General features: G+C 45.6%; 6 protein-coding genes across 10 annotated transcripts; 3 read left to right on the top strand and 3 right to left on the bottom strand.

Moving 5' to 3' along the window:
* Positions 1–41707: 41707 nt before the first annotated feature.
* Positions 41708–53097, bottom strand: CCN5 (cellular communication network factor 5). Its single transcript, XM_077832559.1, has 5 exons — positions 53038–53097; positions 49833–50049; positions 45890–46141; positions 45098–45300; positions 41708–41731 (listed from the first exon to the last, which is right to left on the bottom strand). The coding sequence occupies exons 1-5, from the start codon at positions 53095–53097 to the stop codon at positions 41708–41710; spliced, it is 756 nt and encodes a 251-aa protein (XP_077688685.1).
* Positions 53098–112343: 59246 nt separating this feature from the next.
* Positions 112344–151495, top strand: LOC144273562 (adenosine deaminase-like). The gene is made up of 11 exons (XM_077832203.1): positions 112344–112414; positions 129581–129642; positions 133178–133300; positions 133812–133955; positions 137160–137275; positions 139383–139504; positions 143697–143768; positions 144162–144263; positions 146021–146088; positions 146608–146737; positions 148389–151495. Exons 1-11 carry the CDS (start codon positions 112367–112369, stop codon positions 148491–148493), a joined length of 1092 nt encoding a protein of 363 aa, XP_077688329.1. The 5' UTR covers positions 112344–112366; the 3' UTR covers positions 148494–151495.
* A 10438-nt stretch (positions 151496–161933) lies between these two features.
* On the top strand, positions 161934–197766 carry LOC144273376 (adenosine deaminase-like). Its single transcript, XM_077831898.1, has 11 exons — positions 161934–162011; positions 171521–171582; positions 175727–175849; positions 176365–176508; positions 177722–177837; positions 182238–182362; positions 191668–191739; positions 192133–192234; positions 194367–194434; positions 194951–195080; positions 196289–197766. The coding sequence occupies exons 1-11, from the start codon at positions 161964–161966 to the stop codon at positions 196391–196393; spliced, it is 1095 nt and encodes a 364-aa protein (XP_077688024.1). The 5' UTR covers positions 161934–161963; the 3' UTR covers positions 196394–197766.
* Positions 197767–200474: 2708 nt separating this feature from the next.
* Positions 200475–230788, bottom strand: PKIG (cAMP-dependent protein kinase inhibitor gamma). 4 transcript variants are annotated; one of them, XM_077832062.1, is made up of 4 exons: positions 230739–230788; positions 223833–223903; positions 203837–204018; positions 200475–201425 (listed from the first exon to the last, which is right to left on the bottom strand). In XM_077832062.1, the coding sequence occupies exons 3-4, from the start codon at positions 203982–203984 to the stop codon at positions 201346–201348; spliced, it is 228 nt and encodes a 75-aa protein (XP_077688188.1). In that variant the 5' UTR covers positions 203985–204018; positions 223833–223903; positions 230739–230788; the 3' UTR covers positions 200475–201345. The 4 variants fall into 4 exon arrangements, with proteins under 4 accessions (XP_077688188.1, XP_077688189.1, XP_077688187.1 ...); XM_077832063.1 differs by having other exon boundaries at positions 230680–230745; XM_077832061.1 differs by lacking the exon at positions 230739–230788 and adding an exon at positions 230571–230630.
* A 17876-nt stretch (positions 230789–248664) lies between these two features.
* On the top strand, positions 248665–260595 carry SERINC3 (serine incorporator 3). Its single transcript, XM_077831978.1, has 10 exons — positions 248665–248799; positions 251512–251673; positions 252656–252849; positions 253640–253719; positions 254550–254687; positions 255403–255572; positions 256882–256972; positions 257569–257746; positions 258273–258500; positions 259507–260595. The coding sequence occupies exons 1-10, from the start codon at positions 248761–248763 to the stop codon at positions 259553–259555; spliced, it is 1329 nt and encodes a 442-aa protein (XP_077688104.1). The 5' UTR covers positions 248665–248760; the 3' UTR covers positions 259556–260595.
* Positions 260596–261797: 1202 nt separating this feature from the next.
* Positions 261798–273124, bottom strand: TTPAL (alpha tocopherol transfer protein like). 2 transcript variants are annotated; one of them, XM_077832057.1, is made up of 5 exons: positions 273033–273124; positions 270794–271247; positions 269874–270067; positions 267017–267127; positions 261798–266073 (listed from the first exon to the last, which is right to left on the bottom strand). In XM_077832057.1, the coding sequence occupies exons 2-5, from the start codon at positions 271230–271232 to the stop codon at positions 265798–265800; spliced, it is 1020 nt and encodes a 339-aa protein (XP_077688183.1). In that variant the 5' UTR covers positions 271233–271247; positions 273033–273124; the 3' UTR covers positions 261798–265797. The 2 variants fall into 2 exon arrangements, with proteins under 2 accessions (XP_077688183.1, XP_077688184.1); XM_077832058.1 differs by lacking the exon at positions 261798–266073 and adding an exon at positions 266083–266561.
* Positions 273125–288358: the final 15234 nt, after the last annotated feature.

Below are 288358 nucleotides of genomic sequence, written 5' to 3'. Positions count from 1 at the left end.
AGGACTGGCATGCTGGAGTCCTGAATTTTAGTCCCAATCCGTTCTGCCACTAACACATTATGCAGCCCTAGTCAAATCACACAGGGCCAAATTTTCTAAAGCGACCTCTAATTTTGGCTGCCTCTGTTTTTGGATGTCTAACATGAAACACCTAGGGCTTAATCTTCAGAAGGGCTGAGTGTCTGCAACTCCATTTGAAGTCAATGGGAGAGGTTACAATGGGCTGAAGACCAGGCATTGATATTTGAATTATACTATGAAGACTAGATCCTCATCTGGAGTAAGTTAGCATAGCTCCATTGAGTTCCATGAAAGTCTACTCCTGAATGTCTTTCTAAAGCAAGCTAAAGACCTGTCTCAGTATGGTTTGATTTTTGTGCACAAATGCCTGCTTTTTTTAATTTTAGCAAAAGCACCAGCAGTTCCGAATTAAATACCGAGATTCTATACTCACAATGCCGGAGGATATTATTAAAGCAAAGGGTTAGTAAATTTCAAAAAAGGATTAGACCATCATATGAATAACAATTGCATCTGCAGTTACACTGTCTCCAATCAAATTCCAAGAGCTGTCAGTCCTTGTGCAACATGACATGAGATGATCACTAGCCGGGAGCACAGGATGTAATTCCTGCTTCCCCCCCAGTGGGTAGTATTGCATACTGAAGTGTATTGTGTACTATACTGGGTTTTCACCTTCTTCTGAAGCAGCCAGACACAGGGTACTGGACTAGATAGGCCACTTGTAGAGGTAGGACACCAGACTAGATGGATCAATGGTTTGATCCTGCCTAGCAGTTCTTGTCTTTAGATCAGGAATCTGACATCCCAACCTCCCATTTGTCCTAGGCTTACATGTCTATTCGCAGCTCAGACTCTGGGTGTGGCTCACAGTCTGCCCTAGGGGCCATGTTCCAGGTCACTTGAGGCTCCCACTATACTGGTCTTCAACTAGTGCAGAGATGCACTTGCTTCTGCAATAACTCATCATAGAGTTTTTCTTGGCATCCAAGCCACTGCAGTGGCCTCCTCCTCAAGGGACCTCTTAACTTACTGTCACCTCTGGGTTTTTCCTGCTGTCTCTTCATGAGCTTTTGTCCAGATAGGGGCAGGCATTTTGCTCAGCGTAGTATTCGGAAAGACCAACTAGTTAATAAAGAGGGTGCTGTGTATAAACATATTATGAATGCAGATTACAGTAGAATTATCAACCTGGAAATTGCTTCCAGGCATAAAACACAACCTCATCTCCACATATTATGAATTCACCCAGCTTCCTTTTCTTCCTGTTGATGTCATCCTCAGTGCTTTCACAAGGCTCCATATAGACCAAACTTGGCAGACCTTTGGTGCCCATCTCAATCGCATCTCCTTCTTTGGTTTCCTTAAGGTGACTAAGATCCAAACAAGGGGTTTAGATGGTCTTTTCCAATTACCTTGGGGATGTTAGTTGTGACTTGTCCACAGCTCTCAGCAGCACCGCAAGAGTTGCAGTAACAGGAGTGTTAGTATTTTATGATTCTCAGTGGTTAGGAGGAGGGGAAAAAAGAAGCAGAAACGGGGAAGGGGAGGTAGAAACAGCGAGGTGGGAGGGTGGAAGTAAGTAGAGAGAAAAGCAGAAGGGGAGTAACTCGTGAGGGGGGTGTCTCTGAGTCATGACAACAAAACCCTTAAACACTCCTCCACTAGCGGTTACTTTAAACTTAGAAATTCCAGAGCAGGTTGAGATTTGATCCATGTATCTGAAATCCCTGTGTCATCACTGGAGAGGGAATGGGACGAGTTTATCTCCTGACAGCTGACCAGTTACAGTCTGGTTAGACTGGAGCAGCACACTGTGTGGAGGCAAAAAAGTTATGTTCTTCCCAGCCCTTCCCTCAACATCAGAACGGCTATACTGGGTCAGAACAATGGTCCATCTAGCCCAGTATCCTGTCTTCAGACAGGGACCAATGCCAGATGTTTCAGAGGGAATGAACAGAACTGGGCAATTTCAAGTGATCTATCCCTTGTCGTCCACTCTCAGCTTCTGGCAGTTGGAGGTTTAGGGTCATCTAGAATATGGGGTTTCATCCCAGGCTTTACTGGCCACATGCCATGGCTAACTTTATCTTCTCTTTTCAGTCTGTGTGTAAAGACTCCTTAATCCCATGACCAGCCCTCATGCTGAGACAGCAGGAGCAGCCCTATTTGGTTTCCTCTCCAGGCACCTACCAATGAGCATACCTGATCTCTGTCTGTGTTGGTTTGACTGGTTTTGAGTTGTCTGCCTTGTAACATTTCCCTTATGGACTGAAAATAAGTACTGCAAGTTGTCACACAACCCTTTCAATGCAGCTGCATCCCGTATGTTGCTTGCAGTGTTTTCCCCAGGAATTGAAATTAGGGGGGGGTGTTCAAATTTATGGGGGGGGGGTGTCAAGGCCAATGGGAGGTGAGACCGTGAGGGTGAAGGTGGGCTGTATGGCACCATAGTAAAAACTGAAAAAATGTTCCATGACCATTTTATTAGATTTAACTCATGTTTTAAAACCATCACACAAATTAAAGTTGGCTACTCAAGCCTTCTATGAAGCACTATAGCTACATCCTTCTAGGTTTCTTGTTATAATTTTGCACAACTCTGTTAATGAACTTACTGAATGCAGTGTGTTCATCTTTGGTGGCCTCTCGTGTGTCCGCTACTTCCATTCCTTCAATTGATATGCTCATTAGTTCATTCACATGATCAGGCAGAAGGTGACTTCTTTCAGAACACCCAATTCTAGTCAATGAGGCAAAAGAACACTCAACTGACTGGGAGTAGCAAGAGATGAATTCCTACTTCTTTCATCCTAGGAAACCACAAAGATCGGGTCGAGCCACTGGGGAAGATAAAAAAGAAGTTGAAGACAAATCTTCATTCATTCGTTGTATGATATTCCACTCTGTGTTAAAATTCTCTATTCTGTCCTGATCCCACGGCAGCCCCATTGCTTGTAGTGCCTCATTCCACTCAAGTGTCAGTGTTTTGTAGGACAGGGATCTGTAAAAGCTACGTAGAGGTTGAGTAGAATCTAGAAGTCGCTGTTGTAGATTTTTTAAGAATCAAGTCTGTGTACTTTTTCAGTTGTCTTAACAAACACTTCTTGTCCTCTTCACATAAGGATTCAATATAAATGCCTTCATTTAATATAAATGCCTTCAACTTCTGGACTGAAGTCTTTGCTTCTTCCAGTACTTTTTCAATGGATAGCTCTCTGATTGATCCAAATGTAGCTTCTGTTGCTGGACAAAGATCTACTCCTGTTGTAGCAGATGCCTGGATGGCATTGTTTAATGACCCAATGGTTTCAACAGTAGACTTACAAGAGAGAGAACTGCAATAGTCTTCTCTGAACGTAGTAGCAAAAGTAATCCACCAGCCTCACTACTTAGATCCATCCCATCTTGGTAGATACTTTCCAAAGCCAGTAATAACTCCTGGAGTAATTTTAAGACAACAGCCAAGGATCGCTCATGAGAAAACCAGAGGGTTTTCCTAGGTTGGACTAATTTGAACTTGAGTCCCAGTGTATCTTCTATATTTTCCAAGATATTCGGTCTTTTTGGACTCTTGCTGAAAAAAGAATATAATGAGGACATTAAATTGATAGTTTTTTAAATGTCTTTTGAAGAGTCTGCAGCTCGTACTAGCACTAGTTGGAGTAGATGGCCTCTGCAGTGTGTAGGAGAGATTAGGGGTACACTTTTCTCTGAGCAAAGCTTATACTCCACCATGTCTTCCAGAGAAGTTTGCAGCTCCATCAAATGCACAAGCAGCCATCTGTTTGGGGTCCAGCTGACAAGCATTTAACTCTTCTGTGACAACCCACATCTTAGATGCAGCCGATGTGTCTTCTATAACTTGAACATCTAGAAATGCATCTACTGGCCTACCACTGACATCAAGATAACGTACACAATGATTTAATACTTTGCCCATTTGCATCGGTGCATTCATCAGCCATGTATGCAAATTTTTTTAATGTGGTGAGAAAGTTCTTCACTTTTTCAACTGCTGAACTTTTTCACTGTTGCACCGCATGCTTCTAGCCAGTCAGTTGAGTTTCTTGCAGAAAGACAGCGAGCATTTACTAGTCTCGTTCGGAACCAGTGTTCAACTTCAGGATGAATAAGTGACAATGCACTTAATATTGGCCTCCAGTTTGTACTGTGCAGTATCTCTTGCTTAAACAGAAAGTATGATGCCACAGCCATGTTTGTTCGCATGAACTGTGTTGTGTCTCCAGCATTCGTAACAGCCTCATTAACACTGACAGGTGTTGTCTTTAGTCAGTGGAGACTCAGAGTTCAGAGGTGCTTTCACATGAGTTCACCTCCCACATGTGTGGCAAGAAGGCTCCTCCAGCTGCTCACTGTTCACTCTGGCCACTGTTGTTCATTATGCCACCGTTCACTCCATCGCTCTGTTGCCAATGGCCCTGCGCCATCACCTTCTGCCACTGTGACCTGTGCGAGTTGGTCTCTTGAGATTCCACCAGCTCTCAGTGGGGGAACCTTGCTGCTAGTGCAGACTGAGCCATGTCTTCCACAGAAACACTGTCCCACAGCAGGTCTAAGCACTTAGACCTGATTATCAGTGATTTCAGCTGTAGTGGTCACTTAACAAAACAAAAGACTATCTATGGAGCCTAATCAGCTCTGTCTTTAAACAGTGGAGAGGGGCAAGTCAAATAGTACTTCTGACTCAGGCAGACCATCAAGCAAAACACCTGTCCCCACCCTCTCTCTTGATGCCCTCAATCAGCACGGGCTAAGTACAGTTCTACTGCCCTTTACTCGTACAATAAGAATAACAACATTTCATTACCCCCCCTCCCCCATGCATTCAAGTGATTTGTAACCCAACCCCAGCCAAAATCTATCACTTTGGCAATGCAGCTCTGTTTGCTGGATACCTAGGTAGATCACGAGTGAATGTAAATACAATCTGGTCCTGAAGCTTTCCCCCCAGCCCTTTGCTCATCACTAGCTGTCAGGGAGAGCTCATTTAGACTTTGCTTACAAATCATAATTTGAAATTATTAGGTTGGCCAACATCACTGAAATGAATGCACTGACATTGTCCTAAAAACAACAGCTGTATAAGGAAGCTAGTCTATGTTCAACTTTTCAACTCTATTATACTTTTTCAGATACATGTATTTTATCATACACTGTATATGCTTTTAAAGTGTGTATTAATGTTTCAATTTCAATTCAAATGTCCAAATAATCACTAAATTGGCAACACTGCATGTAACTAGTTCACAAAACCGGGGTGGGCGGGGGGGGAGTGTTGGGGAAATTCAGGGGGGGTGTAGGGAAATCCCATGTTCCATGAATCTGTGGTGGTGATATGTGAAGGAGACTTGGACTGGAAATGCTGACAGCACGTCTTTGTCTTTGCCTGTTCTTGGCATTTAATGCTGACAAATTCTATTTTCAGCTTAATACAGTTTTTTTTTATATGCTCTGGATCTGGAAGCTTGTCAGTTTGACATCAGCCAGATTCAAAGTGCCTGCAGTAAACTGGATGGGTTGCATTCCTAACCAAGTTGGAATAATTATTGATCTGCTTTACCAAGTTTCACATCTGAGTGACTTTAATTAATTTTTTTGTTTGAGCATCTTTTAAATATTTACGTATTTATTTATATTTGGAAACATGCTGAGAACCTCAGGCTTTCCGATTCGTGCCTGAAAACAAATCCAGAACAATATTTTCTCACTTCATTGTCCCTATTGTCGTTGTTTGTGTTGTGAGAAACAACGGAAGGCCATTGTGAACAACGGAAAACTGAGCCCCATTGTGCCAGGTGCTGTACGAACATATAATAAATGGCAGTCTCTGCCCCAAGGAATTTACAATGTAGAAAATAGACAGCAATCCTGTGGAAACTCCATCCTGAACTGTGACATCAAATTCACCTTAGAAATATGGTACGTGTCAAACTCCTGTACAAGCGCAGAGTAGCAGCCCAAACCAGCAAGTTGCTGAGTGCCCTCAATTCCCATTCTGGTCAGCATGGTGCACTCCATCACTCATCACTTTGTGATGTTTTAACTCACTCTCCAGCCAGTGGGAAGTGTTGACTTCAGACTGAAGGGCTGCCTGAAAAGGTCCAGGGGCTTTGGATTATTTCAGACAGAAAGAGGTAGGAATGAATTCCAAATATGAGAGGTCGCTCTGAGAGTTGCAGCAGGTCCCTCTCCTGTATAGTAAGGGAGTTCCAACCTGAGCACATTGAGTGATCTCAGCTGCAGCAGTACAGAATGGGAACAGAGGCATCTTTCAAGTGGAAAAGTCTCAAGACACTTAGGGCTTTGTCGGTCAGAAGTGACACTTTAAACTCCACCTGGAAGTCACCAGGCAGATCCCAGGGCATGAGCTTCCAGCAGGTTATCCCATGCAACAAGCAGGCCACCACCTTCTTCACCAGCTTCAGCTTCTGAATTCCATAGCCAGGAGAAAATCATTAACTAATGCAACAGGTACAGGCTCTGGGCCATACCAAAGCTGACATCCTAATGACCCAAGGTCAAGATGGAGGCTTCCAGATGCTCAAAGAGTTGTCCTGCTTCAAGCTTTTCCATAATCTGAGCGGAGAATGGAGGATTACATGCTGGTTCTGTGAAAGTAGAATCAGTTCCCATCTGGATATGGTGTTAGCATCAAGAGATGGTTTTCTGAGCAGAGGCAAAACACAGCCTTCTTCTAAAGCAATCAGCACCCTGGTCACACCTCAAGGGAGGTGTTGACAGTGTCTCCCAGCAAAGGCCTGTAACTGGCCTTAACCAGTCAGGAGGGACAAGTGTTCAAACCACAGGTCATGGCTCAAAGTTCTCCTAACAGATCCAGAACCTCCAGCTGTGGTATTGATAACAATTCAAGCAGAAATGAGCTATGGTACCATTTATCCCTCAGGATATTGATTGCCCTGCCACCGCAGCCTGGTCAGTACCGGATCAATTTCACCCACAAAGGAACCAGAAAATGTTGTCATGATCACATTGCATCCTGGATAGTTATTGATTCCACTCACTGCCGCAGTGTTCTGTGGTTCCCAGGGCTTCCTGTGTATGTGTATATTGCATCCTGCTCTGAAAACATTTTTAGACTAATAGTATTGGCATATGTAAGCAATTTACATTCTTGAGCCAGGCTAGGCCACTTACTGACATTCTCCTTGTGGGTTATAATAGGCTAAATAGCTGAAGAAAGGATTTGAGTTTTTATGATTTCACTTGGATTAATTTTTGTTTTGTGCAGAACAAAGAGCATCTCATACAGTATAAATATGTGCTTATGTCTGTGTAGCCTTTCTGCTGTTTAGATTGCAGCTGCTTCCCTTGACACTCATTGTAATAAAGAATAAACAAATCATGGAATGGGGGGGGGGAAGTTTGCCATATTCTAAGTAGACTCATCTCTTTACATTCCTACTATGTTCCCACTCCTTATTTGGAGTCCTTATATTAAAGCCGGATTGTTTTCAAAAACATGGGTATCCAGTTGAATGCTTAGTTTGTGCCTCTGATGCACACATGAATAGCTAGTTAGGCACATCAGACTGACTACACAGTTACTGACTTGAATATATATTCACGGTGATTGCGCGTACACATTGGGTGTGCAGCTGCACTTTCATTTTGCATAGGCAATTGGGTGTCTGGATATTTTGAAAATCTGGTCTTTAATCATTAATTTATAGTGTCCTCCTCAGTACACAGGTATGAAATGTTAGAGTGCCAAGGGCTATGCATTCTTCAGCTGACATCTTCTCTTATAGCTGTCCTGTAGTAGTCACGTTATCCCATAATAACGAGTCCAGTTAGGGAAAGAATCACTCCATTCATGCAAATGAAAAACCAGTTATATTTTGTTTTATACGTATTTGTTTTGAATGAAGATTGCAGAGTAACTTTCTTCACTCCAGAGGAGCTGGTGTGCACACCAACCCACCTTTTCCTTCGAGCCACGAGAATCGTTTGAAGTCATTACGGCTTTCTGCTCAGCTACAGTACAGCTCGCCAGGTCTTGACTCTTTTTGTTATGCTTTCCTTCTCACTGAAACTTTAACGCACAGTCTTCTAGACATGGCTGCGTTGTCTCAGAGGGTCACACAGCCTACAATCAGACCAGTTCTCTGCCGGTGTAAATGGTTTGAGCTCTGGCAGTGTGATCTAGTAGATAAGGGATTGAGAGTCAAGAGGCCTGCCTTCTAATCCTGCCATTATCCTGCTGTGTGCCCTTGGGCAAGTCACTTCACCTTTCTGTGCTTCTGTTTCCCCTCCCACTCACTGTCCATTTTGTCTAATTAGACTATATGCTCTTCAGGGAAGAGACCCCCTCTCACTATGTGTCCGTCCAGGGCCTAGCACAATGGGACTCCAGTCATGGGTGCAACTGTAATACAAATAATAATATTTTTGCAATAATGAAATCAAAGGATCTACGCCTATTTATACAAGCAGAGAACATGGCCATATTTCTCTTCTCCTTGTACCATATTTTAGCTGCATTGGAGCAACACTGTTTCCTTCACTAATGGCACAAACATTCTAGAGATGATTTCTTTTCTTTTACAGTGATGAGGAGAGGGGGAAGGTTTTCTTTGGCAGCTTAATGCTGGTGTTATTTTAATTGCTGCCCTCTTCATTTGGTGTAGCATCATTGGAAAAGGGTCTCTTCCCTCTTGTAATGACCGTACACCCTCACTGCCTTTGTCAGTATGGCCTGTTAGCAACTTGGGAGGCAAAGAAGCTCTTACTCAGCTTTTTTCTGACATTTCCTCACCAGATATTGATATATGGCCCTTGTTAGCAGAATTAGAAGTGATGAAACTATGAAATTAACTCCCGTCCCACCCCTGAGTTAATGGAATGGAACTGGAAGCTCAGTGAAGCAGAAAGCCAGTGTCATCAATTAGCTTTCCACTTACTCTCCGGGAACACAGTGGTATCAGGATTTCAGCCATTGCGATCTCTCTGAAGTGCGGACACAATGGAATAACTGGTTTCTGCCTCGGGTCAACAGCAGCTTCACATTCCCTCCGTATAATCTGGTGTGCAAGGTCAGTAAAAACTCAGTCATGGTTTCTGGGTTGAGGCTGAATATTGCATATAGTTCTGTGTGCTGCTGGTGATTTAATGGGTATAATTCCCTGGGCGCCCAATAGAGACATTCTTGTGTGCATAGCTTTGGTTTCCAAAGCTCACCGTTTTCAGTGTCAGACACCGTTGGGGCTGAAAATAGCTAGATACAAAGGAAATCACCTCAAGAACATCTAATGGGGTATCAGCAGAGCCTTGCTACTCGTCTGTTCTCTGATGCTATCTGAAGCCGCAGACTAAGGCATATAAATATTGTCACATTAAGGAGGTAACTACTTTTACTCGGGCAGATCCCTCATGGAATCTCTTCAGTTTTATCTTATTTCAGTGTTGACTGTCTTCTAGTATTATTACCAACATAGCAGCAAGGAGCCCTAAGTAGGGACCAGTTCCCCTTTGATAATACCTGTTTTTCTCCTCTGCTTCTATTATTGATGCTGTGAAGCCCAATCTGAATATTCAGTTTCCAACGTCACATACGAAGTTCCTCTGATCACAATTTAATTTCCTAGATAAGTTTCAGCTATAAAACTTACCCACAGGAATACTCTCCCGTTAGCACTGTGCATGATAAGAATGTGGTTTTTGCTTAGGATAAAAGAGAATAAGAACAAATTAGCAAAACCATATGCAACTTTTTCTACCTATTGGTAAAAGCAGCTCCCCACCCACGCACTTTCCCTCCCATAATATAGCAAAATCTTTTGGTCTTGTTTTGCATGAAAATATTTTCCCAACTCTTTCACTGCAGGCTCTTCTCCTGAAAGATGAATTGAGAGGAATCAGACACAGCCTCTCTGCTTTGTAAATTAAAGGTGTTTAAAGGAGTGTTCATATTTTTATAGGCCAGATCCTTTGTGCTGTTGTACACGTAAGACTATGCCACATTCCAGTCCTGATCCTTTCCTTTCAGCAGTGTTCCTCTGGAACAGCAAATGTCAGCCCAGGCTGCAGCTGAATCAATCTTAGGGGATAAAACAAGTTGAGGCCTAATTAGGGACAGGCAAAGCAGCTCAGCCAAATAAGAACTGAAGCCTGAAGCTAATTTGAGGTTTGTGAACACTTAGTTAACTTTAATTTTCTCCATGATTTTTCATTTCCATGAGGTTCTGTCCCTCCTGCAGTAAAAAGGAAATGGCAGTAAGTGAAGAGAGGATGCTCTTTTGGGCAACTCCAGCAAGAATGCAGGGAATCTCATGACAGAACCTATTTTTGTAAGATTACCAGGCTGATTCTGCAGACCCATGAGATTCAGAGAAGATTCTGATATGAATTGAAACCTTTTTGATGCCTCCCTCTGAACCTTTGAGTGTTTCCCCTTCAGTAGAAGTCTTAATAATTAATAATTGCTCTCTTTTGTATTGTAATAGCACCTACAAGCCCCAGTTATGGACCAAGAAACCATTGTATTCGATGCTGTACAAACATGGAACAAAAAGATTATCCCTGCCCCTGACATGGTGCTAATGAAACAAACGCGCAAACCCAGAATGATGGGTTTTTTCCTTTTTCTTCTAAATAACATTCGTAACTAAAGCAAACTATTTTTACCTAGTAACAGATGGCAGTAGTGTTGTACTGGCTTTTGTGTTTATTTAGCTCTGCCTTTTATATACTAAATTTTTGAGTGCTCAGCATCAGCAATAAATACAGCCACCATTCAAAGCGTATGTTGGGGAAATGCAATTAATTTTAAGGATTTAAGTTTTCTAAACCAACCAGCCTGTGCAGAAAATACTAATTAGGCTGTGCACCAATTTGCTGTCTTGTTGGCAGCAGTAGTAGCTAAGAATTGAATAGTTTTGGAGGGGCAGAAGTCTCACAGAAAGAGGGGCACAGAGGGAGTACAAGGTTCCCTGCAAGCCATCGCTGTATGTCTGATTCTTTGGAGGCTGGCCCGTCACTAAGACTCACTACAGTATCACTCTGCAAACGGACTCCTTTGGCTTCAGAAGCACTCGCCTAAAGGGGCATTTCCACTCGCTCAGCTAAAAGCGAGAACTGTTAGGCATGTGCAGATCCAGCCTCCACCCAAAGCACACTGGTCAATGGGAGACTTCAAGGGGTTTGGATCAGGCCTTAGAGGGCAGGGATATACAAGCCTCTGCAACATAATTCTCATGTATCATTAGGTGAAAATAATTTGGTTTCATTAAGAACTTTATTTTTTAAAAACCTTGTGCCAATATTTGGTCATATTGCACCTTTAAAAATTAGAATTAATAGAATAATAATTATAGTGACTTAGCTCTATTATAGAGACAAGGTGGGTGAGGTAATATCTTTTATTTGGTCAACTTCTATTGGGGAAAGAAACACACTTTTGAGATACACAGAGCTCTTCTTCAGGATAGTGTATCAAACTTCTGGGCCAGAAACAACAGGTAATGACAGTTGCTGGCCCTTTGTCCAGCATAACATAGAAGGACACCATCAGGGGCTCATTCACCTGCACATCTACTAACGTGATATATGCCATCATGTGCCAGCAATGCCCCTCTGCCATGTACATTGGCCAAACCAGGCAGTCTCTATGTAAAAGAATAAATGGACACAAATCAGACATCAGGAGTGGTAATATACAAAAGCCAGTAGAAGAGTTCAATTTCCGTGGACTTTTAATAACAGATTTAAAAGTAGCCATCCTGCAACAAAAAAACTCCAAAAACAGACTTCAAAGAGAAACTGCAGAGCTACAATTCATTTGCAAACTTAATACCATTAATTTGGACTTGAACAGGGACTGGGAGTGGCTGGCTCACTACAAAAGCAATTTTTCCTCTCTTGGTATTGACACCTCCTCATCAATTACGGGGAGTGGACCACATCCACCCTGACTGAATTGGCCTTGTTCTCCACTTGTAAGGTAACTCCCTTCTCTTCATGTGCCAGTATATTTATGCTTGTATCTGTAATTTTCACTCCATGCATCTGAAGAAGTGGTTTTTTACCCATGAAAGCTTATGCCCAAATAAATCTGTTCATCTTTAAGGTGTCACCGGACTCCTCGTTGGTTTCATAGAAGACTGAATCTTCTTGATCTTCACTCGTATTCTAAAAGGCGTGTGCTAAATAAATTAGATTTTAATGCCTCCAGCATAATTTCTGCTTTCACTTTGTACAGTGCCTGCCCTGTCTATACTAGTTCTCATTGGTCTGACCTAACCCCTTTTCTTAGCTAGTAAATTTGAGCAAAAGTGTACTGTCACTGCAAACTTTGCTTATTGCAATACCACATTTCACCAGTAGGAGGACATTTTTCCATATTATCCTGTTGACTCCATGATTCATGCTCATCAGTAAACAACCATATGTTCACTATTAAAGTCCTACCAAGCCTGCAATCTCAGGGCACTGCCCTGACCATACAGTGTTTAGGATTGCCTTGCCAGGACTTCACCCTTGATGTTGGTGTTGTCAGTGATTCAACCCATCTGTTGGTGCTGCCAAGAATTAAGCAAACGTATTTTCCTGGAATTAGACGCATTCGTCAGGAAGCCTTGTCTGTACTCCAGGGAGTGCTCGGATGTGTGTAACCTGCTCAGAAACCCGTGAAAAGGCTTTATTTTGGCGTGGAGTGGGGAGGGTGTTAAAACCGTTTTACGTTTAGCTGTAAGTAAAAGAAGTACTGCTCAGGTTACAATGTGTGAGTCTCTTGGATGGATGTGTTGAGGTCCTTTCTATGCCACTTGAACATTAATTATTCCATAGGGCACTTTTAAAAAACCTGTTGTTTTGGGATCCCTGGCCACAGTTTCCATTCTCCCTGTTGGTATGTAGTTTGCTTTGCCCCCTCCCCAATTAGTTTCCAACCTCTGTATCACTAGCCGCTGGAGACAGTGAGGGCTGATGCCTGCCATGTGACCAGGGTATTAAACATTTGTAACCCTCACCTGTGTCATATAACAGGGACCAAAAAAGAATATCTCCTGATTTCACAAGCCACCCCAGAGTTGGCTGCATTTTGGGTTGTGTACATTCTGTAAAGTTAGTTTGGGTTCTTCAGGAGGAAGGATGCTGTGAAGAGGTAAAAGTGATGATGCTTGATTACTAATCATTAAATTAAGGCATGTCTGTGGTAATAATGCACCGCTGAGGTATCGAAATACCACGATATTGGCTCCTATAATTAATGTAATAACAATGGAATACATACTTGCTACCTATGGTTTGAGCTTCCCCACCACCTATTCTAGCTGCTTTAAACATAGGTTTCCCCACAAGAAATACTTTTGCCCCCTAAAACATTTTCCTTTACTTCATAATCTGTAGTGATGTAATTGACATTCCTGCTTTGTGTGAGTAATGATGTACTAACCCAGGAGTTTCCAAAAGATGAATAGGTATTTGATACTCCAGGTATATTCCAGTGAAACATGCTGCTGTGCTTATGAATGCTCTTGGCCCCACTACACAAAAGCTGAAGGCACCAGCTTTGCAGGTGAATGTTCCAGGAACATCCCAGTAGGATGCACCTGTTGTGCTAATTTGTAGTGGGTCTGTCCCCTTTTCTTATCTAGTCTTTTTGCAGAAGCATTACACTTGCGCACACATTTTGCTTGATGCAATATCACATTACACCAGTAGAGAGATATTGCCAGTTGGGTCTCTTAATCATGCTCATCAGTTATTTGTTAAAGTAAGTTTGCCTAATTCTTTTGAGCACCAACAACAAACCTGCTATAGGCACCCAATCTGTGCTAACTGAAATCAGTGGCAAAGCTCCTTGACCCGGATCCTTAAAGGTACTGAGGTATTTGAAATCAATAGGAGCAAGGCCCCTAAATATCTTCGAGGATCTGGGCCCTCCTGACTTCAGTGGTGCAGGAGCAGGGCCCTCAATGAGGCGACAGATATCAATGTCCAGGCTCAACACATCTGCTATGGTGCTTATCATTCCATGTACATCCAAGCAGAAGGCATCTGATCTGCTGAAGGTGCAGGTATAGCTAGGGGGAATGCAGCTGCTGCTGCCTGTTCGAGGCATGTCCTGAAAGAATGCAGCTGCCGTGGTGTTGGATTTACCAGGCAGGTGCCAACATTCCATTGATTGCAGCACACAGCGGCATAGCGGATACATCGGAAGCTCAGCAGTGGCAGCGTTAATCTGCATCCAGCTCCTGGCTCCACAACAGCGCTATAGTCAGAGGAAGCTGTGCCTAGCGCGTGCTGCAGCTTTTCAGCAATGCACTCCTTGCATCACATGTAGTCTTCTGCCCGAGCTTCACAATTAGGGTTTGATCTCTGCCAATACCCACCCAAAGAATTCCACATTGTATCAAGAGCAGAAAAGGAACAAGGAGGTCTCTGGCCTGCGCTGTTTCACACGAAGTTCCCTTTCTAGTGCTGGAAATGACTCAGCCATTTCCTGGGTAGGGGTGCAAGGCACACTTTTCTCACTGGCTTCAGAAAAGCCAGTAAAGAATTTTGCATGGAAACCTGCTCTAAAGTATCAGGAATTATTTGTCATTCCTGTATTTTCCATGCTAGCACATCTGCTTTGACAAAAGAATGAATCGAGACCTTTATAGGAACAGGCCCAAAGTCTTACACAGAAGGAGAGCCTAACACCCAGACACTGCATCTGTAGATTCCTTTGTGCATGAGAAATGGGTACTTGCACTCTTCGGCGCATGCATTACCCACGGTGGGTATGCAATTTTCTTGCAGTATCAATGGAGACATGCACTTCTTTGCAACCACCTTGGAAAACCTGACCTTGGTATTTCATTTCCCATGTCATAAATAACATGCCTGCTGTAACAATTCAGATTCCCCAATGTGCTTTTGCTGTCAGCTCCCAATATCTGGCCATTTGGGACGCAGTCTGTGCAACATTGCTCCCTTTGAAGATCCACCAGAGTGAGAGTCCAGCAGCCTTCAGGAGACAGCGTGAAGTGGTTTTGTTCTTAATGGGTCCTCAAAGAGCCTGTTTCATTTTCAGCTATTGGTTAGCTTGGAAGCCTCCTTCCATAAACTCCTCAAGCCCCATCTATTCCAGCGAGCATCCTGGCTCTGTGGGTTATGCCCCATTCTTCCTTTGCTCTGTATTATGATGAAAAGTTCGTGCTCTTGGGATTAGGGCCTTGTTGTAGTGAATCCATATTTGCAAACAACAGGCATAATTACAGTGTAAATCTCGCTGTTTGTACTATCTCCGTGAGTTCAGCAAAGGGCCACCTCACTCACTCACTCCTACACACTCCATTATACGCTATCACATATGTACAGCTCAGTGGCTTATAGATGCGAATAATAACAAAAGCACAATGGGTGGGGATGGGGTGTCCTGGATCTGAGTTAAATGAGATTTGACTTGCCTTAAATGAGTGGCTGTTTTTTTTAGCAAACTTGTTGGGTTCCTAGATGCCTAGGCATTTGGCATCACATAAACAAAGAGACAGATTTTCAAAAACTTTAGACCTAAAATATTCACCTATGCTGCCCACTCTCCATGTATATTAACTACATTTGCCCATGCAAATTGTTGTAATTGCTTATGCACCAAATATTTTATAACAAACTGTCCTACATTTTTATAAATAAGGTAACAGCCTGTTGGCTCTATCCTGCCATGTACATATGTCAAAGGTACTTTGAAGGATGAAATAATAGTGATGAAAAAATAAATGCCTCTCTAATTTAAGTGATAGGATGTTGTGATCTTTAATTACTGACTGGAGTGGATCATATACTGTCAAGGTTCCTTCCCCACTCTAAACTCTAGGGTACAGATGTGGGGACCTGCATGAAAACCCCCTAAGCTTATTTTTACCAGCTTAGGTTAAAACTTCCCCAAGGTACAAACTATTTTACCTTTTGCCCTTGGACTTTATTGCTGCCACCACCAAGCTTCTAACAAATATATAACAGGGAAAGAGCCCGCTTGGAAACGTCTTTCCCCCCCAAATCCTCCCCTAACCCTACACCCCCTTTCCTGGGGAAGGCTTGATAAAAATCCTCATCAATTTGCATAGGTGAACACAGACCCAAACCCTTGGATCTTAAGAACAGTGAGAAGCAATCAGATTCTTAAAAGAAGAATTTTAATTGAAGAAAAAACTAAAGGAATCACCTCTGTAAAATCAGGATGGTAAATACCTTACAGGGTAATCAGATTCAAAACATAGAGAATCCCTCTAGGCAAAACCTTAAGTTACAAAAAGACACAAAAACAGGAATATACATCCCATTCAGCACAGCTTATTTTATCAGCCATTTAAACAAAACAGAATCTAACGCATATCTAACTAGATTGCTTTCTAAGTTCTAAGACGCCATTCCTTTTTTGTTCCCAGCAAAAGCATCACACTGACAGAGAAAACCTTTGTTTCTCCCCACTCCAGCTTTGAAAGTATCTTTTCTCCTCATTGGTCATTTTGGTCAGGTGCCAGCGAGGTTATCCTAGCTTCTTAACCCTTTACAGGTGAAAGGGTTTTTCCTCTGGCCAGGAGGGATTTTAAAGGTGTTTACCCTTCCCTTTATATTCATGACATATATTAATCATGTTTTTTAATGCAATCTCTCAAATGGCATGTTAGGAAAGACACAACATAAAACCAAACTCTCTTGAGTCTTGTATAGCTGTGAGCTGACATCTGCAGGAATCCCAGCAGCTTGGCCCCATGTTCTGCCCGCCAGGGTCTTACACCGTTGTGATAAGATCACTGGTAGGTGCATGTCAATGACACTTAGCCTCAGAATGTCAAAGAACCTTACGAGGTTTGGAAGAGAGACCAGAGAATCACATAAGAGAGGATATTGCTCAACTGCCTCCCTTCTTTCCCAGAATCTGAGAAACAGGCACCTGGACAACTCCAGGTGAAGAGTTAGCTGGATGCAGCATTAACAATACACTCGCTAGTCTTCATTTCTCCAGGTGTTGGTTTACTCTATAGAGAGACGGCCTCTGCACCTTTACACCAACAAGGGCAGGGGCGGCAGGTTTGTATAATTTTTGGTGTTGCCCAGAAAGGGTCCAAGTCCCTCCCTCCCCCCATCTGCCTAAGGCTCTGGGAGAGAGTTTGGGCACCGGAGAAGTGCGGGCTCCAGGAGGGAGTTTGGGTGCTGGGTGCGGGCTTTGGGCTGGGGCAGGGGGTTGGGGTGCAGGCTCTGGGAGGGAGTTTGGGTGCAGGAGGGGTGAGGGCTCTGGGAGGGAGTCTGGGTGCAGGGTGTGGGCTTTGGGCTAGGGCAGGAGGTTGGGGTGCAGGAGAGGGTGAGGGGTGCAGTGCTCAGGTGGCTCAGGTGGCTCCCGAAAGTGACCTGCACACCCCTCTGGCAGTGGCTCCTAGGTGGGGGGCCCCGGGGGTCTCTCCATGCCGCTGTCCACAGGCACCACCCCCGCAGCTCCTATTGGCCACAGTTCCTGGTCAATGGGAGCTATGGAGTTGGCACTTGGGGCAAGGGCAGCGTGAGAAGAGAGACACATCCCAGAGCCACAGGGACGTGCCGGCCGCTTACGGGAGTGGGGCGGAGCGAGGGTGGGCAGGAAGCCGCCTTAGCCCCACTGTGCTGCTGGCAGTGGCAGCAACAGCCGGGACCCCTAGGCCCTTTTAAATCACCCGGGGGTGGCAGGCGGGGTCAGGGGATGCTCTGGGAGAGGCATGCCGGGCGCGGCAGACAGGGCCGGGGGAAAAACCCAGCCCTGAACATTGGTGCAGCTGGGCCTCTGACCCTGAATATTCCTGGAGCACGGGCACCACGGGCCTATATAACTCGCCACCCCTGAACAAGGGTTTACTCTCCAGGCTTTCCAGACCAGTGGGTGCAACAGATGCTTTTGCAAAACTACACACACAGACATTGTGTCAGTAAACACGGCTCTCTGTGGGTACCCAGGAGTTTTTGTAAATTCATCTGTTCCTTTCAAATTTGGCCTTTTTTTTGCAGGGGTGGGGGGGGGCCACACTTGGGTGATCTAATGCCTCTGCCTGCACAAGAGACGCAACAGTAATTCCTCAGACAAAGCCCGAGAACAAGGGCTTTCCTTGTGGTAAATCTTGTGGTAAACCTAACAGAACAGGACTCCTCAACCCCCAAACTGACGGCAAAGTCCAAGGCATCTGGTCAGCAGGGTGCAGCCCAGCTGTGCGTAGGCAGCAATGGGCACTGCAGTATAGTTGTGCCCATGTGGAACCACTGGCCAACCCATTGTCATGGACATGGCGAATGGAGAAGGCCCGGTGTGGAGCTCCTCTCCATGGTGCAGACGAAGTGCACAGCCCCTCTGCATGGCATCTCCTCTGCTCTCATCCCAGTGTGCAGCTCTTAAACTGCTTTTGGCCCTTACACCTCCACGTAAAAATGTCCTAGGGTTGGGCCAAAGGCTGACTGCTCTGGGGTCATATCCAGATCCTAACAGCTTTAGTGATGGAGGCTCTATGACTTCCCATTACATGAGGGGGTTCTGCAGCTGCCACATTGACCTCACCACTCAGAATCGTTGCCTGATAATCAGCTTGAAGCTTCCCTTTCTGGCTTGTGCTCCTGCTCTCGCAACCTCCAAGCCGCGGAGTAATTCCTCCCCCTCAGAACAGCCTCATTTCCTATGTCAGCCGTCACTTCCCCCCAGACTGTATCTGCGTGGTGCCATCCTCATATTGTGTTCATCTGCTTTTACCTCAGAACACGTAGGTGATTTTTACAGCCCTCGTCACCCCCACAATATGGACCACAGCTCACATGTCACATGACGGCAGTTAACAGTCAGTAACAATAGGTGAATCATGTAATTTTCTACGTGTAGTCATCTTCCTTTACCGCATGGATTTTCCTTCGACTCTGTCTTCTTCTATCTTAGTCAGAATTTGGGCCTCCTCTTATCTAAATGACAGCTCTCTACAGTGGGTGACTGACTAAAGTGGAAGACACTATTTTACCATGTAAGGGAGTCTATCTACCATTACACTCACACAGGGAATCTTTGGCTAGATGGGATATTTTGACCCTTAGCACCATTTAAGTCCTACAGGAATGTCTCCATCAGCACGAGCACTTGTTTAAAAATCACATCCAACTCTCTCCCAGAGCACTGGAAGTCTCTGATATGGAGACATTTATAAGGCCTGCTAGTACAGTCCAGGGCAGCCAGCCCGCTTTTGTTTAACGAATGAGGATTTACTGGACACATTTTGTAGCCAAACTTTCTGAAGTGGGGTGGGGAACATTGTCAGCATTAGATTTCAGCTGAAGACCATGTGTTCTATGCCATGGACTCTGTCTGCCTTTTGGGTCCAGATCTTTCCTACTCCCACTGTTCAATAAACTCCCATCTATGTAGCTAACAACTATTAAATGCACTTTGGTGAGAGTTCAGTTGAAAGGCGAGGAGTCTCGGTAGTTCATGCTGCATTTACTGTTCCACCCTTTCATTCAGTGTTTGCATTTTTTGACCCTCTGTGGTAATCACAGTGCCTTGTTTTGACATCTAAACGTGTCATGCTTTAAAGGACTTAGTGTTTCCATAGCCACCCTGCTGTCTGTTTTTATAAATTTGTGCTGTTTGTACAAAAAAACCCACAGAATTTGTTTGAGTTGTGTGTATTTAGCCTGTTGCTAATATTCTGGAATTAGTGATAGTTGATTCTTGTAGGTTGTTTTGCATGCCAACCAAAACGCTGGGGTTTTGGGGGGGGGGTGCTTTCTTTTAAAGCCAGTTTTCATTTCAAGGAGAACAAACTGTGCGTGCATGCGTCTGTGTGCATCCACATTAATTTTGTAGGACTGGCTTTACTAGCCTGTCAGTTTAGAATTTCTGAGCAGATGCAATGAGTTTTAATTACACTTGCAACAAATCGTTGATTGAGAGATGTTTATTTAAATGAGCCAGGAAAGTAATGCCACAAAATTCCAGGCCTGCTCTTGCTTCCAATAAAACTCTCATTGACTTCACTGAAACATGGTTTGGTCCCTTCACATGTAATTTAGGGCTCATCTATACAGGGGGGTTAATCCACATTAATTTGCGATAGTCCCATATGAAGATGCCTGTGTACACATGACACAATTCATCAGATCACAGTAACTCCACATTTACTGCAAACTCTGGAGTCCACTTTCAAAGTGTACTAAGTTTGCTGCAAATTGAGTTAGTGTGATGTACTGAGTTTGTGTGCGTGCAATGCTGCTGCGTTACTTTGGCAGTTGTCCCAATGCTATTGTTGGGGACACTGGGGCATGGCCACTAGGTAACTCGAAGGGATGGAAGACCACGAGTGTCGATGAAGCCTCCTCGCACTAGGCCCAGGTGTCCTTGGCCCCCCCTCCCACCTGGAGGCACTCGCAGCAGCTCTGCGTACTAGGCCCAAGTGTCCTTGGCCCCCCCGCCTGGAGGCACTCACAGCAGTTATGCTGAGAATCTGCAACAATATGTTGCAGAGTCAGACTGCCTGAACAAGGCCAAACAGGGCAGATATGGAAGAAAAATGCTGAATAAAGCAGTTTTATGTATAGTTTAATAAATGATACAGAGAACCAGGGAACTAGCTGGGAACTGGATTGGCTGGCTATATGGATACTTGGGGCAGCTTGCTATTGGATAAGTATGCTGGGGAAAAGGATGTATAAAAGCCTGTGTAACTTCCTGCTCTGTGTACAGGATTTGAGATTCAAATCTCCCTGTACCTATTTGAAGCTTCAAATAAACTTTTCTGCTTCTCCACCCTGTTGTGATTATTGGGTGTAGCACACCGGGTAACGAACCAACTTCAGCTGTTGTTTAGTCTCTTGGCACTGGGTGCTGGCAACACTATCCTACATTGCTTTGCAGGTGTCTGTTACTGACTTGTCTACCTGTGTTCCCTCTGCTCTAGGATCAAGTTGACCAGATGTCCCCTCCCCCATTTAAAAACTGGCATGGGGTCAGAGTTTGTCCATTTGCTCCTCGGTTAGAATATATCAGCACTGCTGCGATATTACTCTAGAAGCCTTACAACATGTCTTGAGCAGCTGCCGGAGCCATGCAGAGACCCCAGATCTCCTCACCATCTGCAGAGAAGCATCAGTGCAGCAAGCTCTTGGGGCCAGGCACCGCACTAAAGATCTTTTTGTGGGCGTTGATAAGCAGCTGTCTGCGTGCGAGGGGCTAGAACCGCAATGTCGACCAGTTCCAGATAAAGACCAGACAGCTCAGAAGGATTTACATTAAAACCAGGGATGCCAGGAAACAGTCCAGTTCATGCACCTATAATCTGTCCATTTTTGGAGGAGCTGCATAGGATTTTGATTAATGACATTGTTACCGACACCCATCCCTCCCACATGAGTGATCGGTGGCAGAACACAAGGAGGCCAGTGAAGAGCTTTCCCCAGAAAGCCAGGATCTCTTTGGGACTCAGGACCCCAATTCTAGCCATGAAGGAAGCAAGGCCGATTCCCAGCCAGAAACCCAGGCCAGGACTGAGGAGGCAAATCCTATGGAAGGAAGCTGGCATGTAAGCATCTTTCTTTACAATTTATTATTATTATAGCTTCTGTTCCAAGTGCCCCACAGCCATTTTGGGGGGGATGTGAACTATTAGCCTGTGTGAGTCTCCAGCCCTGCCTTCCTTCCGTGGCCCATACTGTCCGTTTTCAAAATAGTGTCTGCTCTAGCCAGGCAACTGGCTTCTGTCTCCTGCTCAAGCCCTGACCATTGTCTGTTTCCAGCCCATGTCCCTGAGGGCACATTCCCAGCTACCTATTTTCCTTTCCCCTCCCCGCCTCTGTCTTGCCCAGTGAATGCCCCCATCCCCATCAATCCTCTTTGCTAGCTCAAAATGGCATCTGCAGTCTCCATTTTGCCTCCCCTCCTGCCAGTGGTAAAGTGGTAATAAAAGAAGTGGGGAAACTAATCTAAACTAACCTCCATGTTCCCCAAATGAGAAATGGGTAAATTCTGTTTTTCCCTGATGACACTGCTGCCCCCCACAGCATTCCTGAACAACAGCAACATTCAACTGGGCAAAATGTCGCACTTCATTGAGACACTGGGTATGTGGAAAGAAGCTTGGATACTTGTAAAAGAGTCTTTCCGGGATACCTCTCTAGCAGGGGCAGGGCCCATTGCCATGCCCAGTTACCACCACAGGGACAGCCCTGTCCAGGCCCCCGCCTCTTAGTCCTTGCCGTGGGCCCAGTCTCTGGGTGCCTTCTTACTTCGTTTATGCATGGGGAAAAGTAAAAGTTCAAACTCAGCAGAGAATAAGCCCCACACAGGGTCAGCCAAAAGATAAAAGGTCAGTGGCATCACCTTCCTGCAGGGATGCCCGGGTAGCCAAATCAGTCTCTCCCTGTCCAGCTTGCTCTTGGGGTTCGCTGGACTCTTTACGGAGCTGAGGGGTCTGAGGCGTGGGGATTCCTTCTGCTGCTGCAGGAGCCACTCCCTCTCAGGGAATCCCCCACACTGATTGCAGCTTCCTCCTTTTAGAGCCTTCCTCCCCACCATGCATCACTGGCAGGGTTGGAGGGCCAGGGCTACCTTAGCCGTGCAGGCAGTGTGGCTGGCTCCGGCCAGGCGGCAGGCTGTGAGCTCCTGCCGCTCTGAGCGGCATGGTAAGGGGGCAGGAAGTGGGGGGGTTGGATAAGGGGCAGAAGGTCCTGGGGGGCAGTCAGGGGGCAGGGGGCGGTTGGATGGGGCGGAGGTTTGGAGGTGATCAGGGGACAAGGAGCAGGGGGGGTTGGATGAGGCGGAGGTTCTGGGTGGGGCGGTCAGGGGACAGGGAGCGGGGGGGTTGGATAGCTGTGGGAGTCCTGGGGGGCCTGTCAGGGGTGAGGGTGTGGATAGGGGGCGAGGGAGGCAGTCAGGGGACAGGGAGCAGGGGGAGTTGGTTCGGGGCAGGGGGTCCCGGGAGGGGCGGTGAGTGGACAAGGAGTAGGGAGGGTTGGATGGGTCGGGTATTCTGAGGGGGGCAGTCAGGGGGCGGGAAGTGGGAGGGGCCGGATAGGGGGCAGGGGCCAGGCTGATTGGGGAGGCACAGCCTTCCATTCCCGGCCCTCCATACAGTTGCGCAACCCCAATGTGGCCCTTGGGCCAAAAAGTTTGCCCACCCCTGCTCTAACCTATTCCAAAAACAGCACCACCTTCCTTTCAGACGGCCGAGCACACACTCCACTGTCATTCTGCAACTACAGAAGTGATAGTTAAACAGTTCCTCCCTTCTGTCCGAGTAGCCTGTGACTGACTTCATTAACCAGACAAGTTTAGGTTCTCCTGGGCTAACCAACGCAATTGCCCTAGCATCGTGGACCTTCCCAGACTACCCTGCATTTATGTTTGTAAACCTGCCATGGTGGTCAAACAGCCCTTTGAGCATCATTGAGAAACACCTCTTTTCTGGTTATAAACCCTGAGCCCTGGTGCAGGAGGCAAACGATAGGCACATAGGTCCCACCAATTGCCCCAATACCGTTTGGGAACCTCATGCATACAAAGCCATCAGTAATCTCCTGATTGTTACCAGGCTTTATAATCTGAGGCAACAATACCTTATGCATGGTGGCACACCTCTGCATGACCAACAGAGTCAATCTCCCTATACCAATCTGGTTGGCTATGGATTGGTAACCTTTGGGAGTGGCCAACTTTCCGATGGAAATGACGAGTGCTTCTCAACAGATATGGGGCACCAGATGTTGGTAAGCTGCCACTGAATCTCTGGGGTGAGTTCAGCGCAGATCTCAAAAAAGGTCACCTTCGTCATCTTGAAATTCTACAGCAATGGGAAGGAAAGTTAATCCACCTCCCTGAGAGGCGGTAAGAATTCTTCCATCGCCCTAGCACTGTCTCCAGCAGGGGCTTGCTCAGCTTAACTACATCTCTCAGGGGTGTGGGTTTTTCACACCCAGGGGAGTTGTAGCTATGCCAGTGTAACTTTTCAGTGTAGACCAGCCCTGTGTAGACCAGCCTACTCCGTGAATAGCTCCTGTAGTAGCAGTTCCTCAGTGTCACCCTCCTCTTCCGAGCCCTCCTTCCTCCGCTACCACCGCTGCTGCTGGAGGAACTACTCCTGCAGCCACGTCATCGGCTCGGCGATGTGGCTGGTGAAGTCCAAACCTGAGGCCACCTGGCTTCAAGAGCGGAAATACAGCTCAAGCAGCCTCTGTGTGTGCACAGTTGCCAGCACAGCGGCACGGAGCATTGTTGGGTCCATGGCGGCTGACAGCAATTTGAAAATGGCACTAGCCCACCCAGAAAGAGAGGAAGCATAGGACAGAGACAGTGAAATCATGGAGTGTTTTGGAATTTGACCCTGTATCCCAGAATTCCACAGGCTTCTCTCTGGCTCCACTAAGCACCCCATAATGGGCAGCGAGAGACATCCCAGAGTACTCTCCACAAGGATCACAGGATCCCAGCCTGTATACACAACAATGTGAACTGAAAGAGTGCACAGCTGTCCTGTGTGTATGCCATTAGTAGGGCTGGCATGTTGTGCATTAACTAATGCACGTCAACTCACTGTGGATTAAAACCCCTTCATAGACAAGTCAATCAAAAGCCACAATCAGTGCCTGATTTCCAGAAAGTCTGAGTGTCCCTCACTCCCATTAGCTTTCACTGGCGTTGTGGGTTCTCAGCACTTCTGCACAGCAGACCCTTAGTTGCTGCCCACAAAGCAATTTCACATCATGCCAAATGGTGAGGTTATGTAAAGGGAAACCAAGAATTAAAAGGCACCTTCAGCAGAAAGGAAGGGACTTGGGTCAAAGTGGATTCATTCTGAATTTAGGGCCCCATCCAAACACCACTGAAGTCAAAGCCCATTCTAACCTGCACTCAGGACTAGGACTGGTAGGAAATCAGGGAGCTGACCCCTTCTGTTGCAACCTGCCTAAAGAAACTGGCCCTAGATCTTTAGGGCATTCTGGGGATAAAGACTGCATGGAAGACACAACATATTAAAGATTAACTGCAATGGCTGTTGAGCTATTCAGGAAAGAGCAAACAATGCAACAACTATTGCACTTACAAAGGATTATCCTGCACTTTTGCCTTTTCACTTTATAATAAGTTCTGGAGAAAGTGGTGCAGGCTTTACAATAGGTTTTACTGCTTGTTTACTCAGCAAATGAACGTTAGCAACAAAGGCATGTGTATAGTCAACAGAGAGTGTTTGGCTATATGCATGGAGGGGACTTTCTTATGCAGTTCAGAGGAAACAAACTCACTGAGGATTAACTCAAGAATCGCACAAAGTGATAAATGTCAAGAAATGCAGCATTAAACCTGACACACTCATAGCCTTAATCCTCTTTAAAAGGGTTGAAACAGTAGGAGTCGGGCTCAGCAAATGCAGTCGTTTTGAATTTCCTGAATTTTTGCTGGTTTCTTACAAAATCCTCATTTTATTCTCAGATTCTTTTTCTATTACTTCTGTTTTATTTTGCTCTCCATTGTTTGTATGGGCTTTAAATATACAGTGGCTAGTGAGAATGCATTTTGCGCCCAGGATGAAATTGTTCCTGTGCAGCACAAGGTCTGTGCACCACTTATGTCCATAGGCCTGTGTGGGCCTTCTGCACAGTGGTGAATTTCCATTGCATGAATATACACAAGCAGCTCCAAAATCACACACTTCGGAGTGAAATTCACCCATGATCAAGGCCAGCATTATGCCCAATGCATCACTTAAAACCTTTATAAGGACTTGATCCAAAAGCCATTGAAGTCTCCGGGAGTCTTTGGGTATGTCTACACTGCAAAGAAAAACCCACAGCTCCAAGTCTCAGAGCCCAGATCAATTGACTCGGGCTCATGGGGCTCAAGCTGCATAGCTAAAGATAGCAATGTAGACATTCAGGCACAGCCTGGACTTTGAGACCCTCCCCCATTGCATGGTTTCAGACCCTGGGCTCCAGCCCAAGTGGGACTGTCTACACAGCTATTTTTAGCCCCACAGCCTGAGTGTCAGAGCCTGAGTAAATTGACCTGGGCTCTGAGACTCACTGCTCAGGGTCTTTTATTGCAGTGTAGACATACCCTGAGAGGCCTCAAGTTCTTAACATGGGGCTTACGTGTACTTAAGTGGTGCATGAGACTTTGTGTGGATCATCCACACTGGAATGAATTTCTTCCGTGGGATATAGAAGTCTCTTTATGGCCCTGCAAATATAATCCAGTTTCAGAGCAATACGTTAACACTATGCAAATCTCATGAGCACGGCCTGCCAAACCACAAGAGAAAGTTTGGATGCTTAGTTCACTAAAACTTTTGCTTATGATGCAGATCTAGTGACAGATGCACTATACGTATGTAAAAAGAAAAGGAGTACTTGTGGCACCTTAGAGACTAACCAATTTATTTGAGCATAAGCTTTCGTGAGCTACAGCTTACTTCATCGGATGCGTATGTAAATACCTTTGCCATTCTTCCAGTTACCCAATAACAAGCAGTGGTAGAGATCTAGTGGGTTTCTTGTCTCCATAGCTGAGGAAAACGTGCTATAAACTAACTTTGGACTCAGGTCAGTTAATTATTCATTAAAAATGACTGAGGCGTTATCACTGGGCTGTACTGGAAAAGGGTAGGTTGTGGAGTGGTGTCGAGAAAGGCTTTTCAAAGGGATGGAGGCTGAGTTTCACTGTTACTTCCTATGCAAGTCTCCCTGTCTCAGAAGAACACGATTCATCTAGCAAGAATGTACAAAGCAAAATCAACCTATTACCAAGCAGAACTGCAAGCAGGGAGTCAGCTGGGATGTGGAAGTAACAACATAATTATTTTTTTTAAACAAGAGTGCGGTTGGGGGTGACACAGCTGTACAAAAACCAAGCATTATTCTGAAGTGCAGCTGCAAGCTGAGATGAAATATGTGCATGGAAAGGGTAGCACTGGGACCTGTTTGGCTGACAAGTGGTTGGACAAGTTGACCCAGAGGATCCCTACCAACTGGATTGCCTTTGAATCTAGGATCTGAAACCTGTGCTGGAGAGTTATGCCAACTGAGAACTCTCACAGGCCAGGGCACTGTTGGGTACTTACTCTGTGAAATCAGCATTAGAGGGAAACAGTGTAATGCCATGAAGATATGCACCTCCGAGGACTCTGCAGCTGACAAAAGGCCAGGGCAGGACCAGCAATCCCCTGGGCCTTCCCACTTCACTGACATTAGAGGTGGAAAAGACATATTAGGTCATCCAAGGCTCACAAATCGGGATGATCTAATATGACTTTTGCCTTCAATGGGACTACTTATTTTAAAATATAGCACATGCCTAAATGCTTTGCTGGATTAGGGACAGAGTGCTAAGCATCTTGTGGGATCATGCCTCTAGTCCATCCACCAGCAAGAGTATCATTGCTCCCCAAGTGGAGTCTTGCCACTCTTGATCTTGCCAGGTAGCTGGGTAAGCAGCAGCTCCTGCATCAATGCCAATCCCACAGCCAAAACCTGTCACTTCTCCTGTGCAAGGCAGGCCTCCAACTCTATCCCTCAGGCCATCTGGCTTGTGTTCTTGTAAGTTTTAAAGAAACCAGACAGTGCTTCCAGTGATGAGTTAAGTATTTATTTGCTCTTTAACGTGATATATTAACTCAGTATAAACTACCCATGGTTTCTTTGGTGTATATCAAAGGAGGACCTGGACACTGCAGCAGCTGAATGTGATAAATATCAGGCATTTTTCCAAATAGCAAAGTTTCTCACACTTTGGCAGCTCCACAAATCTGGATCATTCTTATTGTTTAAAGCTCTCTTCAGAATTGCAAAAACCTACTGCTGAATGTCATTTAATGTTCTAACAATTGCTGAAAAATTCAAGCCATCTGAACTGGAAAAGACAGAGACGAGAAGAAGGTAAAATACCAGTTTGTGGCTATAGCTTCTGCACTATGTATGCAGAGGACAACTGCTGCCAGCAATAACAATCTATCTACTTTGGAAACAATGAAAATATGATCTTTGCTATCAGCTCTTTGGCCTTTTCCTGCTTGCATTTCACTGCAGTGGGCTTAAGTCTTCTCTTCCTAAATATTAGCATCATCGGCATGTAACATTTAATGCCCACCTATTTCATGCAATATTGGGACAGGTCTTCATCAAGTTTGAGCATGTGACAGTACCAACAAAATATGTGGCTAATTTGCAAACACACAGTTTTAAGATTGTGCACACATATTGGGCATGTAACTGTGCTTATTTTGCATGTGTATTTATATGTCTACGTTTTTTTTTAATCTCTTCCACATTTTCAAATCTTTGAGGGCCAAAATTTCCAAAAAATTTCTGTGTGCAAGCACCATGATTGAACGTGCTAGTGTGGAAATTGCTATTGCAAATTACCACTTGCACACATAATGGATCGTTTTCATGTACAATTACTAGGACGTTGAATGCAGTCACATCACATGCACACTCAAATTAGGCATGCAATTGCACACCTACTTTTTTGAAAATTTAGGTCTAGGTGCACAAGAGTAACTGTAAAATGCAATTGCATGCCTACAGGTTGTGAAAAATTCTCTGTAGGATTCCCCACTATAATCAGCTTCTGCATCATCCCAGGCATCATTCAGAATTCTGCAGCCATTATCCTAATAGAGCACCAGCCTCCTAAAACTTTAAAAGGCAAGTTTGCTGTCAGCAGCTGCATGGTCTTGAAGGAGATGGAAAAGACCTAAGGCATGTCTGCCCAGTAAGATATATAACCTACTGTGACTGAGCCTGCAGCATGCTGCCACCCATATAGCCATCACCAACGAACCCGGGAGCTCTTGTATTACTTAATAAAAGATATAACTGTACTGCTCAGAGCTCCTATAGACCTTGTCATCCTCAAAACCCTTTACAAGCCACAATCAGTCTGGCACTGGGTTCTCCTCTCCCAGAAAGACCCCAGAGACTGGCCAGCCCTTTGACTGATGGTCCTCATACGTGACACGCAGTCCTCACTAATCATTAGGTACAGCAGGGGTTCAGGGCACTGTTGAAGCTGGCCAGGCCCCAGGTCACCTGATAGGAGACATAGATGTTTTTTGAAGTCTGGGTGCAGGACCCCTAGAGTTGCCAGCTTTGGGATAGCAAGTTAAGATTCCTGAAGACGTGATATGGGAGGAAACAGACAGAGAACAGGACCATCAGTAACACCACCAGTTTGATGCTCCTTCTCTTGAGGTTTGGGTCCACATTTTTATTCCTCCAGAGGACCACCACCACATGGCAGTAGCAGCCAATGATTATGAGGAAGGGGACGACAAAGCCAGTCATAGTTACAGCCAGGACGTAGGGCAGATAGGTGCCCAGGTTCTCATGTTCTGTTGTATCATGACACCGTGTACCATTGCTATCCATTTTGCTGAAGCCAAAATCAGGAGACACCTAGATGATGACCCATGCCCAGACCAACGCACTGATGAAGAAGGGGGGGCCCAGGGTCTGGCACCTACCCAGCATCTTCAGTGGGTACACGATGCCCAGGTAGCGGTGGATGCTGATGCAGGTCAGGAAGCCAATGCTGGCATAGAGACTGAGGTGGAAGATGGCCCGCGTCAACCTGCAGCAGCCTTTCCCAAAGAGCCACACGCCCCCCTGGAGATAGTAGGTCACCAGGAAGGGCAACGTGATCATATAGAGTAGGTCTGCCACCCCTAGTTTGCACACCAGCACACTGAGGGTGCTCCAGCTGCTCCTCTGGGACCCGGCACACATATTCCACAGGCCCAGTCCATTCCCCAGCAGCCCCAGCAGGGACACGATGAGGTACACAGCCAGCAGGAAGTGATGGGTGAAAATCTGGTTCACCGGATACAGGACTGAAGGTGAAGTTGATGATGTCAGAAATCGAAACGACTTCCTCCACGGGTGCCATTTACTGCAGAGGGTTCTACAGGAAGCAGATGGGGGGTTGTTGCAGCAAGGGAACAAGTGAGTCCTTAGGGAAAATGCATGAGGGGTCGGTGCAAGGTGGAATCTCCCACGTCCTAAGGGTGGTGCAGAAGGGAATCCTTGAGTCCTTAAGAGGGAAATATCCTCTTGCAATTGGGGCTGTGGGAGGGATCCACAGACTCCTATGGTGGAGGGGGAGGTTGGGATGCCAGGTCCTTAAGGGAGGCAGGGAAGGAGAGGCTCCCCAGAACCCTACGGGGAAGGGCAGGAGCGGGTACCTCGGTCCCTACCCTACGGGGGAAACTCCGGGTCCCTGGGGGGATCCCCCCCCCCCCCGATCTCCGCTCGGCTCCCCGCAGACTTTATCCAGCCTCAGGTGCAGAAACTCGGCCACCGCCGCGTGTCGGTGCCGGGAGACTCAGCCCGAAGCTGCCGCGCAGCTCCGCAGTGCCGGCGAGTGGAGCGAGGCGCGGGCTCCGCCAGGGGCAGCCGGTGGGGTGGGGCCCGCAATGGGAACCGGGAGCCGGCGTCGGGAGGTGACCCGGGGAGAGGGGTCGGTGCTGCAGGGGGGAGCTGGGAGTGGGAGCAGTCCAGGAGGGACGGGAGTGGGGCGCTGCACCGGGCACTGGCAGATAGGGGCTAACCCAGGATGAACCCGCCCCCCCAACCCGTTAGCCAGGGGCAGGAGCCGGAACTGCTGCACCCCGCCCCCCCGCCATCCCAAAGAGCTTTGCAAGCTGCAGAGAGGTGTTACTCCTCTCCCCCTGCCCATTTCCTTCCACCCCCGAGTCCTGCTCTTCTCTCGCTCGGACTCTTGCCAGAGGCGGTGCTAGCCCATTGGGGGTTGTAAGAAGAAATATTTTGCCCTCTCCCGAATACTAAAAAAGTGAATACTGCCCCCATCCCCAGCTGCCCAGGGCCCTAAACAATTGCTTAGTCTGCTTATGGCTAGCGCCTGCTCTGTTCTGAGCAATGATTGGCACCAAAAATGATCAATACTAGTGACGTGCAGGCCGCAGTCTCCATTTGAGCTACGCTGCTTGTGGTGGGGGTGGGTCATAGCCCGCTAAATGCTGCCCACTGGCAACCATGGCACCCAAGGATTGCCCAGCGTGGGACGGGTTTGGGGATGCTAAGCAGCTCCAGTTCATTTTTGGGTTTGAATTAATTCAAGGAGGCGGAGGGAGCTCACAGTAACTGAATATAAATTGTCTCTGTTATGCAGCACCAGCCCCCGCCTCCACCCCACTGAGATATTTTTGATCAGAGCCCTGGGGAGCTATACAGCATGTGGCTATTTCTGGTGTGAACGCTCACCTGGCAGTGCGGAGGGGGCAGGAGTTGGAGTCTGACAAAAGAGTTATTCTAAATTAGACCCTCATATCAGCATCTCATATAACCAGACACCTTAGAGATGGAGATGCCTCATTAGGTCCCAACCAGTCCATCCCCTCTACGGGCCAGGGTTGTTCCCTACAGTCTATTCCCCATTGTTTTGTCCAGTCCAGTTTTAAATGACTTGAGTCACCACGTCGCCTGGTAGTCTATGCCACCAGCCAGTAAGATTTCCCCATCAGGGAATGTTTCCCAGTGTTCAGCCTCAAGTGTCCTTGTCTCAAAACAATGCCGAGACTGCACTATCGTAGTGTGACATAGGCCAGAAATGTTTAAAGCTTTCTGGAGTACTGACCAGGGACAGGTGGCGGGGAAGACAAAAGATCAGTTACCCCTCAAACTGCTATTCCCCACAACCCTGGCTACACTACAATAATTACCTATTGCCAATAGTGGGTGTCAATGACAGGTGCAGTGGAACAAGTGTTGAACACAGTTTAGCTTCAGGTGTATACAAGGACAAACCATGTTTAGAACCAGTTTAGCTGCACCTGTTGACACTATTGGTGACAATGGATGACAAGAATGACAACCCCTTTATCTCCAAACTCCTACCCTAAACCATAAACAACCCAAAAAACCCACCCTACCCCAACAGTTTTTGACCCCAGAAAGGGAGAAATGCCAGAAACTACATACAGTCCCCTAGGGACTTCACTATCACTAATGATTTTACATGGAAGGTGCTGAAATACTAGGGTGATGGGCAGCAGTATAAATATGAGAGAGAGAGGCTGGCTGGCTGGCCAGAGCTGCACACCCATTGTCATCAATATGTAATTTCTGTATCATAGAATCATAGAATATCAGGGTTGGAAGAGACCTCAGGAGGTCATCTAGTCCAACCACCTGCTCAAAGCAGGACCAACACCAACTAAATCATCCCAGCCAAGGCTTTGTCAAGCCGGGCCTTAAAAACCTCTAAGGATGGAGATTCCACCACCTCTCTAAGTAACCCATTCCAGTTCTTCACCACCCTCCTAGTGAAATAGTGTTTCCTAATATCCAACCTAGACTCCCCCCCACCCCCCCCCCCCGCAACTTGAGACCATTGCTTCTTGTTCTGTCATTTTCCAACACTGAGAACAGCCTAGCTCCATCCTCTTTGAACCCCCTTCAGGTAGTTGAAGGCTTCTATCAAATCCCCCCTCACTCTTCTCTTCTGCAGACTAAATAAGCCCAGTTCCCTCAGCCTCTCCTCGTAAGTCATGTGCCCCAGCCCCCTAATCATTTTTGTTGCCCTTCCCTGGACTCTCTCCAATTTTTCCACATCCCTTCTGTAGTGGGGGGACCAAAACTGGACACAATTCTCCAGGTGTGGCCTCACCAGTGCCGAATAGAGGGGAATAATCACTTCCCTCGATCTGCTGGCAATGCTCCTACTAATACAGCCTAATATGCCATTGGCCTTGTTGGCAACAAGGGGCACACTGCTGAATCATATCCAGCTTCTCATCTACTGTAATCCCCAGGTCCTTTTCTGCAGAACTGCTGCTTAGCCAGTCGGTCCCCAGCCTATAGTGATGTATGGGATTCTTCCTACATACGTGCAGAACTTTGCACCTGTCCTTGTTGAACCTCATCAGATTTCTTTTGGCCCAAACCTCCAATTTGTCTAGGTCACTCTGGACCCTAGGTCACCCTGGACCCTCCAGCATATCTACCTCTCCGCCTATCTTAGTGTCATCTGCAACTAATCCCATCATCCAGATCATTAATAAAGATGTTGAACAAAACCAGCCCCAGGACCGACCCCTGGGGCACTCTGCTTGATACCGCCTGCCAACTAGACATCGAGCCGTTGATCACTACCCGTTGAGCCTGACAATCTAGCCAGCTTTCTATCCACCGTGTAGTCCATTCATCCAATCCATACTTTTTTAACTTGCTGGCAAGAATAGTGTGGGAGACCGTATCAAAAACTTTGCTAAAGTCAAGATATATCACATCCACCATTTTCCCCGTATCTACAGAGCCAGTTATCTCATCATAGAAGGCAATCAGGTTGATCAGGCATAACTTGCCCTTGGTGAATCCATGTTGACTGTTCCTGATCACCTTCCTCTCCTCCAAGTGCTTCAAAATGGATTCCTTGAGGATCTGCTCTATGGTTTTGCCGGGGACTGAAGTGAGGCTGACTGGTCTGTAGTTCCTCAGGTTCTCTTTCTTCCCTTTTTAAAATATGGGCATTATATTTGCCTTTTTCCAATCATCCGGGACCTTCCCCGATTGACATGAATTTTCTGAGATAATGGCCAATGGCTCTGCAATCACATCAGCCAACTCCCTCAGCGCCCTTGGATGCATTAGATCTGGACCCATGGACTTATGCATGTCCAGCTTTTCTAAATAGTCCTTAACCTGTTCTTTCACCACTGAGGGCTGCTCACCTCCTCCCCTTACTGTGCTGCCCAGTGCAGCAGTCTGGGAGCTGACCTTGTCTGTGAAGACCGAGGCAAAAAAAGCATCGAGTATTTCAGCTTCTTCCACATCATCTGTCACTATGTTGTCTCCCCTAATCAGTAAGGGTCCCACACTTTCCCTGACCTTCTTCTTATTGCTAACATACCTGTAGAAACCCTTCTTGTTACCCTTCATATCCCTTGCTAGCTGCAACTCCAATTGTGCCTTGGCCTTCCTGATTACATCCCTGCATGCTCTAGAAATATTTTTATACTCCTCACTAGTCATCTGTCCAAATTTCCACTTCTTGTAAGCTTCCTTTTTGAGTTTAAGATCACCGAAGATTTCACTGTTAAGCCAAGCTGGTCGCCTGCCATATTTGCTATTCTTTCTGCACATTGGGATGGTTTGTTCCTGCACCCTCAATAAGGCTTCTTTAAAATACAGCCAGCTCTCCTGGACTCCTTGCCCCCTCATATTCACCTCCCAGGGGATCCTGCCCATCAGTTCCCTAAGGGAGTCTAAGTCTGCTTTTCTGAAGTCCAAGGTCCGTAACAGTTACACATTGGTAGGGCAGGGAGAAGGGATCTCATCAAATCCAATTTAGTTACCAAATGAAGGCCAGAGTAAGGAAGGAAATAGTGAAAAACAGACAGGGCTTCAGAGCCCAGCAGAACACACTGGTAGTGGTCATGCCACATCTCACAGCATCCCCCCAGTTTGGGATATGAACTCTCTGCATGTATCTTTATCACACTGCAAACTCCATTTTGATTGTCAGGCTTGCCTGCCTCTCTGCTGTCTTCCTACCTCCATCTAAGGGTGAAAAATCCACAGCATAGTGACACAATGCTAACAATGAGCTAGAAATGAAGGGTCGTTAAACCTTGGTAGTATTCTATTCAAATGGAAGCCTCCTTAAACAAAGAAGGCAGCATACCAAGAAAACCCGTCCACCCAGATAGGCTGGTAACTAATCTATGGATTTCCTCCTGGGGACTTTGATCACCTGATGAGGCTGATTTTGGGTCACCTGACAAAAGGGACTGCAACTTCATAAAAGGAGTACTCTTGTCATTGTTTGTCTACACTACCGCGGGGTTGATCTAAGTTACACAACTTCAGTTCTTAGATCTACTTACTGTGGTGTCTTCACTGCAGTAAGTTGACAGCTGGCGCTCTCCTGTCGACTCTGCTTGCGCTTCTGGCCAGGTTCCAGCTTCCCAGAGATCGAACCACTAGGCGACGAGAGTCCCCGAAGCCCCTCCGGGTCTCGGAAGGGCTCCACTGCTTCTGGTCCGGTCCTGAGTTTCTGCTGTCGTAGGTTACATCCCCCCCAGCCACTACTGCCTTAGGTTTATATGCAGTCCCGTATACACCTTGATTATCCTTACACGGTAATATTTCGATTCAAGCCTTGCAACTGGTTTCTTACACTCACACTGTCTCACTCACTTCTTACGTATTGATTGATTACATATTCATACGCGTAGAATTGGTAATATAGATTTAAGCAAGCCTGTCACATCAGCGAGGACTTCTGTTGCAGCTTGTGGTTCAGACAAGAACTGTGCAAACTGCAAGGTACAGGAAGCTTACAGAGACACATAGACAGCTTGAAAGGCCGGGGGGGGGGGGGCATGGGCAGCTCTTCCTCCCCATGGAGCAGAAGCTGCTCCTACCTGGCAAAGGCCAAGCCATGGATGGGGCCACGTCCAGCTACACTGGTCTGTGAGGTTCCCACTTCCATGAAGAGGCGAACATCAGATTCTGTGCCCAGGAAGCATGCCAGAGAGACCAGAGAAAGAGTCAATGCTGAGCCTACCCAAACAGAGGGACACTTAAGAGCGCACAGGTCCAACATGCTGGGACCCAAACACAGTAGCCTGGTGAGTGTCCTAAGAAGAAGCGGAGGTAACTTTACCAGGTCTGTGACATGTAGAAATTAGAGATAGAGAAGATAAGCCGGCTGGTTCCCTGCGACATGTACTAGCAATTTGCGTAAGTTTGGGAAATGTCACCTAAGTACTGGCAGAAGTTGGACTCCCCTAGATAAGAGGGTTTGCCAAAGTGGTACTAATTATAGGTATCTATCTTGGATTCAGAGAGACAACAGATGCTTCACAGAGCTGAAATTGTTCTGCAGGAGGATATGGATTATTAAATGACTATGTGGTAAAGTCAAGTTACTAGGAGCAACCCCCAACTAAGTTTCTATGGCTTACCTTTGATAGGAGGGAATGTGAAGTGGTTACCATATAAATAAAATTTATTCTTTCCATTATTGTGGGCCAAAGTTTGCCTGATAGTAGAGGTACAGATGGCTGGGACTTTGGCACAAGAATCCTGGAACAGTGCAGATAGGAGGTATCAACCAGGAAAACAACCTTCTGTCCTACACAGTCTCTCCTGCCTTCCTTCACCACAAGGAGTTTCGGGTAGTGATCCTTAGGGCAGTGGTTTTCAAACCGCGGGTTGCGATGCAGTACTGGGTCGCGGAATGGAAGGCACTGAGTTGCGACGCCTCTGGTCAGCACTGCCGACTGCTCTGCAAAAAGTCCCATCAGTGGTGCTGCCTGGCCAAGGCAGGCTAGTTCCTACCTGCTCTGACACCACCCTGTGCCCCGGAAGTGGCCAGCAGCAGGTCTGGCTCCACTGGGTTGCAGGTGTTAACAATATTCTTCAAACTGGGTCACCAGAAAAAAAGTTTGAAAATCACTGCCTTAGGGTACCTTACAGTTACAGGTGACAGGGGTTATATCAGGATTATCACCATCCTCATCTCATTGCTTTGATGAATAATATGTTTATTACTAATGTTAGCAAATTTGGTGCAATCCCAGACTATTCAGGTAATAGATTCAAGGCCATTTACTTACCAGCTCAAGGTATTAAAGAAGGTGACTGCAAATACTCAGCTGTAATGAGCATGTCAGTGCCAGCCCATTCCCAGTCCTGCCAAACCGTGGCAGGGTGTGCTACCTCTTTAAGAAACTGTCTGAAGCTTACAGCCAACATAGCGTGAGTGCACTCAAGGAGCACCCTGCCACACCCTGGGGGCTGGGCTATATAAACAGGAAGAGGAAGCTGAGTGAGAGAGGGGGTATGGTTGTTATTACAAGGTGTAGACAGTCAGATCATAAGCCTGCCTCCTAGGTGCTTTGTTTCTCTGACTGTAAGTTTGGTGGCTTTGAGCTAAGGGTCTTATGAAGAGGGTTAAGTGGTTCCTTCTTTGACCCAGCACCCAAAGGAAAGGGAGAAAGCCTATCTCAGTCCCAAAACAATAAAAGAACTAGGCACTCTGGTAGCTGGGTTGGTTTGGATGCATTCTTAAAGGGGACTTTTTGTTAGTTTGGTTTGGCTTCCCCCTTCTAGGATTCTGTGAACAACCCCAACCATTCAAAAATCAGAAGCCAGGCCCTATTCTGAGACTTGCACAAAAATCAGGAAATTTTTAAAAACAATACATTAGAGTTTTGATTTGCCTTCTGGCTTTGAGCATTAAGGGTGACCTTTTCAAGCTTTTCTCCACAACTATGAGGACGAGAAACTTACTCTTCTTTAAAAAATGAGACCTGAGGTTCTCACCTAATCACGTGTGCAGTGAGCAAGGGGTCTTCTTAAAAACACCAAATATTGTGAACCTCACAATTAAATTACAAGAGTTGGTTACACTGCATTCTATGGAAAGAACAATCTTTCCAGTTCATTTGCATGTATTCATTTATTATATAGATATTTCCTGCTTAGCTAATCAGTTAGAAATGGCATCTTGCCGAAAAAATAAAGGATAGCAAAGAGGTATATTGAGTCAGTAGTAGTTGAGATAAGAATTTCAGGTTTCCTTGCAAAAACTGTGAGCCGTGGATTTTTTTATCAGTGTAAGAGATGAATTTGAGCAACATTTGAAAAGTATTTAATAAAGGTACCAAAGAGAATTAATTATAAGTTCTTATTGCATGTGCAGCCTGAGCTATGCTCCATTTTTCTGTACAGCTGACTGAAAAATATCAGACATTTTTTTCACCAGTTATCTATATACAGGGACATGGATCAAAATTGTCAACATATTTTATCAAAAGGGGTCACCTTAATGAACAAAGAGTACCCACATTTCATAGAGACATAATGTGTTTAAAGAAAGCATTCCAAAGAGATTTACTCCATGGCTTGAAATGCAGTGTACTCTGCTGGTTAACAAAGAGTATGACTAGAGTTACGCATATTTTTCAGTGAGCATTGCACACTTCTCAGCCAACCACAGGTCAGTTTCACCTTTGGCAGCTGTGCTCTGTCTGCAGGAGAGACAAGTACCATCTGTTGTTCAGACTTTTGTTTCTGCACTCCCAGGGGTGTATTTTGGTGCTGTGTTCACGTGTGTGTGTGTGTGTGTGTGTGGTAGGGAGGGGGATCAACTCTGATGATGACATTTAGGGAACGCAGCCCAAAATGTGGAAAAATATTGGTCCAGATCGTGTAGTCAGGGAGTCAGTGGAGATTTAGCTTGAGTAAGCGCTGAGTGAAGGATGGAGAATTCCGCCCGTAATTTCTCAGGAAGATGAAGAGTGGTTAAAGTAATGTGTATTAATGTTAACTTGACACAATGAGGGAGAGTGAAATGATATTGTAATTTAAATCATCTACACCCTCCTCCCCCCCGTGCCCAAGTGGTACGCATCCTCATGTACAGAGGCACAAACTAATGCATATACACACAACTCAATCATTTGTGTGCCTGCCTAAAGATATAGCCACAGTCCAACAGGTACAATACATACAGTTACATGCACACATCATCTTTTTTCTGTTTGTCCAGTGCCTAACTCAATGGCGTCTGGTCCATGGCTGGGACTCCTAAGTGACACGGTAATACAAATAATAATCATACTATTCATCCATGTACACCCCAGCTGGTACAGATGTATGTATACAGAAATATAGCAAATTAAAATAGAAACCAATGTCATGGAAAGATTTAACAGTGTTTAAGAAACATTGAGAGGCGGCAAACAGCTGACAAAATGTTATGACATTTTAAATGTTTTTATTTTGCCTGCGTTTCTCTTATCAAAATTTAAGCTTCCTGAACTGCAGACATATCCAAGCTGTTTGGGCCTGATTCTGATCTCATTTACACTAGTGTAAATCAGGTATAACTCCACTGATGTTAGTGAAGATTCACCAGCGTAAAACTAGTGTGAGATGAGAACAGGGCCCACTCTCTTTAAGAGATGCACTAATACAATCTATGCAGCTAGGTGAGCACATTTTTATTTTCAGATTCACAAAAACAAAACTGAAATTGCCAGATCTTGTCTGGATTCATAGTCTTAAACACAGCTCTGTTCTAGTTGCAATTCACATTTGTCCATGGGATGAGAAGTGTGTTGCCTCTGCAGATTTAAATCAAGGCCATTAGAGGGCATTTAAACTTCAGTTTTGAATAACCCTAAAAGATTATCACTGAGAAAATAAAGCTCGGGCTGCCTGCAGAATAACTCTCCTCAGCTGCTCCTGCTGGAACAGCCCCTCCGTGTTTGAAGATGGCCCTTTCCCAGCTTTGTGGTTCGTTTGCTGTTTTGCTGCCTTTCTTTTGGCCATGGACTTTAGGTTTTTGTGCTTGGATATTAGGTGGCATGTCTGGAGCTTTGGAATGGGATCACCAGTGTGTGAATTCCTTGTTTGCCTGGTTGAAAGACATGCCAAGCCACTGGTATTGTAGACGGAATGCAGCGATGCTAAAGAGAATGTTTTCTGCTGGATAGGAACCTCATTGTTACTTTCAGAGGGAAGTATTTTCAGAGAAGAAAGGTGAATTAAAACTATCATAAGGAAGACTCCTGTTCTGATGACAATTTGAATATGTGCTATTTATTTGTGTTAGTAGCTGGATATAATGAGCTGATTGTATGTGAATCATAGAACTGTACAAATCAGAGATAAGAACTTATGGTATTAGGTGCCATCTAGTCCTTTCCCTGAAGGTCCGTACAGAATTGTTCCCTACAGTGTTTTTTCTAATGTTTGAGACAATCAATGTCTTGGCATTAGCTGGCAAATTAAAACAAAGCAGAGCAGTATGTGTGACATTTGGGTGAAGGAGCAGCATTGTTGATGCACCCCTCACTTGTGTGTGCACAAACCCTAATGTATATGTGTATCAGGAGTTGGCTGCAGGCATGTTGGGCCTTTGAAAATCTGGCCAGTAAGAAATATATCAAGAAATCATCCCCAGACCTTGGAAAGAAGCATTCCCCTCCTTGCAGGCTACATCTGGAGAAGTAGAAGGATTTAGGGTGGCCATACCTATTTCTTATTCTAAACGTTTTGGTTTTTTATTCATACTTCAATATAGAAGTTCCCAAACTTTTTCTGGGCAACTGTGCCAAGTTAATGGACTCTGAGTCATGCTCTACCAGCAGGTAATGATTGCTTCCATTTGACAGTATCTACCCTGTGGCGCTTGGCCTGCTTCATGCTCCTGTCTCACAGTGGTGAGCAGCCGAAGCTCTATGGAAGGCGCACAATCAAATGGAAGCTAGGCCCAGCATAGAGACTCATCCCAAGATAGAGAGGGGATCCTAGAGTACCAATTGCAAAGGCCGCTGCAGCATAGGCTCCGACTTCTCTGGTGCTGGTGGGTGCTCGACGCCCCCCTGCCCCGACTCCACCCCATCCCACCCCCATTCCAACCCCTTCCCCAAAGTCACCAGCCCAACTCCGACCCCTCCCTGTCCCTATTCCAACCCCTTCCCCAAATCCCCGCCCCAGGCCCACCTCTTCCCCTGAGCGCGCCGCATTCCCGCTCCTTCCCCTCCCTCCTAGAGCTTGTTATGCTGCGAAACAAGCTGTTTCGCAGCGGCAAGCACTGGGAGGAGAAGCGGGGACCCGGCGCGCTCAGGGGAGGAGACAGAGGTGGAGATGAGGTGAGCTGGGGCGGGGTGGGGAGCTTGACTGCCAGTGGGTGCAGAACACCCACCAATTTTTCCCCATGGGTGCTCCAGCCCCAGAGCACCCAGGGAGTTGGTGCTTATGCGCTGAAGCACCCGTGATGCTGTGGATACTGCCCCAGAGCTTGGGAAGGCATTCACTGCTTTAGAGGCACGCATTGGGATAGTCCGAGCCAGACGTTCCCATAGGCAGTGCTGATAGCCGAGCGTTCCATACGGGACCCTAATACAGACAGAGGAGAGGCAGAGATCTGCTAACCTTTAATAATGCTTTTAAATCCATGTACAGGGAATTGCGCTCTTCAGCACTCTCAGGGCCTGAGCCAAAGCCCACTGACATCAATGGGAGTCTGTCCATCGACTTCAGTGAGCCTTGGAGCCAGCCCGGAACGCCGAGCACATTTGTGTCTGAAGATCCAGCCTTACTGTACCCTCCTTGCCTCCCCTACTGCAGTGACTGCTGCATTTGAGCATTTCCTGGGGGATCCCGGCACTCCTAAGAGATCCCTTCACGCGGGTAGCCAGAACCTGCCTGAGAGTGACAGCTCCAGGCTCCACATACAAAGCTAACTCCAGACTAACCCCATTGCTTAATTCTGAATGATAAAAACCTACTTGGAAAAGCAGTGACAGCCTGGCCTGCTGGGGCATTATAATTACTCTCCCACAGAGGGGATCATGCATGATCCCATGAGTGACTGTACCCACACAGCATCATTTCCAAGGGACATACTACAACAGCGGTCACAAGCTGGCAATAAGCTTACGTTGCCACTGCACGGTTTAAAATACACCTCGCAGGATTTCCCCCCATTGTCTAGAGAAACCATAAAGGGCACGAGCAAGAGGCCAGGGATCTTGTTCCAGATTCTTCATCCTCCTTTGCAGCTGAAGTCAGTCAGTTCTTCCCTAGCTTCATTGGGGGTAGAACACCCATTTCTGCTGCAACCGTAGCAACCTGGGCTTGGGTCAGTCTGAGATGAAGTCTTGACACCAAAATCTGAACTGTGTGGGCGGGGCTACAAACCACCTCCTCTTGCCCTCTGGAAAGACAGAGCAGACAGTGTAACTTTTCTCTTACCCACTGACAACGTACAGACAACCCGGAGACTAAAGCATCTTAGAATTGTTTCTCTACTGTCTCTATCAGTGACATGTCTCTTAAACCTGAGTGAGAATGACCTGTTCATTGGAGAGGAATCTCTCATGGCCTTCTAACCGGATGTCACTGCTGTGCTTTAACTTCAGGGACATCACAGATCACCTGAGTTTATTATCCTGCAATCATCCTGGGAGTCGGAATACTATTTTCTTCAAAGGCAGATGATGTCTGGGATAGCATCTGCCCTCTGGCCCATTGATACTGCTTAGTAATTATGTCTAGAGTCATGCTTCACCATCCCCACCACATGTGTGCCAGAACTAACTCCATTTAACACAAGCAGATAGACCAACATTTTCTCCAGGCTGCTGCCTGCCTTCTCTTTCTGTACCCACCAAATATGTATTTATATGCAGTACAACTTTTGTGTTTAGAAGAGCCCTTACACAGACAATGATGTGTAACTCTACCTCCTGTTGACTTCTCTTTACATTCTGTGGGCCAGATTTCCGAAAGGACTTTCTCCCTTTATGGGAGGAATTTGCACCCCCACTTCTATGTCTGCAATTGCATTGCAGACACAAATCAAGTAGTTAGAGGGGCAAATGCTCAGACTTGTGCCTGCAATTCATTTTGCAGGCGTAAGATTGGTGCCACATAGAATCATAAAATCATAGAGTTTAAGGGCAGAAGGGACGATTATGATCATCTAGTCTGACCTCCTGCACATCGTAGGCCACAGAATCTCACCCACCCACTCCTGTAACAAACCCCTAACCTATGTCTGAGCTATTGAAGTCCTCAAATCATGGTTTAAAGACTTCAAGGTGCAAAGAATCCTCTAGCAAGTGACCCGTGCCCCACGCTGCAGAGGAAGGCGAAAAACTCCCAGGGCCTCTGCCAATCTGCCGTGGAGGAAAAATCCTTCCCGACCCCAAATATGGCGATCAGCTAAACCCTGAGCATGTGGGCAAGACTCACTGACCAGACACCCAGGAAAGAATTCTCTGTAGTAACTCAGATCCCACCCCATCTAACATCCCATCACAGGCCATTTGGCTTATTTACCGCTAATAGTCAAAGATCAATTCATTGCCAAAATTAGGCTACCCATCATACATCCCCTCCATAAACTTATCAAGCTTAGTCTTGAAGCCAGATATGTCTTTTGCCCTCACTGCTCCCCTTGGAAGGCAGTTCCAGAACTTCACTCCTCTGATGGTTAGAAACCTTCATCTAATTTCAAGTCTAAACTTCCTGAAGGCCAGTTTATATCCATTTGTTCTTGTGTCCACATTGGTACTGAGCTTAAATAATTCCTCTCCCTCCCTGGAATTTATCCCTCTGACATATTTTTAGAGAGCAATCATATCTCCCCTCAACCTTCTTTTGGTTAGGCTAAACAAGCCAAGCTCTTTGAGTCTCCTTTCAAAAGACAGGTTTTCCATTCCTCGGATCATCCTAGTAGCCCTTCTCTGTACCTGTTCCAGTTTGAATTCATCCTTCTTAAACATGGGAGACCAGAACTGCACACAGTGTTCCAGGTGAGGTCTCACCAGTGCCTTGTATAATGGTACTAACACTTCCTTATCTCGACTGGAAATACCTCTCCTGATGCATCTCAAGACTGTATTAGCTTTTTTGACAGCCATATCACATTGGCGGCTCATAGTCATCCTGTGATCAACCAATACTCTGAGGTCCTTCTCCTCCTCTGTTACTTCCAACTGATGCATTTCCAGCTTATAACAAAAATTCTTGTTATTAATCCCTAAATGTATGACCTTGCACTTTTCACTATTAAATTTCATACTATTACTATTACTCCAGTTACAAGGTCATCCAGATCTTCTTGTATGATATCCCGGTTCTTCTCTGTATTGGCAATACCTCCCAGCTTTGTGTCATCCACAAACTTCATTAGCACATTCCCACTTTTTGTGCCAACGTCAGTAATAAAAAGATTAAATAAGATTGTTCTCCTCTTCCTCATCACAGTCCTAGCCAGGGTTGTCTCTGGTGTATTATCTATACCTCTGCATTATCCAAATCCCTTCCTGGTTCCACACCAAGCAGAGGGCATGTATGTCAGTGGTTCTCAACCTGGGGTACATGTACCACTGGGGGTACACAGAGGTCTTCCAGGGGGCACATCAACGTATCTAGATATTTGCCTAGTTTTACAACATACATAAAAAGCACTAGCAAAGTACAAACAAACTAAAATTTCATACCATGACTTGTTTATACTGCTCTATATACCATACACTGAAATGTAAGTACAATATTTATATTCCAATTGATTTATTTTATAATTATATGGTAAAAATGAGAAAGTGAGCAATTTTTCAGTAATAGTGTGCTGTGACACATTTGTATTTTTACGTCTGATTTTGTAAGCAAATAGTTTTTAAATGAGGTGAAACTTGGGGATACGTGAGACAAATCAGACCCCTGAAAGGGGTACAGTACTCTGGAAAGGTTGAGAGCCACTGATGTATGTCATGCTGGGGGATAAGGAAGGAATTCAAATAATGCAGAGGTTTGGATAATATGATTTTGGATAAACAGCAGTATACTGTATATTGATTTAAGAAAAATCACACCCCCAACTGACTTAGTTAGACCAGTATAAAAGTCATTGGGTAGGCCAGTCCTCAGTGTGAGCATAACTTACCCTGTAGGATGGTGACAGCTAACGCTACTCACAGGAGATATTAAAAGGTAGCCGATAAAGGAGGGAAGGCCCACAATGGCACATTAGTTTGCCACTTCAAATTTACAAGGGAATGTCACAGACATTCTTTTGAGGGGTTCATAGCTTAATAAAAAGCTCTATTATTCCTGGGATCAAACTGGCTTCAGCTCAGTCCCGATTTGATGTAGATGACACTGATAATAAGGAGAAAACATCAGGGGACCAGAGGAGTTGTGAATGCACCTTCTGTCAGAGGGTATGTCCAGGCTTTGCCAATTCCATTAGCAGTCTCTGGGTAATGTTGGACCCTTCACTGCTCTTGGAGTCACATAGTTCGTGGGCAAAAACTCAGGTTTGCACCACTCAGTTTAGTTTCAGGTTTGGATTTTCTAGCTGCAGTTTGTGCTTGCAAAAAGGAGACAGCCTTTCTGAGAAGCTTACCCTGGCACACAGCTAGCTTGTGACTGGTCCATGTGTGTGCACAGGCGGCTAAGAGGGTTACAGTGGTTCTTACGCCAGAGTGGTGGTTGGGATTTCCTTTTTCTATAAAATCTGTTGCCAACTACAGACCTGCTAGCAGCGTTTTACTGGCTGAAGCCCAGCACTTACTGTATTAGATGTTCCTGGGAGAGCCTGGCAGGGTCTAAGCATGCACAGACGTTGGTGAGTTTCGAGCCTGCAGTACCGATTCTGGTTTGACACCCGTGTAGAAATCCCCATGCCACAGGTTGCAGAGCAGGCACCCCACTCTGTGCTCCATGCGTCACAGAGGTAGGAAAAGCTTGCTGATGCTGTCCCAGGCGGCCTAAGCACTGGACATGGAAAGAGACTTTTAAGCCACGCACAAATGTACTTTGCTCTGGGTCAGTGGTACGAATCCAGCTCAGGCTGGTAGTGACCAAGGAGCACCTGCAGTCTGGGAAAGGAGTTGGGGGTGGGGTTTCTCCTTTTGCTGTCCGAGGTTGATGAGTGAATGGGCCATGGAGACCAGGGGTTCTCAAACTGGGGGTCGTGAGGTTATTATCTCAGGGGTCGTGAGCTGTCAGCCTCCACCCCAAACCCCGCTTTGCCTCCAGCATTTATAATGGTGGTAAATATATTAAAAAGTGTTTTTAATTTATTAGGGGGGTTGCACTCAGAGACTTGCTATGTGAAAGGGGTCACCAGTACAAAGTTTGAGAACCACTGATATAGATTGATCTGTCATCCCACCCTTAGAGGGCTCCCTCCAGAACAAAGATAAGGCATTTTTAGGTACTGTTGCTTAGTTGCTCACTGTTGCAGGTTACACAATGTAAGGAACCCAATTGCAAGAACAGGTTTCATTTGGTTTAACCCTTTCAGTGTTGAATGTACCTTCCAGGGATGTTACTTTACCTATAGGGGCACTCAGGACTTTACCTGGCTTGGCATCCTGAAGGAAGTGACTGTTTTGCTTCTCACAGATCCATTCCTGACAGCACTTCCCTGGGACCGCCACACGCCTCGGATGGGGACAGTCCGGAGTGGGCAGGCGGACATCCTCACTGCAGAGGGGAACGCAGGTAAAACCTCCGTCTGAGCAGCGGCACTGGATCTTACAGCTGGGCTGGAACACCTCACCGTCTTGATAGACCTTTCCATTCACCTCGCAGCTGTCGTCTCCTTCCTCAACTGCAACCAACACCCAAAGTAACCCAATAGTAACAAAGCGACCAATCAAACGCAGAGAGAAGGACTCAGGTTCCACTGAGGGCAAACATACAATAATTACAAAGGGGACTCCGTTATTTGTGGGCTCAGCTTAGGGTCTGATCCAAAGCCCACTGAAATCAGAGTGTCTTTCCATTAACTCCAAAGGGCTTTGCATCTGACCCAGAATGGCTAGGTGAAGGAGGTAACCGACCAGATTAGCCAGGTGGTTGGCTTTGCTGGGGCTGTGATAAACTACAGTGTCTATCTGGTGAGCTCCTCATGCCAGGTATTGCGTTTTTCTCCTGGCTCAGGGGGTGGTGATCACAATGTAAGTGCCTGGGCAAAGAGAAGTAGCTGAATTTTCTCTGTTGACCACCATGCATGCTTGTGGTACCGGATATAAATATTAAATAAGAATAGAGCTGGTCTAATAGTGATGTAATTTATTTTCAAATAAACCTTTTAGTGCAAAGAACTCTTGGATTAATTCTTTAAAGAATATATTTTGTCCCTCTGCGGAGCTGGTGAGAGAATGAAAACAATGATGTGTGCTTAGTTCTGAGACAAATGCCAAAATGCGTCGGATAATCTATTCACGATGAATCATTGGACCAGCACTAACTAATAAATAAATAATAACCATCAGTGTGTAGCACGTTCTGCGGGGACACTCAAAGTCCAGACTTCTTAGTATTCTCTGCTGCCAGATGGTAGCAGCCAGCCACTGCGGCAGCTCACCAGAATCCCTCATCAGAGGCTGAGCTCATTCTGTGTGCATCCAGCCCATTTCCTCAGCTGAGCCTGGAACCTGGACCGTCACTGGCCACAGGCAGCAGCTCTTGTAGGGGATTCCTCACTGGAGGAAGGAACAAGACAACTGGAGTTTTGCTGCGTTTCTCTTGAGAGGGAGTCGCTCACAATATGATTGACACACTGAATGTAAAGCTCTCAGGCTGCTGCCTCCCTGTTCTGGGTGGAGTCAGAACCCCAAAGACTTCCTCTTGGGGCAAGTCTGCAGTACAAAATTAAGTCAACCTAAGTTACATTGATGTGCAACCAACTGCAGTAATTGAATCGCTTTTACATGTCATAGAATCATAGAATATCAGGGTTGGAAGGGACATCAGGAGGTCATCTAGTCCAACCCCCTGCTCAAAGCAGGACCAATCCCCAATTAAATCATCCCAGCCAGGGCTTTGTCAAGCCTGACCTTAAAAACTTCTAAGGAAGGAGATTCTGCCACCTCCCTAGGTAACGCATTCCAGTGTTTCACCACCCTCCTAGTGAAAAAGTTTTTCCTAATATCCAACCTAAACCGCCCCCACTGCAACTTGAGACCATTACTCCTTTTCCTGTCCACTTCTACCACTGAGAATAATCTAGAACCGTCCTCTCTGGAACCACCTCTCAGGTAGTTGAAAGCAGCTATCAAATCCCCCCTCATTCTTCTCTTCTGCAGACTAAACAATCCCAGTTCCCTCAGCCTCTCCTCATAAGTCATGTGTTCCAGACCCCTAATCATTTTTGTTGCCCTTCGCTGGACTCTCTCCAATTTATCCTCATCCTTCTTGTAGTGTGGGGCCCAAAACTGGACACAGTACTCCAGATGAGGCCTCACCAATGTCGAATAGAGGGGGACGATCACGTCCCTCGATCTGCTTGCTATGCCCCTACTTATACATCCCAAAATGCCATTGGCCTTCTTGGCAACAAGGGCATACTGCTGACTCATATCCAGCTTCTCGTCCACTGTCACCCCTAGGTCCTTTTCCGCAGAACTGCTGCCTAGCCATTCGGTCCCTAGTCTGTAGCTGTCCATTGGGTTCTTCCGTCCTAAGTGCAGGACCCTGCACTTATCCTTATTGAACCTCATCAGATTTCTTTTGGCCCAATCCTCCAATTTGTCTAGGTCCCTCTGTATCCTATCCCTGCCCTCCAGCGTATCTACCACTCCTCCCAGTTTAGTATCATCCGCAAATTTGCTGAGAGTGCAATCCACACCATCCTCCAGATCATTTATGAAGATATTGAACAAACTTCACTCCTTGTGTTGGCAGTATGTCCCCTCACCAGGAGCGTTTGTGCCCATTTAACTGTCAGTGTGGGGAATTGTGGGATGGCTTGTGAAGGCCACAACAGTTGATGTAAGGAACACAGTGTTACACTGACACCGTGTCAACCTAACTACATTGACCTAAGTGCTACTCCTCTTGCAGGGGTGGAGTTAGTGAGTTGGTGTCATGGGCGAGTTACATCAGTGGGAGAGACATTTTAGTGTAGACACTTACAGAGTTAGGTTGATATAAGCTGCCTTACATCGACCTAACTCTGTAGTGTAGTGTAAACTAAGCCTTAAAAGTGGTACAGGCTGTGCCAGCTTCCCCTGGATGGAAAGTACTTTTGAGGAGCAGCAGCCACATGGTCCCATGGCCCATGTGCTTTGAAGGTCTCATTTGAGAAGATAGAAGGGGAGCAGGTATAGGACAGAACCCTATTCTCATTGCCTGTGTCATCGGCAGGAGAAATGTGTCATCAGCAGGAGAAATGTACCCTGGCAGAGACGTACCCTGTGTGGGATTGTAGGAAGCTGTGTTCTTGCCTGAGAGGGTCCTGAAGGGATAAACTAAGATTGAATTGGACTGAAGAGTGTCAGGCCACTGAGAGAGTGATTGAAGAGTGTGTGTCTGTGTCTGTGTGTGAGAGCAACAGACAGAAAGAGAGAGAGAGAAGAGCTTCTCAATACAGTCTATTGCTTCTCCTCCAAAGGGGTCCCATCCTCCTTCCCAACCTTCTCGCCTGCTTCCTTGTGAATTGCTCAGAGAAGAGGTTCATCAGCCTACGAGAGAACCATGGACACTTTACTTTGCAAATGTCCTTCATGTCTGCAAAGTTTTAGGACTGTGACAGCCCTACTGCCCCCTAGCACAGCACAAAGCCCAGTGGTATGGGAGCTTAGGTACTATGGTATTGAGCATCCCAGAAATACCTAAAAAAGACAGGTAAGTCCTCCAAACTAGCAGCAACTGCCATTTCTTGGGAACCCCCCAAAGGAAGTGATTCTGTTGCCCATTAGCTCTTGTAACCGGGGAAGGTTTGATGTTTGCTCAGCTCACATCCCTGTCAGCTGACTTGAGCTCTCGGAGGAGGACAGGAACTCAAGGAGTGTTTGTTGAGTTTGTTTACGCTCCTGTGAGAACTCCAGATAGAACAGAAGTTGATGATGTGGCATAAAACTGTGTCTGTTCCCTGCGCTGAGGTCAGAGCCTTTGTTTAACAGGCATGTTTTGGGGGTTAAATGTCGGATCTGGGGTTCCATATAAGCATGTTCCAGATAAATTTCAGCCCTCTCTACCCTGGGACAGTTGTTTCCTTTGCTATCTCTGTGGGTTGGTTGATACTGGGGACATTTCCCTCAAAATTCTAACTGGCTTTGAAACCGGGTCAGCAAAACCATCTTGCAAACCGGTTTGAGCTACAGCGCAGAGCAGACACCAGGGGTCCAGAACCACTTTTTATTAACCACTCCCCTGACAGCGGGTCAGGCTACCTGGTCTGGCTGCAGCTCCCAACCGTTTTAGGATGGGGTTAGCTGAACAGGCTGGGATTTGGGGGAGATGTTCCCCCGGTGTCAGCCAGGCTTTAATGAAAAGAGTGAGAGGAATGTGCTCACAGTTGCAGGTTCCTCCTCTCTCCAGGCGGGCATCACTGTAATCACAGATGAGGCCCTGGCTCCGATCACACACATTGAGGTGATTGCAGGGCTCTCCCAGCCGTCGCGCGCATATCCTGCAGCAGCCGCATCCGTCCAGAACCAGAGGGGAGCCGGGAGGGCAGCGGGGCGGGATCCAGGGGCAGTAACATGGTGTCCGGCAGAGCTGAGTACAGACCTGCGGAAGCAAAACCATAAGTGTTCACAAAGGGTTTTTCCTTAGCTTGATGCTGCAACCTTACAGTGAATCCCACTGAGTTCACCTCAGGCTTGCTAGGGGTTTAATTTCATGGGGGTCAGGGTTTTGTTCCCAGCATGACTCAGGAGACTCTGCATTCCACAGAGAGGCTTCAAGATAGATCTGAAAACAACTGTTCCTATAGGGCTTGATACCACAAGATTCTGAGCATCTTCAGCCCCCACAGAAACCAATGAGATTCAAGGATGCTCAGCACTGCACAGCATTAAGCCCCAGATTAGAAATTACTCAGAATGAATTGCAGGGGGCATCCTATGTACTGGTCCAGTTTTGATTTAACAAACCAATGAGAATTGGTCTTACTGCATTGTCTCTTTATTTCCTCCAGTACCTGAGTCTCCCTCTCTTTCCCCCTAACCTTAATGACCATGTTTTGCAGTGAGGCCTTGGGAATGTCACATAATGGCTTTGTGCCTCAGTTTCCCCATTGGTAAAATGAGGCTGATAATACTGACCTGCCCTGGAACAGGGGTTTGAGTTAATTATTTTTTACACAGTACTTTGAAAATGTAAAGTACTAGGTAAGCATTAAGCATTGTTACCATTTTGGTACTTTAATGGGAGTTTAGCCTGAGAACAGGCAGTAAGGACTGAATAGAAACTGAGTCACAGCCTCAGGACTTGGCCCAACAACAACTCTACACACCAACACAGTGTGGCTGTGCAAAAAAGATGCAGGTGTTAGACAACAGCTCCTAAGTGTGTTACATTGTTAATAAGCTGTGCCGGTCTGTACTGTTGTGGAGCGGTTAAAATGTGAGTTATTGACATACAGTAGTACATTGGAACAGCTTCCCTGCAGGCATTACATCGTATCAGACCAGTGGGACATCTTACCATCTTCTATGGGTACCCAAAATTAGGCTTGCTTAATCAAATGAGTGAAACTAAACGAGTGTCACTACTTCTTGCTTTGGCCCCTAGTGTGCCCTTAGTGATGTTCTGAGCCCCAGCTGCTGCAGCCTCTGCACCAATTTGGCCAGTTGTGCAAGTGGCACACTTGGCTGAAATTTTCAAACAATGGAAACTTAGTTGTGCTTGGAAAATATAGCTGCTCAGATAGAATGGATAATTGCTTAGGAAAGTTTTTGCACAAATGCCTGTTTGCACGGACAGTCAGCTGATTTGCAGTGCAGTGACCTGCTGGAGTTTAGGTAGGTAGATAGATATAAATATCGATTATCCATTCTGCATGCACAATTACCTGTGTGCAAATATATTTCACAGACACAGGAAGGTCCCTGTTTGCAAATCTGGCTGTGAACATTAATATGTTATCACAGAAAAAATATCAGGAGCTATTCATTTGTATTTTTCAAGTGAATTCATTGCTGGTGAAAAATGCTGGATTGATAGCCCCCTTGTGTACAACATGAACAGCAGCAGAGTAAATTTCCTGACAACGCACACTACCCCTACCAATGTGCCATGCATTCCTGCCTACTAAATGAAGCCAGAGCAGAGTTCAGTCTCCATGCTGATTCAGACCTTGGCTTCTCTGCTGTGACTGACAATGAGGGAAGCAATCCGTGGATTTCACTGGAATGTTCATATTAATTACCATCTTCCTTTCCCTCTTTCATTAGCAGCATGTCTCATAGCAACACCCTCCCATTCTGCAGCCTACACCTGGACAGAGTGGATCTTGGTGCTGCTGTTTATTTTCCTCATCAGCAGCAGTGCCACTCACATGATGACCCTTTATCTCCCTGTAGTAACTTCAGTGGCAGGCGCGAGAGTCAAATGTATCCAAGATAGCTAGCACAGTCCCCTCTTTAATACACTTCTATTATTTAATTATGTTTTTACTGAGACAAAAAGCGTAGTGAGATTTACAGGAATAACAATAGGTACAACAGCTACAGTTACACTGGCTAGGATGAAATAACAAGAGCTAACAATCATCATTCTTCAGGAAATAAGTTGAGAGCTATAAGGATCAGGAAGAAATTTTTCTTCATGTATAGCTTTGTCCAGATGTATCTTTATAATGGATTTTCATTTTCCTATGAAATATCTATTATAGGCCACTATTGGGGAAAGATTATCCAGATGATTGATCTGATCTGGTTCCATTAATCCTGTTTTCCTCTGTTCCTTTGTAGTTAGCTTGTCCTTAGATGACAATTTGTCCTAATGATTAAAGGCCAAAAGTATGCGGGTTAAAATTCAAACAGGCATCACATTGCAATGATCTCAATGCTTGTGGTGTGTCCAACTTGAGGAATTCAAGCAGCATTTCAAGAAATTTGCAACTGAAAAATTCAAAAGTTTTAAATTTTCCTGCTCTTTGCAAAGGGAATTGTTTCTCACAGCACTTCAGATTCAGGAAAAAATTTGGTTTTAGAGCAACCAAAATCCTGTAGGAGGCATCAGCCGTACATGTGCTTCACTACATCTTGGGAGTGAAAACTGGATAATGACTGAGTAATCCTGAAAAAGCCGTGCGGGTTACTTGGCTCTGTGTCCCCAGAGGCTTCAGTGCAGGACAATGAATCTGGAGAAGTAGGTCTATAAACCATTACATACAATTGTCTGCAGGTAGCAGGTATGCATGCTGGAGCCTTGGACACAATTAATAATGGAGATGGGTCATGCATATAGGTCCAAACTTACCTTTGTTGTCATTCCTCTGTCTTTAGTGGAATTGCACTAGAGATACACGTGGCTCATTAATTTTAAATCATTGCTACTTAATTCAACATTTTCCTGATAGTCATGAACTCCCTGCCTCTACCTTCAAGGGGTTGCATGAATATGATGCATTCTGCAGCATGCATACTAATAAACTTGGTAAGATCTTTGAATTGTTGCAGTTACAAAGCTAGTTTCTATTGGTTACAGGTTGCTTTGTAAGTAAGAACCAAAAGCTTCCTTGACTAAGAATAAAGCCCCCAGCTTCCTTACCTTGGAAAGGACGCAGAGAAGAGAGAAGAAGAGAAGCTGCTTTTCCAGTTGGCTTCTCATGCTGCCTTACTCTCTGGCACTTCAGCACATCAGTCCCCAGGCACTTTGGAGGCAGCAATGTGTTTGCAGTTTTAAAAGTCTCGGAGTAAGGTCCTGCTGGTGTTTATACTCTTCCCTGCTCTGATGTCACTCACAGGCTCCAATATAAACATGAGTAGGTTTGGACAAGCATCAAGATTCTTTTTTTCCCCCCAAACCCACATTCCAGCTGACATTTCCACTCACTTCAAGGTGAGAATGTGCAGCCCACTGAGAAAGCAAAAAGAAGGGAGAGTCTCCCATGGGCTTGAAGGAGCAGGAGAAGCAGCAGAAGAGGGGAGAATGGGCTGTACTAGAATGCAGGAAAGTGTGCACAGCACAGAGAGACTGCAGTAGGGAATGGCAAACTGGCCATAGCTGAGGTTGGTATGAAAGCTCCATGCTTAGTTACCATTTCCTGCTGTTTCAAACTCAAAATGAATAGAACCTATTTGTTTACTGAACTATTTCCTTGCTGATTTTGAATTTCTAGCCTGCAGGACCTATTCATCCCTGGATTTGTACGTTAAAGTGATTCCACTTTTTATAAACCTTTTTCTGGAATATCTGCCCCATTCTCACATTTCCTGCCAGTGGAAAATCAACATACACAGATAATCTGGCATCCCCCCAAACTCGTGACCAGGACATTGGAACAACCAGAGAGAAGCCTGCCCCAGGGAATCCATCCTAGGTTTTACACTGAGCCCACATGTTGGGATAGGACTTTGAAAGTGGAGAGGGTCAGGATGCTGTGTTGTTACTCAGGCAGTGTGGCTATCTCAGGGTTATGTACCTCACTCACTATGGAAGTTCAGTGAGTTGCTTTAGGCTCCCAGAAACTGAGGACACGAAGTTTGCAAGGTGAGCTTCTCTCACTAATTTCAGGTTTATCTCCTCTAAGTCGAGGTGTTGCATTAACACTGAAGAACTGATTTGTTGCAGTGGCTCACCAGCCTGTTGCACAGAGCTTCTGTTGCTGAGAGCGATTATTTAAAGGGTGTGTTCAGTTTTTACTACATGCAGGGGTGTTGGTGTCTGCAAAGGGCAGGTACAAGGGGCATCTGAGGGCCTAAAATCTGGCCCTTACAGCACAGTTGCCAATCCCTAGTGTTGAAAAATGATGAGGCAGGCCCTAAAAAATCATGAGATTTTTAAGCCAAAATTTTGGGTGCTTTTTATTTGCCTTCTGGTGTTAAACCATTTGGGCGGTGGGGGTCACAGTCTCCAAGTTTTCTCCAAAACCAAAACAGCTAGAAACTTACTTTAAAAAAAAGAAAAGAAAAGAAAGCAGAAATTCATGAGTGCAGGAGGTGGGGCTTTAAGAAAAATACCAACTATCTCGAGACTTGGGATAAAATCATGAGAGTTGGTAACACTGGGGCGGGGGGACTATGTTGCCATTTGCCACTTCTAACAGGACCTTGCATAGAGGGATGGGCATGATCTCCACAATCCAAAGGGGAGGGCACGGTACCACGGCTGGATTAAGGCAATCTGCAATAGATATACCATGACACTGAGTCCCTTGTAGCTCTAACCCCATGGTTCCACTCCCGCCCCATTGACCCCACTGAGGACCATCCAGGGGTCACATATTGCGCTCAGTCTGGTACTACTGCTGGTAGGGGACATCTCCTAAGGTCTGTATCCTACCTTTGAGGAACACTGGTACAGCAGGGGTCAAGAAAGGATTCTCCCCCGTTGTATTCTGGGGTTTTGTTTTGTTATCTCCCTCCTCTGAAGCACCACAGATGGCCACAGCTGGAGATGAGACACTGGATGGGGTTGGCCGGTGCTCTGAAGTGGTACAGAGAATTCTCTCTCTCAGGTGCTGGCTGGCTGGTTCTTGCTCATGTGCTCAGAGTCTAACTGACTACCGTATGTGGGGCAGGGAAGGAATTTTCCACCCAGGTCAGACTGGCAGTGAGCTTGGAGGGGTTTCAGTTTCTTCTGCAGTATGGGGTGCGGGTCAATTGCCAGAATTATCTGGGTGCATTTGATCTAATAAATTCCCTGCCATTGCACAGGCTTTGGACACTAGTGCACCTTGGTCCCTCCTATTCTTCTGCGGTCTGTGATATTTTGGTCTAATTTTGGTTGTTGGGTTTAGTGGGCAGGTGCTGGGTGGTGTTGGGGTCCTGTAATACTGGATGATCTGGTCGTCCCTTCTGGCCTCAAGATCTGTGACTCTAATTCCAGTGTGGGCTGCATGTGTTAACTACTTCTAGCGATGACCTATATGCCAGTCATGGTATGGAGCTGGTGAGATTTCCCCTAGCTCTGTGCCTGATGGAAACCACTGGAACCTTTATTTGTATGTCTTTGTATCAGTGTTTACTCTAAAGTGAAGTAAAGGGCTAAAATGACAATTAGCAGGAAAAGACATTTTTCTCTTTTTTCCTGGGTGCAAACTGTCAAAGCCCTCGTGTCACTGAGATTGCCTGAAAGGGAAGAAAAAAATAAAAGAAACTTTTGTCACTGTAACATCAGTCTTAGATCTCTGCTCCTGTCTTTTTGCTGTACAAGCCTTCTGCATTGCTTGGTACTTGAAAGCAGATGCTACAAAGAATACGCAAAGAAAGAAAGAAAGCAGATGCTACAAAGAATACGCTACCAGGAACATATCTGTTCTTAAAACTTAGAGCAGGAATGGAAAGAGTGGATCAAGAAAATACTTGGACATTTTCAGTTACCAACTTGATTCTCCACCTCCTTATTACCCAGCTGTCTGTGGGAGTTCAATGTTCTAGCTCAGCAAAGCATTAATTGTAAGGAATGTGTTAATGAGACCTTGTCCTCTGTGCAGCTATAATCCCACCTTCCAAAGGCTGCTGTAAAATCGTACAGAACAGAGGGCAGGAATTCCCATTATTCTGGGCAAAACCGATAGTCTCCCCACTTCAGGAGAGGCTGTGTCAGACAATCAGGGTCTCTTTCTCAAATCTGTTATCACTCAGAGACGCGTTTTTCATGTGGACTGGGCAGGCTGGGTTGAAGACCGTGTAGTGTCCAGTAGAGGCTTGGGCTGCACTTGTTCCAGTTATTCTTTATCTCCTTACAAGCAGCCATGTTCCTTGGTGGAGCAAGGATGCTGCTCGACAAGCACCCTTCAGTCGAAACCTGCAGTAAAAAGGCTTTAGCCAAGTTGAGCGTTCCACCTTGTCTTCTGTTTCTAGCTGTCTGGAGGGAGCAGTTCTGGTGAAGCCTCAAAAGCTTCCAGGAAAACAATATGCTGTGTTGGAAGCTACGCTGCACTGAGCGTCACAAGGCCCCAGGCAGGCCGCTGGAAATGGCAGCAGAAGACGAACCCCACGTCAATTACTCCTTGAGAGTTGCCGAAAGGTTGGTCTGCGCCTGGCTCAGGTGCAGTGAGTTAATTAATTATTCCCGTCTCTCTGTTCGTTGTTAGGGGAGGCTGATAACTGGCAACACGTCCAGCTGCAATGTAGAAATTATGCTGGCATTGCGTTCATGGAAATGCGATCTCTGCAGTACGCGCTCTGCTCTCTTCAATTAGCAGCTTCAAGAGCAACTCCTTACAATGAATCAATTAGCAATCTGCCCAAGGCCTCTGGGTTTCTGACAGGGCTAAAGAGTGCTCCAGCCACTGTATGCTGGAGTAGAGGCGCATGGAAAAGGCTGGGGCGCCAGTGAAGCCCCCCTCCACCCATCTTCACCATGCCATAGTGTGTAGCCTCGCTATGAGGAGGAGCCTTCCCTTATCTGTGGTAGATTTACGATCCTTTCCTGGATCAAGCATGTCCCACCTCATAAAAGTCAGCCCACATTCCGTGTATTGCTGTTAATGAGGAAATAGCTGCACTGGGCACAGGTGAGCTGCTGCCAGGAATACAGCCCTGCGAGCCAAGCACCTCCAAGCACATGCTGGACGTTAGTGATCATTGCTGCCTGCCTGGGGTAGGGCGTTGTTGCTACAAAGCGGGGAAGGGAGGCACAGACAAGCAAGGGGGCTTGTCCGAGTGAGTGGGAGACCTGGCAACATGGTATGGGCTTGTGGTTCGGGCAAAGGACTGGGGCTCCTGAGAGCTAGGTTCAGTTCCTGGCTCTGCACCAGACTCTTGGTGTTATTGCAGGCAAGTCACTTAATCTCAGGTATCCATCAGTTAAATGAGGAGACGGAAGCTTAATTTCTCAATTCTTTGTCTGGCTTCCCTAGTAAGCCTGGGGGGATCAGGTCTATTCCCTGCTACATGTGTGCATAGCGCTTAGCACAGTAGGTCTGTAGGTGCTACAGCAGGGGTGGCCAACCTGTGGCTCCGGAGCCATATGCATCTCCTTGTATAGGCAGTGACTCCAGGGCTGGAGCTACAGGTGCCAGCTTTCCAATGTGCCGGGGTGCTCACTGCTCAACCCCTGGCTCTGCCCCAGGCCCTGCCCTCACTCCACCCCTTCCCACCCCCCTCCCCTAAGCCTGCCGTGCCCTCCCCCCCGCCCTCCCAAGCCTCCTGCACTCCACGAAACAGCTGATCGGGAGGTGTGGGGAGGAAGGGGGAGGCACTGATCGGCAGGGATACCAGTGGGCGGGAGGCTCTGGGAGCTGGGGGTGGGGAGCTGGTAGGGGGCTGCTGATGTATTATTGCGGCTCTTTGGCAATGTAAATTCGCAAATTCTGGCTCCTTCTCAAGCTCAGGCTGGCCACCCCTGTGCTACAGCAATACAAATCATTGATACTAGCAGAACCTGGAATAAGAGTCCTGGCTCCCAGGCCCCCTGCTCTAGCCACGTGACCACGCCTCACCATGCCTGGCACTCAAGATCAGGACATGTTCACTAGTGAATGCCTGACTCCAAGACACAGTGGCTTCTGTTCTCTTTATGATCATCTCCCTCTCAAGACTAATGACATATACAGTGAACTGAACTGCAAACCCTGCTTGTGAGGCTCCTGGGTCATCTGTCGCTGGTGGATATAGGGAAATAATGCCCAGTGGATGGCAGTTTCCCCTGCAGGCTGGGCTTTCTTTCTGAGCTGGTTCGCAAAGTAACTTGTGAAGAGAGCCCTTCAAGGAGGAGGGAGAGTTTGAAATTGCCATAACAAGTGATGTCACTAGGAACCCAGCTGAGCTCAGGCAGCGAGAGGAAGCTGCAGCGTTAAAGAAAATAGCAAGGGATGAAGGAGGCCAAAACCACAAATCCGAGCACAGCCAACTGCCCATACTTAGGATTTTATCATGGCTGTTTACTGAACAAGTATCCGCAGAGGGATCCACTCCAACCTCATTAGATTTCCTGGCTGCTCGGAGGGAACCAGTCCAGGGACTGGGCTTCTTACCCACAATCCCACTGGCTCCGGTCCTTAAGGAGGCTGCCACACTGGCTGGGATGCTTATGAGCTGACAGAGGAGTGGGATACATGCTGTTAACTTCCACCCAAGGTGTCTGTGAGGAGGAAGGTGAGCTGGTGGAGACAAGGTGCCGGATTGGTTACCGGTGAAATGCCACTAGAGGAGGCCTTGCCGCTCCATGCTCAGCTCTGCAGAAGGGACCCTGCAGGCACACAGGTGGTACAGAGGCTGCCATCTGCCTGGTGCCATTCTGCCAGGGGGAGGAGGGGTGAGCGAGCATGCAGCCTGCCTTCCTCTCCTCAGGCCCATGTGGGAGTGTGGAGTGGACGGAGTTAGTGTAAAAGGTGCACGTCTCTCTGAGAGAGAGCAATGTGACGAAGCAGCTCCCATCACCTTCTGCTCTATGGGCCTGGTCAGATCAGATCAGATCAGCACATAACAGGGTGGGTGCATCTGGCTTTGAAGTTCCTTGTATCTCCCCCTCGACGATGATGCCATTTTCCCTTTGACCCAGTTTGCTTCAACCCTCCTCTCCTGTCACCTTCCCACTCCTCCACCCCAGCACCTGGATGAACTCCTGGCCTCGCCGCCATCCCCCATCAGTAGCCTCAGTACTTTTCCCTTTGACAACTCTGCAAACCCCCGGGCATGCCATTCTCTCTCCTGCCCCCTGCCCCACCTTTAGCATCTGCTGGAGTTTTCTCCCACATGCACCCTAGTGACAGGCACAGGCCGCACTTGCCCATGCTTTGCAGGACTGTCCGACATTCCCCACAGAAGATGTTTTGTGCTACCAGAGGACGACGATGAGAAAACACCACATCTACTGGCGTGGCAGGTTTCTGCTCGTCTGGCCCTGATCTGTGGTGGGTTCCTGCCACAGGTGCTGACTTTCTTCTTCCGGGTGCTCCACCCCGAGGTCCTACCCCCTGCTCTGCCCCTTCCCCCAAGGCCCAACCCTCGCTCCACCTCTTTCCACTCTGCCCCGTCCCCGAGGCCCATCCCGCCTCTTCGCGCACCTGTCCCCTCCCCCAGTACCTCCTGCCTTCCATTGAGCAGCTGATCGGTGGGTGGCTGGTGGGTGCTGAGCACCCACTATTTTTTTCCCATGGGTGCTGCAAGGCCGAGAGCACCCATGGGGTCGATGCCTATGGTTCCTGCTCAGAAGAGCATTAGAGCGGATTGTCATTGAGAACGAAAGGCTCAGATGAAAGGAAGTGACATTCCTGCAGTGTGTACAATGGCGTGGCCTGGGAGCCTCATCACGGGCTCCCAAGGAGCACATGCTAAGGACCAACTCCAGCCCTGCTATAGCACCGGGAGAGCCACCCACTCCTGTGATTACCTAGGAGGCCATGATGAATGATCCTCCAAAACACTGTGCCCCCTTGCCACATGCACTGAAAAGTAGGAGAGATATACTGGTAGCCGAGGATTAGCCCTTGGTGTCCTGTTTCCTCGCTTGGAGGCGATCCCCCTGTAATCAGGGTGGAGTGTGAAGGGCAGGAATGTAGTGGTCCAGCTGATCATAGCTGAGTCATTTCCTCCCAAAAATGAAAATGATTTTTAAAAATCCAGAATCTTCTACAGAGAGAGTGCCAATGCAACAAATGTCCCTTCACCTTTGGCGCTCACTTACTGGCAGCCTCACAGAGAGGCCAAGCAAGGACTGATCCATGGAAATTGAACTCCCCTCCTGCATGCACAGGAGGCTTCTCCAGGGCTGGGCTGAGAGACACTGGGCAGGTAGGAAAAGCCTGCACTGCCATTACCCTCAGCTGCGTGTTGCAACTGTTCTGCGTCTAACTCAGAGTCCAGCACCAGCAGCCTGGCACCACTCATTAACACAGGAATTACCTAACAAAACTGAAAAATGAAGGGAGGCAGCATTTTATTAATATCCATAAAGGCGTATGCCTCCGTATCTGGGTCTGGGGATCTTACCCACATGCTGCAGCACCCACTCATGGAGAGTCCTGCCAACTAGAGAAGTGCCTGAAGCAATAAGGCCTGCAAAGGAATGGCGATTGGCACATGGGATGGGGAGTTAGGCAGTTGGAGACACACTTACATTAGTCTAGCTTTTAGTTTACTACACTGGCTCAGAAACCTCTTGAGCTGATCCAAAGCCCACTGAAGTCGAGAGTCTTTGCTTTGACTTCAGTGGGATATGCATCTGTCCCTGAGTAAGATGGAATGAGAAACTCAAAACACCAAGAGAACATTGGCAGGCAGAGAAGTTCGACTGAGGTTCTTCGTAGAGTCACTAATGTCTGATTATTTCACTGTTTTAGGCTGCAGTGGTTGCTGGGTACTGAATAACTGAATCACACCTGCTTCTGCGCTAAAGATGTCAGGGAAGCTAAGTACTGGGGAAGGAGAAGATTTGGGTAGTAAGCAGCTAGGTGATCAGACACTTTAATAAGATATGTGCCCATCGCTGCTGACCATATTACGCAACTCGGCCAGTTACTGGATGCTATATAGCGCACTGGAGCAACTACCTAATGTACACAGTCAAAGGGAAAACAGGCTACATCATGAATCTGGGTGTTAGCTGCAAACTTGGCTAAAATGCCTACGTCACCCATGCTAACACCAGGTGGCTTTCTGTTGTCTTTCAGAGGCTACACCACTTACAGAGGTTTATGACTTTGCTACTGCCTCTGTGCTAATGGACTAGGCCCTTTAGCTCAAACAGCAGTGACGTATGCTTACAGCTTCAGAGGTCCTGGCTTCAATCCCTACAGGTGATCCAAGCAGGGCTCTTGTTACAACTGAACTGACTGATACCGGCCTGTGCATGGAAGGAGGAAGTCCAACTGGCTGGTAATGCTTGTTGGAGATGGGGCTAGGACTAGTTGTTTAGCGGCTCCAGGGAGGTGCACCAGCCTCTAGACTAGAAGATAGTACTGTTCCTGGCTCTGCAAAGGGCAATCAGTTTTTTCTAAGCACTAAATGAGTGTCTTGAGTTGCAGAAGTGGAATCCTAGTGTGTGAACGGGACAAGCCTGCATTCCAGCCCAGCCCCCCCCCCCTTCACTTCCAGTGGGACACGCAGCTGCAGACTTAGGAAGGAAAAATTTGTTTTTCATGGGTAAAAATATTTTCTACTGATGGCTAAACTGCCCCAAGCTGAACTGCTTCCAGTACCTGTAAAGTCCACGCTGACTCTGTGCCTGCCGATTGGGGGTAGCCTTGAGATGTCAGGCATTTCTCATGAGTGACACACTCAGGTCTCTGCTGTCTGATTCCTAGACTGTCAGTCATGGTAGCCTTGGGCGAAGCTGGGTGTTCTTTTGCTGCCTGCAACTGGAGCTTGGACCACCAGCGGCATCTGAGTAAAGGGTCTAAGAGAGAGAATGAGGGGGATCTTCATCCCCATGACAATGACATGGGCCATGCTCAGACGCTGATACACAAAGGGACCTCCAGCAGCACAAGACAAGGAGATTGGTGGTTTGGTTTAAAAGTCCTTGTAACATTTCCCCATTGGAGCATGTGCCCCATATGTGTTCTGTACCATGCGTGTGATTTCATCATTTGTAATGAAATCCATATGTTATGCTCTGCACTTTCCGTGGTATTAAACAGTTGGCGCCTCTTCTTGTGGTCAGTTGTGCAAGAAAATAGTTGATACACAGATCTGAATAAAACTCCTTTGAAACACATTGGCAGGTTTTGCTGTTGCTATAGAAATAAAGAAACGGACACAATGAATTTACATTTTATGCAGCTATTCTTCACGTCAAAGCCATTTAACATACCATCGTTGATAACATCACATATATTTTCAGTGCATTGTACTCCACTGAAATCACATACATCTGTGATTAATATAGCACATTTTCCCCTAATACCTTTCATTTGTTTAAAGCTGTTATGTCCTGTAGCTCGAACAGGGCATCCTGTTCTATTTTGCATTGCAAAGGCTAGCCATGATAACAGGAATCTCCATCCAGGGCTGGAAACTTTACTCTGCTTCTTCCAGTTCTTTCGCCATCACTTAAAAAATAAAGTCTGGGGTTGGAGCACTGGCTAGTCCAGGGGCTTGGGAATGGGATGTGGAGTCTTTTACCTTTGGTTCACTGGTTCCAATCCAGGCCCAAACTAGTAGAGGCTGAAAGTATTTACCATCTGGTGACTGTTCAAATGACTTGTGAGAAAAGAATGTAGGCCTTAGTCCAGTTTCTAATGGTCAGGTGACCACATCATAAAACCACAAGCTCATCTGGGACCAATTGACCCCCTCTATGTTAGCAGAGGCCCAGGAGTGAGTGCGCAATGACAGTGAATTATCCCCGCCTACCCAAAGATGGTCCCTGCAAGTCAGGTTTGAGGCATGTAGGTGGGACAGTGGGAGGGTTAGCTTGCCCTGCCAGTGCTCATACTCTCCCTATTCTGTGGAGAGGGGTTTTCTTCTCAGTGCTGTCTGTTCATCATCTGTCAGGGGCACTAGACTAACACCATTAAAAAAATATTAAAAATGGCTCTCTGTACTCATGCTCCAATTGTCTGTTGTCAAATTCTAAAATGTCCAGGGAGAAGAAGCCAAGAGATTGTACCGGGGAAAAAAATTCAATAATGCAAACTGAAAAAATAGTTCGCTTAGCCAAATACATGGAGAAATTTCATAATTCAAACCCAGGGGGGGTTATTGTTATTATTGCTACAGTGTAGCCAACCATAGATCAACCATTGTGAAAGGATAATAAAAATGTTTTGAGTAGACATTTCATCCTGGCAGGAATTCTGTGTGATTTTCGCTAGAAGCCAGACAAAAATAATTTATAATTGTCACCATAAATTCAATATTCAGATAATCCAAAGAATAGGAATTTGTATTACAAAGCTTTTGTGCCCATAGACTTCACTCAGAGGAGCCTTTTTCACTATTGTTTGGTAAGCAATGTCAGGAATCTTCAAATCTCAAACACTACAGTTTTCTGAGAGTTTATTTTTGTTACCAAACATCATCAAACATAAGTGCCTTTAAAAAAATCTTAATATATGTTTGTTTTGTCTTTCAGCTGAGATGTAAAACCAAGGTCCTGGCCTTGTGTGGTGACAGAAGAGTCCATGGTAACCTTCGCAGGAGTTGCATTGTTAACTCAGGTCTCCTGATCAAATTGCTGTTCCTTCTGCCTGCTGTGATTCTCCCTACAGTTTCAACTACGTAGGGTATTTTTCTTCACTTCCTGTCATAATCTAGCATGTTGCGTTACTGTGGACTGTTAAACAGCTGCAGTGTCCCATCCCAGAGGTAGGTGCACTCCAGATGACTACATGGTAAAGAGCTTTGGGGTGAGAGGTAGGTACATGGCGTATGTCTATTAACGTAAGACTTTTTTCTCTCTTTTTTTGGGCTGTTTGCCTTATGTTCAGGAGCTAGCCTAACATTCTCAATGTACGTAATTCAGAGCTAAACCAGCACATAGGGCTTGTTTAGCCTCCATCAGCAGGGCCTGGAACACAAACAAGTAATCAAAGAGGTCTTAGTTGACAAAGGTGAATCAATCCAGTTACCTCCTTGCAGTTTGCGGTCCTAGCTTCTGGTGTGGTATGCCGCCTAGTGAAGATGTTAAAAAGAAAATGACGTGTAAAGTCAGGTCTGGATTGCACAGTGGCATTGGTGGATTCTGGCGAGAGCGCAGGCAGCTCTCCCTGGCAGGACCCTGTGACAGGAGGCTTTTCAGAGTAGGGGTGGGAAAGGGAAAGAGGAGAACAAGAGATATGCATGGGGTGGTGTTGGAAAGTCAGCCACTTGTAGAAGAGGTTTTATTTTCCTGTCCTTGGCTCCAGCTGCAGAAGCTTTATTGTTCTTGGGCCAGCTCAGGAGAATGAGGCTCTCCAAGCTCACGCGATGGCTGCTCTCCGCCCCCTGAGCTCGCTGCAAGTTCCCACTTGTCTTTTTATCCATCCAGTGCAAGCCTGAAGGGAAGATTGCAGAGTGGTCCCTCTGAGTGCTACTGTTTTTCTCAGAGGGACCAGACCCCAAAGGCAGGACAGACCCCAAAGAGAAAAGGGATTTGGCGGGATGGGGGAGTGACATTTTACTGCAAAACCCTTAGGAGAATGGGGACCACATGGTATTTCTGCTGCTTGTTCTCTTCTTCAGCAAATAGCCACTGAGCTGAGTGTGGCTTTCCACAAACCTGTATTTCAAAGGAGAACCCAGCTATGTGGGGGCTGTGTGGCCTAAGGGAGAGCGAACAGGAGGTGAAGCATCTTCCTCTGTGAGGCAGTGGCAAAAATCTAACCTAGCTTCCTAGGGAGTGAGAGCTATGTTATCTGATGGCTGTTTGGTGGCTTCCATGTAAATGAATTAGTGGGTCTTAGAGCTGGTCTACACTAACGCTGTAGGTCGATCTAAGTTATGCTAGTTCAGTTATGTAAGTTATGTAACTGAAGTCGACATAACTTAAGATGACTTAGTGCAGTGTAGACACGGCTGTATGTCAATGGGAGAGTGCTTCCGCCTCTCGGGGAGGTGGAGTACAGACGTTGACTGGAGGGCGCTGTCCCATTGACTTAGCGCATCTTCACCAGACCTGCTAAATTGACACCACTGCATCGATCGCAGCAGTGGCTATTTAGCCTGTAGTGTAGACATGGCCTTAGTCTGTTTCCCAGGACAAGATTAGCCATCGGGGTACTTGTAGCTGAACCCAGCAACCGCCTTCATCAGCAATGGTCTAGTTTCACCAGGTTGCTTGGTATATGTCACGCTGTCTGGAGTGGCTCATGACCGTGAGTGCCTACCTCAGGGCAGACACCCCAACTGGGGGTACATTCTGTAATTAGATTTCACTAACCCACTACCACAGGTGAACTCTCAACGTTCTACAATAGTCTCATAACGAAGTCCTAGACAGTCCCCTTAGACACTGCAGTCTATCTTGCCACCCAGGCAAGCTGGACTATGTAATAAATGTCACTTGCACACACACACAAAAAAAATCACAAAATATTCAGGTTACACCCAGTCCCAAGAGACCATTCGCTCACCCAGGTCAATTAGCATCCTAGATGTCACACTATGACCAAAGATAAAGCAGGTAGCCAATTCTAAAGTAAACTAACTAAAGGTTTATTAGCTAAGAAAAAGGAAAGAGAGTTATTGAGAGGCTAAAGCAGGTCATGCATTTAGGGATTAATAACAAGAATTTTTGTTATAAACTGGGAACGCATCAGTTGGAAGTAACAGAGGAGGAGAAGGACCTCGGAGTATTGGTTGATCACAGGATGACTATGAGCTGCCAATGTGATATGGCTGTCAAAAAAGCTAATGCGGTCTTGGGATGGATCAGGCGAGGTATTTCCAGTAGAGATAAGGAGGTGTTAGTACCGTTATACAAGGCACTGGTGAGACCTCATCTGGAATACTGTGTGCAGTTCTGGTCTCCCATGTTTAAGAAGGATGAATTCAAACTGGAACAGGTACAGAGAAGGGCTACCAGGATGATCCGAGGAATGGAAAACCTGTCTTATGAAAGGAGACTCAATGAGCTTGGCTTGTTTAGCCTAACCAAAAGAAGGCTGAGAGGAGATATGATTGCTCTCTAAAAATATATCAGAGGGATAAATATTGTGGAGGGAGAAGAATTATTTAAGCTCAGTACCAATGTGGACACAAGAATAAATGGATATAAACTGGCCATCAGGAAGTTTAGACTTGAAATTAGATGAAGGTTCCTAACCATCAGATGAGTGAAGTTCTGGAACAGCCTTCCAAGGGAAGCAGTGGGGGCAAATGACATATCTGGCTTCTAGACAAAGCTTGATAAGTTTATGGAGGAGATGATATGATGGGATAGCCTAATTTTGGCAATGAATTGATCTTTGACAATTAGCGGTAGATATGCCCAGTGGCCTGTGATGGATGTTGGATGGGGTGGGATCTGAGTTACTACAGAGAATTCTTTCCTGGATGTCTGGTCAGTGAGTCTTGCCCACATGCTCAGGGTTTAGCTGATTGCCATATTTGGGATCGGGAAGGAATTTTTCCCCAGGGCAGATTGGCAGAGGCCCTGGGGTTTTTTCGCCGTCCTCTGCAGCGTGGGGCACGGGTCACTTGCTGGAGGATTCTCTGCACCTTGAAGTCTTTAAACCACGAGTTGAGGACTTCAATAGCTCAGACATGAGTTAGGGGTTTGTTACAGGAGTTGGTGGGTGAGATTCCATGACCTGAGTTGTGCAGGAGGTCAGACTAGATGATCATAATGGTCCCTTCTGACCTTAAAGTCTCTGAGTCTATGATTCTACAGGTGAGTCTGCAGCAGTGCTCTGTTAGAATCCAAACTGTCCAGAGATGAAGAATTTTTCCTTGTGTCCATATTTATAGCTTCTTCTCACAGAAACCAAGCTGACTGCAAGAGTTCCCACGTAGGGCCCTTCTTCATGAAGGGGAGGGCAATGCACTTAACAAAGTCTTTGATGTTTGCTCTCACACACAACGACCAGCTGCTTGCCATGCCCAGGAATTAGCACTTTCCTGTTAGAGTTTTCATTTTCATTCTACGAGGCTTCTTTCTTGTTTGATGGGTTACTTAGTTACAGGGGTATGCACAATGCAAATGTTTGTTATTCCGTTATAACAGGGTACAGATAAGTGGCAACAATGCATGTAACATCCTCCAAGTCTTCATGAAATTTACTAAACACTAAACACATTCTTATACATTTTAACTTTGAATTATACTACCACACAAGTGAGCTGGTCTGGCTTCCAGCCGTGAGTTTGTCAGATCTCAGCTGACACCTAGGCCTTTGCCAGAGCTGGCACTTGGGTTACCAGCATCACGGTAAGGACAGTCTATTCGGATGGAAGACCAATGAAGCACAAAGCATGTTTCATGGCAGCGAGTGCACCACTGGTGACCATGTGTTTAGCGGTCAGGATAAGATTGGCAACGATAGACAAAGAACATCCAGCCATGCCATCTTAAAGACCTAGACGGAGACCCATCTAACCAGTGCTCCATCTGCACGGAGGCCACGGCCCTTTGAGATTGGCCTGGATGATGATGAGAAGGAGTCCATTTCCCAGCAGAAGGTGTCCCTGTCCCAAATAAAGACCATTACAGCTAGCACTTGTTGGCATCCTTGTTTGGTGAGACTGAATTCTCTTCTCATCCATAGAGAGGGGCCCTGCTGGGTCAGACATGCGGCAAATTAGCAGGGCTACGTGGGTAAGCCCTAGGGCCTGTTCTGGGGGAGAGTGGAGGACTTCAGTCTCCAGAGTTGTCAATTCAGCATCTTTCACTAGCACTTGATTCACACCCAATATTTAAAGAGAACAAACTGCAGCCAAACAGGAGCTCAGCTGTGACACCTGCTTCTGTTCAACAGCCACAGCCCTCAGTTCGCTGCAGTGCTTTGGGTGGGAGTTCAGCTTCCTGCCTGAACGCGGGGACGAGCTCCTTACACCGGAGCTGCTGGCAAAGCCAGAGCCAGGCTTTCTCTACAAACTCCCCATCTGCTGAGCAATTTCCAGTGGCAACCTACAGGATTAGAATCCTGCTGCTGGGGATGTTGCAGCCATGGCTCCATCCACATCTGTCCACCCACCCTCCGGTGCTGGAGACATCTGGAGGCGTCTCTCTCACACACAGAGATCATATAAACCAGCGTAAGCTGCTCCTCTTGTCAGCATCCCAAGCCAAGTCAATAAAAAGGCGACTGAAACCTTGGTGTGTGTGTGTGGGATCCAGTTGAGAAAAACAAACCTCTCCGTCTCCATACGGTTATGAAAGCAACGATGTCGCCTGGAAAATATGTACCGGAGAGCAAAGAGAACTCCCTGTATCAGGGGGCGTTAGGGGAGGAGGTGGGCACCCGCTCAAATATGACTAATCCGTGGAAATTATTTCTGATTAACGTAATTACTTCGGCTCCAGCCCTGATCAATATGAGGAGCTGAAATGCCCTTAAAATGGCCTGGAATGCAAACTATGCACAATGATTTGTGAAAGGTGTTTGCCTTGGAATTCTAGCTCAGTTGTAATGCTAACTGTGGGGCAGGGAGACCCACTCTTGTGGAGGGGGGACGGAGGCGGCTTGAGAGCTAAAAACTGCTCTCTGCCCTCCCATCCCTTAGGGAAAATCCACAGCGCCTTCAGGCACATGAGGATAGGCAGCTGCTTTGCTCGGGTCTAGGACCTAATTAAAAGCAAACGGATTGTTTGGCTAGGATTATTTTGTATTCCAGCACAACTCAGCTGGCACCAGAGTGCCCTCTACAACAGGGCCAGACTCTGCTCTCGCTCACCAAGTTGGGGAGGTTTCAGGGAGCCTGCACCGTCCATGCCGCAGTGTAGAGACCAGGCACAACTGCAGTCTGTTCCCCAGCTTGCAGGGCCTGCTGCTGATCAGCGCCCCTAGAAATGCTGGCCACCACAAAGAGCGCAGGAAAAGAAAGTGCCTCGGCCCCGCAGGCCCTCCAGCTGGCCAGCATTGCCAGCCCGGCTCAGGGTGATGGACACTCCACGGCCCTGGAAGGGTGAGCCGTAGTTTTACTCTCTAACAGCTGCTGCAATCACATGCCTGATTCAGGGGCTCAGGTGTGAACTTTCTGTTCTCTGACTGTTCCAAAAAAGAAACAGGAATCGATTTGGGTTGACGCGGAAACAATGTTGTTGTTTTTTGACGTTTTGGAGATTCAAAAAGGGGAAAAAAAAGTTTGGGGTCAAATGAAATGTTTTGTTTTGATGGGAGGGAGGGGTTAATGTTTTGGCACTTTAAAAAAATTAAATAGAAGAAAATTACAAAATAAAGTAATTTTGACTGAAAAAGTCAAAATGATGGAAACCAAATATTTTGACTATGTCAGAATTGTTTTTTCCTGGCTGACACAATTTGGCAAAGCCCTCACAAATTTGCATAACGTTTCAGTGTCACCAAATCTGCATTTTTCGTCCAAGAATTTCACCCAGCTCTACTGCACGCTGTTCCTGGGCTGTCAAGACAACATTGAGCCCTTCGAGATATTGTCCTATCACTGATCTCCGGGGATCACAGTGAAGTGGGACCAGAGGAAAAACCTGCCGTGGGAAATCCTCAGGTGTTGCAGGCTGTGATGGGGTCAGTCCCTGGCAATGCCTTGGGGATGCAGGAGATTTCCTCATGAATTGTGCAGCTGAAGTTTCCAAGGCCTGGATCTTAAAATATAAAATATGAAGAGATCCCAACAGGGATGAACTGAACCTCAAACTGAGGAACTTCCCTGATACAGTGAGGAACAGGAAAATGAGTGGGTGTACCTTTTTCTCAGTTTGTGTAGATGGAGTCCCCTGTTATTCCTTTCTCTGTGTTTCAGTTAATCAGCTGGCAGAGACTGGCTCCGAGTTAGCTAATAATATTTGTACTGGCTTAATAGAAACCTGATAAAACAGAGAGAATGGAAAAACCCAACATTGAGGCAAAATATGAACACCTCCCTCTGCCTGGTTTTTTCTCAGGATGGAGCCCCTGAGCCCCAGAATGGGAGAGGTCTAGAAATATAAAATCTGGATTGGTTGGCTGCTGGGCTGGAATTTATCCCCATCCACCCATATTGACTGAGCATGGAACAGGGATGAGTGTTTGCAGCAAAGGTGCCACAAGTACTCCTTTTCTTTTCACAATACCATCACTCTCCCTGCCACACTGCAAGGAAAGGGGCTGTGTAGTAGATGCTGATTTAGCTTTCCAGGGTATGTCAGCAAAATTATCCGGCACTCATTTAATTGAAACCCGTAGGCTTTCCGCCATGCTTGTCCTGCTCCCTTTCAAGGGAATCTCATTGGCTACAAAGTGGAAATATGCCCAGCCAAATCCCCAAGCCTTTCACTGCATAAACCTGCCCTGCTGAATCCCTGCTGCAGAAGCACACGGCTTTGTGAGCTGTTAGAACTTGCTGGGACTTCTAGATTTTCTGCTGATGATTTCTGAAGCATTTTATAATTATTTATTTAAAACAAAGCAAAAAAAAAAAAAAAAAAAGCCCATGCCTGGCTCAGTGAGATGTGTCGTGGTCTGAATTAGTGCCTGCTAATTCTGGTTTGTGTCCCGTATGCCATGAATTTATGGCTTGTCATTTCTCTTTGCTTAATTCAGCCTGTTCTGTTGGTAGTGTTGCACTCTGGAATTCCCTCACTCGAACCACCTGGGCAAACTGGTCACCAGTAAAGAGGTTGCTTTTGACTCTCCCTTTAAAAAGCTTAAGCAGATAAAGTCTCCTGCCCAGCCTAAAATGTGAGAGGTGGCCTGTGGAGAGCTGCAGGCCTGTGGATTGAGAGGAGGCCTTGAGGGCCACTTTAACATTAATCTCTGAGTGGGAATCTGGCCTGTATGGTGAAATCTGTTACTATACTGAAGACAGCCCAGATTCCTGTGACACAGAGCAAAAATAGCAGGAGCCCCTGCTGGGGATCAACAGAGCAACACTTCCTTCTGTAACAATTTCCTTCAAACCTGGGAACAGGACCAGCAACTTGGCTCACAGTGGAGATGGAATGGAACTGCAGCAAGTAGCTTCTTCACTAAGCACACTGGCCCTAGTATCACATAAACACAGCCTGGGCTTTATTTAGGGATTGGAATGCACTCTCACCCCACTACCCCTCAGGAGAAGGGGCAGCAAGACCCTGAGGAGTTTGCTTCTGCCTGCCGGGTGATGCCAGAAAAAGATGCGAGTGGCTAGATTATGGGACTGGCCCAAATCCAAATCACCCTGCACTCACCCAGTTCAGAGGATGTTACATTCTGTCCTTCCACAACCCCTTTTAAGAAACAGTGTGAAATGCCAATCCTGGAAATGGAGGAGAGGACTGAGGCATGACGGTGAAGGGAGCATGGACACTAGACTTCTCTAGAGGTGAGCTTTCCAGATCAGGGACAAAGCACACTAGCAGGGTGTTGTAGAGAGTTTTGCCTTGTTGCTACCTGTGCTATACCTGATCTGGGGATAAGCAGAGGCACTTATCACCAGCTGGACTAAAAGGTGCAAGTTATCCTAGTGAAGCAGCTGCTTGAAATGAAGAAGGATGCACCCTTCTTTCCCCCCTCTCACTAGGAAAGCGCATCAAAGGGTCTTCTCACAAGGCTGCTCCTCTCACATCCCAGACTCCAGATTGTGATTTGAGCACCCAAAGGATTTGCACAGGCAATACACTGGCAAAGTATGTATCGCATTCCCCATTACAGGCTGGCCCAGTAAAGGGTAACAGCCTACTACATACAGATCTGTGCTGTGGATATGAAGGTCCTAAGTACAAACCCTGCTGATGACCAATGCTTGATGTTACACATGCCACAAAAGATAAGGTGCTTGTAGTTGCAGTATTAACCTCTTCTTCTTCCTGCCGGTGTGTGTCTCAGTCACAGTTTGAAAAGAAGATCCATTCAAATGAAAGAGCTGTAAAAACCTACCTCACAGCCTTGGCCACACTAGAGCATTTCCTGGGACATGCCCGACGCTTTGGAGCAACCCAGAATTGCTCTGGCCAGGTGTAAACCATGGTTTCCCCATGATATGGCTTTGCTGGAAACCACACTTAGGCCATGTCATAAATATAAAGGGAAGGGTAAACATCTTTAAAATCCCTCCTGGCCAGAGGAAAAATCCTTTCACCTGTAAAGGGTTAAGAAGCTAGGATAACCTTGCTGGCACCTGACCAAAATGACCAGTGAGGAGACAAGATACTTTCAAAAGCTGGGAGGAGGGACAAAAACAAAGGGTCTGAGTCTGTCTGTGTGATGCTTTTGCTGGGGACAGAACAGGAATGGAGTCTTAGAACTTAGTAAGTAATCTAGCTAGATATGCGTTAGATTATGATTTCTTTAAATGGCTGAGAAATTAAGCTGTGCTGAATAGAATGGATATTCCTGTCTGTGTGTCTTTTTGTAACTTAAGGTTTTGCCTAGAGGGATACTCTATGTTTTGAATCTAATTACCCTGTAAGGTATTTATCATCCTGATTTTACAGAGGTGATTCTTTTTGACTTTTTACTTCTATTAAAATCCTTCTTTTCAGAAACTGAATGCTTTTTCATTGCTCTTAAATCCAAGGGTTTGGGTCTGTGGTCACCTATACAAATTGGTGAGGATTTTTACCAAACCTTCCCCAGGAAGTGGGGTGCAAGGGTTGGGAAGATTTTGGGGGGAAAGACGTTTCCAAACAACGCTTTCCTAATAAAAATAAACCCAGATAAATGTTTGGTGCTGGCAGTGGAAGTCCAAGGGCAAAGGGTAAAATAGTTTGTACCTTGGGGAAGTTTTAACCTAACCTGGTAAAAGTAAGCTTAGGCGGTTTTCATGCAGGTCCCCACATCTGTACCCTAGAGTACAGAGTCGGGAAGGAACCTTGACAGGCCACGTCTACACTACCCGCTGGATCGGCGGGTAGTGATCGATCTATCGGAGACCGATTTATCTTTTACAGTATTCTCGTAGCTGAAGTTGTGTATCTTAGATCGATCCCCCCTAGTGTAGACCAGGCCTTAGAAGGTGTGGACTGGGCCTGCTGGCAAAGAGAAACAGTGGCACAGGTTACCAGTGACCACTATAATCATCAGCTGACCCTAGTCAAACCACTGGCATTCTTCACTTCTCCCAGTCCTGTTGAGATACAGCAGCTCTTTCTACGGCCTGTGCTAATGCAGTACTCCATTGATCTGGTGTCCAGGAAAACATGCTGTCAGAGCCCAAGGTCCTGAGCCTGTATCCTGTCGATGAAGCCTGTCTGCATGTGCACACAGCCTTGAGCCTTTGTATGTTTCAGGGCTAGGAATCAATATTTGTGAAGTAACCTTATAAGCAGAGGAAGGGATTTTTCACCATTGTGCATGCAAACCCCCACAGTCTTGGTAGTTGCACATGCAGATGGTTAGAAGTGCAATGGGTCAGTTCTCTGCACAATTGCTACAATTGCAAGCATAAGCTTGGTAATTACATGTACGTACACAAAGGTAGGTACACAAATGCAAGCACATTTTTGTGTGTGTAATTGAACATTCCTGAGAATCTGGTCACATCCATATTTATCATTTTTATAACATTTTTGCAGTTCTGTTTTAGCTGTGTTGATCCCAGGATATGAGAGAGACAAGTAGGTGTGGTAACATCTTTTACTGGACCAACTCAAGTGGAGGTAGTCACTTGAAATGAAGTGGGCATTTGGGGGTTAGATTGTTATGCACAAAAAGGTTTGAAGTGGACAATTAAGGGTAGCAGGAAGTGTGATGTGGTACAAATTGTTGTAATGAGCCATAAAACCAGTGTCCCTGTTAAGTCCATGGTTCTAGGTGTCTAGCAGACTTAAGTTCCTAGGCTTGGCTTTTGAAGATGTTGTGCTGGGTTTCCTTTGAGGACAAGTATTGAAAGATCAGATATGGAGTGATCACTGTGAGAAAAGTGTTCGCCCATGGGTGATAGTGTGGTTTTGTCTTTTATCATTTTTCTGTGGGAGTTCATTCAAGAGCACCATGTTTTGTGTGATTTCACCCACACAGGTATCCAGGCCACCTCCACCATGCCTTACATATTCTGCTTAACTATCTGTCCCAATTTGTATTTAGCTCAGACACCCTGCTTCCTTACCTAGAGCTGAAGAAGAGCTCAGTGTAGCTCAAAAGCTTTTACTTTACAGCAACAGAAGTTGGTCCAATAAAAGATCTTCACCTACCTTGTCTCATTCACATAACTGTCAGCCATCATCTTTACATTTCGAGTCCAAATTTGTTGCTATCCTACCTCCATTTTGGGGGTTCTCGGTTCCATTTCTGCATATTATCAACACCAGGAAAAGCAAAATCTGGAGCTGGAAGTTATAGACAATGTTATTTAGGCTGATGAAATGTAGCCCATGCCCTACATATTTGTTGTCATCACTAATGAAGGCTGTGGTGCTAGCCACACTGCTCCCCCGGTCTCCTTCTCCTGTGCTCAGCTTTGTGCCTTCTTTGATGCTATCTGCCGCGCTTAGACCAACCTCCTACTCTGCCTGCGCCAACCATCCTCTGCCTCACTGCAGCTGTGGATCCCCTGACACTGATGGCTTAGGCAGCATTGTCTTCACGGACTTGGGAAATGCCTGCTGTTGCCCCAGTTGTTGAACATGTGTTTGACTGCAAGCTGCAGGGGTCAGGGGTCTGTTCTGTAATGGGCCATGTACATTTGGTATTGCCATAGGACTATGGTCAGGAATAGGAGCCTCTGGTTGCCCCACCTGATGAACAGGTATTGGAATCCTGGAAGGAGAGGCAGGTTCATTACTACGGATTCCCTGGGGCAGATGTGGCTCATTAGACCCCACCTTGAATATAGGAGAGGAAACTAGGATCACAGGCAGATAACCAACCCACATGCCCCTCCGCAGAGCAGCCAAGCCTAGGCTGAGATTCAGGGAGTGTTTGAACTACCTTTGTGTTAATATAACCATGCCTAAGGAGGGGGTGACTCTCTACAGCAGTGTGTGGCTTTTGCCTGGCGCAGCGGGGTGCCTCACCAGCTGATAGTCATTATCATCAGAGTGCTGGGCTGGTAGGCCCCTGCTCTTGGGCCACGTTCTCTTTGACACCCTGGTGAGAGATATGCCCTTTCCAGGGACGTGCCTGTCTAGAAGGAGAAAGCACAGGTTCCCTTCCTTTGCCCACAGTCTCGCCTCCTGCCTCCAAGCACAGTACCCTGGCAACATCTGCCAGGAAATAGCTGACAGTGTTGAACAGGAAGGCAGGAAACGCTGGGTTTTTATTTCTAAACATTGTGACACTAAAGCTGTTTGAGTAGTTAAAAATAGCAGTCCAGGGAACCTGCCTTTTTCCTGTTTGCTTCAAGCTCACACTTTCCTGCCTGTCCCTGCATTCAAACCTGGCCCTATTCCTGACCTCCTGAAACAGGACTTTGGCACAAGAGGGCTTGCACTAGTGAAAACTATATCACATTTGCAGCACAAGTGAAAGAGGGTACGAGGGGGGGGAGGCAAAGCTTAGACACAGCCTCAGCTCGCAGCCCTGGGATGGGGTACCATAGAGAAGACCTGGGGGTGGGGACTCATGGGGCAGGGGGAACATGTGAAAAGCAGAAAGTCCTCAGCTACAAAATTACCTCCCCCTTGCTCTGTGTGTCTCTGCCCGTAGCTGCACAAGCCTGGGTCTCCCCTGCCTGTCTCCATGCCTTATGTCTGTGTACTTCTAGCGCTCCATGGTTCTGTGCCTGTCTCTGTCTAACTACGTTAGGGGCTTCTGCTGCATCCATCACTGTCGTATCTAAATGCTTCCCAGGGAAATGAGATCTGCATTACTAAGTCCCTAGTGGATTTCATGGGGTCTCTGCTTTTCTCCCTTGTCTCGCTCTCGGAAGCTCTACTTGAGGTATTCTTCATTTCCTAAATCTCTACCTGTCTCTAGCTTTTCCTATCTCTGCATGTCTCTACGACTTTGTGTCTTGGCGGCTGTCTCTGCATGTCTGTCTCTGCATGTCTTTGTGGCCCTGTATGTGTCTGTGGATGTTACGTCCTGTCTCTGGGTGACTGCACTGGCTTCCCCTGACCCCGCAGCACAGCACATCAGCTCCTGGCAGTAGTGCTGGCCTTTTCTAGTGCGTCTCCACAGCTAACTGGGCAGCACGGACTGCTCCAGTGTCGTTCTGCTGAGCTGAACCATCAGTTGTGAAGCTCCAGCTTGAAACCGTGAAATCCCCAAATTCCCGTTGCTCATGCCGAAGGCACAGGTTCCTTTCTGGCTCACTGCTCCAGCCAGGAGCTCCTAGGCCATGTGGGACAGCTGCCTGGCAGATGCTGAATACTTACCAGAGGTATGAAAGAACAGGGTCAGTGTTAGCAAAGGTGGTTCTTTCTGCACACCCCTCTTCCTCCTGGAGGACAATGCCTTCGCCTTGTAATTTTGGGGCATCTGCATTCCCACTGCCCACCCCAGCTCCACCAGGTGGCTCACCTGGCACTGCACTTTCAGTCCATGCTTCTACATTAAAAGGAGAAGGTTTGTTTTGTTTCATCTGCTGCTGATCTCATGAGCTGCTTTGTGTTAAGTGCAGTTACAAAGAGTAGACAATACCCAGACCAGGGAGACCAAGCTGGTCCAGGGAACTGGGTGCCAGTTCAAATCCAGGCCAAGTTAATAGTCAGAGGCGTTTCCAGCTGATGGCTGCTTGGTGCTCCCTTGTGCGAAATGAGTTCGGTCATTTCACTCAGTCCAGTTCCTATGGTCAGGTGTCTGGGTCACACAAACCATCCTCACAGCTGGCACGAATGGGCCCCCTTGTCGGGAATCTCAGCAGAAGCCAAGAACAGAATGGATCATGGAGACAGAACTCCCAACTCCCTCTAGGTTGGGGCTGAGACCCATTGGCTAAGCAGTCCTGTTGCTGCCCTGGGATACAGCACCAGAACACAAGAGGCAGTTCAGCGAATCCTCCCCTACCGCTTCTCAAGGACATTCCCAGCATCCTGCTTTCCCCCTTCTGCTTCAGCCCCATTCTCTTGGGTTTGTCATGAGCTGAGACCAGGAGTCAGGTGGGTACTTTGGATGAATGGAGGGAGAGGCTGGAGTGTCAGACGCAGCTGACTTGGAAGACCATGCACCATGGAGTTGGTTTTATTCTGGGTCAAGCTGTTCACGATGTTCCTTGGCTGAAGCAAGCTTCCGTGCAGGTGAAATAACAATCAGGCCAGCGTAGGAACGAGGTAGGGATGGGAAGATTAAATGAAGGGTTTACATTCTGAGTGGAGACGGTCCCATCGTGGTCTCTGTGTTTGTGCAAATGATCCTGCACTGTTGCATACACGTGGAGGCAGAGTCCAGATTTCCAAACTGCGTGCACACTTCTGACACGCCTGTATGCAAATACCCCAGTGCACCTGGCGAGCTGTGCCACGCAGGTGCAGAGAACCAACTCATGCATTGAGGGGAGGGGCTGTTCACAAAACACCAGGGCCCTGCTGCTGCTGCAAGTAATCTCTGCGATTAAGGAAGTCTTTCCTGAGTGGAGAGGCTCTGTTGCCCACATATCCATGGGGATGGTGGGCATTAAAGGAAGACGTGAACACATATCACCACCCTCTTCTCCACATTTGGTGCACTGGTGTGGGGAAGAGATTCTGCAGGTCACTGGGAGCAAAGACCTCACACTGGCTATTTGGAGAGGCGGGGCCATATTCAATGCTGACAGAAATGGGTGCAAATACACTGACGCCAATGGACCTGGGTGTATTTTGTTAGCCAGTGAATTTGGGCTCAAATATACACAGAGCTTGAGAGAACAGGGCACATGAGTCTGCTCTTCCCCCACTCTCCAGAGCAGGTGAAAGATTAATGAGGGGCTGCAGAGAAATGCCTAAGGAAATGATGTGGAAATAGCAGCATACCTTTCATTTGCGAGACAACACCCTGTCCCTGATCCATGTGGTTTTCTTGCATACTGCAGGTGTACAGATTAAAAGCTCCATGCTCATTTCTCAGAAGAATATGCCGGCTGAACGTGTCTTGGATGGAGGCTGGTGCCTGATTTATTATGTACTTGGCTCTGGGTACTTCCAAAGATTAAGTCCTGGCACATGATGAGACGCAAGTGTGTGTACGTATGGATTGCATTAAACAAAACCCTGTCCTGTAGTAATGTTATAGGCGCGACTCAACCGCTCCGATGCTGGGGAATTCAGAGTATGGCAGAACAATCCATCCTGATTTGCATTCCTCTCCCCTCCCAGTTCTTTTTAAAGTGATTTTCACACTGATGAATGGGGCTGGCTGGCAGCGCTGCATAGTCAAGTTCTCTCTAAAGCCACAAAGCAGAAGATCAAGCTTTCCCCACAGTGACCTAGAAGGACCCCACCTAAGCATAAGGCAGAGCTGCTCCCGCAAAGACATTTGGCCCGCATTGCAATGACATTGAACAAGTGTCCATATCACACGGGGACTGGACTCCTTTCCCACCATAGTCACTAGTTTTCAGACAGCAGTGGCTCTTGGTCACTATTAACCCCAGCTGAAGTGGAACCAGTTACCTACAGATGAAAAGCTCTCACAGGGTCAGAGAGTTTAAGGCCACAAGGGGTCACCAGATCTATTCTAGTCTGACCTCCTGTGTATCACAGCCCACCACCAACGCCACCCAGGACCTGCACACTAAATCCAACAATGGAAATGAGACCAAAGTATTACAGCCCTCTGGAGACTAAACTGTTATGTGCAACAGGCAGAGGATAGGAGGGACCGAGCTGCACCAGTGCCCGAGACCCCTGAAATGGCAGGGAAATGATTAAATGAGACATAACCAGATAATCCTGACAAGTGACCTGTGCCCACATGCTACAGAGGAAGGTGAAAAACTCCCAAGGTCACTGCCAGTCTGATCTGGAGGAAAATTCCTTCCCGACCCCAAATATGATGATCAGTTAGACCCTGAGCATGTGAACAAGAACCAGCCAGCCAAGCACCTGAGAAAAAGAATACTCGATGCCTCAGAGCCCTGGTCCGCCCTGTCCAATGTCCCATCTCCAGCTGTAGCCATCCCTGATGCTTCAGAGGAAGGAGTTAAAAAAATCCAAAACTGATGGGGGTGGAGGGGAGTCTCTTTCTGACCCCTGCACGAGGCCGGCTGAAATGCTGAAAGCAAGAGTTTTTAGGAACATAAAACATAAACCAGAAGTGAGCCCCAGGCCTGTTAAGCCCTGTTCCTCCCATCACAAGCAGCCCTGTCATACAATCACAGTCATACATTTGTCCATCTCTCTCTTAAAAACAATTCAGTTGTTTGCCCCTGTCATGGGGTGTCCATACCCACAAGGCAGAGCAGGTTAAATTAGGTCAGCTAACCTAGTAGGCTGCACCTGGGAGAAGATTTAGGCTTGAAGGACCATCCTGAAGGAAGATGGAGCCCAGCGGGGAAGGAACAGGTTGGGTCTGTATAAAGGGAGCTGAGAACAGAAGAGGGCTGCCAGGGGAGCAGTCTGCAGTCACTCCCTCTGAGAAGGGAGAGGTATTTGGGGCTGCAGAGTTTGGCAAAAAGCCAAAGAAAGGAGTAGTCTACAGCTGCTTCTTGGGAGGATGGCATTAGGGCCCGTAAACCCAGGGGGCAGAGGATAGAGCAGGGAAATGGGAAGCAATGCAGTGAGTTAGTGACCAGGTCTGGGAGCAAGCAGACCAGAGTTGCTAGACAAAGGGTCCCTGGTCTGGAACCCGGAGTAGTGGGTAGTCCTATGTTCTCCTACCTGGGGAAGTGGCACAGGACTTGGCCTGGACTGGAAGATTGTCTGGAATAGCAGTTGGACAGCTGACCCAGTGAGACTTTGATAGCCCATAAGGGGAGGACTATAGTGACCTGGCTGGAGGGCTGATTCATGAGGAGGGAGCTCCCCAGTCCTGGAGAGAGAGAGGCCATAGTGCAAAAAGGGGGCATCAGACCTGAGTGAAGCTAATCCCCAGACCTAGCCGCATGGAAGTGCTCCAACAGTGTGTGAACTCCATCACAGCTCCCACAACTCCTATTCCCTCTTAGCTGCTTTTGTGCTAGACTAAACAAGCCAAGCTGTTCCCGCATCCTGTCATAAGACAGGCCCTCCATTTCCCTGCTCATTCTTCTTTGCCCCAGTTCTGATTTAAATTCCTCTTTCTTGAACATGAATGAGGAGAACTGTACACAGTATTCCCACTGAGTTCTTACCAGTGCCTGGTACAACGTCATTAATACTTCTCTGTCTCAACTGAAAGTGCCTCACTTGATACATCCTAGGATTGCATTTGCCTTTTTTCACATTACGTTGGTGGCTCATAGTCATCCTTTGATCAACCCCCCACACCCATTTCCTCTGTAGCAGAAATTCCTATTATTAGACCCTAAGTGCATGTCCTTGCACTCTGTACTATTGAGTTTCATCCCATTTCTCTTACTCCAGTCTTCAAGGTCATCCAGATCTCCCTGTATAATATTCTGATTCTCCTCTGTGTTGGCAATGCCTCCCACCTTTGTTTCATCAGCAAATGTTACTAGCACCCTGCTGTTTTGTGTCAAGGTCATTAAGAAAAATATTGAATAAGATTGGTCCCAAGATCAATCCCTGAGGAAATCTACTAGTAACTTCCCTCCAGTTCAATAATCCACCTTTCAGCACAACCTGTTGCTTCTCCATTTTAGCCAGTTCCTTATCCATCTTACAATTCTTGTACTGATCCCCATCTTCTCTAATGTAACTAATAATTTCCCATGTGGTAACATCTCACTTGCTTTACTGAACTCCAAGTACTGCACTTCCCTTATATAAAAAAATGGTTATTTTCTCAAAGAAGGAAATCAGGTTAGTCTGGCATGATCTACTTTTGGTAAACCTTTGGTGCATTGCAGCCCCTTTACCATTTACTCCATGAATTTAATGATTCTTTCCTTCACAATTTGTTCTAAAGCCTTGTATACTACTCAGGTCAGACTAACAGGTCTAATTTCCTGGATCACTTTTCCCCCTCTTTCTTAAATGTAGGTTATAACCTTCGCTCATCTCCAATCATATGCTGCTACCCCCGAAAAAACAGATTTATTAAAAATCTTTGCTACCAGACTAGCAATCTCATGTGCCAGTTCTTTCAGTACTCTGGGATGGAAGTCATTGGGTCCTCCCATCCCCCTGATTTGAGTGTGTTAAGATCTTTCAGTTTTTCTTTCACCTCAGATGTGGTCATTTCCATTTCTAGACACTCATTTCCATCAGCCACACTGCCTTCACTCACATGTTCCATATTATTGAAAACTGAGGCAAAGTACTTATTTAGGTTTGGGGCCATACCTAGATTATGTTTAATCTTCTTCCCATCCACACTGCATAGCAGCCCAACCTCATCCTTCCTTATTCTCTTTTTATTTATATAACTAAGAAACCTCTTATTTGAATTTCCTTGGCAAGAGCTAATCCAGCTTGGCTTTTCGCAATTCTCAGTTTATTCCTTCATTTTCTAACCTCCATGATGTAGCTTTATTTGCATGATGTAGCTTTCCTTTTCCATTTCCTAGAGGCTCTCTGCTTACTGCCTTTTTGAAATAAAAAATCATAGTTGATTATCTGGTTTTGATTATTCTTCCATGCAATTTAAACTGAATCACTCGATCCAGTGACCACTCGGTCCAAATTTACTTCCTATGACCAGCTGTTCTAAGACGTCCTTATTACTTACCAAAACCAGGTGTAACACTGCATCACCTCTCGTTAGTTTGGTCACAGTTTGATTAAGAAAACTGCCATATATGTCATCTATCACATCCAGGAATAAGTGGGCCCTATCAGCATTAGGAGCATTTCTGTGTGCAGGAATTGGTCTTCTGTTATGACACAATTCCAAAAGTATTTGTCTGTAATAGTATTAAAGAGATTTCTATCCATACCTGAGTCTGACCGTGGGGGTTTATAGCAGACCCCTCACAATATCCCAGTAGAACTCTTTTATGATCCTTCCCCAAAGGAAGGATTATATTATCATTTCTGGACCACTGCTGACTCCACAAGACATCCAGTCTCCCAGCCATTCACTTCTGATGAATTTGTGAATGGGAAACACAAGCCAGCCTCTTGCATGTCTCACGCAAACTGCAGCTGAAGGAGAAAATAGCCATTCAGAAAGAGTGTTAGACCTAATTAGCATAATCCATTCCACCCTTCCTTTCTCCAAGAGGCTAGCTGGGCCAGGAAGGAGGGTCGAATGAAAGTACGCCAAAGTAGAGTGAAGTGAATAAACTACAATAAATAACTGCTCTGGTGAATTTTTCTGTTTGTGGAACATTAAGTGGATTGCAGTTTCCTCCAATTTTATTTATCATGAGAACTATCCAGATGCGTATCTTCTCATATTTTTAGCTCTATAGACTGATCAATGAGAAGGAACAACTGAAATTCAGGCAGTGCTACTTCTAAGATTGAGGCTGGTCAGTTAAACCACTTGGGGTTGTTTCCTGTTCCTTGGCTGGATGAGCACCTAACCACTAGAGTGTGTGGGCCTCTGTCTTCCTCTAGTGGTTGGTGCATGCAAGAGGAGTCCGAGTCTTGTACAGGACTTAGGGTATGTCTGCACTGCAGTCGGAGATGTGACTGCAGTGTGGGTAGGAACACCCTGCTAGCTTTAACTGAGCTAGCACAGCTGAAATAGCAATGAAGACCTGGTGGCACACGCATCAGCACAAGTCAGCACAGTCCCCTGGGCACCCTTCAACATTGCTAGCCCACACCGATGCCCATGCAGCTGCTGCTTCACTGCAATTTTTAGCTGTGCTATCTAGATAAAAGCTAGTGTAGATATGCCTACCTGAGCTGCAATCACCTCTGAATGCAGTATAGACAGACTCTTATTTTAAGTGGTAGAGACTCGTGCTTTTAGCTCTTAAGGTCCTGGGCTTAAGTCCTGTTCTCAGCCCAAACATAGTCAATTATCCAGGCAAATTTAGCATCCAGTTCCCATGCATCCATATGCGGGTGACTGCAATTCACCTTCTGTGACGAGGTTTGCCAGTAAAATTCTCGCCCTTGGATGTGCCTGGGAGTGTGAACACGACGAATGTGGATTCACGTACAGATTCCAATGAATATTTGCATTATTTGCCCAGCATTGTTCCCAGATATTTACCCTTTTTTAAAGCAGAACCATCCAGTTGCCACTGGGGAAGAGCTTATTATAGCCCAGACTTGCATCATAGCTGGGGAATGGTCAGGAATGGAGCCAGCTGCGTAAGAGACAGTTGTCTAAAAATTGAAGTAGTTTTCTCCCCAATAATCTGTTTTCAATTTCTTTACCAGTCTACCTTGCCAAGAACAAAACAAAACAAAAGCTAGAAGAGTTTCTATAGAATATGAGTTGGTGGGCCAGAGCCCTGAATTATACAAGTCAAATGGAGTCTCCAGAGAATTCAAGCTCTGAACAGCAAGAATCAGTTCCTTTTTAAAACATTGTCATTACTTTTAGATATTTAAGAACTAGAGAAGGCTTGTGCCCAGGCTGCCCTGGGGCCTGGAGTCTTCTGTGAATCTGCAGAAGATCCAGGGCAGCAGCAGTGCTTTGAGCTTCCTCATCCAGACCTGGGAGAAGGGAGTTGAGTCCCTATGGCCTTGGAGGTGAGGGCTGTGCTGCTAGTTTGTGGGTGGTGGGACACCTCGCCACTAGAAGTCGAACTGCGAACATAAGCCACCAAACAGCCACTAGGGGATCGTGATTGTTCCAGCTAACTGGAGTTCGACATGCCAGCACAATGGGTTCCTGCTACCCCTGCATTCAGCGCTAAACAACTTGTTACTTTTGTTGCTCTCTCCTTTCTCCCTGTCTGCTTGTTTTGTCTCATTCACCGGCCCTGGCTTGTCTTTTACATTCTAAGCTCTGTGGGGGCAGGGACTGTTGTTTGTACAGCACTCCACGCTGGTTGAGGCCTCTAGGCAGTACTGCCATATTAATGGTAAGTAATAAACATGTAGGGCCAGATCCCCAGGTCTGGCTGAGCTGATGTCAGCACAGGACCCAGGGAGGGAGAAACTAAGTGAGCTGTCTGCTCCCCTGATCCTGCAGCTGTTCAGGGGCCAAAGCAGTCCCTGCATAATTCAGAGCAGCCTTGCTGGCTGCTCTAAATTATGCTGACACCTGCTAGGGATCATCCCCAATAGGCTCCGTACACCTGAAATGGGGAGTGGGTAGCATAGACATGGTTGTGCCTACACCAGAGCAATTCCTAGATATCTTCTTTGTGAAGCTCTGGAGCTGCAAAGGGGATGGAGTCAGGGCCAGCATCTGGTCTGAGGTGTAGGAGAAAGTGTGTCCTAATGAAGCGGGATTGGAGAAGGAGGATGGGGGCTAGTGATGCACAGGAGGTGGTGCCCCTGAAATCTGCACACGGCAGATTGCTTATGGCACAAACAGTATGGGACACCCCTCATCACTGCAAGCAATAGGGTGCCACACAGCAGGGCAACACTTCTGAGAGGAGCTTACTTGACACTGGAATCGACCAGTTGATTGTACAGTTACACTCTTACCGCATGGCTAAAAGGCTGGTCAAATAGGGGGCCCTCAGGGCAGGTTAGTTCACTGCTCTGTTTCTGGGTGAGTGCAGTTTAGGGGGAAGCATCCCTTTTCCCCTCAACCCCTGCAGCCCAGGATTCAGATGTAAGGCATAGAGCTCTCAAAGACCAGCCAATACCTTGCAGCAAACCAATGGTTAATTTTTGCCAGGGCTGAGCCCCGGCACCTCTAGGCTTGGCAGTTCATAGCCCCAGCACCTCTGGGTTTGCCACATCAGTTATGAAAGTAAAAAATTGCTTGAGCCCCAGCATCTCTTTCACTACAAATTAAGCACTGCAATGAACACACTACAGCGAACAGCGCCATCTAGTGACCATTAAATTACTTTTGGCACAAAACCGATCCATTACTTTCCTTGGTTTTCCTTTTCCGTCTCACTAGACTCGGAGAGGGAACGCTAGTGCCCCCGAGGAGAAGCAGCAGCTCTTTGGAACACGTTCAGCCAGAGCAAATGGGGAGCTGAAAGCTGTGACAGTGCAAGGGAGACTGGTGCTTGCACTAGAGGGGTCTAGAAGGGCGAAAGGAACGCTCTGAGGATTGAGTATAGAGGGAGTTCTGGTTCCATGCAGGGGCATAGAAACTAGATGATATGGGGTCTCAGTGGACTGAGCGGTGTGGGTTTCTGTGCACCATCAGGGGAATAACACTGTGCGTTTCATCTTCATGCAGTTTACAAGCCCTACTGAGAAATGCAGCAATCTCTGGGGTGGAGCATGGCAAGAAACGGGCCGTGTCACGCTGTCTGAAGTGGCTCACGACCATGAGTGCCAGCCTCACGGCAGACTGTCAAAAAGCAGGGCAGACACCCCAAACTGGTTGTATGTTCTAGAATTAGATTTCACCAACCCCAGCAAAAGGGTGAACTCCTAACACACTATAAAAATCTCACCTTGGAGTCACATACAGTCCCCTTGAGCATTTCAGTCTGTCTTGCCATCCAGGTAAGCTAGACTTGGTGATAGATGGTCCTTTACACTAAAAATTATGACAATATTCAGGTTACTCCCAGTCCCAGAGGACCAGTCACTTACCCCAGGTTAATTGTACTCCGATTTCAAACCAAAACAACACTTGTAGCCAATCCTGTAATAAACTAACTAAAGGTTTATTAACGAAGAAAAAGAAATGAGTGAGAATTATTAACAAAGTTGAAACAGGAAACATATACACACAAATGAGTTACAGTCTTAGATTTGAAAAGGTAATATAAGGTTCTGTAATAAGCAGCTCTATATGTCCTTTAGGGCTGACCCACACCAAGCAACATGGGAATTTTTGCCCCTCAGAGTCCATACAGCATAAAAAGACCCAGTTTCTCATTGTCAAGGATTTTTATTCCTGTCAACCCAGAATCCAAGATGATAGGATGAGTTTATGCATAGGTCTCCCCTTCATGGAGGGAATTAGGAATGCAACCAACAAGGTCTCTCTGTCCTTTGATGCTACACAATACCTCATTTGCCTTCAATTGTTACGAATTATACCTGATAGGACACGCACACAACTGCTGCGAATTATACCTGGTAGGACACGCACACAAATGCTACAAATTACACCTGGTAGGACACGCACACAAATGCTACGAATTACACCTGGTAGGACACGCACACAAGTGCTACGAATTACACCTGATAGGTTACGCACAGTTCAAATCTAGGCTGAGGCACATAAACAAAGTCCACAACTGCAGCGTTCCCAAAAAACACCAAGTTTATTACGCTCGAGCGTGGTGCCCCCCTGCTAGCCAGGAGGGGACCCCGAATACAGATTATACAAAGGTTATATACCTCTTAGCAAAGCATGTTGCCCTCATGCATCGGAAACCTTAGCCAATAAACAAACCCTTTTCTTATTTACCACCTATCCCTGCTTGGTGCATTCCTCGTGCTAAACTAGTATGTTAATTACACAGCATGGTCCTCAAGCGATGCATCAGTAACTTTTATTATCAGGATGGGAGGCCTCACATCGAAGGCCAGGAGATAGGGAGTTAGAGACAGACAAAGAACAGATACCGGGAATCAAGGCAGGCTGGAGACAAGGAGGAAGATTTTCACAGGAATGCAGTATCTAAGGAACACTCCTCCTGGTGCATGATGTGCTTGCTTTTAGACAATGGTGGGCCCCAAACCAAAATGGAGTCACATGTGCTAACTTTTCCTTAACACAATGGCTCATCATGTGTGTGAGTTATACAATTACAGAGGTTTACAATGCAAACACTCAATATAACTTTATACCAGTGGTTCTCAACCAGGGGTACATGTATCTCTGGGGGTACACAGAGGTCTTCTAGGAGGTACATCAACTCATCTTGATATTTGCGTAGTTTTACATGAAAAGCACTAGCGAATTCAGTACAAACTAAAATTTCATACGGACAGTGACTTGTGCATACTGCTCTATATATTATACACTGAAATGTAAGTACAATATTTATACTCCAATTATTTTTTAATTATATGGTAAAAATAAGACAGGCAGCAATTTTTCAGCAATAGTGTGCTGTGACACTTTTGTGGTTTTATGTCTGATTTTGTAAGCAAGTAGTTTTTAAATGAGGTGAAACTTGGGGGAATGAAAGACAAATCAGAATCCTGAAAGGGGTACAATAGTCTGGAAAGATTTGAAAGCCACTGCTTTATACCACGGGATACAGATATTGTAAGTAGGATTAATACATGCAGCATCCTACAAGCAGTCCATAAAGTCTAAACACATGCTTATAATGCTAATTATCTATTGTAACTGTACTAACCCACAGGTGAGCCAGACTGGTTCCAGCTATGCCTTTGTCAGTGTTCAGTGAGGCCCTGGCCCTTAGCCTGAGGTCTGCCAGTGTCACACAGGTACAGAGCAGTGGAATGAGGATAATTTTGACCACGAACCCCAGTGTAAACCTTGACTCTTTCAGGTGACATGGGATCTTTAACATCCAGGCCAACCAGACAGGACTCCATGGCTTTTTTTTTTAAGGACCCATTCCAAAGATCCAGACATAATGAAGTGCTTGGAATTCAATTCATCTGTCCGAGAGGGATGAAAGGCAGAACTGATCCTGCTGGGATTGGACTCTATAGTGCCAACAAAGTTAGGTATTTTCTGCTTGCCACATGGGCCACTAAACCATCCCACAGTGGCAGCACCGCAGTTGCCACAAGGGGGCGCAGTAGTGAAAAGGTTCAGTATCTGAAGAGCGAAGGGACCCATGCTGGAGCGTCAGCTTATGGTGAGAGCTGCCATCAGCCCACTGGGCAGTGCTTTGTCACTTTGACGCATTGTAACTAAACTGAACAGGGAGCTGCTGGCAGTAGCACTTTGTGATGGGAGTGGCGAGGCGCCAGAAAGGAAAGTATTTTGGAACATGATGAATGCAAACCTAGAAACAGAAGAGAGCTTGTGGGGCTGCTAGTGTCCTACAGAGGGCTTGTGCAGTCTGTACGGGACCCATGGCCCCCTTCGGAATGCATGGTGCCTCCACAGAACTGGACGCTGTCATTAATAATAAAGTACACACCATATTAGGCTATTGGTAAGCCTCTTTGTTTTCACCCCAAAATTCCCAGGTTTTACAAAAAGTATTATTCATTTTTTTTCTGATTTTCACCCTACTTTTGTGTCATTCAAATATATAAAAATAACGTGTTTTATGAGGAAAATACAATACATTACATGAGCTATAGGTATTACAATAATACATTAGTCTCTGTGAATATGCAAAGCTGCCTGTTGAAGTAAGGCTATATATTAGTCTATAACAGTGGTTCTCAGACTATTGTACTGGTGACCCCTTTCACATAGCAAGCCTCTGAGTGCGACCTCCCTTATAAATTAAAAACACTTGTTTATATATTTAACACCATTATAAATGTTGGAGGCAAAGCAGGGTTTGGGGTGGAGGCTGGCAGCTCGCGACCCCCCACGCAATAACCTCTTGACCCTCTGAGGGGTCCTGACCCCCAGTTTGAGAACCCTTGGTCTTCTAGAAGATACACACACTAAACAAACAGGCAGGCATGCAAGCTCTGAAGTGTGTGCACATCTGAACGTGCCGATGAATCTCACGCCCACCGCGTACACATTTCAAGCCGTTAGCAGATAACGGTTTTGACACACTAAAATGGGAAGAAAACGAAAATCTGCCTCAGACTACATTTCAGAACACAAGGAAGTATTCAAAAGTTTAAAAAAACAAAACCAGGAGAAAAGGATGAAGTTGAGTGTATGTGCTGCAAATGGTGAGGCCCAATTATTAAATGTAAATATTTATAGGCTAATAGTTCTAAGTCTACAACAGTAAACTGGTCATTCAAATGAAAAGTTTTATTTGGGGATTAGGGATATATTGTTTTCTTAAATGTTTTCTTAATGTTTCTTAAACAAAACAGAGGTGGCATTGTGTTTTGAGTTCTGTTTTAGTTCTGCAGCAAATCACAAAAATGAATGGAATTCAAAGCATTAATCTAGTCAATACTTTCCCCCGTCTTTCCATCCACCAAAACAAACCCTGATATTTACCCAGAAAAATTATTAATACTTTTACACTGATTTTCACCTGTTTATGTTGTTGTGGTAATAAACACTGATAAATTCCCCGGAAAAAATAAATAAAATAAAAACTGAAAACAAAGGGCCCTAGCTATTGGTTATTTACTGTAAAATTATAACAGAAGGCCTAATTCTCCACGAACTTGCCTGGTCACTTACACCTGTGCAGAAAGGGCCATATCCTCAGGTGATGTAAGTCACCATATCTCTGTTAAAGCAGTGATGGGTGGCAATATAAAACCCTATGATAGACTAAGGGCACATCTACACTGGCAAAGTTACAGTGCCGGCAGGTACAGCGCCGCTCAGAGAGCACCCAAGGAAAACTGCTGTTGTGTTCACACTGACAGCTGGCTGTGCAATAGCGTGTTCACACTTGCGGTGCTATTCGGAGCAGTGCACTCTGGGCAGCTATCCCACAGAGCATCTCTTCCTCTTCTGCCGCTAAGACTTGTGGGAAGGCGGAAGGGGTTGCAGGGCATCCTGGGTCCAGTCCCCATGCCCCGTGATGCATTGCTTCACATTCCAGCAATCCCTGTGCTCCCATCTGCATTTGGCACTATCTTTCAATGCTTTGTGTACTGCGCGTCCTGCCCTGCCTCTTCAGGCTGCAGGAATAGATCCCGAGCTGTTGACCAGTATGCTGCTCGCACTGACCAACACGTCACAAGTGGCAGTGGAGTTATTCCTTAAACTACGAAGTCAAGAGTAGTGCAACGTTGATCTCGCCACGTGTAGTAGCTACAACACGAGATTGACTGTGACATTCACAGAGGTGCTGACCACAGTGGAACGCTGCTTTTGGGCTCGGGAAACAAGCACTGAGGGGTGGGATCACATCATGTTGCACATCTGGGATGACGAGCAGTGGCTGCAGAACTTTTGCATGAGGAAAGCCACATTCATGGGACGATGTGATGAGCTCGCCTCAGCCCTGCGGCACAAGGACATGAGAATGAGAGCTGCCCTGCTGTTGGAGACGCGTGTGGCAATTGCACTGTGGAAGCTGGCTACTCCAGACTGCTACCTATCAGTCGCTAACCAGTTTGGAGTGGGAAAGTCGACCGCTGGAGTCGTGTTGATGCTAGTGTTCAGGGCCATTAATGGCATCCTGCTCCGAAAGACTGTGACTCTGGGCAACGTGCATGACATTGCGGATGCTTTCCACAAATGAGCTTCCCTAACTGCTGAGGGGCGATCAATGACACACACATTCCAATTCTGGCACCAGGCCACCTAGCCACCGAGTACATTAATTGCAAGAGGTATTTCTCAATGGTTCTCCAGGCGCTTGTGGATCACCGTGGGCTTTTCACAGACATTAACACAGGCTGGTCCGAAAAGGTGCATGAAGCACGCATCTTTCGGAACACTGGCCTGTTCAAGAAGCGGCAAGCAGGGACTTTCTTCCCAGAGCCAAAGATCACCGTAGGGGAAGTTGAAATGACCATTGTGATCCTGGGAGACCCCGCCTACCCTTTAAGTCCGTGGCTCATGAAGCCATACACGGGGCAACTTGACAGCAGCAAGGAGCGGTTCAACAACAGGCTGAGCAAGTGCAGAATGACTGTGGAGTGTGCATTTGGCCATTTAAAAGCCTGCTGGCGATGTCTATATGGGAAGCTGGACATGGCCGATGACAATATTCTTATGCTTATAGCCGTGTGCTGTACGCTCCATAATATTTGTGACGGGAAGGGTGAAAGCTTCATTCCGAGCTGGACCACAGAGGCTCAGTGCCTGGAGACTGAGTCTGAACAGCCAGAGACCAGGGCTATTAGAGGGGCACAGCACGGGGCCATAAGGATCAGGGATGCTTTGAGGCAGCAATTTGAATCTGAAAGCCACTAATATTTGTTGCTATGCTCAGGATTGCAGTGCTTGTTAATGCTAGGAGGTGATTGGTGCACATGGTGCAAGAAGGGACCTTAACATAATTGTATGTTGCTTTGCAGTGCTCTTTTTAGAATAAAGATTGCTTCCAAAGAAACACAATTCTTTTATTGAAAGACAACAACCAGAGGAGAGAGTCAAACGAAAAAAATCATCAGCAGGGAGGGGGATGGGGGATGGGGGATGGGGGAAGGGAAGGTCTCAAGGGGAGGAGGGGTCCTGGGACAGCTACAGATTTGTGTATGTCCAGGGATCGTACCCAACTTTCTCCTTTGGAGTACGATGCTGCAGGTGCTGGACTTCAGCAGGGCCAAACTGCAAAGGGACGGGTGTTGAATAGGGTGACCGGATGTCCCGATTTTATAGGGACAGTCCAGATATTTGGGGCTTTGTCTTATATAGACACCTATTACCCCCCACCCCCATCCCAATTTTTCACACTTGCTGTCTGGTCACCCTAGTGTTGAGTGCAGTGGGTAGTGGGCGTCCACACTGCTGGACTTTGAGGAGGGAGGAGTGGAATGCTGCAGGTAGAGAGTGGAGCCAGGAGGTTGATAACAGTGTGTTGGGGAGGGGAGGGGCATGGGAAAGAGTTTTGTGACAGAGGCTGCAGGGGAGGGCGGGCACAGAACTGCTCGGTTTGAAGAGCTAGTATCGCCTGGAGCGTGTCTCCTTGGCGCTCCATAACTGTTAGGAGCCACTCCGTGGCTTCTTTCTGGTGTGCCGTGTTCTCCTTTCAGTCCCTCTTCTTGCTGTCCCGCCACTCCTTCAATTCTTTTTTCTCAGTGGTGGAGTGCATCATAGCCTCATGCATAAAGTCCTCCTTAGTTCTTCTTGGATGCTTTCTAATTCTGCACAGCTGTTCTGCCGCCGATAAGGGAGGCTGGCCTCCCAAGGTTATCTCTGTGAAGTTTAAATGCAACATTTTACAGACGCAGTATTGTTCGCAACAGACAACACTGTTTCAGTGCTTTAAAACACAGCCAGTACTCACACACCTATCACTAACTGGCTGACCCCAAGCAAACACACATGAGCCACAAGACCCCCAAAATGGTGAATAGCTGCAGGGGCAGGGTAAATCACTGTTCCCGAACCCTGCTGTACACTGGGCACATGGCTCTTGGACACTTGGGGAGAGCCAGCACTGTGGGGTGGGCCTGATAATCATTCCTATCCCCACACTTTCCACACAAGGTGATCATTATACAAGATATCTTGCTGCTGAGGGTGAGCAGGGAATCAAGGGAGGGTCCTCTCCAAGTCTGCGGCTTCCGCCCTGGCCCCTATGCAGCTAGCCTGTGTGCAGCAATGGTCCCCCCACCCATCACAGCAAAGTGGCACGGAGAAGTTACCATTAATGGGGCAAGAAACAAAGCAGCTCTGCCGAGGAACCTGCAGCAGCAGATTGCCCAGTGTCTCCACGAGAGTTTCCTGGAGATATCTGAGGGAGATTCCCATGAAGTGAGGGAGTGTATCAACAGCCTGTTCTGCCACTCAGGCTAGGCATGAGGTGGGAGACAAGCCTGCTTTCTGCAACCCTCCTGCCCCCAACAACTCGCTTCAGCAATTCCCCAAATCAGATCCACTTACCGGGGGCCTGCTCTCCTGTTTGCGCTTCGCCAAGCTCCGACTGGCTAGGCTCCTCTGGGGTAGAATAGAGCTCCTGACTGCATGCATCTCTGGACACCGAGTCATCCTCTGCCACTGGGTCCCCCTCCCCCTGTTCATCCAAGATTGCCTCCTCCTGGCTTGGTCCACTCTCGACTGGCATGCAAGGCAATGAAGTATCCACAGGGTCCTTCTCGGCGGAGGTGGGGTCGCCACCGAGTATCGCGTCCAGCTCTTTGTAGAACTGGCAGCTCATGGGCACAGTACCAGAGCAGCAGTTTGCCTCCCGTGCCTTGTGGTAGGCGTTCTGCAGCTCCTTCACTTTGACCCTGCACGGCAGTGTGTCCCGGTCATGGCCCCTGTCTATCATGCATCTAGAAATCGGTCCGTAGGTATCACAATTCTGACAGCTGGAGCGCAGCTGGGACTGCACAGCCTCCTCTCCCCAAATGCCGATGAGGTCCAGAAGCTCGGCATTGCTCCAAGCAGGGGATCGCCTGGTGCGTGGAGCAGGCCTGGCCACCTGGAGAGATGCGCTGAGACCACTGCACGCAGCACCAAGCAAACAGGAAGGGGACTTTCAAATTTGCAAAGCAATGTCCGGGGTGGGGCTGACGGTTGGTCACCTGAGGGCAGGGCAGTAGAGTTCAAACCGATGGCCAGAGAGGCGAGAAGAGGCATTGTGGGACACCTCCCGGAGGCCAGTCGCAGCGCTGTAATCACCAGGGCGTCTACATGGCACCGCAGCATGGTCGCCCCGGCACAGAAAGCTGCACGCCTCTCGTCGGGGTGGGTTTTTTTAAAGTGCTGCATCTGCGCAGTGTCTATGCACTAAGTGGCTTGGCTGTGTGTGCACCTCGGGAGTCACAGCGCTCAAAGCTGCTTTACTGCACACAAACGTGCCCGTGTAGATGGGACCTAATAGCCAATGGTGCTCCCCGCATTTATCAGCTCAGGATCTGGCCCAGTGAGTGCAACGGGAGTACCCTCCGGCTTTGGCGGCAGTTCACACCGTCTTTGCGCTTACTTAGCACAGGTGTAAATTACTGCTCCCGGTGCAAAGCAATGGGATGACGCAGACCTTAAGACTCTTGCTGTTGGATGCCGTTGGTAAACGCTTCCCCTGGGAGTTTTGCCTGCTCAACAGCAGCAGAATCTGGTGCAGTTAAATTGATTCCAATGAGCTGATATTTGCTCCACTGCCCAGGGCAGTTTCTGCAATCAGCACTGTTCAGTGATCCCGCTGCCACCCACCTCACTGTCACAGGACACACCCAATATTCTTCAGTCTGCTTCATGCTAATTTGAAGAAGCCAAAAAATCCAGACAAACAGAGACAAACACCTACAAGATCTCTATCAAGCATTCTTACAACTACAATACCCACCTGTTGAAGTGAAGAAACAGATTGACAGAGCCAGAAGAGTACCCAGAAGTCACCTACTACAGGACAGGCCCAACAAAGAAAATAACAGAACACCATTAGCCGTCACCTTCAGCCCCCAACTAAAACCTCTCCAACGCATTATCAAGGATCTACAACCTATCCTGAAGGACGACCCATAACTCTCACAAATCTTGGGAGACAGGCCAGTCCTTGCCTACAGACAGCCCCCCAACCTGAAGCAAATACTCACCAGCAACCACGTACCACACAACAGAACCACTAACCCAGGAACCTATCCTTGCAACAAAGCCCGTTGCCAACTGTGCCCACATATTTATTTAGGGGACACCATCACAGGGCCTAATAACATCAGCCACACTATCAGAGGCTCGTTCTCCTACACATCTACCAATGTGATATATGCCATCATGTGCCAGCAATGCCCCTCTGCCATGTACATTGGTCAAACTGGACAGTCTCTACGTAAAAGAATAAATGGACACAAATCAGATGTCAAGAATTATAACATTCATAAACCAGTCGGAGAACACTTCAATCTCTCTGGTCACGCGATTACAGACATGAAAGTTGCGATATTACAACAGAAAAACTTCAAAACCAGAGTCCAGGGAGAGACTGCTGAATTGGAATTAATTTGCAAATTGGATGCAATTAACTTAGGCTTGAATAGAGACTGGGAGTGGCTAAGTCATAATGCAAGGTAACCTATTTCCCCTTGTTTTTTCCTCAGACGTTCTTGTTAAACCCTGGATTTGTGCTGGAAATGGCCCACCTTGATTATCATACACATTGTAAGGAGAGTGATCACTTTAGATAAGCTATTACCAGCAGGAGAGTGGGGTGGGGGGGGGAGAAAACCTTTTGAAGTGATAAACACCCATCCTTTTCTTTTTGCGAATACAGACTAACACAGCTGTTACTCTGAAACCTGTGTGTATAAAGACATCCTCACTGCATTTTCCACTTTTATGCATCTGATGAAGTGAGTTGTAGCTCACGAAAGCTTATGCTCAAATAAATTGGTTAGTCTCTAAGGTGCCACAAGTACTCCTTTTCTTTTTGCGAATACAGACTAACACGGCTGCTACTCTGAAAAGAATCCCAAGTGAGCTTTGAGTCATAGAAAGATCACTTGCGTGTGCCGGGGGTTGCCAAGTAATGGAGTGACTGTTGATTCTCCCTGTGTTTCTGACATCCAGGGTTTCTCCTAATCACAGGTTTGCAAACATTGCAGGGGATGGCTCAGTATAAACATTGGTTTCTATTGACATTTGTTCTAAACCAATGAAAATATTTCTGTTAGACTGGGTTTGAGGCTGAACTGTTTGGATTCCTTCCTGTCTGTTTTGCCTTTGCCTCTTAGTGTCTCTTAGTGTCTTAGTGTCTTTACTGATGACTCTGCCTTCCTGTTCCCCTGTGGATACCCAGGGGAAGACGTCTTGTGCTCAGATTCCCACCTGGTGCTGAATCATTTGAATTCTGCTGCAGCCTGCTGTGGCCTATTGCCTGAGCAGAGCATGTCAGGTATGCTGTACCTTGCGAAATATGCTGTTAGATTCCCCGTCACAGTTCTTGCCTCAGTGTCCTAGACCATCCACCTCCCAGAAATTGGAGTAAATAAACTACTGTGATTGTTTTCAGAGTAACAGCCGTGTTAGTCTGTATTCGCAAAAAGAAATGGAGTACTTGTGGCACCTTAGAGACTAACCAATTTATTTGAGCATGAGCTTTCGTGAGCTATAGCTCACTTCATCAGATGCATACTGTGGAAACTGCAGCAGACTTTATATATACACAGAGAATATGAAACAATACCTCCTCCCACCCCACTGTCCTGCTGGTAATAGCTTATCTAAAGTAATCGTCAGGTTAGGCCATTTCCAGCACAAATCCAGGTTTTCTCACCCTCCACCCCCCCACACAAATTCACTCTCCTGCTGGTGATAGCCCATCCAAAGTGACAACTCTTTACACAATGTGCATGATAATGAAGTTAGGCCATTTCCTGCACAAATCCAGGTTCTCTCACTCCCTCACCCCCCTCCAAAAACCCACCCCCATACACACACAGACTCACTCTCCTGCTGGTAATAGCTCGTCCAAACTGACCACTCTCCAAGTTTAAATCCAAGTTAAACCAGAACATCGGGGGGGGGGGGGGGGGGGTAGGAAAAAACAAGAGGAAATAGGCTACCTTGCATAATGACTTAGCCACTCCCAGTCTCTATTTAAGCCTAAATTAATAGTATCCAATTTGCAAATGAATTCCAATTCAGCAGCTTCTCGCTGGAGTCTGGATTTGAAGTTTTTTTGTTTTAAGATAGCGACCTTCATGTCTGTGATTGCGTGACCAGAGAGATTGAAGTGTTCTCCGACTGGTTTATGAATGTTATAATTCTTGACATCTGATTTGTGTCCATTTATTCTTTTACGTAGAGACTGTCCAGTTTGACCAATGTACATGGCAGAGGGGCATTGCTGGCACATGATGGCATAAATCACATTGGTGGATGTGCAGGTGAACGAGCCTCTGATAGTGAGGCTGATGTTATTAGGCCCTGTGATGGTGTCCCCTGAATAGATATGTGGGCACAATTGGCAACGGGCTTTGTTGCAAGGATAAGTTCCTGGGTTAGTGGTTCTGTTGTGTGGTATGTGGTTGTTGGTGAGTATTTGCTTCAGGTTGCGGGGCTGTCTGTAGGCAAGGACTGGCCTGTCTCCCAAGATTTGTGAGAGTGTTGGGTCATCCTTTAGGATAGGTAAACCGCATTTGCTCCAACCCCTCAGACAGAGACAAACACCTACAAGATCTCTGTCAAGCTTTCTTACAACTACAGTACCCACCTGCGGAAGTAAAGAAACAGATTGATAGAGCCAGAAGAGTTCCCAGAAGTTACCTACTACAGGACAGGCCTAACAAAGAAAATAACAGAACGCCACTAGCCGTCACCTTCAGCCCCCAACTAAAACCCCTCCAACGCATTATTAAGGATCTACAACCTATCCTAAAGGATGACCCAACACTCTCACAAATCTTGGGAGACAGGCCAGTCCTTGCCTACAGACAGCCCCGCAACCTGAAGCAAATACTCACCAACAACCACATACCACACAACAGAACCACTAACCCAGGAACTTATCCTTGCAACAAAGCCCGTTTTGTGCTGGATTTGTGCTGGAAATGGCCTAACCTGATGATTACTTTAGATAAGCTATTACCAGCAGGACAGTGGGGTGGGAGGAGGTATTGTTTCATATTCTCTGTGTATATATAAAGTCTGCTGCAGTTTCCACAGTATGCATCTGATGAAGTGAGCTATAGCTCACGAAAGCTCATGCTCAAATAAATTGGTTAGTCTCTAAGGTGCCACAAGTACTCCATTTCTTCTTACTGTGATTGTGTAGTTCCTGTCATTAAAAGTGAACAAGTCTATGGTCCCCTTTTCCCAGGACAAGATGGGATTTCATGAGGCTGTAGAGTCTCCTGTTGTTGATCACTCTACTGTTTGCACACCTCGCACTGTTCCACGTATGTTCCCATCTGGGCATTCAGGCCTGGCCAATAGCGACACTCCTTCTGGGTCACTGATTCCAATCCCCTGCTTCCACAGGCAACCCCATCAGAGAATCCTGTTCAGAAATGTATCAAGCAACATTTTAAAACTACTTAGATTAGCAGAAGCCAAGACTTACCTGGCAGGGAATTGAACCCCATATTCCATGTAACAGCTAGGGATACACCCCACCATACTAACAAGCACCTCTAATGTGGAAATTTAGTGTTTGTCATTGGGACTATGCATGAGAATAAAAGTCAAGAAGGACTTGGCTCCAAAAAGCCACTGTTGTTTCATTTTTAAAAAAATCTGCAGTGTGTTTCTCTTCCATTCAGATGAGGAGCTGGGAAATAAACAGTGTACACCCCTTTTGGCCTTTCCTATTTGCTTGATAGTTTACCCCCTTGTAATTGGAACAAGGCTGAAAGGCATATTGGAGTTCTCCACAACTTCAGCCTATGTGGCTCCTTATTTTACGAGGGTGGGTGTGCTGCACTGCCTGCATAAGGGTCGACACTGATCTGCACTCTGAGAAGCATGCATTAGTGACAGTGCTGTTTGAGAGCCAGCAAGCGGAGCTCCCAACGCTGATTTCAGGTATGCTAACTCTAGGGACAGCCTCCACACTGCTGCAGAGCTGGTGCAAATGGTTTGCTACTAGTCAGCATATGCTGAGGACATAGCATTTTACTTCTTTTCTTTGGCATCTGCCTTTGTACTTATTTTGGTTATTTGCCCTTGTTGGGATAAAGTTTAGATTTATTTGTTAAAGAGTCCAGAGGATTTTCTCAGTATTGAGTCCCAAGCACTCAAAAATCATTAGCCAGACCTCAAAATATCATGAGATTGCCTTAAAATTCATGAGATTTTTAAAAGTAATATATTTCGGGTTCTTTTTATATGCCTTGCAGTTTCTGAGCCTTCAGTGGGCACTTGCTTCACCTTTTCAAGCTTTTCTCCCCAACCACTAGGGCTATTTTTAAAATGAAAGTTGGGTTTCTCATGCAATCCAGTCATTCCAGCAGCTGGGGCTTTAGGAAAAATATTAGCTGTTGTGAGGCTCACGAAAAAAATCAAGGAGAGTTGGCAATGCTGCTTTCTGTGTGACTAAAATGTAATAAAATATGCAGAGCCTGCCTCTCAGTTCTGCTCCTTTATACCACTCTGGGACTTGACCCCTTTACATTCCCAGAGAATCTTAGCGTAACTGAGAATTCAGGCCATATTTGTGATTTAATCACAAATTAGTGTATTTCAAGCCATTTAAAAGGGGTGCTGACAGGTAGGGTAGGTTTAATTTACTCCCCTCCCCGCTACATTGATGCTGACAACTGTCAGAGACAGGTTGCTAGGCTAAGTGGACCATTGGTCTGGTTCAGTCTGGCAATTCCTCTGTTCCACAAATTGTTAGATCAACACAAATATTTTCAAGTTTTGTTTTGTTTTTTAAATTCAGTTTTAAAAGTTTTATTTTTGGTTTAAAGACTCCTCTGTAAGGCTTGGCATTTTTTTCTCAGTGAATAGTAAATTTGCTAAAATATGCATTTTTCAGGGCCCTGAAACTGTTCACAAATTTGAATTGAATTTGGCAAATAGTTTTGGCTGAAGAAAAATTTCATTTTTTTTTCAAACTAAACTAAGTAAAAAAAAAAAACTCCAAAATTTATTTTGATTCTTTTTTTTTTTTCCATTTCAGGTTGTAGATTTTTATCCAAAATTATTTTTGTTGTTTGTTTGGTTGGTTTGTTTTGTTTCAGCGAGGGGAAAAAACAAATTCAGCTTTAATTCAAAACAAATGGAAATTTTGTGTTGGATTTTTCAGTTAGGTCGCCAAACGAAAACCTCAAACCCAAAACCTTATTCTTTGGGCTCTCCTCCTCTGTCATGTCAGGAACCCAACAAGGCATGTGAGAAGGACCAAAACATAGTATTGACTAGTCCATATGAGCTGTCCAAGGTTGGGGAAATGGCCAAAAGTAAACCAAACAGCATCATGGGTGAAAAACAAACAAGGGTCACGATTTCGCATGGGATCTGCACGACTGGAGCCTTTGGGTATGCTTAGACCCAGTGACAGTGTGGGAGGTCTGCCCATGTGGGTCCGCTTGCAGGATCAGGGCTGTGGTATTTATAATCTCCTTCTGATTTAATATTCAGAGGTGGCACAGATCAGGAAGTTTGGTACAGTTTTCACCTGATGGTGTGCCACTGGCTGACAAGCCACCAAGGCTCCGAACTGCCACTGAAGTCACCTGGCCCTAAATCTTCCTCAGACACCTGTATTGGAAATCACCCCATGATGATTAAGGCAGCCACCTGGTCACAAAATCCATCATTCTGAAATTAAGTTTTCCGGGGTGGAGGGAGGGGAAATGATTGTGGACAATCAAATACAAAAGATTTCATTTCTCAGCCACTTTGGTTTCTTTGGCTCCTGCTCCCTGCCCCACAGCTGTGGGAGCAAACATGTCCTGCATCCCCTTCTTGCCCCCAACAGCCCAGGGTTGTGCCATTGCTTCAAGTTAGGGAAGGGTGACTATATTGCCACTAGTGGTACAATAAGTGGCACAATATCTGGCACAAATATTAGTTTGCTTCTTTTTAGCACCATCAGAAAACTCCACCTCTCTCCCTCGAGGCCTCCAGTGTTCAGTAGGGGATGTCCCAGATGTCCCTGTGAATCAGGGCAGAATTTGGCCCCAGTGGCTTTCCTGCTTTGTTAGCAGGAGAATAGCAGCATAGTAGACAGTCTCACTGTGATTAAATGAGCCTAGAGAATCCATTTGTTCCTGTCCGGGCCGTAAAGGATATTCAAACTATCTGGGGGAGGTGTGGTCTGAGCGCAGGCCTAGGACTTAGGAACTCCTCCATTCTGACACTGAGGCCTTGTCTATATTGGTGATTTTAGCTTTGTGGGTAGCTGCACCCATACAGCCTCGGTAGCTTAGTGGGGAGGGACACGGTGCACTAGGCGGAACTGAGGAAGCTGCACCAGTGTAAGTTGTAGCTTATGCTAGCACATGCTGTCTTTTGTAAGGGTTTGCCCCAGCGTAGCTACATCAATGTGCTGGTGGCTAAAACCCCAGTGCAGACAAGGTACTATCCCTCTCTGGCTTTGGTTGAGTCACTCAACTTCTCTGCCTCAGTTTCCCTATCCATAAAATGGAGATAATGATTCATCGCCTCTCCGGTTGGATTGGCTATTAATGAGTTGGAAGCGTGCTGGTAAGGATGACAGAAGTGCTGCTGTATGTTGCAGTTATATAACAGACAATATCATTAATAGTTGATGTACTCTCATTTTTTGTTAGTACAAAGAAACATCCACAAAGAAAGAAAATCCAATAATTAACCCTCCATACAACCACCCTGTAGCTGAGGTCCTGTTGGGAATCAGTCAGTCCATATTATCTGGACCCTGACACAGCTAAGAGTAAAAAAATCCACCTGGCTTACTTAACTGGTATCTTTTTCCTTATCCTGAGTGTTCCTGCTCTGAAGCCAGCTAGGCCCCCACCCTACAGACATCTCTTTGCTGATATGAATGGTCCCTGTGCTGGTAACAGCACCTTCCCACAATGCACAAAAACACGATAGCCTCGTGTAACTATGGGTGAGGAGGGAGTCGGGTTGAAAAAACATGGGGCACCTTCAGCTGGGGAGACTTGATACTTCCCTCCTCCCTTATCAACTTGACAGCTGCAGGCTGCAGCAGGTTGATAGACTGTTGACCTTGTGGCCTGAGAAGAGGCTTTCCACCTTGTGGTAGTGAGGCATCCATTGTTCATGGTTCCCACTGATGCAAACAGACTCCAACGAGAGACTGCTGAATTGGAATTAATTTGCAAACTGGATACAATTAAGTTAGGCTTGAATAGAGACTGGGAGTGGATGGGTCATTACACAAAGTAAAACTATTTCCCCATGTTTATTCCCCCCCCCCCCCTCCACTCCCCACTGTTCCTCAGACATTCTTTTCAACTGCTGGAAATGGCCCACCTTGATTAACACTACAAAAGGTCCTCTCCCCCGCCCCCCCCACCCCCGCTGGTAATAGCTCACCTTAAGTGACAGGTTTCAGAGTAACAGCCGTGTTAGTTATTCTTTCCACAGTATGCATCCGATGAAGTGAGCTGTAGCTCACTAAAGCTTATGCTCAAATAAATTGGTTAGTCTTTAAGGTGCCACAAGTACTCCTTCACCTTAAGTGATCGCTCTTGTTACAGTATGTATGGTAACACCCATTGTTTCATGTTCTCTATGTATATAAATCTCCCCACTGTATTTTCCACTGAATGCATCCTATGAAGTGAGCTGTAGCTCATAAAAGCTTATGCTCAAATAAATTTGTTAGTCTCTAAGGTGCCACAAGTACTCCTTTAGTTTACTCTTGGCTCTGTCTCTTGTGCTGTAATCTGCAGCAGGACAATAGGAGGCATGTTTTGCCTAAAGGAAGGAGCAGGTGCTTTCTCACACTTATACATAAGACAACTCAAGGAGTATTGTCAGAGCAGAGGGTCTACAGTAAGGAGCCACTCAGGTCTGCTAGCAAAGGACTATCTGCACGGAGGTGCTGGGCTTGGTGCCAGCAGCCATATGATACAGTGGGACACACCACATCTGTTCTCAATAGCTTGCCCTTTATGCCTAGTCTGAATTTTGCTATAACATTGTTTCTTACTATTAATCTCTATTCTGTGTATTTAAGATTTAAAAATGCCAAGGGGGCGGTGGGGAGAGAGATTCACAATAAATTACTTCTTCAAAAACTGTCCCTGGGACGTGCTGGGATTTTACCAAACAATCCAACGAATGGCTAAATACATTCTGTCGAGAACAAATACAAATTGCAAAGCTTGGCGTGGGCAGGGCTGAGAGCAAATGACTCCAGCTCTTCTCAGCTGTTCCTCATCCTTTGACCTCACAGTGGTGGGATATGGTCACATTGTGTGGCCTCACATTAACCACAAGCTTCATGACACAAAGAGGATGTCATGCAGCTGGAAAGTCAGTCAGTCAGAGTCCAGTTATCTGGCAGGTCACTCAGCCGCAGGAGTTTCTATATCAGCTGTCTGCATCTCTGCTTGATGCCCATCTCCTTCTGTCATGCTGAGTTAGCAGATAGGAAGTTAGCTGAGAACTGATGACATAAGAGTCAGAGCTTTGCATCTCAAGGGGGGAAATTGCAGAAACAACTGATGATTGTGGCTGAGGATTTTCACTCAGCAAAGTTTAAAGTAACACTGCAAGTGGCATCAACACTTATAAATATTTTAGTAATGGGTGTCACAGGGGATATTGGGCCCTTGAAGAGGTCCAGCCCACCTGTGCCTCATTTACTGCCTCTCAGTGAGGTCTGATAGAGGACAGCTGGTCTCTATTTAAGAGCCAGAGGGGAAACAGAAATAGGGAGACAAAGCTGGGGCAGAAGCTGTAGAGAACAGTAGGATCCTGCAGGAGATCTTTGACCCTGGAGGGCCACTTGGAATATGTCTACATTTTGAAGCCTATGGGAGTCAGCCTCCAAGCCCAGATGGATGGACTCAGGTTAGCGGGGCTCACGCTGTGTAGACAGCACTTTGAAGTTTCAGTCTGGGTTGGATCTCAGGCTGTGTCGCCCACCCCCAAGCACTTGGCTTCAGAACCTGAGCTCCGGCCCAAGCCTCTACTTCAAAGCACTGCTCACGCAGCAATTTTTTATAGCGCAAGCCCTGCTAGCCCAACTCTGTTGACCTGGGCTGACAGTCTCCAAAATGCTGTGTAGACGCACCCTGGGATTGTAGGCTGTGAGCCTGTGGAAGACGCCAGGTAAAAAGACCTGGCAGTGGCTGCTTAGAGCAGAGAGTGTTTAAAGGAGCACAGAGTGGGTTGAGGGGAGAGATTGAGCAGAGCCCAGGAAGGGCTGAAAAGCTATTCCACCTGGAGGTGATGTGCAGGGGGGCATGCAGGGTCATGTGCCCCTCAGAGTTGCTGCTTGGCTTGTAGTGAGCATGTTTGCGTAGACTGAGCATGCTCAGTAACATCTGCTGAAGCCGCTTCCCTCATTGTGCCCCTATTATCAGCAGATATGGGTTGTCTTTGACTCACTCCGTGACCAGAGGTGGAATTAGCAATCCTTAACCTTGCTCACTGGCAGATACCCCCCGACTCCTAGTCCCTATGAGTCTGTGTTGTCCTCCCACTTACACAGATGTAAATTAGGAGCAACTCTGCTGAAGTCAGTGGCGTGGCATGAATGTAAAACTGTGTGGGGAAGGTCAAACCAAAGGCCTGTACCGCCATGCTTTTCCTTAGCACGACTCTGATCTGTGTGTAATATACCTGATGTTGTTTAGATCAGATGGATTTCCAGCTCCTCAGCATCCCACAGATTTAGTCAGGGCCAAAATAAAATGCTTATTATTTGTTTTCGGTTTTTTGTTAACAGTGAAGTCTCATGTAGCATTTCTTATCCTAGAAGGGAAGGGGGCAGGCAGTTCTCTCACCAAGTATCACCGTTAGCATGAGAATACTTACAAATACCTATTCCCTTAAGCTCTACCAGGCCCTGAAATCTCTCTCTTTGGAAGCAGTAAAAATATGCATAAGTACAGATGAATTCCCTCATGATTTACAGAGTCAAAAGCTTTAGCTAAGTTGATGAACACCATATGAAGACCATGGTTTTGTTCCCAGCATTTTTCTTGAAGCTGATGAGGTGTGAAGATCATGTCTACCATGCCCCATGCAGACTGAAATCTACCCTGAGACTTGGAGAAAATGGTTTCCACAAGATAGGCATTAATTCTATTCAGTCTGGAAACTATTCAACTATGGAAATTTTGTTCATCCTTAGATGTCCTGAAAAGTTTATTTCTGTCCTTTCATGATGGGATGATGGCCAGAATGGTAGAAAATGGCAAGAGGTCAGACCCCCTTCCAGTCACCAATGGCACCAAACAAGGTTGTGTGCTGTTTCCTACACTCTTTTCCATCCTTCTTTGAGTTATGCTTGTGGATGCATTTCATGACACTGACAGAGAAGTAGTTATCCAGTTCTGCACTTATGGGAAGTTGCTCACAGGAAAGAGGCAGATTTAAGGACCTTTTACTCAGTTGATGACATACAATTTATAACTGATCACTTCCCTTGTGCAGTTATCAGAGTGGTAGCCATGTTAGTCTGTATCAGCAAAAACAACGAAGAGTCCTTGTGGCACCTTAGAGACTAACACATTTATTTGGGCATAAGCTTTCGTGGCTAAAACCCACTTCATCAGATGCATGGAGTGGAACATACAGTAGGGAGATATAAATACACAACATATGAAAAGATGGGAGTTGCCTTACCAAGTCGGGAGGGGGTCAGCGCTAACAATCCAATTCAATTAAGGTGGAAGTGGGCTATTCTCAACAGTTGACAAGAAGGGGTGGAAATCACTTTTGTAGTGCTAATGAGGCCAACGTAAACAAGGTGGCCCATTTCAAACAGTTGACAAGAAGGTGTGAGTATCAGCTGTGGGAAATTAGTTTTTGTAGTGAGTTTTTTGCAGTTAGTCGCTTTGGTTATACAATCAGCCTAAAGAAAACTGAAGCATTGTACTGGGAGATGCATGTGTCTACACAGTGATTAAGATCAATAACACTCCTCTCAGGTCCATAGAGAAGTTTTGCCCTGTAGGGCGTGTGCTGTCACAGAACGCCACAACTGATTATGAAATTATCCTTCTCATGGCCAAAGCCAGCTCTGTATTTGGAATGCTGTTTCAGCGCCTATGGAATGACAAGGGCATCAAATTAAGCACTAACCTAAATGTCTATTGGGCAATCATGCTCACAACATTTCTATATGGTTGTGGGACATTGACATCATATCACCATCATATTAGGAAAAAGAAAAGAAGTACTAGTTTTCTTTTTGCAAATACAGACTAACGCGGCTGTTACTCTGAAACCCATCATATTAGGAAATCTGATCAGCTCCATAAGCACTGAAGTCAAAGTTGAAAGCATGTCTGGTTGACCTCAGCAACTGGGAAGTAAGAACGCAGAACAGGGCAAGATGGGGGAAGATTTGTCATGTCGCTGTTAACTGTTTTGAAGCCAGGGGCTTTAATACCTTATGTGAAAAACGTGAACAGCACGAAGGATATAACAGCCTGCAATGGCCAGGGACATTCTTGTATGCCCCACATGTAGCTGTGTTTGTGGTTCTCGCATAGTTCTGACCTCACATATACATGTTCACCAAGAGTGTTTGCTGAATCCTCTCACATCAGCACCCTGAGATTCCATTATCACAGATGAATTAGGACATAAATACCCTGCTTAGTTACTGGTGTGTAGTCCCTTTGACCAATGTGGCTATCCAGGCTGATGACCAGAAAAGTGGGGGGGAGACATACAGTACTGGAACCTGTTACACATAAAAACTCCTTGTGAGACCAATGTTTATATGTGACTGGTGACTGGGCAAGAATTACTATTTGCCTGAGTGTTCCCCCATATTAGCTATGGAAATTAAGTGAGATAGGTACATTGTTTGCTTTGAGATACCTGGAAGATAGGGCTGTGTAAGTAGAAAGTATTATTGTTGTTTCTAGTTCATGTATTAATTGTCTTTAAGTCAAAGAGCAAAATTATGACTGCTCATTCCGACCCTCTGTGCATCCACTCACATATATAGTACCTGCTCTGCGGAGGAAGAGCCAGGTTTACACTGTTGTAGCATTAGGGTGCAAACTATCAATTTGTGCCAGATTATGCTAGTTAACTCAGACTCTTCTGCCTTTTGAGCCTTTCCTGCTGCTAAGAGATGCCAGCACTGAGCTTTGAATATAGCAGTAGGATTTCAGTGAGAAAACTCTGATTTAATATAAATAGCTCAGCAGTCATAGCAACCACCTGATTAAGTCAAGATGGTAAAGATAGATAGGCAGGATCAAGGTCAGGCCAATTAAAATCCACTTGATTTCCAGAGCGTTGCTCCAGTGAGTTGTGTGCTGTAAACAATGGCACCAATGTTTACATTCTCCTGCAAATGGCTGAATATGCAGCACATGCTTTATTTGCTCAGCAGAAAAAAATAAATTTAATCTTTGCAGCCATGGTGCCTGAGTCTAAATGTGTAATTCAGCCCACTTTGTATTGCTTTCCTCTGCATTTAGGACTTTCCTCTTGGCAGAAAGGTAACTCGATGCTATTTTTATACTTAGTTTGTGATGATTTTTTTTAACCCATGAAGTTAAATTTACAGGGGTGCCTATTGAAATCTCAAATAGAAGATTACTGACAGCGACATTCCTTCCATTATCAAGTGGCATCTCTTACAGGCATAGATGTCTATACAAGGCCGCTGTGTTGTAAGAGCTCTCAAGAGAGAATATTGTTTTCAGTAGAGATATTAGAGAATAAAGAAAAATAAATCTCAAAATGGCAACCAAATTGGGAGACTCACTATATATGCAAACAGAACTATATTTTTGAAGGGCCTTTAAAAATATCTATGTATAATTTGGAAGTGTAACTGTTTGCATATGTCAAAACCCAGCTGGTCACACAGATTGGGGAATTTTATACCCAGCTGCCCATTAGCACATTCAGATGTCCAATTTTTGCACAAGTTTGCATGCACAAATGTGGTATTTTCCATGTGTGAATGGAGGACCCGGAAAATCTTTTGGAGTTCTTTGCAAAATGTGGCCTCAAAAGTTTGGATGGTTCAGAGAATCACGGAAACTAGAGCCGGAAAAACCCATTACATCATCCCATGCATCTCCCATTGGCCAATGCAACATATTTCCTACTGTTTTGTCCACTCTGCTTCTAAAAGCCCCATGCAAGTGGCTTTCACTACTTCCGTTGAGAAACTGTCCCACAGTCTAATATATCTCATTCTGTTCTTTGCAGGTTCTCAACTAAATTACACTGTGTCCGAAATGATTTTATAAAGGTTATTGCTGTTCATTGGTTAAATGTCAATAATGCGCTCAGTGCTGTGCAAGATACAAAATCAAAGATCTCCACAAATCCTTGCCATGAGGTGTGGGGAAGGGAGTAGTTAATGAGAACATTTTGGTGAGACTTTTCCCCCCTCCCCCACCAACTACTGCATCCAAGAATTGCTTCAGAGGTTTGAATGTGGGTTTAAAACCCTATCTTTTCCTCATCTGACACTTTCTTCTTTTGATGTTTATGGTTACTATTTATTATTTGTATTATAAACCCCAATCAGGGATCAGGGCCCCACTATGCTAGGCACTATCAATGGGATTTCCAAAAGAGCCTAAGTAATTTAGGAGCACAAGTCTCATTGACTTTCAATGGGACTTGTGCACCTAACTCACTCAGGCACTTTTGAAAATCTCAATCTATACAAACAACTCCTTAAAAAGCTATGGGAAACTTCTATGCGGACACTCTTCAATCAGTGCAAACCTGGTTTATATCGATTTTAGCTAAAGTCTATTCCATACTGAAATAAGCTAAATTGATATAAATCAGGTTTAAACTGAGTTAAGAGTGCCTTCACAAGGGTCTGCACCAGATTAGTTAAATCAGTTTAAAACACACCCCTTTAGTTAAACTGCTGCAACTTTGTTTTTACACAACACCTGAGTCTCAGATGTGAAATACCTGCAACCCCAGATTCAAATCTCAGCAGAGCACTCAACAGTTTCTGCTTCTAAGGTATTACATTATAGGTGGGGCTGACAGCACTGCTAAGCTGCTCAACACTTCTCATTAGAAGATCCTTTTTTCAATTGTTTTTAAATTTATGAAACTTTAACCATTTGGGCTGAAATTTTGCATACCAGATGCCTGCCTTAGGCTGAATTTTTCTGGAAATTGTCAGCCAAAACATTTCAGCCATGGAAAAAACACTACATGATCATGTAATTAAAGACTATCAATGCATACACACAAGGGCGCCAAATTAAGGTTGCACAGGCAATCTTAATATTTGCATTTCTTAACTTTTGAATGCTTGACTTTGCAAACTTAATAAAGTTTTTTAACATAGGTTTTTGTGCGTAATATACATGCAGTTTCCTGTGTAGGGGTCTTTTGAATAAGATGTATAGATATTGTAGGTCCCCTGGTAATGGATGCCTTAGTTTGTAAAGAGCTTTGGGATACATAGGAAAGAAAGGTGCTATATACATGTAAAATATTATTCCTTGCTATGGTATGTAAGCAAAGAAAGAGGTTAACAGTGTACACATGTATGCTACCACAAATGTTTGGAAAAATAAAGCTTCCTTAAGTTAAACTATTCTCCCTGTCCTAGCTGGGTTTACAATGCATGTATAAACAGGCACAAATATGGTTTAAAAAAGCTTTTGGCATCTCTGTTGTAATTTCCAGCTCAGGGAGTTGTACTTGTGCCAGCTCTGATCGAGCTTGTGCACTAAAAATAGAAGTGTGGCCAAGGCAGGATGGGCTACCAACTGTGATCCCTTCTGAAACCTTAGGTAGATACTCGGCAAAGCTAGCCTCTCCAGCTGCTTGTGCAGCCTCAGCAATGCTGCTGTTTTTAGCACATTAGCTCTATCAGAGTTAGCGCGGATCTGTTTCCTCAAGATGTACCAAGAAAACCTTCCAGCTGAAGTAGATGTACCCACTGAAGGATTTCAATGTGTTAGGCCTGACACATGCTGTGGGTTTACTGTCCATTGTGAGGAAGCTCGCAGTACTGTTGCCATGTTATATCTGGCTTGCAGATAAACAGACTACTTCAGTATCCAGGGCTTTCAATCCAGCACCTTTCAGAAGGGCTAAAATCTACAAATGTATTATATTCATTTAAAATTTGTCACGTAAAGAAAGATAGTAAGAAATGAAACTCTTTCCTGTGATTGACTCGGGCCAAAGCAATAGTACTGATTCTGTGCCTGCGGTGTCTAAAAACTGTAATGCACAAATAAGGATTAGAGGCCTGTGAAAGGATTAATAAAGAGAAAGAAAGGAAAAGGGTCTGAGAACCTGTGTGTACTTACCTGTCATATATGTGGGCAGGTCAGTGTCTGTGTGTTTGGATATGCAGACTTATTAAATTAATAAAGCAGAATCAGAAGAAACTTCCTTGGTGTTTCTTCAATGCCAGTTTAAATGGTGTCCCAATATTGACAAAGAGAAACTCAGTCCTGCCCTCTAAATGGCTCCATTCAGTCTAATACCTGATCCTGTCACATGTGTGGGCAGGTCAATATCTGCTTTCTGAAGGGGGGAACCACATACCTGGGTGTTAGGTTTGTATAATTTTTGGTGGTGCCCAGAACGGGTCCAAGCAGAGCCATCCCATCCATAGGACTGACTGGGGCAACCCCCCCGGGCCCTGTGCTTTGGGGGGCTCCACACTTCAGGGGGATGGGGGTCCAGGGCAGCCTGGGGGGTTAGCAGGGTGCCTGGCGCCAGCAGCAGCAAGCAACCCAGCCCAGCCCAGTCCGCCCCACCGGCTCCTGGCGTCTCTCAGGGGAGGGGGGTGGAAGCACGAAAGAGGCAGGACAGGAGCGGGTGCTTGGGGGAAGGGGTGGAATGGGCCAGAGCAGGGGCAGGAAGAGGCAGGGTGAGGGTTTGGGGGAAGGGTTGGAGTGGGGGCGGGGCAGAGGGGGGCGGGCTGGGGCTGGGGCGCTTGCTGTTGCTGGTGCTAGGCCCCCTGTTAACCACCAGGCTGCCGTGGACCCTGCGTCCCCCTGAAGCATAGGGCCCCCCAAAGCGCAGGGCCCCGGGGCGGTTGCCCTGGTCCGTCCTATGGACAGGACAACTCTGATTAAATATAAGCCCAAACATTGGTGGAGCCAGGCCCACATTCCTGAATATTGGTGGAGCATGGGCACCATGGGCCCCTATAACTTGCTGCCTATGAGAGCACCTTTCAAAGCCTCACCATAGAAAACAGGAGTGATATGGTGACAAAGGTAGGCTGCCATGTTCCTGACCAGGTGCTGGGCTTCCTGGTGACTGTAAGGAAAGGGTTTGGGGAAAAATTATCCCCGCCCAGAGTTAGGAAAAAAGATAGCAAAAAGGAAGAGGGGACGTCTGAGCTATAATAATATTTGATGTTGCTGGTACAGTATTGGAGAGGGAAGGCCGAGGGTTAGCCATAAAGAGAAAACAGAGCTGAGACTAGAGGGTTCATTTTGAAGGGAGATGCAGAGTTTGATTATAGTTTGGCTTCAAGGGTTAGTGTTGTTATGAAGTGCCAGATCTTTAAAAATAGTTAGGCACCCATTGGGATTTTCAGAATTGCCTAGATCAGGGGTTCTCAAACTTAATTGCATCACGACCCCCTTCTGAGAACAGAAATTACTACATGACCCCAGGAGGGTGAAGCCAAAGCCTGAGCCTCCTCTCCCCCACGCCTCACCGCCCTGAGGTGTGGGAGCCAAAACCCAAGCCCCACCACCCTGGGTGGGGAGAGGAGGGCCAAAGCTGAAGCTCAACGGCTTCAGCCCCAAACAGGGTGCCTGTAACCTGAGTCCTGCCACCCAGAGCTGGAGCCCTCGGGCTTCGGCCCTGGGCGGTGGGGCTCTGGCTTTGGCTCCAGGCCCCAGCAAGTCTAAGCCAGCTCTCATGACCCCATTAAAACAGGGTTGTGATCCACTTTGGGGTCCTGACCCACAGTTTGAGAACCACTGGCCTAGATACCTAATACCCATTGATTCCAAATCCTCCTGGGTGCTTATTTTAGGTGCCTAAATATCTTTAAAAATCTGGCCTGAAGAGTCTAGAGTTATGTTTATTTAGCAGTAAAGCATGGCTGGCAGGGAACAAGATGCCAGGCCAATAGAGACCTCACCATCTTCCACTAAGAGACACACAGCAACTCCAGGACTGAAAAAACCCCTGTTCAGGCTGCATCCTCATTATTACTATTAATAGTAAGTGCCTGATAGAGTCCCTGACCTTGATGTTATGGGCTAAAAGGCAAAAACACACGAGGGGCAACCAGTTTGAGGTTTTCTGTAGCAACTGGAAAAACATCAATACCAGTTGATGATAACTGAGCCAGGCCACTCTATCGACTGAGGGACAAGGAACTTCAATTTTAAACATCGTCTCTGTAACTCAGAGTTAAATGAATGGTCACATGGCAGCAGATGGAGCTTCACCTTCAGCCCAAGTGGTAGATACCTTTGTTTTTAGAGCTGGATCCCATTAAGCAGATAGGAAAGACAAAGGGAGGGGAAAGGAGTTTAATACACAAACAGAGCAAATAACGTGTTGGCAGCAAATGTCACAACGCTCCCCCTCTCTTGTAACTGCAATGGTGCTGGTTCCTTCCGCACAGTGGTTTGGCACCTGCACACAGGTCTCCCAGGACCGGCTACCCTCCCCGGGCTGCTGTTGGAGGTGGGCTGCAATGGACCCCTGGTTTTCTCTCTCTTCCCTGCTTTGTGCCAGGGTGCGACGGGTCTGACAGGGTTGGCGATGGTGGCACCGTGGCCCCTAGCTGCAGGCGTCATCTCCTCTCCTTCAACCCAGCAGCAGCCCCCAGCCTCACTCGCTGCAGCCCACCTCAGGGCTTCTCCGGACAGCGGGCACCACCGCAAAGCCTCCAGTAGGGGGGGTGGGGGGGTTGCAAGGGAGTTGTAGGGGATCTGAGGGGCCCGGGTCTTTGGGGGAGAGAGGAGGAAGCTGCTTGCCAGCGAGATTCGTGCGCGAGCCCCGGGCTGCAGAGGGGAGCGGGGTCTGGGGCAGGGCCAGGCTGCAGAGAGCAGCCAGGGGGCGGCGGATCCCAAGCAGCTGGGAGCACCGAGGGCCGCGAGCTCTGTCCCGCGGAAAGGGCGCGGGCGGCTGTCCGCGAGGCGGGGCCGGCCCGAGCGCTGGGCGGGGCCGGGCTCCAAGCTCCCGGCAGCCCCGCTGTCCCGCCAGAGCCGGCTGGAGGGGAGCCGCGGCTGCAGCATGGAGCGCGGCGCGGGGCAGGGGGCGCCCGTCTTCGACCTGCCTAAGGTGAGCGAGCGGGTCAGCACCGCCGGGCCGGGCAGCGAGCTGCGGCTCTGAGCCGGGCGCCGGCTGCCTCCCCCGTGCTGGGTGCTCCTGGGTCCGAGCCGGGGGCTGCGTCCCTTCCGTGGGCGGGCGGCTCCGCGGTGGGGCAGCCCCCCGCACCCCGGCACGTGCCTGCCCCCCGGGGCAGTGGGGGGCCCTGCCTAGAGCCAGATTCGTGGCCACCACGCGAGCCGGGCCAGCCCCGAACCCCTGGGGCTGGTGGGCGGCGCGAGCCCACCTAGGTCTCCCGGGGACACGCGGAACGCGGGGAGACCCAGCTGTTCCTCTCCCGTCAGAGGCGCCTGCACCGCACGGGAAAGGCCATTGCCCGCAGCCGGGCTTGTATTTATCTTGAGTGGCTTTGCCAACCAGAATCTGTCGCCACCCATTTTGCTGGTAAGCGTTTGTGTTCTGCTGCTTCCACTTTCTGTTGCTCATCCTGCTGACTTATTATTTGTACTGCGGTTAGCAGCACCCACATTGGGCTAGGTGCTGTCTATGCACGCGGGAAGATGCTGTCCGGTTCTCGCCCTAAAGGGACTGTAGTAGGAAGCCTGGTCTGACAGCAGAACTGCAATACCTGTTGCTGCTGAGAGAGTCGCTGGCACAGCACTGACATCGTGTAACGGCAAGTGTTTGTAGTTTCCAACTACAGCTGCACCAGTTGTTGCTGCCTTTTGATAGCAGTGAGCAGGGGCGGCAGGTTTGTATAATTTTTGGTCCAAGTCCGGCCCCCAGGGCTTGTAAGCCAATATACTGTATATTTTTAAAAATAATGTAAAAATGTGAGGGCTCTGGGGTGGGGCTGGTGATGAGGGGTTTGGGGTGTGAGAGGGGGCTCAGGGCTCTGGCCAGGGGTGCGGGCTCTGAGGTGGGACAGGGCTCAGGATGAGGAGTTTGGGGTGCAGACAGGCTGCCCCGGGGCAGGGGCTTGCGAGGAGGATTCCCCCAAGCCCTCTCCCTGCAGGCAGCAGCGAGCTCCAGGGGAGAGATCTGGCCCTGAACATTGGTGGAGCTGGGCCTTTGGGCCCTGAATATTGCTGGAGCCTGGGCATCACGGGCCCATACAACTCACCACCCCTGAGTGATGATTGTGGGTAGCCAATGTTTAGGAAAATAAACAACATATAAAAAGATTGTTAATGCAAAAATAATTTAAACTAAGCACCAAGCATTAAATGAGCTAGAGATTGATGGAATCCTTTCACAACAGTCACCAGCAAATATATCCCAGCAGTACTGTCAATATATAGAGTTGATAACAGTACAAGTAGTGAAGTGAAAAGTATCTAGCAGCACAAGAAAGCCTATAAAGAAAATGGTGTAAGGGATAAGATGTTGAAGTTTAGCTCATGGTCTGTTATATCCGTGCATCCTGTCGTCTCCCCACCATCCAAGACTGGAGGGCAAAGGATGTTTTTTCAAAAAGAAAAGGAGGACTTGTGGCACCTTAGAGACTAATCAATTTATTTGAGCATGAGCTTTCGTGAGCTACAGCTCACTTCATCGGATGCATACCATGGAAACTGCAGTAGACATTATATACACACAGAGACCATGAAACAATACCCCATCCCACCCCACTGTCCTGCTGGTAATAGCTTATCTAAAGTGATCATCAAGTTGGGCCATTTCCAGCACAAATCCAGGTTTTCTCACCCTCAGCCGCCCCCCCCCCCCCAAACTCACTGTCCTGCTGGCAATAGCCCATCCAAAGTGACCACTCTCTTCACAAAGTTTTTTCAGACTCACTCCAGACAACTAAAAATCACAAAATATTGATTGTAAATTTTGCTATTTTAGAACTAATTTCCATATTGAAAAAAGGTCTAACACTGAGATTTAAACTTTCTGTTAATGTGAGCAAGCAGGAAAAGCAGGCAAGAGAGATGACCTTCTAGGAATGACCTGGAAGATTCTTTGTTGACTACCCATGCTTACGATATATCCATTAAGCCTCCTAGTGAAATTAGTGCTGGAAAAAGGGGTCAAATTTATGGTCATGGAGTGTAAGGGACTGCGGAAGACTCTGTGATGGCCTAGCTAGGGAAGAACGCTTTCTCGTGCAGATGGTTACTATCGGTCAGTGTTGGACATGAGGAACCGGTCGAAACCGGTCCACAACCGGCCCCTTGCCAGTAAAGGAGCACAACCCTGTAGTAATTATACATGAGCTGATAATGTTAAGTGTATATTAATTCCTGCTACCCGCCCCTTCATTGGACTCCGTCCCAGGCATTGCTCTAGTGCACTGGGCTCTCCGCCTCCGTGACAGCAACGCTTGGAGTCCCCGTTGCGGGTGTGTCAGTTACGTTCAGTAAAGCCAATAATTCGCCGCTTTGCCGCGTTTGAGCCTCGCTTTTTCGGAGCACCCCTGCCAGGCCTCCCGGGCTAGACCAGAACATGGAGTATGAAGTCCTGTTTATTGGCAGACCAGGGGCACAGCATGGGAAGCAGCAGTGAAAGATTCCTCCAAGCTATCCTGCTATTGTAGCTCAATGCTGACCCGGAATTCCCCCATTAGGATCAGAGGAGAGTTCAGTCTACATGATGCATGTGGTCCTTTGCCTCCTGGTTGCTACTGCCAACAAAGGGGGAAACTAGTGGTAGTATTTTTGGGTGGATACCTGTCTGCTTTGATCTGGATGGAGGCCACAAAATTACTGTTAGATGATCCCTTTCAGTCACTATCAGTATGAGTTCCATCAGAGCCATTGATCTGTAGGTGAAATGCTGTGTATATTCTCAATTCCCTGAGTCATCCAGCCTCCCATCACCTGTATAACCACCATTTAAAACAAAGGATATTTGAGAATGTTCTGCTTGCAGCACATTGAAAGAATAATTTACACTCTGTGTTAGATGAACATAGACCAAAAAGTTTTCTTGGTCTTATTGAATTTAGATAAATACATCTTTTGTGTAATGTGCAGTATGTTTGACATTAAATTGTTCAGAAATAAGCATAGGGTCTAAGCTGGTCTCAGTGTGTCTCATTTAATGAAAAATAAAGGTCACGACACACACCATTTTCCTTAATAGCTTATTATTTAAAACTTAGGCTTTCTGGAGAACCTCTAGTGGCTGAGGAGTCCATTGTTAGAAAAAATCAAACTCGGAGCTTACATTTTTTTTTATATATATATATATATATATAAAGCTTCAGTGACTGTGTGCTGATAATCACATGTTGATAGGATTTTGGGATATGTACTAAGGATGCTCTGGCTTTGGGTTATAGAGTGGTTTTTGTTCTCTTAGAACCTTCATTGTTGTAACAGGCTTTCTCTTTCAGATTTTTTTTTATTTTTGGGGGTATGTTTTGTTCAGTTCTTTGCTGGTGACAATTTCTGTCTGCCCAAAGACATCACACAGATCACAGCTGTAAAATGTACTCTGATATTTCACTTAGCCATTTGCAGTACAAATACATCTGAAGCAAGGTCATAGGTTACACTTTATGTACACTAATCATGGTGTTCATTGTGTTTATACTTGGACAGAAAACATAAAGAAGGAGAGAGGGAAGAATAGAAAATAGATGCTTAGTTTCATATCCTTGGTCTCTTGCAGAGAACATCACCAAAGAAGCCACCTCTTAGCTAGCTTCTGATCTCAGTTACTGTGGTACAAAATCTGGCATAAATGATATCAGAATCTGGCTCTCTTTTTGAATCTTTGACTCGCTTCAATCTTTGGTTTACTTTGGTTGCTGCTGGTAGGACAGAATTCAGCTTTCAATAGGCACTTCATCCAAATGGGTGGCAGCTAATTCTCAATCTGTGGTTAGTTATCCTCAACTGAAAGGGGGAAGAAAGAGAGTGGATGTGAGACATCACATTGTTGAGCCATCTTCCTGGTTTTTCTGCAGGGTGAGAGGTTAAGTAAAAGATAAACATCTGCACAGCTCATTAAAATTTCAAACAGCTGAAAATGCCTCTATTCTTTCAGTTCCTCAGAAGTCAGAAATCACAGAAATGTAGGACTGGAAGGGAGCTCAAGAGGTCTAGTGCAGTCCCTTACCCTGAGGCAGGACCGAGTATACGCACCCATTGCAGAGGTTTATCAACATGTTCTTAAAAACCACCAGTGATGGCGATTCAACAACCTCCCTTGGAAGCCTATTCCAGTATTTAATTATCCGTATAGTTAGAAAGCCTTTCCTAATATCTACCCTAAATCTCCCTTGGTTCAGGTTAAACTGATTACTTCTTGTCCTACTTTCAGAGGACATGGAGGACAATGGATCACTGATCTCTTTATAACGGCCCTTAACAGGTTTGAAGACTTATCAGGTGTGTCACCCCCCCCTTCTTCTTTTCTCAAGACTAAACATGCCCAGTTTTTTTAACCTTTCCTCATAAGTCAGGCTTTCTAAATCTTTTGTCATTTTTGTTGCTCTCCTGTCGACGCTCTCCGATTTGTCCATGTCTTTCTTAAAATTAGTGTCCAAAACTGGACACGCTACTCAACTGAGGCCTCACCAGTGCCGAATAGAGCGGGCCAATTATCTCCGATATTTTACATGCTACACTCCTGGTAATACACCCCAGAATTCTATTAGCCGTTTTTGCAACTGCATCACATATCTCATATTCAATTTGCGATCCATTATAATCTCCAGATCCTTTTCAGCACTTGGTCAGTTGTTGTTCTCCATTTGATTTTTTCCTCCCTAAGTGTGGTGCTTTGCGCTTGCCTTTATCGAATTTCATCTTTTTGATTTCAGATCAGTTCTCCAATTTTTCAAGGTCATTTTGAATTCGAAACCTGCCTTCCAGTTTCCTAGCAACCCCTGCCATCTTGGTGTCATCTGCAAATTTTATAAGGCTACTCTTCACTCTGTTATCCAAGTCATTAATAAAAATGTTGAATAGTACCAGACCTAATACAGACCCCTGCAGGAACTACTTTTTGAGTACTGTTTTTCAATCAGTTGTGCACCCATATTATAGTAATTTCATCTAGACCACATTTCCCTAGTTTGTTGATGAGAGTAACATGTGGAACTATATCAAAAGCCTCACTAAAATCAAGATCTATCATATCTTCTGCTTCCTCCCATCCACTAGGCCTGTAATCCTGTGAAAGAAGGTGTCAAGGTTCCTTCCCCACTCTGAACTCGAGTACAGATGTGGGGACCTGCATGAAAGACCCCCTAAGCTTATTCTTACCAGCTTAGGTTAAACGCTGCCACCACCAAAGTGTTACACAAAGAACAGGGGAAGTGCCCACTTGGAAACATCTCCCCCCCCCCAAAAAATATCCCCCCAAGCATTACACCCCCTTTCCTGGGGAAGGTTTGATAAAAATCCTCACCAATTTGCATAGGTGAACACAGACCCAAACCCTTGGATCTTAAGAACAATGAGAAGCAATCAGATTCTTAAAAGAAGAATTTTAATTAAAGAAAAAGTAAAAGAAACACCTCTGTAAAATCAGGATGGAAAATACCTTACAGGGTAATCAGATTCAAAACATAGAGAATCCCTCTAGGCAAAACCTTAAGTTACAAAAAGGTACAAAAACAGGAATATACATTCCATTCAGCACAACTTATTTTATCAGCCATTTAAACAAAACAGAATCTAATGCATATCTAGCTAGATTACTTACTGACTTTTTACAGGAGTTCTGACCTGCATTCCTGCTCTGATCCCAGCAAAAGCATCACACAGACAGAGAGAACCCTTTGTCTGCCCCCCCCCCCTCCGGCTTTGAAAGTATCTTGTCTCCTCATTGGTCATTTTGGTCAGGTGCCAGTGAGGTTATCTTAGCTTCTTAATCCTTTACAAGTGAAAGGAGTTTTCCTCTGGCCAGGAGGGATTTAAAGGTGTTTACCCTTCCCTTTATATTTATGACAGAAGGAAATTAGTTTGGTCTGGCATGATTTGTTTTTGATGGTGGTCATTATTTATCATCCCATTATCCTCTAGATGCTTGTAAGGTTCATGTTCTTTCATTCTGAGTTTTTTCTCCTCTGAGCTTGGGCTGACATCAGAAAAATACAGCTACTTAGAAAAGTCTGTACACAGGTATTCTTACGCATGTTTTATTCCAGTAATGTGTGTGCCATCTCCGGTGGGAGATGCCTCTTTACAGTCATGCCATCAAACCCCAGCCATCTTTAGACGTTAGACACCAAATCCTACTTGGAGTTACAATGATGGAACTCCAGAGAATCAGTACATTTCGTCAGTGCCATTAAGAGCAGAAATTGACCCACAGTGATTACTTTAATTTTTTGCCATCTGAAGCATAAATGACTGCTTCTCTCATTTATGCATCTCACTGACTGTTAAAATAGTGGAGTAGCAGGAGCCAGTAAAGACAAGATATGATCCAGGGGGAAAAAATGCTGTGTAATTTGGAATCTGATAGGTAGCCAAGTCATGCTTTGCATAACTTTTCCAGATCCTGAATCCGTTAGTGAACCCAGATTGCCTCTTCTCAGTTGTAGCACCGTTTGGTGCCAAGAACTATCATCTTATTTCATCGAGACATTCACTGATCACTTGACTGGCTTCATGGGCCACCAAGAACAAGCTAAGCACACGTCAGGACCAGAAACATAATGCCCTTTTTCCAGGAATTCAGCCTGTTCACGTAAGACATCATAAGAAGCATAGAAAGCACCTGTGCTCTGACCCCTTCTCTTTCTGGATTCTAAAAGAGTACAGAACATCTGAGACTCCTCTGAGCAGATATGGTCAACCCCTGTTTTGACAAGAAGGATCTGTCACTCGCTCTGAAACATGCAATAGACAATACCGAAGAAACTATCTTTTGACATTGAGACTGTACTAACAACTGCTTGGATGTCTAACCTGTTTTTCCTAAGCAAGCTAATTGAGAAGCTAGAAAAAAGCAGTCTGTAAAACTAGTAGTATTCTGGATTCCTCTGTCAGGCTACAGTCTAGAATGTGGTATGGATACAGCCCTTGTTGCTTTAGTGGATGACTTTCTCCTGTTACTCAGAGTCCTTGGGAGGGGACAGATACTACCTATAGTAGAAAATTAGAATTTCTGGCCCAGTGTCTTAGTAGAAACATGTTGTCCCTTGCTGTCAACCTTATGACCAGCATAAGGACAAGGACCTCATTTCATGAGTTGTCTCTAATTAGCGTCAAGGTGCCTGCTTTTCATCATAGCTCTTATAACTTCCCTGAGACATAAGGCGTGACTAGTTCCTAATTGACAGCATGCATCAGAACCAGCTGAGCAAGGTGCTTCTGAGAGCAGGAATCTCTGCACTTTCAGTACTTTGTCCATTCAAAAGAACAGCGGTAGCAGACAGAACAGTGGGATGAGAACACAGGCCGGCGTGCGACATGCATATGCTGTCCAACAGACTGTGTAGCATTGCTGTTGAGTTATCAAACCCTAATAAATCCCAGGAACTTCTAATGTAGGGCAGGTGTTACTCCGAACCCTCCAAGGTTCAATGTGTGTGATGGGCCTTTTTTTAATGGTGACAAACGCCCAACACGAAGTAACAGAGGAGAGATGAGAAAGCAATATGTGGCGTCTGTCTAATCAACAGCATTTTCTGTAACCTTGCTGTAAAGATCTCACATTTCTAATACCGATGACTTACATTAAAAATCCCTAACAGGAAGCTTTCTTCTAGAGACTACATATAGATGCCATTTCCACAACCATTTCACCACTGTCTTAGTATTAGCGAGTTTTGGATGAGCTTCCATTTATAAATAGTAGTATCCAAACAAGATGACTGTTTTCTCCCTGTGTGTGTGTGTGTGTGTGTGTGATATGCTAAAGAGTGGAATTGCTTTTTGGGAATGGAATTGACAGTTTAATGCTAGATATTGCACATGCTCAGTCACTGCCCAGGAAGCAACAGGCTGCAAGCTGGACGCGTATTTTCTATGACAGAAAGATTTTTGTGACTTCCTAGAATTTTCTCATTTGCTGAAAGCCTTTTGACATAGGGACAAAGTACAGTTTACTGGGAAAAAAACAAGAATGGGTGGATGATGCTATCATGCAGCGTCAAAGTTTGATTTCGCTTTTCAGATCACTACCTTGGCTTCAGACAGTGGATATTCACGTGTACAGGTCATCCTTCCTCCTACCACATGCTGAGTTTTGACCTTTCTTAATTTTTTCTGCTTGAAGTTTTCAAAGTTATTCAATAACTGAATGAGTCAATGGATACAGCATGCAATGACTGTAGTGTCCAGTTATTGTTCATGTTAATATATGGTGGTTTAGAAAATGCTGATGATGTGCTGATACATACACCTGAGCAAAGTGACTGATGATTAAAGGCCTTTTTAATTATTAAACAGTCATTGACTGGGTTATCCATTAATACCCGCTTCAGTTGATCAGCATAATGGGTAGAGTTGTGTGCTCATTAATATAAATTATTTGGATCCTTAGGTTTTGATCAAATCAACCACTGATTGAATTTAGGAAACCCTGAAAGTCAAATTGTTAGGGGAAAGGTTGACAGTGCCTCATTCCCATTTCATTTACACAGTTAGTAAAAATCAGTATTAGAGTAATAGATCTTAAGGCTAGAAGGGACCACTAGATCATTTACTCCAGCCTCCTTCATAGATATCACAGGCCACCAACACCACCCAGCACCTGCACACCAAACCCAACAACCAACGTTAGATCAAAGCATTGTAGCCCGGAAGAGAGACTACTATTATGTGCCACAGGCATGGGTGGCAGGTGAACCCCACTTTGGGGAGGCTAGCCTGCCAGCCCTGCCCCTTCCACCCAAGGCCCTGCACACTGGAGCCCCAAAACCCCCATCCCACCCCATAAAAGGAGAAGCCCTGACTCTGAGGGGGCCCCCATGACTGGAGGAGCCACGGCCGACCTGCCCGACCCAGCCACATTGGGCTAAGCTGCCACACCCCCCCCCCGCCATCTCCCCTCCAGCCACCGGGCACCCCCTGCCAGAGTCAGGCCTGCCCTAGCTCCGGGCCAAGCTGCTGGTCTCCCTGAGCACTGGCCTGAGCTGCTGGCCCCCAAGTGCCTGCCGGGCCGAGCTGCCCCCACGCGCCCCCCAGAGTTGGGCCAAGGCCAAGTTGCTGGCCCCTTAGTGCCAGCTCCTTGGGTCCCTGAAGTGCACCCCAACCAAGCTGCTGACCCCAGCACCTGACTGAGCCTCCTCAGTCTGCCGGCTCTCCACATCCCTCCTCGCTCCCCTGTCTGGAGGACGAGGGACATGGTGAGCGGTGGGGACCTGTGTGGGGGTGGGGTGTAGAGTGGAGGAGGCGGTGGGGGTCTTGAGGAAGGGCCGCGGCCACCGCAGCCCAGGTGTCCAGCGGCGGGTCAGCGGCAGCCTTGCCTTCCCTGGCCTGTTATACCTGCCACCCATGGCCACAGGCAGACAAGAGGAGGGGCTGAGGCCTCTGCAGTGGCAGGGAAATTAAGTGAGATATACCAAGATAATCCTGACAAGTGACCTGCACCCATATGATACAGAGGAAGGCAAACCCCCGCACCACAGTCAGTGCCTGTTGGACGTGGGGGGGAAACTCCTTCCAGACTACACATGTGGTGATCAGTTAAACCCTGAGCGTGTGAGCAAGATCCAAGCAGCTAAGCATCTCTGAGAGAGACTGCTTGGTGCCACCTCAAAGCCCTGGCCCACTCTGTCCAATGTCCCATTCCAGTTGTGGCCATCCTTGACGCTTCTAAGGAAGGAGATTTGAACCCCACCCACTACCCCAGAATACACTTGGAATCCTTTCCTGACCCCTGCAGCTGGCCAGCTGAAACCCTGGAGCATGAGCATTTAGCGATATAAACTGGAAGTGAGCCCCAGGGCTGTTAAGCCCTGCTTCCTACCATCACAAGCAATCCCGTCATACAGTCACACTCATAAATTTGTCCAGCTCTCTCTCAAAACTAATTAAGTTGTTTGCCCCCACCATTCCTACTGGGACATTGTTCCAGAACCTCATCCCTCTGATTAGAAACCATCCTCTACTTTCCAGCCTGACTTTGTTCATGGCCAGTTCATATCCATTTGTTCTTGTGCCGACGCTATTCTTTAGCTTAAATAGCTCTTCACCCTCCCAGGTATTTACCCCCCTACATATTAACTTCCATGGACCTTTCCCTAACTTTGGTGTAAGTGAAAAGGAAAATCAGGCCTTAAAACAGAATGAGTAAACACTCTATATGTCACCTGGCTCAAAGGCTACCTTTCTGGGTCACCGTATCTGATGGCCTTTTTTTAAAAGCCATCTGTGAATTTACTGATTATGTAAGTGAAGGGCAAATGGCCCTGTTGAGAGCCAGGTATGCTGGGTACCTGCACTTTCTGTGCACGCTTACCCCTCTTGACCTTCAGTATTGCCTCAGCTAGTCCAGTCTTGGATCTCTCTTCTCAACAAGGCTTGAATATTGTGACAGTTTGCAAAGTGGATTTTTGACATGGACCAACCAGCTGATGATCAACAAGCTCACTCTCTGTTAGGGCACAAATAGGATTTGAAGCCAGATCTCCAGAAGGGAAGCAAGTGCACATCATGTCCCATCTACCCAGCCATCTTTAAAGATGGCTTGAAGAACATGTTGCTGGTTGCAATACTGATGAAGACCCATGGACTGAGCAATAGGTCATCATTTGTCAAGCAGCCCTGAAAGAGTTAACACTCAAAGGAATTCAAGAGACGGCTTTATCTGATTTGGCCCACTGTGGAGTTAGTTTTATAAACCAACAAGCACAGTCATCCCTTCCATTGTCCTCTGCCAGTACAGATGTAGCCTGCTTCTAGCCAAGGGAGGCTTAGTCTGTTTGGCAGTACTATGTGAGGGCACCAGCTGGAGGGGATCTTTCAGGGGGAACATTGCGCAACAGGCAAAACCCTGACCGAGAATTAGTTGATCTGCAGCACATTTATAACTTAGTCCAAACTGCAAGGCCTTACTAGTACTATATCATTTTGTATATACTATAGCTGTTTCCTCTGTCCCGTCATGCAGGGCAATGTATTTGAGAGCATAGCCTCTTCCATCTCTCACTGTTCTGGCCCCTCTAAGGGTATAATATAAATGTTCCTTAGTTCTCTGCTTGCTTTAGCTTATTTGCACTTCTCTGTGTAGAGATGTGGTTCAGTGAAAGCTGATTTATCTAAGTCCTAAGTTGTTGGAGAACTCATTGATCTAAAATAAGGTCATGTCCCTTGCATACGTTGATGATTTTCCCAAACATACCTAGTCTACTGAGGACCAGTGTGCCAGCCAGAATGACCATTGTTGATCGTGTCACACCAGGCATCGTGTAGCAAAGTTCTCAGATCTGGCTCAATCCTGTGAATCCACCAATCTCTGGAGTGGCCCTGCAGGTGGTGCCAGGTGTGGTCAGTGTGCACCCCTTTGCCCTTCAATGGAAAATTTGAAGTAGTACCTGATAAGGGCACCGCTCAGAGTAATGAGCGAGAGCCAACAATGGACCAGTGGATGCGGGCCAAGTTCCCCAGCAGTGGTGAACCTGGATGAGACATCACTGGATGTTTGGACTGCATAGGGTGGAAGAAGAGCTAGATCTTTGTAACGGTCATCCCCGTCCTCAAGAACCAATAGCACCTGGCAGAAGAGTTTCTGGGAAAGGGAATGGTGTTCCCCAGTCCCAAGGAGGCAGAGTGAAACAAAGAGTCGATCAGCCATGATAAACAACGCAAAAAGTTCTGTGCTTATCCAGTTCCCTACTTGTCCATTTCATTTGGATAGACAAGGCTTTTGTCAGATTTTGCTAGTTCCTTGTAGCCCAGGTAATCTGAGGGTGCTGGGCATTTTCCTTGCAAGCTGCACGCTACTTTGCTCAGATGCGCCTCACCCAACTTTATTATTCCTGTTTTATTGCAAGCTATTTGAGGGGGAGAGAACCCTCTCCCGGAGACATGGAGTGGAACCTTGTTACTTTCCTGCTGCAGTTTACCAGTGTCTTGTTTACAGTAGCAACAGAGGGGAGAGGCAGATGGCCCACAATTGAAAGGAAGCTACTTAATGTTGCTGTCACTTGTGGGTCGCTTTTGCAGGAAATGTTTGAGATGAGCTAGGAACTTGTAGATGCATGTTGCTAGGATTTTGTACATGGCACAATGTGGAATAAAGATGCATAGTGAGCCTCAAGCCTGTAATTCCATCAAAGGGTTGTGTGGCCACCAAAACCCCCAAGGAGTGACACCTCTGTGAAGACTCAATAATTGAATGGAATTGGAGCCCAATAATTCAAAATTTGCCAGGTTTTTACATTTCTGAGGAGGATGGATCCAGGACCTGTATCACTTTGTGCTCTGCATGATCTACAGCTCCCTCCTGCTGCTGCACTTTCTTCCATCCACATCCTTCACTCCTGTCCCTCTTGCTAACTTCTTCCACCTTGACTCCCATCCCTCCTTCCCTGCTGCTACCTCTCTCCTTCTATTGCTTCCCTTGTCCTCTGCGCCCCATCTTCCCCCACAGTTGATTCCATTCTGGGTCCCACTCTGGTAGCCTTGTCCTAGTTACTAGAACCGTATAATTCATGTATGGGTAAAAATCTCATGCCTGTGAAAGACAAGGTCAAAACCTGGTCAGTCTGGGTTCTTGTGTTTGCATCCATCTCCACAAGAAATGAATGCCGCCCTAGAATAAAAAACAGGTAACTAGATCCAGTCCCATTCAGGGATTTGCAAATCGGGGCAGAGAGAAAAGCATTGCCTGTAATCCTGAGGCCACTGCTAAAGATGAGTAGTTCCACCCTTCCCTTACATAGGGTCATAATTAAGGCTGCGAGTCTGTCACAGAGGTCATGGAATTCACGGATTCCATGACTTTCCGTGACTTCTGCACGGCTGGCTCTGGGACTCCCCAAGCACTCGGGCAGCCCCTGGGCCAGCAGCAGCACCAGTTTGGGTGTGGGAGGGGGCTTGGCCCAAGGCTGGGGCAGGAGGTTGGGGTGTGGGGTGGCGCTTACCTCGGGGGGGGCTCCCTGTAAGTGGCTGGCATGTCCCTGCAGCTCCTAAGTGGAAGGGCCTAGGGGCTGTGCATGCTTCCCCTGCCTGCAGGCACTGTCCCCATACCTCCCATTGGCTGCGGTTCCTGGCCAATGGGAGCTATGGAACCAGTGCTCATGGTGGGAGCAGCACACGGAGCCCCCCTGACCTTCCCTCCCACTAGGAGCTGCAGGGGCATGCTGGCTGCTTCGGGGAAGCTGCGCAGAGCTGGGTAGGGAGCCCACCTCCCCCTACACTCCCCAGCACCATCGGGGTCCTAGGCTGTGCACCACCCCCCTTCCTCCTGAGCACCAGCAGGGGTCATGGGCCACCGCCGCCCTGGAGCACCCCCGGCCCAAGTTTTAGTTAGGGGTATATAGTACAATTCATGGACTGGTCACAGGCCATGAATTTTTGTTTACTGCTTGCGACCTGTCCATGACTTTCACTAAAAATACTTGTGACTAAAATGTAGCCTTAATCATGATGTAGAATGCTTTGTACTTAGCCACAGAATCCATGACATCTAGGCTTGATGATTATAACTGAAAGCTGCAGTTGATTTTGAATGGAGCAGTCTGTTTGTCCAGCAACTCAGGCCGTCAAGAGTCTATCATTCCACTGTTTTTGCTGTCTGCCCTGGCTCCTGATGTAAGACTGGCTCAGATTTCAGGTTTTAGTCTCTCAAAGCTCTCCATGTGACCGTGGCTTGCTGCAATGGCATGTTCCAATGGGACTGTGGACCTTGCATCAGACTCATGTGCAGGTAGGGTAGCCACCTTTGAGGTTGGAAAAAAATGGGACATCCGGGATGCTCCTTAGCCCACAAAACTGGACAGCTGGCAGTGTGTACCGAGCACTCTTAGAGATTTCCCAGGACAGCTACCTCGAAAAAGGGACGATCTTGGGAAAACCTGGACGGGGTGGCAACCCCTATATGCAGGAGACAGCTTTCTCAGTGACTGGCCCAAAAGTCTGGAACTCCTGAAAGACAGCAGGATGGGCATGAGCAGAGCAAACTCGAAAACCCACTACTTCGACACAGAGTAGCAGGAATTACCAAATCAGACCAGTAGTCCAGCTAGTTCAGTTCTTGTTTTTTACTTTGCTCAGTAGCAACTGTGTCAGAGGTAAACCCTGAAGGGGACCGTTAAGGAATGATTAAGGAATAACGTGTCAGAAGGGGTAGTTTCTTTCTAACCCCTATCAGTTATTGGTTGGCGTATGCTCTGATGCCAAGAGGATTTATACCTCTTCCTTTTTTTTAAATAGTAGTTAATGTAACTGTGGGTATTCTCATTATCAACATAAATGTCCAGTCTTTTACTGAATCCTATTAAGTTCCTGAGTTAAATATCTTGTAGCAGTGAGTTCGACAGGTTAAATTTGCATTGTATTACATTTTTTTTTATTCTCAGTCTTACATTTATTGCCTTTAAAATTTCTTTGAATGTCCTCATCTCTCCTATTAATAACAAGCAAACAGGTGTGCCTCATTTACCTCCTCTGTCCCATTCATTACTTTGTCTTTCTTAATTCATACTTATTCATCTTTTCTCTAAACTGAACAGTCCAGATCTCTTAAGTGTCTATTCATAGGATAGTCTCTTTGTTTCAAGGTAGGTACATTGCAATCCATGCAGTTGTCAGAAAGACTTGGACACAATAGACATGTAATAACCAAGGTCTTGTGCTCCTCATACTATGACTGTCCTCATTCATCTCTCCGCTGAATGCCTGTTGTGATTTTAAAAAATGTTTCATTTGGTCTGGATAACATTTTAAAAACAACTGAGGGGCGTTTTCTCCTTGAGATTGCAGAGAATTATGTGCACAGCTCCCCTTAGTGCAAGTCAACAAGACGAGAAATTTCCCTTAACGGCTTAGTAATGTGGCAAAAACTTCAATAAAATGAATCTGTTCAATGCTTTTCGCTTTCCAAAAAGTCAGTTTTGGTGAACATGATCCCAGGAGATATCAGAAACAGCCTCTGTGGGAGGCCCATGGTACAGAAGAGCATTTGTTTACATGTGCTTCCAAGCACTGGTAAGTTGACACTGAACATTTATTATAAAGAAAGATGTAAGCCATGCCCCTCTCCTCTCCACATGCCTGGAATTAATTACAATATCACATCCCATTCTTCCTCTGTAATTGTGATGGACTTGAGAACTTCTTCACATTTTCCTTTGCAAGTCTCATTCTCTCCCAGTGTTCCCAGAACAATTGTATTTGCACACACAAAATATTGCTTAAACATCTTATCATCAAGGTTTTTTCCCCTTAATTTTGTGCTTTCCAAATCATTTTTATCAACTTTCTCCTAAATAATTTGCAACATCCACCAAATGTTGAAAAGGTACCAGTCTTCCATCTTCCAAGAGGTCTTGCTCCTAGCAGAAATTATTTATCTTTGAAAGTGTGTGATAGCAGGGGTTTAGAATTAAAGGTGATTAGGCCCATTACACATGAGACAATAGCGCAAAACTAAAGCGCCATTTTGAAACATGATCAAAGCAGGAGTAGCTTTTGGTTGAGAAATTGACGTGCTTGTGGAATGGCATTCTCGGCAAGCAGAAATCAGGATTAGTCAGCCTTTAAGACCGTGGTTCTCAAGCAGGGGTACATGTACCCCTGGGGGTACACAGAGGTCTGATGGGGGTGTGACGAAGTGGGACTGTTCTTAATATTTTCTCTGAATATTGTGGGGGTGCCTCAGTTTCCCCTAATCAGTTCTTAAGTATCTAGGTGGTGGGATAAGGGCGTATGATCGTTGCAGAGCCCTAGAGGGCAGGTGTCTGGACACAGAGAATGGCCGACACCCTGTTTCCTGGCAACTGATGGCCTGGCCCTTCCCCCCTGCAAGGTGATAGCTAAAGGGTTGAAGACTAAGAGATCAGGTGACCTCCTGGCCCGGGAAAGAGACAAAGCCCAGAGGAGGAGGGGCTGTAGAGAGTTTCAGTTTGGGACTGGCTGGGGAGGAGGAGTGAAGTGCAGACGTGGTTGTCTGGCTCACTGCCCCCCAAAATGGACCCGGCTGAGGGGTCCTGTTCTCTGTACCTACAAGCTCTGTTTTAGACCATGTTCGTGTCATCTAATAAACCTCTGTTTTACTGGCTGGCTAAGAGTCATGTCTGACTGCGAAGTTGGGGTGCAGGACCCTCTGGCTTCCCCAGGACCCCGCCTGGGCGGACTCGCTGTGGGAAGCGCACGGAGGGGCAGAGGATGCTGAATCCTCGAAGGTCAGACCCAGGAAGGTGGAAGCTGTGTGAGCTTTTTGCCCTGCAGAGTCTTCTCACAGATAGGAGACTTCACCAGAGTCTTGCCTGGCTTCGTAGGGAGCAGTCCCAAAGCATCGCCCAGGGGACTCCGTGACAGGGGGTACATCAACTCATCTAGAGATTTGCTTAGTTTTCCACAGGCTACATAAAAAGCACTGGCAAAGTCAGTACAAAATAAAATTTCATACAGAGAATGACTTGTTTATACCACTCTCTATACACTGTACACTGAAATGTAAGTACAATATTTATATTCCATTTGATTTATTTTGTAATTATGTGGTAAAAATGAGAGTCAGCAATTTTTCAGTATTAGTGTGCTGTGACACTTATATTTTTATATCTGATTTTGTAAGCAAGTAGTTTTTTAACTGAGGTGAAACTTGAGGGTACACAAGACCAATCCAACTCCTGAAAGGGGTACAGTGGTCTGGAACGGATGAGGGCTACTGGTTTAAGAGATTATGTATATCAAGATGGAGCAGGATAGAAGCAAATGTCGCTCCCCCGCCCCTACTTATTGGGGGACCAAATATGAGTAGGACAACTTCCTGAGCAGTGTAAACATTCCTGGAAACAGAGTTTGCTTGTAAAGGAATGTTAAAAATGTGACCTCCAGGAAGAACAGTGAATCCAATTCTGTCAATTTTCAGACATTCAATAAATAACTTACACTTATCAAGTATCTTTTCTATATTCTGTAGCTTTCTATGTTCTCTCTCTTAGCTCCCATCTTGTGACTCCACCACACTGGTTGTATTTGTAGCGTCTTCTGATCCAGAGATTACTTTCACAGTTATATGAATGTGTCATTGTTCTTTGTCTTTTTTTTAAAAAAATATTTATTTATTTATTTTATTTACTCATTTTTATTACAGGTAGAACTTCATGTCCACCTGGATGGAGCCATAAAGCCAGAAACAATATTATACTTTGGCAAGTGAGTTGTTTAAAAATAACAATTTGCTTCAGTGTGTTTAGCTGGGTGCTTTGATTTTTAAAGATTTCCTGAACAGAGGCGCCTCCATGTAAAAAGGAAAGCTCCTAGAATTTGGCCTTGTCCTTGCTGATTAGGCCCGTGTTAGCTAGAATTATGTTTATACATCCTTTCCATTAGCAAGATTCTAGCTGACAAAGACAAGGATTTTTTGTTTACTAAGCCCTGCCAACAGTCTATCCTATAGATCACTGTATATCCCCACCCCTGATTCTGACATCCCAATTCTCAGACAAAAAGTTCTCTGTCCATGCCCATCAGGGAAACTCTGCTTGAAATGTGCAAACAACAAATGGCTGTCACTAGCATGTCCTAGTCGCAGTGTAGACCAGTGCTGTGACTGAGTGCATGATGCACAGAGCTGACCACTTTCTAATAGTGTGGTAGGGAACCTGGACTGAATTGGTGTCAAATATGTAACCAAACAGTGACCTAGTGCCCCTCTCCTTATGCTCACAAGCCACAGAGCTATAGGCAACAACATGAGCAGGTTAGATGAGGAAACAGATTTTGTGGTCAGGCTTCCAAACAAATTTAGAAAGAATGAGTTTTATTAGCCCATTTCTAAATATATCCGTTAAACAGCACAGTGTTCTGTCACATTAATAACTGCAAGAGTTCTGCAAAGTGCAAACAACCTTAGTGCACCAGCATTGCCACTGCCAGTTCCGGGTCTGCAGAAAGCAATTGGCTGGGTCAGTTGTACTTGCCACACTATTAATGCTAGTATTTGTGTTTTCAACAGGTTTTCTCTCTCAGCACTCAGTGTAAATTTTCTGTTTAATCCTGCCTTGCCATCTCAAAACCAGGCAGATGGTATAATTCAGGCTGTGTGGATAACCAGATATTTGGTTTAGGGGCACGTCTGGAAAAAAAATTGTTTTTTTGGTTGACCTGAAATGAAAATGCTGAAAGTTTTGCCAACCTGAAATGTTGGAAAAAATGGTTTGTCATGTCAACCATAATATTTGGTTTTGATTTTGAAATTTTTAAACTTCTTAAAATTGAGGGACATTCCAAAATGAAGAAAAGTTGAAACTTTTATTCCCAGCATGCCAAATTCAAACCAAATCTATGGGGTTGGGGTTTTTTTTTGCTTTTTGGAGGAGGGAAAAATTGGTTCTGCAGAAAAACAATTGTCTCATTCTAGTTGTAACACATTGCCAGGGAAAGTCTTCAGTGCTATGGCTTCATTGCTGGCTTAAGCAAGAAGGAGCAGATGTGCTGTCGGGGAGGCAAACTCTGGTTAATTGACGTATACACTTGATGAGTGGCTAGATAAATAATTAACAACTTCAGGACCTGGCTCTATAATTTTAAACAAGATAAACATGAATCTTCTTCCAGGAGTGAACATTTATTTAAACATAAAGGACATTGGCAAACAATGCCAGATTTCTTAAGTATGGCAGAAACCCCTCTGATCAAGAACGTCATGATTAGGTTGAATCTAACAACCAGCCTTTGCAGGTTCTTTCCCATGTCCCAACAAATAACACTTCAACATAGTTGAGGAGGCTTTAGCCAGGAAAGCAATTTCTGGTAAAAATGGAATAGAAGTGACATGATCTAAGATGGATGGATTTGAGGATTTGATAAAATATTTTTGTATGGGAAAAAAATTACTTCTCAGTAATTGGTTAAGGTGCCTTCAGAACATACAATAGTTTCTGCGATGCAGCCAAGATAAATATTCAGAAGGTGCATCAAGAAAATCCTTCTCATTAATTGCTGGATGCCCCTTTGGTATGTTGTGTAAGAAATTCCCCTTGATTTCACCCATCTATACATATCAAAGGAATGGGTTAAAGATTTCAGTGTATGGATAGGTATCCTGTGCATGTGAGGGATTCATTGACACATCTGACTCTCTGGAGCTCTTCTACTTCCTTATGGCAATGTGGGTGATTGGGTTTTATGGTTAGCTGGGGGATTCTCTTGACTCCTGTAGATTGGAGTGTCCATACTTCAACCACGAGAGGGAACTGTGCTGGCAACTTGGCAGGAGCTCAGGGCTGCCCCATGCTTGAATAAAACGGAGGTGACTGGAGCTATTTTCATGTCTACTATGAAGTTGGCACCTCCCAGCAGATAGTGCTCAGTTCAGGGTAGAGCAAAAATGCATGCTGGTTTTTGTGCAGGGACAGCATTTTGTGGGGGCAGTCTAGGAGTCTGCTTTGAAAATCTGGCCCCAAGCATAGAATGCTGCTTGTGATCATGACTTAGTGATCATGACACGAAAACTGCTTGGTACAGCTCAAACAGCAAATAAATAAAGTTGCTGGGTGGTGATTGACTCAATTTGACTACATCCAAATAATGCAACGTTGTAGTGACACATGAGAGAGACTCTGCATTGGTGCTCTAAGTCTTGTGTTTGCAATCCCTGCGTAGACTCCCTGAAAGCACAGGTTTGAATTCTGTCAGGCTTGACTGCACTCATCCACCTTTTATGGTGCATATGTTGACTTCCACACCGTCTAGTGTGTCTAAGCCTTATACCTTTATATGTGTAGACGATCCCAAATTACCCTGCATCCAGCCCACTGTAATTAAGTGTACCATAGACAGAGAAAGGCCTGCAGGAAGGATTTGAATGAGGATAGGATAAGGGCCTGTTCACGGGCTCAGGAAGGGCAGTGTTCAATGTAGGGCATGGCTTGGAGGTGTCAGTCATTTAAACTGGACAAATGATGTGTCATCAGAGTGGAAAGGGCAATGTGGAAAGAGTAATCCTTAACAGTAATGAATGATGTATGCTGAGTGCCAGGGTCTTAATCTGTGGTAACTGCCTTTGCCTTTGAACTCTGAATGTAGTGTAGATTTCCTACACCACAGAGCAATAAAACGTGTGTGTAGGAAATCTAGGTTGTGTAGTTGGCTGTTGGAACTGGAAAAGGCCAAGGCCTTGGTATTGAGATCTGGAGCCTTTCCCCTCCAGCTCACAAGCTCAGATACAGCCCACTTTTGGTAGCAATGGAAGGGCTTTCCTATCTGGATGCTCTTTGGTGGCTTCTCTGTGAAGGGGCTTGTGGGTGTCAGCTTTGGTTCGCAGTGTAAAGATTTCCACGTCAGAGAAACGACATCACAATTGTTCGCAGCCTCAGCAGAAAGGTCAGAAAGGCTCTTGGAGACTAGTAACAGGCAAACCTGAGAAGGTTCCGTGGCTCAGTTCAGATAAAAGCAATCCGATGTTTGGCAGCTCTTGAGCCTATATAAATGGGGCTGGAAATTTCTTTCTTGAAATAATTTGTCATTTTTGCTTCCAGGACTAGGAAGTACCAAGGCATGAGGAAAAGAGAGGTTCTGTTTGGCTCAGTTTCTTTGAATAGTTCTGGGTCTGTTGTTGTTGGGGATAGAGATCAGAGTCCTCTCTTATCTGGGTGGGGCTCCAGAGGCACATATGTGAGGTACCTTTTTTCTGTGCTGTATCTGTTCTGTGGAGAAATAGAAAAGTGAAATGTTTATCGATTTCCAGGAAAAGAGGAATTCCGCTCCCTGGTGACACTGTTGAAGACCTCTTGCAGCATGTCAGTTACACGGAGCCACTCACTCTCACCCAGTTTCTAGAAAAGTTTGCTCTCTACATGCCTGCCATTGCGTAAGTAACTTATTGCCTGGTAACCGCTGCAAGTTTCTTATCGATCTTAGGCATCTGCAAGCTAGAATTGCCGATTTGGGGCTTGAATGGTCCTGAGAATGCTTGCTTGGGAGACTCTAAGCTACAAAATGTATTAATTTCCCTTTACTATGATAATGATGATTGATAACATCATGGTATTTTATTTGCTTATCTGAAAAAAATCACTGGTTCCTGGGAAGTGGGGGAGTAGGCTTTTGCCCAGCTGGTTTAGAGATGATGCAGTCAGTCCTGGCACCATGCAGGGAGAGAAGCTAAATGACTCACTAGATAGGTCGCTTCCAAGCCAAAGGACTCTTGCAATCTAATTTCTCTAAGTGTGTGATGAATTTTCATGTGCTGGTGAGACGGGGATGCCTCTTGGGAAGCATTCAGACCCTCAGCAGGTCCACTCTCCCGTATCTTGTTGATCAGCAGCCCATAAGTTGCTGAGAACTCATAAATCAGACTAATCCTGTTCTTTTCCTTACAGGGGGGACCGCGATGCTGTGAGAAGAATAGCCTATGAGTTTGTAGAAATGAAAGCAAAAGAAGGTGTCATCTATGTTGAGGTCAGGTACAGCCCTCACCTCCTAGCCAACTGCAAAGTTCATCCTGTTCCGTGGGGCCAAGAAGAGTAAGTGAATCCATAAAGCGTAAGACTGTGCCAACACAGCATGCTGAGATCTGCGCGAAAGCCACTGACCAGCAAATGGAGAACAGAGTTTTGCTCCCGGCAGACAATAAGGAGGATCTATAACTTGAGAGCCAGATTTTCATGGTTTTATATGCATAATTTTGTGCTTAATTTACATTTGCAATTACAGTAGTTGTATAGGCATATAACTAATTGGACACACTTGCTGGTAATTACCCAGTGAGCAAGCACAATTTTGATAATTGTGCATAGAAATTAGTGTGTGCAGTTCTGCTCCTAAACAAAATGTAGAACTGAATCCATACAGGTGCATTGGAAAGCACAATTTAGGTTACATTAATATGCCTTAACAAAGATATACACTAGTAGCTGTTTCATCTGTGCTTTGGTAACTGCTCCTTCTCCTGTCTTCCCACTTCCTCAAAGGCTTAATAGCAGAGTGCTGTAGTGACATCTCGATTATCTTTTTCCAGAACATGCTTCTGCATGCTAACTATTGAGGGTTACAAGCAAAACTAAACTGCTGTTGTCGAAGTAGATGAACCAAGTAAATTTTGAGATGCCGTGTGTGTGTGTGTGTATATATATATATATTTTTTTTTTTAATTGTTCTTTCACCACTTGGTGATCACTGAGTTCACTGGTTTCAGAGTAACAGCCGTGTTAGTCTGTATTCGCAAAAAGAAAAGGAGTACTTGTGGAACCTTAGAGACTAACCAATTTATTTGAGCATAAGCTTTCGTGAGCTACAGCTCACTTCATCGGCTGCATACTGTGGAAAGTATAGAAGATCTTTTTATACACACAAAGCATGAAAAAGTGGGTGTTTACCACTACAAAAGGTTTTCTCTTCCCCCACCCCACTCTCCTGCTGCTAATAGCTTATCTAAAGTGATCACTCTCCTTACAATGTGTATATTAATCAAGGTGGGCCATTTCCAGCACAAATCCAGGGTTTAACAAGAACATGGGGGGGGGGGGGGGGTGTAGGAAAAAACAAGGGGAAATAGGTTACCTTGCATAATGACTTAGCTACTCCCAGTCTCTATTCAAGCCTAAGTTAATTGTATCCAATTTGCAAATGAATTCCAATTCAGCAGTCTCTCCCTGGACTCTGGTTTTGAAGTTTTTGTGTTGTAATATCGCAACTTTCATGTCTGTAATCGTGTGACCAGAGAGATTGAAGTGTTCTCCGACTGGTTTATGAATGTTATAATTCTTGACATCTGATTTGTGTCCATTTATTCTTTTACATAGAGACTGTTCAGTTTGACCAATGTACATGGCAGAGGGACATTGCTGGCACATGGTGGCATATATCACATTGGTGGATGTGCAGGTGAACGAGCCTCTGATAGTGTGGCTGATGTTATTAGGCCCTGTGATGGTGCCCCTGAATAGATATGTGGGCACAGTTGGCAACGGGCTTTGTTGCAAGGATAGGTTCCTGGGTTAGTGGTTCTGTTGTGTGGTATGTGGTTGTTGGTGAGTATTTGCTTCAGGTTGGGGGGCTGTCTGTAGGCAAGGACTGGCCTGTCTCCCAAGATTTGTGAGAGTGTTGGGTCATGCAAGGTAACCTATTTCCCCTTGTTTTTTCCTACCCTCCCCCCCCCCCCCCCCAGATGTTCTTGTTAAACCCTGGATTTGTGCTGGAAATGGCCCACCTTGATTATCATACACATTGTAAGGAGAGTGATCACTTTAGATAAGCTTTTACCAGCAGGAGAGTAGGGTGGGCGGAGAGAAAACCTTTTGTAGTGGTAAACACCCATTTTTTCATGCTTTGTGTATATAAAAAGATCTTCTGTACTTTCCACAGTATGCATCCGATGAAGTGAGCTGTAGCTCACGAAAGCTTATGCTCAAATAAATGGGTTAGTCTCTAAGGTGCCACAAGTACTCCTTTTCTTACTGAGTTCACTGAAATTTGCAGTGAATCTCCCCATCCGTACAAATCAGTGAGGTCCCATTGTTGTTTTCAGCTCAGACAAGGAGACGCCTAGCACGGACCTCAGTTAGTTAATGTATAATCCAATCCCTGTTTATATAGGACCAGAGGGGGGCAGCACACCTTTTATTTCTATCTGGAATGCAGTAATAGTCATGTATACGCTTTTCCTTCCCCCGCTCCCCCCCCCCTAAAAATGTTGTTCTTTTGGTAACCGCTCCATCTGCTGCCCTCTCCTGAGGACAGCTTGCCCCAGGGGCATTGTCTTGTCTTTGTGTGGGGAAATAGCTATTAGATTTTTGGCTTAAGCTGCTCCCCCTTACAGAAGTCACCAGAGTTCAGATACACATCCCCACCCCAACCCCCCATCCAAAATGTAACATTTTCTGCCAGCAAAGTTAGTGGGCTGAGCCTTTGGGAGCAGCCCTTGTAGCTCTCAGTCTGTCTTTCTATGTCATCTGTGCTCTTTAGAACAGCGTGTCACTAAGTAAACCAGCACTGAGCTTTGCAAGGAGACTTCTGGGATTTCTCACAAAACATGGTTTGAGGCTTCTGCTGCTTTTTGTGTCACACCACTCACTGCTGCCAGGATAGTGCAAAGCTCTGCATCTTAATCAGACTTTCTGGCCAAAAAAAAGAAAAGGGGAAAAAAAAGTTCCTCTTCCCCAGCTGGCAAACTGGTTCATTTACTCAAAGAAATACGGTGCTCTAGCACGGGGTTTTTGAAAGTGCATCTCTCAGACCAACATGCATCCCACGCAACCCTGCCGTGCCACCTCCCTCACCCTCCAAACAGATGTGGGTCACTGAGGACCTCAGTTACAAAGGAGGCTAGTGCTGCATATAGATGCAAAGGGAGATTCACAGATGCACCTAAGGGAGTCAGAGGCCTAACCTGCTTAGATACTTTTGTAAATGCTACTAAGGACCTAAATACCTTTGTAAATCTGGCCCTGAAACTACAGTTCCTGGCAGACCGTGCTTCCTTTTGCTCTGAGGGGGTGCAGTGTACTCCTTTTTTTAGATATAAATGTGGCCCTTAGCTTTCTGGCATTATGCCAGTGTGGTCACATTGGTTGGGCAGTGTTTGGATTCTCCTGTATTTTACAGAATACAGCAATAATACAGCCAGCTCAGTGATGTTACATTAGGGAAGCAGTTTCTCTTCCTCTGGGATTGCTGGGGTGTCGAACCTCACGAGTTTGCTAGCTAACTTCTAAGTTTTCTTCCCACAGGGGCGACCTCACTCCGGATGAAGTGGTTCACCTTGTTAATCAGGGATTACAGGATGGAGAAAGGCATTTCAACATCAAAGCCAGGTCTATTCTATGCTGCATGCGCCATATGCCAAGTAATGTATTACAGTTCACCTGCTGCTCTGCTCCCTCCTTTCCTGACCCTTTGAGGGGTGTGTGAAATGCCTTGAATTGCGAGCCTTTGGGGAAATGTTAGGGAAGCATCAGTTGCTCAGTTCTGGTTTGAATGTTGTCTCAGTGCCGTGGGAAAGTGATGGCTATTTCCCATGTAGGTGCTGGTGGAAGAGAGAGACGGAGGGAGGAGAAGACACTCTTCATACCCACTCAGTGATTTCCAGGTCTTTTCTCTCTGGGGGGGGTAAATCTGACATCTCCCCAGTCTCAAGATTGAAAGGTACTAGCTCAGTTTTCCCTATTTCTGCAGAAAGCAGTTTCTAACCAGCTTAGAGTTGTGCTCAGATTAGTCTAAGCCGCTTTATGGGGTAGGGTACATGCTCTGGCGTATCAGATGAATAGCAGCATCTCTTAGAGGTGCAAAATAGAGGTTAAGTGGAGTGTGTGTCGTTCATTTCCATTTCCTGCAGCTAGCTTTAAAATAATAACCAAGATCTGGGTAGACTGACACAGGACAGCTCCAGCTGGGGTTCGAGGAGAAGTGGTCTGGTTCAGAGATTGCTCTTTATAACTGGGATTCAGGGCAGGACAGGTTTCTTGTGAAGAGACTATTAGTTATGAATTGAAAGACCATGTATAATGTGTCTTCTTCTAATTCTGGTATTAAACAAACCAAACCCTTGAAATACACTGCTTCAATCCATACGAGAACCTCGTTCAGTATTATTCCCTTCCATGATAAAGATGGGGAAACTTGAACTCCTAGTTGAGAATAAAACTAATTTCTGGACTCCGTTGGAGGGTGGCGTTGGAAATGTTTATCCTCTAGTGCTGTTCCCAGCATCCCAAAGCACAGTGTAGAACAAAAATGATCAGCAGTTAAAAGCAGTAACAAAGGTACCTGCCAGTAATTCAGGTAAAGCTGCAGAGTAGATGCTCAAATTGGAAACATTCCATGGGCAAGCAGAACAATTATATAATGACTGCACTTCCATTGTCTGGTCATGATGAGGGCTAACTAAATAACCTGTTGTTTCCATACTCTATGCAGGACCAGGTCCAAAAAACAGGTGAAATACACTAAGCCACGTTCACTAAAGGCCAAAATTTTAAATGTATGTAGGTGCCTGAAAATGCAGCCTGGCGCCTAGTGGGATTTCGAAAGGTGCCTGAACATTTTTGAAAATCCCACTAGGTGCCTATCTGCATTTTATACTCCTGGGGGCATTCTGCACTAAAAAATTAAATTCTGTGCACAATATTTTAAAATTCTGCAAATTTTATTTGTCAAAATAACACTACATAATCACACCAGTTTCAATTATTTTGGTAACTTATTTCAAAATACCTGTCAGCAAGTATGTCTGTAACAATACAAACACAAAAATTCCCCCAGGATTAGAGAGTTAAAGAAAACCCTATGACACCCAGTTCCTGTTTCTCTGCTCCCTTCCCCCCGCCCCCAGAGCCCAATCAAGAGTACCAGACACCTACAATCCCTCCCACCATCCAGAGCCCAGCCATGCCCCCACCCTCCAGCCCGAACCCCCTCTTCCCCCAGCCCAGCTGTGGCCCCCTCTTGATTCCTGTTACTAGAAAAGCCCCTTCTGCTTTCAGCTCTGCACAAAGCATTGCCCTGCGAAGCGAAGCATTCTATGGGTACTGTGATAATGAGAAAGCAGGGGCTTGGAGCTGGGAGTTCTTCCCTTACCATGTAGTCAGGCACATACATTCTAAAGTGCAAAGTCACAATGTAATACAATCTACTGGGGCTGACTCATGGAGTTTTGCTCTTGTCAAGGGCTGTAATGGTAATGATGAAGGGCTCCCCCTTGGAAGGCCTAATAACCAGGGCTAAAACCTGTCATGCCTACCAACTTTACAGGCAGTGAGCTCACTTGTTAGTGGGGCTGTGACTCTGGTCTGTAAATCTGGTTCTAGGGTTTTGTTGCTTTTATAGGGCTTCAAACTCAGGGGAAAATCCCAGAAGGCAAATGAACTAAATTTTTGTATTCATATGAACAACCACATCTGTTCAGACAAGAGCTCAGGGATGTTTTTCTTAAATCCTGCTGCTCTTCGTTCCAGGCTGGTCACTGGAGGTGGTGGAGCTGTGTAAGAAATACCGGAACAATACGGTGGTTGCCATAGACCTTGCTGGGGATGAGTTGGTGTCTGAGACCTTCCCAGAGCATAGGAAGGCTTATGAGGTTTGTTCAATGAGCTTCTCGAAAAATCTTGTATCAATTTCTTTCTGGTTAGTGCAGAAACCGCACAGTACAAAGGGGATCTGGCAAGTAGTTCAGATCCAAAGTGGCGTGTAAGACTTATACATGTCTTAAAATTACTAGAAGTGTTTTATTGGCATAGTAGAAATATTACTTTTAATTTGGTTTTTAAATTACTAATAGAGCATATCCATAATTTAAGTATAAAGAGATGTTTTTATTTAAATGTGTCCCAGCTGCGTTCACAGCCTTGGTTCTGCAGCACTGAGCTAGTGCACAGAGCCACAAAGTGAAATGGATGGTAAAATGATCCTGCATTCAGATCTGCCTGGGCGCTCCAGTGAATCTGCATAGGGCTGCCTGCTTATGTTTTACAGGATCAGAACTCCATACCAGACATGAAACTGGCTAGTCCCTCTTCACTGTCTCCAGCTGAGTAAAATGCAAAAACTAAATCAATCAGATAAACAGTGTAAACATATGTTCAAATTTTTTTTCCATTGTAATAAACTAAGATGATGGTATTGGAGAAGATTTCTTTCCTGAAATTTATTCTTTTTAACTAGACAGTGTTACTTTACTGTAGCTTAAAAAGGAAGCCCCATGCAAATATCTCCCATCTGTATATAAGGATTTCAGGACTCTAGGGGTGTTTGTATTTTAAGAAGTTACGTGATTGGCATAGGTCAGTGGGAGCTGAGGGTGCTCAGGAACCCAGCCTGAGAGGACACTGGATTTAAAAATCGTGCTGGTTGTCAGGTGATTGGTTGAGGTAGAATCAGGGATATCTCAGGGGTTTACTGTTGTAGTTAACAGTCCGACTGCCATCTGTGGTTGTCATGGGAATCATTACAAATGTCCTAATGTGCAAGCAAAAACTTGAGGGTGAGGGGAAGAGTATGGAAGAAATATACTTTGTTTTGCATGGCCCTGAACTTCTGTACTTTCATTATCGGTGTCTCCTTGCATAAATGCCCAGGGCCATTTTTGAAATCCATGCAGTTTCTCACTTGCTATCATCTTTCCATTAAGCACTTATTGATAAGATATTACTTGCATAGCAGTTTCTTATCCTTTCTAACATGCTGAAGTTCCTTGTCATGAGCACTAATCAAGCAGCTGTACCTTCATCTTGTGCAACTGTTATACTTGCATTATACAAGACGAATCAATTAGTTGCTTATCACGTTATATCCAGGTAGTTTAAAGGCAAATAAAACAAGATGGAAAGTCAATTAATATCTAGCTTGCCTATGTGTGAGGTCTCAAAGTCCAAATTTCTCATCCCAAAGGATTTGAATTGTTCTTGTCTGAAAGCCAGCATCTCATTCAGACTCAGAGAAACACAGAAGGAACAAAAGCTCCAATTTGTCAGGCTTTCTCAGCTGGCATGAAAGTAGAATGCTCTCTTTCTAAATTGCCCTCACACACTGGAGCTTCACGCGTCAACAGTAACATGGATAATATGACTTATGAAATGAGAGGCTTATGATGAAGGGATCCGATGTCTGCCTTTGCACTGGCGTTCCCAGTTTTCAGTTGTGTTGCCATTTAAACTCTGGCTGGGAGAAGTCAATGACTCTCACTACAGTTGGGGATAGTTGGGAGAGTTCTGTTTGTGACTTGCCTGCAGTAGGTTGTGGGGAGATCATGGGAAGCCATGTAAAGATCTTGAAGCTGTGACTCTAGATAATTAGCTCATGCTAAAGTCCTAGGTAAGTGATGTTATAAACCAAAGAAGCATGCAGAGAGGAATGGACAGTCTCCTTGGTTGGGAAGTTCTGGGTTATTTAGAGTCAGAGGAGGCTGTTTGGAGGGGACGTCTATATAGCAATCAAGGGGTGTGATTGCAGTTCATGTAGACATACCTGAGCTAAGCTTTAATCCAGCTATCTCAGATCGAGGAGCAGTGAAGGTGTGAGAGCACATGCTTCTGTGCAGACCTGTCTGTAACCCTGTGTAATTCTTGGGCAGCTACCCCACACTGAAGCATGCACTGCTGCAGCTTCACTGCTCTGGAACCTGAGCTAGCTAGATTAAATCTACTCCCGTATGTCTGCCCGAGCTCCAGTCGTGCCTGTGATTGTGGTGTAGACATACCCTGAGAATGGAGGTGTGGGAGAGATTTCTGGCTTCCCCAGTGCACACCCCCACACCCACAGAAATTCCTGCCCATCTCGCTGTTTTCTAATCTGTATAGTGCACCAAAGAGGGATACATAAATGAACAATAAAAGCGAGCAGACACATCTGCTCTTTCATTAAGAGCTAGTAAGTGGAACTGATGGAATGGAAGGTGCCATGTGGGGTTGGAGGTAGAATCTTGGAAAGCAGCAGAACCAGTTGTCTCTGCTATTGTCTCTGTGCAGTATGCCACCCCTGACCCCCAGACCGTGCCACTCTTTGATCACAGACGTTAGAGGAGATAAACATAGTTGTTTTCTCTGAAAAATCCTCCTGCAAGCTGCAGATCAAGTTAATTTGCCTCATGCACGTGACCTTGGTAAAGCAAGCTGGCAAAATAATGGGAATTGGGCAGGCAGAGAGACTCGCTCTGGGTGTGAGTGCCCCAAGAGCTGGCCTGTGCATTTAACACACGTTGGAAACAAAATAGTGTTTAAATCAAATCTTTGTTTATCTTTAAGACCTCTGGCTTCAGAGCCACCTGCTGCAGTTCTGACACAGTCAAAGCTCCCATAGACTTCAGCAGGAGTTTTGCCAGAGCTTGGAATCTTCTGTCTTTTAAATTGTTGACTCTGGGTTCTGTCAAGCTCGTTGCTCGGAGCCCTAACCTGAAGGCCTTGTCATGCTTCATTGAAGTCAATGGCAAAACTCTCATTAACTCTTACTTAATCAGTCTTCGGGATCAGTAGGAGAAGCGTTGCACTCTGATAGTTCAAAGCCCAATCCAAAGCCCTCTGGATCATTCCATAGATATTGGGGGGAGGAGGGAGGGTTGGATTAATCTGTTCATCCTCGGAACTCCCCAAATTAGCAGTTTCTGACACAAATGAAAGGCCAGTGTGAAGGGAAAGACTGGTAAGCTTAGCCCTGACTGAATGGTCAGCCTTCAGGGTAACTGTCTGAGTCCCTGTTCTATGCAGGACATGTGACAAGTGTGTGTTAAAATAAAGCTATCACTGCAGACACAGGGAGTCTCGATTTAGTTTCAAGTAGACTCATCTAGGGCTTTTCGTATTAACATGCCAAGCGGAGCTGTGTCTTACCCAGTAGTTCAGAGCAGAGCCTGGATATGCAGTGGCTGCAAACTAAGTGGAAAATTCACAAAGCACCTGAAAAATTCACTAATACCAAACAGCAACCTCCTGAAGGGGGTGTGTGCACGTGCATGCTGCCTCTGGTAAGATCCCTATAACATCTGCTCGGTGCCCATTCACATGCCCAGGACATTGGGGTTTGGGATTTCCCAGATCCATAGAATCCTGTTTTGTCACTGATGAAAGGTGCCAGGCTAAGAGCCCCCCTAGACAGCAGGCCCTGAACAGGTAAGGCACAGGTCACAGCAGTGGGAACTCCCCCCCGCCATGTCACCTCAGCCAGCGTGCCTCGCGGGGAGGACCATCTCCATGGCTCAGTTAGTCCTTGGCCTGTCTGCTGAGACTGCCAGCAAGAGAGACAGTTGTACGGTAGTTGTTGGGGTGTTTGTGTGATGTGGACATCAGGGACTGGACTGAGACTCACCGAACTCGCTGCATGTGGGCTATGAATAACTGGCAGCTGGCCTGCTAGCCCAGCCTTAATTCCTACATCATTGCCTTCTCAGAGTCAATGATCTGTTTTAAAAAAAATGTTATTTGAGAACATCATTCATAGCTACACATAGCCAGCAGTAGGGAATGAATTTGCTTTCATTCCCTAGTGCTGGCTGGCCTTCCCGGACACTCACCTACCAAGCTCCTACGCTGTCTGAGATCGGTAATTGATTTTCTTCTTATTTTGATTGTGTTGCTCCACAGTCGTTACTCCTGGGGTTGGAGCTCTCAGCCTAGTGGTCTGTTGAAAGCATTCGCTCTGTCTTGAAAGCAGAGAGTAGTCGGTGGTGGGGTTGCTGTCCTGATAGTTTGTTCACATCCCTTCCCCCACCTGCCCCGCCTCTGTGCCTCCCCAAACCCACAGCAGTGTTTTCACTCTTTGCTTCATGTGGGCTTTTCCAGGAAGCTGAAAGATGTGGCATTCATCGCACTGTCCACGCTGGGGAGGTTGGGGCACCGTCTGTCATCAAGGAGGTAAGAAACCCCAGCACAGGGCAGTGGAATAAGTTACAGCAGAGCTGCAAAATACTCTGTATTGTAATGCAGGGGACAAAGGTAGCTAGGGCCAAATCCTGGCCCATCACTCAGTAGCCCCTTGGAGCCAAATCCCCCCATTGCTCTAAGGGAGCAGAGTCTGTGCATCATACAAAGAGGGAGCCAGAGACTGAGCCTCAAATAGCACTTGGAAGGAGCAGGCTCTCCTAGGAACTGGACCCCCATGTCCTGCATGCAGGAGTGGATTGGAGTCCTGGTTTGGGGCTTGGAGGGCTCAGGAGCTCCTGTGAGCTTGCCTGATCCTCTGGGGAGCAGGAGTCAGGCCCTTGCACAGAGCTAAGAGAGACTTTACATGTTTTCTATTCTCTACAGGCAATCAATGTCCTGAAGACCGAGCGGATTGGCCATGGCTACCATGTCCTGGAAGACCCAGCCCTTTATAGGGAGCTGTTGGGTAGGAAGATGCATTTTGAGGTAATGACTAATTCTGCAGGGGTGGCAGTTGTGTAACGATCGTCTTGTTCCGTCTGAGAGTGAGAGATCAGCTCTTGGGTTGCATGACAAGTCAGCACTTTGAACAATGAACATGGACGTAAATGAACCCTTTGCTATAGGGGTGAAATTGCTGCCACCTGGAGTCCAAGTGCTAACAGCGTTTAGAGTGAAATCCGCTCGCCACACCACAGTTTGAATTTAGCTGAGGTGCTTCGTGGAAACCAGACATACAAGGCTCCAGCATGTTGCTAACTGGGCTGTTGAGCAGAAATGCAATGTCACCAAGGGGATACAAGTCTGGATCCTTCTCTGTGCTGAGTGCCAGAGGTCACGTCATGCTCAGCCTTGGGGAAAGGGAGCCTGTATTATCTAGTCCATCTTCAGCGGATGCTTGGAACAGCACCGGCTCTTTGAGTAGAACGATGCCTTTACCCCTTCCCAGGCAGAGGATGAGTGGCCATGGTGTTAGGCTCACAGGAGTCACAGGCGGGAGAGTGGTGGCAGGTGAGATGTTGAAGAACCTGGTGGTTCTAAAAGGTCCCAGCTTTGGGAGCATGTCTTCCTCAGATGTGCAAAAGAACAAAACCCAGTCTGGGCCCTTAGTGTATACTAACTAGTACAGTAGAACCTTAAAGATACAAACAGCAGAGTTACGGGCTCACTTCCAACCCTTTGGAACTGGAAGTAATCAGGCAGCAGCAGAGACACGCATGCACAAAAAGCAAATACTTTACTGACTCACTTTAGCCCTAGGACTCGGGGCTTCAGCCCGGGGGCGGATGGTTAGGGCTGCAGCCACAGGGTGAGGGGGGGTCAGGGCTCCAAGCAGGGGGTGGGTATCAGGGCTTCTGACTCTTGGGAGCACCAGGGCTCAGGGCTTCAGCCCCATGGCTCCTTTCCTGGCTTCAGCCCCAGCACTCCCCCTGGAGCTAGAGCCCCAGTCCCCGCCGCCCTGCTGAAATGGGGAACAGAGCCATGGGGAGCCCTGGCACCCCCTGCAGGGCAGAAGCCAGGAACAGAGCTGCAGGGCTGAAGCCCTGAGCCCAGGCACCCCCTGCAAGGCTGAAACCAGGAGCAGAGCCAGGGAACTGGAGCCCCAGCGTTCTCCCCAAATCTAAAGTTCTGAGCCCTGGTGCTCCCAAGGGTCAGAAGCCCTGACCCTTCAAACCCCCCCTCCCTCCCCCCACACACAGAGCCTTAAAACCCCCTTCCCTGGGGCTGCAGCTCCAACCCCACCAGTGGTTGAAGTCCCTAAGGACTTGTTCAGAGTGATGGACATTTCAGAGTTACAGGTAATCTCCATTCCTGAGGTGTCTGTAACTCCGAGGGTCTGCTGTAAAAGCGTCCTGAGCAGATGGCTGTGGTCACTCTCCTAGCCAGGCTTTTCTTTATATATGGCAGTCATAGGTCACTGCTCCCTCTGATGCGGGCTGTTCTAGAAGAATGGCTGGGGTGGGGTGGGAGGGAGAGGTGGGATGGGAATGATGGGGGTTTCTGTGCTCGGGCAGAAACACATAGCCGGAAAATAAAAGAGCTCAAAAATGTTTATATCCAGCAGGCATGGGGGTAAATGCTTGTTGCGGAGGCTGAGATTTAATGGTCATTATTGTTTTCACAGAGCTGTAACTGTAAATGGTGCTTTTCAGGCCCAGCCCCTTCCTGGAGAGCTTTGGAATCTGTGTGCAGCAGTATTATGGAAGAGACTGACTTTGCCTTTTTTTTCCGTACACATATAGGCCTGTCCTTGGTCCAGTATCCTCACTGGAGCATGTGATCCAGATTTTGGGAAACACCCAGTAATTCAGTAAGACGTTTAAATGTATTATTTTCAAGTAACTAACTCAGACTTCACTTATGTATAGCTGCTTTATTACTTCACATGAGAAGCAAGTTCTAACCACTTGTCAGAGTATTGTGCATCAGCTAAGGGACCAGTTCAGAGGCACTGTAACAAATATGCTGATAGATTTTTATCCTTAGAGAGAGCTTTCTGCCCTCCTCAGGCCCCTGCTTTGAGCTGACAAGGGGCTAAGCCCTGGATTGCAGTGCATTGCTGTCTGGCTCTGGAGTGGGTAGTGGGGTCAGACACTTTGAACATCCGTCCAACAAATGATTTGTTGTTGCATTTAAAAAGTAGGGTGGGAATAGCAATGTGAAGTTTTGCAATGCAAACTACAGCTTTGATAGGAATTTGTTTATTTAGCTGGATACAAATAGCCAAACTTGGTGGAAAGCTGTGGGGTTTTTAGTATATTTTACACTTGGAAAAACACAAACTGTGCGAACTCTAATATTTGTCCCACTTTAAATTCTGTTTTCCCAGGTTTATGAATGATAAAGCCAATTATTCCCTGAACTCTGATGACCCGCTCATTTTTCATTCTGCAATTGAGACTGATTACAAAATAGCTAAGCAGTTCCTGGACTTCACTGAAGAGGAGTTGAAGAGAGTGGTAAGTTGTCTTGGGATGTTCTGTGCAAAGCCATGTGTTGGAGCCTAACATGATCCATTTTTTTCTGAGATAAATCTCATTTTTAAACATGAAACCGGAAGAGAGTTCAGCGGAGTTAAAACTGTGGGGAGAAAAAGCTGAATTATGTGGGGGCACAACAGCAGTGTGAAGATAAGGTTTTTTCTGAGTCCGCTTCAGCTGGTGGGGGTGGAGGGGTGCTGGCCAGCACTGAGTCATCATGACGCATACAAATGGCCCTCTGGAATGAATGCCGAAAACAGAGTATAAGTTCTATGGGTGTTTAGACCAGGATGATCTGCAAAGATGCAGCACACTTGACTAGCTTGCTGCATGGAACTTTACTAAGGATGAGTCAAGATGAAAATTGTTCCCTGAATAGTTCTTCAGACTGGAATTGAGCAACAGAAGGTGGGGATGTTGGTCGCAGGTCGCTCGCTGCCCTTCCCTGTGTATTTGACTGTGATCACATGTGCAAAAATGTGTACATGTGTGTGTGTTCAATGGGAGCCTGCAATTAGCCCAATGTAACTGCTATGCAGCAAACCATTTGGTTACAAAGTGGCCATTTGCTTTTGCCATTACTTATGGGGTCACATGGTGTCTGTCATATTTGCATGCAGATTGGAATGAGCAGTGTCCTGAAAACCTAATAATTCTGTTTTTCATCTGCCTTGTACCTTAGATAAAGGGACAGAAAAATAGTCTGATAGAACAAAAACAATGAGGGGTCCTTGTGGCACCTTAGAGACTAAGGGCTCCTTATTGTTTTTACTGATACAGACTAACACGGCTACCACTCTGAAACTAGTCTGATAAAGTTTCACTTCTTTGTGGGTAACCTCTGATGCTTTCCTGTTGCACCGTTAGAGGTGCACTGGGTTGAAAGGAGATATGTACTGTCCAGGCATTCATGCATCCTACCATATGTTGGAAACCAGTTGATTTCCTTTCTGTGTGTTGAAGATGAATTTGCAGAATGCAGCTGTGCAGGAGAAAGCACTGGGCCTGTATCAGGGGACTCATTTAAGGAGCAAGAGTCTGTCTTCCTGGAGAGTAGACTTATGCGTTAGTTCTTCCTTCCAGCTGTAGAAAGCTCTGATCTTTATACCGTTAAATCCATGGGCAGTTTTGCTGCAGGCTCCTGCAGAAGACGAGCTGTTCCTTTCTGTTTAATGAAAGGAAGCTTATAAATTAAGGGGAGAGAGACATTTTTGTAAATTGTTAAGGGAAGCCAGTAGTGAACTTTGTTACAACAGCAGCATATCAGGCAGGGCCTGATCCAAAACTCATTGAAGTCAATGAGAGTCTTTCCCTTGACTTTAATAGGCTTTGGATCAGGCCCCTGAACTGCACATCCTGGAACCCGATAAAGGAATTTAAGACACATTGTTTATCTCCTGCTTTTTTTTAAGCCCATCACAAATCCTGAGTAGGAGCAGGTTCCTTTAAAAACTGAGGCTGCTGAAAAGAGCTCAAGAGTAGCAGTGCTAACAAAAGTGTCATTTGACTTACACCAACTCACTCACTAGCTCACACTCACTGATGCACAAAGATTTGTGCACGTACAACCCCACACTCACTTGTGGGTATTACCTAGCTATCTCAGTCTTTTTTCTTCTTTTCCTCCCAGAACATCAACGCAGCTAAGTCCAGCTTCCTGCCTGAGAAAGAAAAGAACGAGCTTCTCAGTAAGCTGTATGAAGCCTACGGGATGGTCCCAGACAACCCATCCTAATCCTGCTTCTACCAGCCGGCAGGTTGCATTCACCTCTCCCCATGTGTGCTCGACTCCTCTTTGTTTTAGTGGGAGCATTTGGGGAGGAGGTGCCGTGGTATTACTTTGCTGACCTTTACAGTCCGAGGCATACACGATAAAGCATGGTTCCATGGTTCCTACCGTATATACCTACATACAGCACCCACATACTAAATAGATATCTGATTTCCTAGATTTCTGACTCACAAATGTACAGGTGGAGTTTTCTGGCATAATTCCATTGTGGCTTATGCCAGTTTTACATCCTGGTGTAAGTGAGAGCAAAATAAGGCCCTCTTTCTTTGTGGTGGTGGTGGTGGTAACATTTTGATGTGACTTTTTGGTGCTCTAGTTCTCTTGCTGATCTACCTTAGTCCCTCTTTGCACTACAGAAGTAATCATGTTGAGCTGTGGCTGTGGTCTAACCATGGTAGAAGACAGTTTTTTCCCCATCTTGCTTGTGTGCTTCAAACTGGGTGAAATTGTTTCAGCAAATAGTTTATTTGCTGAAAAATGCAGCTTTAATCACCCCAGAGCCATTCACGAATTTCTCTTGCATTTGCTGAATACAATCTGAAAATGCCAGTGATCTAACTCAAAATGTTTTGAATTTGGCCATTTTTCTAATGTGCAGAGGCCAAGGAGGACCTCCCTTTTACAGGCTTTAGCCCATTGGTTAGGATACTGTCCTGGGGAGGGCTGCTCAGACCTACTGATAAGACCTGACTGGACCAGAACCCAAGCTGAGCACAGCTGACCTGAAAGTGTCAAGTCTTTTTCAGAACGGACCTCCTGAACCAGTCCCCACCTGCATCATCACCACCATCACCTTGTTCTTAGGGCTCGGCCTGGTAGGAGTTTCCCACTCCAACTCCTCCTCTCTGGCCACCTCGTGCCCATGGTGGTGCCTGCGTGTCCCTCTCTGCCAGCTACCCCCACCTCGTTGCTCTGAGTGTGCTGCAAAGTGGGAGGTATTGCAACTTGTCAGCATGCTCAACCCAGAGGGTCAGGTTTTTTCAGATCTGACCCTGACACACCTACTCTTCTGGGATATGGGAGACCCCAGTTCAGTTCCGCTCTCTGCCTGAAGAAGAAAGAATTGAACATGGGTCTCACACATTGCAGGAGATGGCCCTACCCACTGGGCTATGGGATATTCTGGTGTGGGGCTTTCTCTGTCTTGCCTGTGAAAGCTGTTCTGTATATAAATAATTAAATAGTTGTTAGAGCTGGTACTTCAACTTGGGTCAACATACTAGGTGAGTGCACTAACAACCAGACTATCAAGTCATTTTCACTTTATTCCTAATCCAGTGACTCTTCATTGACATTCAAAGTGGCAGTTCATAGTCATTCATAAAGACATTGAACGTAAGTGAGAATGACTCTATATCCGGATGGGTAGGGCACTTTGCTGCAGCGCAGGGAGACCTATTCAAATTCCTTTTCCACATTTGAGAGAGGGGGAACTGAACTCAGGTCTCCCACCACTGGGCTAAAGATAAGTGAGGTGGTCATCCTCCCCACAACCTCCACCCGGCATTTCATGATTTCTTCTTTGCTTTTGACAGATGCCCCAAATTCAAAAATGTCATGTTGGGATTAAACCTTTTGCTTCAACTTGACTTTTCAACTTTTTGATTCACCAAATTTTTTTTTAAAATACTTGTGTTCAATTCAACCCAAAATGAATTTTTTTTTAATTTTCTCAGAATGGCCAGTGAACTGAAAAAATCCATTATTCACCTAGTTGTAGTGTGCATGTTATAATTCTACGAGAGAACCTGCTTCTGACACTGGTAGATACCTAAATAACTAGTTTATTCTTGTGTGTATGGCTAGAAAAGACAGTGTTAAAACACAGTTTGGCCATAACTGTATGTAAACAAAATTTATTTTGTATTGTAAATGGGGACTAATAACAAGATGGAAAATGCAGCAGTGGTTGCACTTAGGCTTTCTGGTTGCAGAAATACAGGAACTTTTTTTTTTAATTTAACAATTATTTTGTACTTTTTTTTCATTTATTTAAAAAACAAAAACAAAAAAACCTGTGTCACAAAACCTTAAATCCTCAAAATGTCACTGCAGATGAGAGCATATAGCTTGGCTTCAGGACACCTGGGGGTCTGTTTGGGGAGCCCAGAGGCCTCCAGAGGTTTGCTGCATGTACATATAAAGTTAGTGCACATCTTTACAATTTCAGGACAAAATTCTCCTCTCAGATTCTCCCCTCCAGCATTCTGCATTTTGCATGTGAGTCAAACTCCCAGGGGCTGAATTTTGTTCTTACTCTAGTCTATTTTTTTTTTTTAAAGATTCTTTAAAATGTGGTTAACTTCTATGTTCAGTCTTTCCGACCTAAGGTAACCTTCAGGCACTATTAGTAGAACTAAGAGAATAAACTAATGAGCTAAGGTCCAATATATTGTTAAATGTCCCGGGTGCCACAAGTGTTTCAGAAGGTACTTAGCAGAATTCTTGCTGGAAGTCCTGTCTTTAGTATGTTTGAGAATTTACAAAGAAAATATTAACATAATTCCAATGCCATTTTGGTGCATTAAGACACTGTTCTCCTTTTTATGCAAAGAAATGATTACATATTTGGTTGACAGTAGGTTTCAGATACTTTTACCTAAGAGTTTGTAAACAGAGCTGAGGAAACTGGGGGGCAGGGAGTAGGGAGAACTCCAGTATCACAAGTGGCTGCAGAGACCTGGACCCCAAAGTTACCAACACCAAAAAGTTGCCTTTGATAAAGGGCTACATTCACCATTCTCCTAGACATTGGAAGACGGCTGGGATTTCCTGCTCTGATTTCAGACATCAGCAAGCCAGAGATGGGCTTGATTTTTTTTTTATAAATGAATACAAAATGCTCTTCTCTTAAATACTTTGTGTGTGTATACACAAATATATAAATGAATTATTTTATTTTTTTAAAGCTAATGATAAGTTGTCAGTTTTAAGAATGTGGATGACAATGTTAGAACCAATCTTTTTTTGTTTGGAAATCTTTCTTCAGAAATAGATTGTGAGGAACAGCTGTTTGCATTCTGGAGACTCTAAGTGAAATGTTGTTCTGGTTTAATAAAATAACTTTATATTAAAAAAAAAATTATATTTCTAATTTCTGCTTAAAGAGCTAAAGGGAAAATGTCAAATTCTGCACCATAATTCTAGCCAAATGTGACCCACATTGTTAGAACCTGGGAGATAATGGGCTCTGCATTTTTTTTATATAAGTATCTAATAGCATGTTGCCAAAATATTAAAGATAAAACATCTACCTTCTGTCCACCATCCCGAGCTGCTATTTTGACAGGACCTACAAAAAAGTAACATGTTGTGAATTCTTCCTTACTGTAGTTCTATGGGTAACTTTTGAAATTTCCTCTCACCTCCATATCCCTAGGGCCTCTACAGTCAATCACAACCAGTGGTGGAATCTGTGCAGTTACCCTGAGTGCCACAAGCTGGGCTCTGGTTGCTTGAAGGGAAAAATTGGAGATGGAAGCAGAGGCCAGGTTGGATCTGTTCTCCCATTTAGCAGGCATGTAAATTGGGAATAGCATCCCTGAAATCACAGGAGTTACACCATTATAGAATGGATGCATCTTGGATCAGAATCAGGCCCTGGGTGTACACATGGCAAATGTTGTTGTTCAGTAACTTTGGGGCCTGACTCCCCCTCCCCCCCATAATGGTACAAATCAGGAGTAACTCTCTCAAAGTCAGTGGAGTTACACTGGTGTGGGAGGAGACTCCTGTTTGAAGTGCAAACGCGTCTCTTGTTCAGACATTGGAGGCTCACAACTTCCTCAGAGCTGTCGATATAAGCTGTTCCAATTTCACACATCATTTACCCCATTATGCTCAAAGAAAGAGACCTGTCACTGCCAGACATGACAGTGTTATTACTGGGCATTGGGCTGTGATTTTTCTGCCGTGTAGTCCAAAAACAATGTTTTGTTTGGTGTGTTTTCCCTTCTGAGCTGTGCAGAATTAATCAGAGCTGTGAGGCAATGCTGAACTTGGAACTGTTCCCTCTGCCGTCAGTTAGATCCTAGTGTCAGCTCACTTTTGGAGGCCCACTTTTGCAAGGGTCTTCTACCACTATGTGTCCGTGATCAGAGTTTCACTTCCACTTCATTGAAGTCAGTGGGAGCTCTGTGGGCCTAGCATCTCTGAAAGCCAGGAGGTTACTGAATAATATGATGTGCTTGTTCTTTCTTTCAGCACAATTGGTGATGGCAGCTGACATGTCTGGTGACCATATTTCCCAATGCTGAATATGGGACATCTGGTAAAATTACTCGTACTCCAGTGAGTTCAACGGCAATCAATCAGAACTATGCAGTACAAACGTTCAGATTAACATCAAGTTGACTGAGCCCCTGTTAAAAAGAAATACTGCATAGTTGGATTCTTTAACTTCTTATCTTTAAGGCTTTAGGGTTCACACTAGGGATGTAAATACCATTTTAAAAGTTAACCGTTTAAACTATTAAAATTTGTCATTTAAAGGATTAACTGATTAAGCGGTTGGGGCAGACTCCACTGGCGGGGCGGGGGCTGATCCCGCCGGCTTGGCTGTGGCCCCTCCAGCTGGGGCTGGATCTGCTCCTGCCGACGCAGGGCTGCTGGGGTTGGCACAGGGTTAATGTTTAAGGTTGGTTAACCAGTAAGACTGTTGCTTTCCGGTTAACTGGTAAGCAATATTTTACATCCCTAATTCACGTGAGGAGGGAAGATACATACACCCCTACCCCCCCCCACACGCATAGAGGGGGAGAGGTCACACACACACCCATCCGGTGCCTATCCCACCTGCACTCACCAGCCACCGCAGCTTGCAGCCCACAGCCAGTGTCGGCTGGAAATGGGATGGGGCCCTGCTGATCGACAGCTGGCCCACAACGGGGGCTGCGCTGACAGACCAGTGGGGGAGCACCTATGGGGGCTGCGCTGACAGACCAGTGCGGGAGCACCTGGCCCTGCGGGCTGCATCATCACCCCACCATTAGCCTTGCACACCCATCTCCATAGTCGGCCACGGGACGCTCCCACTCACCGCTCGTGGATGGGTGGCTGGCGAGCAAGGATCTGGCCAGCAGCAGGAGGCTGATGGGGGTGGGAGGAGACAGAAAATATGGGACAATTTGCCCATTTTAAAGAAAAAGTTGGGACACTTGCAGGAGGGCTTAAATACGGGACTGTCCCTTTAAAAATGGGACATCTGGTCACCCTACTGACGTGGGTCTTATTCTCATAGGGGAAACCTGATGCCCCCTGTCCTTCCTGTCCAATTGTAGTTTGCAAACAGCTGATTTTGGCTAAAAATAAAACTTGAATGCACACTCCTGTGAGCTGAGAGACCTAAGATTTGACTGACCCTGGCAGAGCTTGAGTTTATAGATGTGTATTATTCTGTCCCCTGCTCTGCCTGGCTGCTCCATTCTTGTGAGCATGTGGGAGGCTAGATGAGAGATGGATTCTACTCAGCCGGAGCTTCAGAGAACAGGAGACTTGGAGATTTAAAGCCCAACTCTGCTCTTACTGGAGTCACTGAGAATGTGGCCAGTTTGCTGCGGACTTCAATGGGAACAAGAGTGGCCTCTTACATGCCATGTCGGAGCAAAGTTGGCAGCATGATCCAGTAGAAGCTGATTGAGCTAAGTTGGTTGTTGGATTGTAAAAACAAACAAACAACAGGTGCAGCTTCTGCCTAGCTGCCAAATGCTTGTTTTCTAGGCGCTTCAGAGCCATAAATATCTCTCTCCTGGCTCCGCAGTCATCTCATTTCTTTCAGAGTAGCAGCCGTGTTAGTCTGTATCTGTAAAAAAAAAAAAAAAAAAAAAGGAGTACTTGAGCCACAAGTACTCCTTTTTTCATTTCTTGGGCTCCTTGCTCCAGCACTTGGGAGCATATGAAGCTGGACAGCACTGGTGTCATTTGAAATAGCTCCTTTCTCTCTGTTCCCAACATAGATGTAATCTAGTGTGATGAGCTTGCAATTCCACGTTTCAGGAGATAGAAGTGGGGGGAACAGACAGTTGCGGAAAAACCCCACTCAACTTTATTATCTGAGAGTTGTGTGTTCTTTATTACAACAAGCGTATAGTTTATCAAACAATTTTTACCATGAAAAATGTCTCCGAAGTGAGAGCATGTGAAACTTTTCCAGAAATAAATACCTTGGAGCTAGATGGATTCTGGAAGAGATTAGTCTGAATTTTATCAACTGTCACAACACACAAAAAAGCCTCTTCTGCCCTTCTTCTAACAGTATCTGAAAACCCTACAATGCCAAATGGTGTCCATGTGTGGTGCTGCTGAGCCTGCAGGTGGAGTTTGTCCATGCACCTGTGAGCTTTGGTCCTTTTATGATTCCCAAAAAGTAGCAGCACAGGTTAATAGTGTTCAATATTAATGCAGCAGGAACTCCCGTCACCCCTCCCCAGCTGATCCCCATGACTCCAGATGTCTGTGTAGGCAGCGCTAAATATCCATTCACCTCTAAGCTGGATACAGAAGGAAGGTGAAGTAAGGGAAGTACTGAAATCTCTAATCTATGGGAACAGGAAATAAATAAATAGTCTAAATGTACAGAGTAGAAAATGTACCTTATACAGTAAAGGCTGAAGTGTAGATTTTAAATGTCCTGTAGCGGAAAATTGCTACTGAGGCACTTTGAGAGTGGGTCATGAGACTACCACCCGTGCAGTGTTGTTCTAAGCTGTTCTAGATGGGAGTAGAGTTCCATGGATGTACCACTCACTGATGAGCTTCCTACAGAACAGAATGTTCAGGTATCTGAACAGAATGGTCGCAGCAGAGGCATTTAAGGGGAGAATTCATTGTTCTGGTTTGGCTCTCAATTGTCAGCAGATTTGATGGAATGGTCCCATTTTTAGTGTCTATAGCAGGGCTGTCAAGCAATTAAAAAAAATTAATTGTGATTACTCGTACAGTTAAGAATAGAATACCATTTATTTAAATATTTTAGCTGTTTCCTAAATTGTCAAATATATTGATTTCAGTTACAACACAGAACACAAAGTGTACAGTGCACACTTTATATTTATTTTTATTACAAATATTTGTGCTATAAAAACAAATGAAATAGTATTTTTCACTTCACCTCATATCAGTACTATAATGCAATCTCTTTATCATGAAAGTTGAACTTACAAATGTAGAATTATGTACAAAAAGACTTCATTCAAAAATACAAAAAAAAATAGGTAAAACTTTAGAGCCTACAAGTTCACTCAGTCCTACTTCTTGTTCAGCCAGTCACTTAGACAAACAAGTTTGTTTACATTTGCAGGAGATAAGGCTGCCCACTTCTTGTTTACAATGTCACCTGAAAGTGAGAACAGGCGTTCGCATGGCACTGTTGTAGTCGGCGTTGCAAGATATTTATGTGCCAGATGCACTAAAGATTCATGTGTCCCTTCACGTTTCAACCACCATTCCAGGGGACATGTATCCGTGCTGATGAGGGATTCTGCTTGACAACAATCCAAAGCAGTGCAGACCGACACATGTTCACTTTCATCATCTGAGTCAGATGCCACCAACAGAAGGTTGATTTTCTTTTTTGGTGCTTCGGGTTCTGTAGTTTCCGCATTGGAGTGTTGCTCTTTTAAGACTTTTGAAAGCATGCTCCACACCTCGGATTTTGGAAGGCACTTCAGATTCTTTAACCTTGGGTCGAGTGCTGTAGCTATCTTTAGAAATCTCACATTGGTGCCTTTCTTTGTGTTTTGTCAAATCTGCAGTGAAAGTGTTCTTAAAATGAACAACATGTGCTGGGTCATCATCTGAGACTGCTATAACATAAAAATATGTGTCAGAATGTGGGTAAAACAGAGCAGAAGACATACTATTCTCCCCCAAGGAGTTCAGTCGCAAATCTAATTAATGTATTATTTTTTTAACAAGCGTCATCAGCATGGAAGCATGTCCTCTGGAATGGTGGCCAAACGATGAAGGGGCATATGAAAGTTTAGCATCTCTGGCACATAAATACCTTGTGCTGCCAACTACAAAAATGCCATGTGAATGCCTGTTCTCACATTCAGGTGATATTATAAATAAGAAGCTGGCAGCATTATCTCCCGTAAATGTAAACATACTTGTTTGTCTTAGTAATTGACTGACCAAGAAGTAGGACTGAGTGGACTTGTGGGCCCTAAAGTTTTACATTGTTTTGTTTTTGAGTGCAGTTACATAACAAAAAAAAATCTACATTTGTAAGTTGCACTTTCACAAAAAAGAGATTGCATTAGGGTACTTGTATGAGGTGAATTGAAAAATACTATTTCTTTTGTTTATCATTTTTACAGTGCAAATATTTGTAATAAAAATAAGATAAAGTGAGCACTGTACACTTTGTATTCTGTGTTGTAATTGAAATCAATATATTTGAAAATGTAGAAAAACATCCAAAAATTTAATAAATTTCAATTGGTATTCTGTTGTTTAACAATGCAATTAAAACTGCGATTAATCGTGATTAATTTTTTTATCACGATTAATTTTTTTGAGTTAGTTGCTGCAATTAATCGACAGCCTTATTTGTGATAAACAGAGCAGGGCCTGCTGCCATAATGGACAGATCTGCTCTGAAGGAGCCGCAGAGGGCCAAATTCCCCACTGAAGTAAATGGAGCCCTCCTATGTACTCTAGGACTGGGTTTAGCTCTGCCAAGCTCATTCCAAGGGCCCACAGCAGTAACATTCTCAGGCTGTGGAAATGCAAGGCCTATTTCTTCAGTATGGTACAGCCCCTTTGTGCTGCTCCACTGACAAACAGGCCTTAAACTCAGCAGCCCAGGCCAGTTGACATGGGGAGTGGCCAGTGAAAAGGATTGGCTGGAGAATCTCTCTGCTCTGTCTATTTCCAAGTGCTAGAAGAGTCGCTTGGGGCCATAGTGTAAGTTAGGAGAGCTCTAAGGCTGCTGTAAGTGATTCCAGGGGCTGAACAAAGAATTGCAGAGCTACCAAGAGAGGATAAAAGCCAACTTTTCCTTTCTCTTTGGGTCCTGCCCTGAATACAGGCCAGCCACACACCTGAGAAATCAAAATCATTATCATGTGACCTCAGGCGATGGTTGGTGGGGAGGGTTGGGTAGAGAGATGGAGAAGAAACTGAGGATAAAGGTTAAATACTCCATCCTGAGTTTTAACCAGATGGCTCAGCCCCAACAGCCTCAGGGGAAACATTTATAAAACTGGTACGTTTTAGCTGCTGATGTGACTCTGAGTGTTAATGTCATTTTAGTTAGTGCTGGGGATGGCTCAGTGGCTGGATGTTGGATTTGCAGAACTGGAAAAATCTAATGACATAGGTGACAGATGAGCACAAGAGAATGGTGAGAGTGCAAGAAAACAGTGGGCTCTCTTGTGGGCAGTCTCCCAACAGAGAAGCCCAGAACTGAAAGGGCCATGAGACAAAGCAGAGGATAAGTCTACCCTGGAGCTGGAAGATGTAATTTCCAGCTCAGGGAGACATACTTGTGCCAGCTCTGGTCAAGCTTGAGCACTAAAAATAGAAGTGTAGCCAAGGAGGGCTGGCTAGCCAGCCCGAATATGATCCCTTCCCTAACCTTTGGTAGATATTCAGGAAAGCTAGCCTCTCCGGCTGGCTCGTGCAGCCTCCGCGACACTGCTGTTTTTAGAACATTAGCTCTGCGTGGATCTGTCTCCTCAAGATGGAAATTAAACCTTCCAGCTGGAGCAGATGTTTCCACTGAAAGATTTCGATGTGCTAGGGCTAACACATGCTGTAGGCTTATTGTCAATTGTGAGGAAGCTCACAGTACTATTGCCATGCTATATCCGGCTTGCAGTTAAACAGATGACTTCAGTATCCCGGGCTTTCAATCCAGCACCTTTCACCAGGGCTGAAATCTATAAATCTATTGTATTAATTTAAAATTTGACATGTAAAGAAAGACAGTAAGAAGTGAAACTCTTTCCTGTGACTCACTCAGGCCCAAGCAACGTTTCTGTGCCTGTAGTGTCTAAAAAGTGTAACGCATGGATAAGGATTGAAGGCCTGTGAAAAGATTAATAAAGAGAAAGAAAGGAAAAAGGTTTGAGAACCTGTGTGTACTTACCTCTCATGTATGGGCAGGTCAGTGTCTGTGTGTTTGGATATACAGACTTATTAAATTAATAAAGCAGATTCAGAAGCTAATTCCTTGGTGTTTCTTCAATGCCAGTTTAAATGGTGTCATCACTGACAAAGAGAAACTGGGTCCTGCCCTCTAAGTGGCTCCATTCAGTCTCACATTTGATCCTGTCTCTCCCATGCCTCATAGTGTACTTGAGTACTCAGCTATGGGCTATTCTCCCATTAGCAGTTTTAGTATTTTTTTAATTGGCATCACAAACAGGATCAGGAGCCCAAAGTAGGATGTGTAGTGCCCCAAGAGGGGCACTCCACACCTGGTGGCTGCTGTTCTGCTTTCTGAGGGATGAGCTTCATATGTGATAAGAGCACCTTTCAAAGCCTCACCATAGAAAACAGAGTGATCTGGTGACAAAGGGAGACTGCCATATTCCTGACCAGGTGCTGCGCTTCCTGGTGACTGCAGGGAGAGGGATTGGGGAAAAATTATCCCCGCCCTGAGTTAGGAGAAAAGATAGCAAAAAGGAAGAAGGGACGTCTGAGCTATAATAAAAATATTTGATGTTCCTGGTACAGTATTGGAGAGGGAAAAGGGGAGGGTTAGGAATAAAGAGAAAACAGAGCTGAGACTGGAGGGTTCATTTTGAGTGGAGATGCAGAGTCTGATTTTAATGTGGATTTAAGGGTAGTTATGAAGTTCCAGATCGTTAAAGATAGTTAGGTACCTAAAGATGTATATAGGCACCCATTGGGATTTTCAGAATTCCCTAGATCCCTAATACCCATTGATTCCAAATCCTCCTGGGTGCTTATTTTAGGTGCCTAAATATCTTTAAAAATCTGGCCTGAAGAGTCTAGAGTTATGTTTATTTAGCAGTAAAGCATGGCTGGCAGGGAACAATAAGATGCCAGCCCAAAAGAGACGTCACCATCTTCCACTAAGAGACACACAGCAACTCCAGGACTGAAAAAACCCCTGTTCAGGCTGCATCCTCATTACTATCATTAATAGTAAGTGCTTGACAAGGTCCCTGCCCTTGATGTTATGGGCTAAAAGGCAAACACAAATATGGGGCAACCACTCTTGAGGTTTTTGTAGCAACTGGAAACATATCAATATCAGTTGATGATAACTGAGCCAGGCCACTCTATCGACTGAGGGACAAGGAACTTCAATTTTAAACATCTTCTCTGTAACTCAGAGTTAAATGAATGGTCACATGGCAGCAGATGGAGCTTCACCTTCAGCCCAAGTGGTAGATACCTTTGTTTTTAGAGCTGGATCCCACTAATAATTCCAAGGTGCCTGGCTGCAGTTTTGCTGCTAACCAAAGGCCCAAATCTTTAACACTTGCAGTAAATAGCACTTACATGAGTAATAAAATCCTTGCTCTTCCAGGCAGGGACTGCCTCTTACTATGTATTTGTATAATAACTAGAATAATAGGGTTCTGATCTTGGTTGGAGCAGATACCTAATAATACATATGGAAGGGAACATATATTTCCATTAAACACTGTAGAAAGCAGGCTGCTAAGCTTGTAGATTTGCCAGCATGATGAGCCCCTACTAAGGCCTGTCCTGCCACCTGATTCACATGGGCAGCCCTCTGCATCTGTAGGAGAACCCCACTGACACGTGGAAATCTGTGCCAGCACAGAGGTCCACCCACATGGATCAGTTTGTAGCATGGGACTGCTGGTCTTGTGCACTAGAGATTTCAGAACATTTGGTGTGTTATTTATTAAGAACATAAAAACGGCCATACTGGGTCAGACCAATGGTCCATCTAACTCAGTATCCTATCTTCCGGCAGCGACCAGTGCCAAATGCTTCAAAGGGAATGGACAGAAAAGGACAATCATCAAGTGATCCATCCCGTCATCCACTCCAGCATCTGACAGTCAGAAACATCCAGAGCATGGCGGTTGCATCACTGACCATCTTGGCTAATAGCCATTGATAGACCTATCCGCCATGAATTTAACTAATTCTTGTTTGAATCCAGTTACATTTCTGGCCTTCACAATAGCCCTGGTAACAAGTTCCACAGGTTGACGGTGCATTGTGTGAAGAAGTACTTTCTTATGTTTGTTTTAAACCTGCTGCCTATTAATTTCATTGGGTGACCCCTGGATAAATAACAGTTCCTTGTTCACTTTCTCCACACTATGCATGATTTTACAGACCTCAATCATATCCCTCCTTAGGCATCTCTTTTCCAAGCTGAGTAGTCCCAGTTTTTTAATCTCTCCTCATATACAAGCTGTTCCATATCCTTTGCCAGTTTTGTTGCACTTCTCTGTACTGTTTCCATTGCTAATACATATTTTTTAGATGGGATGACCAGCGCTGCATGCAGTATTCAAGGGTTGGGTGTACCACTGATTTCTATAGTGGCATTATATTTACTGTCTTATTGCCTATCCTTTTCCTAATGGTTCCTAACATTCTGATGGAGAACATGCATAAATTATTCATATTTATTACAGTAGAGCCTAGGGCCCAACAAAATTGTGTCCCCCATTGTGCTACGCACTGTACAGAGCAGTAGCCAGGCCCTGTGCCCAAGAGCTTACACTATAAACTGGTAGGAAAGACAAAGGGAGGGGAAAGGAGTTTAATACACAAACAGAGCAAATAATGTGTTGGCAGCAAATGTCACAACGCTCCCGCTCTCTTGTAACTGCAATGGTGCTGGTTCCTTCCGCACAGTGGTTTGGCACCTGCACACAGGTCTCCCAGGACCGGCTACCCTCCCCGGGCTGCTGTTGGAGGCTGGGCTGCAATGGACCCCTGGTTTTCTCTCTCTTCCCTGCTTTGTGCCAGGGTGCGACGGGTCTGACAGGGTTGGCGATGGTGGCATCGTGGCCCCTGGCTGCAGGCGTCATCTCCTCTCCTTCAACCCAGCAGCAGCCCCCAGCCTCACTCACTGCAGCCCACCTCAGGGCTTCTCCGGACAGCGGGCACCTCCGCAAAGCCTCCAGTAGGGAGCGGGGAGGCGGGCGGGGGAGTTGTAGGGGATCTGAGGGGCCCGGGTGTTTGGGGGAGAGAGGAGGAAGCTGCTTGCAAGGGAGGTGCGTGGGGGAGCCCCGGGCTGCAGAGGGGAGCGGGGTCTGGGGGCCGGCCCAGGCTGCAGCGATTCCCCGCCCAGCGGAGCACCCAGGGGGCGGTGGGCCTCAGGAAAGGGCGCGGGCGGCTGTCCGCGAGGCGGGGCCGGCCCGAGCGCTGGGCGGGGCCGGCTCCACGCGCCCGGCAGCCCCGCTGTCCCTCCAGAGCCGGCTGGAGGGGAGCCGCGGCTGCAGCATGGAGCGCGGCGCGGGGCAGGGGGCGCCCGTCTTCGACCTGCCTAAGGTGAGCGAGCGAGTCAGCACCGCCGGGCCGGGCAGCGAGCTGCGGCTCTGAGCCGGGCGCCGGCTGCCTCCCCCGTGCTGGGTGCTCCTGGGTCCGAGCCGGGGGCTGCGTCCCTTCCGTGGGCGGGCGGCTCCGCGGTGGGGCAGCTCCCCGCACCCCGGCACGTGCCTGCCCCCCCGGAGACAGTGGGGGGCTCTCTCTCTCTCCCCCTGCCCCTCGCACCTCTGCCTAGAGCCAGATTCGTGGCCGCCGCCACCACCAGGGCCGGCCTTAGGGGAAATGGCACCCTGGGCGAACTTGCATTTTGGTGCCTCTGGCCCCCGTGGGCGTGGCGCCCCCCCCATTGCCCCGGGCCCCCATGGGCTCCCCAGTCTCACCACTCTCCCTTCACCCCTAACCCTGCACTGTGCCTCTGATGCCTGCCCCCCTCCTGCGCACCAGTCCCTGCACCCCAACCCCTGCCCCCTCCTGTGCCCTAACCCCTACACTGTGCCCCTAATCTCTCCACTCCCTTCCTGTGCCCCCCATCCCTACACCCCCTTTGGCCTAACTCCTGTGCTCCTAACCCCTGCACTGTACCCCCTTCATCCCAACCCCTGTCCTCCCCTTCTGCGCCCCTAACCCCTGCACTGTGACCCCTTCGCCTCTAACCCCTTCATCCTCCTCCTACACCCACGTAGGGAAACTGACCTGGATGCACAGAGCAGCTGGCCTTGTTGCTTGCTCCCCCTGGAACTGCTGCTCCTCTGCCCCGCACACCCCTAAGAGGCTGTGTGGGGGGAGAGTGAGGAATGACATCAGGGCTCCCTGCATCCAGGTCACTTTCCCTACCTGGGCTGCATAAGGAGAAGGCAAGAGAGCAGCAGCTCCTGTTCCTCACCTCACAGCCCAGCCCAGGTGGGGAAAATGACCTAGATGCAGGGAGCGCTGGTTTTGTGTGTGTTGGGGGGACTGTGTGAGGGACACTGTGTGTGTGAGAGAGAGTGTGTGTGTGTTGGGGCAGAGAGCGTGTGTGAGTGAGTGCATGTGTGTGAAAGATTGTGTGTAAGTGAAAGACAGCGTGCATGTTGGTTCTTGGGGTAGTGTGTGAGAGACAATGTGTGTGGGGAGTGTGAGAGAGAGTGCATGTGTGTGAGAGGGAGTGTGTGTATGTGTCTGTTGAGGGGAGTGTGTCACAGAGTGTGTGAGAAACACAAAGTAATGCACATTGGAAAACATAATCCCAACTATACATATAAACTGATGGGGTCTAAATTAGCTCAAGAGAGAGATCTTGGAGTCATTGTGGGTAGTTTTCTGAAAACATCCACCCAATATGCTATGGCAGTCAAAAAAGCGAACAGAATGATGGAAATCATTAAGAAAGGGTATGGGCCTTAGTGAGTATATGAGCAAGCTTCAGATTAGCAGCTGTGTTAGTCTGTATTCGCAAAAAGAAAAGGAGTACTTGTGGCACCTGAGAGATTAACACATTTATTTGAGCATAAGCTTTTGTGAGCTACAGCTCATTTCAGGTGAATCCGATGAAGTGAGCTGTAGCTCACGAAAGCTTATGCTCAAATAAATTTGTTAGTCTCTTTAAGGTGCCACAAGTACTCCTTTTCTTTTTATGAGCAAGCTGTCTCTTTAAGACAGCATTCAGGATCAGGAGTCTGAAGGCTTGTTCAGACACTAGCAGCTGCTGGCAATTCTGGACCCAAAGAGGCAGCAGCACAGATTCCCCTCTGACCTGTCACCCTGGCTCAGTGGAGACCAGGTACTTGGGCAGGGGGAGGAGACACCTGACATCAGCTCCCCTCCCACCCCCTGCACAGCAGACAGGGTGCTCTCAGTCCCAAGCTGCTTCAGCGTGGCCAGGGGTGGATCCAGGGGAGGAATGTGAGGAGGGAACAGGAGTACAGATGCTGTCCAATAGACATGTAGCATTGCAGTTGAGTTATCATTCCATAATAAATCCCAGGCACTTGTAATGTAGGGCGGGCGTTACTCCGAACCCTCCAAAGTTCAACGTGTGAGACAGGGACCTTTTTTAAATGGTGACAGACACCCAACACGAAGTAACAGAGGAGAGATGAGACAGCAGTATGTGGCTTCTGTCTCAGCAACAGCATTTTCTGTACGCTTGCTGTTAAGATCTGACATGTCTAATACTGACGATTTATATTAACATAAACTTCTTCCAGTCTACACATGTGGTGATCAGTTAGACCCTGAGCATGTGAGCAAGAACCAAGCAGTCAAGCACCTCAGAGAGAGAATGCTTGGTGCCACCTCAAAGCCCCGGCCCACTCTGTCCAATGTCCCATTCCAGTTGTGGCCATCCCTGATGCTTCCAAGGAAGAAGATTTAACCCCCCCTCCACCTCAGAATACAATTGGAATCCCTTCCTGACCGCTTCAGGTAGCCAGCTGAAACCCTGAAGCATGACCATTTAGTGACATAAACTGGAGAGAGCTCCAGGGCTGTTGAGCCCTGCCTCCTACCATCACAAGCAACCCCATCATACAGTCACACTCATAAATTTGTCCAGCTCTCTCTCAAAACTAATTAAGTTGTTTGCCTCCACCACTCCTATTGGGACAATCCACTGTTCCAGAAATGTTCCTGATGGTTAGAAAGGTCATGTCCCCTATATACATTGGGAAAATCATCAAACACACATAGTCTACTGAGGACCATTGTGCCAACCAGAGTGTCATGGTTCATGATGTTGCACCAGGCATCGTGTAGCAAAGTTCCCAGATGTGGCTCAATGCTGTAAATTCACACATTTTTGGGGTGGCCCTGCAGGTGGTGCCAGATGGGGTCAGTGTGTGCACCCCTTTGCCTATCAGTGGAGACTTTGAAGTAGTACCTGATAAGGGTCCCTGCTCAGGGTAATGAGTGAGAGCCAACAATGGACCCAGTGGATGAGGGCCAGGTTCCCCAGCAGTGGTGAAGGTGGATGAGGCATCACTGGATGTCTGGACTGCATAGGGTGGAAGAAGAGCTAGATCTTTGTAACAGTCATCCACTTCCTCAAGAACCAACAGCATCTGGCAGAAGAGTTTCTGGGAAAGGGAATGGTATCCCGCAAAATAAAACCCCTGTACATTTCCCCAGTCCCAAGGAGGCAGAGTGAAACAAAGAAGTAACCCGCCATTATAAACAATAAGAAAAGTCCTGCGCTTATCCAGTTCCCCACTTGTCCATTTCATTTGGAGAGACAAGGCTCCAGTTAGCTTTGGGTAGTTCTTACAGCCCTGGGAACCTGATGGTGCTGGGCTTGTTCTTCCAAGTTGCACTCTACTTTGGGTGGAGTTGCTCAGATGCTCCTCGCCCAATTTCTTTAACCCTGTTTCATTGCAAGGTATTTGAGGGGGAGAGAACCCTCTCCCGGAGACATGGAGTGGAACCTTGTTACTTTCCTGCTGCAGTTTACAAGTGTCTTGTTTACAATAGCAACAGAGGGTAGAGGCAGATAGCCCACAATTTAAAGGAAGTTACTTAATGTTGCTGTCACTTCCATGAAAGTACTGCACTTGTGGGTCGCTTTTGCAAGAAATGTTTGAGATGAGCTAGGAACATGTAGATGCATGTTGCTAGGATTTTGTACATGGCACAATATGGAATAAATATGGATCATGAGCCTCAAGCCTATAATTTCATCAAAGGGTTGTGCGGCCACCAAAACGCTCAAGGAGTGATGCGTCTGTGAAGCCTCAGTCATTGAATGGAATTGGAGCCCAATAATTCAAAACTTGCCAGGTTTTTACATTTTGAGGAGGACGAATCCAGGATCTGTATCACTTTGTGCTCTGCATGATCTACAGCTCCCTCCTGCTGCTGCACTTTCTTCCATTCACATCCTTCACTCCTGTCCCTCTTGCTAGCTTCTTCCAACTTGACTCCCATCCCTCCTTCCCTACTGCCACCTCTCTCCTTCTATTGTTGCCCCTGTCCTCTGCTCCCCATCTTGCCCCCCACAGCTCATTCTATTCTGGTCCTTGTCCTAATTATTAGAACCATATAATTATGTATGGGTAGAAATCTCATGCCTGTGAATGACCAGGTTTTGACCTTGTCTATCTGGGTTCTTGTATTGCATCCATCTCCCTAGAAACTGAATGCCTCCCTAGAATAAAAAACAATAAAGCCTGCTGGCAGAGGTTGTCTGTATGTGTTATTAAAAGTAAATGAACGAAACATGAGTGCCAGAATACGAGAGACCTATTGCTGGAAAGCTCAGTCGAAGAAAAAGAATTTGTACTGTATTTAGACCTGAATGTTGTGAAGCTAGTGGGGTGAGCTGGTGGGGTGAATATTCAACTGTCTGCTGTGACCATTTGTTTGACCATGTGCTTGTTTGTTTGAATAGTGTGACAGTTTGACCCTGTGGGTGTTTGATTGAAAAATGTGAATTCGAAGTGCTTTGTTCCAGGTGGGCCTTGAGTGGTTGATTGGAGGGAAGGCTTTGAGCCGGGCCACCTGCTTCGAGCCAGCAGCCTTATAAAAAGGCAGCCAGTTGCGAACCAAATGAGCAGTGAACCGAGGACAGGCAAACAGAGGGAGTTTGCCTGTGGGGAGTTCGCACAGAGTGTTTCTGCCTTTCAGGCTCCTGAGAGAGTACATACAACATATGAGGAACCTCTTCGAAGGAAGACATAGATAGTGAGTGATCAGTTGTTGTGACCTGCTCAGAATGTGCCATGTTTGTCTTTCTCCCAGAGGACAGACGTGACTTCGTCTGTACGAAGTGCAAGCTGGTCTGCATATTGGAAAAGAAGGTTAGAGGACTTGAGAACCAGGTATCAACCCTGCATTGCATCAGAGAAAATGAAGATTTTCTGGCTAAAAGTCAGTGTTTGGTTCTGGAAGCAAAACATGCTGAAGAATCAGAGAGTGCAGTGCAGAGCGAGGAAAAATATTGGCAGCATGTGACTGCCAGAGGAAGAAAGAGGAGAACCTATGTACCTCCAATGCAGCTAGAGGTGTGAAACCGTTTTCAGGCTCTCTGCACAGGTACTACTGCGGAGAAGGATTTGGAAGAGCCCTCTGAGGGAAGATATCAGAAGGAGACCCCCATCGGCCAGAAGGCATGGGATGCATTGTCCTAGGGGTGGAGGTTCCATGACCACCACTCCCAAGGGTGATGATGGTCGGGGACTCCTTTCTAAGGGGGACGGAGTCATCCATCTTCTGACCAGACTGGGAGACTCGAGAAGTGTGCTGCTTGCCTGGAGCTAGAATCCAGGATGTGACGGAGTGTTTGCCGAGACTGATCAAGACCTCAGACCACTACCCATAAGAACATAAGAATGGCCATACTGGGTCAGATCAAAGGTCCATCCAGCCCAGTATTCTGTCTACTGACAATCGCCAATGCCAGATGCCCCAGAGGGAGTGAACCTAACAGGTAATGATCAAGTGATCTCTCTCCTGCCATCCATCTCCACCATCTGACAAACAGGCTAGGGACACCATTCCTTACCCATCCTGGCTAATAGCCATTAATGGACTTAACTTCCATGAATTTATCCAGTTCTCTTTTAAACCCTGTTATGTCCTAGCCTTCACAACCTCCTCAGGCAAGGAGTTCCACAGGTTGACTGTGTGCTGAGTGAAGAAGAACTTCCTTTTATTTGTTTTAAACCTGCTGCCCATTAATTTCATTTGGTGGCCCCTAGTTCTTATATTATGGGAACAAGTAAATAACTTTTCCTTATTCACTTTCTCCACACCACTCATGATTTATATACCTTTATCATATCCCCCTTTAGTCTCCTCTTTTCCAAGCTGAAAAGTCCTAGCCTCTTTAATCTCTCCTCATATGGGACCCGTTCCAAACCCCAAATCATTTTAGTTGCCCTTCCTACTTCTCCACGTGGGCACCAATGATACTGCCAAGAATGACCTTGAGCGGATCACCGCAGACTACGTGGCTCTGGGAAGAAGGATAAAGGACTTTGAGGTGAAAGTCATGTTCTCGTCCATCCTCTCTGTTAAAAGAAAAGGCCCAGGTAGGGACCGTCCAATTGTGGAGGTGAATGCGTGGTTACCCAGGTGGTGTCTGAGAGAGGTCTTTGGATTCTTCGACCATGGGATGCTGTTCCGGGAAGAAGGATTGCTAGGAAGAGATGGGATTCACCTAATGAAGAGAGGGAAAAGCATCTTTGCAGGCAGGCTTGCTAACCTAGTGAGGAGGGCTTTAAATTAGGTTCACCGGGGGATGGTGACCTAAGCCCAGAAGTAAGTGGGGAAGTGGGATACCGGGAGGAAACACAAGGAGGAGGGTACAAGATGGGAAGTCTCCTGATTCATACTGAGAAAGTAGGGCAATTGGCTAGTTATCTTAGGTGCATGTACATGAACGCAAGAAGCCTGGGAAACAAGCAGGAAGAATTGGAAGTCCTGGTACAATCAAGGAACTATGACGTGACTGGAATAACAGAAACTTGGTGGGGCAGTTCACATGACTGGAGCACTGTCATGGATGAGTATAAACTGTTCAGGAAGGACAGGTACGGGAGGAAAGGTGGAGGAGTTGCATTGTATGTAAGAGAGCGGTATGATTGCTCAGAGCTCCAGTTTGAAACTGGAGAAAAGCCTGTTGAGTCTTTGGGTTAAGCTTAGAGGTGAGAGCAACAAGGGTGATGTCGTTGTGGGTGTGTGCTATAGACCACCAGATCAGAAGGATGAGGTAGACAAGGCTTTCTTCGGACAACTAACTGAAATTTCCAGATCACAGGCCCTGGTTCTAATAGGGGACTTCAATCATCCTGACATCTGCTGGGAGAGCAATACAGCAATGCACAGACAATCCAGGAAGTTTTTGGAGAGTGTTGGGTACAACTGCCTGGTACAAGTGCTGGAGGAACCAACTAGGGGCCGTGCTCCTCTTGACCTGCTGCTTACAAACAGGGAAGAATTGGTAGGGGAAGTAGAAGTGGGTGGCAGCCTAGGCAGCAGTGACCATGAGATGGTTGAGTTCAGGATCCTGACAAAAGGAAGAAAGGCAAGTAGCAAAATATGGACCCTCGACTTCAGAAAAGCAGACTTTGACTCCCTTAGGGAACTGATGGGCAGGATCCCCTGGGAAGCTAATATGAGGGGACAAGGAGTCCAGGAGAGCTGGCTGTATTTTAAAAAAAGCCTTATTGAGGGCGCAGGAACAAACCATCCCAATGTGCAGAAAGAATAGCAAATATGGCAGGCGACCAGCTTGGCTTAACAGTGAAATCTTCGGTGATCTTAAACTCAAAAAGGAAGCTTACAAGAAGTGGAAATTTGGACAGATGACTAGTGAGGAGTATAAAAATATTGCTAGAGCATGCAGGGGTGTAATCAGGAAGGCCAAGGCACAATTGGAGTTGCAGCTAGCAAGGGATATGAAGGGTAACAAGAAGGGTTTCTACAGGTATGTTAGTAACAAGAAGGTCAGGGAAAGTGTGGGACCCTTACTGATTAGGGGAGGCAACATAGTGACAGATGACGTGGAAAAAGCTGAAGTACTCAATGCTTTTTTTGCCTCGGTCTTCACAGACAAGGTCAGCTCCCAGACTGCTACACTGGGCAACACAGTATGGGGAGGAGGTGAGCAGCCCTCAGTGGTGAAAGAATAGGTTAAGGACTATTTAGAAAAGCTGGACATGCATAAGTCCATAGGTCCAGATCCAATGCATCCGAGGGTGCTGAGGGAGTTGGCTGATATGATTGCAGAGCCATTGGCCATTATCTTTGAAAATTCATGTCGGGGGAGGTCCCGGATGATTGGAAAAAGGCAAATACAGTGTCCATATTTAAAAAAGGGAAGAAAGAGAACCTGGAGAACTAAAGACCAGTCAGCCTCACTTCAGTCCCTGGCAAAATCCTGGAGCAGGTCCTCAAGGAATCCATTTTGAAGCACTTGGATGAGAGGAAGGTGATCAGGAACAGTCAACATGGATTCACCAAGGGCAAGTCATGCCTGACCAACTTGATTGCCTTCTATGATGAGATAACTGGCTCTGTGGATATGGGGAAAGCGGTGGATGTGATATATCTTGACTTTAGCAAAGCTTTTGATAACGTCTCCCACAGTATTCTTGCCAGTAAGTTAAAAAAGTATGGATTCGATGAATGGACTGTAAGGTGGATAGAAAGCTTGCTAGATTGTTGGGCTCAATGGGTAGTGATCGACGGCTCGATGTCTAGTTGGCAGCTGGTATCAAGTGGAGAGCCTCGGGGGTTGGTCCTGGGGCCGGTTTTGTTCAACTTCCTTATTAATGATCTGGATGATGGGATTAATTGCACCCTCACAAGTTCGCAGATGACACTAAGATGCGGGGAGAGGTAGATACGCTGGAGGGTAGGGTTAAGGTCCAGAGTGACCTAGACAAATTGGAGGTTTGGGCCAAAAGAAATCTGATGAGGTTCAACAAGGACAAGTGCAAATAATCTGCAACATCCACCGCGTGTTGAAAAGGTACCAGTCTTCTATCTTCCAAGAGGTCTTGCTCCTAGCAGAAATTATTTATCTCTGAAAGTGTGTGGCAAGCAGAGGTTTAGAATTAAAGGTGATTTGGGCTATTGTCTCAAGTGTAATTGGTCTAAACTAAAGCACCATTTTGAAACATGATCAAAGCAAGGGTAGCTTTTGGTTGAGAAACTGAGGTGCTTATGGAATGGCATTCTCAGCAAGCAGAAATCAGGATTAGTCAGCATTTAAGACAGTGGTTCTCAAGTCAGTGTACACGTACCCCTGGGGGTGCGCAGAGGTCTTCCAGGGGGTACATCAACTCATCTAGATATTTGCCTAGTTTTACAACAGGTTACATAAAAAGCACTAGCGAACTCAGTACAAACTAAAATTTCATACAATGACTTGTTTATACTGCTCTATATACCGTACACTGAAATGTAAGTACAATATTTATATTCCAATTGATTTATTTTATAATTATATGGTAAAAATGAGAAAGTCAGCAATTTTTCAGTAATAGTCTGCTGTGACACTTTTTTGTATTTTTATATCTGATTTTGTAAGTAAGTAGTTTTTAAGTGAGGAGAAACTTGAGGGTATATAAGACAAATCATACTCCTGAAAGAGTACAGTAATTTGGAAAGGCTGAGAGCCACTAGTTTAAGAGGTTATGAATATCAAGCTGGAGCAAGTTAGAAACAAAGTCTCCCCTCTCCACCCCAACTCATTATGGGACCAAATGTGAGTAGGACAATTTCCTGAGCAGTGTTAAGGTTCCTGTAAATAGTTTGCTTGTGAGGGAATGTTAAAAATGTGACCTCCGGGAAGAACAATGAATCCAATTCTGTCAATTTTCAGACATTTAAAAACAAAACCAACAACCCCCCCCCCCATACACTTATTATGTTTCTTTTCTATATTGAGTAGCTTTCTATGTGCTCTCTTTTAGCTCCCATCTTGTGACTCCACCATACTGGCTATATTTATAGCATATTCTGATCCAGAGATTACTTTCACAGTTTTATGAATGTGTCACTGTTCTTTGTTTTTTTATTTATTATTATTACAGGTAGAACTTCATGTCCACCTGGATGGAGCCATTAAGCCAGAAACAATCTTATACTTTGGCAAGTAAGATGTTTAAAAATAACAATTTGCTTCAGTGTGTTTAGCTGGGTGCTTTGATTTGTAAAGATTTCCTGGACAGAGGCACCTCTGTTTAAAAAAGAAAATTCCTAGAATTTGGCCCTGTCCTTGCTGATTAGTCCTGTGTTAGTTACAATTATAATACTTTCCATTAGCATGATTTTACCTGACAAAGAAAAGGATTTTTTTTTACTGAGCCCTGCCAGCCAAACTGTCCTATAGAGCACTGTATGTCTCCACCCAGTTCTCAAAAGTTCACTGTCCATGTCCGTCCAGGAAACTCTGCTTGAAATGTGCAAACAACAAATGGCTGTCACCAGCATGTCCTAGTCGGAGTGTAAACCAGCACTGTGACTGAGTGCATGATGCACAGAGCTGACCACTTTCTAGTAGTGTAGTAGGGAAACTGGATTGAATTGGTGTCAAATATGTAACCAAACAGTGACCTAGTGCCCGTCTCCTTATGCTCATAAGCCACAAACCAAACAGAGCTATAAACAACAACACGAACAGGTTAGATGAGGAAACAGATTTTGTGGTCAGGCTTTCAAACAAATTTAGAAAGAATGAGTTATGAGTCCATTTCTAAATATATACGTAAAACAGCGCAGTGTTCTGTCTCATTAATAGAGTTTTGCAACGTGCAAACAACCCTAGCTCACCAGCATTGCCACCAGCTGTCCCTTGTAGTTGACTGCCAGTCCCTGGTCTGCAGAAAGCAATTGGCTGGGTCAGTTGTACTTGCCACACTACTAATGCTAGTGTTTGTGTTTTCAGCAGGGGTTTTTTCTCTTAGCACTCAGTGTAAATTTTCTGTTTGATCCTGCATTGCCATCTCAAAACCCGATGGTATAATTAGGGCTGTGTAAATAATTGGATATTCAGTTCAGGAGCAGACCTGAAAAAACAATTTTTTTGGGTTGACCTGAAAAGAAAATGTTTTGAAATTTTTGCCAAACTGAAATGTTGGAAAAAATGGTTTGTGTCATGTCAGCCATAACATTTGGTTTTGATTTTGAAAATTTTAAAATCTGTTTAAAATTGAGGGAAATTCCAAAATGAAGAAAAGTTGAAACTTTTTTCTCCAGAACACCAAATTTGACCTGACTCTGTGGGGTTGTTTTTTGTTTTTGTTTTGGAGTGGAAAAAAAGGGTTCTGTGCAAAAAAAAATTGCCTCACTCTAGATGTAACCCATTGCCAAGAAGAATCTTCAGTGCTATGGCTTCATTGCTGGCTTAAGCAAGAAGGAGCAGATGGGCTCTGTAGGGGAGGCAAACTCTGGTTAATTGACACATACACTTGATGAGTGGCAAGGTAAATAATTAACAACTTGAGGACCTAGCTCTATAATTTTAAACAAGATAAACATAAACTTTCACACCTGGAAGAAGTTTCATTTAAAGATAAAGGACATTGGCAAACAATGCCAGATTTCTAAAGTATGGCGGAAATCCCTGTTATCAAGAACGTCATGATTAGGTTAAATCTAACAACCAGCCTTTGCAGGTTCTTGCCCAGGTCCCAACAAATAACACTTCAACATAGTTGTGGGGGCTTTAGCCATTAAAGCAATTTCCAGTAAAAATGGAACAGATGTGGCATCATCTAAAATGGATGGATTGGAGGATTTGATAAAATATTTTTGTGTGGGGAAAAAAATTACTTCTCAGGCCAGGACTAAGGTGCCTTCAGAACTTGCAATAGTTTCTGCGATGCAGCCAAGATAAATATTCAGAAGGTGCATCAAGAAAATCCTTCTCATTAATTGCTGGATGCCCCTTTGGTATGTTGTGTAAGAATTCCTCTTGATTTCACCCATCTATACATATTGTAGGATCAAAGGAGTGGGTTAAAGATTTCAGTGTATGGATAGGTATCCTGTGCATGTGAGGGATTCATTGACACATCTGACTCTCTGGAGCTCTTCTACTTCCTTATGGCAATGTGGGTGATTGGGTTGTATGGTTACCTGGGGGATTCTCTTGACTCTTGTAAATGGGAGTGTCCATACTTCAACCACCAGAGGGAACTGTGCTTGCAACTTGGCAGGAGTCCAGGGTTGCCCCATGCTTGTATAAATGGAGGTGACTGGAGCTATTTTTATATCTACTGTAAAGCTGGAGCCTACAAAAACTACCACTCCCAACATATAGTGCTCAGTTCAGGGTAGAGCAAAAATGCATGCTGGTTTTTGTGCACGGACAGCATTTTGTGGGGGCAGTCTAGGAGTCTGCTTTGAAAATCTGGCCCCAAGCATAGAATACTGCTTGTGATCATGACTTAGTGATCATGACACGAAAACAGCTTGGTACAGCTCAAACAGCAAATAAATAAAGTTGCTGGGCGGTGATTGACTCAATTTGACTACATCCAAATAATGCAACGTTGTAGTGACACGTGAGAGAGACTCTGCATTGGTGCTCTAAGTCTTGTGTTTGCAATCCCTGTGTAGACTCCCTGAAAGCACAGGTTTGAATTCTGTCAGGCTTGACTGCACTCATCCACCTTTTATGGTGCATATGTTGACTTCCACACAGTCTAGTGTGTCTAAGTCTTATATCTTTATATGTGTAGACGATCCCAAATTACCCTGCATCCAGCCCACTGTAGTTAAGTGTACCATGGACAGAGAAAGGCCTGCAGGAAGGATTTGAATGAGGATAGGATAAGGGCCTGTTCACGGGCTCAGGAAGGGCAGTGTTCAATGTAGGGCATGGCTTGGAGGTGTCTGTCATTTAAACTGAACAAACGATGTGTCATCAGAGTGGAAAGGGCAATGTGAAAAGAGTAATCCTTAACAGTAATGAATGATGTATGCTGAGTGCCAGGGTTTTAATCTGTGGTAACTGCCTTTGCCATTGAACTCTGAACATAGCATAGATTTCCTACACCACAGAGCAATAAAACATGTGTGTACATTGAGCAGAGGAGCAATATCAGTCACGCTATTTTCCTGCAGGTAGGTTGTGTAGTTGGCTGTTGGAACTGGAGAAGGCCAAGTCCTCGGTAATGAGATCTGGAGTTTTTCCCCTCCAGCTCACAAGCTCAGAGACAGCCCACTTTTGGTAGCAATGGAAGGGCTTTCCTATCTGGATGCTCTTTGGTTGCTTCTCTGAGAAGGGGCTTGGGTGTCAGCTTTGGTTCACAGTGTAAAGATTTCCGCATCTGAGAAACCACATCACAATTGTTGTCTATTGTTGGCAGCCTCAGCAGAAAGGTTAAGGATTGACCAGCTTTTGGACTAGCAACTGGCAATCCTGAGAAGGTTCTGTGGCTCAGTTTAGACATGCAATCCGAAGTTTGTTGGTAGCTCTTGACTATGTATAATTGGGGTGGAAAATTACTTTCGTGAAATAATTAGGCATTTATGCTTCCGGGACCAGGAAGTACCAAGGCACCAGGAAAAGAGAGGTTCTGTTTTGGTTCTATTTCTTTGGATAGTTCTGGATCTGTTGTTGCTGCATTGTTGATAGAGATCAGTCTCCTCTCTTATCCGGGTGGGGCTAAGATAGGTTGTGTAGTTGGCTGTTGGAACTGGAGAAGGCCAAGGCCTTGGTATTGAGATCTGGAGCCTTTCCCCTCCAGCTCACAAGCTCAGAGACAGCCCACTTTTGGTAGCAATGGAAGGGCTTTCCTATCTGGATGCTCTTTGGTGGCTTCTCTGTGAAGGGGCTTGTGGGTGTCAGCTTTGGTTCACAGTGTAAAGATTTCCACGTCAGAGAAACGACATCACAATTGTTCGCAACCTCAGCAGAAAGGTCAAGGATTGACTGGCTCTTGGAGACTAGTAACAGGCAAACCTGAGAAGGTTCCGTGGCTCAGTTCAGATAAAAGCAATCCGATGTTTGGCAGCTCTTGAGCCTATATAAATGGGGCTGGAAATTTCTTTCTTGAAATAATTTGTCATTTATGCTTCCAGGACTAGGAAGTACCAAGGCATTAGGAAAAGAGAGGTTCTGTTTGGCTCAGTTTCTTTGGATAGTTCTGGGTCTGTTGTTGTTGGGGATAGAGATCAGAGTCCTCTCTTATCTGGGTGGGGCTCCAGAGGCACATATGTGAGGTACCTTTTTTCTGTGCTGTATCTGTTCTGTGGAGAAATAGAAAAGTGAAATGTTTATCGATTTCCAGGAAAAGAGGAATTCCGCTCCCTGGTGACACTGTTGAAGACCTCTTGCAGCATGTCAGTTACACGGAGCCACTCACTCTCACCCAGTTTCTAGAAAAGTTTGCTCTCTACATGCCTGCCATTGCGTAAGTAACTTATTGCCTGGTAACCGCTGCAAGTTTCTTATCGGTCTCAGGCATCTGCAAGCTAGAATTGCCGATTTGGGGCTTGCTTGAATGGTCCTGAGAATGCTTGCTTGGGAGACTCTAAGCTACAAAATGTATTAATTTCCCTTTACTATGATAATGATGATTGATAACATCATGGTATTTTGTTTGCTTATCTGAAAAAAATCACTGGTTCCTGGGAAGTGGGGGAGTAGGCTTTTGCCCAGCTGGTTTAGAGATGATGCAGTCAGTCCTGGCACCATGCAGGGAGAGAAGCTAAATGACTCTCTAGATAGGTCGCTTCCAAGCCAAAGGACTCTTGCATTCTAATTTCTCTAAGTGTGTGATGAATTTTCATGTGCTGGTGAGACGGGGATGCCTCTTGGGAAGCATTCAGACCCTCAGCAGGTCCACTCTCCCCTATCTTGTTGATCAGCAGCCCATAAGTTGCTGAGAACTCATAAATCAGACTAATCCTGTTCTTTTCCTTACAGGGGGGACCGCGATGCTGTGAGAAGAATAGCCTATGAGTTTGTAGAAATGAAAGCAAAAGAAGGTGTCATCTATGTTGAGGTCAGGTACAGCCCTCACCTCCTAGCCAACTGCAAAGTTCATCCTGTTCCATGGGGCCAAGAAGAGTAAGTGAATCCATAAAGCGTAAGACTGTGCCAACACAGCATGCTGAGATCTGCGCGAAAGCCACTGACCAGCAAATGGAGAACAGAGTTTTGCTCCCAGGACCAGAGGGAGGCAGCACACCTTTTATTTCTATCTGGAATTCAGTAATAGTCATGTATACGCTTTTCCTTCCCCCCTAAAAATGTTCTTCCTCTGGTAACTGCTCCATCTGCTGCCCTCTTCTGAGGACAAATTGCCCCAGGGGCATTGTCTTACCTGTGGGAAACAGCTGTTAGATTTTTGGCTTAAGTTGCACCCCCTTCAAGAAGTCACCACAGTTCAGATACACATCCCCACCCCAACCACAATGTAACCTTTTCTATCAGCAAAGTTAGTGGGCTGAACCTTTGGGAGCAGCCCTTGTAGCTCTCAGTCTATCTTTCTATGTCATCTGTGTTCTTTAGAACAGCATGTTGCTAAGTAAACCAGCACTGAGCTTTGCAAGAAGAGCTCTGGGATTTCTCACAAAACATGGTTCGAGGCTTCTGTGGCTTTTTGTGTCACACCGCTCACTGCTGCCAGGATAGTGCAAAGCTCTGCATGTTAAGACTTTTTGGCCAAAAGAAAAAAAGTTCCTCTTCCCCAGCTGGCAAACTGGTTCATTTATTTAAAGAAATGCGGTGATCGAGCGCGGGGTTTGTGAAAGTGCATCTCTCAGGCCAACTTGCATCCCACGCAGCTCTGCAGTGCTGCCTCCCTCATCCTCCAAACAGATGTGGGTCACTGAGGACCTCAGTTACAAAGGAAGCTAGTGCTGCACATAGGCGCAAAGGGAGATCACAGATGAACCTAAGGGAGTCAGAGGCCTAACCTGCTTAGACACTTTTGTAAGTCCTATTAGGTGCCTTTTAAATCTGGCCCTGAAACTACAGTTCCTGGCAGACCATGCTCCCTCTTGCTCTGAGGGGGCTGGTCCAGTGTTCAACATGAGGGTGGCTGCAGTGTACTCCTTTTTTTTTTTTATATAAATGTGGCCCTTAGCTTTCTGGCATTTTGCCAGCGTGGTCACATTGGTTGGGCAGTGTTTGGATTCTCCTGTATTTTACAGCATACAGCAATAATACAGCCAGCTCAGTGATGTTACATTAGGGAAGCAGTTTCTCTTCCTCTGGGATTGCTGGGGTATCGAACCTCACAAGCTTGCTAGCTAACTTCTAAGTTTTCTTCCCACAGGGGCGACCTCACTCCGGATGAAGTGGTTCACCTTGTTAATCAGGGATTACAGGATGGAGAAAGGCATTTCAACATCAAAGCCAGGTCTATTCTATGCTGCATGCGCCATATGCCAAGTAATGTATTACAGTTCACCTGCTGCTCTGCTCCCTCCTTTCCTGACCCTTTGAGGGGTGTGTGAAATGCCTTGAATTGCGATCCTTTGGGGAAATGTTAGGGAAGCATCAGTTGCTCAGTTCTGGTTTGAATGTTGTCTCAGTGCCGTGGGAAGGTGATGACTATTTCCCGTGTAGGTGCTGGTGGAAGAGAGAGACGGAGGGAGGAGAAGACACTCTTCATACCCACTCAGTGATTTCCAGGTCTTTTCTCTCTGGTGGGGGGTAAATCTGACATCTCCCCAGTCTCAGGATTGAAGGATGCCAGCTCAGTTTTTCCTATTTCTGCAAAAAGCAATTTCTGACTAGCTTAGAGTTGTGCCCAGGTTAGTCAAAGGCACTTTGTGGGGTAGGGTACATGCTCTGGCGTATCAGTTGGAAGCAGCAGCTCTTAGAGCAGCAAAGACTGCTTTGTGGCATTTCCGTCTCTTTAGAAATATACACAATCCATGTCAGGTGTTTGAACCCAAGAGAGCAATGTATTCTAGTTCTATGGCCCCACTCCTCCCAACGGGAAGCTTTGAGTGTCACTCTTTTTTTAGTGTTTTGTTGAGAGGGCCCCTCAGGAGGGAAGCAGTGTCTACGGTGGGCCCCATGTGCAGGTGGTGGCTGTGTGGACTTGGAGAAATGTTCCATGGGGGCCTTTCAGGCTCACTGCATGGCTGCCTCTGGCTCTGTTCTCTCCTGGTGTTTAGTACCCCTTAGGACAAGATACAAGGTGAAAAAGGAAGAAACATTGGGCCTGCCTTGCAGAGATGTATTTGTGGATGCGAAGTAGCGGTTAAGTGGAGTGGATGTCATTCATTTCCATTTCCTGCAGCTAGCTTTAAAATAAAAACCAAGAGCTGGGTAGAGTGATGCAGGACAGCTCCAGCTGGGTTTAGAGGAGATGTGGCCTGGTTAAGGGATTGCTTGTTATAACTGGGATTCAGGGCAGACAGGTTGCTTGTGAAGAGACTATTAGTTATGTATTGAAATACCATGTATAATATGCCTTCTTCTAATTCTGGTATTAAACAAACCAAACCCTTGAAATACACTGCTTCAGTCCATACTGGAACCTCGTTCAGTATTATGCCATTCCATGAGAAAGATGGGGAAACCTGAGCTCCTAGTTGAGAATGAAACAAATTTCTGGACTCCTTTGGGAGGTGGGGTTGGAAATGTTTATCAGATAGTGCTGTTCCCACCATTCCAAAGCACAGTGTAGAACAAAAATGATCAGTACTTAAAAGCAGTAACAAAGATACCTGGCAGTACTTCAGGTAAAGCTGCAGAGTAGATGCTCAAGTTGGAAACATTCCATGGGCAAGGAGAACAATTATATAATGACTGCACTTCCATTGTCTGGTTATGATGAGGGCTAACTAAATAACCTGTTGTTTCCATACTCTATGCAGGACCAGGTCCAAAAAACAGGTGAAATACACTAAGCCACGTTCACTAAAGGGCAAAATTTTAAATGTATGTAAGTGCCTGAAAATGCAGCCTGGCACCTAGTGGGATTTCGAAAGGTGCCTAAACATTTTTGAAAATCCTGCTAGGTGCCTATCTGCATTTTAATGCATCTAAATATCTTTTAAAATCTGGCCTTAAACTCATTGACTTCTATAAATAAAATACTTATCCACAGCTGATACAGTTATCTAAAACAGGGGTTATATGGTAAGTCAGCCAATTTTCTATATTATCTTGACCTGCTGCATTCTAGAAATAGCACAGTCAGGAAGACTAGGAAACAATTTTGCAGTAACTTAACCTTTCATAAACAAAGGCATGTACTGACATTTTGAAATCCTTGCTGAACAGTTGCCTCGGGATACTTAGTAGATGGGTGGTGAAAAGGCATACTAGTAATGTCTGGCAGGTCTATATCTAAAAAGGTGGGAAATGATCCTATATGAAGTGATCCGATGAAGTGAGCTGTAGCTCATGAAAGCTTATGCTCAAATAAATTTGTTAGTCTCTAAGGTGCCACAAGTATTCCTTTTCTTTTTGCAGATCCAAACTAGCAGCAGGTATTTCTGTAGTGAGTGGTCACTTCCATAATTTCCTCTGGCCATCATCATAGACCTCATGCTCAGTGTGGTAGTGTGTAGACTCTTCTCTGAGCAGTTAAAGCGTGGATTGCTGTTACTTGGCAGATGCAGTCGTTCTCTATTTTTCCCTCCTGTAACTGTGATCAGCCCATCACTTCCAAGCCACGAAGCACATATAGTTACAGAAAAACCTTTCAGGTGCCATTCCAGGCTGTGTTTTTAAAGGGCCAATGAATGTGCGCCCACTAGGTTTGCCAGCTCATCTGTTTGCCCACATGCAAACTCTATAGTGTCTATGCCACAGAGCCCTTGTCCCTGAAAGCCAGGCAGTACTGCAGGTGCATTGTTAGGGGCCTTCAGCAAGTGTGTCCCCTGCTGTCTTAACTCTGAAGGTCCTTCAGAAAGACTAAATGAGATGACAGACACATCTAGAAAAGCCTCATGTTTCCTAGTCAGTTACTGCTTTTACTTCTCTCTTTTTTCGTAACTTCTGCCCTCCTGTTGCTGCCACCCTCTGTGTTTCTGAGCTGTGTTGAATTTAATCTTGGAGCCGACCACACCTTTGTGTCTGCCCTCCTCCCCGTTTTAGTTTAATATTTTTAGAAATTTTCTCTGATTTCTCCCTTCCCCCAAGAAAAATTAAACAAACCCAAAGGGCAGTGAGTAAGGGCTTTAAGGGAAGTGCTGTGCTCCTCATGCTGTTGGCAGCATTCCGAAATTAAATCTGCCAGTGGAGCCTGGAGCACCTGAATTCTTCACCTCTGGACTTTTCATCTTTTCCTTCATTATCTCCTAAGAGAGAGTGGCATTTTCTTCCATCTCCAAAGCAGAACCGCCTGTTTCCATCCATTGGCATCATTGAAACTTGCTTATCTTCACAGCAGGCTGTCCATGGGCTTACACTTTCACTCAGGGAATCTGGATGGTTGTGTAGTCCTCAGAAAGTGGTTTAGATGAATCTTTTTTTAATTGCTTCCTATAAATCTAGACTTGGAGAGGAATATTTACAAAGGGGTAAGCAGGGATCTCATCTGGCACCTCCAGATGCACTGCTGTGGAAGAAAAGGCCTTCCTCACCCCCCTCCACAGTCAAATGTGGCCTTGGGAATAGAATCCTGTCCCTTGATGCTCTTTTTCTTATGCTGCTTCTTTGTATGGAAAATATCATTTTCTCTACACATGTTAAAAGACACAATGCCCCTGCTGCTCTGAGCAATGATTGCCCTGTGCCCAGCTAAATGCTGTTTTGTTTTTTATGTAGGTCTTGGTCTTCCCAGCTGCGTGTAGGAGGGATGGTTTAGTTGGGTTGATTTTTTTTTTGTTCATGTTGCTGCCAGGTTAATGCCCTCAGTGAGTTGAAAACTAGTGTGCAATGTATGGATCGTTCTTCTAAGGGTTTGCAAATGGTGCCTGGAGCTTGGGATGGGTGCTTGTTTGCGTCGTTAGTACAAACCTCAGTACATAAATAACTAGCACACCCAACTGGGGATCAGGAGAGCTGGGTTCTAATCCTGGCTTTTGTCCTGACCTACTCTGTGACCTTGGACAAATCACTTCACTCCTCTGTGCCTTGGTCTTCTCCTCGATAAAACAGGGATAATACTTTTACCTTCTTTAGACTTAGCGCTGTCGGATCTATGGATGAAAAGAGTGCAATAGCAGTTAACTCTTAGGATTATTATGTTTCTGCCATTGCACTTAATGCCCAGAGTGTAACTCCAGATGATGGTAGTATGGGTGTAGATCCATCTAGTGCATGACCCTTCCATTTTAAACAGGATCTCTCTGCCCACCCCATCCCCACCCCTTTTGTCTGACCTGTGATAATGAGAAAGCAGGGGTTTGCAGCTGGGAGTTCTTCCCATGCTATATAGTCAGGCACATACATTCTAAAGTGCAAAGTCACAACATAATACAACCTACTGGGGCTGACTCATGGAGTTTTGCTCTTGTCAAGGGCTGTAATGATAACGAAGGGCTCCCCCTTGGAAGGCCTAATAACCAGGGCTAAAACCTATCATGTCTACCATCTTTACAGGCAGCGAGCTCGCTTGTTGGTGGGGCTCTTCCTCTCTGGCTCTAGGGTTTTGTTGCTTTTTATAGGGCTTCAAACTTGGGGGAAATCCTGGAAATGAACTTAATTTTTCTATTCATAAAAACATAAGAACGGCCATACTGAGTCAGACCAATGGTCCATCCAGCCCAAAATCATGTCTTCCAATAGTGTCCAGTGCCCGGTGAACAATCACATCGGTTTGGACAAGAGCTCAGGGGTGACCCTGGTGGAAGGTTTTTCCTGAATCTTGCTGCTCTTCGTTCCAGGCTGGTCATTGGAGGTGGTGGAGCTGTGTAAGAAATACCAGAACAATACGGTGGTAGCCATAGACCTGGCTGGGGATGAGTTGTTGGTGGCTGAGACCTTCCCAGAGCATAGGAAGGCTTATGAGGTTTGTTCAATTAGCTTCTCGAAAAATCTTGTATCAATTTCTTTCTGGCAAGTAGTTCGGACCAAAAGTGGCCCGTAGGACTTAAAAATCATGTCTTAAAATTACTAGAAGTGTTTTATTGGCATAGTAGAAATATTACTTTTAATTTGGTTTTTAAATTAATTATAGAGTATATACATGATTTAAGTATAAAGAGATGTATTTATTTAAATGTGTTCCAGCTGCATTTACAACTTTGGTTCTTCAGCATTGAGCTGGTGCACAGAACCACAAAGTGAAATGGAAGATAAAATGAGCCTGCATTCAGATCCGTCTGGGCGCTCCAGTGAATCTGCATAGGGCTGCCTGCTTACGTTGATTTGCAGGATCAGAACTCCATACCAAATATGAAATCGGCTAGTGCATCTTCACTGCCTCCAGCTGAGTAAAATGCAGAGACTAAATCAATTAGATAAACAGTGTAAAAATATGTTCAAAGTTTTTTTCCATTGTAATAAACTAAGATGATGGTAATGGAGGAGATTTCTTTCCTCAAATGTATTCTTTTTAACTAGATGATGCTGTAGCTTAAAAAGGAAGCCCCATACAAATATCTCCCATCTGTATTTCAGGATTTTAGGACTCTAGGGGTGATTGTATTTTAAGAAGTTACGTGATTGGCATAGGTCAGTGGGAGCTGAGGGTGCTCAGGAACCCAGCCTGAGAGGACACTGGATTTAAAAATAGTGTGGGTGTCAGGTGATTGGTTGAGGTAGAATCAGGGATATCTCAGGGGTATACTGTTGTAGTTAACAGTCCGACTGCCATCTGTGGTTGTCATGGGAATCATTACAAATGTCCTAATGTGCAAGCAAAAACTTGAGGGTGAGGGGAAGAGTATGGAAGAAATATACTTTGTTTTGCATGGCCTTGAGCACCTGCACTTTCACAATCGGTATCTCCTTGCATAAATGCCCAGTGCCATTTTTGAAATCCATGCAGTTTCTCACTTGCTATCATCTTTCCATTAAGCACTTACTGATAAGATATTACTTACGTAGCAATTTCTTATCCTTTCTAACATGCTGAAGTTCCTTGTCATGAACACTAATCAAGCGCTGTACCTTCATCTTGTGCAATTGTTTTACCTGCTTTATACAAGATGAATCAATTAGTTGCTTATCATGCTACATCCACGTAGTTTAAAGGCTGATAAAACAGGATGGAAAGTAACAGTTTATCAATTGATATCTAGCTTGCCTATGCGTGGGGTCTCAAAGTCCAAATGTCTCAACCTGAAGGATTTGACGTGTTCTTGTCTGAAAGCCAGCATCTCATTCAGACTCAGAGAAACACGGAAGGAACAAAAGTTCCAATTTGTCAGACTTTCTCAGCCGGCATGAAAGTAGAATGCTCCCTGTGATATAGCTTGGCCAGACGGCAGCAGGAGAGTGATATAGGAGAGATATGTAAGTCCCAGGATGAGGAGAAGCCTTCTTCCCCGTAGAGGGAAGAAAGGTTTCTATAGATTAATTAAAAGCACCTGAAGCCAATTAGAGCACCCGAAGCTAGTCATCTGATTAAAAACTCCCTGCTTCAATCAGCCAGGGGAAGGAGTTGGAGAAGAGTGGTTTGGAGTTGGCGCAGAGAGCAGTTTGAAGGAATTGGAGCAGAGTGCAGTTTGGAGGAGTTGAAATAGAGGAGAGTTTGAAGAAGTGCCGTGGCTGGCTAGAAGACCAAGAGCCTAGGTAAAGAGACACCCGCCTTGTGCAGAGAGAGAGGGCAGGAAGCCCCACAAGCTGAAGAGCAGGAGAGGGAAGTAGCCCAGAGGAAGGAAGCACTAGTTCAAGTGGTTTATCACTATCCCTAGGGCCCCTGGGCTGGGACCCAGAGTAGAGGGCGGGCCCCGGGTGGTATTGCGACCATAGCATTAGTAGATTCCGGGAGTGCTGCCACACTACCCTTCTCTGGGTTACTAGTGGGACAGTAGATACCCAAGTTCAGGGGCAGGAAACTGCGCCCTGAACCCCCCCCCTCCAAGAAGAGGAAGCATGGGACCCATCATAATCGTACTGGCAATTTGCCACATGTGTTGTTAAGAGTGGGATCTCCGCGATGGGGACTTAAACCAGGGTTAACCAAAACCATTCCGTCCCCAAGATGGACAACATGGTCAAGGCTCTAATACAAGCCACTGCGGCCCAGCAGGAGGCTACCCGAATCCAAGCAACCGCCCAACAGGAGGCGACTTGGGTACAACAGGAGACTAATTGGCTGTTGATGAATCAGGCTGCCCAGGACCCAGCTCTGCTACAGGAGCTGGCAAACCAGATGAAGGCCCTTATGGAGCGGAACCACAATGGCGACGGAACCCGGACTATATGGGCCAGCCACTACCTACAGAAAATGTCACAGGAGGATGATGTAGAGGCGTACCTCCTGGCATTTGAGAGAACAGCCCTGTGGGAGGCCTGGCCCCGAGATCAGTGGTCTGGTATCCTTGCCCTGTTCCTGTGTGGAGAGGCCCAGAAGGTCTACTACGATATGGCTGCAGAGACTGCGGAGGATTACCCCCAGCTGAAGGCAGAGATCCTGGCCAGATCCGGCGTAACCACGGTGTTGCGAGCCCAGAGGTTTCATGAATGGCAGTATACAGAGGACAAGACACCACGTTCGCAATTGTTTGACCTGATCCACCTGACCCGGAAATGGCTGCGCCCTGAGGCCCTCAGCTCTGAAAAAATGATGGCGCTCCTGGTACTGGACCAGTATATGAGGGGGCTACCACCAGGCCTCCATGCTTGGGTTGGCCAGAATGACCCTTCTACCTACAATGAGTTGGTCTCCCTTTTGGAAAGACAGCTGGCAGCCCGTGAACTGTTCCAGACCCCAGGGGGTGAGAGACAGCAAACCAGGAAGACAGCCCCAAACCCAAGGCCCCGGATTGTTGAGAACTACAGAAGAACCATAACTGGGAGGAAAGACACTGAGGAATGGCCCAAGGCCAAGAAGGGACCTGGCGTTTGGGAAGAGAGGGCTGGGGGGGCCGACCAAATAGCCCCAGGCAGAGGGCGGTAACCGAGATAAGGGGTCGGTGTTACGAGTGTGGGGAATTGGGGCATATAGCAGCCCAATGCCCCAACAGGGAAGAGCCTATGCAGTGCAATCTGGGGCATCCTGGGGAACAATGTGGCCTAATCGGCCTGGTCAGGGTTGCAATGACCTCACATGGGTATACAAGATCAGTAAAGATGAATGGTATTGCAACCATAGCATTAGTAGATTCCGGGAGTGCTGTCACACTGGTCTCGGGGAAGTTCGTGGGGCAAGACCAACTAACTCGGGCCAAAACCACAGCAGTAACGTGCGTTCATGGCACAATAAATTTCTACCCCCCACTACAGATTGAGATCCAGGGAAACACTACCAGGGTAACTGCAGGGGTGGTCCCTAGGCTCCCCTACTCCGTCTTAATTGGTAGGGACTTCCCTGGGTTTGAGAACTTACTTCACCCAGTAGAGTCAGGGGAGGGTAGCAACGCCCGGGCTGAGACGGAGGCACCTACAGATAGCCTCACCACAATTTTTGCCGAATTTGCCCCAGAGCTATTTTCATCCCACGGGAAAGCCCGAAAGTCTAGGAAGGAAAAGAGGGCAGATAAAAGGCTAGGGACCAGGATTTTAGCAGAGAACCAGAAAGCCTCCCTTGTTGTTAAGCGAACCTGTTCAGGAGGTCAGGAGACAATTCAGGCCAGTGAGGACTCAGAGGCGGTTCCTAGCCCAACTAGGGCCAACCCAAGGGGCGGAGAAGAAATAGGTCCCATGGAGTTAGGTCAGATCGGTACTGCACGTGAGAATTTTGGGCAGGACCAAGCCAATGACCCGCTATAGGCGAATGTGAGAGAGGAGGTAGTGGAAGTAAGTGGCGTACCCGTGAAAGGAAAGACCAAAGGCCCAAGGCCGTATTATGTGATCAAACATGATCTGTTGTACTGAATAGTGCAAATTCGAGGGGAGGAAGTAGAGCAGCTCTTAGTCCCACGGAAACACACAAGGGCAGTACTAGAGTTAGCTCACAGTCATTTATTTGGGGGACACCTAGGAGTAGACAAGACACTTGATAGAGTCCTAAGAAGATTTTATTGGCCAGAAATACGCGCGGAGGTCCAACACTATTGTACCTCCTGCCAGGAATGCCAGTTGAATAGCCCCCGACCTCACTTGCGGGCCCCATTAGTACCTTTGCCTGTTATTGAAGTCCCTTTCGAAAGGATAGCCATGGACCTAGTGGGCCCGCTGGAAAGATCAGCACGGGGCCACCGAAACGTATTAGTCATCCTTGACTACACCACACGGTATCCAGAAGCCATTCCTTTAAGAAACCCCACATCCAAGGCAATAGCAAAAGAACTACTTCAGATTTTTGCCAGAGTGGACATCCCTAAGGAGATCCTGACTGGCCAAGGAACCCCTTTCATATCGAAATTAATGAAGGACTTACGTACCCTGCTCCACATCCATGCCATACAGACCTCAGTCTACCATCCACAAACAGATGGACTGGTCGAGCGGTTTAACCGCACCCTTAAAGGTATGATCCAGAAGGTGGTAGTACAGGACGGAAAAGACTGGGATACCCTTCTACCATACCTAATTTTTGCAGTACGGGAAGTCCCCCAAGTGTCCACCAGTTTCTCTCTCTTTGAGCTACTATATGGACACCACCCATGCGGAATATTAGATATCGCCAAGGAGGACTGGGAAGAACAACCCAACCCAGGAAATGATGTCACTGAGCATGTGACACAGATGAGAAAGCGAATAGCTCGAGCAACCCCTATAGTACGAGAACATTTGGAAAAAGCACAAGAGACCCAGCGGACATATTACAACCGCTGGGCGAAAGTACGGAAATTTCAGCTGGGAGAACAGGTGATGGTGCTAGTGCTGACAGCGGAAAGCAAACTCCTGGCCAGCTGGCATGGGCCACATGAGATAGTGGAAGCCATTGGGGAAGTGGACTATAAGGTCAGACAACCAAACACCGAAGACCAGAGCAGATCTACCACGTAAACTTATTGAAGCTCTGGTGTGACCGAGAGAGGTGCCTGGTCATTCGGAGAGCTCCACTTCAAACGGATGACCCACAAGGGCAGGTGAGGATATCCCCCGAGTTAGCCCCAGAACAACGAACAGAGGTCATTGATATGGTCCAACAGAACCAAGATGTGTTCTGTACACAGCCGGGCCGTACGACACTGGTCCAACATCATATCTTCACCAGGCCCAGAATAAGGGTGACAATAAGACCGTACTGGATACTGGAAGCTAAAAGAGAGGAAATTAGGACAGAAGTGAAGATGATTTTGGAACTTGGGGTTATTGAAGAATCCCACAGCCAGTGGTCCAGCCCTATCGTCCTAGTATCCAAGCCTGATGGCACCCTGAGGTTTTGCAACGACTTCCGGAAGTTGAATGAAGTATCCCAATTCGATGCCTGTCAGATATGACGTGTTGACAAGCTAGTTGATCAGTTAGGCAAGGTCCGATACCTAACCACTCTGGACCTGACCAAAGGACATTGGCAAATTCCCCTGGCCAATAACGCCAAGGAGAAGACTGCTTTCTCTACACCTGATGGCCTGTTCCAATACACTGTCCTCCCTTTCGGACTCCATGGGGCCCCTGCAACATTCCAACGACTTATGGATAAATTGCTGCGACCCCACACCAGGTATGCTGCTGCCTATTTAGACAATATAGTCATCCATAGCCCTGACTGGGAAACACACTCAGGGAAAGTAGAAGTGGTACTAGATGCCCTGCGGAAGGCTGGCCTCACTGCCAACCCTCTCAAGTGAGTGATAGGACTAGCTGAGGCCAAATACCTCGGGTATGTAGTAGGGAGAGGCTTGGTAAAACCCCAATGGAACAAAGTGGAGGAAATACAAGATTGGCCTTGGCCAGTCCGTAAAAAGCAGGTCAGAGCTTTTCTTGGGTTAGTAGGGTACTATCGGAGATTCATCCCTCATTTCTCTACAAGAGCAGGGCCATTGACGGACCTGATAAAGGCTCGGGGCCCCGAGATAGTAAAATGGTCTGTTGCAGCAGAAGGAGCATTCGCAGATTTAAGGACAGCCCTTTGCTGAAATCCAGTACTCATAGCCCCAGACTTCAAGAAAGAATTTGTCCTACAAACAGATGCCTCGGAAGTAGGGGTAGGAGCCGTCCTTTCGCAGATGGTAGGGGAGGAGGAACACCCGATCCTGTACCTCAGCCGGAAGCTCCTCCCCAAGGAACAAAAGTACACTGTTGTTGAAAAGGAATGTCTGGCGATAAAATGAGCCATGGAAACACTCTTATACTACCTACTGGGGCGGCGATTTACCCTGGTGACAGACCACGCCCCGCTCCAGTGGATGCACAGAAACAAGGAGAAGAATGCAAGAGTGACTAGATGGTTCCTATCTCTGCAACCCTTTCATTTCCGAGGACAGCATAGGGCCGGAAGCCAACACTGCAACGCAGATGGCTTGTCACAAAAGCATTGCCTCTTGTCCCAAGTAGCCCAACCCCATGGTGTTGAGCAGGGGGGTAGGATATGTGATACAGCAAGGCCAGAAGGCAGGAGAGTGATATAGGAGAGAGATGTAAGTCTCAGGATGAGGAGAAGCCTTATTCCCTGTAGAGGGAAGAAAGGTTTCTATAGATTAATTAAAAGCACCTGAAGCCAATTACAGCACCTGAAGCTAGTCACCTGATAAAACCCCCCCTGCTTCAATCAGCCAGGGGAAGGAGTTGGAGTAGAGTGGTTTGGAGTTGGAGCAGAGAGCAGTTTGGAGAAGTGCCATGGCTGGCTAGAAGACCAAGACCCTAGGTAAAGATACACCCGGCTTGTGCAGAGAGAGAGGGCAGGAAGCCCACAAGCTGAAGAGCAGGAGAGGGAAGTAGTCCAGAGGAAGGAAGCACTAGTTCAAGTGGTTTACCGCTATCCCTAGAGCCCCTGAGCTGGGACCCAGAGTAGAGGGTGGGCCCGGGTCCCTCCCTCTCCACTACCCTTCTCTGGGTTACTAGTGGGACAGTAGATACCCTAGTTCAGGGTCAGGAAACTGCGCCCTGAACCCCCGCCCAAGAAGAGGAAGTGTGGGACCCATCATAATCGTGCCGGCAATTTGCCATATCCTTTTCTAAATTGCCCTCACATTGGAGCTTCACGCATCAACAGTAGCATGGATAATATGACTTATGAAATGAGAGGCTTATGATGAAGGGATCCGATGTCTACCTTTGGACCCATGTTCCCAGTTTTCAGTTGTGTTGCCATTTAAACTCTGGCTGGGAGGAGTCAATGACTGTCACTACAATTGGGGATAGTAGGGAGAGTTCTGTTTGTGACTTGCCTGCAGTAGGTTGTGGGGAGATCATGGAGGGAAGCCATGTAAAGATCTTGAAGCTGTGACTTTAGATAATTAGCTTGTGCTAAAGTCCTAGGTAAGTGATGTTATAAATCAAAGAAGCATGCAGAGAGGAATGGACAGTCTCCTTGGTTGGGAAGTTCTGGGTTATTTAGAGTCAGAGGAGGCTGTTTGGAGGGGACGTCTTTATAGCAATCAAGGGGTGTGATTGCAGTTCATGTAGACATACCTGAGCTAAGCTTTAATCTAGCTATCTCAGATCGTGGAGCAGTGAAGGTGTGAGAGCACGTGCTTCGGTGTGGACTGTACAGACCTATCTGTAGCCCTGTGTCATTCTTGGGCAGCTACCCCACACTGAAGTGTGCGCTACTGCAGCTTCACTGCTCTGGAACCTGAGCTAGCTAGATTAAATCTACTCCCGTATGTCTGCCCGAGCTCCAGTCGTGCCTGTGATTGCGGTGTAGACGTACTCTAAGAGTGGAGGTGGGAGAGATGTTCCTGGCTTCCCTCCTCCCCAGTGCACAACCCCACAGAAATTCCTGCCCATCTCACTGTTTTCTAATCCGCGTAGCGCACCAAAGGGGGATAAGTAAATAAACAATAAAAGTGAGCAGACACATTGGTTCTTAATGAAAGAGCAGGTAACTGGAACTGATGGAATGGAAGGAGTTTTGCCTGAGCACAGAATCTTTGTCTTAAATTGTTGCCTCTGAGTTCTCTGAAACACATTGCTCAGAGCCCTGAAGGCCGTGTCATGCTTCATTGAAGTCAATGGCAAAACTCTCGTTCACTCTTACTTAATCAATCATAGGGATCAGTAGGAGAAGCATTTTGCTCTGATAGTTCAGAGGCCAATCCAAAACATGCTGGAGTCATTCCATAGATTTCAGCGGGGATTGGATTAATCTGTTCATCCTCAGAACTCCCCAAATTAGCATTTTCCCACATGAGTGAAAGGCCAGTGTGAAGGGAAAGACTGGTAAGCTTAGCCCTGACTGAATGGTCAGCCTTCGGGGTAACTGTCTGAGTCCCTGTTCTGTGCAGGACATATGACAAGAGTCTGTTAAAACAAAGCTATCACTGCAGACACAGGGAGTCTCGGTTTAATTTCAAGTGGACGCATCTAGGGCTTTTCTTATTAACATACCAAGTGGAGCCGTGTCTTACCCAGTAGTTTAGAACGGAGCCTGGCTATGCAGTGCAAACCAAGTGGAAAATTCACAAAGCACCTGAAAAATTCAGTAATACCAAACAGCTACAGCAACCTGTGTGTGTGTGTGTGTGTGTGTGAGACTGATGAAAGGCGCCAAGCTAAGAGCTCCTGAGACAGCAGGCCCTCCTCTCTAGAACAGGTACGGCAGAGGCCACAGCAGTGGGAGCTTCCCCCTTGCCCCATCACCTCAGCCAGCGTGCCTCAAGGGGAGGAGAGGACAGGTCGGCCTCCATGGCTCAGTTAGTCCTGGGCCTGTCTGCTGAGACTGCCAGCAACAGAGACAGTTGTATGGTAGTTGTGGGGGTGTTTGTGTGATGTGGACACCAGGGACTGGACTGAGAACCACCGAACTTGCTGCATGTGGGCTATGAATAACTGCCAGCTGGTGACTGCTTTCATCCCCTAGTGCTGGCTGGGCTTCCCAGACACTCACCTACCCAGCTCCTACGCTGTGTGAGATCGGTAATTGATTTTCTTCTTGTTTTGATTGTGTTGCTCCACAGTTGTTACTCCTGGGGTTGGAGCTCTCAGCCTAGTGGTCTGTTGAAAGCATTCGCTCTGTCTTAAAGGCAGAGAGAAGTCAGTGGTGGGGCTGCTGTCCTGATAGTTTGTTCACATCCCTTCTCTCCCCCCCGGCCTCTGTGCCTCCCCAAACCCACAGCAGTGTTTTCACTCTTTGCTTCATGTGGGCTTTTCCAGGAAGCTGAAAGATGTGGCATTCATCGCACTGTCCACGCTGGGGAGGTTGGGGCACCGTCTGTCATCAAGGAGGTAAGAAACCCCAGCGCAGGGCAGTGGAATAAGTTACAGCAGAGCTGCAAAATACTCTGTATTGTAATGCAGGGGACAAAGGTAGCTAGGGCCAAATCCTGGCCCATCACTCAGTAGCCCCTTGGAGCCAAATCCCCCCATTGCTCTAAGGGAGCAGAGTCTGTGCATCATACAAAGAGGGAGCTGGAGATCAAGCCTCATATAGCGCTTGGAAGGAGCAGGCTCTCCTAGGAACTGGGCCCCCATGTCATGCATGCAGGCGTGGATTGGAGTCCTGGTTTGGGGCTTGGAGGGCTCAGGAGCTCCTGTGGGCCTGTCTAATCCTCTGGGGAGCAGGAGTCAGGCCCTTGCACAGAGCTAAGAGAGACTTTACATGTTTTCTATTCTCTACAGGCAATCAATGTCCTGAAGACCGAGCGGATTGGCCATGGCTACCATGTCCTGGAAGACCCAGCCCTTTATAGGGAGCTGTTGGGTAGGAAGATGCATTTTGAGGTAATCACTAATTTTGCAGGGGTGGGGATCGTTCTGTCTGAGAGTGAGAGATCAGCCCTCATTTGCATTGTATGACAAGTCAGCACTTTAGATAATGAACATGGACGTAAATGCCTTTACTATAGGGGTGAAATTGCTGCCACCTGGAGTCCAAGTGCTAACAGCGTTTAGAGTGAAATCCGCTCGCCACACCACAGTTTGAATTTAGCTGAGACTCTTGGTGGAAACCAGACATACAAGGCTCCAGCGTTTAACTGACTAGGCTGGTGAGGGGATACAAGTTTGGATCCCTCTCTGTGCTGAGTGCTAGAGGTCGAGTCATGCTCAGCCTTGGAGAAAGGGAGCCTGTATTATCTAGTCCATCTTCAGCTGATGCTTGGAGCAGCACGGCTCTTTGAGTAGAGAGACGCCTTTACCCCTTCCCAGCCAGAGAGTGGTGATCATGGTGTTAGGCTCACAGGAGTCACCAGGGCTGGATTAACTCTCCTGTGGGCCTGGGGCTATTAGATTTTGTGGGGTACCTGTATACAAGTATTTTTCCTAATTTGAAACAAAATGATCACAATTATGGCATCGAGGCTATTAACCCTATACTAAACTTGCCTTTTAATTAACATAAAGCCATTCTGTGGTTACATTTCAGTCTTAAAACATGTAGAATATAGTTAAGATAATTCAAAATAGCCTGCTGCTTCTTACCCTAGAACAGCTGTTATATTAGTTTCTGTCTGGGAGGGAGTTTGGGTGCAGGAGGGGGCTCCAGGCCGGGGCAGAGTGTTGGGCACGGGTGAAAGTAACTTAATGGACTTACCGGTACAAAGGGTGGCTGGGGTCCTGGGCAAGGTCGGGCGGGGACGGCTCTGGGCCCCCAGAAGGGACAGGGCCTCGGGCGGAAGAGGGTTGGGGCCAGACTCCCCCAGCCAGCCCTTCAGTGCTGCCTGGTCCGCGCCACCCAGGCTTCAGCGGCAATTTAAAGGGCCCGGGGCTTTGGCTATATTTGTCAAAATAACACTATATAATCATGCCAGTTTCAATTACTTTAGTAATTTATTTCAAAATACCTGTCAGCATGTATGTCTGTAACAATACAGACACACACAAAAATTCCCCAAGGAGTAGAGAATTAAAGAAACCCATATGACAACCCAGTTCCTGTTTCTTTGCCCCTTCACCCCCAGAGCCCAGTCATGGGGCATCCCCCCAGAGTCCAGCTGCAAGGCCCCCCTAGTGGAGTCACCTGCACCCCTCCGTCCCCATGGCCCAGCCCACATCCCCTACTAGGGTGACCAGATGTCCCGATTTTATAGGAACAGTCCTGATTTTTGGGTCTTTTTCTCACATAGGCACCTATTATCCCCCACCTCCTATCCTGATTTTTTGACACTTGCTATCTGGTCAGCCTATCCCCTATGCCTCAGAGCCCAAGGATCCAGAGGGAGAAACCACCTGATGCTGTACACTGCCTCCTTCCTTCCGGTCCTGCTGAGAACTGCAGCTGTGGGGAACCCTCCAGCTCCCTTCCCTCCCCACAGCAGTGTCTTCTATTTGTGAGCTGGGCTCTGCTGAGTCTAGCAGACCCTACTGGTGGCCAGCAGCTCTGCAGCCCATTTCTGTCATGAGGGAGGGGAAAGGAAATTCTGCATGCACAACATTAATTTCTGTGTAAATTTTGCATTGCACAATGGTGCAGAATTCCCCCAGGAGTATTTAGTGTAAACTAACTAACAAAACCATCCTGAGCAGATGGCTGTGATCACTTTCCTAGCCAAGGTTTCATTTACACATGGCAATATCCTAGGTCACTGCTCACTCCGATGAAGGCTGTTTTACCAGAACGGCTGGGCTAAGGTGGGAGAGAGAGATGGGGTGGGAATGACAAGGGGCTTCTATGCATGGGCAGAAACAAGTAGCTAAAAAACAAGTGTTCAAAAATGTTTATATCCAGCAGGCATGGGAGTAAATGCTCATTGCAGAAGCTGGGAGTTGATGATCATTATTGTTTTCACAGAGCTGTAAATCTATATGGTGCTTTTCAGGCCCAGCCCCTGCCTGTAGAGCTTCAGAACTTGTCTCTGTGTGCAGCATTATGGAAGAGACTGACTCTGCCTTTTTTTCCCCCCCTACACATATAGACGTGTCTTTTGTGCAGTGTTCTCACTGGAGCATGTGATCCAGACTTTAGGAAACACCCAGTAATTCAGTAAGACGTTTAAATATATTATTTTCAAGTAATTAATTCAGACTTCACTTTTGTATAGCTACCTTATTATTTCACATGAGAAGCAAGTTCTAACCATTTGTCAGAGTATTGTGTATAGGCTAAGGGATCAGTTCAGAGCCTCTGTAACAAATATACTGTTAGATTTTTTTTATGAGAGAGCTTTCTGCCAGCCTCAGGCCCCTGCCCTGAGCAAACAGGAGGCTAAGCTCCTGATTTCAGTGCATTGCTGTCTGGCTCGGGAGTGGATAGTGGGCCCGAGCACTTTGAACATATATCCAACAAATGGTTTGTTGTTGCAAAAATAGGATGGTGAATAGCAACATGACCTTTTGGAATGCAAACTATAACTTTCATAGGAATTTGTTTATCTAGCTGGATACAAAGTAGCCAAACTGGGTTGCAGGTTGTGGGGTTTTTTTAGTGTATTTTACACTTGGAAAAACACAAACTATGCAAACTCTAATATTTGTCCCACTTTAAATTCCGTTTTCCCAGATTTATGAATGATAAAGCCAATTACTCCCTGAACTCTGATAGCCCACTCATTTTGAACTCTACAATTGAGACTGATTACAAAATAGCTAAGCAGTTCCTGGGCTTCACTGAAGAGGAATTGAAGAGAGTGGTAAGTTCTCTTGGGATGTTCTGTGCAAAGCCGCGTGTTGGAGCTGAACGTGATCCATCATTTCTGAGATAAATCTCATTTTTAAACATGAAACCGGAAGAGAGTTCGGCGGAGTTAAAACTGTGGGGAGAAAAAGCTGAATTATGTGGGGGCACAACAGCAGTTTTCAACACGAGCATGCAGTTAGCCCAGTGTAACTGATATGCAAACCAATTGGCTACAAAGTGGCCATTTGCTTTTGCCATTACTTATAGGGTCACATTGCACATTGCATTTTTGTCCGTCATTGCATTTTTGCATGCAGATTGGCATGTGCAGTGTCCTGAAAAATCTAATAATTCTGTTTTTCATCTGCCTTGTACCTAAGATAAAGGGACAGAAAACTAGTCTGATAGAGTGTCACTTGTTTGTGGGTAACCTCTGATGCTTTCCTGTTTCACCGTTAGAGGTGCACTGGGTTGAAAGGAGATATGTACTGTCCAGGCATTCATGCATCCTACCATATGTTGGAAACCAGTTGATTTCCTTTCTGTGTGTTGAAGATGAATTTGCAGAATGCAGCTGTGCAGGAGAAAGCACTGGGCCTGTATCAGGGGACTCATTTAAGGAGCAAGAGTCTGTCTTCCTGGAGAGTAGACTTATGCGTTAGTTCTTCCTTCCAGCTGTAGAAAGCTCTGATCTTTATACCGTTAAATCCATGGGCAGTTTTGCTGCAGGCTCCTGCAGAAGACGAGCTGTTCCTTTCTGTTTAATGAAAGGAAGCTTATAAATTAAGGGGAGAGAGACATTTTTGTAAATTGTTAAGGGAAGCCAGTATTGAACTTTGTTACAACAGCAGCATATCAGGCAGAGCCTGATCCAAAACTCATTGAAGTCAATGAGAGTCTTTCCCTTGACTTTAATAGGCTTTGGATCAGGCCCCTGAACTGCACATCCTGGAACCCGATAAAGGAATTTAAGACACATTGTTTATCTCCTGCTTTTTTTTAAGCCCATCACAAATCCTGAGTAGGAGCAGGTTCCTTTAAAAACTGAGGCTGCTGAAAAGAGCTCAAGAGTAGCAGTGCTAACAAAAGTGTCATTTGACTTACACCAACTCACTCACTAGCTCACACTCACTGATGCACAAAGATTTGTGCACGTACAACCCCACACTCACTGTGGGTATTACCCAGCTATCTCAGTCTTTTTTCTTCTTTTCCTCCCAGAACATCAACGCAGCTAAGTCCAGCTTCCTGCCTGAGAAAGAAAAGAACGAGCTTCTCAGTAAGCTGTATGAAGCCTATGGGATGGTCCCAGACAACCCATCCTAATCCTGCTTCTACCAGCCGGCAGGTTGCATTCACCTCTTCCCATGTGTGCTCGACTCCTCTTTGTTTTAGTGGGAGCATTTGGGGAGGAGGTGCCAGGGTATTACTTTGCTGACCTTTACAGTCCGAGGCATACACTATAAAGCAGTATTTCCGTGGTGCCTACCGTATATACCTACATACAGCACCCACCATACTAAATAGATATCTGATTTCCTAGATTTCTGACTCACAAATGTACAGGTGGAATTTTCTGGCATAATTCCATTGTTGCTTATGCCAGTTTTACATCCTGGTGTAAGTGAGAGCAAAATAAGGCCCTCTTTCTTTGTGGTGGTGGTGGTGGTAACATTTTGATGTGACTTTTTGGTGCTCTAGTTCCCTTGCTGATGTACCTTAGTCCCCCTTTGCACTACAGAAGTAATCATGTTGAGCTGCGGCTGTGGTCTAACCATGGTAGAAGACAGTTTTTTCCCCACCTTGCTCATGTGCTTCAAACTGGGTGAAATTGTTTCAGCAAATAATTTATTTGCCAAAAAATACAGCTTTAGTCACCCCAGAGCCATTCGCGAATTTCTCTTGCATTTGCTGAGTACAAACTGAAAATGTCAGTGACCTAACTCAAAATGTTTTGAATTTGGCCATTTGTCTAGTGTGCAGAGGCCAGGGAGGACCTCCCTTTTACAGCCTTTAGCCAGCTGGTTCTCAACCTATTTACCATTGTAGCATCCAATACTACCAGTATGGCTCTGAGGATGTCACATGGGCACAGCTCTGGGCTGATTGGGACACAGGTTGAGAACCACTGGCCCAAAGCCACTTAAAAACAAGCCCAAAAGTAGCCCAATCTATTTATTGAAAAAAAGGGTCTGGAAATGGCCAGCAGTGGGTGGGCAGGCAGTTGCTGTCTGCTGCAGCCTGTAGCATGCACATCCTTCCAAAAGGTGACATGTAGCTGGGGTTTGGGGGGGAGAGAGTCACCCCCCACCCCCATTTCTGTAGGCAGTGCTCCCTCTGGTGGCAGCACTCTGTCACCCCATCTATTCCCCCGTCCATCCCCTCCCTCTTCCTCTCCCCACTCTATCCCTTTTCTTCTCCACACTGTCCCCCTGCCCCATTTCCCCATCCCCTTCTCTTCCCCCTACCCTATATCATCCCTCTTCCCCCCCACCCCCTTGCCCTGCCCCTCCACAGGCACTCACCAGTTGTACAGAAACAGGACCCAGCACACACACAAGACGGCAACGATGGGCACTAGGACACAGGAGGCAGCGTCCTGCCAAGCTGCCTCTCTCGCCCGCAGGCTGAGCAGAGTAAGCCCTGCTCCAGGCAGGAGAAATCGGGGGTGGGAGGACTGGGGGGGGGCACCTGTTTGCATTCTGGAGACCCTGAATGAAATGTTGTTCTGGTTTAATTTTATTTCTAATTTCTGCTTAAAGAGCTAAAAGGAAACTGTCGAATTCTGCACCATAGTTCTAGCCAAATGTGACCCACATTGTTAGAACGTGGGGGATAATTGACTCTGGCATTTTATATATATCTAACATATATCTAGTATCTAATAGCATGTTGCCAACATAATAAAAAGGATAAAACATCTACCTACCGACCACCATCACTAGCTGCTGTTTTGACAGGACCTACAAAAAGGTAATGTGAATTTTTCCATACTGTAGTTCTATGGGTAACCTTTGAAATTTCCTCTCACCTCCATATCCCTAGGGCCTCTACAGTCAATCACAACCAGTGGTGGAATCTGTGCAGTTACCCTGAGTGCCACAAGCTGGGCTCTGGTTGCTTGAAGGGAAAAATTGGAGATGGGATGGATGGAAGCAGAGGCCAGGTTGGATCTGTTCTCCCATTTAGCAGACATGTAAATTGGGAATAGCATCCCTGAAATCACAGGAGTTACACCATTATAGAATGGATGCATCTTGGATCAGAATCAGGCCCTGGGTGTACACATGGCAAATGTTGTTATTCAGTAACTTTGGGGCCTGACTCCCCCCCCCAATGGTACAAATCAGGAGTAACTCTCTCAAAGTCAGTAGAGTTACACTGGTGTGGGAGGAGACTCCTGTTTGAAGTGCAAACGCGTCTCTTGTTCAGACATTGGAGGCTCACAACTTCCTCAGAGCTGTCGATATAAGCTGTTCCAATTTCACACATCATTTACCCCATTATGCTCAAAGAAAGAGACCTGTCACTGCCAGACATGACAGTGTTATTACTGGGCATTGGGCTGTGATTTTTCTGCCATGTAGTCCAAAAACAATGTTTTGTTTGGTGTGTTTTCCCTTCTGAGCTGTGCAGAATTAATCAGAGCTGTGAGGCAATGCTGAACTTGGAACTGTTCCCTCTGCAGTCAGTTAGATCCTAGTGTCAGCTCACTTTTGGAGGCCCACTTTTGCAAGGGTCTTCTACCACTATGTGTCCGTGATCAGAGTTTCACTTCCACTTCCCATTGAAGTCAGTGGGAGCTCTGTGGGCCTAGCATCTCTGAAAGCCAGGATGTTACTAAATAATATGATGTGCTTGTTCTTTCAGCACAATTGGGGACGGCAGCTGACACGGGTCTTTTACTCACAGGGGAAATCTGATGCCCCCATCTTTCCTATCCAATTGTAGTTTGCAAACAGGTGATTTGGGCTAAAAATAACCCTTGAATGCACACTCTTGTGAGCTGAGAGACCTAAGATTTGCCCATCCCTTGTAGTGCTTGAGTTTATAGTGTATTATTCTGTTCTCTGCTCTGCCTGGCTGCTCCATTCTTATGAGCATGTGGGAGGCTGGATGAGACATGGATTCTACTCAGCCAGAGCTTTAGAGAACAGGAGACTTGGACATTTAAAGCCCAACTGTGCTCTTACTGGAGTCACTGAGAATGTGGCCAGTTTGCCGCGGACTTCAACGGGAACAAGAGCAGGCTCTTACATACCATGTCAGAGCAAAGTTGGCAGCATGATCCAGAGAAGCTGATTGACCTGGGGTTGGTTGTCAAAGAAAGAAAAAAAAAAAAGGCAGAAGCAGCACCTGCTAGCTGCTAAATCCTTGTTTTCTAGGTGCTTCAGAGCCATAAAAGTCTCTATCCTGGCTCCGCAGTCATCTCATTTCTTAGGCTCCTTGGAGGTGTCTGGTCTGTCTGGCAGCACATTCCGACCTCGTTTATGGCCTTGTTTAGTTTGATAAAATTTGAACTTGTAACATTGTTCCCCTCTAATTTTCCTCTTGCCAAGAAGGGGATTTTGGTGTTGGGTCACCATGTGAGAATGTTTCTCTCTCCTTTTCTGCCTCAGCCTCATCGCACTCTTTACAGCTGCTTTAGTGCTAGTGCCCAGGTCCACCGAGTGGTAGAAAGGCCATTGTGGATTAGTGTGGCCCAGTGATTAAAGCTCCTGTTTTGTGGGAAGGGAAGGTTGGGGTGGCGTGGGGATGCAACGTGCTCGTTCCTTTCTTGGAGGTGGCATGGGGTCCATTCATTAATCTTTGGGAGACATGAGAGGAAAACACAGCATCGGATTCCAGCTGGGCTCTTGTCCTTTTCTGGAGCCCTTACTGGATCACTCTTTCTTTCATAGTGCACATGGAATTCTGGTCATGCACTCGCTGTGTGTTGGGGGGAAGCTCAGTGCTTCTGAGTGGAAAGGACACCTTACGTCACCAGCAGCATTTCCTCTAGCACCTTGGTCTCTCAGCCAAGTCCTGAGCCAGCCCAATCGTGCTTCGCGTATGATGTTGGACCCTGAAGGAGCTGTGCTCTAAAGTTCAAATGAAAATCCTAGAGACATCAAATAACCACTGCCAGGGGAGTTGGTCTCTAGCAAATAGGAGGACATTGGTGTCAAACTAGTGGATTAATTTGCATTTATTGAGCCCGGCTTCCAGTCCACTCTCAGCTGGAAGTTGCTCCAGCACTTGGGAGCATATGAAGCTGGACAGCACTGGTGTCATTTGAAATAGCTCCTTTCCCTCTGTTCCCAACATAGATGTGATCTAGTGTGATGAGCTTGTGATTCCACGTTTCAGGAAATAGAAGTGGGGGGAACAGATAATTGCAGAAAAACCCCACTCAACTTTATTATCTGAGAGTTGTGTGTTCTTTATTACAACAAGCTTATAGTTTATCAAACAATTTTTACCATGAAAAATGTCTCCGAAGTGAGAGCATGTGAAACTTTTCCAGAAATAAATACCTTGGAGCTAGATGGAATCTGGAAGAGATCAATCTGAATTTTATCAACTGTCACAACACACAAAAAAGCCTCTTCTGCCCTTCTTCTAACAGTATCTGAAAACCCTACAATGCCAAATGGTGTCCATGTGTGGTGCTGCTGAGCCTGCAGGTGGAGTTTGTCCATGCACCTGTGAGCTTTGGTCCTTTTATGATTCCCAAAAAGTAGCAGCACAGGTTAATAGTGTTCAATATTAATGCAGCAGGAACTCCCGTCACCCCTCCCCAGCTGATCCCCATGACTCCAGGTGTCTGTATAGGCAGCGCTAAATATCCATTCACCTCTAAGCTGGATACAGAAGGAAGGTGAAGTAAGGGAAGCACCGAAATCTCTAATCTATGGGAACAGGAAATAAATAAATAGTCTAAATGTACAGAGTAGAAAATGTACCTTATACAGTAAAGGCTGAAGTGTAGATTTTAAATGTCCTGTAGAGGAAAATTGCTACTGAGGCACTTTGAGAGTGGGTCATGTGACTACCACCCGTGCAGTGTTGTTCTAAGCTGTTCTAGATGGGAGTAGAGTTCCATGGATGTACCACTCACTGATGAGCTTCCTACAGTTATCTGAACAGAATGGTTGCAGCAGAAGCATTTAAAGGGAGAATTCATTGTTCTGGTTTGGCTCTCAGTTGTCAAGAAATTTGATGGAACGTTCCCATTTAGTGTTTACAGTTCTTTCCTCCTCCCACCCTTCCTTCCCCACCCCCGACTCTTGCGATGCTCATGATGTGGGGGTGCCATCTTGCCCCTTGAGTCTCACTTCAGGTTCCTTCTCAGAAGCAGAAGCAGCAGCTTGGTTTCCTGTAAACCGAAAGGAAGCAAGGGGGATTAAATTTGTGACTAAGAGAACAAAAGGTTACTCGCTCCATCTGTGCCGCCACTGCTCTTGGAGTACATCTGCACTGCAGAACAAAACCCTCAGCAGCAAGCCTCAGAGCCTGCATCAACTGACTTGGTGTGAGGGGCTCACCCTTCTGAGTTAAAAATAGCAGTGTAGACATTCCCACCCAGGCTCGAGCTCAGGCACTGAGACCTCCATTCCCCCCGCCTCCCGGTTGGGTTTAGTGGCCCAAGCTCATGCCAGAGCAGGTCCTGGAGAAGTAGACAGAATTTGCAAGCCTCTGGGTTATTTTCAAGGAGAGACTTGGACCAGCAATTTTGAACCACTGCAGGGCTGGCTCTTGCTCTCTGGCTGTTGGTCGAGTAGAAGAGGCTGCAGGCTGTATGCTCTGATCCCACTGTACTTGCCTCCTGCAGAGCTTGGGAACTTCACTAGAGGGAATGAGAGTGGTTTTCTATCATGGTTTTCAGTTAAGCATGTTGTTTTCAGAAGCCATTTCAGGAGGAGGGGATGGAATGCCTCAAAATGTTAGCCTCCCTCTTTCATGATCCAAAATAGCATGTTGTATATCTAGCCCCTCTACAGGAGACTGTGGCCCTTATTCTTTCTAACGAATGAAAAGGAGCATTGATAAGACTTCCACTAAAAGAGAAGCCACCAGTCAGGTTGAAGCTTGTACCCCTTCCCTCACACTCCCAACCGTCACCAGCAAACTACTTCTGCTGTGCTTGTATAGCCAGCTGTGTTTTATGTACACACAACCATGTACCCAAATTCAAAGAAGTGACCAATAATGACTAAATCTTGATCGCACTGAAGTCAGTGGCAAAGCCACCATTGACTTCACTGGGGCCAGATATTGGGCCTAAAACAGGGGTTCTCAAGCTAGGGGTCGGGATCCCTCAGAGGGTTGCGAGGTTATTACATGAGTGTTGTGAGCTGTCAGCCTCCACCCCAAACCTCACTTTGCCTCCAGCATTTATAATGGTGTTAAATATATAAAAAAGTGTTTTTAATTTATAAGGGGGGTTATACTCAGAGGTTTGCTATCTGAAAGGCTTCACCAGTACAAAGGTTTGAGAACCACTGGCCTAAAAGCAGCAGGCTGTATGCTGCTGAATGCAACCTGTAACATGCACCAAACTTCAAAAGGCTATTCTAGAACGAGGGAGGCTGGGTGCGAAAGTGGGTTTTAGGGGGTTGAGATGACATACTGGGATGCTTAGGTAGGGCAGTGCTAGAGCAACAATTGCTTTCTAAGCGGGGGACATTGCAGTTACAGAGTCACACAAGGAAGCAATGTGAGTTCTTTCGGATGTCTTCTGAAACTCCTGGTAGCCTGCTGCCAATATATTTGCTCTATGGCTGCTGGATCACATTAGAATCCACTAGTAACATGCTTAAAGGGGTATTATCAGGGTAAAAAGGGGATAAAAATGTGTTTTCAAACCTGTTACAAATCAAAGCTCAGAAGACAAAAATGGAAGAAATGTTAAAAACAAAAACTTTACTGTCCCCATTTGTGCTTTTTACACAACAGGCAGGTAGACTGATCAGTGTCACTTTGCTTTGAAAAAAGAAAAGGAGTACTTGTGGCACCTTAGAGACTAACAAATTTATTAGAGCATAAGCTTTCGTGAGCTACAGCTCACTTCATCAGATGCATGTAGTGGATCCGATGAAGTGAGCTGTAGCTCACGAAAGCTTATGCTCTAATAAATTTGTTAGTCTCTAAGGTGCCGCAAGTCCTCCTTTTCTTTTTACAGATACAGACTAACATGGCTGCTACTCTGAAACTGCTTTGAGTTGGTTTCACTTTTAGGCTCCCTGGCCTTAGTGCTCCCTGCTGGTCAGCATGTGTGACAGCAGCAGCAGCAGCAGAATGCCTGCAGGGGAAAGATTACATAAAAAAATTCTATTGTTATTAAAAATCATAGAAACATAACTATTGTTTAGGTTTTCAAAGAGCCTATTATTCTAAAGCCTTTGGCACATAGGGGGTCAGTTTGCCCTGCTGGTGCCCTTTGCCATTACGTTCCCTGCAGTAGAAACATCAGCGCTTGAACTGGTTTACACAAAGAGCTTTGACAGGAGCATGTTAGTGTTTTACCCGTTACGAATTAAAACCTGAATCACCCTCAGACTCACTGTAAGGAGCTCACAAGGACGAGTTCAGACTAACGTACCCATTAAATAAGAAGGCAGTGACACTAGGAAAGAATGGACCATTCCTCTTCAATGTGCTTGGGTTTTCCAGCTGTGAGCTTTTCAGGTCACACCTGACTCCCTGAATTTGCATGGAGTTGAATATCTTGGCCTTTCAGGCTAGGCCTAGGGAGCCCATGTCAGTTTCCTCACCTTGCACACTTACCTGCTCCTTCAATGGAGAGCTTGCCTATGTCGCCTGCCAGCTTCCGCATGCTGATGGTGGTTGAGTCTCCTTGGATGTCGTGGATAGCGTTCCTCCGCCCAGTGCGATCACAGGAAATAAAGTCAGTGTACGAGGGCTCAATCTCCATTACTTCGCTTGCATTTCCAAATTCATAGGAATCCCTGTGGGGAAGAGACAGTCCTGAGGTGAGGGGTCCTCAGAGAAATCTTGCTACATCCTCTTCCGAGCTCTACTCAGGTTAAATGATCACGTGGAGTTTAACTGCAGCATGAAAAAAACAGTTCTGGTTAATTTTGCTTTGGGCCGTCTAATAGCGCCACTAGATTTGCAGGAGAACAACCTTTGTCGTGTGACAGGGCATTGCTTGTAACACTGACCTATGTCTGGTGAGCGGGGCCAGACAATAAAGATCTGTCTCTTATCAGCACCCCTGAATGTCTGACCATTATTACACCCTCTGCAGTTGGAAGCAAAGAAGATGAGGCACTTGACTGTCCCTTTTTAGCCTTCTCCTTTAGGAATTAACATGAGAAATGGCTGTGCCCTTTCTGCAGAAATAACTTTATCCTTGCTGTTTCCTGTTATGTTCTTATGAGGATAGTCAGTGGAGGCTGGGGGGAAGGGAGGACCTTCTGCAATGGGTTGTGCACAGAGATGTCCCTTGGATGAAATTCACTAAAGTGCCGCTGCCCTGCTATCTTCCACACCAGTCTATTTGGAACAGGTCTGGAGTCCCCACCTCCACCACCTGTCTGCTTCACCCATGCACCACTTATAGGGCTGAAGTGGTGCAACAGTCATCTCGCTGGGGAGTGAATTTCACCTGAACAACCTGCCTGTGTGCACCACACAACAGAAGACCTCCAACTCGGCTGTGTTTGCTCTGATGGGCATGGAACAGATAGCAGCAAAGAGAAAGCCCTGATAGGATTTGATCTAATGTCAGAACAAGGCATGTGAGAATAGCAGGGTTCATCCTGCGTCTGCAGAGAGAATGGAAACTGGTTTGGTTTTAATTACTTGAGCTCCAATGTTACCGAACCCTGTCCCTAACTTTCCTCTGTTCCTAAAAAACATCATGGGATCTTTGATCATGGGCCAGATTCAGCTCTTGCACTCAGTGGAGTTATGCCTCTGTATGCCATGGCTGAATTTGGACCCACAAATTGTCAGGGTATCTGCTTTCTATCTCCTCTGAAAGGCCCTTGGAGCAGGCAGTGCTAGGTTGTTGAGTCCATACTGATCTCAGCTGGCGTTTGTCAGTTTCATTTTGAAATGTATATAATGAAGTGTTCATTTAAACTGCTTGGCAATAAGGAATTAAAGGTGTGAAATTCAAACCTTCTGTGATCTTTCTGGGCCATTTGACGCTGGGGCTTATTTCTGTGCTCAACTTCTGAGAACTGTTTGAATGGCCAGATCCTCTCAGCCATGTCAATAACTCCCTGAGCCAGCTCCTTTGCTGGTGTGGTTTGTATTTAAGTTGCTCCTTTTCATTTAAGTTGACTGTAACTTGTCAGTGTTTGTACAGCACACCCTGTTCAGAGATTTTGTCAGGCTCTGAGACCATGGAAAAGACACACTGTCTTTAAGCATGGAGCTCGCTGTGAAATTCACTTGGAATTCTGCCTTTGCTCTGGAAATCTGGCACTCTTGATTCCTGTTCATGCTTACTAGGCATGTGTTTAGTTTATCCGCATGCAAGTAAGAGACTATCAATTATTTCTCTCTCTGATTCTGAGCCACTGAAAGCAGTAGCTTTCACCTAGATGATGCTGGAAATGCTCTGAGCAGGGTCCTGATTACCAGTGCCTTGCTGACGTAAGCTAAAATTCAACTCCTCAGCACCCACCTGTTTCTGCAACTTGTGGTTAAATGCCCCTAGGGTGAAGCTCCGCGTGAGTTGGAGACTGATTTAGTTCCCTCACAGACTGTGCTCAGCATTGAGCTGCCAAAGATGCCACGTTCAGATGGACCCGTGCCAGGAAATGACATCCAGGAAAAGGAACTGCCTCCTGATGCAACTGCTCATTGCGCCTAACTCACGTTTTGGCAGTAGCCGTATACTGAAATCCATTCATGTCTTGTTTATTCTGCATTTGGCTCAGAAGAGAGCCCGGGAGTGCCATCTCTCAGGGACTGAGCTGACCTCTGCCTATGCAGTGGATTGTGCCCAGCCTGCTCGGCAGGGTATCAAGTTCTAAAGCAAATGAGCTGCTCGAGGAGGCTTTGGCAGCAGCAGCAACGTGCTTACTCCTGTCCCTCCTCAGCTCTTACCAGCCACAGAAAGGAATGAAACAGAATTTCCTGGGCATGTGACCCAAAAAGCAGCTGCAACACTCATGACTGATGAGTTTAAGGGGACACAGTCAGGGCTAAAAACTGACTGCCCCAAAAAGGACTTTCACCTTCAGCAGTACAGATATATTCTTCTCTCCAACCCATGTGTCTTGGCAGCAGAAAAATACCCATCAGCTATTGAGCTCCCCATTGCTTGTAATAAACAAAGCAGGGCCTGCTGCCACAATGGACAGACCTGCTCTGAAGGAGCCCCTGAGGGCCAAATTCCCCACTGAAGTAAATGGAGCCCTCCTATGTACTCTAGGGCTAGGTTTAACTCTGCCAAGCTCATTCCAAGGGCCCACAGCGGTGACTTTCTCAGGCTGTGGAAATGCAAGCCTATTTCTTCAGTATGGTACGGCCCCTTTGTGCTGCTCCACTGACAAACAAGCCTTAAACTCAGCAGCCCTGGCCAGCTGATAAGGGGAGTGGCCAGTGAAAAGGATTGGCTGGAGAATCTCTCTTTTCTGACTATTTCCAGGTGCTAGAACAGTTGCTTGGGGCCATAGGTGACCCAACCTAAGTTAGGAGAGCTCTAAGCTGCTCTAAATGACTCCAGGGGCTGAACAAAGAATTGCAGAGCTACCAAGAGAGCATAAAAGCCAACTTTTCCTTTCTCTTTGGGTCCTGCCCTGAACACAGGCCAGCCGCACCTGAGAGTCAGACCCACAGAGAAATAAAAATCATTATCATGTGACCTCAGGAGGCTAAGGTGATGGTTGGTGGGGAGAGTTGGGTAGAGAGATAGAGAAGAAATTGAGGATTAAGGTTAAATACTCCTTCATCCTGAGTTTTAACCGGATGGCTCAGCCTCAAGGGAAATGTTTATAAAACTGGTACGTTTCAGCTGCTGATGTGACTCCGAGTGTTAATGTCGTTTTAGGAAGTGCTGGGGTTGGCTCAGTTGCTGGATGTTGGATTTGAAGAAGGGCCTTTGCACACTTTACAGTGGAATCTGCTTCTCAAAATCCTAGACTCTGCAAATATTCCAAACAGGAAATGCAAGCTACTGCCCTCCGAGCAGCTCAGGAGTTTGGGGAGGGCCTGACCCTGGTCACCTGATCAGGTGAAACTCCCACTGGCTTGCATGGAGTCAGGCGTGCAGCACTGATACCTCGAGGAAGGAGAGAGTGAGTGAAGGGAATGAAACGAGTCAGTCCTTTCCCTGTGCATTTCACAGAAATCGCTGCTAATGGAAGTCTCACTTCAGTTATCAGCTCCAGAAGGCAGAGGGAGTGGCTGGGAGGGGGATTGTCATATTGCCCCACTCTTTCCCTTGGCAATTGTCCTGTGTCAGGTTAGGTTGTAAGCTCCTCAGGGCAAGAATCTTGTCTCTACAGCATATGTGCTCTTCTGCTACTCCTTAAATAACAACCACTGCCCCTGCCCTGGAAGATATAACGGGAGGTGCAGTGGCTAATCTCATAACCCCAATATGCCTTAGACAAGGAAAACTCCTCTGAGGGAAGATGGCAAGCAGTATGTTTATGGTGGCTTTTATGCTGAAGACTGAAATTCTTCTCCCTTTGCTCCAGCACTGGTGCTAGCCATGGAGGGGACGCTTGTGTAGACTGGACGTGTGTGTTTTTACTTTCCTGTCATCCAGCCCCGCTCACAGCAGGTCTCGATAAAAAAGCACCAGCAACTGGTCTGCACCACTGGAACTACATCGACGGAGAGATCCTGTAGTTGAGGACAAAAGGGCGGCCTCCCCCCACCTCCAGGGAGAGAAGAAAATAGGATTTTCTGTAACTTCACCTCACTTTTCTTAACCTCCCCACCATTACCTTCCTCCAGCCGACGTAGCCTCTGCAACCACTGTGTTCATGCTTCTGGTTATTCTCTACCTCTTGCCTGGTTTCCCCAGCGCCAGCAGCACCGCTTTCCCTGCAGTCAGTATTTGGGGAAGGAAGTTCCTCCTCTGGCTAGAATAAGTCCTGGCCTTTTCCCTAGCATGCTGCCATGATGTTATCCCATAACTATCAGTTTGCAGGCCTCACCATGAGAATGACACTTCCCAGAAGCCAGTGACTTGCTCATTAGTGCACAGTGCAAAGCCCTGCTGTCCTGTGCAGCATTGCACAGGATCGTTGGCAGAGCTCCCAGTGCATTAGTAACAGGGTTTGACGGGGAGCTGGAGGGCGGCACCGGAAAGAAACCACATGATTCAAGAGCTATTCACAAAACCAATTATCAATTCCTGTCAGGATTCCTCACTTCCTTACCATTCAGGATTTCCCTGGCTATCAGCGTTCCAAGAATTCTAACACAGTGCTCCAGGCAGGAAAGTTAGCAGTCTGCATTCCTGCTCCCCCGGAAAGAGATCATAGCTGCTGCTTTTCTCATCTTTCTTTTTCTTTCTCCTTCCACCACTTCAGCCTCCAGCAGTTAGAATTGCTGGGAAAGCACGATCAGCTATTGCCCTCGCCCCTAGTCAGAGAATTGGCTTTACATTGTAAAGGCACCGAGTCCAAATGCATTAGACCAGTGGTTCTCGGAGAGCACAGAATGGCTTCTCTTGCGATGGGGAAGTATCTGTCATTGTTCACACAGTGACTGCAGCCCAGGCAAGGATTCTTGAAGGGTTTCCAAGGGCTGTTTTGCCCCCCTCTGCAGCAGCTTCACTTCTTTCCTTGGCAGGCACATTTCTTTTGGCATAAATTCAACCCTGAGCTATATCTGCAGATGAAACCAAAATTGAAGGGGGGAGGGGATGCAAACACATAGGCATCCTGGGCTAACTTGCAAAGTGTCAGGGCCAGGGGGGAGGGGATATAAGAGCAGTGGGAGAGCACACAGGCAGATAAATACATGGAAAGTCCAAAATGTAGGGACAGGATGCAAACAGCCCAGGTACAGAATGAGGGGGGGGGGGGCGACCTAATGCAGCACCCTCACACTGTATTCAAACATTTGCATTTCCATTTGTTTCTTAGCTCTTTTCCAATACAACTTCTCCATGTGTACATGCCCTATGCAGTAGTTCCTGGAAGGAGATGCAGGGTTGGCCCTGTGGGTGGGATGGGAGATCTTTCCAGAAGGATCTTGATCTCAACAAATTGCCCATGACGTGAGACTAAAGACAAATCTGATCTTAGCATGGAACCTCACGCATCTGCACTGACGGCTGCATGGCACGTTGTGAATGGCTGCATTCCACAAATGGAGGAGCTGGTGAGAAAAAAGGCCGAGAGAATGTAGCATTAGTTGGTTGATGCACCTGACAGAATAGTTCTGATTATTTGGGGCAATGCTTCATAATGTACGCTGGAATGTCCTGCCAATTTGGAAAAGTCATGGGTCAGCGTGTGGAGACTTTGCTCTTGGAGCATTTCTGGAAAAGGGGAAGACACTGTGCAAATCATGGGCAGCATCGGCTTGGGTTGATGAGGCTCTCCTGAACTAAGAAAAGGAGTACTTGTGGCACCTTAGAGACTAACAAATTTACTAGAGCATAAAGCTTTTGTGAGCTACAGCTCACTTCATCGGATGCAAAATTTTTTAGTCTCTAAGGTGCCACAAATCCTCCTTTTCTTTTTACGGATACAGACTAACACAGCTGCTACTCTGAAACCTGTCTCCTGAACTAGAATCCTTGGCCATGCCCCGTCTTGACCAGCAGGTGGCTCACTTGGCTCATTTTCTGTTGCATGGCAGGGCTTGCTTCTTGGGATCCGACTGGGAATGGACTATTAGGGAAAGCTTCCAGCAGATCTGATAAGGCTGTGCGATTCCTTGGAAACTTTTCATGGTTTCTAGCCCTTTAAAAGCCTCAGGCTGAGCCCCTCTTCTCATTGGGAAGCTGTTTCTGTACAGAGAACCAGGGGGAGCCATGAGACATCACCCTAATTTTGTTCTTAGGGGCTGATTTTCAAAAGGCAGCATAGTAACTGTGCATGTTGTATCTCCGGGCTGGTGCAGATGAGTCTCTAACTTAGTGTATTGGTAAATTTCAGTCACTGAAAATGTCTCTTAACATCTGTCGGTCGCAAGAAGGAACGGTCTTCCCTGCCCTGCCTAGCAGAGATTGGAAACAACACCACCGTGGAAAACAACACCACGCTAGAGATATCTAGAGAACACTGGGATCTAGTCTCATATCATAACCTGACCTTTTACTGTCTGTTTTTAATATTCATTTCAGGTCGAGGGGGAGGAGGGAATTTGTAAACGAGGCAGACTCTTGCCAAGAACTCCATGAGGAAGTATGCATGCAGTGTAGCAGTTTATTAATCCACACCAGTGCACAGAAATCCCTGGGCTTTTGAGAGAGAGAGAGAGATGTCTCTGACTACCCCAGGAGGGTCACTGCCTGCATCTCTTTTCCCATTTGCCATTTACAGTAACATATAAACAGCTGCTGCACCAGTATGTTACAGGGAAGTGTGTGCAGAAGACTTTCCAGTGGAAACGGAGCTTTGGGGTAATTTAAGACCAGAGGCCCTGTTCAAAGTGGTCTGGATGATTCTCAGACTAAGCATTCAACACCTCTCACAAACCTCTCTACCTTCCCAGAACAGAGGAGTCCTTCAGTTCAGCTCTGGGGGGATGATGATGTTATCCAGCAGGGGACATGGGCACCAGTGAGTGAGTCCCTTGCCTAAAGAGCTGAGACATCATTTCCTGCCCTGTGAATCTGGCTTCATTGCTGACAGCAGAAGCTTTGCAATGGCAGAGGGTTGAGGGGAAGACCTCCACCTTTTCCACTCACCTGCTCTGTGGAGATCATCTTGATTTGACAAACACACTCTCTGGCATGCGCTTATTATTCCTTGCTCATGAAACAACAGAGCTGGAGTAATAATTAATTCCCTGTCTTTACTGACTTGTCCTCTGCATTTTGAGTAGTTTCATTGCTCTGCCTCAGTCAGTGTCACTCCTAAATTCAACAGCAGCCTAAGAAGCTGCAGTCCCTTACCCCAAACTCACCTGTTCTTTTGGGCATCCCACTTCTCTGGCTGAAATGGGGCAATTTCTGCTAGGTAGATCCACCCTGACCCTCTCTCCTTCTCTGAGTCAGAGTAGCAACTCAGCAGTTAATTCCCTTTTCCCCCTTACCTTTGTCCGGGGTTGCGGATGTATGACAATCCCATGGAGAACAGGGGGACTAAGCGGGGGAGAGTAATAGAACAAACAATGAATTTTATTAAGATGTAACAGAACGTGTGGGAGATGGCTAAACTCAGCATAAAGTCTGGGAGTCCACACAGTAAATGTAAAACCAGCTAACACTCAGAGATGGACCTGAACTGGGACACCGGGTCTAACTTGCCTTCCTGATCCAAGCGATAGAGCTATGCTCAGCGATGGACCTGGTCCTATCAGGCAGCAGATCTTGTCTGCCCTAGCCTGGAGCCACTTTCAGCCCAAGACAAGAGCAGCTAACATCCGTGGATGGGTGCTACCTAGGGCTACATATCAGTCCTCATTGAGGGCTTTCAGACATTCTCCCCACAGTGGTCCAGCACTGTTGCAGCCTCGCTGATGCTAGTACTGGTGGAAGTGCTTTCTGTGTGCTATTCACCCTTGTACAGAGGGCCAAAGTGCAACTGGATGTCTAGGACTGGTGCTGGCTCTTTGCAAAGAGCAAATTTCACCCTTGGGAAGTGTAGAGCAGACCTTGGAGAATAACTCATCTGCTCCTGGCAGGCACCAGGATGAGCTGTTCAGGAAATCCGCCAATGATGTGGGCTAACCCTTCCAGGATGAGCTCCCTCCCCATGAGACTGGACAAGCTGCCTTTTAATTGCTGGGTTTGCACTACCCTCCCCTGGATCCCGAGGAGAACTGGCTAAGCAGGAATTTTTACATAGCAATTACCATTCAAACAACCCTGCAGCACTTAGCCTTCACCCGTGACAGGATGCTTGGCTAGGAGAGGAATCCAGCTGGTAGTTCTGCAGGTTGGACAGAGTCTTGGAAATTGGGTGAAACCTCACTGAAGCTGGTGGACTTAACGGCTGCCCTTCAATCAGGATAAACTAAGAAGCAGCTAAGCTCCTTTTTCAAGTAAGGCAGCTGAAACCATAGGGGTCGCCAACAAAAACGCAGATCATATAAAAAGCTAGGCAGAAACCGAGCTCTGTGGGCAGAGAGGTTTCCCTGTGTATTATTTGATGGAGGCAGATGTGTCTCTGAGCAGAAGCAGACAGAGAAGGCAGCAGGAAAGTCAAGCAGACAGGAAGAGAAGCAGTGGTATTATGGCCCTGAGAAAAAGCCAAGAGGGACAGCTTTTTGGGTAGAGTGCTAGCTGGAAAGAGACTTAGAACTGTGAACCTCCTGTCTGATTCCTGCTGTGTTCAGGGAAATAGGACCCTGAGGGAATCATAGGACTGGAAGGGACCTCGAGAGGTCATCTAGTCCAATCCCCTGCACTAATGGCAAGACTAAATATTATCTAGACCATTCCTGACAGGTGTTTGTCTAACCTGCTCTTAAAAATCTCCAATGATGGAGATTCCACAACCTCTGTAGGCAATTTATTCCAGTGCTTAACCACCCTGAAAGGAAGTTTTTCCTAATGTTCAACCTAAGCCTCCCTTGCTGCAATTTAATCCAGTTTATTTACAAAGAGCGTATATAAAGAAATACCTGACTGTCCCTGATTTCTTCTCCTAACGGAGACAACCTGCAAGAGCCTGAATGCTGTCTAACCGCTCAGGCCAAAAGAGATGACAGCACAGAGTAATGTACAGATTCCTCCAGCAAAATCTGGTTTGTACCAATATACACCTTTAAAGTAAAACAGAGGTGTCCACTCTCAGCAAGCCCTTCCCCACATCCACGTAGACTGCGTTTCATCTCCTTCAGTCTGGTCAGAAGCAAGACTCCACCTTTGGATTTGGACACACATCCCCCTCAAGGCTCTTCACAACTCCAGCCCTGACTGCCTCCCTGCTTTCATTTGCCGAAGCAGCGTGGTCTAGTGGATTAAGCACAGCCCTAGGAGACAGGAACTCCCAGTATGGATGTGGTTTGCTGTGTGACCTCAGGCAAGTCACTTCCCTTGTGCCTGAGCTTCCCCCTCTGTAAATGGGGACATTGCGTAGCAGGGGCGTGGGAGGATAAATTAGTTCATGTTGATCCAGTGCTCTGACAATCTACATTATTATTTCATCCTTCACCCCATCTCGCACCTCTGCAGTCCTCCCTCAGCCAGCTGCTCCCTTTGCCAAATCCCTCTTTCTGCTTTGCCCTTGCCTCCAGGCTGCCCGCCAGTAGCTAAACACACTCCCATTTCCATGAGCCAGCCTTCACCTCCCTCTTCAAATCTCCCTGCTTTCACAAAGCCTCTGTGTTCCAAATCTTTTGGCCATTGCCTCTGTCCCTGGCCTATGGCTGGGGATACTGTTTTTGCAGGAGTTGGACTGGAAGCTCTTTGGGGCAGGGAACAGCCGCGTACATGTTTAGGCTACATCAATGTTACTGATACAAACACAGCCCTAGGTGCCACTGCCAGATGGCAGTGGATAAAATGGCTACACTGCACTCAAGCGTTCTTCCCCCTTGTTAAGCTTGCTTCCTTACCTCTTGCCTTTCTGATTCTTTTGGTCCTCTCCTGCCTTGGCATTGCAGCAAGGACATAGGCCCTGCATACTGAAGGAGGCTCTGCCCAGCTCTACCTGGCACTTCAGGCATTTTTTGAGAGGGTTCCCTTTTCTATCCTCAGGCTTAGACATTCCACCCAGATCAAGTGGCCACTCCTCGGCTGACTGGAAGGAGGGAAGTTCAAAAGTTAAACACAACGCTAGATTTCTCCACAGAGGTAGGCAGAAAAACCCCACCTTCCTTTACAAAGGGAGATACTTTGAACCTGGCTGCTCTGTTCTTGTGCTTGGGGCAGGGATGGAGGGTGGATGATGGGGGAAGGTGGCATTAAACCACCTTTGTGCTTCCTGTATTCTGGGGCTATGTAGGAGCCTGCCTGGCCCTGGGTGTAAGTTAGAGCAGCCTCTGGACTGCTATAGTTTATACTCTGCTTCCCATGGGCCCTGGGAACCAGAGAATAGCCACAGGGCAGTGCACACCCTTGACGCACACACTCAGTATGCAAGAGGCTGAAAGCAAGGCTTATGTCAGCTCTGCAGCAGGAAGGGAGACCCTCTGCAAAAAGGTGTTCCTGGGGGAGGAAGGGAGCATTCCCACCTATATTTAGGCTCCTCTCCATTGGCAGAGTTGTGTGCCACTGAGAACTGGGCCCTTTGGCACTACAGTGAAGCTACAGGGGCTAGGTCGGGAATGGGAGCTGAAGCAAACACAGCCATCTCCTTTCACCTGGGGAAACATTTTGGGGAGCTACAGCTACCCCCCACCCCCTTTAAAATACCTGGCAGTTGGGAGTTAACTCCCCAACCAGGCCTGTCTCACCCCTGAACTGCTGCCAGCTCTGAAAGTTCTCACTGGAACTCTCACCTGCCTGCTGGGGTGGATGGCACAGCCCAACCAGTTGCACTGGCCAATGGAGACCATGCTGGATATGAGTTATCTGACTTCTCTCAAGATGGGAAAATCCTATCGCCTCACCTTACATGCTTTTGCCCAGTATCTGTGGTTTGAGTTCAGTGTCCTTGGGACAGCTAGAATAGCCAAGATGAAAGGCCATTCTGAGTCCCCATGCATGCTGCTGTTGCCTGGGGCAGTGATGCTAGGCGCTCTGGGGAAAGAACTGGCAAGCTCTGGGGTGGCGATACGCTGTATGGGTGGCAGAGGGGTTTTAAAAGGGGATCACTTTGTGGCTTGGGAATTGGAAGCTCAGTGCCTTGTGGCAGCTCCTCCTTGGTCCCCCCCTTTGATGCTTGGCTGCCTTCCTTGCGCTCAGGAGCACAGTACCCAGTGACTGATGGTGCATCAGCTGAATGGGAGGCTTTGATCTGTACTGTCCCCATGGATGAGTTTTGCGCTCTTTAGGCCCTGATTCAGCAAAGCACTTATGCACGTGCAAAAGGGCTTTGTTGAATCGGAGCCTCAGTCTGCACGTGCAGACACGAGGCCTCAGCGTCACTGCAGGTGAACTTCCTCCAGCCCACCAGGCTTAATAGTGCTTTGTCCCCTGCCTCCAGCTCCTTGAGAAGCCATGCATCACTCGGGTAATAACTCTATGTTGTGTCTCTCTAGCACCTTTCACCCAGGGCGCCCAGAGCATTGCTGCACAATCCAGTTAATGAAGAGTCCATCTGCACTACAACTTTAGCTGTCTTGGGGGATGGGAGTGGGGACGAGTTCCACCAAAGTTGTCCCCAGCCCCAGTTACCCTTTTTGCAACGGGGATGGGATGTTGACCATGATGGCTGCCTACTCCTGTCAGAAAGGAGGAGAGAAGAAGTCAGAGCTCCATGAGGAAACGTGGGGTTTCCAGGCTGGGCAGATAGGAAAATGCAACCCAGAAGGCTGTGTCTGGCCAACTTTTCATCAGGCCAAGTGTGATCAGGACGAAGGACGCATGGACAGCAAGGCAGAAGGGATAGGTGCATCCTCATTATTGAGCTCAATAATTGGCTGAGATTCTATGGCCTGTGTTACATGGGAGATAAGATAATCTAATGGTCCCCTCTGGCCTGAAATTCTACGAAGTCTTGAAGCTTTGAATCCAAAGGAACCGGTGATGCCGATCTGTCTGAATAAAAGGTGCATCTTTCTTAAAAGCACAGCACTGTGGGTTTGTAGGGGAAAAGGGGCCTGTGATCAGCTGCTGTCAGCAGGCATTACATCCTGCTTCATTTCCCCTTTAATACCCTGCGGGAACATGAGTGAATTTGTATAATCTCTTGTATAGACAAACAGCTTTCTTCTAAGAATCAGCCCCTTGCCCTCTCATTCCACAGTACAGGATCTATTATTAGAACTCCCCTCTTGGGGCAAGATCCATAACAACAGCAAAGCACACACACCAGCCCCGCTGAGCTCTTAAAATATTTATAGGGTGAGGTGCTTTCTTTCTGAGGGGCTTGCTAGAGCACAGAAAAGGGAGAGACAGGATTTCTGTGCTTCCTTCAGGTCTGCAGGGAAAACTCTTGCGGCACAGCCTCAGCCAGAGGGGGAACAAGTCTTTGCCCACAAGGATGAACCAGCACGAAGGGTCAAGGGGTTTTCACCAGGACTCTGGCAACAGCCAGCTGGAATTTTAGCAGCCGTTCCAATGACATTGTGCCTGTGAACGAGCAGAAGGAATTTCAACCCAAAGAGCGAGGGGGTTTTGAGTGGGGTATAAGCCCCTGAAAACAAGGTCGGAGCAAGAAACTGCCTCCTCACCCCTAATATAACTCTCTCAAACTTGTCATTCTTCTTGCTTATTATTTGTATTGCCGTAACATGTAGGAGCCCCCGTCATGGCACTCCATGGCACTGGACAAACACAGAGCAAAGACAGTCCCTGCCCCAAAAAGCTCACAGTCTTAATGTGCTTTGCTGGTACGCTTGGCTCCTGCAAAGTGCTGAGTGTTCCCAGCTCTTATTAACACTTAAAATCATAGAATATCAGGGTTGGAAGGGACGTCAGGAGGCCATCTAGTCCAACCCCCTGCTCAAAGCAGGACTAATCCCCAGTTTTCCCCTAGATCCCTAAATGGCCCCCTCAAGGATTGAACTCACAACCCTGGGTTTAGCAAACCACTGAGCTATCCCTCCCCCCATTATGTTGTGGGAGGCAGGGAGCACAGCATCTTAAAGGCTCCACGTTCCTTGGCTGGCAAAGGAAAAAAGTAATCACTCCACGTTCCTTGGCTGGCAAAGGAAAAAAGTAATCAGAGGGAGGGTCTCTAGTCTTGGATCCGTCCATGCTCGTAACTCCTATTAACTAGAACCTAATGGGAAAGACTTGCCAGGAACCTCCACTAGCTTTTCCGGGATCTCCCAGCAGCAGCCCAGACAAATGAGATGTCAGGCTGGATTGTGGTATATAGCTCACTGCTGTTCTGGGAAGGAAGTCACTGTAAATAACACTGCACCCTCTGGCTCTCATGATAAGTTCAGTAAGCTCAGCCACCCCAAGTTAAACATGGCCACCTCCTTCAGCGTCCTGGTTATTGCAAGAGGAGAAGAGATTTAAGCATTCTTTAAGATTTGCCAAAAAGACAGGGCATAAAGGAATAACATGAAGGAGATCTAAGGGTCTAACCCTCTGTGTTCATCAACAGATTAATGCTTTTATATTTTATTTGTTTTAAAATATAAATGCATTTTGTGCTCATGGAATTAAAGAACTATCTGAAGTGGCCTGAGCTAACCCGACTGTGCATAGGGGCCTGGTGAACTTCCCCTGCATAGCATCAAAACATCTCAGTCCTCACCTGTTCTCTTGCACTCCCTGCTCTTTCAAGCTTGGCCCCTGCACACTGCTCTGCCAATGCACCTCAGCCCACCTGCTGCCCTCGTGCATGTCCTGCTGCTCCAGTTCTGAGGACTCCACGTAGCTTTGCCAGTGCACCTCCGCACTGACCTAGGTAGTATCCCTCACTGCTCCACTCATGGGTTCCTCCTACATTGCTCTGCCCATGTATTTCAATCCTGACTTGAGCTGTTGCATCTCCTGTTATCCCCGTTCTGGGGCACCCATACAGCTTTCCCAATGCACCTCAAGCCTAGCATGCAGCATCCCCTTCTGCTCCAGCTCTATGCGCCTCAGAAACTCTGTCAGTGCATCTCAGTTCTGGCCTGCAGCACCTTCAACTGTCCAGTCCCCCAGGCTCCTCACACGTCTGCCAACAGACCTCATTCCTGAGCCACCGCATCTCCTGCCACTCCAGCTACTCAAGACACTATACGTTCCTCTGGTATTGTACCGACAGAGATCCCAACAGACATAACTTATTCAGGGAAGATGGCAAAGTAACAAACAAGGCCCCAGACAGTTGAATAGAACAACTGCGTTTGTGGCTGTGCCTCCTCATTGCCTTTGAAAGAGGGAATTGTGGCGAGGCTTTCAGGAGTGTATTGTTCTGCTTTTGTCAGTGGTAACAGCCTTAATAGCATTTGCATTAGCCAGCCTTAACCTCTCCGCCCCAGTAGCAGCTCTGATCCTGCGCCACCTGTTACTGGCAGCACCGGAGTGTCACTTTATGGTGGTGATAAAAGGCTACATCTAATCCCATGTAATGGCAATAAATAGTAGCATGCAGCAAAAAGCATGTCTGAGTAATCGAGTGATGAAAAGGAGCTAGCGTAAGTTACTTACTGTTCTCCCTTGTCTGCAGCCTCAAGGGGCACAAACCAGCATCACACAGCCTGTGAAGGGAGACTGGACTATGAGACAGTGGGTGTGTCTACACAGCAATGGGAGATGTGATTGTAACATGTGTAGACATACCTGAGCTAGCTTTAAGCCAGACAGTGTGCTTCTGCTCCCCAGTGTGATATGGGACACTGCTCGCAATACTGGGTGTTTTTCTTACAGCCCCAGCTCTAGGGTCAGGGATTAAGTGAGAATCGCAGCTTTCATTTCCCCTGTGTGAGCAGGGAAAAGTCTGAAAACCTGACCCAAGTGCCCCCTAAAGGCTCAGAAACCAGAAGGCAAAGAAAATAACTCCAGATTTATTTATTTGTAAAAATCTCATGAGTCTTGGGGGCCTGGATCATTAGTTTGACTGTTTGGGATTGGCAATACAGGTAATGTGACACCTTATTCCACTAAACTGTTCCCTCTGAGTAACCGGAGTCAGAGCTGCTGACTCAAGGGATTGAAACCAAGCTATGGTAGGGGGAGCTGTGAGCTGGAGTCTATTCTGACTCAAAACACCAACAGCCTTTGTTACTCAGTTCCATATTCCGCCCTGTGCAACACCTCGGAAGACAGTGAATCTTTATTACTGGTGATGAGGATGCCTGACCCAGAACGAACCCAGCTTGACTTTCAAGACCCAGGCTGAGTTTGGGACATGGGCAGCTAGGGGGAAAAGCTCTCTTGGCTTGAAAAGGGAGCATTTTCGACCTGAGTCAGAGACATAATTAACATAGAGGCCATGATGACATTTGTACACAGTTATCCCATTCTGAACAGAACTGCCCCTCCAAGTTACTGTCATGGTTCCTGTCTGAACTAATGGAGATTGAGGGAGAGGGAAGAAAAAGGCCAACTGAACATAACAATCCTCTTCTCTCCTCATTTTCTCTCTGTCCTCAATATCACCTGTCTGTCTGGATAAGCATTTATTCTGCCTATCCTCACTGTGGTATGAATACTTCTCTGAAGGTCAGTTTCAGACCAAGCTAAGCTTCCCTTTCAGCTGGGAGGCCAGCTCCTCAGTTGGTGTGAGTCACTGCAGCTCTGTCCAATGGAGTTAAGCCAACTGACACCCGCTGAGGATTTGGCCCTTGCTTGGGGATGGAAGAGACACTATACCAGTCTGTCTACCTGCATGAGGGCAGGGTTGATTTCATTCTGCCTTAGGAACAGAGGTCTAGTGTCTGTCCTAAAAATCCCCCGTGACAGTGATTCACAGTCTCCCCTGGCAACAGAGCTTTTATAAAGTTTTTTCTGAGATCTAGCCTGATTTTTCAAAGTTGCATTTTAAACCTTCTCAGCATGTTGATTAATGGAAATAATTGGTTCCTTCACTCAGCCATAAGCCAGTTGCCATGACAGTGTTTGTATTTTTGCTTTGTTCCCATGTTGAATTTGTTTTACGCATCCCATAGTTTCTAAGTGCTAATAAATCAGGGGTCTTTCTTTCTACATCCTCTAGGGAAGGACATTACTGAAGAGCTGGGCTCCACTTGCAAAGCAGGGGTCAGTGCAGACACAGTACTGCAGGGTACCAATCTCTACATATGAGCCCTCTCTAGGAGAGGGAAGATCTGGCACGTTAAAGTTAACTATCTAGCTTAAAAAGAACAAGAGCTGAACCCACAGAACTGGGATGATCCAGCACCCACATGAGTACATTAGTGATAAAGATAAAAATACTTCTGCTGGAGGGAAACCATCAGTGCCTTTTGGCCCGGTTATACGAACCCAAGCAGCCACAAGGCCCTATGGGGGAGACCCCAGTGGTAGGGCACCTTTCTGCCAGGTATGGACACAGGTAACATATCAGGGAGGTGTCAGGGATTTACAGGGTAGGGTCAGAACATGCCTATCCCCTGGCTATTCTGTAGAGCTGCAATGGCCCTGGAAGGCTATTGTAGCAGTCGCAATGTAAAGCAGCCTTCAGGCCTGATCTGCCCTGCACCTTGGACCTAGCCGACTTCCAAGAGCCTCAGACTAGGGCAGGCACATTGCCTCTGCTCTCCATCCTGCGACAGGTTTTGTACCAGGGCAGAGAAGTATCCAGGGCACTATACTTGCTACCCACCAAACAGATGTAACACATGGAGCCTTGTATTTCTGGGGTGAGCTGTTCCATGGCGGTTAGCCCCTACTTGCTGATTCTAACCTATGTCTGTGTGCCCTTCATAGAGCGCTGGAAGGGGGGAATATCACTGAGCAGCAGGGAATATTATGGTGGCATATTTTTTATTTTTATTTTTCCCTGGGTTTTTTTAGTTGTTTGTATGGAAGATATTAATAAAACAATGAGCATGGAAAAGACTGAAAGGAGGGTCTACAGAAAACAGACTCTGATCACTGGTGTATGTCCACTCAAAGGGTGAAAACTACCCCATCCTCCCACAGCGCATTAGGACAATGAGATTCTCCCCAGGCTGCTGAATTCTGAGTGACCTGTCAGGATACGGACTGCCTCAGTTCCCTTCTTCTAATCCCACTGGGTTAGGGCATTCCATTCAAGGCTGTGCTTCCATGTCCCCTGGCAGGGCTGTAGGGGTGTGGAACCAGGCATGGAAGGGTTAAATGGCTGGGGAGCAGATACAGCTGGGGCTCATTTTCAACAAGGGCCAGTGGCTGTTGCCATGTATAAAAGGAAGCAGGAAGACACAAGGTGTGGGTAATGGGAGTGGGAAGTAAGCAGTAATTCAGGAAGACTGAGGGCCCTGCTGTTTGGGGAAGTGCTTTGTACCCAGAGAGGAAAGGAAATGAATTTGATGTGACCTCTGTTTATATCCTGAGAAGGGGAGAAACTAGAGTTGTCTTGTTTTGTGAGAATGCTGGTTTTCTCACGAAGAAGGGAGAGCCCAGACACCTGTCTTGCAGGCTAGGGTATACAATTCTCAGCCTAAAAGAGTTCAGGTAGCACAGCATGCACAGAACCCAGGGCACCTCTATCGTTCTCCTCGTATTCAAACCTCCACTAGCCTAGGAGAGTCACATTCAGCTTTCCAAAGAAATATTTCTTTTTGAATAGGAATGATCTGAAGGGTCTGGCCCTGGGGAGTAGGCAGCAAGCTGACTCATGGGTCGCGTCCCCAGCAGCTCTCGGTAACAGCACAAAAATAAAGCAGATAACGCTAGAGAACGTTACTAAGGAAAAAGCCTGTCTGATTAGCAACACTGGCTCCAGTCTGCTCCCAAAGTAGCATCTTATATATTCTTCCCTCCCATTAAAAGAAAACATCTTATATGATCCATAATAGGGCAGTTGTAATGTTTGCCTTGAATGATGATGGAAAATCCCTACCTTTGGGGTTATAAGAAAAACCGAGACTGTGGAATTAGTCTCCCAGGGGCAGTTGCAAAGTTGTCATCAGTGGTTTTCAGGCAAGACTAGACTAGACATGCATGTATTAGAGACAATTTAGGCATAATAGAATCAGTCCTGCTGTGGAGCAAGGGGACTCACAAGCCCAGTCCAAATGCTTTTGTTATCTGCCTAGAATTGTCATCTTCACCTGCTATGCTGACTCACTGAAACTCCTTAAAACTTCCCACCCAAAGTGAGATGGCCAGGCTGGGCTGAAACAACTCTTCCTCTGTGTGCTTTGGAAAAGAAAGGTGGAGAATTCCTTCGCAGACATGCATTAAGCAACAGCAGCTTCTCTCCACAGACTGGTTAAATCCTGCTCTGTGTAAATTGCAGAACTAGAGCCAGATACACATGCAGATACTACAGAGTCAGGGCAGCAGTCTTCCCCCACGTGGACTTGACTAATTTAATCAGCAAAACAGAGAAAGCGCCCAAGCACGTAGAAGAGTCATATTTTATGCCTCCACTGGGATTTCACCTCCGCCCCCGATCTCCCACTATGCTGGGATGGCTGTACATACACTGTCTCAAACACCTGAGGGGCAGAGTGCTGTGCACAGCAGGTGCATGGCAAACCATTGAGAGGATTTGCAGGAAAAATGAGGCTGGATGCACCAGAGAATCCTTTTGGATTATGGTCCTTTATCACCAAAGCTACAAACAGTGCAACTGTGATGGCAGAGAGGTCCACATTACCAGCCAATAGTACCAAAACCCAGCATAGCTGATGCCTACATGGCTCGCCCATAGAGCGGGGGATTGAATCTGGGTAGTCTAGAGGGCATAGCCAGTGGAACTCTGATTGCATGGATTTATCCGTTAACACCTATCCTCCACAATGGGGAAGCAGTGACTACAGAGCCAGGACTCTGTCCACTGGATCTCTTAACCCCTGTGTGCATTATTCAGGCTTTGCAAAAGGGTGAGGATTTGGGGCTCACCAGGGATTTTTAGATATAATCTAAACACAGAGTTAGGGTCTCTGACATGCATTTGTATAGGCAAGAAATGTTTAATGAATGTGTAAGTGCAACGTGTAACAAAGGGCAGGGTGTGTGTATCTCAGTGTTTTCAAAATATACCCCAAATGCTGCACAAAATACATCAACGACTCATAGACTTTAAGGTCAGAAGGGACCATTATGATCATCTAGTCTGACCTCCTGCGCAACGTAGGCCACAAAATCTCACCCACCCACTCTTGTAACAAACCCCTGACCTATGTCTGAGCTATTGAAGTCCTCAACTCGTGGTTTAAAGACTTCAAGGTGCAGAGAATTCTCCAGCAAGTGACCCATGCCATGCAAACTGAGAGACAGCAGACCATGGTTTGCATTAGCATGTGCCCTGGCAGCCAGCATTTCACCATGGTTTGGTAAAGTACCGTACCATGGCATATGTTGTAAGTATAGGCCTACTGTAAGAAAGTCATGTACAACGGTACAGTAGATGTTAACCATAAAGGTGGGTGCAATATCTACACATCCAGCAATGAGTCCTGTCTGGAGTCTAGGAGGGATCACACAAACTTTAAGGTTCAGACTTTCAGGGGCAAAACCCTTGCTAATAACACATGAGTTGGGGTTGTGTACAGACACCACGATCACATACAAACAAATGGGGAATTTGCAACAATTCCCCTTAATTCCATGGCCCAGCTATGCCACTCCACAAAGGTTTTCTGCATATTATTCAGAATGAGTTCCTAAGGCTTATATGTTATCTCCTTTCACTGGTCAGCTCCCAGACTGCTGTACCTTCAACCCATTGCTTGAGTCTCACTATCTAATTAACCCTTTATAGAAGTTAGAGGAGACCTATGTCAGATGCCAACACAGTCCAGTCAGTAGGATGTATGGGTGTGTCCTAAAGCTTCTTTTTAGCTTTCATTCAGCTACCTTCTAGCAGTTATTCTCAACGTAGCAAGCAGTCATGTATCTTTTTACAAAATGGAGGGGGGAAAAATCCTTCCAGTTTGTGTGAATTTAAGTCACCCTCTAAATGAAAAAATCAAGTCACCTCAGCTGCCTTTCCAGATAACCAATTAGAATGTAAAATCTTACCTTATTTAATTGACCTTCCTATTATCCATATCTTCAGATGTTCAGCTGCGTACACATCAGGACAAATGTTTCTGAGGAACAGGAGAAAGGAAAAATAACTATCATGAAAATTGGCTATGCTTTAATTAGTAACTTCACTGTGCGAACCCCTCTTTAAATCTACCTGTGACCACAGCTGCCAAGGAAATGCACGTGCTGAAAGGGCCTTACCCGGCAGACTGGGGACCTGGCTTTCCAGGGCCTGGCTTGATGGACACGAAGGCAGGGAACTCATCTACACTGGGATTTAACCGCTCGTGTGAACCATGATGTCTACATCAGGGGTTTGCACCAGTGCAGCAACCCCATTGGCTATAGCCCCAATGCAGACAAACCCTAGGAAGAGGCCCTGCTTCCAAAAGTGGTTTCTCTCTCTCTCTCTCTCTCTCTCTTTTTTTTTTAAACTGATTTGCATATGCTGTGGAGAAGTGCAACAACCCCACTTCTGACAGCTTGAACCCAGCAGGGTCAGAGGATTCACGGGCTCTCTCAAGAATGTAAATACATTTCAGTTTCCAGCCAAATTTGAGTTTAAATCAGTGAAACTTCCCTATTAGATGCTTTAAGACCAGAGGGGAAATTTGGTACTCTGCTTTTAGATGATTTGTTTAGTTTATCTTGTTTAGGTTTACTCACCATTGCCTGCAGCTGAATGTTATCCCTATGTCCCTGAACCTCAGTCAAATAATTTCCTCTGTAGTCCTAACAACTGCTGGACCTGCAAAATTCAGCCAAGGCACTTATTTATTTTAGCAGCTGTTTGAGCTTTCAGACCAACTGGAACATCATGGACTGTTTTTTCCTTTTGTCCCAGGGGCAAATATTAGCAGAATGGAAAGCAAGAACTAGCTGGTGCAGCAACTTTAACTGGTTTAATTGATTAGCCCAATGTACTGCTACGACAGGCATAATCCTTCCCCAGCTGCAACCATCGTGCAGATCTGGGCCCTTTCTTTTTTTTCTTTGGCTTTCCACTGAATTATTGAGTGATTGGAGCAGGAGGCAAGACTCATGAGGTCCATCGCTGGCTCTGCCACTGACCTTGGGCAAGTCACTTTGCTTCTTTGTACCTCAGTTTCCTCATCAGTACAATGGCACTATTATTAATTCTTGCTTTTCTCACAGAGGGAGTTGGGAGACTTGCTTATTTAATGTTTGGGAAGCACTTTGAGATGGTCAGATGACAGGGGCTATATAAATGCAAAATACTAAGCACTATTATTAGAGCCCAGATAAAGAAGGGAAAATTTGACCACACACATTTACTGCATTGTTTCCTCCTTTGACAATCAGGAGCTCCACTGGCATGACAGGCTGGAAACGAAGCAGCATTCCCACATGTCTGGCAAATACATTGCCCCCAGTAGGGTACCACCCGGGCACATGAATCTAGGAAGGAAGGACGCCCACCTAGAAAGTCCATGCTCTTCCATTTTGCTTCTTTGCCCTCCTGCTCTTCTGTGTCTCACTGGCTGTGCAACCCAAAGAGCCAGAGCCCAGTGCTTCAGATTTGCTGCAAATACAGATGTGGCTCTGCCCCAGGAGGAGCTTAAAACAAAAGATCCATAAGGGCATGCTCGCCTGAACTATCAAGCAAAGAGGTAGGATTGTGCAGGCCTGCTCTTCTGGGGTGGAATTTGCCTTTGCCCCCCAAAGTAATCAACTTTGAGAGGGCAACTCATTGGTTGGCTGGAGGGTGGAATTCAACTTTCCAACCCACAGTCATCCACAGCCTTGATTCCAGCCTGTGGACTGGAACAGTGAGCACTGTCCCACCCCAATCCCCTACATGAGGATTCTGGGCCATTGGAGGTGCATATGTGAGGTTTGGCAAGGGCCAGTCCCCAAGGGCTCACTGAGCCATATAGACCTGGCATGTAGACCCCTCTGGACCATGTGGGAGTACAGATGCCTCCTGTTGGGGTTGTGCGGCTCATGCATCCTCCCAGCCAGGGCTATTGCTGGATTAGAAGAAGAAAAGAGTGACAAAAGTTATTAAAGATCTAAAAAACATGACCTATGAGAGAAGATTGAAAAAATTGGGTTTGTTTAGTCTGCAAAAGAGAAGACTGAGAGGGAACATGATAACAGTTTTCAAATAAATAAAAGGTTGTTACAAGGAGGAGGGAGAAAAATTGTTCTTCTTACCCTCTGATGACAGTACTAGAAGCAATGGGCGAAAGTTCCAGCAAGGGAGGTTTAGGTTGAAACTAAAAACTAAAAACTTCCTAATGGTCAGAGTGGTTAAGCACTGGAATAAATTGCCTAAGGAGGTTGTGGAATCTCGATCATTGGAGATTTTAAAGAGCAAGTTAGACAAATATCTGGCAGGAATGGTCTAGATAATTAGTCCTGCCATGAGTACAAGGGAATGGACTAGATGACTTCTTGAGGTCCCTTCCAGTTCTATGATTAATGTGATGCAAAGGCCTTCCAGGCAGGGATGACTTTCACACAGTAGGTTTCCCTTGTAACCATAGGAGTCTCATTCTGGGCTTTGCGTGAGGCGCTGGAGTAACTGATCCAGGAATACTGACATTTCAGATCTTTATCCGGTACCTTTATCTAGTGACTTTAATGGGCAACTATTTCAGCACACCTGAAGGACCATCCCCAGTGTATCTGATTGTCTGAACCTGATTGTGAATGAATCACACTAGCATTGCCTTCAGCCAAATACACATCTTTCTTGTGCTCCATTCTCTCACGTTAGTGGGTGGTAGCTGAACACGTGGAATTAATGCAGAGATCCCAGCACAGTTTCAAAATGAACAGATGTTCCAAAAGTCCTGGAACTATTCTGGCATAATTCAGCATTATTCTGCACAACAGATGCTTTGGTATCACTTCTGATCCAGAGTGGAAATCCCTTTTGGTTAAGTCCAGGTGACAGCAGCTTGGAAAAGGTCAGCCTCACACTTCTTGATTCATGGGCAAACAATGGACTGAATTCAGCCTGAGGCACATAGTAATTGCCTTATCAGCTCAGACCAGTGACCCAGATAGTCCTATATCCTGCCTCCAACAATAGTCAGCACCAGCTGCTTTAGATAAAAGTGCAAGAAATCCTGCAATGGACAGTTGTAGAATATCCCCCCCCTACCTCAGTTAGTAGTTGTCCTGAAGCAAAAAGTATATGCTATTCATTATAACTGTGAATATTCATCTCCATATATATGCCTGATCTATTTTTGAAATCTACTAAACTCTTAGTCTCAGTGATATCTTGTGGCAATGAGTTCCACAGGTTAGTTATGCTCTGTGTAAAAAGCAACTTTGCCAAAGTCAATGGAGTTACACCAGGGATAAGTTGTGCCTGCACTGCCATCACCAACAAATCCAAGTATTACAGAGCTCTTATGGGAATGCCCCCATGCAGTGACTTGTGATTTGTAACCTTTCTAGTGGAGAGTGGGCACAGAGAAGCCACACAAAGGTCTCAAAGCCTCATCCCAATGTAAATGCTGGGTTCCGATATAAAGAATTTAGCAAATCATAGCATAAGCCATGTGAACCATATGGGGGAGAAGTGGACAAATACACACCCCCAGGGTGAGACACAGTGAAATGTTTGCAGCCAAGGAATAAATAGTTTAAGGTGGTGGAGGAAAGTTTCCCTACACTTAAATCACTGGCCCTAGACTGGTTGATTTCTGGAATGATGTTACTACCAAGGTATAGAAATGATCCTGAGTAGTTGGGAATGATGTATACAGAATTGTTAAGCATTCCTAGGATGTGGTGTACCTCACTGGCATGCTATGGAACCAACATGCTTCTGATAACTGCTACCTTGTTAGGACCTGGGACTAGTCCAGTCACGAAAATGACACAGACAAAATATTCTCCTGGGGATTTGTGGAATTCCCACTTAGCTCAATTGAGAGTGAGGTTCCTCTCTTGGAGTCTTTCAAATACCCAGACTGCTTTGACTGATTTGCCATGAGTCCCATGAATCAGATCTGATTGCTGAATTTTTTGGATCTAAGGCAGTCTTATAGAAACTGCTGGATTGGGGGTTTGAGTCTTGTGAACTGCTGAAGACTAAGAGGTGCTGAGATTGTATCAGATCTGGGTGAAAAAGGTGGGGGGCACAGCTCCACAGAAATTGGAAGGATGGTCCAGTGGTTAGGAAAGGTCTGGGATTCAGGCTACATTTTCTCTTTCTTCCAGAGATTTCCTGCATGACTTGGGCAAGTTACGTAGTCCCTCTGTGCCTCAGTTCCCCACCTGCAAAATGGGGATATCTCTTCCCTAACTCACAAGAGAGTTTTGAGGATAAATACATTAAAGACAGTTAGGTGCTCAGACTGGTTCCAGGGCTATATGAATACTGTAGATACACAGGAATTTCAGCAAATTTGAAAGCATTTTTCATTTTATGTTTTACGATGGTCCAGTTTTAATGTTCTACAGAATTATACTCAAAATTTTTCTGATTTGAAATACACACATTTTGAAAATGGAACATTCCAACTCGCCATGTGACTAAAATGACCAATCAAAAACTTTCAATATGGAACATGTCAATGTGGAAACAGAAAAGAAATCATTTTTTCAGAATAAACAAAAGCTTAATGTTTTTGTTCAAAATTTCTGTTGAAATTTTTTTTGAAAAATGTCCAAAACCATAAAAAATTAAAACCAGAAAGTCTTTGTGTAAAAGTCTGCTTTTTTTAAAAAAAAGCCAGATTTCACTTAATCTGAAAGACTCTAAGCAGTTCCCGTGATGAGAGAGCTCAACTCCAGTGTAAATTCAAGCTGATGACATCTAGCACTGTCGAGGAGAAAGTTGTGGTTTCCTCAAAATCACCAATGGTGGCATCAACGTTGGGTGAGTCGTGCCACTCCCAGAAGAGCACAGTTTTGGGGAGATGCATATCCATGCATATTCTGATTTGATCTGGGTTATTGGGTTTTGGTGCCTTCATTATCAGAGATATCCATGGTTGGAGTCCATCTACCTTACCCATGATACCCATTTCTGTAAGGTACTTGAGCTTTCACTCTACTCTTTCATATGTGAAATGGGATTTCTCAATGAATATTAGGAACTAGGTGTAGCTTTGCCTGGGAGACTTGGCGTTTCCTGTTGTGGTTGAGATGGCTGGGTATCACTGAGATAGATGACTGGTGTCTCTAGAGACCTTCAGTGAAACTGCATTTGCGGTGTAATGAAACCAGGTGTTGAGCCTCAACCCATCCATATGTCCTTGCCACCAACGTAGTGTCCCTCACTAGAGAGAAGAGGCTTGAAGTGTCTTCAGGATGCTGGTTACTCATAATTCTGTAGCTCTCTCTAGCTCGCAGATTGGAAAATGCAGATTGTGCTTCACAGTTACCACACAGGGTCTGTCTTGGCCTGGATTTAGCAGTCGTGGAATGGACTGCTTACTGCATTACATGCTGCATCTCCTTGTTAAACAGGAGGGTTCTGGCAATTCTTAGTGCAGAACTCCATGGGCTGCATCTGGCTTGCAGGCTGAGCTTGGAGTTTTCCCCTCTCTAAAGGACTCACCTTAGTGCTATTTCATTGGTGCAACATACTGTCTAGGTCTACCTCTTATTTGATGTACTCTTTAATAGACTCAACTATCCATCCATCCATCCCAGGAGAATCTAGGCACCAGTGAGACTGCTCCTGTGAGTAAGGCAAGCTGGATTTGGTTCACATTTTGTGGACCTAGTACCACCTCCTGAGCAAATGGAAACATTTCCCTTCCTCCATCCCATTTCACCTGTTGTGAGGTTCATATGATCTGCACCCCCATAAGCCATATCAGTTGTTCAGGGGGACAAAGCCCTGATCCACACGGGAGGATTTTTCAATCCAGTTTCTAAAGTGTTTTGCTGATCCCTCCCCACTGTGGCTTTATTTAAGGCTCTTCATTTTAAAACAGTGAGTTTTTTGCATTTGCTTATAAGGTTGGACCCTACAGCATCTCTGATTCTGCTTCCATTGAAACTAGTGACAAAACTCCCATTCACATCAATGGTGCAGACTGAACCGTTAGTACACATGCCATTCCTCGCAGTACTTAATGATATTTCATGTTATAACATGACCACCCTGATCGCAGCACAACGTGCCTGGTACATTATATGCTCCATACACAGAGTCCCTCAGGACAGCTTGTGGATTTGTATTATTTTTTCATTCGTAAACCAAAGGCTAAAGCAATGCTGTAGGATATTCTGTGCCAGTGCCTGGTCACTTTCTGGAAATAAACAGACAGACTACAGAAATCAGGCTAGATGTTCCCATTGGTGTCACAGAGACACGTTGCGTTTTGATTGCTAAATAATGAATACACTCTCTCCACTTGCCCTATGGAGCAAGCACTGAATGGCATTCCTTTCAAGTAGAATGGTAGCCACATCCCTACCAACCAACCTACAAACACTATGTAGAAAAATGGGATTCCATCTAGTCTGCGGTTTGTGGGCAGCTTGATTCTGCCATTCCCAGTAGTTTAGGCAAAAGCTTAATATATCTTTAGACAAATAATCTATCAGAGTCACAGTTCTGGCTCCCACACAACAATGCTGAGAGCTTTGGACCAGATCAGCATGTCCTTGTAATCGCATACATATCACTGTGTGAAAATAACGACTCCTATATCTGATGCACCGTAAATTGCTAACATTTGTATTCTCTGCAGCTCATTCTCTCTTAGCAGCATGTAAAACTGTACTTACGGAACACAGGTCCAGCTGCTCTCCAAGTTAAGAAATCAAGCCGTTAATGAACAAATCCAGGCTCAATTACTCCCCCCCTCCCCCCCCCCCCCCCCCCGACACAGCATACCTGCCTGGTATGGCAAGCAGCCAAGCTGGCCAGCTTATCACAGTCAGTTTCAGACTTACAGTTTCTTTGTACTAATAGCTGCTAAATGAAGTTGCACTTTAAGGGTTTGGGGGGCGTGTCCTGCCTCTCTTTCCAAGTCCTTGTTTGTTGTAATCCAATGCTCAGCTTGATGATGTCAAGCAGCTACTTGCTCAGTTTCAACCTCCCTGCACGCAGGAGGATCTATTTCCTTTTAGCAAAACCTTTGTTTAGATTTGCATTGAAACCTCATCTCCCAGCAGCTGCGTGTGGCTTAACATCCTTCCTTCAATTTTGAACACTGTTGCCTTTGTCACAGAGGTCTCCTACTTACTGTGACAACCACTAAAGACATCCCACCTGTTTAGTGCCTTGTGTGGACAGCTGTTCGAGGTTCCCTTTGTATATTGTTCAGATTCACTTCTCAGCTGCACCTTGGTGTTTTTCCTTTTCCCTAAGTGTTCTGGTGTAAAAGCAAAAGGAAAAACCCAATAGAGTAACAACCATACATTTTATAGAGCACTTTTTGCTCCAAAAGATCCCAAAGTGTATACAATACTTTAAAAAATGATCTGAAGTCCATGCACACTTTACTTCAACCACCACTGAAATGTAATCAACTCTGGGGTGAAAAGCAGCAACTATTAACAGCACTATACAACAGTTAAGGACAGACGGCACAGAGACAGCATTGTGACAAGCAGCGTGAAAATCCAGATATGATAGATAGATAGATAAATACTATTATTTATTTGTATTACATTAGGGCAATCAGGATCAGGGCCCCATTGTGCTAGGCTCTGTACAGACAAATTAGGAAGCCACAGTCCCTCCCCAAAGAGTTTACAGTCTAGTTTAAGATAAAATATAATCAGTGGGTGTGGCATAAATGGAAAATATGCTACATACTCACAGAATCTGATCAATTCCCACTAGAGACAATGAGAGCTTTCCCACTGACTTTAATAGATTTGGATTGGGTCCAAGGTGAGCAATTTGGCGAGAATAACAAGAAAGGAGTGAACTTGGTTTCTCCAGCTTCAATCTTGCGATACACATGATAGAAACCAAATCAGACTAGTAGCTGGGAGATGTTCCCACCCTGTGCTTCCTGCATAAGATACCAGATGGACATTGGTGTCATCTGGCCTCAACCTCACTAGCTGCCTGCACACCAGCTGGGAAAATCCCCTCATACCAAAAAGAGGCAGCTTAGCTGGGTCTGCTGTGAATCTGTCTTACTCTGTCTCTTCCAGGCAGACTCTCTTTTTATGTTCATTAGAAAAGAACAAACCATTCAATCTGATATAGACCCTCATTAGCCCCTGCCACACATGCCGGAAGAGAGAACAGTACCCAGAAGAAAAAGTAGACAGCAAAAGAATTGCTCTGGTGATTCCAGTAAGTCATAGAAGAAGGAGAAAAGCCAGTCAGCAAAGCCAGGTGCTCCCTCTCTCTTTATGATCTCTGAGCCCAAACCAACCTGGAGAGCCTAGAATCCCTGAGCATCTTGACTCAATTCTCTTCTGTTCTGAGGCCAACTTCAGGAAGTGAGTCTGATTTCCAAAGACATATCAGTTGACATCAACCAATCTCTCTATGGTACTTTTGAGTCACGCACGATTACTTACCCGAAAATAACTAAAAGGAATTCACCACTGAATACAAAGCGATGCCTGTATTAGAGACACATAATTGGCAGAGGGAGGCTCTGCAGCGTGACTGCTGAGAGACACATTATCCAGAAACAGCACCAACAGCTTGCTCTGCTGATCCAGCAAGGGCTGAAGTTCCTGCACTTGCTCCAACTCAGATGTTAAATAAACCCACAAAACTAGGGGGCCTCACACAAATGCTTAGATTGTAAGGCCTTTGGGGCAGAGACTGGCTTTTAGGTTCCTTGTCTGGGACCCCTACGAGCTACCATCACAGTGCCAATATTAAATAATAATAATAAAGCATGATAGAGATGCAGGAGCATGGGCACACTACATTTGCTCTTTAAATAAAATGACTCCTTCGGGATCTCCAATCCTGCCTCCTATCTGCTCCCTTTGTCTCCTTCTCCCATTCTCTGCTTTGGTTCTTCTTTCTCCCTGCCTCCAATGTTTAGAACAGCCATCCCTACCCCACGCGCCTAAACCTCTTCCTTTCCTCCCACTAACCCATGTGTTCCCTGAGGACACGTAGGCCATCTTTTCACCGATGCTGCCTCCACTAGGGCTGGTCAAAAATTCTCCACCAAAGCTCTTTTTCAATGGGTTTTCAATTCAACAAAATGGTGACTTTTCATCGAAAACTGGAAACCCAAATCTTTGTGGCCAAAAACTGAAAACTTTGGGGGTTTGGCCAAAAAATGGTAGTTTTTGATATTTTGATGAAAGTAAAAAAAATGTCTAAGGAAACTTCCCCCGCCCCCCTGCCCCCACCATTTTCTTAATAGTTCTCATCTCCACCTCCCCTTGTACTGCCTTTTTCTATTCCAGTGGTTTTCAACCTTTTTTCATTTGCAGACCCCTAAAAAATTTCAAATGGAGGCACGGACTCCTTTGGAAATCTTAGACATGGGTCCACAGACCCCAGGTTGAAAACCATGGTTTTATGGTAATGGCAACCTTTTGTGGACCCCTTAGACATAGTCTGCGGACCCCCAGGGATTCAGGGACCACAGGTTGAAAACCACTGTTCTATTGGATTTGAGTGTAAGATCTTTGGGGCAGAGACTTTCTGGTTCACAGACTTTCTGAAGTAGTGGGTTAAAAAATAAAAAAACCTTCCAGGCCAAAATGATGAACATGTATCAATATGTCTAGAGAGACAGGAAGAAATTGATAGACTAGATTAATACAAAGTTGGGCAAACTGGTTCAGCAAAAGATACAGCTAGCCTTAAGGCCCATTGCATGTCACTTTTACACCAGTTCACAACTGCGTCTTTCTAAAGTGTTTGTTTTTCTGTTTCTTGCCTTCTTGATCTGTGTGGCCCAGGCCAGGTGGGAAGTGACATGACCATTTTGGACAAGAGGAATGTTGGTTTTGCTGTATCATGCTGCTGATGTCTGTTGTTTCCTATGGAGCCACCAGAGCTGGCCTGCAAGGAATTGCAATATTTTTTTCTTGAGACTCACGTATTATGCGGCAGGGAACAGTCTTCAGAGCCGCCCTGCAAGGAATTAGCTGAACTCTCATGCTTTGCAGCTGGGACTGTGATTTTGAAGCCATGGACTTCACTGGACTCTGGTGCAGCAAAGGATAACAAAGCGTGTGACAGTGAGGAGCCCCGAGGTGTCCTGGGGCCGATTGTTGGTCTTTAGCATGTGATCAAAGGGAACTGGGACAGTGGCATTCTCAGGGGGCTGCGTGAACCCATCCTCAAAGCTGATAACACTGAGACGCAATCACCATAGCAGCTGTGTGCTGCTTAACTGCGCACCCACTAAATGTTCCAGTAAGGAAAACAAACAGCAGAAAGGACTGTTAGGAATTCCTGCGCATCAAGGAAATAGACTCTCCTTTCCGAAAGACCTGACCTGCTTCTGACCTGACTTAAGTGCCATCTGAATCTAGTTCTCCACAGAAGGTAACTCCGACATTTTTACAGCAGGCTTGCAATGAACATGGGATTATCTATGTTTCTTGCATAAATTATGTTTTCTACTACATTTCCCAAGCATTGAGCTGTATGTAAGGGCTCCATTAATGTTACTTCATGAGGCCAACATGGCAAAGAAATATGGAGTTGCACAATATAGGCCTGGAAAAAATGTGGCAAGCTCTGATTTTTGCCAGACTTCCTACCGCCACACACACACACACACACACTCTTTAAACAAACTAGGTTATAAAATGCAGAGCTCATTTCAACAAGCTGCTGGGATCATTAAAGAAAGTGGGGAAGTCTGCAACCTTCCAATAAAATATTGAAAGCTGGCAGTGTTGAGATGAGAAAAAGACTATTGGCTGAAAGCAGTTTTAGTGACAAATTACCCTCTTTCTCTCTGCCCCAAATCTAAAAGAGTGGACCCTGTTTCTCAGTACCCTAAGATAATGAAGGAGCGTCAACATGTCCCCATACAAATCATCCCGGAGCTCCCAGGCCAATTTCGAAGCCGTTATAAAACCAGATATATTCAGCCCCAGGCTGTGAAATATACAGAAATTGAGGAATCTGTAAAGAGCCTAACCCACTAACAAGCCACATCGGGATTGTCTGTATTAATGGTTGGGGTCTGATGGCCGTTTGTGAGGGGAGAGGCATTAGCAGTTTTGTGTCACTGGGAATGTGTGGCCATGCACAGAGAGAGAGAGAGAGAGAGAGACTTGGGAAGCTGCTGCTGAGCTGCTCAGCCTGAGGATCTCATGCCAGCAGGGCAGAGTACTCTCAAAAAATGTTTACTTTGAGCAGAAACTATTTATAGTGCCAGTAATCTGCATGGAGACACGAAAGTGTTTGTTGCAAAGTGAGTGGTGGTGCACTGCTTCTGGACAATTTCACTCCACAAGGTTATACTGTTCCCCGGCCCTGCCACTGGTCCCAGGGCATCTTGTCTCCTCTGCTGTTTAACCAAACACTTCTTTAAATGTTTGTCCCAGCTATTTAGTTGCTTGAGTCTGATCGCAACCTCTTTCCAGAGAATATGCATTTTTCTAAGAAATAAAAAAGGCTTTTCTTTTTGAATGCACCCGATGAAGTGAGCTGTAGTTCATGAAAGCTTATGCTCAAATAAATTTGTTAGTCTCTAAGGTGCCACAAGTACTCCTTTTCTTTGTGTATGTAGAGAGAGGCAGCATATGTGAGCAGATCTCAGATTTAGATCTAATAGTGAGCTATGCTACCACTTGATGATGATGATGCATACAGTTTAAGGGCAGAAGGATCCATTAGATCAGGGGTTCTCAACCATTTTCTTTCTGAGGCCCCCCCAACATGCTATAAAAGCTCCATGGCCCACCTGTGCCACAACCACTGATTTTATGCCTATAAAGCCCAGGGCCGGCGTTAGGGGGTAGCAAGCAGGGCAGTTGCTCGGGGCCCCACACCACAGGGCCCCGCCGTGAAGCTAAGTTGCTCAGGCTTTGGCTGCAGCCCCAAGTGGCAGGGCTCAGGGACCTGGGCTTCAGCCCTGCGTGGTGGGGCTTCAGCTTTCTGCCCTGGGCCCCAGCGAGTCTAATGCTGGCCCTGCTTGGCGCCCCCCCAAAACCTGCTCGCAGCCCCTCGGGGGGCCCCAAACCCCTGGTTGAGAACCACTGCATTAGATCATCTAGCCTGTCCTCCTGTATAACATAGGCCATTACATTTCACACAGTTACCCCTGTATTGAGCCCAGTAACTTGTCACACCCAGAAAGGCATCCACTCTTGATCTGAAGTCTTCAAAAGATAGGATTTTGTTACAGAGGTTAGTCACCCTCACTGTTAAAAAATTGTTCCTTATTTCCAATTTAGCTTTGTCTGGCTTCAGCTTCCAGTTACTGGGTCTTATTATGCCTTTCTTTTTCTGCTAGACGAAAGAGGACTTTAGTGCCCTATTTTCTCCCCATGATGGTACTTATACACTGTTATCATCCAACATCTCAGTCTTCTTTTGGGTAAGCTAAACAGATTGTGCTCTTTAAGTCTCTCACTATACAGCATTTTCTCCAGCCCTTGAATCATTTTGGGGGTGTTTTTTCCTCCAGTTTTTCAATATCCTTTTTAAAATGCAGACACCAGAACTAGATTCGGTTTCCCAGTATTGGTCTCACCAATGCTCTTGTACAGAGGTAAAATCACCCCCTGCTGTACTTAACTACTCCCCTGTTTATACATCCAAGCATCACATTCGTCCTTCCTGCCCTAGCATTGCACTGGGAGCTCATGTTAAGTTGCTTGTCCACAATGACCCCTAGATCCTTTTGTAGTCACCGCTTTCTGGGATACAGTTCCCCATTCTGCAGGTATGGCCTGCATTCCTTGTTCCTAGATGGAGAACTTTGCATTTGGCTGCATTATAACACATTTTTTTGAATGGGCCTAGTTTACCAGGTGATCCGGATCGCTTTGTATGACTGCCCTGTCCTCATCATTATTTACCACTCCACCAATCTTTTTGTCATCCAGAAATTTTATCAGCAGTGACTCTTCCAGATCATGATTAAAATATTGAATAGCATCAGGCCTAGTACTGACCCCCATGGAACCCTCCTAGAAAACCCGCATTCAATGATGATTCCCTACTGACAACTACTTTTTCAAATCTGTCAGTTACCCAATTCTAAATCCATTTAATGTGTGCTGTATTGATAGTGTATAGTGCTATTTTTTAAATCAGAATGTCATTCAGTACAAAGTCAAATGCCATAAGAAAAGCTAAGTATATCACATCTATTCAGTGACTTTTATCAACCAAACTTGTAATCTCATCAAAGAATGAAGTCAGGTTTATTTGGAACGACTTATTTTCCATAAGCCCACGGTGACTAGCATTAATTTTATTCTTAGCCTTTAATCTTGGATTAATTTGAATCCTGATATACATCTATATGGCACCTTTCATCAGACGGATCCCAAAGCACGTTACAAACTAACTTACATACTATCTATGATATAGGAATCACTTTACCCTGTGGGATGAAATGCAGCAACCATTTAACAGCGCAAAGCAGAGAGAACAAGCATAAATCCTGCTTGTTTGTTTGTTTGTCCAAAGGGATCCAGAGGTTTCTTCAGTGTAAGCCCACAAAGGTCATGCACCCAGCTACCTATTCATCAAAAAAAATCCTACTTTCAAAGCTGTCTTGTTTGAGTGACACAGACATGAGTATCAGCATCTGCTATGGGTAGCTCTCAGCATAATTCAGAATGGGGAAAAAATATATGGTGCATTTATGAAATGTTAGGTTGGATTAGCTACTGGAGGCTTCTGTTTACCAGCCGGGGCCAAGCACACACCAGGAGCAGAAAATGAGAGCCTGCATAATGTAGTATCAGGGAAGATCTGGTAAGTGAGTTGCTCTGAGTTGTTTACAACAGAGAGACTTTCAGGTGCTATACTCTGATTTTCCCTTTCCTTCCTAAAAGCCAGCTGAGCTAGTTACAGGAAAGTAGATAGCAGGATAGATTGTCACTTGAGCTTCTTGCATTTGGAGAGTGGAATGAAGCACTAATAAAACAGAAGTAAATGAGGTCCTTCACTCTCCGTGTAGCAGGTGCTAAAGGCTACAGGCTGTGATCCCTCCCCCCTCCCTATTAATGGCTAAAATAATGAGTCTCACTGTGGATCTGAAGAAACCCTGTAGAGATTTAGGTCCTGATTTCTGCTCCCCGTTAGACAGGTTTCACAACAATGTAACGCCGCAGACTTTAAAGGCAATATTCCTGATGTATACTGATGCAAGATCGGAATCAGGCCTTAGCATCCAACTCATGTTTCCTAAAATGTCATTGAGTCACAGAACTTTAATCCTCATGCTTCAGGGTATACCCTGAGTCAATAATCTTCCCCTGTTCAGCTTCATGTTAAAAGTGTCAGGTGCCTTGCACAAAATGGCAACCAAATTTCACCACCTGCTGACAGGTAACTGAGCACAGATTACATGGCCAGCTACCATTCGTGACAAGGAGGTTTCATATTTTGGTCACCATTTTTTTTTTAGTTGAGTTGAGAATCCTAGAGATCCCTGCTAAATCCAACAAGATTTTGATTTTAAAAACGTTGTGAGTACATGGGTGTACAACGAGAGGAAGAGTCTATTTGATACCATTGCATCTAGCCAAGGATCCTGTATTTTTGCAAAGTCTTAGTATTTCTCAGCCTATAAACCAGTTCTTCATTAGTGGCACAACGGGAAACTTCTGAAATCCATGCACGTACCATCAGGCCCTATTCTGACTTCCAATGGTATGTGACACATACAATTACACAAGAAATGAGAGAACCCAGAAAAGTGTGTTTGTAAGAAATAGCGTCATCTTTGGAGAGGAATACCCACTAGAAGCATTTATGGTGCCAAATTGTTCATCCACTACAGCCTGATCCAAAGCCCAGGGAAGTGACCTAAAAGCAGTAGCAAATATAGTTAGATCAGGGGCAAATTTTGGTCACTTTTAATTAAAAATGTAAACTCTTCCCTGAAATCTGAAAAACAAAGTGTGACTGTATTTCACAAGAACAGAAAACTGATAATAGAGCTATTTATACGAGTGAAAAAATACTTAACTTCAGATACTGAAATGTTAATGGAGACAAAATCTGGCAGAGTGTGCTGCTTTTGTGTTCAGTGAGCTCTTTCAACTCTGCAAAAATGTGACTGCAAAAAAGTCATTCTTTAAGTCTTAACATATGAATTTCCTGGACTGGCCCAGTGGTCTCAGGCATGATCTGCAGCAGCTATTCTTTATAGCTGCCTGTAACAACACCCCCACTTTCCCACTCCTGAGACATTGCAAACTGTGGTCAGTTTCTGCATAAAGTCTGTACTGATTTCCTGAGCACTAAACATCTGCGTTTAACTTGCCCAACATTACCCAGGGGAGAACAGTTGATTCAGCATCTCCCGAGCAGTGATGCCACTGAAGGTGATGATGAGGCCTGGAGCTGGATATCTTGTTATTAGACTCCCAGGGGCACTAAAAAAAAAAAAAAAGTCTAGGATGGAAAAAACACTCACACATGCTGGAATGCAGTGACACACCCTGAGCGACAAGACTTGGAAGAGAAAGACCAAATTATTAATAGTAATTTATGAAGCATCCTGTATCCTTAAGTGCCTCATCTCAATACTGTGTGTGAGTTTTCTGTGCTAAAAAGAATCCAACTGTAGTTTTGAAACTGTTCAGAAAAGCAGTTTCCTAAATCCTCATCACACGAAGAAGAATGTCCCAAAGACCAAACCCTCTTCACTTGGGGTCAAACCTCCCAGTAAATAGAAAGGAAAACTGTAAACATTGCAATCCTGTTCTCTGTCAAAGACTCTGAAATGTATGTGTATACCAAGAATACTGTGGTTATGTTAATTAGTGGGTTGCACACAATACAATTACAAGGACACTTTGCAAGACTGGTTGTAAAACACTCCTAGAAGTTTAAAGCTAGACCAGCTAGTTTGAATATATATATATATATATGGTTTGGTTTGGTGGTTTGTGGGAGAGAGGGGTTGTTTTCTTTTGTTTTGTATTTTGTTTTTGTGCCTCTGCTGGCATAATTGAGGTAGATAGATATAGTGATTGACTATTTAAGTCAGTAGAAGGTGCCAGCTCCTCAGCACATATAGTTACTTAGATGCCTGAATATGAATTTAGGAGCCTAATTTTGGCACCCATTTATTAAGATCTTGGCCATAGCACCTTTAATAATTACTGTGCACCAGGATCAACTGAGACTTGGATAATCTCAAACTTCTACAAACCCTGATAAATGGCATTTTTGAGTTTAAATACAGATGTGAATCTTTTTGAAACCTCTTTGGAGGTTGCTGCCCACTTTTGTTATCTTGAAAATATTTCTGGAACCTACAGCCTGGGTGTCCAGCCAGCTTTGAATAAACAAACAAACTGCAGGGAGAAATGTTTGTGTTGGTAATGTGGTCAAAAAAGTAAATCTTTTTAAGAAGTTGAAGGAATTCATTTTTCGCTTTCTTCCCTTAAAGTTTCTGAACAGAAGGAGAAAGATGTTTGGAAAAGTCAAGCCAGGCAACAGTTCTAGCTATCAGATTTGGGCACAATAATAATTCAACTTAAATATAAAATGTGGGCAGGGATTTATCTCAGGCATCTGTGTGATCATGTGTTTTTCCTTTAGGAATGTATTCAGTCTCCTAACTGGAAACACAAGGCGACTGTTTTCCCCTCCTTTTTTAAACCACTGCAAAAACAACATGAGCAACTGTAACATGTTAAACACTTCCTGGCAGTGCGACAAAAATCTAGCATCTAAAATGTCAGTGATGAGGCCAGGAGGATTTACATGATTAACACGACTTATGAGAAGTATTAACTCCTTCACTGCCTTCAGAGCATCCTCTTGAAAAGCGGAAGTCTGTGACTAGAGCACAATGGAAAGAAAGAGAGAGGACGTCAAGAACAAAGAGAAATGGCCATGCTCTGTATTTTTCTGTATTGTTATATATGCTATCACTGAAGATATCTGAGCCAGGGCCCCAGCTAGTGTAAATCAGCAGCGCTCTCATAGCTTTACCAGTTGATACCAGCTGAGGTATTTTTATGTTTTACATAAAGACCTATGATCCCGCCCCCCCGACTTGCTGCTACTTCTTCCAAATCCTGGAGCAAAGTCATTCATAACTGTGAGTATATAACAGCAGAATCAATTAATAAATACAAGAGTAAACACTTGCATAGTAATCTATATCTTCCAAACTGTATGCAAAGAGGAGTTAATTAAGGTTACCAACACCCCTTTGGGCTGCATTAATTTTATTATTCCATTTTATAAATGAGAGAGCAGTTAACAGGTTAAGGGACTGACCCAGGGCCACACAGCAGGTCACTGACAGAAGCAGGATTAACTTGGGAGTTCCTGTCTCCCAGTCCCGACATTACTCCACTAGGGTCATGCTGCCTCTCCTATTGCTGTAGGAATAATTGATGTTATAGATTTAACAGCATGACTTCAGTGCAGGCTCCAATGGGAGGGCATTGGCTGAGAGGCAGCAAAACCTCATTTGAACCAAAATAGAGGTCCAGAAAAAAAGATGAAAAACATTTGAAACAGTGACTGGAGTTATGTTCATGGGTGGGGGTGTACACTGCTCCGTTTGAAAGCTTACCTGGTCTGTTTTAATTCTAAAGGGATATCAGAACACAAAGAAGCACAAACTAAAGACCCCAAATTCCATTGGCAACCCCATATCTGAAGTGGTCACTTTAAATTAAGGGCGATCAGTCCTCACATAGATGCTTTACAATGCTCTGGCAGCACAAAGGGATCATAAAGCAGCTCTAATTAGTACCACCAGGCGGGAGAGCTGGCTTTATGCTACTTTCTAATAGCATAGTACCTCTATGCATCCGATGAAGTGAGCTGTAGCTCACGAAAGCTCATGCTCAAATAAATTGGTTAGTCTCTAAGGTGCCACAAGTACTCCTTTTCTTTTTCCAAAGACAGACTAACACGGCTGTTACTCTGAAATAGTACCTCTGGCATTGGTATGCATTGGGAATGTGCTGGGATGTGAAGAGGGCTGACTGGTGTGCCCTGGGTTCCAATAACCCCAGGCTAAAATAACAGTCCTTGTGGGCTGTTACTACCAGTGCAAGTTAAAACAGCCTTGAGGCTCTAACAGGCACCAGCAGCCCTAGGGGTTGGGAGAGACATGCTGGCCCTTCCTTCTCAGGTCCTATACCCAGTGCAGCTCAGCTGGACCCAAAAGTCAGAGTTTAAGATCTTTTTGATTTCCAGTGAAATGTTCACATTTTAATTAAAGACCTGCCTCTGCTTGGCAACCTAGTTTTGCTGGTCCCTGTGGAGGTTGATTCACAGATGTCACTGCAGTTCTGTACAATATTCATACTAGCATGTCTGTCTAAAGTTTTTTCAAAAGTTTCTTTTTTCTTTTATTTTTGGTACTCTTCAATATGTTTGCATTTTACTATTGCATCTGTAAACAATGAGAAGAAATAGCTCAATAATAGAATTCCTGAATGTTAGCTAGATACTAATATGTCTCTCCAACTGTTTTACCAATCACCTTCAGGAAACAATGGGCCTGATCCAAAGTCCATGGAAGTCGGTGGAGAGGTTCCCATTTCTAGGGGTTTAGATGAGACCCTAAATTAACAAATTCTGAAAGAACCAACTGGTCAAACAAAACTAGAAAGATAGAGATTATAACCCCTTTATCAAAATAACAGTGACTCTTGTGTGCACACTCATTTAGGGGATGGGAATGAAACAGTGACTCAACCTGTTAAAGATTTAGACAGAGAAAAAATATATTAAAAAACTTTTAGCAGCATTAGTAACAGCCACAGAGCGCAAAATACTAACCTGACTAGCTGCCAATCAGCTCAGCAGATCACAAATAGAATGACTCATTTATCCACATGACATGACAGAAGAGTGGAGAGTCTCAGAAGGGCAAGGATGCTAACAATGCAGTAATGGTACATACAGTAAGAAAATATGGAAATTATTAAATAGTGAGCAAGTGCTTCAGACAAGGAGAAATAAAAAGAAAAGAAAGATCTTGTCATTGTGGGACCAATGCAAGCACGTAAGAATATGGACCTTGTAGATTTCCACTCCCCACCAAACACTGCTTTCTTGAGGTACTAGAAAAAGACAGTAAGCAGGGAAGACTGAAAAGACTGACTGGTGCTTCACTGGGGAATTATGGATAAACCATATGTGTTAACACCCAGACATTAACAGTGAAAGAATACCGTATTTACTGGATGCCAGTAGAGCATGTTCCAGTGAAACTAATTTGGGAACTCTGTAGCAGTTAGGGTGTTTGTATTTGGAGAGTTTCCCAGCCTTGACAAAACATCTAGATTTTGTGGAAACTATTTGAGTGTCCAATTAAAGAATAGCTAAAGTCAACAGTAGTGACAGCCATGTATGAGTAACTGAAGGCAGAACTTAGCCCAATACTTAATTATTAATGTTCCTTAGGGATGAATGACTTCAAGTGATGTTTTCAAAGCAGGTTGTAAGGATTGGATAACTGAATACAGTTCAGCCTAAAAGAAAATACCTACAGGAACTGAACTACACTCCTGGGAAAACAATTCTCCTAAATGAAAACTCCACTATTAATTGTGCCCAGTAGATCCAACTGAAGTGGCAATCATTAATAATGGGGAAGACTAAACATTTTACAAAAGAGAAGTCCAGTGATTATTATTAGCAGGCAGAGAAGTGATTAATTGGGTTTATAAAAGAGCAAACTACAGCATCTTAGTGTTTCTAAAACACATACGATCCACAAGACAGGCCACTGCCCAGCCATGTACACAGGTTAGAGCAACAGTGATCAAAGGAACACATATGTTACCTGTAATTGTAAAATTATAAGCTTGACTTGTCAACAATCCAGACCTTCCTGTTCTGAAATTCCAATATGTTAAATAATCTGGTTAAAAAGTAAAAAATTCTAAATTCTTCAATTCTACTAAGGATCTATCTGTCACTTGTGAAAAAACAGAAACAAGCAGAATGAATCATCATCTACTACACTGAACACAGAGCAAAGTTCCACATCTTCACTATCATGTAAGGAGACCCTTGCGATTAATATGGACAGCACTAATCCACAATCCTGATAGCTTCTTGCCAGTAGTGTTGCACAAAGAACTGCAGTGAATTGTCTCCAAAAAGGCTTGGCCAGATATGCTACACTTTGCTTTAGAAACTGCCCAAGCAAGATTACATTTCAAGGACTTAATTCTTGCCCCTTCATTCAACTAACACATAGATACATATGGGATGCACCATTTGCTCAGTCTGGCCCAACCAATTCACATACCACAGCAGTTTATTTTTGTAAATGATTAGGATAACCTCATGGCATATTCTGCTTCTTTTCCCACAGTTGATAGCACTAGGACGACTTCATCCTTATCTCTTGTTAGACACGTGTGGTTTGAAATGATGTTATGCAGAACCAGATGCATGCTCAGAAATAGAACAAGCATTTGGAAATCACTTGTGATGCATAAAGTTGAAGGGAAAAGCTTTCTATGTTAATAATGATCCTTTGCCTTTCCTGAGCACATGCCATCTGAGTGAGGAGCCTAAAGCACTTTGCAAACATTAATTAAGCCTCACATGGCCTGTGAAGACATCTTTATCCCCCCAGTTATAGCAAAAACTTTTTTATAGCATCCATCACAATGGTACCTAACTGCTTAGTGACTTACTTGCTCACACAGTGAGCGAGTGATACACTGGGAAGAGAATGCAGAATTCCTGATGTTGCACACACAATGAAGCAGCTGAGATTCAGCTGTGAACTTTCCTGCCTAGAGATTTTTTTGGTGCATGTGAAAAGGAGAAGAAAGTTAGGCTTCTAATAGGGTAAAGGTCTCGGTATTTCCTGCCAGAGACCATATTAGTGACTTACTAGGAGAGTCATGTCTCAGGGAGCGCATTTAATTTTCACAGATGACCTGATTACACAGTGTGGCCCATGGAGATGACAGGTCCCAGCGTGCAATTTCCCATATTCAGCTGGAGGAAGGGCCCAGAGATGATGGGACTCAGGATTAGGGTGACCAGATGTCCCGATTTTATAGGGACAAGTCCCGATTTTTGGTCTTTTCCTTATATAGGTTCCTGTTACCCCCCACCCAGTCCTGATTTTTCACACTTGCTGTCTGGTCACCCTACTCAGGATGCAAAGCCCAATCTAATGTGTTGAGTGTGCTCTGGTTACATGCGTGGTCAAAATGCATAGGTTTTCAGCTTGCTTTGTTGATTTCCCCCTGCTTTGTGTTACACTATGCCTTTAAATTATAAAGTTGTTTAGAAGGTCTAAGTATTAAAGTTGCATGCTGAAAATGGCTTCTTTATTGCATGTCTGGTTATCTTGTAGCCAGTTTTTAGATGAGAAGTACAACCAAGGCTCTGACCATTTGTATCCGTTAAAAATTCCAAGTTTCCTTTCCTCAAAATTGGCATATAAACTCTGGTGGCTAGCTAATTTACCAACGATATTAATTAGTCTGAATCACTACAGCCCCCTCCTCCATTCCCTTTCAGTTTCATTTGCTCACATACTACAGGGATGGCTTTGATATGGGAATCTAGGTAGCCAGACATGGGCTTCTCCTTTGCTGTCTTTGCTAAATTCTGTATTTTTGATGTGTGTTGTTGACCAGATGCAATATACTAGAGACAGGGTATGAACTGGGCTGGAACACTGTGTTATAGCAGATCAGCACCTCTCTTAAGTTTGCTTCTTATTTTCCAGTCTCAGCTTTCATTTTAAAGGAGTGAGTCTCTTGCTGTTTCAGCTGTGAAGTCAACCTTGGAAATGTGAACTGATGCCTGGTCTACACTACAAAGTTAAGTTGATATCCGTCACCTTGCATCAACCTATTTGTGCATGTGACTACACTGAGTTTTGTCTCCAGCCAATGTAAGAACCCATTATGGTAACACAGTAAAACCATCTCCCTTGAAGGGCATACAGCTATGGTCAACCTACTTTACTTAAGATCCTACAGTGCAATTGTGGACTCTGCATGACCTCTGTCAACCCTAACAGTTTTCCAACATCTGTCCAACAATGGTCTGGTCACAATTTTAAACTCCAGTGTCCAGGAGTCTCAGAGGCCAGAAACCTCTGCTCCTGCCTCCCCTTCCCTCCACCTTTAAAAGCCTTGTGTGTTTTTGAAATGCCTTTCCTGATTGCCCACCTTGGTAAGCACACCTAGCAGCTGATCCTTGTTGCGTGTAACAGCCCAAACAACCATGCCGGCTCCACACACACAGGTAGTAAATGCGTTCCTGCCCACAGTAGACGGGAAGTGTTGGATCTCCTGGGCCTGTGGGGAGAAAAGGTGGTGCAAGCACAGCTGTGGAACAGTCATCAAAAACTTGGACATCTATGAGAAGATTGCACAGGGGATGCAGGAAAAGGGATACAGCAGGGACGAGCAGCAGTTCAAAGTGAATGCAAAGGAACTTTGCCAGGGATACCACATATCTGGAGAAGGCAACAGTGGATCTGGTGCTGCCCTGCAGACCTGCCGCTTTTACGAGCTGCAGGCCATATTTGGCAGAGATCCCACCAGCACCCTGCAGACCCCTGTGGAGGTGGAGCCTGAGACAGTGACCCCTGCTGTGAATAGAAAGGAGGAGGAGAGGGGAGATACAGCAGGGGACACCAACCATGCAGAGCCAGGACCTATCTGAAACCCAGCAGGAGTCTAGCCAGTCCTGCTAGGCAAGCATGGAGAAGCTTGCTGCTGAAGGGGAAGAGAGCTCACAGAAGCACATGCGTGCATTTTTTCCTTACCGTGTTTAAATTTAAAGATAGCACGCAGTTCATCCCCAAGTTAATGAGAGGTATTGACTTTTTCATTGTTTTACTCATATGAGAAGAGACAGGTACAACAAACAGAGGTAGAGTCAGTATTTGTTTTTCATTCCCCTATCGAGTTAGGTGGAGTATAGAGAGTATTTATGGGAATAAGGGAAGGGAGCTTTGAAATTGATTTTGCCCTTTCCTTTGTGACTGTAAAAGTGTAACTGATGCATCAATGTCTTGAGTTTGAAGAAAGCCGGAAACAATAGCTCCCAGACATGTGAACTGCCCCACTCTAATGGCGGTTAACTCAAATGCCAGTAGTGATACTATAATAAAGGTCAACATTGTTAATTTTCATTGCTCATCAAAGCATGTTTGAAAGGAGAGAGAATCATCATACAATCTGCTCAGTAACAGCTCATTTCAGTGCCGTGAGTGGGTGGGTGTGAGAAAGCATCGTCATTTATTCCCCCCACCCCTCATGAAGAAGCCAAGTCCAAGGAGTCCACCAAAGACCAGACAGTATGCATGATCATATTTGAACATCTTCACAATCTACTGATAGCTGCATCTAATTTTGGCAGCTCAAGTGGGTGAAGTTTAGAAAAGTTCCACAATCTTTGATTTTCCAATTCAGATTTACCAGATTCTGTCCAGCGATGACTCTGTTTCAGTGATGAATGTATGTTGTTTGTAAAGCTCTGGGGGAACTTTTACAATGAAAGACAATCCAACAATGGCCTATCTACATGATCACATGCCCTGTTGGGTGATGTGATGTAATCCCAACTGTGTTATAACAGAGTTTGGTTTTACCTATGCTGATGGGACTAAAATATGACTAAAATATGTTACAACCATCAAAAATCATTTTACATTATTACCATCGTAAAACAGAGTGTGAACAGACAGACACGTATTTTAGAAGGCTACCTGGGTTTTTGTGGGGTTGTTTTCTTCTCTCTCCCCATCAGAACAGGCAAGAAAAACAATGGCCAAAACATGACGCCAGACGTGGTTCATCTGGTTGCACAGACTGGTGTTTATTATTTGGTTTTGATTTATGGGTATTTCCAGCCATGCACAGTAAGTCCCAGGCAGCACCCCCTCACAGGACACCTTCATGAGCTTGCCCACTGGGGCCCCACCTCCCTATGGCAGAACATGACATTATGTCCACTTGCGACACGTCGACAAAACAGGATGCAAGGAGGGGACATCATGGCTCACGGCAACACCCGGTGCCGGCACGTTGACATCATGGTGGGACCGTGCCCCTGTGCCGTCGTGGTGCTGTGACATCACGCTGGCATGACTCCCCTCTTAGGGTTACCACCTGGCAGGTATTCGACAGGCCTGGATGGGTTTTTTTTTATGAATTTGCCAGCAGGGATTTGCATTATTATCACAATACACTGGGAGAGCGAATGTTCAAAGAGTCTGTGGCCAGCAAAAGATGCTGCTGTGGCCCCACTTCTGCCGTTTAAGAAAATGACCTTATCGGTCTTGTCTCTGGTCTCTCTCCAGATACTCGCCGCGGCTGCTGGGGTTGGGTACAGCCGCCTTGTGGTGGGGCTGGCCGGCTTGCCTTGAGGGAGGCTGAGGCCTGGTGCCCCGGGAGGCGGTTGGCGGTTGCCATGGCAGTTGGTGGGAGGGGGAGAGGAGCCGCCAATAGCCCCGCCCACGGGGTGGAAGATATAGGAGACCTTGAACGGCCTCGGGCCTTTCCTGTCACCTTCCACCCAGCTGACTAAGTACCCCCATAGGCTGTCTCGAACACGGGTACCACCCACTTGGTCTCTTCAGCCAATGACTGCCTCGCTGCGCAAAACGTCACCGATCACCGCTTTGGAGGCTGCCACCTCAGCCCGCCCTCCAAGGGGCTTTCTGTCTTCTCATTGGCTGATCTGCCTCCTCCCCTCCCCTCTCCTAACAGATCGTTCCATGCGTGCAAACTTCGGGACGTGACCAATGAGCGCTAGGCTGCGGGGCGGGTGAACCGTGATGACGCAAGTGGCGTCGCTGCAGGGGAGGAAGAAGAAGAAATCGGAAGCGGCAAGGGAGCTCGAAGCAGCCGCTGCGTTACCATGGGGGCCGTGCTGGGGGTCTGTTCGCTGGCCAGCTGGGTGAGTGGCGGGGTGGCCTCCCCTGAAGGGCGCTGACGGTGGGGGGGCGAATTCCGCCCATCGCGGGAGCCCCGTGTGATCCGCGCAGAGGCAATGCTGCTCCTCCCTCCGCCCCACCACTGGGGGGGTGGGGCTGTGAGGCCTGGTCGCCCGGGGGTGGGTGTTGTTGCTGCCGTTAACGCTCGTCTCCAGGCCCGGAGACACCCCCCACCCCGGCCGCCCCGAGCTCTGGGTCCTAGTGTCGCTGGCTGCCAGCGGGGCTCTGCTGTGTCTGGCGCTGAGCCCTGTATCGCGGCTGTTCGGGGGGCGCCTTCAGGCAGTGGCCGAGTTTAGAGATCTTGTGCACGGCGCTGTACGGTCACATAGCGAGAGGCAGGCCCAGCCCCCAGGAGCTGCTAGGCTCGAGCTGGATAGGCAGGCGGTGGGGGGAAGGGTTGACATTGATAAGTGGTACTTGGTAAATGTCCCGAGGGACCCAGGGGATTTCTTGCTGTAGCTCAGGGGTTTCCTGCCTCATTTTGAATACTATAGACATTCTCTTTGTTTATTTGTGGGAAGTCCCTCCTCGTGTTTGTAACTTCGGAAGGCGTAACACAGGAAGTAATCATTGCGTCATCAACAACACACAAATTGCTCTGAGAACATAGCACAGGCTCATTGGGTTATTGTAGGGCAAAGTCCACAAACCGGGGGGGGGGGGCGAAGCTTTAAAAAAATGTTGGTTACTTAGTCTTTTATAACAAAGAATCTTAAACGTCTAGTGACACCACTTATGTTGTCTTTTGTTGTTACTACTTGTATTTCATTAACTTTAAAACAATGAAAATGTATTTGCTACCTTCACTTTCTAGTTCTCTTTGCAAATACTGCAATGGTATGTCTAAGTTTAAACGAACTGTTTTCCTATAAATTATTTAATTCAGTTTTTTATGTTGTTTGTGGGTGTAAATTACTGACAATGACCTTTGAAACACTTTTAAGATGTAGCTAAATAGTTGTAAAACTGTTAGTACTGTATGTTCTATGTACTGCCATAAAACACTGGAACCAATTAGGCTGGGTTTTTTTCTAAGCTTGATGCTCTTGAAATCACTTTCTAAGTAAGAAATTGAGAAACTTGTGTTAAATACTTGTTTCCATAATTGATAAATGCTGATGGCAGTAGAAAGAAATGAACACATTCAACCTTTCATAAATAACATCTCCTAAAGCTTCTCTGTAATCAAGAACTTCAAATTTGAGCGTGCACAATTCATGAGGAATAGAATTCCTGACAACAGCAAATCATTCATTGCTGCCCCACTATAACTTTATGCACATTATGAATTATAGACATTTTTTTTCTAAAAAGGGGAGTGGTGTTGCTTGTGAAATCTGCCCCCTGTGTTTTTTCCTTCCTATTAGTGGGTCCCTACAGCCTGGTAGCCATTTGTATTAAGTAGAAAGCAAAATAAGTCTTGCATGTTCATGCTGAGAAGTGCAGAACTACTTGTTCTAATGTAATTACAGGGCTTGTGACTGTTAAGTGAGAATAATTAAACATGAAGCAGTTATGCCAACCGAACCAAAGTCAGGCCAATAAAGGTTGCTGGGAAAGTCCCTGAACGAGATAAGTAGAATGAAAGAATACTTGTTTAAGTTGTCGGGAGTGAGATAAGGGGAGACCTGCATTTTTGTACCAGATGTTCTGAGAACGGCTTGTTTAGATAAGGAGACGCACTGTCTCCACTCCATGTTTCTGTTCTATGTCTGTTCTTAACTCCTCGTCTCCTGTTTGACAACCATACTGATAAAGTTTGGTGAGGTGTTATGACTTGCTAAAAGCTATATACAAGAGGGGTATAGGTATGCATGCATAATAGAGAAAGAGAACTTTAACTAAGGGGGGTGGGTGGGCTGCTTAATGAATAATCTGTGATGCACAGAACTGTCTAAGGTGCCACAAGTACTCCTTTTCTTTTTGCATAGAGACTAACCAATTTATTTGAGCATAAGCTTTCGTGAGCTACAGCTCACTTCATCGGATGCAACTGTAGCTCACGAAAGCTTATGCTCAAATAAATTGGTTAGTCTCTAAGGTGCAACAAGTACTCCTTTTCTCTTTGTGAATACAGACTAACACAGCTGCTACTCTGGAACTGTCTATAAAAACCTACTAGTTTTACCTAAGAGGCAGCTGGTTCGAGACGGGCCGCTCTCTGTTGTTGTGTGCACTCCTCAATAAAGAGCTTGTGTTTGGACCTTGCTGGTGTTGCCTGTCTCTCTGCGGTCAGACAACGAACTATGCTGTCTGGGGTTCGAGTCCTTAACATGACCATACCAGATTTCTTTAATCTTCTGATTTGAAAACTAAACTGTATTGTATGGGCATAATTTTATGCCTTGGAGTACTGTTATAAAACTAAAAATATAATCACATGTGTAAAAGGGAGTGCCATCACTTGAGACACTTTTTAAATTAAGACGATAGAGCAATAAAGAATTTATTGTGGGGAAGAATGCCATCAAGGTGAATTTTGATGTCTAAATTGATCACTTTGGTCTCTAATTTTTGTGATAACTTCTGCAGGAAGTGAGTGACTGGGGCTATTAATTTGCAGGGAAGCTGTATTTGGCTGAGTAAGGGACTGTGGTTAATGATAATGTTTAGCCCTTTTGAAAGTGAGGTCTGTATAGAGAAATACCCTTACTGTTCCCATGTTGGTTCTCTAGATTCCATGTCTGTGCAGTGGTGCCTCATGTTTGCTGTGCCGATGTTGTCCAAACAGCAAGAATTCCACAGTGACACGTCTTATCTATGCCTTCCTCCTTCTTCTCAGTACGCTTGTTGCCTGTATCATGCTAGCACCGGGAATGGAAGAGCAGCTGAAAAAGGTGTGTATATATAAGACATTTGTGATCTTTTTGTAACAAAGCCATGACCTATGCTAGTAGCCCCAACTTCTTATTATTCGCCGTGGACTACCTCACACACACATGCCCAAATAAATTGGAGACGTTGAAAGGGGGGAAATTTTCAGAATAGAAGAAAAATAAACTGTGTTGTAAATCTTTGGATTGCTAGAGTGTCGCCCATGTGCATAATTGAAATGTAAACTAAGTAAATTATGTTTTTTCCTTTAAATTCACATTGTCTTCAGCACAGCACTGCTTAGAGTGCCTGTCACTGTCCTGCAAATTCTCTCTGTAGAGCAGTTCATTCAGGTTTTACATTGCTGGGGAAGAGATTTATGTTACACCACTAATTCAGATGCGCCTGCTATGTTGATTTAAATCCTTGAATAGGAAGAACACCGGTCCCAACTGGAGATAGGATCCTGTTAGGGTGGTGGTTGGAGAAGAGGATTCCAAGACCCGGGGTTACAAAAATATTAACTGACCAGTGTGGCCTGAGTTCTGCCAAAAAGGCAGTTGTCTGTTCAGAAGTGAGGTGCCACTGAGGCTGCCAGGCGGGAGTGGGCAAAGGAATATAATGGAAACTTGCCACAGTATATATATGGAATGGTTTTCTGTTTGGCTCCTAGTTTGAAATATTGATTTCACTTTTGTGACACTTGGACATCTCAAGCCTAGAGAATGAGGATACCAAATTCACATCCTTGCTCTAAGCCTTACACCCTGATACTTTCCTTTTGGGTAAATTAGTTACTCTCTCTGTCTTTGGTTATGCAGTGATATGGGAAGGAAAAGGTGACACTAGGAACAAATCTGATCTCTGCCTGTGGACCAGATGCAAAGCCTTTTCTCACAACGGCTACCAGAGGGAAGCTAGCTGAGACCCTTGTGTTATTTGTGTATTCCACATGTTTGTGACTGCAGTCTTAGAACTGCAAGTTACAAGTCTCTTTTTATCCAGGTGCCTGGATTTTGTGATGAGGGGCTTCATACTAGGCTACCACACATGAATGGCTTTGTCAACTGTGATGTGCTGGTTGGATACAGGGCAGTCTATCGAATCAGCTTTGCCATGGCAGTGTTCTTCTTCATTTTCTCTCTTCTTATGATACAAGTGAAAACAAGTAACGATCCGAGAGCCGCAGTGCACAATGGGTATGTAGGCATGGTATTGACTTGCCTGTTAACTTGTTTAGTCTGTCTCTTACCAATTTCTTTCCCAGATAGTGACAGATTCCTTAGATGTATGTGGATGAACAGCCTGGACTGAGTCCTTTAGTTCCTTTGCTGATTGCTAGAGAGCACTGCTTCTGAAAGTGTGTGGGTAACCAAGATCCCTAGGAAGCCTCCTACTTGCACTGCATTTCTAAAGTACTGATAATCAGACGTTGAAACATTATGCCTTGAAATCAGATAACTCACCTTTTCTGTCATTTTCCCAAACACTTATCATTCTCTGGAGTTTGGAGTTCATTTAAAATTGCCATCTTCTTTTTAAAAAAGGGAGATAAAGATGGAGTGGAAAGGGAGACTCTTGACAAATATATTTTTAGGATACTTTAATTAAAAGAAACCTTTTAAAATAACAGCCTTTGTTAAATGTCTTATTTAACATTCTCTCTCTAGGCTAAAGCACTGAACAGTGTTTCAACACTATTCAGTTGTGAAATGTTATAGGTATTATTTCATCACCAAGAACCCATTTGGGTGTATAAGTACCTTGTCTGAGCATGTGCAGGTTTCAAAAGACTACTCTTATTTGGCAGTCTCCTATGTGAAAAGACCATCTCAGAGCATCCCCAAATAGACTGTATACAATTCTGTTCTGTCATTATTAGACAATCATGCCTGTTAATCAGCCATATTTTGTTCACTTAAAACGGGGTTCGTTGTACAGATAGAGGACCAACACTGTCAAACATGTTTGTCTTTTTATTTTAAAAAGGTTCTGGTTCTTCAAAATAGCTGCCATAGTTGGTATCATGGTTGGAGCCTTTTACATTCCTGAAGGGCCTTTCACAAGAGGTAAAGTTAATATATAGTCATTGAATCGCTTTTGAAAATACAAACTTTTTCACAAATTACCGGAGGTTATAGTTGGTGCATTCTAAGTTATGGTTATTGTAGAATACATACAGTGCAACCCTATTTCCCTGGAATGTTCTGGTAATTAGGGAAGTAACGAGGTAAGCAGTACATGTCCTTGGGCATAGCTGCAGTGTTTCAGATAAACAGGGCCAAGCTCCGTATTTATAGTTAAATACCTTAATTATTTTAAGTGTTCGTATGACTGACAAAATCTTAGTTTCTCTTCTGTCACTGTTCATGTTAGCAGATGTCGGGAAAGACTTTGTTTGCCAAGGCATTTTAGGGATCTTCTGCAAAGACCTTTAAGAAGTTCTATTCTCTTCAGTCAGCTATGCTAAGGAAGTGTTTACCTATTACTGTACTGTTTGCATCCATTTTGTAGGATTGTTGGGGAGTTAAATCACCTTTCATAAACTTCAATGGTCACTTACGTACATGAAAATAGTGTCTTACGTTAAATCTTGAATTCTTCTCTCTGAAAACACTTTGGGCCCAATCTTGCAAATACTTAGCACGTGCTTAATTTGAGTCATATTGAAGTAAGTGAAACTACTTGCATGCTCTAGAGCATGCAAGTAATGTGTAAGTATTTGCAGGATCGATGCCATAGAGTATTAGGGGACTGAATTTCCAGGCTATATTTTCACTATTCCTCTTAAAAGCTGATAAGCCAGTTTATAGGTTAATCTGAGGCTAGTTTTTCTACCTAGTAAAATACAAATGATGAGAAATAACTCTAACTTAAATCCCTTTAATGTCTTTTCTAGCATGGTTTATTATTGGCATTCTTGGAGCCTTTTGCTTTATCCTCATCCAGCTGGTGCTGCTTGTGGACTTTGCTCACTCCTGGAATGAGTCCTGGGTTGAACGAATGGAGGAAGGAAATTCTAGGTGTTGGTATGTGGGTAGGTATCTAAATCGGAGAATGCAAAACCTAACTAGAAGAAACAAACAATGCGTACATAGTGTAAGTACAAAAACAAGGTGTAGCCTCTTACAGCCCTGCCACTGTGTACATGCTGTACTCTGATCTGCATCCTACAGCTGAAGCTCCATAGGTATCTGAGGAGGTAGAAGCTGCAGCGTTGCTCCACTATAGCTCTATGTACACGCTGGTTCTAGTCACATTAATTAAAATGAGAAGTAGACCTGTCAGTCACTGTCCAGTTTGATGGTCATAAGAAATAAAATTTAAATGTTGTGCCCAGCTACATAGAGAGGTATGGTCTGAATACAGGGCTACAGCCATTGACTCCCTTAATGTTCTCAGGCAAGTCAGCTCAGCTCTTTTTAGTCACCCTGTCTGTATAATGGTGATAATGTGGCTTGCACCTCATGCTTGTAGGCTGTTGATGTGATTTTTTTTTTTTTAAATGGCTCCCGCAACAAAACCGTAACAATTAGCAATTTAACTTAACTCTTTTAGCTGAGAACACTAACCTCTGTGGCTCCTTAGATTATAAATAACTTGAAAGAAGGGCACTATAAAGGCACCCAGTCTGTGTGGGGTAGAGAGAAAATCTTGCCTCTAAAATTCAGGGCTGGTAAGTGTTCCAATGGGGAGCCTGCAGAAGTATTTGTTTCCACCCTGTGTTGAGTTAACTTGTCTTTCTTTTTCAGCTTTATTTTCTTGTACGAGCTTGACCTACATCTTGTCAATAATTTCTGTTGTGCTCTTCTATGTATTCTACACTAAACCTGATGGTTGTACCGAGAACAAGTTCTTCATCAGCTTTAATATGATCTTGTGCATTGTTGTTTCCATCATTTCTATCCTTCCAAAAGTTCAGGTACTACATTTTCTATTTTTGCTTAAATCCTTTTGTACACAGATAGCAATATCTTTAAATCTCCTTTGAAGTATACATTTGCTGTTTTTATAATACACATTCAGAAAAAATTGTCACAGGATGAGAGCGTGCTAATGATTGTGTGGGATAACTAGAAATAAGCAGAAAACTGAACCTAATGCAATAGTTCCTGAACTGTGGACATTTAGAACATTTTACTGACCATCTGCAGAAAGCTGGCATGTCACATGATGATGCTGATTTCTAGCTGTCATTGTATTAGACACATCTGAAATACAATGCACCAAATTATTTCTTGGTGCACTTAATGAAAGCAGTTGCTGTGATTGCCTCAGCTATCATGGATCAGAGGGGAGGCATCCAAGAGTTGCTGGGTAAAACTTTCAGCATACCTAAATGACATCAATTGGATTTAGGTTCTTAAGTCATTAAGATGCTTCTGAAAACTTTCATGAGATATGGTGCGCTATGAAAATTTCTAAGAACCCCTGGCCTAGTTAACAAACAATAAATGATGATAGATTAGTCTTCCTTTGCTCTGATTGTTTGTGTTGCTGTTTTAAGAAACCAAGTTGCCCTTTATGATAACTCTGCAACCCTTCTTATTTAATGCGGTTTCCACATGGGTAAATTGAGGGTTGACTTTGGATGGTTGTATTTTGGGTGACTGTAACAGGGAGATACTTTGATGACCCGTTTAGATGTCTGCATCAAAATAGTTCTGCATCAGGTAGAATACACGTGCTTCACCTGGTTAAACACCCTTTGAAGAATACTGGGCATATCTGTTAAAGATCGGTCTTGGGTTCTAAAGCTGCTCCTCCCCTCTCTCTCTCCAGCGCGCCCCCCCCCCCCATCTCTTTTGAGTCACCACCTCTGCTAATATGCCACAGAGGATTACTAGATGTTGTTCAGAAGTTATATGCTAGACTTGTATTTTGCAAACCTGCTACAGTCAGTCTTGTCACGGTTAAGTCAAGCAAGAGCTTCTGATCAAAGATGGTGTGCGCAGTGCATGTATTTGGGTCAAGAGGGATGAACGTGTGTCTCTGGCTTCCCACAGCCGCCGTTGGCCTGGCACGGCGAACTTCGGCCAGTGGGAGCTGTGATCAGCTGAACCTTGCAGGTAAACTGGCCTGGCCTGCCAGCAGATTTCCCTGGTGGCCCACATGCCAAAGGTTGCCGATCCCTGTACTAGATGTTAGGCAAATCTGCAGCAATTAGGATTAAATGCAGCTGTATCTGAAATGCCATTTTTGACTCTGGAGAGCATTTTGTCTTTAAACAGGAACATCAACCTCACTCTGGCCTCCTCCAGTCCTCTGTTATTAGTCTCTACACAATGTATCTCACTTGGTCAGCTATGTCTAATGAGCCTGGTAAGCATCTATCTGCCTTGGTAGAAAGGTATTCCATTTTTAAAACAAAAACATGTCAGTGGAGCTTACTGTTATCAGAAGCCATTGTGCTGGGATTGCTGATCAAATGATGCATTTGAGAATCCCTACAACATGTGCTTACTCAGGTACAGAATTGCTACATAGTCAGGTGGTCCTATTCAGCTTCTCAGTGGCTTTCTTTTGTGTGGTGCATATTGCAGCAATCTATTCTGGAGGTCCCAAAGACCTGGTTGATAAGGTCTGGACTGAAGTTAGTTAATTCTCTAGTCCAGGCTTATCTGTTGCATTCTGTGAAATCCTTCCTAGTGAAACACAGAACTAAATATTTTGAGAATCAAGCAGTGTGGGGATGGGCATGTGGGAAGGATGGTATCTGTGCAAAGATCTAAGAAAGGGCTTGATTGGAGTACACTAATCTAGTCAAGTGAATGTGGGAAGACTTCTTGCCACTGATGCTACTAGGGAATCCAAGAGCAATTGGAAGTCCAGCAGGAACTCTAGACTACAAACCTGGCTGACAGAAGATGACAGGGATGAGTTTTACTAAACTTTTTTTTTTTGTAAACCTCTTTCAGATAGAAGCTGCAACCCAAGTTTGTTGAACATCATCACACAGATAACTGCACCCACAATAACTCCAGCTAATGCAACTGTCATACCTGCTACTCAGGCTCCACCAAAGTCCTTGCAGTGGTGGGATGCACAGAGTATTGTTGGACTTGGTATCTTTGTTCTTTGTCTCCTGTATTCTAGGTAAGATCTGAGTCACTCAAAGCAGAAACAGCACTTGCCTTCCTTTTGTGAAAACTGTGTGCGTTTATGAATGAAATCTACCTGCCTTGCACACAAGGCTCTGTCTAGCTTGATGTGGGCAAATAAAAATATGGAAGACTAGTAAAACTGTGAGGAGGGTAGAGGCTTCACCAGCCCTGTTCTTAATTAGTTGAAGTCTTAAGCTAAAATAGGCCATAATAGCATGAAGTGGGGAGGGGGATGTTACTTAAGTCAGAGGTAAATAGTAGGAGAGTTGTTTCTGAACTGACCTCCAATCACAATAAACACATTGGGGTAAGGTGTTTGCTTGGTCTCCGATATGTAACATGAATGGAAATGGATCTCCTAAGGAGCGTTCCTTGTTTACCCTTTTGGAAAAATGTCAGTCAATCGCAACACATTTTGGGGGATGTAAAAGATTTGACTAGTTATAGTCACTAGTGAAACCCACCCCTGTGTTCTCTAGGGTGGATTTTTAACTTTTGTTTTTTGGGTCACTTTGCAGCATCCGCTCTTCCAGTAATAGCCAGGTGAACAAGCTGACTTTGTCTGGGAGTGACAGTGCCATGCTGGATGACCCTGTGGGAATGGATGGTGGATCTGTGGAAGATGGAGAAGTTCGTCGGGTCATGGACAATGAGAAAGGGGCAGTTCAGTACAGCTACGCTTTCTTTCACTTCATGTTGCTCCTTGCCTCTCTCTACATCATGATGACACTCACTAACTGGTACAGGTAGGAACAAAATGGGTTTAACTTTTTAAACATAAAATATATTTACGAAGGTAGGTGAAAGGTGCACCTGCTACCTCAACTCTGGGTGGCTGATCTGACTATCTGTGCAGCTTTAATTCCTGCTGGGAGAGGAATTCTTATGCCCCATTCCCCTTGATATCCAGTGAGTTCACTGGTAGCTTAGGGATTGGAAGTCTGAAGGCTACTCCTAAATCTGGGATATCTGTGGTTTCAGATCTTTCCTTCATGATAGTTGCATCAAAGTTGTGGTGATTAGCGTTTTTTTATTGAGGCATTGACAGAAAGGGACGGGGCAGCCTGCATAAAGGATTGTCCAAATTTGCAAGGGCAAAAGATACCAGACTGAGTAGATTTTTCTTCAGATTCCTGTGGTTGTGTATCTTTCCTCCTGTTGGCATAATGAGTTAGTCAGGGACTCTGTCCTTTGAAAAATTTGGTTTTGCCCAGCTTGAGATTGAGAAGACAAACGGGAGAAGGAATGTTGGCAGCTACAGACATGGAAGCCACTTATGTGCTGAGGGTTGCCCCAGAGCTATTGAGACTATCCATCTTGAGGCTGTGCTCCAACCACCTACTTACTACCTTTTTCTTGTGATTGGCTGACCTACTACATGGGGGTGGTCTTGCATTTTCTCATTTAGTGCTGCTGTGAGTGCTGTCTTAAACAAGGAAAGAGTATATGGAGGAACAGCTGCCTGTAATAAAGAACTGAAGTTGGTTCATAACTGGCTGTGGGGTCAATTGTAAGAATGGTGATGCATAAACATACATAGGCTGGGATGTACTTAGACTGGCAGGTGGCAGGACACCTCTAAAGTTCTGAAAGGAGGGATTTTGCAGTGTAGGGTCTTCACTTATAAGACAAGGAGCCTTTTTGGAAATGATGGTGGAATGTTCCAAACATGCTGCACCTTCGGTTCAGTAAAAGTGCAGAGACGGTGGCAAGTGAAGGCTTGTCGTTAACAACTCTTTCCCATTGTTACAGCCCTGATGCAGACTTCAAAACCATGACAAGTGGCCAGCTGTGTGGGTGAAGATCTCCTCAAGCTGGGTCTGCCTCCTTCTCTATGTCTGGACCCTAGTGGCTCCTCTTGTCATTACCAGTCGGGACTTCACTTAAATGATTGTGCTTGTCTGAGATTATGAAAATGCCCGAAGTTCCTCTGCTGAAAGCCAAAACGTCATGTATTGCTTCAGTTATTTCTTGAAACTAAGGCAAATGCATCTTTTCATGTTCCATGCAGGTGGATAGAAACTGCTGGATTGTGTAATGCTTGATGCCGTATCTCAACTACATTAATTTTGATACTATTTTATTTTGACCTATATGTGAGGTTAGCTGTTTGTGCATTTTTGAAATCTATCACAACTGTAGTACAGCACAGAAGAAAAACACCTGTAGTATCCATTAGTTCCAACACAATATTGAAGAGAACAATTAAACACAAAGTAATATAAAAGAAGAAGCTGCGTTTTTAGCATAATGCACTAAATGGTCAGTATGTGGAAGTGTAAGCCATGCTGCGTAAGTTTCTACATTCCATTGCAAAAGGTTGTCTAAAAGAGCACCCTCCTGTTTGTGGGCAGAAACTTATACGTTCCCTCCAAGACCAATATCTTGAAGATGTGTAGCTGTTAACTGTAATTCCTGTTCCCAGAATAATACCTTTTAGGTTTTATGGAAACTATGCTTTGATTTAGTATATTTGCCAAATATTTTAACTTTGATTTAACTCTAAACTCAGATACTTCTGTTTCGAATCTAAAATTATGCTGGAAATTTTTTTTTATTAATTCTCAATTTGTGCTTGTCTGAGTTAATACACATTGTCAATATTTGCACTATAAATGCATTTGATTAAAATATAGATTAACTGTTCAAAGCATCTTTCAAACTCTCTGTTCCAGGTAGATGCAGGGACTGGTGCAGCAAGTTCATAATATCCCATGATATTTTGAATTCAGCAGCTGTATTAGCTTACCACATGACTTAAAGGAAAGTTTTATGTGGCTCAAGTGGTGTCATGACTTAATCTATGCTCTGATTAAACATGGTGATTACACCTTCATTCCAGTCCTCTGATGCTGAATCATCAAGTTGGATGGTGAGTCTGTGATGAGCACACTTACAAAACACATAGCAAAGTGGACTTATCTTTTGACTGCGGACTATTACAATTAGACCACTAACACTAGTTATTTTACTAGAAGGAGGTAGGTATCCAAGCTTATGTCTTCAATTTTTAGCTTTGTATGTGCACTAGGATGCAGTAAAATGTTAGGTTTCAGAGTAGCAGCCATGTTAGTCTGTATTTGCAAATACAGACTAACACGGCTGCTACTCTGAAACCTGTCATTATGCAAGGCACTGAAGACTTATGCTCAAATAAATTTTAGTCTCTAAGGTTCCACAAGTACTCCTTTTTCTTTTTAGTAAAATGTTGCTGACAATTCACGCCTAAGACCATGTTTAAGTTTCTCAGCCATAGCAGGAAGTGGACATGCTAAGGAGTTGTAATTTGGCCAATAAGTGTGTTTATAACAAAGGACACAATACACAACTGTATGCTGGTAAGGAAGGAGAGTGGAAAGATGGAAAAGCTAGACAAGAGGCAAAGCCTACCCACTATCTTCTATCCTACAGTCACCCCTAAAGTACAATTAGCAGTCAGATAACCTTATAATTTATAGATATTAGGACTCCCTTTTTATTTATTGTAGTTGTAGATACTAGGCAACAGATGTTCATTTCATATTCTATCCTGGATGCTGACTGCATGGTGTACAGCACACTAGCCTACTTGAGTTTTTACCAGTTACCAAATGCCATCTACTGTTAGTTAAAGTACCTGTAATAGGAGATAAATCTATGTTTAGTTAATTAGTTGGAATAGACATGTCTTCTTGCATCTCACCAGATTCAGGTCACATCTTACTTTCACCTAATGAAGATTCTCAGACTGTTTGTTTAAAATGGCTAAATGGCATTTCAGTTGAGCTAACTAAGCCAACTTTAACATTCAAGTTGATTGAACAAAAACAAAGTGTTAACTTCAACCATCTTGCTGGAAGCATTGGCCTCATGTCTCTATATTTAATGAATCAAGAGTTCAGTTTGCCTGAGTAGGAGTGAAGCAGCTCATGCTCAGTTTAGTACAACTTAAATACAAATGCAAGAGGGGAAATAAGTTTAAAGTTGCATCTTTAGGAGTGATTCCATGACATCTAACTTAACTTGAAAAAGATTATTTTACATGTACACTTAAAATGAACTAGTTTGTTATGACAGAATTGTTTAATACCCAGTCATGCATAATAAAAGTACATACATTGACCACTCCATTTTATAAAATGCAATATAAAAATAAACATTTTATCAAAATAACAGATGTATATTAAACCTAACAACTTTAGGTCCACTTAAACAAAAAAGCAAAATCATTTGAACAATCATGTATATTACTAAACTTGTGCCAAAACACCCTCATTCCCTGAAAAAGACCTCTGAATATATAACACCTATTGCCCTCATATAAATTCAAGTATTTTATTTACAGTATGCAATTAACCTTTGTCCTACTTCCCATGAGACAGTCAAGGTTGCCCAAGGCAGTTTGAGTATCTTTCTCTCAGTTAATGCCTAGCCAGAATTGTTACTTCTAACATTGTCATCACTCAGCTAGCTTCACATGGAACTGATTTTTAGAAAAGTTTAGTTGAAACAGCCAGATAATTCTAATACTGAAAGGGATTTGAGTTAACTCCATTGCTCTTCCTTCCCTTCTACTTTAAAGATAAGAAGTCACTAGAAGTGTGGGCCTGTTGTCAACTACACTACCTATTTAGCTTCATAATTCCATCAACCTTTGAGACACAAGGGCTGCCTGTCATTAAAGGGCTTGACAGCTCAACTTTTCTACAATTTTTTTTTTTTTTAAATAGTGCTTTGGGTACCAAAATATTAACAGCATCTAGATGTTAAGCTTAGTTCCTTTTGTGAGAGTCCACACTTTCTCTGGGAAGACAAGCAAAGCATCTGCCCCCATGAGGGAATTAGGAAAATTTACAGCTAATAGTAATGGATAATGTACTGGCTTTGTTTACATATGCTGTATTACTGATGACAGAGCTATCATGAATTTAAAAGCTAGATTCCAAAGAGTCTAACAACTCCAAAACAAAAGTTCTGAGAGGAAAACTTAAGTCTCCATCTACAAGTAAGATGACCAAAACTATTTTGTTTAAGGATGAAGTACTACAAACTGTCAATTTGTCTTCTAAAGAAGACCTTGGTTTGAGGCTACAAATGAAATCTAGTTTGGTTGCCATAGTTTAAGGCATGCCACAGTGAAAAAGCATTGAAAAAATCAGGTCTTGCCCTGGTTGCTGGAGACTTCCCCCTCTACAAATCCTTTTTAAGGAGGAAGTTAAGTTTTCTAACATGGAGCTTTCCCTCTTCACTAGTTGAGAGCAGCTCCTCTTAAGCTATGTCTACACTGCACCCTGGTGGCATGCAGGGCAGAGGCAGCATCCACACTGGTATGTAGCTACACATGCCAAGGGCAGGAGAGGCTCTGGTGGCTCCTCAGTGCCAGAACCTTTCACTGCTTTGGGGAAAGACTCTAGCAGCAGGACACTATGCTGCTAAAAATAGCAGTGAGTAGGGAGGCACTATGTGGGCAAGTAGGATACATATGCACCAGCTTTAGGCATGTCTTTCCTCTACTCACCTAAGGAGTACTTTATCATCTGTGCTGCTTTTTATACTAGTGCTAGGGAGAAATGCAGTGTGTGTATGCTACATGCCACCAAAAGGGGCATGCAGTGTAGATGTAGTCTTAGAGGGGAAACCACCCAACCATGAAAGAGGAAGAATAAAGCCTGCCATGCAACCACTTCAAAGACAAATGCTGCATCCTGGAGTGTTTTTTTTTTTTAATTTTTCATGGTGGACAGAGGGAAATTAATAGTATTCACTCAAACCATCCAAGACACCCCAACACATTTTTGGCAGTTAATTTAGTTAGATTGCTTAAAACCATAATTGTCAACCTAAGCTATGCCACATTCTGCTTATTTTGCTAGGTGGAAGAAGAGCTGGATTTATCTCCACAATAATGGCAAGCAACGTGAAGGTTAAGCACTGCACAGTAGATCTGAGAGGAAAGTTTTGCTCAAATGAAGGGACACTAGTCAGCCCTGCATTTCTGCCAGGTCTGCACAAAAGTTGGGTGCTGACTGATTGTTAATGACGGGAATGATTTTTCTCACCTGAAATGCTTTCCCCCATGAAAATTAAGACTAGTATAGAAAGGGGCAGGGGCTGTCATGCATTGATGTTAGAGGCAGGCTCCTATTATCTTTCATACCTAAAAAGGGGAAGGAAAGAAGAAAGCTATATTCTCTCAATAGACCCTTGCCAGCATCCTACACAACAGTAAAAGTGTTCTGTTAAAGTCTTTCTGTTCAAGTGACAGGACATGAACTTGTCCCCATTGGAGCTATGAACTGCTAATTGGAAAAAACTTTATACTTTTTAGTCCTTTCAAAACCCAATCCCACGCGTCTATTGCTTGAATAAAAGAGCTAGCATTTTACCAAATCAGGGAGCTGTGATTTCCCTAATCTATTCCTTCCCAAACTTTTTGGCAACAAAGTTATGCTATGGTGTAATCTAGGAAGAGACATTCAAACAAGCACAGTTTGGCACTCAGAGAAAAGGATGGTCCAACTCCTTGAGACCATACCTTTCATATTTACAGTAAGATAACCGGTCCCTGTTTCCCACTCGGCACTCAGTAAAAAGATTTACCTTCCCTATCCCCCCAAAGAAATTCCAGCCATTTAAAAAGTGCTATAAAGATGAGGTGTTTGGTTATAATCAGTGTTCTTGTCCACTGACAAACCCTTTTAAATAACGCGGTGTGCTTTCCTGGCTGTAATGAGGTTTCACCTTTGCACTATTTATATAGTGCATGACGTGCAAAGATAATGTGCTCAGAGTTCATTTAAAATTCAATACCATGACACAGAATGAACTTGGGGAATAGCCTACACAGATGCAGAACGTGTTAACCTCATTTGACATTAGAACTAAGGATCTAAAGTACTGGAACACATAACCTAAGCTTAAGCCCTACAGAACTGACCAAAGTCTACACTTTACAAAAGAAGCTGCCATCCAAAGACAAGGGGATGACAAATAGCAACAGTGTTACTTAAATCAGGACAAACATGAACAGAGAACAACTGCAATACAATAAATCTGAACATTCTTTAAAAATATCTGTCTGCATTTGGTTTACGAAGACTCAGATTCAAAAATTCTATCCAAAGTAATGTAGCTCAAGAACTACCGTGCTTTCTCTTACTTAATATTGCCTTCTATAGATGCTACCTGCTACAAAATCTTTCCACATGGATTCTATTTAAGTTACTTAGGGAAGTTGAAAAGTAAGGCAGGAAAGAGCAACTGATTATATCTGAGTGAATGACCTCACTTCTTCTCAGGTTGTCTATATTGTTGTAAATATTCAAAGTTGCATCTTATTGGAAAAAAGCTACGCAATACATGATCTGAAAGGCTCGATTTTCTGGAAGTGGAATTTGTGTCTGATTACACTATGCTTTGAAATAACTAGTCACAATGTTTACAAAATTACGGTAACTTTCTCCTTTCAAATCCAAAGGGCAAATCTGTTAGGAATTCTACACACACAGAGTGTGCAAAATATCAGGGAGAAGCTCCAGTACACATTCTGATACTCCTGGAACATGCTAGTACACAGACAGGACCAGGTAATTAGGTCCAGGACTGTGACTTGGACATTTCTGACAATCTCCACTGACAGAGCTTCACTTTGCAGGGTGCAGTGATGATGCTATTTTCTGATGACTGCCAAACTAGCAAGTCTTTTCTGCCTTTTACCCTGAGAGACACACTTATGAGATTCACTCTAATGAGATATTTTTTCTCTCACTACTATTAAGAGGAATTTGCTAGACTGCATCTTTCACACTGAGATTAACAATCCTTAACACCTGAGGTGGCTTGGGAATTGTGTGACCTGCCTAGATTCCAAAGAGAACTCTGCCTTGCCCCCCCATCTCACCCACTTTAACTTGCTTTGGTTCCACAGCGTAAAATGCCTCTACTCACAAACTGGAGGTTTGGGGTAAGGAAGAGTTCATAACCCCACTGTGTTCTTACTCCTTTCAGAACAGGACAGGGCATCTAGACTGACTGTGCAAGGAAAAACTTCCTTTAACTGACTTGTTAATAACAGTAGTAGAGTTGAGGTTTCATGCCTCGCAGAGGCTCTTCACTCTGCTTCTCCTCAGCATCCCCACTCATTACAGCTTCAGATGGTGAGCTGTCACCTGGAAGAACCAGCTGAGAGAAGTCATGCAAAAAATCCTCTTCCGAGGCGAGCAGCAACTCATTCCAGGCAGCGACATCCAGCTTCCCTGACGTGCCACCATATTCTTCAGGAAGGATCCTTTGTGGAAGGTTTTGATGAAGAGAATTCAAATCAGAGCCATGAAGAAAAAACTAAGGAAGAAAATCCCAAAATATATTTTATTAAAGTATCAGACACCTTTTCAGCTTGTAATTATGCATTTTAAAACTCCAGCGAGACCAGCACATGACAAGTAGGGAGAGTCTATTTTGCTCTTTAAATAATTCTAAGGGGGCATATTTCAACTGGCTCTGCACGCACAATTGCAAGCAACATCATTTTCTTTTTGCAAAGGACAGTGCACAACATTGTGCATGCAAGAGCAGAAGCCAGTTCGATACCTGTTTGAAAGTCTCGCCTTATAGGCGATCCAGCTAGTAAATCTTAATCACAATAACTACGTTTCCAGTTCAGTTTGAGTCTAAACTCATTCACAAGGACTGGGAGTGCAGAGAAGGCAGCACTCAGCCTTGTGGAGAGAGGCATCCTCTTCTGCATGTGAAAGAGAAGAATCAACGAACTGCAGGGGGAACTGCATCCAACCTGTTTAGCTGATGAGAAAGTTACAACAACACAGGACCTTTGAGAAAGGAAGGGAAAGAATAAAGAGGAGTGAGAGAAAGGACAACTCAGAAGATTTCCTCCAACAAACATAACATTAATGCATAGGATGCTGTTGGCTCAATAATCCCAACTCCAGAAGAAAGTTACTATACTGATTACATAATATAGGTCCTAAAAATGTGCATTTAACCAGGTAAAATGCCAAGTTGTATTTATCAAAGAAAGCCAATCACTTCTGTCATTCTTCTGAGAAATCCTACTGACCAGTCTCCCTAACCCTCGGCATGTTCAAAGTGATACAGTTATGACAGAGCCAGACAAAAGCCAGGAAGCAAAGGATGATATAGTCACAGGCAGATTGAGTAAAGGACACTGCCATTTCCAACTTTTATCTGTTTCAATATTCATTACATTTCATGTCCAGCAAAGAGCCTGTCATTAAGTCCAATATTAAAAGGCACAATCACTTACCCGGTTTGCTATCTTTTCCTTCAGAAAAGGCTTGATGATGGCAAAAATTCCTTTGAATATGCGAGGCTCATTTATAATATTGACAGCTTTGATTCGAATGGGAAAACCATCCTGGGGAAGGAGGAGATTTTTACAGCGGTTTAGAAACACTGGACAGCTTTTTCTATTTAACCTTCCTGACACTGACTGCCCACACGACCCAATTGCTCCCAAGATTCTATTTGCAGTTCAAATGTAAATTGATGCAGTGAAGTAAAGTATATGGGTGCAAGAATCGGACAAAAACCAGAGTGTCTGGCACTCACATAGAGCCTGACAGCACTCTTGGATCAGGAGATGTACCACCAATAGTACATTTTATTTACTACGTCTCTACTTTTGCCCCAGTCTTCTTTTGAAAAAATATGTTTTTAATTAAGGCAGGAGCAGCTCCTATATAAAAATTACACAAAATGAATGACCCTGGATTCTAAGGGTCGGATTCCCTGTACTACTGGGGAATCAAAAGCACTGACTGGCCAGAAAGAAGCCCATGTTTTAAACAAAGCATTTTAAATGATTAAAGGTCAGAGCCCATGTTATTTGGGAAAACTTTCATGTATTTGCACAGAAGGAGAAAACCTATTGCTACTATTCAACTGGAAATCTGAACAGTTGGTCAAATTGACTGCAAAAGATAAAGGGGCCCTACACTGGTGGACACCACATCAGCACATGGAGCAGAGGGAGGTTAGAAGGCTGTCTCAGCTGCCAGTGGAACACAGGGCTCTGCAGTATAAATTGCAATTAAAAAATAAGGTTAGTCATGGTGCTTTCACTGGGAGGCTTTCAGTAGGAAGAATCACTAAAGGGAAAAGGTGTTTTTAAGGATTATGGTCTCATCATTGAGTTACTGACGCTTCCCTCTTCCAATAACCAACTCTGGCCGTACAGAGAACGCATTCATTGCTTGGACTGAAGAGTGGACACTTGCACTGCACAAATGTTTTCCCTCTGTAAAATGTTTAATGAAGCTGGGGGCTCTTGGCAGCGAGAGATTGATAACTCTTGCAAAAGCAAGGTAATGTGGTCAGAATCTGGGCAAGCTTCTTTGCATGCGTCAGTCAAGCTACCCCAAATCTAGCTAGCAAAAACTCTGATTATTCTAGCCCTGGGGTCGTCTCTTCTCACCACAGGCTTTCAAGTGTGCCAAATAGCATCTGCTATAAAATAAGAACTAGTACACTCATCTCACATGTGACTTACACCATATTTCAACTGGGGTCTTCAATGGCAAGTTAAATAAGTATTAGTCCCTCACCCAAACTTCTGTGTAATTATTTTATTATATCTGTATTTATCAATTGAAATTTATCACCCATTTTACTTGTGTAAGTTAATTGTGGATTCAGACAGAACTTTGCAAAACAATCATGTTCAGATTGTGGAACTTCTGTAAGAACGGTGAGAAGTATTAGCCAGTGTGCAACTAAGTTCCGTGGAGACGAGAATAGACACTCTCCCCATTCTCCCTGCAGGGATCCAGCAAAAAAGCATGCACAGCTCAGACTAGACTAAAGCTCACGGGAAGAAGAAAGTCATTCAAGAGGAGCTTGCCCACAGTTACATTACCATGCTCCCCTCTAGACCAGAGGTGGGCAAACTACGGCCCATGGGCCACATCCGGCCTGCGGGACCGTCCTGCCTGGCCTGGGAGGCTAGCCCCCTCCCCTGCAGCCTCAGCTCGCCAGGCTGCCGGCGCAATGCTCTAGGCGGCAGGGCTGTGAGATCTTGCTAGGCACCGCAGCTGCAGAGCCGCAGCCTGACCTGGTGCTCTGTGCTGCACGGTGGCATGGATGGCTCCAGCCGGGCAGCATGGCTGCCTGTCCTAGTGCTCTGGGCGTGCAGCTGTAACACTGCCAGCCACCAGTGCTCCAGGCAGCGTGGTAAGGGTGTGTGTGTGTGTGTGTTGGATAGAGGGCAGGGGAGTTCGGAGCGGGGATCAGGTGGTGGGGTGTGGATAGGGGTTGGGGCGGTCAGAGAGCAGGGAACAGGGGGGTTGAATGGGGGCAGGGGTCCTGGGAGGGGGGCAGTCAGGAAGGAGGGAGGGGTTGGATGAGGCGGCAGGGGTTCCAGGGGCTGTCAGGGAGAAGGAGTGGTTGGATGGGGCAGGGATCCTAACTGGCCCTCCATACAATTTCGGAAACCCGATGTGGCCCTCAGGCCAAAAAGTTTGTCCACCCCTGCTCTAGACTACAGAAAATGCTACAACTAAAATTATGTTCCTCTCCTGCCACTCAGACAAAGTAACCTATGTCTGCTTTGCACTTCCTTCTATGCTGCCCCCCTAGGCTTGGAGCAGCCTCTCTCTTCTCAACCTCCTTCCTCTTAGAAATCTTTCCTCAAAACACAACTTTCAGGGAAGACTTTCAAAAGTCAACTCTGCAAAATTCCTGCAGCACCACTTGAAATCTGCGCAATCACCCAAGGCTCAGTGTGTGAATGGTTCTATGTCCCATCTAGATTGGAAGCTCCTTTAGCAAAGACCATTTGTACAGCAGAGCATATTATCAACACTCAAAGATCAGCAAGGGGGTCTCTTCTTCCTAGTCTTACTTCATGTATCCTCCCCCTACCAGATGGCAAGCGGGCTCAACAACTCAAACTTCAAGTTCCCAAAGTAGCAGCAGACTTGGGAGGCTCGGAGTATAAAGTCAGACCCATTAGCAGCCAGCATCAACCAGTTAAGAGCTGGCAGAAGGCAGAAACGCATTTTTAAAAGCATTCAGGTAAAAGCCAACATATGAATATTTTTGTTAGCATTAGCAGAACTCTAGACATAGAAGCAGTAGTTTACAGTGCACAAGGCAGGTCTTACCTGAAGAATTCCAATCACTTTTTTGGCTACAAAAGGACCAAAATGAGATGCCTTAGATAAACTGACTCCATTGTAGTCTGCAAGGATTACAATTCCATTCACTTGGGTCTCTTCAGACTGAATGAGTTTTTCTAATGTTAAGTATATGGCACGAATGTTCTCAGTAATTGGATAATTACTTGGTGTCCATCTGTCTAAGGTTACAAAACGTATGGTTATTTGGAAAGTAAATATAAAATGACTATATATATATATGCCAAAAAATGATGATCTATTTCCCAGAACTCCAAAGTTATTCTTTAACACCCACACTCCTAGTTCACAGTAACATTTCTCAAGCAAGATGCCATACTTACTTCAAGGAGCAAAGACCGTGATCTTAAGAACCCCCTACTTTCCCCAGCACAGATTACTAGAAGAGAAATCATTTCATCTCAGAAAGAAAGCAGGTAGACGGGAAAGCAAAGTATGAAAACAGTTTACAGCAAACCTGGCAGCACTGAAAGCAGATTTGGGATGTCAGAGGCTCTTTGCCCCACCTTGAACCCCCAGCTTGTTGTCAAAGAGGCTTATTATAAATGTGCATCTAGAAGACAGCAGACTTATTGCTATCTCAGGCTGATTGCACATTCATATTTTTCTCAAATCATCAGGCAACCACATTAACCCACTTTGTATTTTTGGTTTTAGTCAACTGCAGTTATTGCTAAAATAGGAAAAAAGTGATCTAAATTGGGCAAACAACAGACATTAATCCTTTCACAAGTAACTTTTCAGATTTCAAAAGGAAGCAATACCATGTAATCTGCAAGAGTCACCAGTGTCTGCAAGGGAGCAAGAAACAGACTTTGGCACAGTCAGAGATACCTCAAAGACACAAAGAATCTTGTTCCAACCAGGGAATTCAGGCATTACAATACCTGGACGAATGCAGACAACGTGGCGTCCCTCAGTGTCCAAGTGAGGCAGCACAGTGACAAAGCCAGATGCTAGGACAGCCTTAATTGCAGATGGTTTCAAGTTATTGAAGACCTCAGGCCAGCTCCTCCTGCAGCTGTGATAGTTCACCAGAAGCTGTAGCGCTCGGTCATAATCAAATTTCCTGGCTCTAAGGAACCTTAGCAAGAAAGCATCGTCCAGACACGTGCCCAGAGTAGGGTAATCCTTACACACCATGTCTCGGAGGGCTTGCACATCACGAAGCCTCCATTCAGGTTTCTCCTGCAGCTCTTCACGAGCCTTGGCAATAAGTTCAGGAGACAGTGAGCACACATACCTTGGCCGATCTGGCAGGAACTCATTATCCGATGGAGACCCCACGGATGGGCTTGTTCGGGTACAATCACTGTCTCCTGACATTAGTTAGCAGGAAGTCTGTCCAAAACAACACACACAACAAATAATCCCCATACTATCAGTCATAATGCTTAGTATTTACATGATATGTATTATCCCTAATACACAGGTGGGAAAATTATGGCACAGAGAGGCTAAGTGGCTCAATCACAGGCACAATGGGAATTGGTATTAGAGCCAGAATTAGCGTTCAGGAGTTCCTGTGTCCCTGTCCTAGAATCAGATTACTAGACCATGTCATTGTTTTATGCCCCAAAACGGTATAAAATAATATTAGAAGAAGCTTTTGCACATAAGTCAGTTGATGATGACAGAACTATGGAGCTGTGCCACCAATAAACTGCGAACAATAAATCAAAGAGAAATAAGTTTGTATTAGCATTTCATTTACTTTCAGTTTTTATTTGGATATAAATTGTCCTGATTGGGATTTTTAGGGTCTCTTACACCAACAGATCTGTATCAATACAGCTGACTGAAGTTTTCTAAGTCTCTGCATAAGGCACTGGTCAAGTCACAATCACTACCCTAAGAAACTCTTCTGACTATCGACTTGCAGCAGGAAGTTTTCATTGAGATCCCCTACAAAGTGGTGTGTAACTGCCAATGAGCATTTATGACATTTATATCATTTTGGCAATTAGATACTTTATAGTCAGATGTGTAGCATTCCAGAAGTACCTGTCTTAATTATACTGGAAAGTACTGCAGTGCACAGACTGGAGAAGTGTAGTGGATACAGAAACAAATTCTTATTGCAACGGTTCCTCAAATATATAGCAGATTAAACAGCAGATACCTTCAAACTGGAAATATGAATTATGTTGCAGAGTCCTTTATTGCCTAAACACAAGAACGGCCATACTGGGTCAGACCAAAGGTCCATCTAGCCCAGTATCCTGTCTTCCAACAGTGGCCAATGACAGGTGCCCCAGAGGGAATGAACAGAACAGGTCATCATCAAGCGATCCATTCCCTGTTGCTCATTCCCAGCTTCTGGCAAACAGGGGTTAGGGACATATGGTGAGTGGACAAGGGAGAGGGGAAGAGAATAAAGGATGAAATACTATATTTGAGTTATTTCTTGGAGCTTGATTTGGGACTGGCACTAGGAAAAAATAGGATTAAATTTGTGGCTATTGTGATTCCCATTCACCTGCACAGAGCCCTTCTGAAAGAGGTGCTGGGCGACGGGAAGGCTGTGCCTTCCCCTAGAGTACTGAGTAGGGATCATCTGTATAAACATCGGACAGGATCAACTCCCTGATGCAACGGCATAAATTGATCCTTTCATCTTCTACAGCAGAACCTAGGGCCTCGGTACGAGGGAGCAGGATGGGCGTTTGGGTTATTTCCTGGGACGTGTCTCCTCTCGTCACACCCCAGGGAGGCTAGGCAGTAGTCTGGATACCAGCAGCAAGGGCTAAGCATCACCCCCATCTGTTCGCAGCCGGGGCTGTCAGCCCTTTAGGCACCACAGCTGGCGCCCATGCGCGATTGGGAGGGGGCCGATTTCCCTAAACACCTGCCCCCAGGCAGGGGACCCTGCTCAGTCGGGCACAGGGGCCAGGTCCCGGCCACTGCGCTAGGGGCAAGACTGGCAGCCTCCCAGGCCCTGTATCAATGTCACAGACCCTTCCCCCCCCCGCGACAGCACCGAGCCCCCCAATCCGGGGGGGGGGGCGCCCCCGGCCCCTCCACGCGCTCGGTCCCACGGCAAGAGAGGCCACCCCTCCCCCACTGTCTCTCTCCTCACGCCGGCCCGCCACGCCCCATCGCCCGGGCCTTCCCCAGGCAAATTACCGGAGCGCCGGCTCCGAGCAGGAGGAACCGTTCCGGGGGATCAGACACCGTGACCCCGGAACCACAGCGCCCACAGCCCGCCGGAAGTGACGCAAAGGCGGCGGCAGAGCTCACGCGCTGAACGCCAGGGCTCCGGCATGGGGGAGGGGGCGCATTAATTCCCCGCTCCCCGGTACCTTCCGTGGGGGGTCAGGATGTCCCCCCCCGCCGTTGTGGTACCTTCCGGGGGGGGGAGGATCTGCTCCCCCACGTGTTGTAGGGCCTTCTGGGGGTGCGGGGTGGCCGGATGGGCCGTTACCCCTCAGCGCGTTGTGGTACCTTCCAGGGGAGTGAGGCTGTCCCCGCCACCCCCATACACATTGCTATACTTTCTGGGGTGTGAGGCTGCCCCCCACTGGTATACCTGAATGGGGAGGGGGTCAAGATGTGCCATGTCTCCCACCCCACATGTTATGGTACCTTGGGGGGGGTGAGGATGTGTACCCCCCACACACGCTGTGGTACCTTCCAGGTGTGTGTGTTCTTGTGCACTCCACACCTTGGTACCTTCACCCTCCTGGGGCTGGGGAAGCAGCTCCAGGTCCTGCCAGCAGAGCAGGGTCTGCATATCACAGTGCAACCCCCTGCAGAGACCACAGTCCCCAGCCCAGCACTGGGGCTGCCTGCAGGATCACTGGTCCCAGCGGGGCCCTGCTTCTTGGTACAACAAACCCATCCGTGTCAGAGCATCCATAGTCAATCATTATTTCGCTATTGACAACTAATTTTTGAGATCTGCTTGTTAGCTAGGTTTCGAGTAGCAGCCGTGTTAGTCTGTATTCGCAAAAAGAAAAGGGGTACTTGTGGCACCTTAGAGACTAACATTTATTTGAGCATAAGCTTTCGTGAGCTACGTCCAATACATCTGATGAAGTGAGCTGTAGCTCATCAAAGCTTGTGCTCAAATAAATGTGTTAGTCTCTAAGGTGCCACAAGTACTCCTTTTCTTTTTGCTTGTTAGCTAGTTTGCAATACATATAGTGTGTGCTTTATGGATATTGCATAGTGCCTTTTTTACATCAAAAAGTTGTGTGGTACTGAGTCAAACACCATATAAAAATCTAAGGACATATCTACATGGTTACCCTTATCAAACAAATTTATAATCTCATCAAAGAATGAAATTGGATTTATTGACAAGACCTATTTTCTGTAATACCATGTTGAATGGCATTAATTAGTGGACTGGACAGCACTTTGTCATTCTCCTACGATATGCGTACTTCATTCTACTTTTTCCATATAGAGAAAAGAACTATTTATTGAACACTTCTACCTTTTCTGTATCATTATTAATAATTTTACCATATTCATCTAACCTATACCATTGCTAGAATTTCTTTTGTTCCTAGTATATTTGAAAAAACTTCTTAACCTTATCCCTGGCAGTTATGGGGTTTTTTGAGGTGTCTTTAGCTTCCCTCATCAATTTTCTGCACTTAATAAATTCTAATATATGCAGATTGCTATCTAGTCCTTATTAATTTGTTATAGGTATATTAAATATTTATTTATTTTTTACTTGCTGCCTTCATTTCGCTGCTGAACCAGGATGGGCTTTTAGTCAAAGCTGTTCTGTTTTTTTGCTAGTAGAATGATGGCTTTTTAGCCATATAATAAACTATTCTTAAAGAATTCTCAATTTTTATTCACATTTTTCTGTCTAAATTTGTCTTCCCAATCAATTTTGCTCACAGTTTTCCTCAGATTTGGGAAATTAGCCCTTTTGAAGATATTACTAGTTATGACTGTCCTGTTTTCCAATATTGAATGTAGTCAGGTCATGATCACTAGTCCCTAGGCAACCACCAACTTCCAGTCCAGTATTTAATTCATCTTTATCTATCATAATGAGATTCAGAATAAATTTACATTGAGTTAGGGGCAATAACTTTTGCGTTAAAGCAAATCACACTTAAACAAGGAGATTCAGGAAACACACACCTGAAAGAGCCAAGAAAAAATAATTTAGGCAGCTCAGTGACAGGGAGAAACCTAAGAAGCAGAAATGCTGAAAGAGACCTAGTTGAGAGAGGCATTGTTTTATTTTATTTGATTTATTATGCATATAGCACCCTCTTGGTGCTGTTCACTTTGCAAACAAGTATGAAGACAAAGTTCCTGAAGTTTACAATCATTTAGTGGACACAGCTGACAACAAATTAAATGTATTTGCAGTGTGAAATGGCCACAGAAAAGGCCTGTGGAATTTTGAGGCTACACTTCTAAGGTGTCCTGGAGCAGAGAGATTATTATCGCTCTCTATATGGGTCAGATGTGGCTGTGCCTGGAATATTTTGTTCAGTTTTGGGAACCTTAGTTCCAGAAGGGTATTGACACAAATTGGAGTGAGTTGGGTGAAGAGCAACAAAATTGATCAGGGTGCTTGCGAGTCTGGCAGCATCTGAAGGGTGTGAACCCTAAGAAGGGAAAGGAATTATTAGTGGGTGTATATGAAAGTGGGGGCTCCACTGGGAGAAATAGGATGGCATTACAAAAGTGTTAGCTCAGTATCAGGAAAATCTAGATGGAGAGGTATCAGGGTATGGGATAGTCTCTAAGGAAAGCAGTGGAAGCCCTCATGCTTGGGGTTTTTAAGACTCATTGGCCAAAACACTAGTAAATATATAATAAATTACAACCCTTCTCTGGGTGACATCCAGGAAAACTAATAGGTCTGTCTAATCTCTAGTATCTCTGATTCAGCAGCCACTTAAGGGAATTTGAAATATTAAATCCCATTGTCCTAGGGATGAATGTTTCTTACCCTATTTTGTAGTTATATTCCTCAAAGGTGTTTCCTCCAGCTGCGCATTAAAGTTGCTAGACACATCATATTTTTAGCTAGAAACTGATCTGGAATTGATCTTCAGGGACTTGTAGAGTATCAGATACCAGAAGTGGGGTGTAAGAGCATAGGCTGTCCTCACATGCCCCCCTGTGGCTTAGCATGGCACAGCAGGTGTGACCTACCTTAATTTCTCTCTATTGGATGAAAGTTCAGCTTTATCAGATCTGGGCAAGGAGAAGTGAGCCATACATACTCACAGAATAGCATGTGCCCTTTAATGGAGTTTCAGGAAAGGAGCAATTACAATAATCAGTTCATAAGGTCCTCACTCAGGACCCTGACCAGAGCTCCCAAACTTAAAGTCTCTGAGTTAGAACAAGCTAATCACCTGAGAGAGAAACCACCATCAGCTGCAGCCTGAACAGTTTCTACTCCCCACTTTATAAAGCACAGGTGCCTTACCGTAAGCCCAGTGGGGCCTCAGGTAATCAGTCACAGGTGCACTGGAGCCTGCTGACCCTTAAAGGGGCTGGTCGCGTTATGACCTGGGGTGGAGGGAATATTTTGTTTTAGTCAGATCATGTTTTAGGAGGGGTGTGCCTCATAGAACTAGTGTGACTCAGATCTGACACCTTCCAGAGCAAGCATGGGTATCTAAATAGGCCAGGCCATGTCACATCTTTGGGTCATGAACTCAGATGAAAAAATATCAACAGGCATCTGGAGTGCCAAACTAGGAAACTGGGGTCACAGCTCCACTGCAGGGCCTGAGAGACACTGGCTCTCTCATAAAAGAACTAACCTTAAAGTGCACTGAAGCTGGGAGCTGCCCCTCAATCATCCAGTCAAAGGCAAAGGATGCCCCAGAGCAACAAAATTATTCCTCTAGGGATTACTGCATGCTCTAGGGAAGCCTATCTGGCCTTTGCTGGCAAGATGTAGAATCCAAGAGACTTAATTAGCTTGTCCTTTTCTATTGACTGTCTTCATGTGAGGAACTTCAGGTGCTTAACTAATCCTCCACTGAGGTGGGAAAGGGACAGCCCATTTGTAGAGATCATTTAATCCACTACTGTAATGTAGCTACCTGTGAGGTGGAGCATGGTAGCTCTTTAACAACATGCAGCAGCTACACAGCAGTTCAAGAGAGGGAGTGAGGAACTGTGGTTCTAAGGTTCATTGTTAGGACAGAAGACTTGGACCTGCGTGAAGTTTCAGGGGGAATATAGGTCAGCAGATTGTGATCATCTGAGCTAGAATTTGGCCAGGCCTCTGGATTGACCAACCTTTAGTTTTACCGGACAATAGCCTGGGGTCTTTCATGACCTTATGTATTCAGGAATGTCGTTTTCACGGCTCACCTCAAAACGTGGTACCTCCAGCAGCACAGTGCTTCTTATTACCCTGCTAGGGGTGTTGTTTCTGCCCTGACTCAGGCTATGTCTAGACTCGGGGTGCGAGTCCCATCTTGCACTGACACACCTGGGCTAGCTCTCATGAGCTCGCGGGCTAACAATAGAAACGTAGCCATGGTAGCACAGGCAGCAGCGAGTGGTGGCACTAGCTAGCTGCCTTGAGTACAAACCCGCCTGGGCCCCGGGGGTACGTCCTCTGGACGGCTTGCCGCCGGTGCTGCTGCAGCCAGGACGCTACCTTTAGCGCACTGGCTCAGCGAGAGCTAGCCCAAGTATACCAACACAAGCTGGGAATCGCACCCCTCGCTCACACAGGAGGTGTAGGCTCAAAGAGAAGAGCACCCTCTACTGAGCCACCATGGGCAATTTCTGCAGCATTTAGGTGTGGTCGCCCATCGAGGAGTGACTCATCCAGAGAATTACAGACACTTCAGGGATTATGACTGACACCATGTGGGTCACAGATAGTGGCTAAAACTGAACACAGGCTCCAGTTACAATGAAACAAGCACAGGTGCTTAATAAGCAACAGTCAGCTACTTCCTTATAATACAGACTCGTTTAGGGTTTAACCTGTAAATATGATTTTATGATCTTTTATTTGGAGGGAGGAAATGCAGTTTTTTTCCCTGAGGGAAGAGAGCCTGTGTCCTTTCCTTATATAAAGAGGCTACAGTATTTTTCAGCAAGAGTCCTACACCTCAGAGCCCCCAACAGTGCCATGACATGAGGTGGGGCATTTGGGTGGGTTAGTTTATTCCTGAGGATTATTTTGGATCAATCAGGAGCTGTCACCTTTAAGATCATCTGATTTCTTCTTGCTCATGGTTCATCTTAGTGTCTGAACATTCCTTGTTACCTAGACTGTGACCTCTTTGGGGCAGGGACTGTTTTTTGTTTTGCGTTTGTCCAGCACCTAGAACAGTTGGGTCCTGGTCCATGACTGGGGCTCTGAGGTGCTACAGGAACACAAATAATAAATAATAATAAGTAACATATGTTCAGTCTCCAGACCTGCCAGAGTTCGAAAGCTACAGATAGGAGCTTGGGGGAGGAGACATGCCTTTCTGTTGCATTGCAATACAGGGGACAAGGAGAAGTCTCCAAAGAGACAAAGCACAAAAGCATTGAATACTTATCTAAAATACCAGGGATGTCCCTGCTACTGCCAATCAAGATAGCTGGCACATAAATAAATTAGGGTCATTTCTGCTGGGCTTTGCTGTACTCCTTCAGGGCATTACACACCTGCAGCCAGCAGAGGGAGTCAAAGGCTGTTTGACAAATACTGTAGCAGGAAGCCTTCTACAGAGGAAAGGGTTAGTTTCCCTTAGAATCAGTTTCTCTGGTTCAATTTAATTTTATTTCAGTTCAAGATTTTATCATTCCAAAATACTGTTTACTATTCCATTGAACGACACACTAGGGTTGCCAATTTTGGTTGAACGTATTCCTGGAGGTTTCATCACACAATATAATCTTTAATTAAAAATTAATCTTTAATCCTGGGGACTCCAGGGCAATCCTGGAGAGTTGGCAGCCCAATGACACACTGCCCTGCAAATCACATGCCTGCAAAATGATGCACACATGGTAGGCTGGCTGCAACTTTCAAGTCCCCCAGAAGTTTACCAGCAAAGAGAAGCTCCAAAGCCTGTGTGGTCAGAGCAGCTAATCCAATAGTTCACTAAGCAGAGAGTCTGTTTCTCCAGACTGACAGTCTCTGTGTTTGCCAAGGGTCTTTGTGCTGTGGACTTTTTTGAAGGGTTTGTGTTGTGTGTAGAGCTGAGCAACAATTTTCAGCTGAAACGTCTTTGGAGAAGGATGTAGCTTCTGTGGCTTTTTGAAAATTGATGTCAATTTTGCCAAAATGTTTGTCCCCTCCCTCCCCCGCAAAAGCTAAAAGATTTCAGAAAAAGTCGAAATCTTTCATTCTAACATTTTCAAAACAAAGTCTTTTGATATTTTTTGGTTCAAAATAACTTTTCTTTTTGAAATGTCCTTTAATTTATTTTAATAACATCAAAACCCCTTTAAAATGGTCAACACTGAAACAAAATATATCATTGGACCCAAAACAATTTTTTGTCAATATTCAATTCACCCAAGATTCCAAACCATTTTTTTCCGGGTCAACACAAACCAATTTTTTAAAATTGCCAGTGAACCAAAAAATTGGTTATTCACAAAGTTCTAATTTTGTATGGATTTCCATCGTATTTCCCTCCCCTCCAGCTGCTACATTGGCTCTTTGCAGCCTTTCCCTATCATGCATCCTTATTTGCAAACTCTCAAGGTCTCCCTGATATAAGGATCTTTGGTTGTTAGGGCCTAAATCAACTCCTGTCAATGGAAAGACTCCTCTTCAGTGAGAGCTGGATCAGTCCCTTATGCAGGGCTTTGGAGTGGAGCCTGAGGAGCAGCTCCAGAGCAGTGGAGCTGCACGTTTTTGCCTGGAGCTGGAGCGGAGCCGGAGCACAGCTCCAAAGCCCTGCCCTTATGTCAATCATATTAACAGCCGATTAAAACTTAGCTTTAATGGGAATTGGGAAATTTTCCCAAGACACATTTTTCCATATATCTGGCACTTACTGCATGGGGGGAAGCAAACCTCTCAGACATTTCTTACCTCAGTGAGTGCAATTGGCCTGAGTAGTCAGCCTAGATTTCAGAACGCTCCATTGGCCTATAAAACTAATATCCCTTGTTTATCCAAGAGCAAAAATAGTCACCAGCCGGCTGACTTGTGGAAATAAGAAAGATATGTCTGGCTTGTGGAGGACTAGCTGGCTTAGTGGGTATGGAAACACTAATCTATAGGCCATTAAGGTCTGACTCTGATGTAGGAACTGAAAGTCCTCCCCACCATGATTAGCAATCTTGATGGCACTCTCAGCCTAGAGGACAAGGATGGGTCATGGAGACTGAGCTCCTATCTCAGTTCCTCCAGGCCAGGGTTTTATGTATATTGGCGGCTCAGCTGTGGGGGTGTTTGCACTGCTGCTGCCCATGCTGTGTTTGTTCTTGGGCTAAATAATAGAGCACTTCAGTCTACAGGCATGTCAATTCCAGGGTGAAGCGGAGGGGCCAAGCAGAGCTTGCTAAACTGACTACACCATAAAAGAACTATACTGCTCACTGCTGTTTCTTAATGGGGGGGGGGTGCTCCTAAAAGCAAGAATGCTGTTATGTTCACCTTTCCCCTCCTTCTTCTCTTGGGTGCATGGCTTGGCTTGGCTTGCATCTGCACAGGAGGACCGAAGGTTTAAAGAGGCTCAAGCCAGCCTCCAATTTTGTACTGAGGATTTTATGTGATTAATGGCATCCAGAAGTGGTAGCTTCCCACTCAGCTAAATACACCCAAAATTGCTCACCGGAAAAACTGGGGCCAATGTTAAGCCTGGAGTCAAGTTTGGCTTTTTTGGTATTTGGATCCATTTTTATATACTTTTAACCACACAGTTACCCCCATTATAATCCTTGTGCACTTTTGGCACTCTTCCTGTGCAGCACCCTGGCTCTAAGTTACGCCCCCCTAAATCTCTTTGGAATTGGATTATGATCATTTCCCAAGTGTTGGGTCTGGGAGGTGGTGTGGCAAAGAGGGTGGATTGTGAGTTCTGGAAGGGCTTCACTGCAATCCCTTAGCCACATGTATGAACAACATTGGGACCAGTTAGCAGAATATGGGATGCTGGTGTTCTGGGGGTGGGGATCCTCTGTGCCTGTTCTCCTGATGTTTCCGGGGAGAAATGTACATGACGGTGTTTTTCCAGTCACATATTGTTTTGCTAACCTCCTGAGTCAGAGGCCCGACCCAGTCTGGGGTGACACAAGGTGTCCTTGCACTGCTATGACACTGCCCTGGAAACCAGACAGGATTCCAAATCCTTCCAAAGCATGACAGCAGCACACTGCAGTTCAGACTCATTGACCGCCCACAAGGTTAATCAAAAACAGCAAAGATCCAGGATCTGATCTGATAGCAACCCCCCTAAATAGGCCTGAACTGCCTTTTGTTGGTGGTGGGGTTTTTTTTTTTACACTTGTACAGTCGATGTAATTATTAAGACTTTCTCTCAGATTGAAAGAAAATTGTCCCTTGCCCCCTTTCAGAAAGCACAGGTTAGGAACAAAGTCAGCTTTTAAAAAGGACCTCAGAGGCTTTTGTAAACACATTCAAGCTCTTCACTTTTTGCACAGCTCTGTGACCACATGCTGTACTCCAGCAATAATAACCGATAAAAAAAAAAAATATTGCAAGCCAGCAACAAAGAATCCATGGTGCTGAAAACATTACTGAAAATGCTTTTAAAAGAAGAAGAATTTGAATGTCAGCTCCTTCTCCTCTCCTCGGCCAAGCCCTGAGTTCAGGATTCGGTGTCTTCCCAGCAGGGAGTGGTGACACCTTAAGGAATGCAGGGAGGCTACCATGGAGCTATGCTGATTTATGGAAGCTGAGGATCTGGCCCTACTTATCAGCTGGAAGGCAGAGATCTGAATTCAGGACATGGCACGTGTGTGGGAAGCTTGCACTGCTACTACCTCTGCTGTAGCTGCTCTGGATTTCAGTCTCCAGCGCTGTCAAGCCAGCAGCTTTCACCAGCACTGTTCTTGCTGACGATTCTTTTGAAAATCAACTTTAAAATAATAAAAAGAAAAGGAGTACTTGTGGCACCTTAGAGACTAACCAATTTATTTGAGCATCAGCTTTCGTGAGCTACAGCTCACTTCATCGGATGCATAAAGTGGAAAATACAGTGAGGAGATTTATATACACACAGACCATGAAAAAATGGGTGTTTATCATACAATAAATAAGGAATAAGATACAATTAACTTAGACTTGAAAAGAGACTGGGAGTGGTTGAGTCATTATACAAAGTAAAACTATTTCCCCTTGTTTATCCCCCTGCCCCCTAACCCCCGGTTCCTCAGACGTTCTTGTTAACTCCTGGAAATGTGCTGGAAATGGCCCACCTTGATTATCACTTCAAAAGGTTTTCTCTCCCCTCACCCCACTCTCCTGCTGGTAATAGCTCATCTTAAGTGATCACTCTCCTTACGATGTATATGATAAACACCCATTTTTTCATGGTCTGTGTGTATATAAATCTCCTCACTGTATTTTCCACTTTATGCATCCGATGAAGTGAGCTGTAGCTCACGAAAGCTGATGCTCAAATAAATTGGTTAGTCTCTAAGGTGCCACAAGTCCTCCTTTTCTTTTTGCAAATAAAGACTAACATGGCTGCTACTCTGAAACCTTTAAAATAATAGAATCTGTAGTTAGAGTCATAGAGTTCAAGGTCAGAAGGAGCCACCAGATCATCTACTCTGACCTCCTGCACATCACGGTCTGCTAATTACCACCTACTTACCCCACTGTTGATTCCAATATATTACAGCCTTCTTGAGACTAAACTGTTGTGTACCACTGGCAGAGAATAGGAGGGACCAACGTGCACCAATGGCAGAGGCACCTGCAAATGGCAGGGAATTGATTTGGTAAGAGATACTTAGATGCTCCTAGCAAGTGACCTGCACCCCATGCTACAGAGGAAGGTGAAAAGTTAAGGTCTGATCATGAAAAAAGGTAGGTGCACAGCTGGTGAGGCTGGGCACACAAAGTGGGGGATCACATCATCTAAGACATTGGATCCATTTGAGGGATCTACAGTAAATCTCATTACAAGTCATCTGGATCTCTGGATACTTTTCCGTTCTACCCTTATAGACCCCACTCAAGAAAGCACAGTTTCCGGGCTTAAATGCTTTCCTGAATAGAGATGCTATCCTGGATCAAAGCCCATGGAAGTGCTCGTTCCAATGAACAGTTTCAAGATGATTTGGTTTGTGAAAAAAGATCTGCAGCCTCTGCAACATCCTTTATGTAAAACCAAATATTTGGGGCCAGGAGCCATTTGCTGAAATTTGCTGAAAGTCTAATTTAAGCTGAGATTGGCTTCTGGAAAATCACATCACATTGAAACCACGTTATTATTGCAGACAGAATGCACAGGATACCTTTGTAGGTTGCTACCTATGAAAATAACAACTACTTTAACAGCTGTCATACTAGGAAATCTTACAAACAAATAAAATACAATTCTAGGAATCCCGGCACAGGGACACACGCATTTCAGCAACAGAATGGAGGGATGTGCTGCCATTTGGAGACATGCAGAGTTAATGCAATTGCAAGACATTACTGTAAAGCAAGAAAGGGAAGACTCAATTCGCTGACCTCCCAGATTTTCTTATGAGGCACTGGGGTGCTAACAGAGATTGTCTGCACTGTCTGTTCTGGGTTGTTTCAGTGAATGGGCCTCTTTTTATACCAAGCATAACAGGCCCTAAAATATCAAATAAATAAATGGATATGGATATTTCCTCCCAAATAGTTTGTGGATTAGGCTTGTTTAATGCAGCTGGCAAAAATAATTTGTTTTAAAGAGATGGACCAAAGCTGGTTCCTTGAATCCAAAACATTTTGAATGCCGTGGGAGGAGTGTTTCAAATCCCTTGATCTGAACACACTCTTGTGACTGGTTCTAGGTTGTCTCTCAGCCTGGAAAGAGAGTTCTAGTTCAGATAGGGCTGAAAGCTGTCAAGGACAGCCTCGAGGGCTGAAATACCACAAGGGCTGCATGAGATTTACACCAAGATGGCAGACAGCTGACAAGAGCAGCTCATGAGATTTGGGGGCTGTTGCATAAGAACCCAAATTCTAGCCCTGGTTTTGCCTTTCTCCGGATTCCCAAACCCCAGGCTAAGGCTCACCTGGATCTGAATGCTGTTCTCCAGTTCAGCTCAGAATTTCCCCCCCGAATTTGGATACATACCGGTAGCACTTAATTTTATTCTTCTGTGTCTGTGTCAAAACATCTAACCTTGGGGCTAGCAGTGACTGCTCACTGTTTGCCGTCACAGATTGTGGATAGTGAGGCAGTATATTTGCAAATTAGGGTTTGAAAAGCAGTTTTGCTAGTCCCAAGCATTCAACAATCATGAGGCGAGGCCTGCACAATCATGAAATTGGCTTTAAAATCATGAAATTTAAAAAAGAGGAAGAAGAAGAACCCAACATTTCGTTGCTTTCTGAGCCTTATAGAAGCATTCGGGTCACCTTTCCAAGCATTTCTCTGCAACAGCGAGGCCTAGACTGTGACATTTTATTTTTTCTTTGAAATGAAAGTGGCGTGACTCACACAGAAACAAATGAAATGTCACGAGACAGGATAATACTGTGAGAGGTGGCAACGCTGAGAAAGGGCCAGCTCGGATGGTCTCTGCATTTCATACACCGCTCCCCCAAATGTTTCATGATGTAGGAAAATATTTGGAAAATTTCAAAATATTAATTGCCCTGCACCTCAGCACTGCCCGGTTTCTCGTTGTTATTTATTCTTTATGTTGCAGTAGCACCGAGAGAGATCTTAAGCAGGTCGAAGCCCCATTGTGCTAGGAAGCCCCAGGATGCCAAAATTTCTGCTCCCATGCTATTTCCAGTTTGAATTTAAATAGTAAGTAGCAGAAATCTCCCAAGGAGATCTGTTTTCCTGAGCTTTCCAGACTGATTTCTAAACCTACGAGGCACAGATAAGCCTAGACTCAGAGGACTAGATTCATGCCATCTGGGAGATGCAAACTTCATTCTAATTGTTCCTATTCCCATCCTCCCTCTGGGTTTGTGCCAAGAAAGGGCAGCTTTCTACCCTCGCCCTCTCCCCCACTGAGGTCTCCAGGGGAGCCCCATCTGAAGAAGCTGCTGAAGGGATGGACACCCACTTTCCCAACTACGCTGCCCCCTGCAGGTCTCTAAGGAGAGAGAGGTAGCTACTGCATTCTGTGGCCACTTTCTCCTTGCAGAATATCCACTGCCAGGTGCCCTGTGCCCAGACGGACAGTGGCATAAGCCACACAGCCCCCAAGTGAAGCTCACCCAGAGTCATGTGAGACAGGGCTACCCAAGCTTCATGATACCATCTGAGAAACACCTTTTGCAACTTGCCTGGAGCTTAAGGACTGTGACTAATTTGCATATAGAATTTGCATGATTGTTTCTCTTGAATATAAGTGTGCCCAATCAGGATTGTCTCCCTGTGCAGACAGACGAGAACTGCCTGCTCTCCTAGCTCCCAAGCAAATAAATCTTGTCGCTAAAGGGCTTTGTTCCCCCCTTGTGCTTCTGGGGGTGTGTGAGAGAGAGTGCTCAGGGCTGCATTTTATGACTCCGGAGGCCACACATTGTGTCTGCTTGTGTATCTGACCCATCTCATGGTCCTCTGCTATGACTGTACCTTACAGTTCATGCTTTTCTCAGTTCTGCAGCCCCTGGCTTCTCCCCAGCCCTAGGATATTTGTTGTCATTGTGTTGTAACTGAATGGCTGTTGGGGCTGGTTTATATTTAATGGGTTCATGTAATGAGCTTCACAAATTGACTTATCCAAGCAATCTGAATGCCCAGCCTGGGAAAGTTATCTTGGCTTCTTTAAGTTTGCCACCATTAGCAATAAACATTTTACAGTCCTGGTGGGATGGGTGATTTGTATGAAGCCAAAAATAGATCACAACTTCAAACAGCAGAGCTAGAGGAGAAAGCTTTAAACTGATGTTTAATCACTAAACTGAGCAAACATAACAGTCCGGTAATAAAGATAACCTATGTGCAGTGCCTAGCACATGAGAGCCTGGCAAAGGTTCCCAGGGTATGTAGGCTGAGCCTTGGGGGCCTACAAATGATACAAGCACCATGAATTTGCTCAGTATTTGAGCAGGGAGTTGCCCATCCTGAAATTCTTGGCTTTGCCTGTCAACCTGCAAAGCCAGGTCGCAAGAAGCAGAGCCCAGAATGTAGTTTGGGTAGGAAACCCCTGTGCGCAACATGGGCCTGATTCTCAGGTATTCCTGGCCACATTTACACCACTTTGGCAATGTAAAGAGTCCTTAAAGTAGGTGGAAACAGATCCTGATCATTCCCACAGCGCAGAGGGCCTCCTCTTGGTGTAAACCTGGCTCTGCTCAGAGCCCATGGCATAGGGGATGGATAAGGGCATGGCTGCAGTGCATCCCACTGCATCTGTTCTCTGCTTACCAGGGTTCATAGGGGGCCCTGGAAAGCAGAGCATAAATCAGTGAGGGCAAGGAAGACCCATGCACTGCCCCAGAATACAGGAAGCACAGAGGGAACTTAGTCATCTTTTCCCCCTAGCCCTTACATCCATGACCCCATATATAGTTTTGGCCTGTAGGATACTTTTATAAATGTAAGGGGACTGTTGTCCCCTTACTAAGACTCAGTGGGGGTGTTTTGGTTGGCTAGCTCCCAATACCAAAACAACTGGGAAGGGTCGATGGGAAATCAGGACACTGAGACTGATAGACCCCAGGAACAATGGGGAGAAGCCAATGCTGCAGATCAGCCTGATTGACAGGGCGGGCAGGCTAATCAGGGAGTCAGGAGGCCAGAGTGGGTCCAGTCCTCCTTGTGAGCTGGAATTGCCTGGGTCAGACAGAGTGAGGCTGAGCTAAGGAGAAAGCAGGGGCGCGAGCTGAGCTGGGGAGCAGAGCCGTGCCAGCCAGCAGGGCCAGAAAAGCAGCCCAGAGAGAGCAGATCCTATGCTGGGAGCAGGGCTGCAGCCACAGAGCCAGAGGGGCCAGAGAAGCAGCCCAGGGGGCTGGAGGCAAAGTAGCAGCATCAGTGCTGAGGCAGAGTGGAGCTGGGGCTGGGGCTGGAGCTGGAGCCAGGTGTGGTGAGCAACGGGGGCCAGCCAAGGGGGGACCCTGGGCAAAGGGTCCAGCGCGGAAAGACACCCTCAGCCAAGGGTCCTTGCAGGCCAGACTGGGAGGGGGATCTTAACCCGATGGGGGGCTGATGCTGGGAAGAAGGGTCCCACCACCCAAAGCCCGAAGGCATGTGGCCACCACCAGAGCAAGTGTCCAACCCACAGCACCCCTGCAGCTCAGCCAGGGCCTGAGAAGGAGGCCTGGGACCTACAAGGAGCAGACTGACGTTCCAGAGAACTGTTTGTGATATTCCCTGCCACAGGGCGGGATGATGTGTTTTCCTTTAACCTTTCCCATTTTTCCTTATTATTTTTTTAATTAATTGTTGATTAAATAACTTGCATTTGCTTTAAATTGTATGAAATGATCAATGAATCAGGGAAGTGCCCAGTGCAGAGAGAGTACCCCGGAGCAGGGACACCCTAGCCCCTGTCCTTGGTGACTGCAGCAAGATTGGGGGTTGAGCCCCCCAGGAATCCTGGGCCCAGCCTTGTTGGGGTTACGAGGACTCTGCCAGACAGGAGAGTGGAAGGGGAGTCCTCAAGGGCAGGGAGGCCTTTGGATAAAGGAAGTGGGAGCGAGGACACAGATCCTTTCGCTAGCCCACCTCACTGGGGTAGTGCAGAAGCCAGGAAAGTTCCCCACAATAGTGGGACCATTCCCCCGCTTACATAAAGATGACAACTTTAACTCTGAGAAGGCATGTAAACATTCTGCTCACAAACATATAAACCTATGCAAATACGTAGTTCAGTTCACGAACGTGTAAACATGCAAACGGTTACAGTCAGCAACTACACACAGTACAGTGCAAATTCAACACCAACAGCCATTCATTTACAGTACAATGGCAACAAATATACCAACACATACAAATATACAAACCTACGCAAACACACACAAACACACAAATCTGCTAACTTACACAAGGAGGCAATTGTATGCACACATACACAAACCTGCCCAAACACACCCACTCGTGCCAACATGCAAACAGGAAACTGTAAACAAGCACACAGTCAAGTATGTAAGCATACACGAATACAACGTAAGCAAACGTGATACACAACTGCACAATGCAACACAGCCCTGCAAACGTATGCAAAGGGTAGTGTATTACATGAAAAGAATCATCATCCCTCCTTTTCCCCCAGCGTCTAGGTCTGCAACAATGCCAGCATTTTGCAAGAATTAGGTTGAGAATAGATTGTAAGTGGAGTGGGGGTGGGAGAATCCAAAACACCTTAAATATTACAGGATTCCGGTAGTCTAATTTACTCTTCTTTAAGAC

Source organism: Eretmochelys imbricata, chromosome 13 (assembly GCF_965152235.1).
Source record: "Eretmochelys imbricata isolate rEreImb1 chromosome 13, rEreImb1.hap1, whole genome shotgun sequence".
Taxonomy (NCBI): Eukaryota; Metazoa; Chordata; order Testudines; family Cheloniidae; genus Eretmochelys; species Eretmochelys imbricata.
This window is presented reverse-complemented; position numbering and strand designations above follow the sequence as displayed.

What these genes read in the sequence shown, in the direction of transcription:
- CCN5 (XM_077832559.1), bottom strand. Translation starts at nt 53,097, where the DNA reads ATGAGAAGCCAACTGGAAAAGCAGCTTCTCTTCTTCTCTCTTCTCTGC. An exon ending in TTCTCTGCGTCCTTTCCAAG is followed by an intron (nt 50,050 to 53,037) that starts GTAAGGAAGCTG and finishes TTGCTTCCGCAG; the next exon opens with GTCTGTACTCAGCTCTGCCG. An exon ending in TCCCAGGAACATCTAATACA is followed by an intron (nt 41,732 to 45,097) that starts GTAAGTGCTGGG and finishes CTGTCTTTCCAG; the next exon opens with AGGGCAAGAGGAGGTGGTTT.
- LOC144273562 (XM_077832203.1), top strand. Translation starts at nt 112,367, where the DNA reads ATGGAGCGCGGCGCGGGGCAGGGGGCGCCCGTCTTCGACCTGCCTAAG. An exon ending in GTAGGAAGATGCATTTTGAG is followed by an intron (nt 144,264 to 146,020) that starts GTAATGACTAAT and finishes GTACACATATAG; the next exon opens with GCCTGTCCTTGGTCCAGTAT. An exon ending in GGGAAACACCCAGTAATTCA is followed by an intron (nt 146,089 to 146,607) that starts GTAAGACGTTTA and finishes CTGTTTTCCCAG; the next exon opens with GTTTATGAATGATAAAGCCA.
- LOC144273376 (XM_077831898.1), top strand. Translation starts at nt 161,964, where the DNA reads ATGGAGCGCGGCGCGGGGCAGGGGGCGCCCGTCTTCGACCTGCCTAAG. An exon ending in AGCATAGGAAGGCTTATGAG is followed by an intron (nt 182,363 to 191,667) that starts GTTTGTTCAATT and finishes GGGCTTTTCCAG; the next exon opens with GAAGCTGAAAGATGTGGCAT. An exon ending in CACCGTCTGTCATCAAGGAG is followed by an intron (nt 191,740 to 192,132) that starts GTAAGAAACCCC and finishes TATTCTCTACAG; the next exon opens with GCAATCAATGTCCTGAAGAC.
- PKIG (XM_077832062.1), bottom strand. Translation starts at nt 203,984, where the DNA reads ATGGAGATTGAGCCCTCGTACACTGACTTTATTTCCTGTGATCGCACT. An exon ending in GCTCTCCATTGAAGGAGCAG is followed by an intron (nt 201,426 to 203,836) that starts GTAAGTGTGCAA and finishes TTCGGTTTACAG; the next exon opens with GAAACCAAGCTGCTGCTTCT.
- SERINC3 (XM_077831978.1), top strand. Translation starts at nt 248,761, where the DNA reads ATGGGGGCCGTGCTGGGGGTCTGTTCGCTGGCCAGCTGG. An exon ending in AGAGCCGCAGTGCACAATGG is followed by an intron (nt 252,850 to 253,639) that starts GTATGTAGGCAT and finishes TATTTTAAAAAG; the next exon opens with GTTCTGGTTCTTCAAAATAG. An exon ending in TGAAGGGCCTTTCACAAGAG is followed by an intron (nt 253,720 to 254,549) that starts GTAAAGTTAATA and finishes TGTCTTTTCTAG; the next exon opens with CATGGTTTATTATTGGCATT.
- TTPAL (XM_077832057.1), bottom strand. Translation starts at nt 271,232, where the DNA reads ATGTCAGGAGACAGTGATTGTACCCGAACAAGCCCATCCGTGGGGTCT. An exon ending in CGTTGTCTGCATTCGTCCAG is followed by an intron (nt 270,068 to 270,793) that starts GTATTGTAATGC and finishes TTGTAACCTTAG; the next exon opens with ACAGATGGACACCAAGTAAT. An exon ending in AGGAAAAGATAGCAAACCGG is followed by an intron (nt 266,074 to 267,016) that starts GTAAGTGATTGT and finishes TTTCTTCCTTAG; the next exon opens with TTTTTTCTTCATGGCTCTGA.